At 47.6% G+C, this 288,358-nt stretch overlaps 8 protein-coding genes across 8 annotated transcripts; 2 read left to right on the plus strand and 6 right to left on the minus strand.

Moving 5' to 3' along the window:
- The first annotated feature begins 4,786 nt into the window (after positions 1–4,786).
- On the plus strand, positions 4,787–7,821 carry LOC115324525. The gene is made up of 2 exons (XM_040222114.1): positions 4,787–5,630; positions 7,555–7,821. The coding sequence occupies exons 1-2, from the start codon at positions 4,842–4,844 to the stop codon at positions 7,819–7,821; spliced, it is 1,056 nt and encodes a 351-aa protein (XP_040078048.1). The 5' UTR covers positions 4,787–4,841.
- Positions 7,822–54,389: 46,568 nt separating this feature from the next.
- LOC8040712 lies at positions 54,390–143,797 on the plus strand. Its single transcript, XM_029985171.3, has 6 exons — positions 54,390–54,669; positions 120,699–120,804; positions 121,756–121,841; positions 122,432–122,533; positions 137,981–138,037; positions 141,458–143,797. The coding sequence occupies exons 1-6, from the start codon at positions 54,592–54,594 to the stop codon at positions 141,641–141,643; spliced, it is 615 nt and encodes a 204-aa protein (XP_029841031.1). The 5' UTR covers positions 54,390–54,591; the 3' UTR covers positions 141,644–143,797.
- A 20,777-nt stretch (positions 143,798–164,574) lies between these two features.
- On the minus strand, positions 164,575–165,777 carry LOC115324529. The gene has a single exon (XM_029985178.4). It carries the CDS (start codon positions 165,775–165,777, stop codon positions 164,575–164,577), a length of 1,203 nt encoding a protein of 400 aa, XP_029841038.2.
- A 13,743-nt stretch (positions 165,778–179,520) lies between these two features.
- Positions 179,521–180,651, minus strand: LOC115324524 (intracellular coagulation inhibitor 3-like). The gene has a single exon (XM_029985175.2). It carries the CDS (start codon positions 180,649–180,651, stop codon positions 179,521–179,523), a length of 1,131 nt encoding a protein of 376 aa, XP_029841035.2.
- A 27,206-nt stretch (positions 180,652–207,857) lies between these two features.
- On the minus strand, positions 207,858–215,385 carry LOC121835420. Its single transcript, XM_042289604.1, has 3 exons — positions 214,223–215,385; positions 212,641–213,838; positions 207,858–208,103 (listed from the first exon to the last, which is right to left on the minus strand). The coding sequence occupies exons 1-3, from the start codon at positions 214,552–214,554 to the stop codon at positions 207,858–207,860; spliced, it is 1,776 nt and encodes a 591-aa protein (XP_042145538.1). The 5' UTR covers positions 214,555–215,385.
- Positions 215,386–215,560: 175 nt separating this feature from the next.
- LOC120849855 lies at positions 215,561–217,260 on the minus strand. Its single transcript, XM_040222110.3, has one exon. The coding sequence runs from the start codon at positions 217,238–217,240 to the stop codon at positions 215,561–215,563; it is 1,680 nt and encodes a 559-aa protein (XP_040078044.1). The 5' UTR covers positions 217,241–217,260.
- Positions 217,261–233,664: 16,404 nt separating this feature from the next.
- Positions 233,665–234,870, minus strand: LOC115317385 (intracellular coagulation inhibitor 3-like). Its single transcript, XM_029977002.2, has one exon. It carries the CDS (start codon positions 234,868–234,870, stop codon positions 233,665–233,667), a length of 1,206 nt encoding a protein of 401 aa, XP_029832862.2.
- A 51,762-nt stretch (positions 234,871–286,632) lies between these two features.
- On the minus strand, positions 286,633–288,149 carry LOC115311193 (intracellular coagulation inhibitor 3-like). Its single transcript, XM_040222109.1, has 2 exons — positions 286,943–288,149; positions 286,633–286,640 (listed from the first exon to the last, which is right to left on the minus strand). Exons 1-2 carry the CDS (start codon positions 288,147–288,149, stop codon positions 286,633–286,635), a joined length of 1,215 nt encoding a protein of 404 aa, XP_040078043.1.
- Between the last annotated feature and the right edge of the window lie 209 nt (positions 288,150–288,358).

Consider the following 288,358-nt stretch of genomic DNA (forward strand, 5'->3'; position numbering starts at 1 on the left):
ATTGTGTCGATTACAAGCGAAGTTTCTACACTAAACGGCGAAATACACCGGACGCAAGCACACCCGCTTAAAAGCCACAAGTGAGGACAGAAGTACCTCTGCCCAAGGCACGGGTGTTCCGACGCCCTAAACTGAAGCCCAATCCGTTTGTTAACGACCGGGGTCCGACTCGCCTCCACCGACTCCAAGCCCCACGGCTGCTCGAAGACCCCCCGGGCGTGGGGCGGAAGACGACTCCCCGTTCATGCTCTCCCGCGAGCGTACCCGCTGCCGCGGGTCTGCGAGCAAACGCCCCAAAATGCCGACACAGACATAGGCAGATAAAAGAAACAATGCCGACGCAACTATAGAAAGGTAAGTTTCTAAAAGAAATCTTACTTATTAAAACGAAATCCTTCGTTACTTAACAGCCGGGGTCATACATCACACATAGACAGTCAGCATACAGATTCGAACGCGAGTCAGCGCGAAATCCGTCCTACGAATGCCGCATCGCAATGCTTGGCGCGGGGCATTCAAACTACGAATATTGCGGTGACTCGTGTGTGCAGACTGTCTTTTAAAGCCTTTAGGTGCTCGTTTCGCGGAAAATCCGGCGACGGCGGGACCGAAAAATTTCATAATGCAACGCGCACAGCCACGTGTGACGTCACGCATGCGACGCCACACGTGGCAGTGACGGGATGACCCTATCGACCCGCTGAATTTGGCGGAAAAATTTTCCGCTAAATGTAGTGGAAAATATTCCCGCCAAATTTAGCGGGTCGATAGGGCTATGACGTCACGTGACATGACGCAACACGTGACGTCACGCAACGCAACCGACTAAACCACGTACACACGCTTGCACGGTGTCCCCCACTTATACCGGTTTCAGGGAAGACTTGGCGAAAAAAAAGGGATTCCTTTCGGGGGAACAAACTGCCAGCCACGGCGAACGTCAGGGACTGCAAACTATAATTAGCAAAGTATATGTCGATAAAACTTACGAATCAACTTTTAATGAACATGTACCAGCCAAACACCGGCGCAACACTTTTGCCCTCCGGTAGGCAACGTCAAAAATTATGCACTACGGCTTTTTTTTTTTAAATTATTGAAGGCCTTGAGCAGGGAAAGTGTGAACTGAAAAGGGGCTGAGAGAGTCGTCGCGCACAAAAGGATGAAACACGTGCAAAGTGTCTTCCCAGAGAAAACGCCGCCCTCAGCGCTTTATAGTAAAGGCAGCATTTTTTATTTCTATCTTTTCCACAAAGGGTGAAAGTAACTTTACGGTCACCTCTCAGTTAAACCCAAAATTAAATCAATTGAGTTATATCTGTGTAACCAAGTAACGAGTCAAACTACCGCGAGAGCTAGTGATGTGTGTAATGCGAAACTGCCCCCGAATACATAATATTGAAAGAATAAAACACAGAGCTATGACAAGCACGGGACAACCACTTTGCTTGTCCTATTTCATATTCTTTCAATTTTATGTATTCATGTTCAACCCGCTCGGCCTTCACCTGCCCCCGAAGTGTTCTCGGTCTTATTTCATATGTTTCATATGCACGGCGCCATTCTCCACGCCAGGTCGAGTCTGAATAGAGAGACTTCACTAGGTGTAATAATCTGTTATCTAACCCAAGTGTTGTTTATTGGTGGTTTTTCAGTTTTTAAACACTTGCGCGAATAGGAAGTCGTTGCTACGGTATATTCACGTCACGCGTGGTGCGGTGCCCAATAGCCTACGCCCCGTGACGTCAAAAGTGGACGTACAAGGGCCTCGTCTTGCGTTTTGTGGGAGCTCTTCCGCCGCACGTTCTATCACGTGACGCCATCTCCGTTCTCTTTTAAACTGACGGTGGTTTCTCACTTCGTTTCTTTTTACATTTACGTTTGACTGGTGGATTTCGGAAAGCATGTTCCATGACACACAATCTGGAGTGCGCCTTTTCAGGATTTTTAGGGGCGCTCGCCTACTGCTAGGCGGGCTAGGCGGAATCATAGCGGAATGGAGCGCTGGTGCCACCGTTACCATATCAACTCAGGTCAGTTGTGGAACTTTCCATGGACGCCGTGCATTGGAGGGAGTCTGAAACCGTGTCCGATTCTTTTGCGGCGAGGTGGCGCTGCCGGCGCCACCTTGCCGGCGCATTAATCCGCGCATTTTCGTCTGCTACTGCTCCGTGGCTGCCAACCGCTGCAACTGTTGGCGAGTCCCGACCCGATTCCTCGGCGACCAGCATGGTTTACGGTTGGTTTTCGCCCTTTCGCCAGTAAAAATACAACTTGAGCATGATAAGCGCTAGGACCATGATGACATACGCTTTGTGTTATTCCAAAACGCCGCCGCTTTAGCTGTGATGACAGCGCGAAGCGTTTCGAACAACTCAAATTTTGCGCCGACAGCAGACGACACTTGGAATGTGGTTCAGAGTCAACAGGAACACAGATTCAATGTTTTATTGGTTAAAACAAGTATCGGAATTTCTCATATGTGACTACCAATTGCAACAGAAACAATCTGAAAGGCGTCTGCTCATGGAGAATAGAAGGGTAGGAGAGGGCATGACGTCAGCCGCGTAGCCTCCACAAGCCATGCTCCCTTGACACCTCGCCTCTTTCGCATTTTCCTCCTTACTCTCACCACATCACGTGACCGTAGCTAGCCTTCGTCTAGCCTTCGATGCACCGTGCTTCGATGTGATAAAACCTACCGGACGGAGCGCGCGCAAGCCTGCAAGGAGTCCTTCTACAATCAACCATCCATCTCGCACGTGACATGTCACGCGCACCAATCGCACCCTGGCCACACCGACAACAGCTCGCAAGATAAGCTGGGATATGACGCAGGACGCTTGGGGCAGCGACCACTTTCCCATCATTATGGACGTCGCCATTGGAGGCAATAATCTTAAGCAAAAAAGGCCAACGAAAACAATAATCTGGGGCAAATATAGGCAAAACCTCAAAGAACAAGGAGATGTCTTGGAACCATGTCAAATCACCGCACTACTCGCAACAGCTACAAAGATTGCCACAGAAGTAAGGCAAGTCTATGAAGACACGCCAGAACCAGACTACCATCTACTCGCATTATGGGACAAAAGGACCAGAGCCTTAGAAAAGTACCGACAAGGGAAAGAGAAAAAACACCTGGACAAGGTCAACCGTTCGACGAAAAAACCAACGTTAGAGACGTGTGGAAGACATTCAACTCCATGTCAGAAAAAAAGAAAGGAGTCAGCCCTGTCCCGGTCATCGCACTCCTCTCCAATGAAAAAAACGGAAGAAATTCTCAACAAATTGGGAGACATCTTCCTTCCACAACCCCCAACGAAACCGGAGGAAATCATTTACCACCCAACCCATTCGCGACCTGCAGACAAGCCGGAAGACTTCCCCTTCACAGAGTGGGAACTCGGAGCGGCGATACAACAGTGCAGAAGCAAGAGTGCACCTGGAGAAGACGGAAATACAGTGCCCATGCTCAGAAACGCACCCCTGGCCACCCGTCTTGTTATCCTCAAATGGTTTAACGAAATCTGGGAAAGCGGGCAACTTCCCGAAGAATGGAAGGTGTCCCTGGTCACACCAATACCTAAACCAGGGAAGCCAGCAACTGACCCCAAAAACGTCCGACCTATTTCCTTGACCTCAATCAAGGGAAAACTTATGGAAAGAATGGTACTCGCACGGATTCAGCACAACGCTGAAACCCTCGGCATCTTTCATCCAACGCAAACCGGGTTTAGACCGAACTTGTGCATACAGGACAGTCTGCAGATGATATACACAGACGTCGTGGACATGCACCCAGGAAAAAAACAAATGCGAGTGATTGTATCTATCGATATAAAGAAGGCTTTCGATTCTGTCCCCCATCAATCAGTCATTGGCAAGATGGAGCAGCAAGACCTCACGGGTAAACAACTAGACTTCGTGAAATCATTTCTCTCGGGACGGGTCTACAAAATCCGAGCTGGATATGACAAAGAGTGTGGAGAAGGAACCCTTCAAGAAAATAACATTGGACTTCCTCAGGGCGCAGTGCTGTCACCTACACTATTCAACATCGTTATGGCACCACTCCTCTGGAAACTTTATAAAATACCCAACCTCAGGGCGACGATTTACGCAGATGATATCACGATCTGTACGTATCAAGGGCCTCCCAAAACCCAAGTTGTCGCCTTGCAGAAGAGACTCGACACCATTGAAGAATATCTTGCTGATGTGGGAATGTTCCCATCGCCAGAAAAAACTAACTATACCATCTACGGCCGCAATCAAGACAACAAAAACCTAGGTCTTACCTTTGCGGGAGACCCAGTCCAAAGAGCAGACTCTGTTAAAATCCTTGGAATTAACTTTGGGTACAAGCCAAGAATAAGCAAAGCTTGGCTGGCCGAGATCTCCAAGAAATGGAAACAAGGTATCAATCTCGTCCGAAGAATATCCACGAAAATGGGAGGAACTGGGGAAAAAACAGCCAAAAAACTCGTGACTGCGGTGCTAGTATCCAAAATAGCCTATGCGGCGAGATTCTACCGGCTCACGAAAACTCATCTTTCCAGATTTAAAAGCATGCTCAACGGAGCAAGAAAAACCATCCTTGGGCTCCCACGCCAAACTTCGGCAGAGGAAGTAAGCAAGTGCATCTTCCTCCCAGAACTCACAGACCTTATGAACCAACTGGAGGAGGCTCAACTATCCCGTCTACAACATACAACCGAGGGAAGAAAAGTTGCTAAGTACATGGGAATCGAGATACAAGAAGAGGCCCCATATCACCGAGCAAAGCACCGTGGGAACTCATTGACGTAACTCACGGGTGCAAACCTCTCCCAAGAAACATGGACGCTGCGCGGCACAAGAAAAGACGAGAACACTACGCTCGCATGCACAAGAAGGAGCTGGCTAAGCTTGTTGAGGACGAAAAAAACATGATCGCCTATGTTGACGCCAGCATCTCCTCTATGGGTTGGGCAACAGCAGCCACATACATCCAAGGGAATGCGACCTGGACAGAGACTCAAGGTAACCCTCGAGGCCACCACACACCGGGTTTCAACGAACGGGAGGCGGTGTTGCAAGCCATCCGAGGGGCAGTACCCCATCTACAAGACGGACAACAGCTAATCGTCTATACCGACTCGCAAGACACCATCAGAGAACTCAAGAAATACAGGTCCTCTTCTAGCCCCACCATTGACGCTATCTTCGCCTTCGCGATCTCACTATACAGATCCAAGAAAATTCAAATTAATGTCAAGTGGACTCCCGGGCACGAAGGCATTTCGGGCAACGAGCTAGCCCATGAGGCTGCACAGCAGGCGATGAGGAATCTCACACAACCGTCCCTGTTGTCTCAGTCCTCTACGGCAGGCTCAACACCACAGCAACAAGACACTGAGCTTCCCCCATACGATCCAAGGGAGGAACTCAGGTTAGCCCAGAAGACACAAGCACGAAAACATCTTCTGGCAAGATCATGGACCCCAAAACAACATCCTCTCCCTAGGGAAGAATTCAAGAGAAAAGAATCGGTGATCCTCCGCCGCATACGCACAAGAGGAGCTGTCACACCCAAATTCAGATACCAAATGGACCTGGCAAGACTTAAAGGGCAACTCCGGTCAAAAGTCAAAATGAAATAAATTACTGGTATCGCTGTAATGACACAAAATACCACCCCAGCCAAAATATTACGCCCGGGGGACGCCGCATTCTCAACTAATGCCGATAATAAAAATGCGACCCGCCGCGAGCCGCTGCTCCTTAGCGGGCGGCCAGCGAGTTGCCGATCGCTAAAGCAACATTAGGGAGTTTTCGTAGATCGTTTTCGCCGTCCCGCAAGGCCCTCCGCAACCCGCTACGATAGCGGTAACTCCACAGTCAAGGCTATCGGCGCGCAGGCGCAGTAGCAACTTCTTCGTTGCGGAACGCTTAGCGGAGGGGGCAACGCGGTCTACGAAAACTCCCTATTGGGCCGTGACTTCAGTATCGTTCTCCTTTTTTCCTCCGGTCCGGGCGTAGCGCGGAGTGCGCTTCTTTGAGGCGCTACCACCACTACTTCGGCTTGTGATTGGCGTGTTTAGCCGTTGCTTTTATCTGTAGCCCGTGTAGCTTCGGTATAGCCGTTTGTTTATTTGCCTTGTGAGGACTCCAAGACTCGTTTTAGCGAGCAACTCGGTACGCCAAAGACTGCCCAGCTGTTCCTCGAAGGATGCCGACTACAACTTGTAGCGCTGTGGGCTGCTCACAAAACCCGCTGCGCAACACGGAGGTGCTTTTTCACGAGTTTCCAACGGACCGGAAATTGGAGAAGCTGTGGGTGAACGCTGTTCGACGAGTGGACTTTGGACTTCGGCTTTTACGCGCCCGAGGAAAAAAGAACGAAAAAACAGACGTCCAGCACACGTGTGTTCGGTCGCCGCGGCCCACGCCGGAGAGCCTCAAAGCTTCGTGTCTGGGACTGACCCGCAGTGGGAAAGCGAGAGGACCCCGAGTACTGTGCGTCACTGGCAACGCGTCGTAGGGCAACGCCGCTCCATCCACGGAGCCCCGATGACAATTTAGGCCTAGCGACTATAGTACGGAAGACCGTACGCACGGCGACAGCCACCGAGTACGGCACCGAGCGAGTTCACTCGTTTTCCAGTCGCTAGCTTCTGGGTATACAAGCGACGAATACGGCATAGCGCACGCGCGGCGGCGGCCACCGAGTACGGCATCGAACGAGTTCACGGGTTTTCCGGTCGCTAGCTTTTGGGTATACGCACTAACTCTTGCTACATATGCTGGAGAACTACCACGTATACAGAATTAAAATAAAACCAGCTTACCTCCTATCTTTAGACGGCTAGCGCAACAGAGTTAAAGGGATGCTGAACCGAAATCTGAATTCCCCAAAACACGCGGCAAAAGTGAGCAACGGGATGCTACAAACACCAAAACATCACTCATACAGCGATATCTCGAACGGATGACCGTATTTTTCAAAAAAGGAGGCGCATTTAACAGGAATGTTGACGTCATGTTTCTCCGAGAAGGAGAGGGAACGGCCTCGCGTCTTCTCCGCCTCGCGGCCTTGAGGGAGCGAAGCGAAGAGAGGAGGAAACACGGTATCTTGACGTCACGCGCCTCGTCGGCCTGGTTCAATCTCGACCTCTTTTTCCGAAAATACGCCCGTCCATTCGAGATATCGCCTTGCGAGTAGTGTTGTAGCGATTGTAGCGTCCCGCCTACATCTCCTGCATTGTTTCTTTGAAATCCAAATTTCGGTTCACCATCCCTTTAAGCGCCGCTCGGCCTGCGTACTCGTTGAACGAGAACGATCATGACGTCACGTTCACATTGCGGCTGATTTCCAGTGTTGCCGGGGCCTCGAGCGGCCAGTTTCGGTTTTGTTGGCCGCGCCCCAAACAAAACTTTGAGGCGTCATATCTTTAAAACTACGCACATTAACGAGAAAAAAAATTACACCGTGCAATTCAGGGACGCTGACTGCACTAAAAACTGTCATAATCCCAAAATCGAAAGTATGGACCGGAGTTGCCCTTTAAGAAACAACAACCCTACGCTGTCCCTCCCGACCCCAGATGCCAGCGGTGTCAAGCCGAGGAATCCATTCCCAGACTTAAACACATACTCTGGGAATGTGTGGCCCTCTCCACTCTCAGAACACTCATCTTCAGTAAGATGGCGAATGACGAAAGACCTTCAAAACTGCAGGACTGGACGCACCCAGCGGGCGACACCTCACGCAAGACCAGGATCCTCAAATCTCTCATAGAGTATATTTCTGAAGGAGACCTGGGAAACTCCATCTAACACTTTTAACCGAGGAGACGATGCCAAGCCTTAAGGCCACCTTGTCATGACAACTTCGAGTCTCCGGAGATATATATTTTTTTCCTTAAATAAACGTATTCACCACCACCACCACCACCACCAGACAGATCTGAGGTCACGCTGTGCACAAAATCGTTTAAACTTTTTATGACTAGGCTTCACCAATATTGCTACGTACCCCCTCCTAGTACTTCTAACCTCCTTGCGTCTGCTACTGTCAGAAAAAGCGGCACGAACATCCGTAAGCTCAGTAGGCCAGACCACAGTGGGCCAGACGCAATGGCCTCAAGCGCGCCGTCAATGATGATGATAGCGAGTATTAACGCGGAGCGCGCGCCCTCTAACAGGCGCCACGCAAAGGGACCCCCCTCCGGAGCGGAGTTCCAGGACTCAGTTGGTTGTAATAACGTTGGCTGGTACTGCCTTAGACCTTTTCATTTTAGTAGTTGCCTCACCGGTGGACAGAGGGCGCTGACGCACTCGGCGCCATTAGGTTGCTTCAATTTTTTTGGTTTTGGTTTCAACGTGAACGCGGCTATGGTGCTGTTTTACGTTGCTTTTGCTTAATTTTGAGATACGATTATTTTCCTGGTACCACACAACCAATGGAACACTAGTATTGAGCCACTTTGATGACTATGAGGTATATTTTAGCTTAAATTGTGGGCGTTTTTTACCAACTTCTTTGATGTATATGATTAAGGTCGGTTGCGAAACGCCTGACTGATGTACAGGGAAGGATACCATCGTGTATCACCGTACCCGATGACACCGGTTTCCAGAAAAACAAACTAATGAAGAGAGTAACATGTAAATGTAAAGGAGAAAGCATACCGACGTCTTGATTAGCAATGTTCTGAACCGGCCAGAACAGATGAACTCGCGAGTTTACAACTCACTGTTTGATTTTCGTTGGCACCCAAACTTTAGTGAACTTCACAGAATAAACACGTATAGTGTAATGACGCAGGCAATTGATATAAACGTATAATATCGTATCGGCCTCTTTTTTTTTAAATTTAGTACTCGAGCATATTTTGACAGGCTGAGTAGGAAATTTATTAAATTATCAATCCTGCTAAAGTAGTCATAAGCAGCATTTCGCGAGATTTGCCCTAGGAAATAGATTTTTTTTTATATTAACATTTGCTTACTCAGAATATGATATGAGTGACAGGCCCTTCAAATTAAATCTGGCATTTGTCTTCCGTGAAATTGGCCAAATAAAATTAAAGGGCGCAGGAGGCGAAACGCCTCGGAAAGTTCGGCTGAATTCTAGCGCTAGGCACCACTTCAGGGACCTGTGTGAACAAATATTTATTTCTTAGAACAAATTCGCTTTATCAATTTCGGCGTAGCCAGCCACAAAAAGTAAACCTCTATTCGCCATCGACAATCCTTGACTCGAATAGCTGTTATGCGAACGGCTCTTCTTTTTTTTTTTTTGTGTGTGTGTGTGTGTGTGTGGGGGGGGGGGGGGGGGGGGGGGGCGTCAATTATTGCGGATTTTAGATACTGGCAAAAAATAAAACACCGTAAGCAAAAAGAAAAAAAAAAGCGTCGTCATCAATGCGCATGCGCCGAACCCAAATCGCGTTTTGTATTTGCAAATAGCAACGACGTTGTTTTCTTTGTACACGCTATTCTGAAACTCACTACTGTTAAGTGTATGTGGCAGTTTCTTACGCGGGAGGTCCCAACCTTTGTGTTAAGTAAATTAAGTGGATGACACTGGTTATCTAAATGTAATCAATAAATCATTTAAATGACTGTCGAAATGGGAGCGACCCATGGTATACACTTTCTTAAACTTCATAAGTAAATCGACCAACCGAATTTCTACGTCGCAAAAAAAAAAAAAAAAAAAGAGGTTGAGAATTTGATACATATGTAGGTAGGTGTGATATTATGAACAAACAAATCGCTTGATGTTGACGTACCATTACTTCAGATAAAATACAAGTTAAACTTTCGTTGTCTATCGCCTCCGCGAGTTTCCTCCCATAATCAAAAGAAACTGTTTTCGATGTATTATGAATACAAAGAACGATACTTTCAGGGAATACAGATAGTCTCCTTGTGCTGACTATTCTTGACGCCAATTGCGATCCTAAATGCGGGATATAAATATACGCGCTTATTGCTGAGAATGTTTTGCCATTATTAATAAACAAACCTCAGGAGTCGTCGAGTAGGCGTATCGGGCTACAGTGTCCGAAGTAAGGCAAGCAAGCGCGGTGAAACGCGACGAAAAACACGAATACAACGCATCCGCCAAGGCGCGGAGGGGAGAGCGTAGCAGCAAGTTGAAGCAACCTAATGGCTGCCGTGTCACGTGATTCCAAGATGGCAGCGCCCATGCTTGGGAGGATGAAATGGTCCTTCTAGATCTTAATCTAGAACGCCGTCTCTCGGCGACTAGCGTCGAATGCCCGGAGGTTCCAACTCCGGTCAGAAATGCACGGGGAACGTGAGAAAATCGTTGTTTCTTCAATGCTGTGGAGATGTGCGGAACGACAATAGTTTTTGACATAATAAAGGAACATTTTAGAATAATTTGCGCCGAGTTGTGTGCCAAGAGAGGACGTAATTTTTTTCTAAAAATTGCATGAGCGGCATCATGCAGCAGACGACGCGTTAACGTCACGGCGATGTCACAGCATTCACGTGACCCGCTCTGGCCAACCCAGAAAGTCCATTTCCGCTGCACACAAAAATCGTCTGCTTCAAACGCCATTGCCTTGGAAATTGTATTATCAAAATTTTCACACGCATCCAATAGTATTATAACTTTGAAAAAGTGTTTAGTGCTTTACCAACTTCACGACAGACTAGTTTCGAAAAGTGTCAACTCGGCGTTTATTTTTTAATCATCCGTGTTGAGTCGATCTCCATGTGTTCTCCCAAAGGGCGGGCCGCCTCCTGGAACCCTGACTCGCGCCGAGCTGCTCTGTCGGCCATGTTGACGGCGAAAAACACGCGGATCAAAGGATTGCGCTACTCTGCTCCGTAGGAGCTATATAGTGCTCTAGTGATGCCGATATCGATCGGCAGCACCAGCGGCTCCGTGCGGTCGCCGATGTCAAAAACCAATTACCAAAAGGCGAAAAAAAAAAAAAAAAAAAAAAAAAAGAAGTCTGAAATTGGGATTGTCGATGGAAAGCTTGTTTGTTTCTACGCTCTCGTCTTTTTCTCGTAGCCTTCAGCTCGCTTTGTATGAGTCCGCAAAAATCCCATTGGCTGTCCCTCCTTCGCTCCGCGCGTCGTGTTTATCGGTAGATGACCTTGAGAAGGGGTTGGTGGGATAGTTGGTGCGCGGCTTTGTTCCCGAATGAGGACTCCGCTGGCGGCGGTCGATATGCGTTGGTGTCCTGCCTCGAGCTGTTAGGTCAACGGCCCGAAACAACAAAACGAAATTCGCGAGTCCGTGTCGTCGTTGATCTTCGCCGAGAACGAGCGGGGCAGTGACAGTGTACGGTTCCGCTGTGCTGTTTTCGTGCCTAAGGCGCACTTAAGATTCGAGGGGAAAACATGGCCTACTTCACGTATTGCTGCTGCGGTTGCATGACCGTCCGGAAAGGGACCAAGGTTTTGTCCGTCATAAGCACAGTGAGTAAACGGACTTTGCTTTTTCGTGTTTTTTTCGCTGTTTCCTCGGAAACACATCATCGTGAGCGCCGTGTCGGCGTTTAGAACCCACCTAGCAGACAAGGCTTGCGCCTTTCCCCACTGTAGGGACGGTTAAAAAGGGGGGGTATTTCATAGCTCGGAAGAGGCTTCCGTTCCCAAGACGTGGGTGGGGCGCCCTTAGAAGTTAAGGTCATTGGGAAGATGGCATCGGTCAGGGCTTTGTTTTGCGGCTCCGAGGGTGAAGGGAGGTCCGGCCCACCTTGGAATGTCGGCGCGCAGTTTTGGGGAGGAAGTTTAAACGGATACGTGCGCGGTGCAAGACGTTTATTCCCGTGGTCCCGAGGCCCCGCGTATTTGTCGTGCGCGACAAAGAGTTCCTTTGCGCCGAGCCGCACTTGTTGACGTTTGGCTGCCGTGCTCGGCAGTAATAGAAGTGTGGCAGCCTTTTGTAAAGTCTTCTTTCATTGTCGTAGATATAGGTTTGCAGTATATTATTCGAAGCATCCATCTCGTCTCCGACCGTCCCTGACTGCCGAGAACAGAAACCCTCTAAGCACCGTACAAACGTTCTACGGTCATCCGGTCCAGGGTGTCGAACCGAAATTTTTATCGGTCCGATTCCGGTTCGGGTTCACGGCTTTCGGTTCGGTTCCGGTTCAGTTCCGGGGAGCAAAGAATAACGGTTCAAACCGGTTCGAACCGGTTTGAACCGCTAAATTCAGAATATATTTTCCGCGTTGTTCTGGCAATATACACTATTTACGCCGTGAAACGATTAACTATATAGTTTCTTCGATAGTCCGTGCAATTTACTTCTGTTTTAGGTGCCAAAAATATAAAATTCAGTTATTTAATTTTGACGCAAAAGTAGAAGAAAATCTACATTAACATACATAACGTCGTGTTCATACGACTTAACATCCCTTTGTTTACCAGTAACATATATTTTACCTGAATCAAAATGTTTAAGTACAAGAGTAAAGAGTTGAGCTTATTGGCACTTACCTGTAAATAGATCAGCGTCGAATTTAGAACTATACTGTATTTTCTTGTCCTTTCTTCGTGTTTAAGTAAAATTCTAAAGTTCAAGCTGATCTACCGGTGAAACAAGGAGACGGTAGGCTCTTTAAATCGACCGGAAAATTCGGTTTCTTAACCTATCGCGCTACGACTTTGTGCAGCGTTGCTTACAGATGGTGCATTTTTTTCGTAAAATTTGCAAAGAGCGAACTTACCTGAGGAAAAAGTAAAGAAAGAAAAAGGCTTAAGGGCCATACGCACATTCGCGTTTGAACGCGTTTGAGTGCGTTGCGGAGTCCTTGCGGCCAGGCGCGGTCGCTTGCAGAGCGACGCGCGCCTTCCCGCAACGCTCGGTAGCGCGACGCAAGCGAGTAGAGACTCGCTCAACTTTCCGAAGCGTTGCGGTGCGTTCGGGTGCGTTCGACCAATCAGAAGCCGAAAGAGGAGAGGGGATGACGTGTTCGCTCGCCCCACCCGGCCGACTCGGCGAGACGTATCCGGTTCGCCGGTCGCAGTGCTTGCTTTTTCGTTTTGGGGAGCGGTGGGGATTGTATTTTCCAAGGCTGCGATGGTTCAAGCTTGACAAAACGTCGGGGAAGCCGGCGAGATTGTCCCAAGATCGAACACCGACGCCGTCGCCGTGCGCCGCCATGTTGCCTTGGATTTCGCTTACTATTGGTGAGCCACTAGCGACGATAGCGCGTTCTTATTGGCTCTTGACTGCGGTTGACTGCGTGTGAACGCAACTGTGCGTACAAGCTTGGCGCAAGCGGTCTTCGCAACGCAACGCGTCCGCTTGCCGCTACGGAACGCACCGCGCTCAAACGCGAATGTGCGTATGGGCCTTTAGCTCCTATGGAAACGCAGCGACGCCACCGGTCTGCAATCAACACGGCGCCGTTTCGCACGGGAGACAAGAGATGGCGCAAGCGGTCGCGACGCCAACTGCCGCCAACGAACGAGCAGACGACACTGAAAGCCGGCGTCTTTAGCAGACAATCTTTCGACTCAAAAGCGGCGCGAGCTTTTCTGATATCAGTTGGCAATGCATTATTTTATCATTCTTTCTAATAAAACACATTGAATAGACACACAATCGATCAAAAAAATGGTTTGTCGGGTTATCTTGACTGTTTGTTTTTTTCGGGGTACTGATGTCGTCTGCTTTGCAGTTCGTCTTTACTACCACGTGTGTCTTTGGTTCTGCGACTGTTATTCGCGCTGTTTTCTTACATTTGACGTCGGATGGTGCGTTTGACTCCCAGCGAACGAGCTAAGGTCGTACTTTGGTACGGGGAGTGCCATAGGACGAAAGAAGTCCGCCGACGCTTCCGAACGGAGTTCAGGCGACGGCCTCCGAACTCGCCTGCCGTCCTGCGCTGGGTGAGGCGCTTCGAAGAGAACGGAGATGTCCGCGACAAGGAACGGACCAGTATGTCGCCCTCACGGCAGCAGGTGTTGTTAAAGAATGCGATCCTTGGTGCGTTTTCTGCGGATCCGCACCTGTCATCCCGGAGGGCGGCCAGGCTCTTCGACGTTTCTCAAATGTACGTTCTCCGGGTCTTGAAGAAGAACCGCTCGTTTGCGTACAAAATGCAGACCCTGCAAGAACTCTCGGATAATGACAAGCCGAAGCGCCTCGCATTTTGTCAAGATGAGCTGGCCCGAATTGCAACTGACCCAAGCCATCTCCAATTTCTGATGTTCAGCGACGAGGCAATCTTCCACCTCGATGGCCATGTGAACAAGCAGAATTTCCGATATTGGAGTGAGGCAAACCCCCACTGGCACCAAGAGGAAGCTGCCCACTCGCCAAAAACTACAGTATGGTGCGGGATTTGGAGAGAAGGAATTGTCGGGCCATTTTTTTTTTTTGATAGCTCAGTGACTGGCGAGTCTTATCTTCAAATGCTGCAGGAAGAGTTCCTTCCCGAACTAGAACAGCTGCACATGCAGAAAGAAAACTGCATATTTCAACAGGATGGGGCGCCTCCGCACTACGCGTCCACGGTGCGCGCCTGGCTGGACAGCACATTTCCAGGCCGGTGGATGGGCAGGGCATCCTCCGCAATGCCGTGGCCACCACGCTCCCCGGATCTCACGATCTGTGACTTTTTCGTTTGGGGCTTTATTAAAGGGGCACTGACACCCCAAAGGTCGTATGTATTTTTATTGTCTAAAACGATGCAAGTTGTAGTCATAGACACGCAAAAAAAAACGCATCGCGAAAAAAAATTTTCCCGCGTGCGCGCGCGCCTTTTTATTTTTGGCGTTTGATTTTCCCGCCTCTCGCCTCCTCGCTTCTTTTGATCGGTGACGTCAAAAATCAGGAAATTTAGAAGCTTTGTAGGCGACATCTCTATAACATTTAATTACGGCAGTCTTAAAACATGTTTTTTAACGCAATTGCGAACGCACTACGGCCCTTCTTTTTGAAATACCAAAAATCGGGAGTTCGTTGTGGTGCCGTCTCCTGGATTTGTATCCTCCAACGGAAAACAGGCGACACCGCTCAAAACCGGTCCGCCGCAACGCCGGCGCTAGCCGGCGCTCGCTCCTATCCTCCTCGCTTTGGGTCGCCATGGCAACAGCAGGGAGTGGTGACAGGAAAGTGGACTCTCAGGTCTCCTCAATTTTTGACGTCAAGGCACCGGCGCCGATCGCGCGGGAACTTCGAATTCGGCATTTGGAAATTGTTTTTTTACTTCACGAATACTGAATTCCCAAATCTCAAATTTTGAGGGTAATGTCCCGGCATCGTTTTCAATCGTTTCGGATAATAAAAAAAAATATGATTTTGATGTGTCAGTGCCCCTTTAAGTCCAAGGTGTACGTCGGCCGCATCACCACCATGGCCGACCTGAAGGCTCGCATTGAGAGAGCCTTCCTCTTGATATCAGACGGGATGCGAGGCGCAGCCTTTGAGGAATACCTCCGCCGGCTGCGTCGTTGCGTCAACCTCCGTGGAGGGCATGTCGAGCTCCGTTAAACGTGCTGCCCAGTTTGTTTGTTTGTTTTTTGTGTGTGTGTGTGTGTGTGTGTGGGGGGGGGGGGGGGGGGGTTGGTTTGTTTTGAAGCCTCTGATCGTTTTTTTTTTGTTTGTTTGTTTGCTTTTACTGACAAGCATCTCGAAGACTGAGCTGTGCCAAACGGCCCTCATTAGGGCCAACCACATATGCATTTGGATGCATCACTTCCGTGAAGCCTCCTCCCGTGTCTCTATCTCCGCTCCACCTAAAAACAAACAGAAAAAATATGTTTTTGCCGCTCACACGAACGAAAAAAACGCATGAATACTCCACTGAACATATTTGTGTGTTCGTGACCACGGTAAGCAGCAACAAGATAAAACGTAGGCTGCGATTGCCTCTTCCCGAGTTCTCGCCGCCTGCGGAACGCACGCCGCTTTTGAGTCGAAAAATTCGTCTGCTAAAGAGCCTTTGAGGAATACCTCGGCCGGCTCTCGGCGCCCGTATGCTTGTTCGTTGGCGGCGTTCGTTGTGCCATCTCTTGTCTACCGTGCAAAACGGCGCCGTGTTGATTGCAGACCGGTGGCGTCGCTGCGTTTCCATAGGAGCTAAGCCTTTTTCTTTCTTTACTTTTTCCTCAGGTAAGTTCGCTCTTTGCAAATTTTACGAAAAAAATGCACCATCAGTGGGCAACGCTGCACAAAGTCGTAGCGCGATAGGTCAAGAAACCGAATTTTCCGGTCGATTTAAAGAGCCTACCGTCTCCTTGTTTCACCCGGTATTTACACGGTATAAAATGTCGCGAAGTGTGGTAGGTCGTCTAAAATACCCGTGATTGGTACAACTATGTGTCGCAGTATTAAAAGTGAAATCGTGTTCTTGAACTAAGGAATTAATTACATCACATAAAATTATGAAATGAGCTCCTCGTGGACATATATACCATGAAATAAGGTTCACGAAATACACTTCACAATATATATGTATATGATGACGACCCAACTCAGCTAAAACTTAAAAGCAATGAAATTTTCAAAATGTAACAAAAGTTTTAGGATAATTCCTGTCAGACTATTTTTATAGAAACACCAAGCGGCAATCCAAATGCCTGTTGTTCTAACCAAACATTGTTTACACTCAGCACCGCACGCATGCGACTAATCATGCAGCAAGAAGGAATCGCAATTATTCACTCTAATCTATACGCACCTTCGCACTCAGATCCAATCTGGCCCAAAATAGCGCTTGCCCAAGTGAACATTTACTTATACAGAATAAGCTGGAATAGTCTGGCTGTTGAGGTTTGTTCTGGACAAGATGCCGGGACAATTTAATTTGCAAAGGAGCATCACCATTGCTAATTGATGATTTTAACACGATAACGTTAAGGAGCTCATGTCGCAGAAAAGCCGATGTTGGTGGCGTGACTGGAAAATCCTGATTGGTCGATAAGTTCATGACGTCAGAGCTACGTACCCTCGCGCAAGAATTTCAAACAACCCAAAATGCTTATGTGAAACGTGACATCACGCGTGGAATGAGAGTGATTAAAACATGACATGTAATGCGAGTTAAAGCTTGCCGTGTGTCTCAAATGATTTCCCTTTTGAAAGTAATTACTTTGTCTTAAAGGAAAAAAAAAATAAGAATTTTAGACGAGAGTCAAACCCACGACCCTTTAGTTGCGAGTCAGACGCTTTTCACTAGGCCAGGCGAGGCACGCTTGCGCGGCAAAGGAGAATGCGATGCAAACGAGGCCCGTTGACGCTATCGCGTTCCACTTTTAAAGGCGGAGCTTAAGCGTCCTTCGAGTTTTTTTTTTTTTTTTTTGTTAAGTAAAACGAAGTAGTATTTAAGTTTTACTCGACATGGCAGCTACTTAGTTGGACACTTTCTGGCGGTTGGCGTACGTAATCATCATAGTTCCGCCGTGCGCCCCTGTTTACTTTGTATTTGTTCAGCCCACAGACACATAAAGGTAATGTTCACCACATAAAAGAGGCAATTACAAACTTCTATATGTTTGAGAAGTTATATGTGTGAGAAACAAAAAACACATAGTTATTTAAATTAGCTTCAAAATCAGAAATGTATGTAAGGCCGCCCCATGTCACTTACGACGTGCCTGCCGAGGATAAAAACGCCGGAAAATATTGGCAGAACACGTTTCAAATAATTTGGGGGGGCATTGCTTTAGGGTGATTTATGTTGTCAAATATTCAGTTATTTATTAGATATATATTTATATTTATCAATAAATTTTATTTTATAAAGTTCACATAACCGCTTGAGACCGACGCAGAAGGACGATACTCGAAACTACGCGAGCTGTGGAGTATGCGTAAAAGTGATTTTCTGTTTTCTGATTGGCATGGGTGAAACATCGGGTTGCAGGGCACGCTAAAAAGGACTCTGTGCTCACATGATGAATTGGAAGTCAAATACACGAAATGTTCAAAAAGAAATATATAATTAATAATATTTTTCCAAACAATCTCTTGAAGAACGCCTTACTGCAAAAAGAGATACGTAAAGATGCACGCAATGGAATTCATTATTTTACATAAAAAGCGAAGGACAGACAGAGATTCTTAAAATCTTAGTATAAATTACATTTCATCAGCTTGCATGAGCTCGAAACTTCGCGAAATACTGCCTCGGGAGGCTAATGTTATATTCGGTTTTACCTGCACTCGTTTTGGGCCCTCACTTTACAACACTATGCTAAAATAGTCATGAGCTCTAACATTTCTCTAGGCTGCCATATCTCATCGCGAGACTGCTATAAATACTGCACAACTTTACAATTAGGACATCTATTGCTAGCGCTGCGAATATCAGATTTCACCAGAAAGCTAAACTATTTCACATGGTAGGCACGCGATGTCATCACACTGTAGGCTGGTGGTCATTCTGATTTCTTGCTGAGAAAATCGAATTCGACGGTGCAAAAGGAACGCTGCAGGAGGTTCAAGCTCAGTGAAAGCCAAGTATTTGAAAGACACGTACTATTTATCTTAGTGCATCGTTGTGAGGAACGGCGCGAGCGTCTGGCACGACAAAAACGGGCTTTTTGGCAAGAGCGTTTTTGCAAACAAACTAGTTTCCGTGGTCACGCTTTTTGTTCTGCGCCAAAGATGCAGGGAAGAGGAACCTTTAGAACACAGTATCTTTTTAAAACTCCCCCTCTCTCTCCCCCCCCCCCCCCCCCCCCCCCAAACACGCAGACGCACTTCTTTATACAGCGTTGCTGTTAAGGGCTAGTTTCCCCAGTGTCGTGTCCGTCAGCAAACAAAGGATGACACTAAACTCTGGAGAGCTACCGCCATTTATAAATGACGACGGCGACCAGACAACCGGCGTGCCGGTTGTCTCGTTGCCGCCGTTGCGCATAGATGGCGGCAACCCCTCCAGCCTTTCCACTCTGGCTTGCCGACTTGCGGCCGGCCATAACTTCATTGCCACCAGAGTACAGCTTTTCTGGTCTTCCTTCACCAGAGTGGAAAGGCTGCAAGTATTCCTGAGGAATTGCCTTCTCCGTTTCTGTCTGTTAATTCGACAATTTTATTTGACCGCAACTCTCCATTGCTTTTATTTTGTAACCTGTGAAGTTTAAAGGGGTCATAAAACGATATGGGGTTGGAATGTTCATGACTTTTCCGAGGCGTACTGGTCCTCTGGCCCAAGTGTGCTCGCACAGGCCACCACTGATTCAGAAGCTTCTTCGTCCCGGTGAAATGGCGACGATTGTACGAAACTATTTCTTTTAGTCTTGCCTTCCCAAAGATTGGTGTCGCAATTGTGAAATCAAAACCATCCGCCTGTCGGCAGTCGAGCGCGGCTCATGGATTGGACAGGAGAACTGCGTGAGCACCGTACATCGGCTCGTAACAATCAATGCCTCGGCGGACACTAGGGTAGTGGCTCGTGTCCAACCACTGCGGTGATGAGAATAGCCGAACTCTAACAATGCCTGGAGTTCAGCACGGGTTTTCCTCCTTTAAAACCCCAGCGAGGGGATATGATTAATGTTGGCGGCGTTAGACAGGCACCAGGCCACGTGGCCGCTTCTGGCTCCGAGTTGAGGGGGCGAACGATGCTTATATTTCTCTCATTTTTGGGCGACTGCCATTGCCTAGAAAAAAGAGCAAAGCCAAGTTCAATCAGTTATTAACGTTTGGGAGTGATCCTGAGTAGTATTTAGTAGTGTATGGAAATATTTTTATAGCTCATTTAAGCAAAATACAGAGGGGGTCGAAACTTGGGCAATAACTTGTGGACGGCGCTCGTGTGAGATTTGGAGCGACTGCCAACGTTCGGCTGTTCCTCTGAGGTCACTAAAATATCGTATTTTTTTTAGGTATTCCTTCCGTACACACGTGTAGTTTTATGTAACGTCACATTAATAAGTCGCCATTTAGTCATTTCACAACTTCCATTCTCAGGGACATCTTTCGGATGCAGTTCAGCAACAACGACAAAATGTTTCGGTGCCTCAAAATGTAAAATTGGTCTTGCAACAGTTCTTTCTTTTTTGTATTTCAATAAATAGTGTTACAAAATAACCCCTGACGTTGATAGCTTGCGGAAACAGCCATTAGTTTTCCCCTAATAACAGATGCAGAAAAAATAAAGGGCAGAGACAGCTGTCGATATCTTCTCAACTCGCAATTTGAACAAGCGGCCGCGTGATCTGACGCTAATTATATACCGCCAGTGTTCACCGGTGTCGTCCCAATCCGGCTGACGCCTCAATTCGGCTATTGCCTCAATTCGGCTAGAAGTTTCAATTCGGCTGGACGTTCCAGTTCGGCTACATCCTCAATTCGGCTAGATGTTTCAATTCGGCTGGACGTTCCAGTTCGGCTACATCCTCAATTCGGTTAGATGTTTCAATTCGGCTGGACGCTCCAGTTTGGCTAAATCTTCAGTTCGGCTACAAGTTTCAATTCGGCTGCATGCTTCAGTTCGGCTAGATCCTTGTTTCAATTCGGCTGGACGTTCCAAGTTGATCAAGCTAGACATCCAAGCATAAGGTGCCCCCAATTGTTTTAGAGAGACGTTAACTATATCTGCATCTTGCCTTAACATTGCAACGTGCAAGCTCAGATCAATAAGTTCAAGCAGCTATGAAGGCTTTGGGCACAGAAACATTTGTGTTTGTGTTGTTTGTTCTGTGGAGCTGCTGTGCAAACACCAGGTCTCTGCTTCAAAGAAATTTATTCACTTGCCCAAAGAATGGATTACAGCAGTCCAAAGGTTGCTTCTTCCAGTGCTGGCCACTGCTCACGTGAAAGGGACAGGATGCCTTGGCAGCTCCTACGTCGAACTGAGTTGAAGAAAAAAGAAGATACCTGCATCAGACAAAACAATATGGTAGGGGCTCAATCTAGTGATTTACATCTTCAGGAGGCTAAGGAGAATGTAACAGTATACCTGTAATTTTTTTCAAGGTCACAAATTTGCCTCAAAATTGGCTAAACACACCAGTAGCTATGACTGACCTCGTAACCAAAACCTTACGTCCACAAAAACTTGTTTGGCGACATTGAATTTTCAAATTCGGTCCTCATCATATTTTCAAAGTGAAAGTTTCTACTGGCAGTATTAAAAATATGGAGGCTCGGGCAAGCTGGTGTTGCATACTCCTCCACAGCGCGAAAAATTCACAACCAAGCACAGGCACACACAAAAGGAAAAGACATTCATGAAGCTCTGACTTGCAACTCAGACTTGTATTATTTCTTCTCTGCCTGCGCCTGTCTTTTTAAACAATAAGATTTTTTTTGTTTTGTTATTTTTGGTTTCATCTGGATGCAAGGTAATTTAATTCTTTTTTGTAATAAATCTGGACAAGGTTTAGTGACACAGTTTTCTTCTAACCTCGAAATCTTTTCAGCTTCAATAACTTCCCTAATTAGTTGATTATTATTTTTACTTATTACGGGGCAATGTTTTTAGTTCTGCTTGACATCTGCAATCTTGGCAATGTATGCCTTAGTGTCCGGAAGTGATTCTGTTTATGTTGTAGTCGTGTTCCCCTTGTCTATGTGGCATCAGTATTTGTGACGTCGGGGTGGGGAGGGGTTGGGTTTTGGCAGTAGAACTTGTTTCCAACTGATTAGAAGAATTTCGATGGCAACAAATAAAGCCTGCGGAACCCCAACAATAGCTCAGCAGCACGAAAGAAATATGTTCCATTCTGTTCTCTGATGTGGTTGTGCTAGCCATGCTCCAAACAAACAAGAGTTTCGAACAAACCATTTGGGCTTCGTAACGTGAAGAGGGGTACAGTTTCTATCATGAAGGAAGCCATTAGCCGGCAGATTTTATGGGACGAGCGAAGGCGGCGGAACTTTCTAGATTTCACACTTCACCCCGCACAGCCATGCAGCGCGGCACGTTCCCGTGGCACCTACGGCTATGAGTAGCAAGTATGTCAGGGAGCCTTTAAAAAGGTGGGTAAAACAAAGTTTTTCAGTGACCGAATCGAGGAGACTGATAGCTTAATGTACTGACACCTGGATAAGTAACCCTGTTGTTGTTGTTGTTTACGGGTTTTATGGCGCAAGAGCTCCGACGGCCATACTGCGCCAAACTAGGTAGGATAAGTAACCCTGGTTTGCAAGTTTTGTCGTGGGAGAGTTGGTATTAACTGGGGTGCACTGCGAGTTGTAGAGGATCTAGAGTCACACTGCCATATTCAGCTCAAGAAACCTCGTCTAGGCACAGGCAACTCCTTCCCCAATCATTGAGACTATAAATTAATTAATACACTTGTGTCTGGTTATTTTTTCCGTTTCTTTCGACTTTCTGAGAATTGGGAAACTCAGCAAGCAAATTTAATATCTAAATTATTCTGAAAAACTGAGAATTTAATCAAAACAAGCTTTGAGAAACATCAAATTTTCCACAAAGGTAAACTCCAGAAAACACCCTCCAATGCCACAAAGGATTACATTCCTTTCCCCTGTCTTTCTTCTCCGACATTGTTTCCCTGCTTTTATCAGTCTCGGGTTTTCTACATTATGACCGACAAAGGATTAATTCTGGAAACACGGAATGCCGCTTATAGTGATGCTGCTATATGTCACGCTAGGGGTAGCCAGGCAGGCTCTGGTGCAGCTTGGTTATGACCTTCCTCGCAAAAGGAAGTTTTGGCATTGCATATGAGGCGATACTTGCCCAAGTCTAGAGGTTACCTTGGCAAGGTTATGGAAGCACCCATGCTCACAAGTACGGTAACTGCCCAGGTCACCTTGGAAGGTCTCAACACACGGCAGGCACCACCGTCTGTCGTAGGTATGATGCGCTGCAATGTCTGATGACACAAACTGCAGCAAAACAAAACATATTTTCCAGTGAAACAGTATCCATAGCTGCAATCTCCGTACCAGCACACTGCATGAGTAGCTAATCTCATTGTGCACGTCTTTCTACATTAGAAGCACAGTTTAGCCTGAAGGCGTCTGCATATTTCGGTTCCACGTATAAAGTCACTCATACAAATTTACGTCAAACAAACATATTTCGCCACGTCTGTGGCTTTGGCAGAAAATACTAAGAAAGGCGAGATAAATCTAGGATTGCATGCTTCAAATGGTCAGAAATGGGAGGAAAAAGCCCCGAGACACTTTCCTCCCATTTCTCCTCCTGTGAACAGCAAGGTCGAGGGAGCCCACCAGTGGTGCAATCGGTGGTTTGTACGCGGTGCTCGAACGTGATTAATTTACGATGTTTGGATACCATCATTTCAGCCATGTTGTGATTACATTGATACCTAAAGAACTGTCAAACGCTGATTGAAAAAAAATTGTACCGGCTCATTCACGGCTTTCTTAGCTTTGGTTGCTCTCATCACGGAATAAAGGGTTTGTTCACCAAATAAACAACGCACTCCCGAGCTTCATCCAGTTTGTCACTGAAGGCTTTGTTCGTGTTCGAAGCTAGATCTTTGCTCAAAAAGCACTTGGAAATTACAAACAAATCTACAACGACTCTAAGCAACCCTCGTCTCATTGAACCGCAGCGCAGTTTTCGCCCAAAGGAGCCACAAGTAACGACTCTTGAGAACAAAATAATTATCTATAAAAGCTAGACACAATGCATGGTTCCGGCATTTGAGCACAAGGTATTTGACGTCTTTCGGAGAACGGTACAAAAGCTTAGTATTCCAACAAGAGCTTAAACGTAAAAAAATTTGTTTTCCTCGTATCTGCCTGAACTGGGCGGAGCCACCCGAACGACCCGACGTATGCAAGATCCAAAGCATGTGTCGCAAGCTGCTGTGTGCAGCACGCCGGAGCGGCCATCTTTCCGACTGTTTGCACGCTGGCTCACATTGTTTCGATGCACATGTGTCTTGCGTTTAACGTTTCGATGGCAGCCTTTCATTTTTAAGAACAAAGAGTCAAGTGCTAGCCTGGCTGTCACTAACACTGTTCACACACAGAGTTGCTCAATGCGAAGTGTAAACAAGTACGCCCATGACATGCTGGAAAGGACAGCCTGGCGCCTAGACAGTACGGCCACGCAGGTCCAATCAAAGCTCGCAGGATGCTGTACATAGACTGCGCAACACTGTTAAGCACTAGACACAACAAAGAAATAAATGCACCTTGATCCTACGAGAAAACTCTGATGACACAGGGTATAGTAAGACTTGCGAAGCTTGTAACTGGGTTCATGAGCTTTTAATCACTCCCGCGACACACACCTGCACACAATGTGTCATCCGAATTTACCCATTGGATCAAGGTACATTAAATTTTTTTCCCCTGCCAAATCGAAGGGAAGGTGCGACCTGGGCATATATACTTGGGCAGGGTTGGCCACGCTGACGCGGCCTAAGAGCTGCAAACAAAATCACACAATTTTCAAGAGCCGCAGAGGAGGGAGGAGGGAGTGGGGGGGGGGGGGGGGGGCCACGGCAGGTTTTTTGTTTAGAGCAATAAACGAAACTCAAATTAATTTCGGTCTATCTTGTACGAGTCAAAAGCAGTCCAATTGTGCGTAAGGCAGCAGTAGCACATTTAAAACGTGTTTCATTTCTCTTTTTGGGGAAGTGCTCCGCGAGAGAGAGGGGGGGGGGGGGGGGGGAGAGAGAGAGAGGAGGGATAAGGGAGGGAGCGGCGAGCCGCACTTTAACACGCGGAGAGCCGCAGCTTGGCCACCCCTCTACTACGGCATCGCCATGCAGGTTCTCAAGGAGCTTGGGAACGGCCTTTCCCTCTAAATTAACTCCTGGCATTGTATACTAGGCGATACCTGCTGTAGTCTATGGGTTACCTTTGCAGGGATATGGAGGCATCGATGATCACACGTACGGCAATTGCCCATGTCGCACATCATCATGGAAGGTCTTCATGAAGCAGGCAACTTGTCCTGTCGATGGAGACCCAAACATATCCTGCATATGTGGGTAAATTGCCTAAAATTTCATTTAATTACAACTACAACTACTTCTCTCCAAAAGCATCATGGCATCAAAGCTTGCCGCTTTCCATAGATGGACTCACTAGCACAGCCTGGCCTTTTTCGGTCGGCCAGGGTGTCGAGAGTGTTTTGTAGCGACCCGCCACACGCCCTCAAAGTTGAACTTGTGTCTTATTCAAATTTCGGAAGAGAAGCCTACTACCAAGTATGATAGAATTGTTGCAGGGGGTCATGATGTTAGCTCCGTAGCCCCGCAACCCAACCTCCATTATCGCCAGCCCCTTTGCCGTCCACTTCCTCGCCCATCATGACTACCCGTCATCCCTTGTGGTTGACGCTTGTTCGTAGGGAAGGACTGGCTGGCACTGCTGGGCTCTGCGCCGCTACTCATCCCAATTCCCAAATGGAGATTGCGGCTGACCGGTGACATCCGTTGTCTGCTTCCTTTCTTCGGTACTTTGCTTCGGTTAAGGAACTGTTTTTTGCAGATAGTATAACGTGTTAAAATCGCTTACCTACTAACTTCAACGGCAATTCATCTTGGAAGTGCCCGCGCAAAGCTGGTGTCGCGATGTGTGCTGATATCAAACGCAGAGAGTGCCTGAAGAATTTTGAGGTTGCTCAAACGATTTGTGGATTTGTTTGGACGCACTTTATGACGAACAAATCAGCGGCAAGCGGCTCATAGTCATATCTTCTAAATTGCCGATTGCGACACTTCCCTGATGACTTGCTAAGTGCTTGGATATGGTCAAAAAACTTCGAGTGAACCTATTCCTTCAGACTACGGATACGGAAGGCTCCGCTTCTCGGGGCGCGATGACCCAGGTCCCCTCTACAGCCCATCGAGCCTTCAGACGGCGCTCGAATGCGTGCTCAGAGTGCAGACAAGTGTTACTTTACTGCCATCGGACGGCACTCAGATACAACCTGGATTAAAACAGTTCGCTTTTATTGTTATTGTGGTCACTGTGTAGGTCACTCACTGAGGTGAAGAGGAGGTGAGACGGGGTCCAGTCACCGCCGCGATCAACGACCGAAATCCAACGGTTCCGCAGCCCGCTGACCCTTGTAAAACCAGGAGAACTGCCCACAAATTCACTTTACTGCGAATTGTATTATGCTGTGGGACTTAACGGTGAAATGTAATGCCTGCGGAAGAATAACCTCAACGGTCCTTGTAGTCGCGCACACTGCAAAGCCCCATCCTGGCCCCTCCGACGCGCGATGCCACATACTTTCGATTCCTAGAGCTCACCTGTTCATCGCAGTTCGCCCAGTCTGCCGCTCACGGCTGCGCTCGCTATATCCCTTCCGTTCTGATAAAACCCACTAGACAGAACGAGTGAACTGGTGTGGTTTCGCAATACGTAGTATCTAGAAAACTGTCCGACGGCACTCTTGCAGAGCGTTCAAATGCCGTCCGACGGTACTCCACTCGCGCGTTCAAGTGCCGTCCGAAAGTCTCGTATAAAACGGGTTCTCAAAACGACTTTTACGAAGGGGAGTGTGGCGTATTGGTAAGATGTGTCACATAAGCACGAGATCCCGGGTTCGATCCCCAGTGCGGGCTTACTTTTTGTTTTTGTTTTCTCGAACATTTTATTTTGCCGACGCATTTGGCGATATGTACATTTATTTTTTTTACCATTAACACAGGAAAAAAACGAATGTTGTCGCCGAAATTTCGCTGAACGAAATAGTATGGTACTTCGTTTCCGGAGGTGCATCGGGTACAGCGGAGCTTGTTTGCCGGCTGGAAGCCGCGAAGCGGCGTGTACGACAGGGCCAAATGGGTCAATAGTTTTGTAATTAGCAGCCGCATACTGTCGCCGCGAAGCGGCGTGAACGCAGGCGGGGGTGTGTGTTAACGAGCTCCCCAGTGATACACGCGCCGTCCGACTCCCGGACGGCACTTGTAGGCGCGATTGGAGTGCCGTCGGGCGGCACTGTAGACACAGCCTTCGGAAAGTGCTTTGTTGCCCCTTCCCGAACTTGTGCTACCATGCTTTCGTGGATACTCACCCTTGATGAACGAACTGTGAAGTGGGACCGGTCAGTGATTCGGTAATACTTTCGCTGCAATCGGAGGCGTTGATTTGAACCGCTCGTTCTCGAAATAGGAGCCTTGTCTTGAACAACCACGTCGCACACAACGCTCCACCTGCCCCACATGCGTTGCGCCATCTTGGGTCCCAGTGTTGCCAGGCGAGGAAAACAAAAATCAGTGGATACTGGATAGAACTCAATCGAACTCCCTAAAATCAGTTAATAAAATTATGCACTTTTTTTACTCGCAGACTAATCTTTTAGCAAATATCATAAACTATAAAACTGTATTCCCAAATTGAGCTATAATTAAGAAAAAAAAAACTTTGCTATACTAAAATTACTGTCATTTTTATTGCGTCACTCTGCTGCAATGTCCGGCAGAAATGTTTTAACGTCCAAAAGTCGGTTTGATTGTATCAACTATTCCGATGACTTGACTCAACGCTGCAATACAAAAACCCAAACTCTTCTGCGTGAAAACGGAACTACGTGGATGCGAGTTGCAAAACCTCTTCGTGGTCTGGAAACACTGTACGGGCGGCCGTCTTGAGTTTCGGTTTCTCCGCATTTCCTTCCAGGGCATGGACGCTCCGCGACTGAGTGCGATTCGGAAATTTTATTGTTTTCTGACTTCCGACCGATCACCCAACCTGGCCGAAGAGCTAGGCCGTCATGCGCTTCGTCTCCGAGGACACTCTTTTTTCGATGCGAACACCGATGAAATCATACTGTTTAGCGGTAGACTGCCTACAAAGTTACATGCGACTCAATTTTTTTTTTTTTTTTTTTTTGTTATTGGCAAAAGTGTTTTATTATTTTTTTTTTTATGAAGCTTTGTGTTTCAATGGAAACTGTGCCCTGGGAAATATTTTTCAGACGTTGCAAGAGCTGAATTGGTTTCAGATAGGAAAAATTGGGTTGTGTGTGTGTTTATACAGCCTAGAACTTGGTCTGCCTCACAGGGGCGACTAGTCTCCCAGCTGTAGATGAGCAATTTAGCCAGTGCAGTACAATCGCTAGTCTGGGGTCTTTAACGTGCACCACGCAGTAGTGATACACGACCGCACGCCGGTACGATGCTCATCCAAAAGATAGCACTTACCTCAAGCACAGTTGACGGATGTTTCGCTATTATTGAAGATTTGTTCAACCCTGGCAGGATAACTGCATTGACTTTCTCAAGACTAAACAACTTTTTTTTCACCTCAGCTGCGACAAAAAAAAAATGAGTGTGAAATGAGGTTGGCACCACCCGTGTTGCTCCACTCGACGTCCGCCACGTAAGTTTTCGCCGCCGCGGCCGTCGAATTTTTAGCCACTTCGATAGCAAAATCCCTTCTCCATGAATGGTGAGCAAACAGACACGTAGTCTGTGTCTGTTATGTTTTCTATTCAAGAATATTTCAACAACAAACTTCTGCTTTGTTTTAGATGTGTTTTACAAACCTCGTTTACCGACGCCAGACAAAGTGTATGGAAATCGCTGCAAAGCAACGAGGTTGTTTTTTGGCTTTCCAAAACATTAAAGCAAGGCCTCTGTGGCGTAGAATATTTAAACTCTCGGTATTTTCTGCACACATTGAGCTACTTGCGCATCAAGAAAAACGACTCTACAACGCGCATAAAAAAAAAAAAAAAAATTCATAAAGAGGTTCGGTACAACTTCTTGAAAAGATTAGAGCCCAGTTCAACAGTTGTAAATGACTTCACGCCGCGCGATAACGTGCGCATGTTTCTTCGCGTTGTCATTGATTGTTTTCCTAAAATTTTTCTCAAGATTTGTGAAACAAAATATCAATAATAAAAAAAGCTGGGAAAAACGCCCGTTCCTGCTTACATAAAATTGAAAGAATAAAACACAAAGGGCAAGCACAGGACAACCACTTTCTTTCGTGAAAGAAAGTGGTTGTCCTGTGCTTGTCCTGTGTGTATCATTCTTTCAATTTGATGTATTCATGTTAAACCCGCTCGCCTTCACCAGTCCTGCTTACGTCGAGAAGTTTGGGTTGGGAGTCGCTATCAGGTGGATCCTTTTCGCATCCCAAAAAGAGATTGAATCGATGTTCTTTTTTTCCCCCTTTTTAAATGTATTTTTTCACAGATAACGCAGGGCTATCTGGCTACGTTAGCACTGAATCAACATTACAATCAGGGACATAGGTACTTCGCATGAAGCGCAGCAACAGGAGCAACCTAAATGCGGTATACGAGACACGGCCGGACATGCCGGGGGGACTCGCGGTTCTAACATGAAAGATAGATCGGTGCTGTATGTGGGAACAAAATATCAGCGCTTGATTAGCGCGTGTAGCCGCCGCAGTGAGGTAAAGCCCCTCATCTTGGGAAAAGTGGCGTCATTAATTGTTTTGGAAATGCTCAAGACTCGTGCCGCGCGTTACTTCTGGGAAGAGCATAACGTCTGAAATATTGATCAGTGCTGCGCTGTGCAGCCATGATCTTCCCAAGTGCGGCACGTGCCTCGTGGATCCACGCACCTCGCGCTACAACGTGAAGGGGCTTTAGAGTGAGGATCGCTGAAGCGCCCCTTACGTGCTTCTCGCCGGGGATACATTCGTGTTATCTTAGTGCGGACAAAGCCCCAAGGCTACGAGCGCGAGCTCCTAGTGTTACAGCGGCACGGCTAAACGAGCGCTCTAGCTGCAGGACCAACTGTAAAAATTAGGGTGCCTCAATGTCCTTCTGTTTAGGGTGATGCCACCCTTTGTAGTACCAGATGCCGACAGCACGCGCTCACGGGAAAAATACAAAGAAATCGACGAAAACAAAATGTCGCCCTAGTACAGTCAACGCCACAAGCGCGTGCAGGGACACGTTCTTTCACGCGCTTCTGAACAAAAAATTAAAATAAACGTGTGTGACAAAATGGCGAGATGCCACCACCCTAAGCAAAGCGCACATGAAGGCACCCTAGTAAAAATTATTGACCCTTTGCAGAAACAGCTCGCTGGCCGCCGCCATTTTGCGACTCGAGCGACCCCTATCAGCCAGAAGTTTCTGCCACCCGCCTGAGCTGTGGAAACCCGGTCAGCGCGACTCCCCACCTGCATTGTGTGTTCGGAGTTCGCCGGCTTTCCTTGAAAGTGTTTACTCTATTTGCCTGTTCAGAATGCTTGCGTGTTTTTGTAATCTTCCACTGTGAGAATCAGGGAATACCAGGGCTTGTAGCCTGCTGGACCTTCGCAGGAAACGAACGAAGAGAGCGAGCGAAGAAAGCGAACGTCAAGCAGCCCGCGACGCGGGCCGTTCAAAGTTCTTCGAGGATTATTTCCGTTGAGATAATCTCCGAAAAGCCTTTCCGGATATGTTCCCGGTCTTGGCGAGAAGTAGCCGATAGGGTCCGAGGTATGGGAACTGAATCGAAGCGTTCGTTCATTTGCTTTAGTGCTGGGTAAAAAAAACATCACTCTTCAAAATGTACCCCAAGACAAGTAGGATTCCGTCCGACCGTCGTGAAGTGACTATCGTCGACACTGCATATTGGATATGCTACATGTGTTATTTGAGACCTTTCTCAAATCCTGTTCGGACAACGCGGCACCGTGGGGTACGTACAATACATGTTGTTCGATTTATGAGACTCGTTGAATTTCACATAGTGAGGCGGCAATACCCATGCAGTTCGGCTATCCCCTAGTGTGGTCAAATATGTTAGGCAGTTAAAGGACACATGCAAAGGAAAAAAACATTTCTTTTAAACGGCTTAGATGGAAAAAGGACGCCATAAAACGATTTTACAACGAAGAAAAAAAATTTTTAGAGCTATATTTACGGCGCAAAACGATTTTGTAGTTGGCGCCCGCGGGCACCGCGGAAAAGTGGTCTGTATTTATCACGTGACTGGTCTTTATTTATCACGTGGTGCTTGCGCTCTTTCGGAAGCTTCCTATGGCCTCTAAAAGTAACTTATTCATCTTTGTTTGAAGTATAACAAAAAACCAAGACGAATAAGTAACTTTTAGAGCCCAAAGGAAACTCCTGAAAAAGCGCAAGCAGACGTGATAGACCTGTGCGCCGGTCAGACGACGGCGGCGGCGCCCCGAAGCAGACGAACTTGTGCGGCGGCGGCGACGGCGGCTTGGAGAAACGCGTTGAAGCGGCGTTCGCACAACGCTCAGCGTGCGGCGGCGACGCAGCGCGGCGGCGCGCGGGCCTACCACGTGACCAGCAGCGGCTCCCGCGAGCGCCAACTACAAATTCGTATAGCGCCGTAAATATAGCTCTAAAAATTTTGTTTCTTCGTTGTAAAATCGTTTTATGACATCCTTTTTCCATCTAAGCTGTCTAAAAAAAATGTTTTTTTCCTTTGCATGTGTCCTTTAAGATCTTTGTAGGTTGACACGGCTGAGTGTATGATGCCGTTAAAAAGATCAGCATAAAATGAAAGAAACATCCCAGTTGCATTTGTTCTGTCGCGCACGGACTCGCCGAAAATAGCTTTCATTTGTTTGTTTGTTTTTTATCAAAAATAGTTCAACGCTTTCCTAATAATTTTGAGAAATTCTCTTCGCCATAGAACACAAAAGAAAAAATAAAGTGAGGCGATTTTCCCGCCACCAGCGTTCGAAATCGCCCCTACGCAGGCTGCCACAGCCTACTCGACGAGAAAACCCACAGCTCAGCGCAGTCGGGCAACACTGACGTACACTCTCAAAACCAGGGATGCGCGCTGGAAATCGCTTCGTTCGAGACTGCCGCTGGAAAGGTCTATAGGATTTCGAACGGAGGCTGATGGCGCGTGCTCCATTTTTGTTTTCTTGGTTTAAATATTTTTATTCATTAGCGCGCGTGGATAGACGCTGTAGTGCCGCTAGGAGTTCGGTCAATGGGAGGCGCGGGCAGAGTCAGGGCGTGCGACAGAGTCGGAAAGAGGGCTTGGCATCCTCTCTTGACCAACCAGAAACCGAAAAGAATCCCCTAGCGGTGGTAGCGGCAAACAGTTCTGATCAAATGTCTATAGTCGTATATGGTTTTAATAAACGCGTAAGAGTGAAGTGTAGTAACTCTTCGTGGTTGAAAATAGGGTGCACGTGTTGTTTTGATTATGATCATGCAGAAAGATGTAAGAAACGAATGCACCACGCAACTCTGTTTTGCACGGACGTTCGGACGGCAGATTCCCCGTCCTGGGCGCTTGGCGTACGGATTATGTCGATCGTTCCGCTAGTCGCACTCTTTCACCATCATTTTGGATTAACGTGATTGAAACATCACGTGTACCATATTTTCAGCCATTGAGAGTTACTCCAATGCAGTTATCAGGTTTGTTTCTCGCGACCACCGCCAGGGTATTATTTCCGGCTTATGGTTGGTCACATTCGAATTTCGGAAGACGCCCTGGAACACGCCCAGCCCGCTTTCGGCCAATGGCGCCTCCTCATTTGTCTCCTATACTTCCCAACGAATGGCCAAACTCTCTACATTTACGGCTCTGGTGCCGCTTTATATTGGCACGCTCACTCCCTCGCCAGACAACACGGCCGCCGCTCCGCCATCACTCCCTCTGACCAGACAAAGGAGCCCCGCAAAAGATGGGACGTTTGCAGTATTGATCTCTATGAAAATATACCTAATACTAAATTACCCAAGCATCAAGAAGAATGCAGGGATTGGTGTTCCAGGCGCCGCACGCCTATGCCTTCCCCGTGTAAAAGATTCGAAGTAAATAACCAAAATAAAGCTTTGACGAACGCGCGTGTAGGATGCAATTTGTAATTTAGACATCTGCTTTGGAAAGTTACTAATGTGAGACCAGCACGTGCGGCGCGTGGAACACCAATCCCTGCATTCTCCTTGATGCTTGGGTAATTTGGCGATAGGTCTATTGCTGATCGCGCATACCCGCTTGGTCGCTGAAGTGCTAGTGAAGTCACCGGGCGGCCATCTTGCAAATAAACAAATTGCGGTTTTGCTAGCGTTACAGAGGCAGCCGTCAGCGTGCTGGAGAAACGTTTTCTACTCGTTCGTCGTCATTCGCAAAAAGAGGTTTTCCAAGACCCTGTGTAAGCGTTGAGACTTACTGTTGAGAACACGTGGAAAATTTTACGAAAGTGCAGGGCCGCACGAAAACGGCACAATCCGTCGAGAGCAAGTTTCACTGGTCTCGCGACGTAATATAAATTTCCTTGTCACGCCGAAGTGCTACGTCTCTGTGCCTTCGTACGCTTGGATACCGATCAAGATTCGACGTCATGTGGATGTGTTTTACTAGTACAATGTGCATGAAGGTGTGTGTGCCTCTACAGCAGCGTTTTACTTGACTCTGCCGACTGTATTTGTAACTTGTGGCACTCGCAGTCCAGAAACGAGAGTGGCGACGGAAGAAGGGGGGGGGGGGGGGGGGAGTACGTTTTTTTTACGGGTTACAGAATACCAAGGAACAGCAGCTCATCACTGATCAGTGGTCTGACCCGTGGGTCTGACTCATGATCAACAACAGCACGTGACATCAAATTTGAGCGCGGCTCGATTAATTATGATTGGTGAACGGATTGCACTCCGCTTCAAAGATTTTCAATCTCGCCGTCTTGTACTTTTGCCTTCTAAAACCATCCTTGCTCCGCAGCGTTGCTCTATTAGTTCTGCTATGTCATCGATTAGAGATCAGTGCTGCAATATTTTGCGGGGCGCCTTTGTCTGGCTAGAGGGAGCGCGAACCACACCTCTATTAGGGTGCCTCAATGTGCGTTTGTCATAGGGCGAAGACACCCATTGTTGTATTGAAAACTGCCTGCGCATGCCGAATGACCTTAAAATGGCGCCAAAGCGCCGGGCGGGGCTAAGCGCTCGCTCCGAACGAGATCGAAGCGCACGCATTCTGGGCATAGAAATGGCCGAGATGCCGCCGTTTCTATATACACTTTTCTTCATACACTTTCGCCACAGACGTGGCGAAAGTGTATGAAGGCACCCTAGCCTCTATCCTGGGAAAAGTGGTGCCATTCAATGTTGTGGAAATGCTCGAGACACGTGCCACGCGCCCCGTCTGTGAAGAACATGTCGTCTAAAATCTAGCTCAGTGCTGCGCTGTGCCACCATGATCTTCCCAAGGGCTGCACGTTGCACGTGCCGCGTGTATCGACGCATCTTGCGCTTTTTTTTTTTTAACATGAAGGGTCTTTAGTAAGGATAGAAGCCCCTTCATATTTTAGAAGTAGCGCATAGCGCGTCGATGAACGAGGCAAGTGCAACGTGCAGGTCTTGGGAAGATCATGGCGGCACAGCGCAGCACTGAGCGAGATTTCAGACGCCATGTTTTTCCCAGAAGGGGCGCGTGTCACGTGTCTCCAGCATTTCAACAGCAATGAATGCCACCACTTTTCCCAGGATAGAGGGACTTTAGTAATGATGGCGGAGCGGCGATGGAACTTAAAGCGGCGCCGTGTCGTCTGGCGAGGACGCGAGCGTGCATAAAGCGGCACAACAGCCTCTATATACGCGCGCTACTGAATAAAAATATTTCAACTAAGAAAACAAAAATAGAGCACGCGCCATCAGCCTCCGTCACCTTAGCCTGGACGAGTAAAACAACCTCGTTGCTTTGCAGCGATTTCCATACACTTTGTCTGGCGTCGGTAAACGAGGTTTGTAAAACACATCTAAAACAAAACAGAAGTTTGTTGTTGAAATATTCTTGAATAGAAAACATAACAGACACAGACTACGTGTCTGTTTGCTCACCATTCATGGAGAAGGGATTTTGCTATCGCAGTGGCTAAAAATTCGACGGCCCCGACGGCGAAAACTTACGTGGCGGACGTCGAGTGGAGCAACACGGGTGGTGCCAACCTCATTTCACACTCATTTTTTTTTGTCGCAGCTGAGGTGAAGAAAAAGTTGTTTAGTCTTGAGAAAGTCAATGCAGTTATCCTGCCAGGGTTGAACAAATCTTCAATAATAGCGAAACATCCGTCAACTGTGCTTGAGGTAAGTGCTATCTTTTGGATGAGCATCGTACCGGCGTGCGGTCGTGTATCACTACTGCGTGGTGCACGTTAAAGACCCCAGACTAGCGATTGTACTGCACTGGCTAAATTGCTCATCAACAGCTGGGAGACTAGTCGCCCCTGTGAGGCAGACCAAGTTCTAGGCTGTATAAACACACACACAACCCAATTTTTCCTATCTGAAACCAATTCAGCTCTTGCAACGTCTGAAAAATATTTCCCAGGGCACAGTTTCCATTGAAACACAAAGCTTCATAAAAAAAAATAATAAAACACTTTTGCCAATAACAAAAAAAAAAAAAAAAATTTGAGTCGCATGTAACTTTGTAGGCAGTCTACCGCTAAACAGTACGATTTCATCGGTGTTCGCATCGAAAAAAGAGTGTCCTCGGAGATGAAGCGCATGACGGCCTAGCTCTTCGGCCAGGTTGGGTGATCGGTCGGAAGTCAGAAAACAATAAAATTTCCGAATCGCACTCAGTCGCGGAGCGTCCATGCCCTGGAAGGAAATGCGGAGAAACCGAAACTCAAGACGGCCGCCCGTACAGTGTTTCCAGACCAAGAAGAGGTTTTGCAACTCGCATCCACGTAGTTCCGTTTTCACGCAGAAGAGTTTGGGTTTTTGTATTGCAGCGTTGAGTCAAATCATCGGAATAGTTGATACAATCAAACCGACTTTTGGACGTTAAAACATTTCTGCCGGACATTGCAGCAGAGTGACGCAATAAAAATTACAGTAATTTTAGTATAGCAAAGTTTTTTTTTCTTAATTATAGCTCAATTTGGGAATACAGTTTTATAGTTTATGATATTTGCTAAAAGATTAGTCTGCGAGTAAAAAAAGTGCATAATTTTATTAACTGATTTTAGGGAGTTCGATTGAGTTCTATCCAGTATCCACTGATTTTTGTTTTCCTCGCCTGGCAACACTGGGACCCAAGATGGCGCAACGCATGTGGGGCAGGTGGAGCGTTGTGTGCGACGTGGTTGTTCAAGACAAGGCTCCTATTTCGAGAACGAGCGGTTCAAATCAACGCCTCCGATTGCAGCGAAAGTAATACCGAATCACTGACCGGTCCCACTTCACAGTTCGTTCATCAAGGGTGAGTATCCACGAAAGCATGGTAGCACAAGTTCGGGAAGGGGCAACAAAGCACTTTCCGAAGGCTGTGTCTACAGTGCCGCCCGACGGCACTCCAATCGCGCCTACAAGTGCCGTCTGGGAGTCGGACGGCGCGTGTATCACTGGGGAGCTCGTTAACACACACCCCCGCCTGCGTTCACGCCGCTTCGCGGCGACAGTATGCGGCTGCTAATTACAAAACTATTGACCCATTTGGCCCTGTCGTACACGCCGCTTCGCGGCGTCCAGCCGGCAAACAAGCTCCGCTGTACCCGATGCACCTCCGGAAACGAAGTACCATACTATTTCGTTCAGCGAAATTTCGGCGACAACATTCGTTTTTTTCCTGTGTTAATGGTAAAAAAAATAAATGTACATATCGCCAAATGCGTCGGCAAAATAAAATGTTCGAGAAAACAAAAACAAAAAGTAAGCCCGCACTGGGGATCGAACCCGGGATCTCGTGCTTATGTGACACATCTTACCAATACGCCACACTCCCCTTCGTAAAAGTCGTTTTGAGAACCCGTTTTATACGAGACTTTCGGACGGCACTTGAACGCGCGAGTGGAGTACCGTCGGACGGCATTTGAACGCTCTGCAAGAGTGCCGTCGGACAGTTTTCTAGACACTACGTATTGCGAAACCACACCAGTTCACTCGTTCTGTCTAGTGGGTTTTATCAGAACGGAAGGGATATAGCGAGCGCAGCCGTGAGCGGCAGACTGGGCGAACTGCGATGAACAGGCGAGCTCTAGGAATCGAAAGTATGTGGCATCGCGCGTCGGAGGGGCCAGGATGGGGCTTTGCAGTGTGCGCGACTACAAGGACCGTTGAGGTTATTCTTCCGCAGGCATTACATTTCACCGTTAAGTCCCACAGCATAATACAATTCGCAGTAAAGTGAATTTGTGGGCAGTTCTCCTGGTTTTACAAGGGTCAGCGGGCTGCGGAACCGTTGGATTTCGGTCGTTGATCGCGGCGGTGACTGGACCCCGTCTCACCTCCTCTTCACCTCAGTGAGTGACCTACACAGTGACCACAATAACAATAAAAGCGAACTGTTTTAATCCAGGTTGTATCTGAGTGCCGTCCGATGGCAGTAAAGTAACACTTGTCTGCACTCTGAGCACGCATTCGAGCGCCGTCTGAAGGCTCGATGGGCTGTAGAGGGGACCTGGGTCATCGCGCCCCGAGAAGCGGAGCCTTCCGTATCCGTAGTCTGAAGGAATAGGTTCACTCGAAGTTTTTTGACCATATCCAAGCACTTAGCAAGTCATCAGGGAAGTGTCGCAATCGGCAATTTAGAAGATATGACTATGAGCCGCTTGCCGCTGATTTGTTCGTCATAAAGTGCGTCCAAACAAATCCACAAATCGTTTGAGCAACCTCAAAATTCTTCAGGCACTCTCTGCGTTTGATATCAGCACACATCGCGACACCAGCTTTGCACGGGCACTTCCAAGATGAATTGCCGTTGAAGTTTGTAGGTAAGCGATTTTAACACGTTATACTATCTGCAAAAAACAGTTCCTTAACCGAAGCAAAGTACCGAAGAAAGGAAGCAGACAACGGATGTCACCGGTCAGCCGCAATCTCCATTTGGGAATTGGGATGAGTAGCGGCGCAGAGCCCAGCAGTGCCAGCCAGTCCTTCCCTACGAACAAGCGTCAACCACAAGGGATGACGGGTAGTCATGATGGGCGAGGAAGTGGACGGCAAAGGGGCTGGCGATAATGGAGGTTGGGTTGCGGGGCTACGGAGCTAACATCATGACCCCCTGCAACAATTCTATCATACTTGGTAGTAGGCTTCTCTTCCGAAATTTGAATAAGACACAAGATCAACTTTGAGGGCGTGTGGCGGGTCGCTACAAAACACTCTCGACACCCTGGCCGACCGAAAAAGGCCAGGCTGTGCTAGTGAGTCCATCTATGGAAAGCGGCAAGCTTTGATGCCATGATGCTTTTGGAGAGAAGTAGTTGTAGTTGTAATTAAATGAAATTTTAGGCAATTTACCCACATATGCAGGATATGTTTGGGTCTCCATCGACAGGACAAGTTGCCTGCTTCATGAAGACCTTCCATGATGATGTGCGACATGGGCAATTGCCGTACGTGTGATCATCGATGCCTCCATATCCCTGCAAAGGTAACCCATAGACTACAGCAGGTATCGCCTAGTATACAATGCCAGGAGTTAATTTAGAGGGAAAGGCCGTTCCCAAGCTCCTTGAGAACCTGCATGGCGATGCCCTAGTAGAGGGGTGGCCAAGCTGCGGCTCTCCGCGTGTTAAAGTGCGGCTCGCCGCTCCCTCCCTTATCCCTCCTCTCTCTCTCTCCCCCCCCCCTCTCTCGCGGAGCACTTCCCCAAAAAGAGAAATGAAACACGTTTTAAATGTGCTACTGCTGCCTTACGCACAATTGGACTGCTTTTGACTCGTATAAGATAGACCGAAATTAATTTGAGTTTCGTTTATTGCTCTAAACAAAAAACCTGCCGTGGCCCCCCCCCCCCCCCCCCCCCCACTCCCTCCTCCCTCCTCTGCGGCTCTTGAAAATTTTGTGATTTTGTTTGCAGCTCTTAGGCCGCGTCAGCGTGGCCAACCCTGCCCAAGTATATATGCCCAGGTCGCACCTTCCCTTCGATTTGGCAGGGGAAAAAAATTTAATGTACCTTGATCCAATGGGTAAATTCGGATGACACATTGTGTGCAGGTGTGTGTCGCGGGAGTGATTAAAAGCTCATGAACCCAGTTACAAGCTTCGCAAGTCTTACTATACCCTGTGTCATCAGAGTTTTCTCGTAGGATCAAGGTGCATTTATTTCTTTGTTGTGTCTAGTGCTTAACAGTAGTGATGGGACGAATCTTTATCCGAATCGAGATTCGGAGCCGAATCTGAAGATTCGGAAAGATTCGGAAAAGTAGCCGAATCTCAAGCGAATCGGAAAAGTTCGGAAAGATTCGGAGCGTTGTCATGGTTGCCAAATTACGTCGATGTGTGTTTCAACTTTTCGTGACATTAAATTCACTAAATTGTACAAAGTGCACGAAATAATATTGTAATATAATATCAGAGTAATAAATAAAATGTTCCGCTTTGTTAATATTATTTTGGATGTTTATCGAGAACGGTAGCCTAGCCAGACATCGCGGAAAAATTGGTTTCGGTTCCGGATCACGACCCAAATAGGCATGTTGGTGCACGCACGTGGAAATACAAGCGCATGTTTTCATCGCCGCAAGAGATCGATGCCGTACATGCTGTTCGGTACAGACACATTTTTGCCCATAATTACTGTCGCAGTGGCACACACCACATAAGTGAGTATGTTCGATTCGATTATCTCTAACGAGTGCCCACTGAGGTATTTCTATTGGAACACGGGAAACAATCTGAAACTCCTTAATGCAGGCTTTCCGATTTAGTGTTTGTTTACGAACAATGAAGTTGCGTGTGACACACCCTTGTTGTGTTTCTTTTTCATCAAATGAAGTTCATGTATACAAAACTTGCTGCCGAGAACGGAGAAACGACAGTTCCCCCCCGGTGCCAGTACGCGGCCTAAGTTGTGACGAGCAACATTCATCCAATTCATCTCGCTCTCGCGCCTTACAGGTATAGACATACGCAGCTCTAGAGAAGGAGACGAATCATTTCCTTGCCTGAATATATATTTATTGTGCGTTGCGCCAGATTACATATAATACACAGCGTTGCGCTACATTTTACCGATCACCGCGAAATCGCACAGAAAGCGAGACCGTGCACTGGTTAGGCCTACGCCAACCACACCGATCAGCTCAGCTGGACCTGGGCGCGTGCCAGGGTTTACAATGACAGCACAGTACATACCATACGCTGACATAAACAACACGAAATCTGGTTATATGCAGGAACAGTACCTAAGAAGAGCACAACTGACCGCATTCGCGAGGTTTACGACAAAGCTTCATGCTGCCGCCTGCATCCAGCGACGAACCTGACGAATCTCCGAATCTGCCGAATATTCGTCGCGAAAAGTTCGGAAATTTCCGAATCTGTCCGAATCCGAATCTCCGGTGATTCGTCCCATCACTACTTAACAGTGTTGCGCAGTCTATGTACAGCATCCTGCGAGCTTTGATTGGACCTGCGTGGCCGTACTGTCTAGGCGCCAGGCTGTCCTTTCCAGCATGTCATGGGCGTACTTGTTTACACTTCGCATTGAGCAACTCTGTGTGTGAACAGTGTTAGTGACAGCCAGGCTAGCACTTGACTCTTTGTTCTTAAAAATGAAAGGCTGCCATCGAAACGTTAAACGCAAGACACATGTGCATCGAAACAATGTGAGCCAGCGTGCAAACAGTCGGAAAGATGGCCGCTCCGGCGTGCTGCACACAGCAGCTTGCGACACATGCTTTGGATCTTGCATACGTCGGGTCGTTCGGGTGGCTCCGCCCAGTTCAGGCAGATACGAGGAAAACAAATTTTTTTACGTTTAAGCTCTTGTTGGAATACTAAGCTTTTGTACCGTTCTGCGAAAGACGTCAAATACCTTGTGCTCAAATGCCGGAACCATGCATTGTGTCTAGCTTTTATAGATAATTATTTTGTTCTCAAGAGTCGTTACTTGTGGCTCCTTTGGGCGAAAACTGCGCTGCGGTTCAATGAGACGAGGGTTGCTTAGAGTCGTTGTAGATTTGTTTGTAATTTCCAAGTGCTTTTTGAGCAAAGATCTAGCTGCGAACACGAACAAAGCCTTCAGTGACAAACTGGATGAAGCTCGGGAGTGCGTTGTTTATTTGGTGAACAAACCCTTTATTCCGTGATGAGAGCAACCAAAGCTAAGAAAGCCGTGAATGAGCCGGTACAATTTTTTTTCAATCAGCGTTTGACAGTTCTTTAGGTATCAATGTAATCACAACATGGCTGAAATGATGGTATCCAAACATCGTAAATTAATCACGTTCGAGCACCGCGTACAAACCACCGATTGCACCACTGGTGGGCTCCCTCGACCTTGCTGTTCACAGGAGGAGAAATGGGAGGAAAGTGTCTCGGGGCTTTTTCCTCCCATTTCTGACCATTTGAAGCATACAATCCTAGATTTATCTCGCCTTTCTTAGTATTTTCTGCCAAAGCCACAGACGTGGCGAAATATGTTTGTTTGACGTAAATTTGTATGAGTGACTTTATACGTGGAACCGAAATATGCAGACGCCTTCAGGCTAAACTGTGCTTCTAATGTAGAAAGAAGTGCACAATGAGATTAGCTACTCATGCAGTGTGCTGGTACGGAGATTGCAGCTATGGATACTGTTTCACTGGAAAATATGTTTTGTTTTGCTGCAGTTTGTGTCATCAGACATTGCAGCGCATCATACCTACGACAGACGGTGGTGCCTGCCGTGTGTTGAGACCTTCCAAGGTGACCTGGGCAGTTACCGTACTTGTGAGCATGGGTGCTTCCATAACCTTGCCAAGGTAACCTCTAGACTTGGGCAAGTATCGCCTCATATGCAATGCCAAAACTTCCTTTTGCGAGGAAGGTCATAACCAAGCTGCACCAGAGCCTGCCTGGCTACCCCTAGCGTGACATATAGCAGCATCACTATAAGCGGCATTCCGTGTTTCCAGAATTAATCCTTTGTCGATCATAGTGTAGAAAACCCGAGACTGATAAAAGCAGGGAAGCAATGTCGGAGAAGAAAGACAGGGGAAAAGAATGTAATCCTTTGTGGCATTGGAGGGTGTTTTCTGGAGTTTACCTTTGTGGAAAATTTGATGTTTCTCAAAGCTTGTTTTGATTAAATTCTCAGTTTTTCAGAATAATTTAGATATTAAATTTGCTTGCTGAGTTTCCCAATTCTCAGAAAGTCGAAAGAAACGGAAAAAATAACCAGACACAAGTGTATTAATTAATTTATAGTCTCAATGATTGCGGAAGGAGTTGCCTGTGCCTAGACGAGGTTTCTTGAGCTGAATATGGCAGTGTGACTCTAGATCCTCTACAACTCGCAGTGCACCCCAGTTAATACCAACTCTCCCACGACAAAACTTGCAAACCAGGGTTACTTATCCTACCTAGTTTGGCGCAGTATGGCCGTCGGAGCTCTTGCGCCATAAAACCCGTAAACAACAACAACAACAGGGTTACTTATCCAGGTGTCGGTACATTAAGCTATCAGTCTCCTCGATTCGGTCACTGAAAAACTTTGTTTTACCCACCTTTTTAAAGGCTCCCTGACATACTTGCTACTCACAGCCGTAGGTGCCACGGGAACGTGCCGCGCTGCATGGCTGTGCGGGGTGAAGTGTGAAATCTAGAAAGTTCCGCCGCCTTCGCTCGTCCCATAAAATCTGCCGGCTAATGGCTTCCTTCATGATAGAAACTGTACCCCTCTTCACGTTACGAAGCCCAAATGGTTTGTTCGAAACTCTTGTTTGTTTGGAGCATGGCTAGCACAACCACATCAGAGAACAGAATGGAACATATTTCTTTCGTGCTGCTGAGCTATTGTTGGGGTTCCGCAGGCTTTATTTGTTGCCATCGAAATTCTTCTAATCAGTTGGAAACAAGTTCTACTGCCAAAACCCAACCCCTCCCCACCCCGACGTCACAAATACTGATGCCACATAGACAAGGGGAACACGACTACAACATAAACAGAATCACTTCCGGACACTAAGGCATACATTGCCAAGATTGCAGATGTCAAGCAGAACTAAAAACATTGCCCCGTAATAAGTAAAAATAATAATCAACTAATTAGGGAAGTTATTGAAGCTGAAAAGATTTCGAGGTTAGAAGAAAACTGTGTCACTAAACCTTGTCCAGATTTATTACAAAAAAGAATTAAATTACCTTGCATCCAGATGAAACCAAAAATAACAAAACAAAAAAAATCTTATTGTTTAAAAAGACAGGCGCAGGCAGAGAAGAAATAATACAAGTCTGAGTTGCAAGTCAGAGCTTCATGAATGTCTTTTCCTTTTGTGTGTGCCTGTGCTTGGTTGCAAATTTTTCGCGCTGTGGAGGAGTATGCAACACCAGCTTGCCCGAGCCTCTATATTTTTAATACTGCCAGTAGAAACTTTCACTTTGAAAATATGATGAGGACCGAATTTGAAAATTCAATGTCGCCAAACAAGTTTTTGCGGATGTAAGGTTTTGGTTACGAGGTCTGTCATAGCTACTGGTGTGTTTAGCCAATTTTGAGGCAAATTTGTGACCTTGAAAAAAATTACAGGTATACTGTTACATTCTCCTTAGCCTCCTGAAGATGTAAATCACTAGATTGAGCCCCTACCATATTGTTTTGTCTGATGCAGGTATCTTCTTTTTTCTTCAACTCAGTTCGACGTAGGAGCTGCCAAGGCATCCTGTCCCTTTCACGTGAGCAGTGGCCAGCACTGGAAGAAGCAATCTTTGGACTGCTGTAATCCATTCTTTGGGCAAGTGAATAAATTTCTTTGAAGCAGAGACCTGGTGTTTGCACAGCAGCTCCACAGAACAAACAACACAAACACAAATGTTTCTGTGCCCAAAGCCTTCGTAGCTGCTTGAACTTATTGATCTGAGCTTGCACTTTGCAATGTTAAGGCAAGATGCAGATATAGTTAACGTCTCTCTAAAAAAATTGGGGGCACCTTATGCTTGGATGTCTAGCTTGATCAACTTGGAACGTCCAGCCGAATTGAAACAAGGATCTAGCCGAACTGAAGCATGCAGCCGAATTGAAACTTGTAGCCGAACTGAAGATTTAGCCAAACTGAAGCGTCCAGCCGAATTGAAACTTCTAGCCGAATTGAGGATGTAGCCGAACTGGAACGTCCAGCCGAATTGAAACTTCTAGCCGAATTGAGGCAATAGCCGAATTGAGGCTTCAGCCGGATTGGGACGTAACCGTGTTCACCACAGTCATGCCTTAGGCGGCTAGGGTTTCGAAAGCAAAAGCTTGGGCTGAGCTTCAGATATTGTTAAAGTTGGGTTATTAATTCTCATATTTAATTGACATTAGCCATTACCCGAATATTTGGCGATGCTGATTGTCATGAACCACAGCACTCAACTAGGGGGTATGAAAATCTCTTACGTCACGGTGTGACGTGACTCTCGGAGCGAAATCGTAATGTCATGTTACGTCATGCTGTGAACAAGGTTAATACATCTACTGACTTCTTCAAATTTATCGAGTTGACGCAGTGAGTCACGTGACATCACGAGGCCACGTGACATTACTTGACAACATGTATTGACACCATAACGTCACGTGACAAAGTGACATATGGTTAAACCTAGTGCCAATACAAAGGTGTCACGAAAACCCAAATTTTATCATACATTGCAATTCTCTATGTGACTATTTGATCAATAGATAGAAATACAGCCACCAATTTTTTATTCTCATATGTTCATTTTGTGACACTAACAAAAAAGAAAAAGGAATATTACCTTGAACCGTTTTGAACCGGTTACCGTTATATTTCTTTTCGGTTCGGTTCCGGTTCAGTTCCAAGATGGCGGCCAAGATTTCGGTTCGGTTCAGTTCCGGTTCGGTTAAAAATAACGGTTCTGTTCCGGTTTTCGGTTCGGTTCGGCTCCGGTTCGACACCCTGATCCGGTCCCGATTGAGACTCGAGGAGGACTCCTGGAAAACAATCCACCCCTGCCCCGAGACCGGATTGAATCCGCGGTGTTCTGCCGCTCCCTTGCTTGGAATCTTCGACTGCATCACGTTCAACTGCAATAACAGCAACGACAAACTGGCCGCTCCGGCGCGTGTGTGTTTTAACTCTATATCTTGGGTGGCGGGCTGGTAGGCGCGTTTGCGTACGGGTTTTCACCTTTCTGCACAGCCTTGCACGCCACCGAGAATGAAATTATTTGCAAATAAATATCATTATTATTATCATCATCATCACTGTTATGTTGGGGCGTCTCGGCCCGTATATTGAGGGAGACCACTTCAGTCGCTGACTGAGTATGAACTGCTTTATTCCCACGATCTTCGTACGGCCCAGCCTGCTCGCGTTGCGGGCGGTAACCCGATCTCCGGATGCCGCGGCGGCGGGATGGCGGCACTACGTGATCGCCCGAGTGGCGCCGTAGAGAGTTCCACAAAGCGGCGGAATGTTGCTCGTATTATACATAACAATCACCATCATCCTCGAGGAGGAAGGAACATTACCCTACAGTGTACTAGAATACTTGGGTAGCGTTGGGACCGGAGCGGCTCGGCAACGGGAGCTCGTGAGGGCGCGTGTATTGACAGTTCGTGGCGGCGCTGTAGTCGAGCTATCCGGAAAAAATCGCGCAGCCCGCCTTTTTCTTTTCTTTTTTTTTTCAATTTGAGCGGTGCATGTGTCGGTACCACGATTTTATACACTCCGTTTCACCTTATGTTGTACCGCAGTGAAGGCTAGACGCGCGAGCTCATAGCGTTGGCAGCTGCCCTTGGTGCACGAGAGCATGTGCCGCCGAGATGTGCCCTAGAGCAAGGAGCTCGCGCTTGTAGCCTTTCCTGGGGTACATCATAAAGTGAAACAGAGTAAAGGGACATAAAAAAATCAGTACTTTCAAATATTTTTTTTTAATTTTTGCTGTAGGCAAAGGGTTAATGAACGGTTTAATGGGCCATGTTGCAATTGCAGTTTTAAAGGGAGCCATTATTAAAGACCAACCCAATTTAGAAAGTTCGCGAACAAGCAACGAGCTTTGAGCGAAAGCAACAAGGCGCTCGTTTTTGTTGTGTTTGTCCGTCCCTTCTCGTTTTCTTCCTCAAGCTTAATTATCTTTACCAACCCGCTCGTTTTGTACCGAGATATTCATCGCTAAAATTTTGCCTTTCTTCGCTTAATTAAAAAAACCGCGCCCTGAAAGCGCGAATGCGGTTGTGCTGATATTGATGGGCCTAAAAGAATGACACAGTTGTTTCTGTACCCTCGTCACTAAATCGACAGCGTGTCTTCGGTGGACTCGCCGGCATCACACATCAAGACGACTAAGTCACTATTCTACGTATTATTTTCATAACGCGGTTTCTGAATCAAACTTTTACGATACATTTTGCGAAGCTCGTTGTCTTTTCACGAATTGTCGAAACTGTGTTTGCCTTTAATAATGACTCCTTTTAAAACTGCAATCGCACCATGGCCAATTAAGCCGGTAATAAACAAGTTAACTAACAAATTTTGGTTAATTATTAAACATTGCAACGGTTATTCCCCCATTTATTGTCCACCGAGCCCTACGGATATAACGCAAGACGGCATCCACATAACTTCCATATCCTTTTTTTGTAAAATATGTAAAATATGTAAATTTCTGTAAAGAATAAAACAAAAAAACACCCTGTATGTCTGCGTGAACCAGATACGCCCCCTGTGGAATCATGGGTCTTTCCCTTCGAATACCCAGCTCAGGCGAGACTTACCTGATTGTCAGAAAGCAGCTGTTAATTAAATGTATTGTTATCAGCGTGTGGGTTTCAGATGATTTACCCTCAAGAGGATAATGCGCTGCATATTGTAACCATGTATGCGCTGCACATAGTAACCATTATTTCATTGCCGTGCTGTAAACTATTACAACTTTTTCCTTGCCTGATCTACGTGTGCTCATGTTTTCTGCTCAAAATGATGTGAAATAGTTGCTTGTTTTCTTTGAATCTTATAAAGCGTTACTTGTTCAGCCCACATTGTCTCAGTTTTTGGACTTAAGTTCAATGTTAAAACGCATGATAAAAATTGTCACGGCTTATAAGCCATTTCTTACAAGTGAACGTCGGGTGGCCCTCGGATGATCGTGGCGGCCATGAAGAAATAAAAGATTCTCACCCCTTTGCGACCGTTGCTTGGGTGGTTCGTCGCATAAATGAACACAAAAATGAGTGACAAGTGAAGCGAGCTGATTAAGGTCAAGAAAAGAAGACGGGCTTCTGCCCGTCTTCTTTTTCCTCATACGCTCAACGGCCGGTGAGCTTTTCTCCGCATCCGCCGGTTTTGCGGTGAGCTTTTCTCCGGTGAGCTTTTCTCCGGTGAGCCTTTCTCCGGTGAGCTTTTCTCCCGTGAGCTTTTCTCTGGTGAGCTTTTCTCCAGTGAGCTTTTCTCCGGGATTCATTACAAACATACTAAAACAGTCTCGGACTTTAGTATGTGCCCTTTCGTTCCATCATAAATTAACATAGGAAAAAAAAAAAAAAAAAAAAAACTGCTTCCGAGTTTTAGATATCCCCTCCAAATATCTAATGTTCCGCCTTTGCGACCACGGAAATGGGCCTTTCATTTAAGGTGCTCACCATCCGACAAACCGAAAGTCGCAGCTAATTCTACGCTGAAACAACTTGCAATCCGCTTCTTTAAAGTCGCAATTGTTTTTATGTAAAGGAAGGGTAATGTAGCTTTTACCGTCCAATACATTGAAGCATCATGCTGCTAACGATCGTTCCGCAACGCAATTGATGCCGCGGTACGACCGCTGGCAGGTCGTAGCTGTATCAGAAATCCTATGTGCACTCCACCAAAGCGGCAATATTTTCGCGCGTGCAGCCGCGCATGCGCACACCTTCTGGATAACGCACCGGTGTCGACACCTGTCGCGATCAATACCACGCGCTTCAGGCGAACCCCTCCGGTCCCAACACTACCCAAGTATTCTATAATACACTGTAATTACCCCCACCAAGCGTGATGCTGAGGATGCGGCTTTACTCTTCGTAACGGGTGGTCACGTATTAACGTTCCAAGCAGTGGCGTCACTAGCGTTAGCGGCACGCAGGGAAATTGCACACCGCACCCCCCCCCCCCCCCCCCCCCTTTTTTTTTCTCCCGTAGTGACGTCATTGGTTCCAAGCCTGTGGACTTAGTATCCACATTGGTCTTTTTTCCTCAAGCAACCTTGCAGTCGTCTTTTTGTAGCGTCGACTATCCACCTCTCTGTGCTGTTGTTTCCCGGCTTCTGGACTTATACAAGTACAGCGCCTGCTGCAGCGTAATGGACCTGTTCCACAATACGCGAACAACTTACATTAGGGGGAGATCCCACTTATACGCAGCCAGCGGGACCTTCGCAGCGACTTAGGCTTCGACGGCCCGCGGGTGAGCCCTGTTTCTTCCCGGTCGGCGGGCCCCCCCTTTGATGACTTGCAGCTGCGAGCCAGACGCTCTGGCGGCGGAGGGGGCCCGCTGAAGAGGAGCCGGGGGTAAGTGGGGAGACAGGTTTCGGGACGGGACGGCTTAGGCGAGTGTCTGTGTGTGTGGGGGATTTGAGTGCGTGCGTCAGTGGAACGAAGGAACTCGAAGGGACAAGATCGCGGCGACGCCAACCTGAACAATAACTGTGTATACCATATTTTTGTAATCGAGTTAATGTAATATAGTTGTTTTTGTTTATTTGTGAATTCCTTTTAATCAGACAGAACCGCGCGCAGCTTCTGTCACAGGACCTTTTTCCAGTAACGAACGCCGTCCGCGTAGTTGTCTTCGAACTACAAATGAAGGGCTAGACAACTTGCTTCCGCCCGTCACATTGGCATCTTGCTGCTGTATTGATCTTCGTGGCCTTTTACGACCGATACTAGCATATACTCAAACAAGAATCGCCAAAAAAGACGAAATACGCGCAAAGATAGGGGCTGAATGTGTTGGTCGACTGGAACTTTGCCCTGAAAAAATGGCGACAGCTGGAAGCAAGGCCAGGAATCGGGGTTTACGCATGCGCAGAAGCTTACTGGAAAAAGGTCCATTGGTGCCTGCAGGGCAGTCGGTGGTGCGCTCGGCTTCCGTTCTGGTTGATCGGTTGCTGTGTGCGCGGTGCGCCTCATAGTTGGCATCAAGGCCGGACAACGCAGGACTAAGTGGTCGATTCTGTCCTCTTCGCGGTCGTAGACGCTGCACTGGATTGTCGCTATCGAGGAGTCAAGCAGCTATGCATATATTCCTGTTCCCAGTGCTCCCGCTCGGGCCTCAAATACGAGACGGCTGCCCAAGCTGTTATCTAGAAGCTCTCCGACTCTATACTCGGTTTTTGGGCATTGAAGAGATGATTTCGTGCCTGCTTCATCGACCTGCAGTGTGCTGTTTCCGCTTCTTGTACTCGTCGTCTCACCTCACTGGCCCACTTGGTCGCGGATGCCTCCTAGATGGGGTCGGAGAAAAAACCGTACTTCTTGCGAAGATGGTAGACGCGCCTCTCCCAGCCTGTCTGGATGCAGTTAAGACTGATAAAATCAAACACCCGCCGGGCCCATCGGCCTTTATTCCTGTGGAGAAGCCGACCATGGTAGCTGAGCTTGCTGGAGGCCCCCCGTGCCTCAGACGTAGACTACCCGATGTCGTCTTGTATGGCCTCAATCGCCACATTGCCTGGCAACCGACATCCCTCTGTTTTCGTTTTAACCAGGCACCCGTGTCGGCCGAGACGCAGACGATCACGTTTGCAAACGTAAGGCCGGACACTTTCCACAGCTCCTGGATCATCGTGTACTTGTCGCAACTCCATAGAATGCGCCGGCGTAAGATGTTCTGCCCTCTCAGTGCCGCCTGTCGATGATGCTTTTGATGTTCGCAAGAGTGGTGCGTTGGCCAGCGTGACTCCCAGATATCTATTCGGAGAGCAAGTCGTCTGCTCCTTACGCTGGGGTTGCGGTGACGTCAGATGAGTTCTGATTGGCTTTGATCGGAAGCATAGTGGGGAGACTTCAATGCTTGATGCCTTCAGGTCTACCCACTATCCTTCCAACCAGAGCCAATCAGAGCTCGGCGTCCTGGCATACCCCTGTGCAAGAAGTAGGCGAACTTGCGCTCCACATACCTTTCTATCATCATGGCATCTTCCGTCTGCAGTTTCAGTACTTTTGCTGTCAGCACGGTGCCCGGATAATTGGACCATATGCTGACTTCTGGGCCCGTTTGCTCGAAGCGCTAACCGTGGCTAAAGTTAGCCGCAGTACCTAGGAGAGGGATTTTGAAATCACGTGACTGGCTCTGTAGGGATGCGGGAAAACATGGCGGTGCCCCAGTGAGTGAGCGCCGCTCGCTTTAAAACTAATATGTCGTTGTAGTTGCAATATCGCGCGCGTTGGTCAGCCCCTCACTTACCCTCATCCTCACAGTTACACTCACGTTCAGCCCTTCACTCACCCTCACTGAGCCTCACGCCCTTCACGCACTCACCGCCCTCATGCACTCATGGCCTTCACGCCCCTCACCGCCCTCACACACATACACCCCTCACGCCCCTCATGCACTCATGGCCCTCATGCCACTCAGGCCAGCTTCAGATGGGGCGATTTCGCCCAGAAACTTGACGTCGCAACACCAGCAACACGGGACGCCCGCGTTCACACGCAGCAACCAATTGCTGCAATTTGCCATCATCATCAAGAAATTTTGTTTTCTTGCACTATTTAGACACACAATTACGCGCTATAAACGTGTTACGCGCTATAAACGTGTTATTACGTGAATACATCGCGTCCCTGAATTGATGCAGCCGCTTCAAACGTCTTCGTATTGCTCCGAGTTGCTCGCTTGTTTCGAGCCGGACCCGATCTCAACAATTCGTGTCGATCTAGGGAAAGCTAGGGAACAACCCGCCAGCAACACCAAAATTGATGAGAAAGTTGCTCCGTCTGAAGGGGGCCTCGCACCCCCCACGCACTCATGCCACTCACACACTCACCGCCCTCACGCCCCTCACGCACTCATGGCCCTCACACCCCTCACGCACTCATGGCCCTCACGCCACTCACCGCCCTCACGCCCCTCACTCACACTTTCACATGAATTTTCCTGGTTCAGAAACTCACTCACCCTCACCTCACCTGTGAAAATGAGGGTGAGTGAGGGTGAGTGAGGACACTCATGAGTGAGTTTTGCCGAGGTATGCCTCGGGCTACTGGTTCTTTTCTCGTCGTCTTTGAAAACCATGTTTCGGGTCCTCGCCGCTGCAGAAGCTGTGCGCTGAATACAGGCTCCCCGAGAAGGCTCCGTGCTACCAGAGCCTCGCGCTCCAAATCTGCGACTGGGCACTCTATGGCTCCGTCGTCGAACTGCGAGGAGGCAATGGCCGTACTTTACGCATTGCTGCTGCACGACTGTCCGGAAAGAGACCCAGGTTTGGTCGCTTAATGTACACCGTGAGTAACCTTTGGGGCCTCCGTTCTATTCCCGGAGAAACGCAGCAGCGTGTGTGCTAGCGAACTCCTGTTGCAACCAAAGGTACTTGAGCGCCGATGAAAGCTAAGCACGCACCCTCCCTCGTCGAAAATGCCACAGAGAGTTGCCAGCTCGGGGCACCTGGAGTGAAAGCTCGAGCCCCAGGGATCCTGGGTTCAATCCCTCCCGTTTCTGTCTGAGTGGTGTTGAGACCGTGCGGTGTCCGCGGTGGTGGAGGGGCGACTCGAGCCAGGCACCAGGCTCAGCGGGAACGACGAGGAGCCGCGACTCTCTCTCGAAAAGTACACTGTTTATTTACATGATGTACTTAGTTGGTTCAAAATCGGAGATGTCTAGCAGCCGTCCACTGCCCCTTTTTCTAGGAGTTCCCTTTGCACACGCCCCTAGCTCGTTGACCAATGGCAGTGACTTCAGAGTCCCCACTCTTTCCTGCATCGGCACGCACAGCACACACAAACGGTTGGCGCCGAGGCACCGTTGCGCTGTCGCTCGTAAAGGCACGAGGGCGACGAGGGCGCGGGGAACCTCTAATCACCCCCGCGCCGAAAGCAATACCTTCGGCCTTCGGCATCGCAATGATCGCCGCCGCGCCAAAACGATACCGGCGATACCTTGGGCATCGCACTTTTTATTGTTCTTGGCTGGAGCCGATAAGCGTCGGTCGCGTCGCCGCCGGTTGTTCTCCGGATTTCGTCTCTCGGCGAACCTGCCTGGGATTAAAAGTCTGTCTGCCCTGCTTCCGGTGTCGTATTCTCGCCTTCGCCCCGGATCCTCGCTCGGAATCCGTCGACAATATTGGGCCGGCTGATTGATCTCATGCGGCGATTGCACCCCGCCACGGGCCGCCATACGCAACAATAGGGAGTTTTCGTAGACCGCGTTTCCCCCTCCGCTAAGCCCTCCGCAACGGAGAAGCCGCTACTGCGCCGGCGCGCCGATGGCCTTGACTGTAGAGTTCCGGCTAGCGTAGCTGGTTGCGGAGGGCGTTGCGGGACAGCGGAAACGATCTTCGAAAACTCCCTAATAGGGAGTTTCAGAACAGCGCACGCTAGAGCTTTGTGTGAGCAAAGAATAGCGTCGTCGCCACTGCGCATGCCCCGAACGCTAACCACGTTTTGCGCTTTGCGTGCGCTATTTTAGCGTACGCTACTTCTCGGAAATTGCGTGCGTACGCAAAGGGTCTTGCACTCCTCCGAGGTGGATTCGCAATGAGAAGTTGGCTAGAGCCGAGACGACGCGCGAACAATTGCGACGCGCGAACAATTATCGGCGAAGGTACGCCCGGTATGCGAAGGTCAGGACACGAGACCTCTCTTGCCGAGGCAACGCAAGCGGACACGACCGGTCGATCGCTCGCGTCGCCTTCTCACATTTAAACAGGTCTAAAATGTTACTCTAAACCCCCCCCCCCCAAAAAAAAAAAAAAAAAAAATATATATATATATTTTTTTTTATTTACAGCATTTTGTGCGTGAAATAAAAATTGTCACTATTTTGATGATGGCATTGCATGCGCGAGATGCTGGGGGTTTTGCGTCGCAGCGGAGAAACTCTGTTCTAAAACTGTCTTGCGTAGCGTACGCTAACGCAAAAGAGGTCTCGTGTCCTGACCTTCGCATTGAGCGCTTGCGTTAGCGTACGCTAACGCAAGCGCTAAATTTAGCGCTAGCTTGCGCTAAAATAGCGTAAGTTATTCTAAAACTCCCTAATGGTCATCGTACCGACGTCCATTGCTAGTGTTGTAGGCGTTACCGAAAATAAAGTAACGAAATACGTTACTCGTTACTTGCAAGATAAAAGACCGCGTTACCGACCTACCTAACCTCAAATGGTACCAATCAAACAGCGTCACAAATCTAAATCACTAGGTCTTTTTTTTTTTTGTTGTTTATGATTGGTTTGGCGATGATAGAACACGTACGGAAACACAACGAACAACCATGACGGGCCCTTTTGACTCTTTTCTGAATGTTCGCATCAGCTCGTAGCGTCGGCTGCATATGGACTTACTGTAAAACTAATTTTAAAAACACGAAAAAAAAATTGAAGTGTACTTTTTCTTGAGTCAAGTTATGAAAAGACGTAATTGTTGAACTCCGTTATTCGTTACATGAAATAAGTAACATAAGCATGGTACCCGTTCCTGTTTAAAAAAAAAAGTAACGAGAGCGTTACTACGTTACTAGACAAAGTAACGGGTTGCCGCTGACGACGTTACTTCTAATAATGCGTTACCGCCAACACCGATCACTACGTGCGATGCACGTTAAATATCCCAAGCAATACGGAACGGGCAAAATTTCTCACGTACAGCTGAGACAGCAGGACGCCCGTTGAAGCTCCCGCGGCACAGTTAAAATGTCTTATTTTTGAGCTAAACAATCTTTCTCACGAACTATGGTCTGGGACTCGGCGCTCCCATGAGGTTATCCTAATGCGTCGTAGCTTGTATGGGAGACAGGGTGCCCTTTGACAAAGTGCAAAAGGCAGAGAGGAGCTTTAGCTGTCCCGCCTCTTCGAGAACGTTTCGGCATCAGCCAAAGCACGGCGGAAGGCATGGCGCGCGCGTTTTGGACACTAGGCGTTCGAAAGACACGTCCTGACGTCCTCATCCTCTCAGTGCCTGTTGCGCTTAATATTCGTGCAGCGAACTAAAAGCCGCTCAGAGAATTTCGCAGCGGCCTTTATTTGAAAACGGTGACCGAGAGTGCTTCGAAGCAGCGGTTCTCGAAAGTCGAAAATTGGAACGCAGAGGCCAAATAAACGGGCCGCGCAGACCCGCGTCTTCTAAAAACAAACCTCCCCGACGCAGCCGACGCGGCCCGCGCGTTCTAAACAATCCGAAAACGAAACTACCAGCGGAGAGCAGACGGCCGCAACAGCCGCAAGCAAACGGCTTCGAGGGCGGGCGCCTCGCAATCGTGACGTACACTGCTCTGACGTCGTTGAAAAAAAGCACGGGGAGAAAAGGACGTTGGAGAGCCTAGAAGTAGAGAGAGTGCATCTCAGACCACGGGGCTCGTTTGCAATTTAATGGCGGACGCCTCCGTAGTGCGAACGCAGCTCATAAACCACGTGGCTCCGACCGATAGTTGGACATTCTCTGTAATACAGGCTCTCTGAAGAGTTATACCGGCCGCCACCAACGCGACTGGCGCCACAATCGTGCCTTCGCGTTTTTTTTTTTTTACTTTTAATTTTTTTTTCTTTTGTTTTGTACATATAGTCGACGTAGCGCCGCGCCGCGTTGCGCGCCAAGCATTTGTCTCGCGTGGCTGTTTTGGTGGGAAGCTGTTGGTTGTCCGTGCGTTTTGCGCCGTAAAAGCAGTGAAAGTTCGGAAGAACCCCGCATTGTTCGCGTACGACAACGAGCTTGGATTAAGAGAGAATCATGGTGTACTTCACGCATTGCTGCTGCGGCTGCATGACGGTCCGAACAGGCACCAAAGTGTTGGCCATCCTCAGCGTTGTGAGTACCCGCGTCTTGTTTCCCATATTTTTTGGGGGGCGGTGTCTGTTTTCGTGAGAGGATGCGTTTGGCCTTGGCGCGTTTCGTTGCGCTGTGGCAAAACGCTATTTCGCGGCTGAGTCGCAAGCTCGTATTTCACGCCGCCACTGCCGTGGCTTGCGAGGCAGTAGGAATAAACGCTGTTTTTCGACGTGAGCGCGTTGGTGAAGTTAAATAAAAGCTGAAAATAAACATAGGGACGGACAGAACAGCACCTCTTTCTGTTCTGCAGATAATTCTTACGCGAAGTATTGCCAGGGCCGGCCTATCAATAGGGGGGCGCCGCCGAGCCCCTCTTTTGAAATTACCTTAGCTTTTTTTATTTATTTGAACACAGCGCCCTTCGTCTTCAGAATGCGGTTATCGTCTGACGAAAAACGCTTGTGTTGGGCTCACTTGCTTACTAACAACGTGATGTCTTACCTAAGCCGCAAACTGCCACGGCCGGAGTTCGCCCAGGGCGCTTGATGATGTAAGGCCGGGCCTGCGTATCGCGACCGTGTTGCTTCTACCATTTGCAATGCAAGTTACGCACGAACTTGGAGTCGACTTCAGCGTGGTTAGCACGTGGGCTGGACGACTGGGTGGGGTTGCATCGCGAATGCCGTTTCTCATCGAACGACGTTTTAGCGAAGCGTCTACGAAAGCTTTTTTCTTTTTTGAAAGCTGTTTGAAATGTAGCGGGCGCATGAACCTTGTACCATTTTTGGTATCGGTAGAAAATGTAGATGCTCGCTTCACTCTCAGAATTATGCGCTCGGCCCGTTTGTTTTCGTAACGAATTTGTCCATAGTCTCTCAGGGTGCGAACGGCAGGAAGGAGTTTCAACTGTCCCGCCCCCAGCGCGAACTTTATGCCTCCGATAACGCTTCGGCGTGTCGTGGGTCTCGAGCGTGCTCGCTCAGCCAAAGCACAGTGGAAGGCAACGAACGCGTGCTAGAGGCCGAGCGTTCGAAAGAGCGGAAAACTCTTCGGGCAAAAAAGAAAATAATCTCGATGGTGTAAGTCACAAGAAAGTGGAAGAAATATCCCCGTGTGGTCATGCTACCAAAGAGAAAAGTGCATCGACGGCGAGCGCTTTTAGCGAGCGCGTCCCTGTCGCGCCACGGTTTGCAAAGTTTCGGAGTGCACGCAAGTAGGTAGCCCGTAATCTGCCCCTTTGTTTCTTTTCTGTACGCTCGTTGGGTGTAGTACAGGCAAAGGCAACGCCAGGCGTGGGGAGAAGGGTAAGCAGTAGAAAGGCTGTGGAGGAGGAGAGCAACCTTCTTTCCTTCCTCACGTTCCTAGCTCCTATATTCCATGTCACTAGTTCTGTGCAGTGCAGGCGAAGGCAACGGCCAGGCGAAGAGAGAAAGGGCGAGCACTAGGAAGGCGGCACGGGAGAGGAGGGCAATGGAGGGCGGGGGGAGAAAGGGAGAGCACTATACTTTGTTTCATCTTCGGCCCGAGCGTGGCTGATGTTATGAGCCGAAAGGCCAATCAAACAGCGAAAAAAAAGCGCAGCGTCACGGCGTTTTCTCAACGCTGTATTGTGTATATTCTGTACATATATATGTCTGTTATGTTTTTTTCACATGTGGTGGCGGGCTGGCAGGCGCTCTGCGTAAGGGTTTTTCACCTATCTGCCTAGCCCCGCACACCACCACATGTGCCCATTCCAGTATGTGCAAATAAAATTATTATTATTGATAGGACTAGCCGGCGGATGAGCGCGCACAGAGACGGCAAATACCGGCTGGTCCTATCAACTGCAGAGAGGACGCCATGACGTTGTGCCTTTTTCGCTGTTTGATTGGCCCCTCGGCTCATAACATCGGCCACGCTCGGACTAAAGCTGGAACGAAGTTGTTTTTTATTTTTTTTTATTTGTAGGAGCGGTGGAGAGCAGAGGGGCGTTTCTCTCCCCGTCCCCAGCCTTACTGGTGCTTGCCTTTTCTCCCCTTGTCTGCACTGCGCAAGAACAATAAAGCATCAAGAAAAGCCTTCTTATCATTTTGGTAAGACACTGAAAGCGCGATGTTGTCATTTTCTGTTTATTTAATTTTATTTGTTTTCCCGGGTAGGACAGATGCTGACACACTCCTGTAAACGACGGGTGTAGCACGATTGCCCCCCGTGCAGAATCCGTGTCGCAAAAACCCCGCGTCGTTAGCCCCACGTTTCGAAAACTCCGCTTTCAATTGCTCCGTCCCGTATTCTCCCCGTGCCGAGCCGCCGTCCCACCCTGAAGCGCAGACGTGAACGTGAATCGCGTAAGAACTTGGAAAAGCCTTGGTTCAAAAGCTTATTGATAAAAACTGCTTTGAAATGTTTTGCCAGTGACTGATTTTTTCTATTTGATCTCACTTATAAGTTATAACGTCACAAGACGTCAATATGTATAGCGTGTACGCCTGAAGAACGGGAAGCTTGATCCAGTTAACCCTTACATGAGTCCCGGTTACGGCATGATTACGTCACACAAGCTCGCGTGCATACCTACTGTTAGTGAAAAGCAGAATGCTCCGCCGTCAGATTGAGGACCCGGCCACCTGACACGGGGGATTCGTGCGATGGGCTTCTGAAACTGCGGCTTTTGAAGGCGAGTCAAAAAGGCCGGGCCGTTTGCCACGGGGCTTTTGACATCTGATGCTTTCGTGTGCCACTCGTAAAGGACCATGACTCGTGCAAAATCGAACATTGCAGTACCTCTTTTTGCTCAATGTGAGCATTACTTGATCGCGTCTTTCAGCCGGAAGCAACAGGCCTATTTATTGATTGTGCTCGCACAATGTTCACCCGACCACGTCGACGCTGCTCTTGTTCCTAAAATCACCTCAGTTACCGGAGGTAAACACCGTTCGCTAAAAATAAAAGGAACTCCGCCAATCGCTAGAACTTCGACCAAGAACCCTAAATAAAACTTGGGCGTTTTACATGCACATTTACAACCATGGTGTCTCGCGCAACAAAACATCGATTAGTGTTGTTGTGCTTGCATCGTGGTGTGAAAGTGGATAAGCGAGTAGATGGCACGAGAGAAAGTAGGCCACGGCTGCAACCGACGTCACTACCGGATTTTACGGGTCTTGTTGGGCGCCCTAATCGTTGGCGGGAGCGCTAATTAAAACTTGGGTCATTTGGACAGCCTTGACCTACTCTCGAAAACAACAAACGAAAGCAATGCGAGTTGGACAGACGCTTCAATTATTCCCGTCGGCTCGCGCGAGCAGACGACGCGCTTCCAAGGTCTTCAACAGACGACGCCATGGAGACGGATTCTCTGTTGGTTCGTTTCTCGTGCGCGTAGTGGAGGATGATGATCGATTGATCCGTCTCGCGCTCCAACAAGACATACAACCAACAACGCACAGCTCTGCCCCCTCCTGTTTTTCATTTCCATTGCAACGCTGTTTTCTTTTTTTTGATGGAAGAGTTTATGTAAGCTTGTGTCTCGTTCCTTTTAAAACATTTTGTGACACAAATTCTCACTGTTGCCATTTGCGGGGTAGGGGGTACTGCAGTGGTCATATTTTGTAGTGACGCTCTTTTCAATGGGTTTTTTTGCGGATCTGCTTTTGTTGAGGTATATGATGGAAAAAATAAGCGACTTACTCGGAAACCAGCGCGTCAGCGTCAAGCATTTCCGTCTACCCACGAGCCTTCCAATCAGAGCTCGGCACTCCGTCGTTCTCGTCGGAGTGTCTTGCCGTCTCTTGCCTCCCGAGGGACTTCGGGCGCTCCATCTCGGGCGGGCCCACCGAGCCTGTTGTGAATTCCTGTGACGATGGACTTCTACAGAAATCACGAAGTTGGGTATTTAGCGAAGTCCTTATGCTGTGCTATATGTAAAGAGGGGATTGGATGGCATTCCGAGGTAAGCATAAACAAGTAATGGCGGAACTTACTGTGGCCGAACTTCCGGTTGACCAGCCTATTGTGTAGGTTTCAATGAGCAAGAATAAACAATGCGCCTTTTAAGTTTTCCTTGGCGGAAAATCGGAATAGGTGTGTCGAAAACCGGACGCAAGACAAATCGATGTGTGTTTCTAAACCATATAGCGAAAAGGAGAGAGAAAAAAAAAAGATAAATTGTGATTGTGACGACGTTGACTTGCCACAGCGATCCAGTGTATGATATTCACGTGGATACATTTTGACACAGACATCCAAAGGCTACTTTAAATTCACGAACCCGGGCGATCATGGTAAGAAAACTAGTTTCGCGTCCGACCCTGGGGACATATTCGATTTGTTCGAATCGTTCTGTTCGCCCAGACACGACCAAGCGCTATTGTTTGACGGCGTGGGCGAGTAATAAAATCGAAAGGGTAGTACCAGTGGCTTCATGCTATGTGTCTTTAAATCCTGTCACGAACAGACGCTTTATCGCATGTTGAAAAAAAAAAAAAAAAAAATCTGGCTCTCTTACTTCGAAATTTACGTGTACCGAATCCCAATTTCAGTTTCATGGGAATGTTTTTCTTGTTTTCTTTAAGTTTGTGCGTTTTTTTTCTTTAAAGGGGCCCACCAACAGTTTTTTGACCGTGTTAAGTTTGTAAAAATCCTGCTTATTAGTTAAGGTGATTTTTGTTAGGAAAGTTTATCTTTCCAGAGTTGCGTCGGCATTTTTTTCTTTAGCTTTCTATGTTTGTGTCGGCGGGGCCAGAGCGGCCGCGTCGCGGGAGCGGTTCCCCCCGCGGTCGTTAAGAAGCGTCTCGGGTTTCGGAAGCCTGCTCGGACCGGGAGCGGGACAGCCCGCGCCTGGAGAAGCGTGTAGCTTTTAGCCGAATGTGCCTGTACATAGAGGGTTTTGCCGCTTAGTATCAAATTGTCGTTTTTTACCCGAGGTAATAATTTAGCTGTTGGCGCCAGTCAACTTTCCGAGGGAGGGCCTGGACCTGGTGGTATGGGGATGGGCGAGTCCTGGTCCGGATGGTGACGACCGATGACGTACGGTGCTCGCCCGATGACAGCCCCCGGGAAGTTGATAATAAAAAAAAATAATACTAAAAGTTGTTCGATCCCGCTGAACACATTGCGACGTTGGTTGACTTTACGGTGGCCAGTGTGGCCACGTTTATTATGAAACAAAACAACTCAACAGTGAGTTAAAAATCCCAAAATTAAACCCCGTACTTTTGTTCCCAGTCTCCCAAAATCGAATCGACGCCAATCCCCAGGATCCCCCTCGGGGATCCTTTTGTAGCCTCGTAGGGGCCTCCTTTCCCCTCAGGGTCCAACCAATCCCTTCAAATTTCACCACTCCCACGTGGTACACTGTTCTCCAATGGTCGACAAGCTGTCAGCCTAGCACTTCCAACGGCCAAATCCAAATTCTTTCTAGAATCAACTCCTGCATTTTAAGCAGACGGGCTGGCGCCAACAGCTAAATTATTACCTCGGGTAAAAAGCGACAATTTGATACTAAGCGGCAAAACCCTCTATGTACAGGCACATTCGGCTAAAAGCTACACGCTTCTCCAGGCGCGGGCTGTCCCGCTCCCGGTCCGAGCAGGCTTCCGAAACCCGAGACGCTTCTTAACGACCGCGGGGGGAACCGCTCCCGCGACGCGGCCGCTCTGGCCCCGCCGACACAAACATAGAAAGCTAAAGAAAAAAATGCCGACGCAACTCTGGAAAGATAAACTTTCCTAACAAAAATCACCTTAACTAATAAGCAGGATTTTTACAAACTTAACACCTCCCCACCAAGAATGTTGCAAGTACACTTGTTGTTCGCGCAACATCAGTCCCACTGTTCGTAACTTCGGAGACACACAGCACAGAGCAAGACCCAGAGCCGTACATTCCAGATTCCACAATGTCCGTGTATATATAGAAACCCGGAAATCGGAAAGCTCTACTGTACGGGTGCAAACACTACCAGACACTCCACTGCTAATAAAGTTCGCACTAGGAGAAACAAAAATTCAAAAATAAAACTAAAACTATGCGATTTGAAAACAAATGCAAAATGTTCCAAGAAAGGAAACTACAGACACCTCTCAGCGTCTCCCTCCGCCAGCGCTTCCTCTAATCTCTGTCGAGCCTCGACAGTGCATCTGCGCAGGAATTAAGTGCGCCCTTTATGTGCGATATCTCTATGTCATACTTTTGCAACGCCAACGACCACCTCGTTAAGCGAGCACTGGAGGACGTCGAGCGTGTCAGGTACGTAAGTGGATTATGGTCGGTTACGACCCTGATTTTTGTGCCATACAGCCAGGTGTCCAAGCGCCCCAAAGCCCAAACAACAGCGAACGCCTCCCTCTCAATCGCTGACCATTTGGTCTGAGCGCCCGTCAGTTTTTTGCTTAGAAACGCAATCGGCCTCTGCACACCCTCAAAGTCCTGGGATAGGCACGCCCCTATCGCCCGCTCCGATGCATCGGTGGTCAAGACAAACTCCCTATTGGGATCCGGGGCTGCCAGCGTCGGCACCTTAGCGAGTGTCGCCTTTACCGAGCAGAATGCCCGCTCCGCCTCCATGCTCCACGGAATGTTGTTCGGCACCCGACGATTCGTGAGATCCGTCAAAGGGCGCACTACGTCGGAATACCCCGGAACATAGTCTCGATAATAATTGAAGAGACCCAGGACGCTTCTGAGATCTTTTTTCGTCCTAGGGGCCTTCAGTTCCGATATTGCGCCCGTCCTCTCAGGGTCGGGGGAGTGGCCCAATGAACCCACTACATGCCCCAGGTACCTTACCTTTGGTTGGGCAAACTTGCACTTTTTAGGATTGACCGTCAATCCCACCTCTGCGATGGTGGCGAGTACCTTCTGAAGGTGTTCTAAATGTTGCTCCCACGTCTCTGAGTATATTGCTACATCATTAATGTATGCGGATGCATAGCTCCTGTGCTCTCTCAGTAGCTCATTCATCACCCGTTGAAAGGTGGCCGCAGAGTTCTTTAGACCATAAGGCATTACCTTCCACGCATAAAGGCCACTAGGTGTCGCAAAAGCAGTATAACGCTGCGACTCCTCCTCAACTGGGATCTGCCAATAACCCCTTGTCATATCTAGGAGCGAAATATAGCGAGCCTTGGCTACATCATACAACAACTCTGTCACATTTCCCATCGGGAAGCTGTCGGTTTCTGACATGGCGTTTAGCTGTCGGTAATCTATGCACATGCGCACCGTTCCATTCTTTTTTGCAACGCACACAATTGGGTGCACGAAGCTGCTCTCGATGGGGTAGATAAAATCCCAATCAAGCAGTTGAGCAATCTGTCGCTCGACCTCGGCTCTAAGAGCGAGCGGTACCTTGTACGGATACGACTTAGTCGCTTTCGCTCCAGGTACGAGAGTTACCCGATGGACCCCTACCTCACATCGTCCAGGTCGCTCAGAAAACGCCGACGGGAACCCCATCAACAGCTGTTTTAGGCCCATTGTCTGACTCTGGGTCAGGTTCTCAGAGCCCGCGAGGATTTCCTCGACACTAACGTCATGTGTATGTCCGCTTGGCACGCTTTCCACGGGTCCAAAGTCGTCATCCGACTCGAAGATCACGCCGACATTGTTCTCGTGCACTATGTATCTCCTCAACTTGTTCGCATGCACCCAGCGCTCGTTCCCCTCAGCAAAGCGGACAATGTAACTGTCCGAGCGTTTTTGCTCTGTGACCACGGCAGGTCCCAACCACTTAGGTTGCAACTTGTTCGCCATACCCGTCTCGAGCACAAGCACTTGTTCCCCTACTTCAAAGCTCTTCGGACGCGCTCTCAAGTTATACTTCTGCGCATAGGCACTTTGCAGAGCTTCGGAGTGCTCGCTCACCACTCGCGCCGCTTCTGCCATTCTGTCCCTTAAACTTCTGAGATACTCAGCTGTCGGTTTGTTTAAGCCCAATGGCGGCGTCCACTCTCCCGTCCATGTCTTTCTCAGTATCGTTAACGGGCCCTGTGGCTCCCTGCCATACATCAGTTCGAACGGGGAGCTCCCCGTGATTTCGTTAGGGACTTCCCGATACGCCCAGAGAAGGCAAGGCACATAAAGGTCCCACTGCCCTCCTTTCTCTCTCACCACGTGTCGAAGCATAGCTTTAAATGTGCCGTTCCAGCGTTCAACAATCCCGTTACTCTGGGGGTGGTCTGGTGCTGAGAACCTGATCTGCACACCGAGGCGGTCGAGGAGCTCTTTCGTGAGTTGGGAGGTGAAATTGGTTCCCTGATCGCAGCAAATCAGCTCAGGCACCCCATAACGCGAAAACACGTCCACCAGCGCCTGACACGTGGCTTTTGCCGTAAGTGAGCGCAGGGGTATGACCTCGGGCCATCGCGTACACAGATCCACTACAGTTAATGCATATTTGTGGCCACGGGCCGAGCTCGGCTCGAGCGGACCGATACAGTCCATGTAGACCGTCTCAAAGGGTCGCTCGGGCCTCGTCAACGGAGTTATCGGGACCCGGTCTGTAACTTTCCCTCGGGAGCATACCTGACACTCGTGACAAGCCTGGCAATGCCGTTTCACGTCAGCGGCCATCGTTGGCCAAAAGAAAGCACTTCTAATCCGCTGTTTAGTTTTCTTTTGCGAGAAATGCCCCCCACACGGGGTGTCGTGTGCCAGCCGTAATACCTCGGCATGACGAGACTTTGGCAGCACCAGTTGCATCTCTTTTTTCCCTTCAACCTCCTGTTCATGAAACAAAAGTCCATTCCGGATTACCATGCCATGCGTTCCGCAACGCGCCTGTTCCCACAAGGATTCCAGCGTACTATCCATCTTTTGCTCCCCAGCAAAAGTCGGATCAGCTGCTTCTGGGGTGACACTGCCGGTCACCAAATTTACGGCGCTGGCCTCAGTGGCGTCTTCCGCGTCTGCTTCACTTTCAAAATTTAGCGGAGTGATTTGCTTTCTCGACTGTTCTGATTTTGTCCGTGCTTCCTCGATCGAGATAATCTCTTTTACCTCCTCACTGAGCAGTTTCTGCGCCCGTTCTAGCTCCTCTAGCGCGTCCGGCGTGAGTAGCGCATCAACCCCTTCAGCTAGTTCATCAGTTACAGCACACAAGATTGTCACCTGCGGACTCATATCTTTACCAGCTAGTTCTAGGCCCAACGGCACGTACATTAGGTCGGCGGACACCTTGTGTCCGAACGCCCCCCTCAGACTGACCTTGCCTTTCCCCTGGCCGCGTACCTGATCAATCACAATACTTGACCTCAGTACCGTTATGTCCGCGCCCGAATCTAACAAAGCCTGGAACGTCTCGTTTCCGGTTTTAAGAGTAAACCACGTCAGCCCCGTTGTCTCCTCGTCAGCTTCAACTGCGACAGGTGCTTCTGTCGGTCGACCCACCGGCCCCACCGCCGCTCTCGCCGCAAGCTTCGGCGCGCCCGACCGCCCGGCCTCGGCATGCCCTTTATCTCCGACGGGCCTGCTCTGCGGGCACTCGTTGCGATAGTGTCCTTGCTTCCCACATGTAAGGCACCTGACAGCGCTCGATCGATCCCATGTTCCTCTTCCTGCAGCTGTCCCCTTATTTGACCTCTGGTCTTGTTTTGGAACAAATTGTTTCCCAGTGCTCTCACGTTTCTCGAGGCCTCCACGAGTCCCTCGTTTACTTTCCCCGAACCTTTCAGCCAGCTGCGCGAGCTCCTTTGGCCTTAGCCAGTCCTTAGTCTCATTTTGCAGGACATACATGCGCGCGTCCTCCGCCATGAGATGCTTCATTCGGTCTGAAATTATCAATTTCCGCAGTTCATCAACTGTCTCAACCTCCCTGCTTTCTAAGTAATAGCCGAACATAATGTCGAGCTGGGTTGCAAACTGAGACCACGACTCCGCGCTCTCCTTGCGTGTCTTGTAGAATATCCGCTTGTACTCTTCCGGAGTCATTTTTAGCTCCGAAAGGACCAGCTCACGCAGCTCCATGAAAGAGTGCACTCTACCGCCGGCTCGACTAGCGACCATTGCTCTGGTCTTTTCTCCGAGAAACGGCAAAATGATCGCTCCTCGCGCTTCCTCGGGTGTCTCACAGCTATTCATCATCGTCTCAGCGCTCTTAAACCATGCCGGAGCGAGGGCTCCAGACTCCGGCATCGGCGCGAGGACGGCGCGGAGTTCTTTCGCGAGCTCCCCCATTTTTGTCGAGTCCCTCGAACCCCTTTCACTCCTGCTCTGAACCTGCGCCAGCTTTACCCTTTCAATCTCCAGTTGGAGTTTCAGTATTTCGAGGGTCCTATCTGATGGGCCAATGCCCACTGCCTCGTCGGCTGTTCCCGAAGTTAACTCTTCGCCACTTTCGTCCTCATTACTGTCTGCACCCGAAGAGCCGCTCTTCGCTTTAGACCTAGTGACCACGGACATTGTGAGCCTCGGAGAAAACAACCCTGGGTCTTACCTGGCAACGAGGGTCTCGCCGTGGCGTCGCAGTTTCCCGGGGCGTCCCTGTGGCTCCGCCGCGATGTTTCCTTCCGTCTGTCTCGAGTCCTTGACTCCCGGAGCCTCTTGCTTGGATGTCGCTCCGTCCGCCGCACACAACGCAGCAGGCTATTGCCGCCGTCTTCTCACGCAGATATTGGCGGGGCTCACCTTCAGCTGACGTCGTGGTGTTCTTGAGTCCTTTGACTCCCGGAGCCTCTCACTTGGATGTCGCTCCGTCCGCCGCACACAACGCAGCAGGCTATTGCCGCCGTCTTCTCACGCAGATATTGGCGGGGCTCACCTTCAGCTGACGTCGTGGTGTTCTTGAGTCCTTTGACTCCCGGAGCCTCTCGCTTGGATGTCGCTCCGTCCGCCGCACACAACGCTGCAGGCTATTGCCGCCGTCTTCTCACGCAGATGTTGGCGGGGCTCACCCTCAGCTGACGTCGCGGTGTTCTTGAGTACTATGACTCCCGGAGCCTCTCGCTGGGATGCCGCTCCGTCCGCCGCACACGACGCAACAGGCTATTGCAGCCGCCTTCTCGCGCAGATATTGACGGGGCTCACCATCAGCTGACGTCGTGGCGTTCTTCTTGAGTCCCTTGACTCCCGGAGCCTCTCGCTGGGATGCCGCTCCGTCCGCCGCACACAACGCAACAGGCTATTGCCTCCGTCTTCTCACTCAGATGTTGGCGGGGCTCACCGTCAGCTGACGTTGTGGCGTTCTTCTCGCAACCCGTCGCAGGAAGTCAGCGGGATCCTGTCGACTGCGCCAGTCAACTTTCCGAGGGAGGGCCTGGACCTGGTGGTATGGGGATGGGCGAGTCCTGGTCCGGATGGTGACGACCGATGACGTACGGTGCTCGCCCGATGACAGCCCCCGGGAAGTTGATAATAAAAAAAAATAATACTAAAAGTTGTTCGATCCCGCTGAACACATTGCGACGTTGGTTGACTTTACGGTGGCCAGTGTGGCCACGTTTATTATGAAACAAAACAACTCAACAGTGAGTTAAAAATCCCAAAATTAAACCCCGTACTTTTGTTCCCAGTCTCCCAAAATCGAATCGACGCCAATCCCCAGGATCCCCCTCGGGGATCCTTTTGTAGCCTCGTAGGGGCCTCCTTTCCCCTCAGGGTCCAACCAATCCCTTCAAATTTCACCACTCCCACGTGGTACACTGTTCTCCAATGGTCGACAAGCTGTCAGCCTAGCACTTCCAACGGCCAAATCCAAATTCTTTCTAGAATCAACTCCTGCATTTTAAGCAGACGGGCTGGCGCCAACAGCTAAATTATTACCTCGGGTAAAAAGCGACAATTTGATACTAAGCGGCAAAACCCTCTATGTACAGGCACATTCGGCTAAAAGCTACACGCTTCTCCAGGCGCGGGCTGTCCCGCTCCCGGTCCGAGCAGGCTTCCGAAACCCGAGACGCTTCTTAACGACCGCGGGGGGAACCGCTCCCGCGACGCGGCCGCTCTGGCCCCGCCGACACAAACATAGAAAGCTAAAGAAAAAAATGCCGACGCAACTCTGGAAAGATAAACTTTCCTAACAAAAATCACCTTAACTAATAAGCAGGATTTTTACAAACTTAACACCTCCCCACCAAGAATGTTGCAAGTACACTTGTTGTTCGCGCAACATCAGTCCCACTGTTCGTAACTTCGGAGACACACAGCACAGAGCAAGACCCAGAGCCGTACATTCCAGATTCCACAATGTCCGTGTATATATAGAAACCCGGAAATCGGAAAGCTCTACTGTACGGGTGCAAACACTACCAGACACTCCACTGCTAATAAAGTTCGCACTAGGAGAAACAAAAATTCAAAAATAAAACTAAAACTATGCGATTTGAAAACAAATGCAAAATGTTCCAAGAAAGGAAACTACAGACACCTCTCAGCGTCTCCCTCCGCCAGCGCTTCCTCTAATCTCTGTCGAGCCTCGACAGTGCATCTGCGCAGGAATTAAGTGCGCCCTTTATGTGCGATATCTCTATGTCATACTTTTGCAACGCCAACGACCACCTCGTTAAGCGAGCACTGGAGGACGTCGAGCGTGTCAGGTACGTAAGTGGATTATGGTCGGTTACGACCCTGATTTTTGTGCCATACAGCCAGGTGTCCAAGCGCCCCAAAGCCCAAACAACAGCGAACGCCTCCCTCTCAATCGCTGACCATTTGGTCTGAGCGCCCGTCAGTTTTTTGCTTAGAAACGCAATCGGCCTCTGCACACCCTCAAAGTCCTGGGATAGGCACGCCCCTATCGCCCGCTCCGATGCATCGGTGGTCAAGACAAACTCCCTATTGGGATCCGGGGCTGCCAGCGTCGGCACCTTAGCGAGTGTCGCCTTTACCGAGCAGAATGCCCGCTCCGCCTCCATGCTCCACGGAATGTTGTTCGGCACCCGACGATTCGTGAGATCCGTCAAAGGGCGCACTACGTCGGAATACCCCGGAACATAGTCTCGATAATAATTGAAGAGACCCAGGACGCTTCTGAGATCTTTTTTCGTCCTAGGGGCCTTCAGTTCCGATATTGCGCCCGTCCTCTCAGGGTCGGGGGAGTGGCCCAATGAACCCACTACATGCCCCAGGTACCTTACCTTTGGTTGGGCAAACTTGCACTTTTTAGGATTGACCGTCAATCCCACCTCTGCGATGGTGGCGAGTACCTTCTGAAGGTGTTCTAAATGTTGCTCCCACGTCTCTGAGTATATTGCTACATCATTAATGTATGCGGATGCATAGCTCCTGTGCTCTCTCAGTAGCTCATTCATCACCCGTTGAAAGGTGGCCGCAGAGTTCTTTAGACCATAAGGCATTACCTTCCACGCATAAAGGCCACTAGGTGTCGCAAAAGCAGTATAACGCTGCGACTCCTCCTCAACTGGGATCTGCCAATAACCCCTTGTCATATCTAGGAGCGAAATATAGCGAGCCTTGGCTACATCATACAACAACTCTGTCACATTTCCCATCGGGAAGCTGTCGGTTTCTGACATGGCGTTTAGCTGTCGGTAATCTATGCACATGCGCACCGTTCCATTCTTTTTTGCAACGCACACAATTGGGTGCACGAAGCTGCTCTCGATGGGGTAGATAAAATCCCAATCAAGCAGTTGAGCAATCTGTCGCTCGACCTCGGCTCTAAGAGCGAGCGGTACCTTGTACGGATACGACTTAGTCGCTTTCGCTCCAGGTACGAGAGTTACCCGATGGACCCCTACCTCACATCGTCCAGGTCGCTCAGAAAACGCCGACGGGAACCCCATCAACAGCTGTTTTAGGCCCATTGTCTGACTCTGGGTCAGGTTCTCAGAGCCCGCGAGGATTTCCTCGACACTAACGTCATGTGTATGTCCGCTTGGCACGCTTTCCACGGGTCCAAAGTCGTCATCCGACTCGAAGATCACGCCGACATTGTTCTCGTGCACTATGTATCTCCTCAACTTGTTCGCATGCACCCAGCGCTCGTTCCCCTCAGCAAAGCGGACAATGTAACTGTCCGAGCGTTTTTGCTCTGTGACCACGGCAGGTCCCAACCACTTAGGTTGCAACTTGTTCGCCATACCCGTCTCGAGCACAAGCACTTGTTCCCCTACTTCAAAGCTCTTCGGACGCGCTCTCAAGTTATACTTCTGCGCATAGGCACTTTGCAGAGCTTCGGAGTGCTCGCTCACCACTCGCGCCGCTTCTGCCATTCTGTCCCTTAAACTTCTGAGATACTCAGCTGTCGGTTTGTTTAAGCCCAATGGCGGCGTCCACTCTCCCGTCCATGTCTTTCTCAGTATCGTTAACGGGCCCTGTGGCTCCCTGCCATACATCAGTTCGAACGGGGAGCTCCCCGTGATTTCGTTAGGGACTTCCCGATACGCCCAGAGAAGGCAAGGCACATAAAGGTCCCACTGCCCTCCTTTCTCTCTCACCACGTGTCGAAGCATAGCTTTAAATGTGCCGTTCCAGCGTTCAACAATCCCGTTACTCTGGGGGTGGTCTGGTGCTGAGAACCTGATCTGCACACCGAGGCGGTCGAGGAGCTCTTTCGTGAGTTGGGAGGTGAAATTGGTTCCCTGATCGCAGCAAATCAGCTCAGGCACCCCATAACGCGAAAACACGTCCACCAGCGCCTGACACGTGGCTTTTGCCGTAAGTGAGCGCAGGGGTATGACCTCGGGCCATCGCGTACACAGATCCACTACAGTTAATGCATATTTGTGGCCACGGGCCGAGCTCGGCTCGAGCGGACCGATACAGTCCATGTAGACCGTCTCAAAGGGTCGCTCGGGCCTCGTCAACGGAGTTATCGGGACCCGGTCTGTAACTTTCCCTCGGGAGCATACCTGACACTCGTGACAAGCCTGGCAATGCCGTTTCACGTCAGCGGCCATCGTTGGCCAAAAGAAAGCACTTCTAATCCGCTGTTTAGTTTTCTTTTGCGAGAAATGCCCCCCACACGGGGTGTCGTGTGCCAGCCGTAATACCTCGGCATGACGAGACTTTGGCAGCACCAGTTGCATCTCTTTTTTCCCTTCAACCTCCTGTTCATGAAACAAAAGTCCATTCCGGATTACCATGCCATGCGTTCCGCAACGCGCCTGTTCCCACAAGGATTCCAGCGTACTATCCATCTTTTGCTCCCCAGCAAAAGTCGGATCAGCTGCTTCTGGGGTGACACTGCCGGTCACCAAATTTACGGCGCTGGCCTCAGTGGCGTCTTCCGCGTCTGCTTCACTTTCAAAATTTAGCGGAGTGATTTGCTTTCTCGACTGTTCTGATTTTGTCCGTGCTTCCTCGATCGAGATAATCTCTTTTACCTCCTCACTGAGCAGTTTCTGCGCCCGTTCTAGCTCCTCTAGCGCGTCCGGCGTGAGTAGCGCATCAACCCCTTCAGCTAGTTCATCAGTTACAGCACACAAGATTGTCACCTGCGGACTCATATCTTTACCAGCTAGTTCTAGGCCCAACGGCACGTACATTAGGTCGGCGGACACCTTGTGTCCGAACGCCCCCCTCAGACTGACCTTGCCTTTCCCCTGGCCGCGTACCTGATCAATCACAATACTTGACCTCAGTACCGTTATGTCCGCGCCCGAATCTAACAAAGCCTGGAACGTCTCGTTTCCGGTTTTAAGAGTAAACCACGTCAGCCCCGTTGTCTCCTCGTCAGCTTCAACTGCGACAGGTGCTTCTGTCGGTCGACCCACCGGCCCCACCGCCGCTCTCGCCGCAAGCTTCGGCGCGCCCGACCGCCCGGCCTCGGCATGCCCTTTATCTCCGACGGGCCTGCTCTGCGGGCACTCGTTGCGATAGTGTCCTTGCTTCCCACATGTAAGGCACCTGACAGCGCTCGATCGATCCCATGTTCCTCTTCCTGCAGCTGTCCCCTTATTTGACCTCTGGTCTTGTTTTGGAACAAATTGTTTCCCAGTGCTCTCACGTTTCTCGAGGCCTCCACGAGTCCCTCGTTTACTTTCCCCGAACCTTTCAGCCAGCTGCGCGAGCTCCTTTGGCCTTAGCCAGTCCTTAGTCTCATTTTGCAGGACATACATGCGCGCGTCCTCCGCCATGAGATGCTTCATTCGGTCTGAAATTATCAATTTCCGCAGTTCATCAACTGTCTCAACCTCCCTGCTTTCTAAGTAATAGCCGAACATAATGTCGAGCTGGGTTGCAAACTGAGACCACGACTCCGCGCTCTCCTTGCGTGTCTTGTAGAATATCCGCTTGTACTCTTCCGGAGTCATTTTTAGCTCCGAAAGGACCAGCTCACGCAGCTCCATGAAAGAGTGCACTCTACCGCCGGCTCGACTAGCGACCATTGCTCTGGTCTTTTCTCCGAGAAACGGCAAAATGATCGCTCCTCGCGCTTCCTCGGGTGTCTCACAGCTATTCATCATCGTCTCAGCGCTCTTAAACCATGCCGGAGCGAGGGCTCCAGACTCCGGCATCGGCGCGAGGACGGCGCGGAGTTCTTTCGCGAGCTCCCCCATTTTTGTCGAGTCCCTCGAACCCCTTTCACTCCTGCTCTGAACCTGCGCCAGCTTTACCCTTTCAATCTCCAGTTGGAGTTTCAGTATTTCGAGGGTCCTATCTGATGGGCCAATGCCCACTGCCTCGTCGGCTGTTCCCGAAGTTAACTCTTCGCCACTTTCGTCCTCATTACTGTCTGCACCCGAAGAGCCGCTCTTCGCTTTAGACCTAGTGACCACGGACATTGTGAGCCTCGGAGAAAACAACCCTGGGTCTTACCTGGCAACGAGGGTCTCGCCGTGGCGTCGCAGTTTCCCGGGGCGTCCCTGTGGCTCCGCCGCGATGTTTCCTTCCGTCTGTCTCGAGTCCTTGACTCCCGGAGCCTCTTGCTTGGATGTCGCTCCGTCCGCCGCACACAACGCAGCAGGCTATTGCCGCCGTCTTCTCACGCAGATATTGGCGGGGCTCACCTTCAGCTGACGTCGTGGTGTTCTTGAGTCCTTTGACTCCCGGAGCCTCTCACTTGGATGTCGCTCCGTCCGCCGCACACAACGCAGCAGGCTATTGCCGCCGTCTTCTCACGCAGATATTGGCGGGGCTCACCTTCAGCTGACGTCGTGGTGTTCTTGAGTCCTTTGACTCCCGGAGCCTCTCGCTTGGATGTCGCTCCGTCCGCCGCACACAACGCTGCAGGCTATTGCCGCCGTCTTCTCACGCAGATGTTGGCGGGGCTCACCCTCAGCTGACGTCGCGGTGTTCTTGAGTACTATGACTCCCGGAGCCTCTCGCTGGGATGCCGCTCCGTCCGCCGCACACGACGCAACAGGCTATTGCAGCCGCCTTCTCGCGCAGATATTGACGGGGCTCACCATCAGCTGACGTCGTGGCGTTCTTCTTGAGTCCCTTGACTCCCGGAGCCTCTCGCTGGGATGCCGCTCCGTCCGCCGCACACAACGCAACAGGCTATTGCCTCCGTCTTCTCACTCAGATGTTGGCGGGGCTCACCGTCAGCTGACGTTGTGGCGTTCTTCTCGCAACCCGTCGCAGGAAGTCAGCGGGATCCTGTCGACTGCGCCAGTCAACTTTCCGAGGGAGGGCCTGGACCTGGTGGTATGGGGATGGGCGAGTCCTGGTCCGGATGGTGACGACCGATGACGTACGGTGCTCGCCCGATGACAGCCCCCGGGAAGTTGATAATAAAAAAAAATAATACTAAAAGTTGTTCGATCCCGCTGAACACATTGCGACGTTGGTTGACTTTACGGTGGCCAGTGTGGCCACGTTTATTATGAAACAAAACAACTCAACAGTGAGTTAAAAATCCCAAAATTAAACCCCGTACTTTTGTTCCCAGTCTCCCAAAATCGAATCGACGCCAATCCCCAGGATCCCCCTCGGGGATCCTTTTGTAGCCTCGTAGGGGCCTCCTTTCCCCTCAGGGTCCAACCAATCCCTTCAAATTTCACCACTCCCACGTGGTACACTGTTCTCCAATGGTCGACAAGCTGTCAGCCTAGCACTTCCAACGGCCAAATCCAAATTCTTTCTAGAATCAACTCCTGCATTTTAAGCAGACGGGCTGGCGCCAACAGCTAAATTATTACCTCGGGTAAAAAGCGACAATTTGATACTAAGCGGCAAAACCCTCTATGTACAGGCACATTCGGCTAAAAGCTACACGCTTCTCCAGGCGCGGGCTGTCCCGCTCCCGGTCCGAGCAGGCTTCCGAAACCCGAGACGCTTCTTAACGACCGCGGGGGGAACCGCTCCCGCGACGCGGCCGCTCTGGCCCCGCCGACACAAACATAGAAAGCTAAAGAAAAAAATGCCGACGCAACTCTGGAAAGATAAACTTTCCTAACAAAAATCACCTTAACTAATAAGCAGGATTTTTACAAACTTAACAGACCGGTTTGAAGTTCGCGCTTAAACGGAGCTCCATGAAACCAGGAACACCGAGGAAAAAAAATATTACAGAAATTCGCGATATTTTGTCAGTTATTAGCAAATTAAATATTGCAGAAAACAACTTTAAATAAGCAAAACATTGCGCTTCATGACGTAAAATGAAACAGTTTGGCGATTGGAGCAAAGCGGTTGGCCAATTGGACGCGAGTTTGGTTGATAGCCTGTCGGCCCGGTCGGCTCGTCGGCCATTAGGCCTAGCTGCAACCATCGTAGCTTTGGGATCGGGTTGACATCATCGATGAATTCAGCGGGCTTATCAGGTTTTGAGTGCGGACCCGGGCGTCGCGCCGTACGAGGACACTTCACGCAAGCGCCGCGTCTCTGCCTCAGTCCGCTTCGACAGCCGCGGAAGACTCGTCTCCCGCAACTCCGCCACCGGAGCCACCTCGGCGAGTAGGAGGTACAAACTGGTGAGCGGCACCGTTGGGTACCATATAAGCTGGGTCCCGTCGCCGCACTTCACTCGAACAGTGAAAAGTCTGTCACAGCACTAAAAGAAAATAAGGGTTCCCCTGGCTCCTCTTACTGCTTTTAGTTGACCGGTCCGGGGGCGCACAAGGAAAAATACGATGCGCGCTGTCTGCACGGATCACTTGTCGTGTGCTCGCGATGGTACGTCGCGGACGCCGCTGGGAGGCGCGCATGGCGCTCTGACGAGGCGTACGAGGCGTTGTTTTCGCCCTTTTTGAACTTTACTTTGCAACTTTATTAGCTCTATAAAAATAACTTGTTAGTGAAATAATGACGGTTAACGTGTGATATACTTTATTTCGCTTCAAAATTCCTGGGACGGCTCTCGCCAATCACGAAACCCAGAGAATGTGACGTATAGTGAAAGGGAGCGCCGTTATGCGCGCGCCTTCGGCACCTCACGGCGCCACCGTCGGAGGAGGTGTTTCCGAGTTGTCAAATTAAAATACGATGCGCTAATATTTTCAAACTCTTTCGTTGTCCACTGGGTTTCCGGGACCACTAGCGTGTAGAAACCGCAAAAAAAAGTCGACGCTCAAATACTGTTGGAGGGCCCCTTTAATGCTGGAGTTTGTCAGCTCTCGCATAGGCCGCCTGTTGACCACCCGAAAATTAACGCGAGTAAAGAGACTGCCAGGTCTCGACGGCCGCTCGTTGCATCTTTTATTTCGCGGAGATTAGCCACAGCAAAGTCACCCAGTCAATTGCAAAACATAGCAGCACTTCAAGAAGCCAGTGAAGGCGGGAAACGGTAACAAAACACCGATTTAATTGCGTAACACACGAAACGTAGCGGTGGTGTTGCCCTTTAAAAAGCTCGCCAACCATACCGAACCGGAAGTGACTCCGTCATGGCGGCCGAAAGTGGCCAGAATAAAACAAATCTCTCGCCCACCGGCCTTTAACTGACCACCCGTAGAATAGGTTAATTATGATTTTTTTTTTTTCTCGAGATAACGTCGAATTTAAATGGATTTTGCTGCATTTCGGGTATTCCCTCCGTCCGTTTGGCGGTTTGTTGTGCGACCATCTGGCAACACTGAGGAGCACTCGAACAACCTTTTTCGGCAAAACCAGTTTTCATTGTACTCGTGAAAACTATGGAGGCAGGGAGCAGCGAACTCCAAGCATCTCGGAAAAGAAAGCTAGAGTACACGAAGAAATACTCCGATGACTGGAGTTACACACTTACTATGTCCAAGATGCAGAGTTACCATGACTAATACTATTTGGTTAAAGGGAAGCTACGGAGCTTCTTGGAAAAAATGAGTTAGAAGTGAATTCTAGTGTATTTTTACCCCGTGAACCCGAATACCCAAACTATTTGCTGCGTAAGTATTGTTAAACGCGAGAAAAACGCGAAAGACAGTCGCTGTCCGTGACGTCATCGACGGCTCTTTTGGCTGCCCAAGGCTAGGGAGGCGGGGCTTCGGTCCTATTTTGAAATTGCTCGTATGGCTCTCCGGCGCGTCGCATTGAAATACAATTTTGATATTTGTTATTCTAAAGGCCAAATGAACGCTATTCAAGCGTTTTTTCTCAAATGTAGAAGTGCCCCATCTTCCCTTTAAGTGCCGTGCACGAAGTGGTGTCGTGTCCCGTGTGTTTGAGTATTCTAGCTTGTTACACCTTTTGTTTTGGACTGGCAATTATAAAAAAGCGCCGAAGAAATAATTAAAGCAGTACCATGTCCTGACGACGTGCATAACGTCTAGGGCGAAAATAGGGTCCCATTTGTCAGTTTGAATCCCCCGGTACCACTTCCCCTCGCAATATTTGGTTTGACCACTCTTTTGGGGCCCGATAAACTCATTTTTGCGAAACTTGGACTTCCTTTTTTTTTCCTGATGTCAGTCACTTGGGTTCCGTATCTGGTATGTGGGACGAAAAAAAAAATAAAACATCTAAAACTGGATTATGCGATAAAATATGTGAGGAAAAACAAGAATGTGACAATCGCGCGTTTCCGTGAACACCTTCCAGCGGCGTGGAGAGACCGAAACCATGTTTTACCGCATACCAGAAGTGACGACATTCAAGATGGCTACGACCTTTTCGAAAAAGATGCGTAGCGTGAGGTGTAAAGGCTGTATAATACATCTATTATGGTAAAAATGGAAGTGATGCAGAAAACAACGAATATTTAGTGCTAGGGAAGTTTACGCAAAAACGGGGAAATTTCGGGCGTCTGCTAGGGAAATTTTGACTTTCCGTGTTGGCAGCCTTGAGCTATAATGGCTACGTGAGCTGGCTGATATTTGTTCGGTGCAGCTGGCGGCGGCGGCCTTGGTGTGTTGAAGCGAAAGCGTGTGGCAGAGTCGCGCAATGTTTTTTTTTTTTTTTTTTTTTTTTTTTTTTTTTTCTCCTCCTTTTACGTTGCATGCCTCTTCCGGTCGTCACGCTCATCTCGCTTGGGCGTCGCTTTCGGTTTTTCTTCCTTTTTTTTTTTTTTTTCTTTTCTCGCTTCAGCACGTGTAGGTATGGGGAAGGACGGTGCGGTTGTGTTTACGGGATGCAACTTCGCTCGGTGTGTGTGTATGCGGCTTTGCGGTCACGTGATTGCAACTGGGAAATGAGTCATTACGCAATGCAAGCTCAACTCTTGACCGCAATCGATATATTTTCGCTACGTCTTTCACGCACGTTTAAAGAACTTCTAAAGCTTTATTTGTGTACATTTTTTTTTTTTTTTTTTTACAGTTATCACTTTTCAGCAATCAGTGCACTCTGGGCTCTGCCGGGTTAAGTAAAGAAATGAACCGTACGTAGCAGACTGGTGTCGCCATATCTCGAGGGCAGACCGAACCCCGCTGTCTAAACACCCGCGCTCAATTTGTTTTCTTCTCATCGGTGTTTGGGAACGAGAGAACCGCGTTTTTCTCTCCCCAAAAATAGATGGAGTTAAGCCTCCGTGTAAATGTAGCGGTTGCTACCTAGATGCCAAAATTTCACAACTTGCCGTTCTCCAGTATGGGAAGGGTGGTTGGAGGGTTGCTGCTGAACCCTTTTTGAATGGGTGGCGCCTTGCGCAACCGAGACCACAAGAAAAGACTGACAAAGAGAGACAGAAAAAAAAAAAAAAAAAGGATTTGTCGGTTAGATTGAGCAGCGGAAGCCATCTTGAAGGATGTTCCCGGTTTGTGTACGTCGCCCCAGATAAGAGTTTCGTTGTGTGGTGAGGAGGTCGGGTGGGTGAAATACAACTGCCGTTTTTTCATTACGCGCTGAGAAATTTGAGGCTTGCGCTTGCATCATCCTCTTTTCAAGGGTCTAGTTTGGATCAGTGGCGAGCTTGTGAAACACGCATGTGCGCAGACCGGCGATCCGTTGACTACGGGCTCACCGGACGTTGTGTTTGTCGTGTAACCGTCACTAATTAACTAAATTTCGTTAGTTATCTTTGTAATCAGTGAAAATAAACACGGTAAAATTGCAGAGAGACGGTGTGCAGCGTGGAAATTAAATTGGCGCGAAATTATACACCAGTTAAGGTTTTTCCCACCTAAATTGAGCGGGACAATTATATGTGTTGCACTTTTGCAAAACGAGTAAGGCAATTTTTTTTTTTTTTTTTTTTTTTTACGAAGTCGTAGCTCTCGGCACGTTCGGCGCGAAAGAAATATTGGCGGGAATATCTTTTAAAGGCATCCACGGGGCGCGGACAACCCTGGGTGTTATTTTTGTCGACCGACGAGTCTGGGAACAATACCTCGCGGTCGCCGCTACAACCGCACGACCGTTTCACCTTTGCGGATGGACCGCAGCTGATGCTACGAGCCATCTCGGTCAGTCCAGCGCTTTTAACTTGTATCACGTGATCGCTCACACGGTTTTGGTTTGGCTGTAGGAAAGCTCGTAGCGTTCTCTGCGGTCCATGTAAGGCGAGACGGAGTATAGGTACGCGGCGAGCTGCTGTTTATTGCCGTGGAGCATTCACGTGGTGGGGCGGGGCTTAAACTGGCCTCGCTCGATGCAGCTTCTTTCTTTTTTTTGTCTCTCTCTGCGATGTTTTGACACTGCAACAGATGCTACTCCCGCGCGTTCACACTTACACAGTCACGCAGCAGCTACACTCGTTGTCACGCAATTCTACGCAGCGTTGCGTGAAGTACAAGATTTGGTTGTCGAAGGCAGAAACGATGCTTTTGGCGTTTGAAAACGTGTACGTGTCGACAAAATGACAGAAATCTCACATGCACTTAAAAATATTTATCTTCTGTATAGACCATTTTCAAAAGTCCGCGGCAACGCCTCTCCGCCATTGCTTGCTCACATACCCTGTGTTGTTTAATGACAACCGCAAGGTTTAACCCAATACGAACTGTTTATTAGTTTAAATCAACGACTCAAGCTTCGTTCAACACAGAAGAGTCCTTTTGCGTGGCGTCTTTTGTGGCGTTCCTTTTCGATCTCCCTCTTGTTCCCACACCTGGCTGTGGCTGTTGCTCGCGTCTTCCTTCTCTCTCCTCTCACCGACGTTTCAGATTCCGCTTCTTTTCCCGTCCGCCTTTCGCACCCCCAGGTGGTTGATGGCGGCGGCAGGCATCTCGTCTTGCTCAGGTTCGCCCGAGCTGGTGTAAACATGACGCGAGGCCGCGGGCAAAGCTCAGTTCGTCAGGTGCCAGTCGAGGTTACCCGAGCATCCACGTGCTTTCCTCGTGATCGGTGTTTTCTCTTTGTGTGTGCTTATTTTTCGTCTTGTCTGTTTGCGTTCTTACGCTCCGCCGTACCACGTGAGATTTATCGCCATCTCGTTGTCGGTTCTCCTGTTTCTTGCCCTCCCGGGCTCCGAGTCAGAGTTCAAACTTACAACACCCTGAGCGTGGATTGGACACGAGGCCTGCGTCAGCGCTCGGCGTGAGCTCGGTTCAGCTCGTATTGGACACGAGTGTGACGTCAGCGTTCGGCGACGAGTCGGATCCAATCACGCGCTTCATGTCCAAGCAATGGCGACCGCCAATGTTGCTCGATGGACTTTTGAAAAAGGTATATTCAACGCACGAAGGGGGAAATTAATAACGTTCCGCAAAAAGCCAAACTTTTTTTTTTTTTTTTTTTTCGGTTTTAAGGCGGATGCGAGATAGAGCAGCAGCCGTTCAATCGGCGCTCCGCTATCTTTTGGATTTGTTTAAGTTCAATTATGCTGCGGCCTTTTTAGACAAACGTGCACAGTGATAACGTGTTTTCTTTTTGGAGCTTCCAACAGCCTCCTGAAACCATTTACTTTCAAAAGCGGTCAATAGTAAGTTAGAGCCGTGCTTATCCTCGCCATCAGTCATAGCATCGCGGGGGTTCACGTGCAAATATCGTGTTTCACCCTGATTGGCGGCAACCGAGTCTCGACGGTTTCGATCCGGATCGATCTTAGCAGTTCATGTTGCAGCGGACGACAGCCCATCGTCAGTCATGAACGTCATCGGCCTCTTCGTCTCTGTTTCCGCCTTCTCTCCACGCGGACATTTCGGTGGTCATGGAATTTCGAAGGTATCCGAAAGAATCGTTTTACTCGTCAAGTTTCCTTTTTTCTTAGTAATCAACACATGGCGAATTTATTACGCTACGATGGATCTTATTTAATTTTTGTTTTGTTTTGAAGGCTGAGAAATTTGGTCATTTTTTTAACCTGAATCGAAACTTAAAATATACAGGAAACACCTAGAGATAAGTCAAATGGAATCAGATAAACCTGGAATTGATAATCGCAGTCATATTTCAAGCGGATGGCTGTATTTTTCGTTCTAAATGCCTGGATTTTGGCGAGCGCTTCAAAATCGGCCGTCAAAGAGCGCGATGCACCTCGGGAGATCCGTCTTGACGTCATCATGCCTCGGAGGGCCAAGCGTACCGTAGTTATGAGGCGTGCCACTTGGTGGCGTCAGCGTGTCACAATCTCGCATAGTCCAAGTACCCGAGGGCTGTAGTAGCATATTGCGGAGCCGGCGGAGCGTCTTCGAGTGAATGGTCGCCGACCAACGCGACGAGAGCGGTGGGTAGATGACATTAATAAGGACGAAGATGCCGCCACGCCGCTACATCACCAGGCCATGATGGCCGAGAAGCGATTCTGCCTAGATTCGTATTTGTACGAGCCGTCTGTCATGTCTTCGTCGTCCGCAACAGGTAACAGAGCTTATTCACGAAACGGTGTTGCAGCAAGACCTAAGAAAAGGAAAAGTTCCGTATTCACAAAGCGAAATTATCGCAAGTTTTTCGTACGCTACGATCAGATCCTACGACCACGCCTACGACAGCTACAAAGCTTTACGCACTTTTTATGATCAAATTAACATCGCCGGCAACATCGCTTGCTTACGTCGTCGCCACGACCAACGTGCATTTCTATGTGCTCTCTGTGCGCGTCCCAACGAGAGAAAAGAAGAAAAAAAAATAGAAACTGAACGCTGCGGCGGAGACAAACGCTAGAACCACGGATATCTGAAAAAGCTACAACGACAAGGACCCACCGACCAAGTGACCACCGAAGACGCTAGGCTTTTCAAAACACTTCGACGACCCGGGGCAAGACTATCTGCACACGATCGGCTGGCTTGATGAATGAAATACACCCACGCGACCTCTGTGGACCCTCCTCGTATGAATAGTTTGAACCCTGACCTATAATTTGGGGTAAGAAGGCCAGTCTTTCACCTCGTCGTAACTAGCTTGTTTTCAGATGCAGCGGTGACGAACGATCTCACCGAGAAGGGGCACTCTCCTCGATTCAATCTCCTTTTTGTGTGTGTGTGTGTGTGTGTTATAGAGCTCAAATAAACGCCATATGGATTGCCTTCGCAACTAGGGTACGTACAGTTTTTTTAGATGTCCATTTTATTTCGACATGATACGCCAACACATGTCGAGTTAGAGCAGTTTTTGGGAGCGACTCAATGCCGGTCCAATCTTTCTCTGCCGAGCGTCTCGTCAGCATCGAGTTGCGGTTGTCTAGAGGCCCAGCGGCTCATAAAATCGGTTGTAAAAGACCGTTCCCGAAGCGGTTACCAAGAATGCAATGCCAGCGCGGTTCTGCTCCCAGTGCGAACAGGTATTTACGTGGATCTTGCTGACACTCTTTTACCTCAAACGTATCTTCCTAGACGTTGGCTCTCTCCCGCATCCCCGAAGAGCGCCGCAGGGATTTGTTTACATGCGCGCCGCTTTGCAGAGCCGTATGGGCCGTCTCCTTTTAGCAATGATGGTAGTTGTGTTGACTTCTTAGCGATCGAGTTCGTTATCAGTTGCTGTCGACGGAGGCGGCTATCTCGTGATCAGGAAAGGTGGGCATGCGGGCCCGTTTAAACAGACATTTCGTAGCGTGAATATTACATCGCACGTACACAATATCCAAACCACCCCAAAGAAGCGTTGCCGGAAAGACCACCCGACACTAAATCGAACGGTGGCCAACTCTCTTGTTGCTTTCTTCACACGCTCCGGTACTACGTTCAGGCCTAAGTAATGCGCATGAGTGACCGTACTTCCCGTTGTGGCGCTGCTCTTACGGGCATGTTGCCGTCACGACATTCCATCGAAGCTTCACAGACATCCACGAGGTGGTTTTTCGTTATTGTTTTATTCAGTTTAAAATTCGTTTTCTCGCTTTATCGTACGGAATATTGGTATTGGTGAAGTCCTATTTTAACCCTTTTTATGTTGAAGCAAAGAGATGGGCTCTAGAATTTGGTTTCCGTACCCCTTTGAAGGGGGATGGTGAACTGAAATTTGGATTTCAGAAAACTATGGAGGAGATGTAGGCGGGAAGCTACAACTCGTAAGGCGATATCTCGAATGGACGGCCGTATTTTTGGAAAAAGAGGTCGAGATTGAACCAGGCCGACGAGACGCGTGACGTCAAGATATCTCGTTCCCTCCTCTCTCCGCTTCGCCCCCTCAATGCGGCGAGGGGGAGAAGACGCGAGGCCGTTCCCTCTCCTTCTCGAAGAAACACGACGTAAACATATCTGTCAAATGTGCGCCTTTTTTTTTTTTTTTTTGAGAAACACGGTCGTCCGTTCGAGATATCGCTGTATGAGTGATGTTTTGGTGTTTGTAGCACCCCGTTGCACGCTTTTGCCGCCGTGTTTTATGGAATCCAGATTTCGCTTCAGCATCCCTTGAAAGCGACGTACACCCTCTATCTTCTGCAGGGAAGATAATCCTCTTGGCCCCCTCCTCTTCTAACATGCAAGGACAGCCGTGTTAAAGGATGTTGAAAGCTAGTGAGGATGAGGGAAGGGGGGAAGAAGAAAAGTCGAAAGCAGGAAGTGTACCTCAGACTTTAAAGGAACCTGACAGCCGCGAGTTTTGTTATTTTCTGTATTGTTAGGAACGACTGGAAATGATCCCCAGGCATCATCCTACGAATGTGGAGCTTGGGAACGGAGTATTTATAGAAATAATAAGAAAAATAACAATAAAAAAAAAGCTAAAAGCTTTCACTACTTGTTCACTCCTTGCCATTTTGGAAGAGTTCAAACCGCAAGTGTCGTTTAACCTTCACCGTTTTCCTCTCATCGAGCACGGCAGCCACGGGCGCTCGCAGCTGCCAACCGGCCAGTTTGGCGCCTCTCTCCCTCTGCGCTTGCCGTTAAATGACTTAAGAAAATTAAATAAATAAAGAAGTTGCAGGATTTGGTGAGCAATACGAGCGACCCGTCGTTTTCACGACGTGTTGCAGACTGTGGTGAGAAACGCGAATATTTGTCGGGCTTATTCCCACGCTAAATTTTTTTTTTGTCTATTTCACACGTTTCCAAGCTTTTAAGACACACAAAGACGGTAAATGTTAGTGATGTCGGAAGCGCTCTCCACACTACATGCGGACGGGGTCGTTCAAACAGAGCGAACAGCATACGTCACGGCCTCTGTCTTTTCATACTCTCCCCGTTTTTTCCTACACCGGACAAAATGTCCGGTGTAGGGAATGTCCGGTGTAGGGGACTTTTTTTTGCGTGCTCTCGTCCCCAGCCACCTAATAAACTTGTTCAATAAAAACAAGAAAAAAAAAAAAAGCTTTTACATGGAAAACAATAGAGAGGAGGCAAAACAAAAATGTGTGACGGTTACGCTGGTATCCTAAATGTCTTCTATTGTGGCTTCGGCAAAACGATGTTTTCGCCCTTACTGGAAGTGACCACCATTCAAGACGGCGGCGTCCTTGTGAAAAAAGTCTATAGACTTAAGAGCTTTTTTCTGGCTGCCGCCATTTTGCCACTCGAGCGACCCCTATCGGCCAGAAATTTCTTCCACCCGCCCGAGCTGTAGAAACCCGGTGAGTGCAACTCGCCACATCCATTTGTAATTCGGAGTTCGCCGGATTTCACGTTCGTTCATTTTCTTTGGTGCTGTGCACAAAAGCAGCTCTCTTCAAAACGGGCCCCGAAACAAGCCGGATTCCGACCGATTGTTGTGTAGTGTTTATCGGCGATAGGCATCGTATCTTGGATGTGCGGTGTTATTTGAAAGCTTTCTCATTAACTGCTTGGATAACGCGGCACCGTGGGATGCGTACAATATATGTTGTTCGACTGATAAGACTCGTTGAATTTCATGCTCTGAGGGGGGAATACCCATGCAGTTTGGCTATCCTGTGGTGTGTCCAAAATATTTTCGACAGCTACGACCTTTGTAGATTGACACGGTTGAGTGTACGATGCCGTGTTAGTTTTTTTATAGTTGGATTTGTTCTATCGCGGTCCGACTCACCAGAAAATGGCTTTCTTTTGTTTGGTTTTGTTCCCCCAAAACTACAGTGCTTTTTGAACACCCCGAGAAATTCTATTTCCTATAGAACACGCGCGCGCGCGCAAGAAAAAGAAAAAAAAATAAGAAAAAAAAAGAGGAAATTTATTTGTTACCAACCAGCTTTTGAAACAAGCTGCCACAGCCCACTGACTAGAAAACCCACAGCCCAGCGCGGGCAGGAGACACCGACGTACGTACTCTGAAAACCAGGGACGCGCGCTGTAAATCGCTTCGTTCGAGACTGCCGCTGGAAAGGAACAGCCTCCGTCGCATGGGCGCTGCCATCTTGGAATCACGTGACGTGGCCGCCAAAAGGGCTGTGTTCCAAATCTTACCCAAAGGGACCCGAGTTACTCCGGCGGGTCGTGTCACGTGACAACACAGATTCACAAACGCTGGGCGCGGCTAGGTTTTAAAACGCCAAGGTACAAAACCCTTACCCTCGAGTAAGATTGAGTAAAATTTGGAACACGGCCAAGGTGGCTTCAACTCTTTTCACCGCTCCGCGACTTGGTGAAGGCGATGCATTCGTGTTTTTCGTCGTGTTTCACCGCGTTTCTCGCCCAATTGTGTAAAGCGTCACCCGATGCTTACATTTACAACTTAATTGTACGCCATCATGACGTGCCCGACGAAATCTGCAGTTAATCTTGTAACACATTTTGACTATTTTCACCGTCGGCGTGGCGGATGCGTGCGAGAAGGGAGAAGACGCGGAAATCAGCGTCAGCCCTTGCGTACATTCAGCCCAATTATTTATGACGACTGTTTTGCGGCGTCTGACGTTGGGCGGAAGAGAGCTAGTGCGCGTGCTCAGAACGCTTCCTACAGCCCAGTAATAAAATGTGGCGGCGCGTTGAGGAACTGTCTAGAAGTTTTTTTGCGCGACACAAGGGACAATCACAAGCGAGTAGACACGGACAAGCGCTTGTCCGTGTCTACTCGCTTGTGATTGTCCCTTGTGTCGCGCAAAAAAAAAACTTCTAGACTGCATCATGAACCAACGAGGCCAACAACAAGTTTTAATTGCGTAAGGGGACGTTGCTAGAATAGCCTATAAAACCCCGAAGGAAAAAAAAAAAGTCTTACACAATTTGTTGTGTGTCTGCTGTTCGCAGCCCTAATTGCCACCGGCGTCCTCATGCGTCGGGGAGCTGTCATTTCGCGGACAGACAGGCGTTGGGTGTGGCTCGTGCCGGAAGCGGTGAAATATTGAGAAGGCGACGGGCGTCGTGTACCTTTCGTCGGGCGTTAGCACGCCGAACTTTGGTTACTGAGGTCGCGACTTCAACAGGTCCATGTTGCGGCCACCAGGTGGTGTGGAATTTCGTCGCGGTCGCCAACAAATGAACGGTAGTTCCACCTCTCGCGTCATACAACGATAGCTTTGTACCCCGCACGGACTTTGCTCGTGTCGGTGGCACCGGAGCACTGCATGCCATGGGGCAGTTGTAACACAAGGAGCTGCACTCCTTGTGTTACGTCATAGCGCGCGCTACCGTTGTGCCACGGGGGTGTGGGCAAGCGGTTCGTTAACAGTAGCCCCAAGCTGCGCAGGAACTGCGCATTGGTAAAACAATCTAGTAGGCGCGTAAACATTTTCAGTTGCTGCTCGTTAAAAAAAAAAAAAGAAAAAAAAAAGTCCGACGAGGACACCTTTGAGTTGCGAATGCGAAAGCATGAATGTCGTTCTTGCGCTCCCTTATGGCCAATTCGTCTGGGCCCGCATCGCACAGGTGCAGTGCGGTTCGTGGTACACGAAGGCTAGAGGGAAGCTTCCTCTCTCCCCGCCAGCCTTTCGTGTAGGAAAGTGGAAAGAGTTTACTGCACTAGACGGGTGCTGTGTGCCCCAGGCGAAGAGGCCCTTACCGCTCATTCACACTGGAAGCGGATCCGCGTTCGCAAAGCGGTTGCGAGCGCGGTCGTATAAAGATCCAGTACAATTGTACGCGCACTCGATGTAAAGTGGTTGCGAACGCCGTTGTAATAAGATCCAGTACAATTGCACGCGCACTTGATGTCATCGAGTGCGCGTGCAATTGTGCTGGATCTTTATACAACCGCGTTCGCAACCGCTTTGCGAACGCGGGATCTTTAGATCTAATTTTACATGACTATTTTGGGGCTCTGACCTGATGTGGTAAGAATTAAAATGACATCATCCCTCCAACCTGCTGGCATTTTTAATAGAACAAGAAAGCAAGTACACTGTCGTTCCCCTTCCTCAATTCACTCGGGAATGGACGAAGCTCAACGCGTATTCAAGCAGCAATCAGTTAATTTGACAGTTCTTGCTTTCCTGATGATTTTTATCACAACACTGAAAAATACTTTTCTTTTAATGATGATATTTTTCTTGGCGATACTTTTTTTTTTTGAAGGCGTGAATCCCGAGCTCCTATAGCTTTATCTATGGCAGTTGTTCCTGCTGAGCAAAATTCGCGCAGCCCGAGATGCATCCTTCAACAAAGAGTTCGCGCTTGCAGCCTAGTAGCGGAATGGTTGTACATTAGAAAAACCTGGGAAGCAAAAAATAAAGCAAAACAATGGGAAAATGGACACAGATAAGTTAAATCGATGTGAATACGTTAGAAGAGCAGAGCTACCTTTCGAGCGAAAACGAATCGGCGAGATTAGATTACTATGGCGCATTCAATTTCTAGCGCTCGAGGCATGGGAACCGGGACTCGTAGCCGGTTGCCTGCGGGCCGTATCCGAGCAAGTCGCGGGCCGCGTGTTTGAGGCCCCTCGCCGAACATTGCGATGGCGCAGCGCCATCGCAATGTTCGGCGATGGCGCTGTGCTCACTGTCGAACTTCCGCATGTCGTTCTTGTGTTGGCGGAGACGCTCAGGAAAGTTCTTCGTCTCGCCGATGTAGGTTGCGGGCACTCTGCGCAAGGAATGGTGTAAACCACTCCCTGGGATTTTTCGTTTTGTAGGTGATCTTTCGGTCTTGGCATAAATCTTCCCGTGTGGACGTGGGCTTGTGGGGCACCAGAATACTTTCCTTTCCCAGTACTTGTGCGAGCGCTTCGCTGGTTCCCTTTACGCAGGGAACGCTGATGCGCGCGACTCGATGGGGCTGTCTTTCTTCTACTGGAATCTGGTTTTGTCTGGCGAGACCTTGGCGTCGGGCGATGCGCTCAGTAAAGCTACCAGAGCAGCCATTTTTGTTTTGGTCTTCAATTATGGTCTTCTTCTCCTTCGTTTTATCGGTTCCCGACGAGCAGATAGTCGTTACCCTTCGCAGGAGGGTCGAAACCACTGAGGCCTTATGACTTGTTGGATGGTTGGAGTCAAATCGAGGTATAGCGTCCGGTGTGTGTTGGTTTTCGGTACACCATAAACGTCAGATGTTGTCTCGTAGGTTCACCAGCACATCAACGAACGGCAAGGTGCCATCCGTCTCACATTCCACAGTAAATTGAATGGCCGGCTCGGTAGAGTTGAGGTGTGCCAAAAAATTAGTCACGTCCAGTTTCTTGAATGCGCATGGCGCATGAATACTTTGGGGCTATTGGGGAAAGACATTAGCGCTGTTGGCTCGATTGTTTCCATCATGAGGTTCGCCGTTGTGACCGAGATGGCCGCACCCATTGCAGTGCCACTTACCTGTTTGAAAAGCTCCCCTTTGAAGGTGACGTATGTACTGCCGAGAGAAAACCGGAGCAGACGACACAGTTCTTCCACAGTGAGGTTGGTTCTTGTGGTCAAGGAGCTGTCTTTGTCGAGGGCTTCGCGGGCTGCAGCAACTGCAAGGGGAACTGGGACACTTGTGAAGAGGGACACCACGTCGAAAAACACCATGGTGTCACCGTCGCTGAGATGCATTGGCGAGGCGCGTTCCACGAAGTGGCCAGCATTTTCTACATGGGTCGACGGGTTTCCGACGAGGGGAGCCAAAGTCCGGTGAAGGTGATTGGATTGCGCCCGAAGCGGTGAGGTTGTAAAGTCCACAATAGGTCGTAGAGGCACGTTAGGTTTGTGGATCTTGGGAAGGCCATAAAACCCTGGAGCGGAGCCATTCCTGCAAATAAGTCGCAAGTAAAGGCTCTTTGACTCAGGGTATTTCTTGAAAATCTCTGTCAGGATTTTGTTCAAGTTCTTTGAACCTGTGGCGTAGGATCTTTCTTGAGTTTTTCATAAGCATGGCTGCCAAGAAGATCCCGTACCCGGTCCAAGACGACGGTCGACTTCCCTTTGTCGGCCGGCAGAATCACAATCTCCGTATCTTCGCGAAGTTTCCGAAGCGCTGTGACTTCTTCCGCCGGCAGGTTGTGTCGTTGCAGTGTTGGGAGCTTCGAAAGGATGCCCACCGCTTTAAGTCGCACTCCATCCCGGATGCTAGGGTCTAAGCGCATAAATCCGTCCTCCACGGCCGCGACCATTTTTGGAAGAGGCGGCCGTTGCGTTAAAATTTTTCATTTTCCTAATTTCTCCTTTTTTAATTTCTTTTCCTTTTCTCTTTTCTTTTTTGAAGACGAAGAGGTTAGGAGCTGCTGCTGTGTCCGCGTGCCTTCAGTCACCCCTGCAGAAGAAACAGAGTTGGTTTTGAAACGTCGGGTTACCTTTCAAATTTTGGTTGGAGATACATTTTCGGGCTTTAACTCTCACCCAACCACCCAGATTTCTGCAGAATATGTTTACTTTCAAGTTAATGCTTTCGCATTAGAACGTATATAAAACGTTTCCGCGTTACCTCGGCTACAGGGTATCGCACAGGCGGGAGTTCTGAGCATCGATAAGTCAGGACCGAACAAAAGATGCGTTAATTTTCTCCTTTTTTTATCAAGCAGCTGCTAATCTGGATCGCTGAAGATAGCCGGCTCGTTTGCTCGCTCCGGTTGCGCTGGTGCTGCGTTTCAAACCCAGACGCTAAGCCTAACACTCGACTTCGATGTGTTTCGAGGCGAGAGAGCGAGACGAGAAAGCGAGGTGCAAATGACACATCGCTCGGAACGAAGGAATAAACTAAACCGGCGTCGCTACAGGCCAGGAACGGGCATTGAAGAGCTCACCCGAGAAAGAACGCTACACTGTACGCGCTTCGCTTTGACCGTTTCGGGCAGCGCCCAGTGGCGTAGCCAGGATTTTATTTCGGGAGGGGTTCAAAAACACTATCCCCCCCCCCCCCCCCCTCTCCCAATGACAAAGCAGGGTGACCTCGGCGCTACAGACGCTCCCGCATAGATTATGGAGGCGCTGTTAAGATAAAACGGGTGAAGCTGCATTGTTTTTTTAAAACGTTGCAGACTTAATTTGGGCTCCCTGTTTTACTGTCGTTGTAGTTGAGGCCCCCAACTCTAAAAGCTTCCGCAGAGCACACAACTCCCTCCGCTTTTTGAGGTAGCCCTGTTGGAAAATATCGATGATGGAAAGATGATGGAAAAGGCTCATACAAGCGTAACCGTAATATGGGACATCCTATACAAGCGAAAAGGCAGCTCCAGTATAGTGGATTACGGCAGAAAGATACAGGTAGGTGGAACCATACAAGCGTGTCGTATTATGGGACATCCTATACCGGCGTAGTGGATTATGGCGGAACCATGTAGGCGGACAGAACCATACATGGATAACGTAATATGGGACATCCTATACCAGCGAAAAGGCGATACCGGCATGTTGGAGCCATATGGCTCCAACATGGTGGTTTCGCCTTTTCACTGTTGTACACGGCAATTTAGTTTTAAGCTTTACATATATGTTTAGAAAGGTCGTGAAAGCTAAATTAATGCGATTTGTGCAGGCGAGTTATATGGCCAGGCGTACGTAGTATAGGGACCTAGTCGTAACGATCAGTCAGATAATTAAATACAATTTGTTAATTAACTTTTTAATTAGTGAAAATGAAACTATGGTTTCTATTGGAAACTTGCTGAGTCACTGAAAACCACAAAATCAACTCTTTTTAGAAGGATATAATACAGGGGTAGCATTTTACGCGTTCTGTAAAAATGCTTTATTTGGACGAGTTTCTAGGTTTCAGTTTCTTATCAGAGCTCATCTTTGCGCCCACAGTCCTGTTCCCCAGGGGCTTAGACGCGCAACACACGTGCGCCTTGCTTCCCTCCATCCTACGAGGGAGGCGAGGGGGCGGCTTCGCAATGCGGCCACCGGGCAGCAGGACCGTAGGTGCAAAGATGCGCTCTGGTAAGAAACCGAAGTCTGGAAACGCGTCCAAATTGACCATTTTTTTAGAACACCATAAAATGCTGCTCTTGTCTTATATCTTCACAAAGAAAATTGATTTAGTGTGTTTTGATGATGCTTAGAAGTTTCTAATTGGAACCATGGGTCTATTTTCACTGATTAAAAATTTCAGGAACATACTTAAGAGAGAGGCTGAAGCAGTTTTGTATTTGAGAAAACACTTTTAAATCTTCTTCATTTGACCTCCAGAATCTCAAATATCAAAATTATTTGCTAATTTAATTAATCGAGGCTGCATAGAGTCATTTTTAAAGCGCTTTGAAAGGACTTCCCTAGAGAGCGACGTCACAAGAGCAGCTTTCAAAATCTTTGTTCACGCATCTTCAGCGCCTATGAAAGCTATGCACGCACATGCTATTTTTTAAAGGGGCAGAAAAATGTGTCACGACTGGTGCCAATGCGGGAGAATATACCTAGAAGACTTGCGACTGGACGCGCGACCCTTAAGCGAGACACACTTGGCGGCTGAAAGGTCTTCTTACGATGTCACTATTGGTAGGATGTTTTTTTTTTTTTTTGTGTTTTCTCACGTTTAGTTATATCTTTGTGGAAAACCAACGGGATATTCAGATTCGCGGGATAAAACCACGCGAGAATGAACCTCCATCTAGTTTTCTGAAAGAAGTCTGGCACATCTCTGTAATAAGCCGACTGATCATTACAAATTAGCCTTTTATACTATGCCGCCCTGGCCATATAACTCACGTGTACAGACTGCGTAAATGTAGCTTTTACGGCTTTTTTTAAAAAAAATCTGTAAAATATACAAAAAAACACTCTGTAGAATGTCCCCCAATACAATATGATTGTATGGTTCCTTTCCCGCTTGCATTGTTAAAGAAAGACTTGTGGATATCCAGCGTTTCATTGGAATGCTGGATGTCAATGAGTCTCTACATCAGTGAGTGGTTTCAAACAATTGATGTTTGCACACCAGTAAGCTCTTATCCGAGGCTCACCAGGAGCACTAAGAGCAGAGGCAAAATGTCGTGACCTGGTAAATTTGGTTGCAGGTATTTATTTTTAGAAGAACTGCATGCAGCAAAGCTTAACTTTGCTCAAAAGAAGATAATTAAAAATTCAATACTGAACAATGGTGTCCCTTGAGCTGTCAGACCAAACTCCCACTCTTGTCACTCAGGAGTTCCTAACTTGTGCGTAGAGGATCAGCACAACCCAGATTTGTGCTGCAAGCGCACCTGCAATATAAAAGTTGAAAAAACATGAGATGAAATAAGAGACGTTTACAATTCTCTGTAATGAGAAAATACAGTACAGCTCTCGAAGAGGAAGATGGGAGGGTATGCCCCTCCTTCCCCTCCCCTCCTCCTCTTCTGCTCCCTCCCATTTAGGGGGAAATTTCCTTGAATTTAGCGGGAAAATTTCCCCACTAAATTTAGCGGGTTAAGTTTCGCACTAAATTTAGCGCGGAAATTGATGTCACATGACCTCAACACAAATGCAGTTTTTCCGCTAAAAGTAGCGGGGAAAATGACGTCGCATGACCGTGTAACGTCATCCATAAAAAAATTAAGTTTCTCAGCTAGACTTAGCGGAAATATTAACGTCACATGACCACAACATTAATTCAATTTCCTGCCAAGTTTAGTTGGGCGGTTACGCCGACAGCGACGCCGCGAAACGCGGAAACGGGTGCTAACAGCTGCGCTAAAAACTAAATGCATCAGGTGAAATAAAGTGAACATTAGATATACTGTAAGAAAAAGAAGAGAATCTAAGATACCGTTCTCAGATCCTTCCTTTTGTCCGTTCTCAAATGTTTTGATATCAAGAAATGTTTATCTCTTTATTCATACCCAGAGAACCCCTCCCAGTTTCAGCATGAATGCAATAAATCAATGCAGACTAGATCTAGTAAACTATAATGCACATGAAAATGAATGTTTGTCACATAGTCAGGTATCAGTCAGTGGCTCAGATCTCAAAATACATTTGTATTGAGGAACATTCTTGAATAAAATTTCTGGGCTTCGAATTCAACAGTTTGTACTTCCATAAGGAACACTGTATGGCACTGATGACCCTCACAAATGTTTAAACAACCCGCGACAGAGCATTGCAATATTGCAGCAGCTTCCTAGCACAATAATGCTGAGGAAGTCGTACTTTTAGATCACGATGATCGGCAGTTGCGTTTGCTCTGAGCAAGACCCAAAATGGCGGCGCCCAAAACAATTTTGGGGAACGGAGTGCCGATACTTTAAAGCTCATTTAGTGACTCTAGGCATAAAGTGAACTCGGGTGTATTCTTTTCCTCTTCGTCTTCATTGTTTATTGATTTCAATCATATCGAATAATGAACACATTATATCACGCTACGCTTGTGTAAATATTGGTCTTAGATTTATTAGCCTGACCTAGTACTTAAACCATTCATTTATCGATAGTAAATCTTCCAATATATTTTTTAAATGTGAGGGTAAAAAGACACGGAGACTGATGATGATACAGACGCCAACGCCGCCCTCGGAAATTTTTTGAACATTAGAAATCAGCAGTTTGCCTGCCATCCGCCAGGTAGCGCAACAAAACACCCAAACAGCTTTTAATTGCTTTTAAAATTAGCTAAGCTCTACACCTATTAAGCAGTGATGTGATTGCTGCGCCAATTGCGCCAAACTGCGCCAAGGGGCGAACCCTGCTACATCCTGCTACATTTTGCCAAAATATGGGTAATCTGCGCCAAGCCTGCGCCAAAAGACCAATTTTGGTCGTCTTTCAAGACCGAAACTAAACTGAGTACCGTGATTGAGCATGCATGAGCTAGGTAGCACAAGCGGCCGCCCAACAAAAAGTACCCTGTATCAATTGTCCTTCCGGTCTTGCATAGTTTTTCCCGCCACCCCTCGTTTCACGCTCTCCTTGTTAATGTGTCGCATCTCGCGTCTTTTTAAAAACAGTTTCAAAGATAGACGCGGGCGTCTGTTGACGCTTTAGTGCTTCAGTCGTTGCGCAAAGCGCTCCAAGTACATATTTGACCCTGACTCGCGATGTCCTGTTTTGACCTGACTCGCTCAGGTTCTTTTTTTTTTGTGTGTTTAGCTTGTACCTCGCCTGCTGGCCTGGCAAGCACTTGCCGCTGGACTGTTTTTTTTCGTATGCTGGACAATGGACTGATCTCACTCGGCAGTTTGACTACGCCACCGCTGCCGCAATGCATCTAGGGAACTTTAGTCTTTCTGCACGTGCGATAGTCCTGTTGGAGCTCTGCCCGTGTTAAGCACGAGACGGCACGAGCCCTGGCATGCATGGCCTTCTGCCTCCTGTGAACTAAACTTATGGCGGCGTCACGCATGCGCCGACCGTTTAGTGAGATCGGTCTATTACATTTTGCATTTAATTTTGGGAACCAGTTGGCGACGGAGCGGAGTGGCATGGTGTCTGTTTCGATCGAACAGCCATCTCCGCTCCCGCGATGAAGCATGTGCAGATGCAAGCCTGCCGAAGTTGCCCTCATGTAACGGTGGCAAACGGTTTTTCTGAATTGCTCGGCAACGGCCACAGCACTGTTCACTTGTGGGATGTCTCAATGTCTCTTTGGAGACATTGAAAGTGGGAATTCATTACTAGCCAAAGGCAAAGCGAGGCCTGCAGCAGCCTTGTAGAAAGTTTCGAAAAGCAAAAAGAAAAGCACCCGCTAGTCTTAAAGGGGCCCTGCGATCATATTTAAGCGTCTACCTTTTTTTGCGGTTTCCACGTCTTTTGGGGTTCCGAGCAACCTAGCGGGCACGGAGGGAGTAACTAAATATCAGTGCGCCATATTTTAAATGGACGACGCGGAAATCTCCTCCACCTACGAGGGTGACCCACGTTGCCAAAAGCGCGCGATATGTGACGTCTTTGGTCCTGGGCTTACTACTAATCAGAACCGCTAAAATCTTTTTTTTTTTTAGTCGAGATAAAAAATATAAGTGTCGCGAACCGTTTCAATTATGTATGAAAATAGTTTTTGTTCAGTCTTTTAGATCATAAAAAAAAAACAAATGCAGTTTATAAAGTACAGAAACAAGAAATGACCCGTCGACATACCCGCCACCAAGCGGCGGAAAAAAAGCGCATACTAGAAAGGGCTAGTGGGATGAGGCGCCAACGAACGGCGAGCGTAGAAAGGTCCCGGATGTACGTGGCGGCGCTGCGGTTGCATACCGGTACGAGGATCCGACCGGTTCCGAGCGTTCCGAAGGCTTTCGGCGCGGGCTTGACTGGTGATTTTACCATTTGGCGTTATGGCAGCGTAAAGTGGCTCCCGTTCTGAACTGATATTAATCCCGTGTTTGCTGTCGTTGGTGGCCAATGAAATGTAATGCCGAATTAGTCTTTAATCGTGCAGCAAATGCAATGCGAGCCGCCCTGGCCGTCCGCTTCATACAGCCTATCCAACACGTGCTTTAGTGGCGCCCTCTCGAGCCGTCGGCACGGAGTGCGGCAGCCGTGACGCTCGATGAGCCCACTACCCCTCCTCTAGTTCATGGCCACTCAAGCCAGGACCTGCGACGTCATAAAGGCGGTTATTTTTTGCTTGTTTTTGTAATTCTAATTTGCATATAACTTCTAAAATAAAGCGAAATTTGAGAAAAGTTTTATTAAGTTACTACGTTCAGTGCGCTCAGGATTGGTGCAAATTAAAAACCAGTCAAAAAGTTGTTGCAGGGCCCCTTTAATGCACCTTTGTCTTGTGTAGAATTTCGCATTGCAGTGCAGTAGTTACGTGTTTCATCAGTCGGAGACAGCTTCCATTTGTTATATTATAAAACTACGGTAGTCAACCTAATGCTGTGATATTTACTAATAAGCTGGTCATTTTCAAATAAATTTTAATGTGTGCAATTTGGTTATTTATCTATAACGGTACATATATATTATTTAACTGAAGCATCGCAAAATGTGTCATCTCATTGGCATTTCAGTTACATGTTGAAAGACTCCCAGGTGGACTAACTTGACCATAACTTGCTTATTGCGGCGAGCGAAGTGTCCTTCGTTCGTCCAGCACTTAAAACAAATATTTTCATTTTTCTAAGAATATCTGCTCCAAAAGCCACTTTTGCTGCTCCGAAACACTGTTTTAACTGCTCCAAAAGCAACTTTTGTTGCTCCAAAACACTGTTTTACCTGCTCCAAAGGCCACTTTTGCTGCTCCAAAACACCGTTTTGGCTGCTCTAAAAGGTGCTCCAAAACGGCTTAGGCCAATCACATCACTGTATTAAGAAACCAAAGCAATATCATTGCGAAAATTTAATACATCACAATGTATATCTATTCCAAACTATAAATGTTATTAAGTGCCAATAAATCTGTTCGATGTCCAAAACAGATATGCGTCAAAAACAGGTAAGTTTGAAGGGCTCCTGGAGCGTTATGACTTTGAAAATGAAAAAACGCCATCGTCCACCTCTTGGGCAACCATTGTAGCTCTAAATGTTATAAAAGATTTTATCATAGTTTAATTATTTCTTCAGCGGCATTTGAACTACCATGACACGAAGCACAAAAAAGTGCTACGTTTGATATAAAATATCTAAACAAAAAAAATTTACACATTACATTTTTTTCTGCATATTACCAATTATAAGCACTACATCTGTAGCTAATTTCATTGCCCTAGCTCTTGTAATTAAAAACATATTTGTGCGGAAAAATGTCAATTTTAGGGCAATATTTGGAGGGATGAAAAAAACAAAGTAGTGCAAATATCAAAAAAGTGGATCGTTAGATTCTGCTCCGACATCATCTTAACAGAACTGCTATATTGGAACCGTGCTATCTTTAATGGATCGTTCATAAAACATGAACTAGCGGAGCAAGTGAGGGTCCGCGCCATCATATTCGCAACGCTACAAATGCGCATGAACAGTAAAAACCAACACATACATAATATCAAATGAAAGAGGATTGCATTGCCTTTCAAATGACATCAATTCCAAAAAACAGTATTTAAAAGGAGATGAGTAATGGCCTGCCGAAAAGTACCTAAACTGCCACATTCAGTGGGACCGTGGCCTTAAGTTCACATGTTAATCATGTCTGCAGACTCCTTTTTGTAATTGGAACTCCATCCAACCCAAGATTTGAATATGTTTTTTTGCATTTTAGGCTTAGTAGTGCTTTGCTGTTCTAGTAATAGGTAAGAAAAATGCTTATTTCAAGTGGCATACCTAACACCTGGTGGCACGAGGACTCCCCTGTCGTGACGCTGATCGAAAGTCATAGGCAGGGAGATACTGCGATGCTCTTGTTGCTGGGATTATCTCCCCCATGGTCCTGGCCAGACCACAGAAAAAGATTGAGTCCAAGCTTGTGGCCACTAGGATCTCCAGATCTTGAGGCACCCAAGTAGCTGAAAATAAAAACAAATCACAATCAAGTACTTGGCAGAGCTACATTAGAATGGCTAGCATATTCTTTCGTGATCAGCACATAGATCCTCTTATTTTAGTCATAGTCGCCCCCCAGGACAAGGCCACGTAGGCGTTAAAATGATGGGTACCGAATTAAGGCGAATGATCAAATGCATTCATTTAACCCTCTTTCGCCGCAACCTGCGAGATTTCTGTCAAATATTCACATTCAACTGCAAAGACTATAAAACAAAACTACTACTGCAATGCAGAGCCGTATAGTCTGTTCTCAAATGTTTTGATTTTAAGAAATGTTTATATCTTTATTCATACCCAGAGAACCCCTCCCAGTTTCAGCATGAATGCAATAAATCAATGCAGACTAGACCTTGTAAACTATAATGCACATGAAAATGAATGTTTGCCACATAGTCATGTATGAGTCAGTGGCTCAGATCTCTAAATACATTTGTATTGAGGAACATTCTTGAATAAAACTTCTGGGCTTTGAAATCGACAGTTTGTACTTCCATAAGGAACACTGTATGGCACTGATTTTTTTTGTGACACATCAGAAACAGCACAGCAGTGTCATCCTTGCATACCTAACAAGAATTTGTATTTTTTTTTAGCATGGCATGTGCTATTCTAATGCTTATACAGCCTCCTTTAACAAAATTTCCTTTGTAGAGCTTTCTATTGGTTCTTATTTAACTCGCACGACAGATTCGGTACCTTGAATTCTCACTCGGCATCAACAGTTTTATATATTAATGTAATAGGGAAAGACAAGATGTATGGTCTTGAGTACGGCTCAACAAGCACAGATGTTGAGAAAAGTACTGAAGAAAACTCAAACGTCAAAACAAAAATAAGCTGGAATGTGGATACATTTAAGGACACGGTCATAAATACAGTAGCAGATTCAATGTGAAGAATACGTGTTAGACGCACACTCAAAGAAACCTGTTGCATCTATATTCATTCAAATTACTTCGCAGAACCCAGCGCTGCAGTCTCGGGTGCGAGTTCGCTGAATGAGTCCACTGAAAATGAGTGCAGACGGAAAAAGCAGTTTGATCTGCGAAAATGAGCATTACATAGGCAAGTGACATGGCATTATTACTGTTACAGTGCCGAATGTTTCAAACTGCCAGTCGCATCATTCTGGAACTCCATCCGTATATTATAGGGTTTGGCTCTCTCGAATGCTTTGCGAGAAAAATTATCAACTGGAAATGTCTAGCGTAGTTCTAGAAAAACTACTTCCAGAATCCTAACTCAGCATCGTAAAGAATATAAAAAGTTTCTAGAGATAAGGTTAGTGCAGGAGTTGAATAAACTAAACACTTAGTTTTGCGAAACCATCTTGCCGTAGTAAACGTATAAAGTTCCCCTAGGTAGAGCTAGTCATTACGTATGATTGTGCCCATTGCATACCATAAAAATTTAATTTGCGACCTACAATATTTACAGACTCAACCAACTCTGAATAAGTGGAACACTTGGCACTAAAGATTGGTCTCACCATGACTGTCTGCAAACATCCACATAATAATTTCCATAAACCTATGCATTTCTAGAAAATATTTGGAGCGAGCTGTTTAAACTGCCATAACACTTTTTAACACTAATAGAAAGCCTGTAGTGGGCCACAACTTCAGCAGTTTTTACTTCATTATGAAGGGCAGTAACAAATATGTGAACCTTAAAACTAGGCCTGCACTGAATTGCTTTCTTAAGTTGAACGTGCTATGCTCGGTTCAATATATTATCTTTGCAGAGCTGACAATGTGCAAGTTCCCATTTTTTTATATTTCAAATCTCCCGACTGCTGGGTAGGGTAGGTACATAAGATTGATGACACCAACGTAACACAATGATTATTTTAAGAATTTGTTTGGGTATAGCACTAGCGAAGCCATCTGCGGGAAGTTATTTCTGTGACTCCGTCGAACCTACATCCGTGGGCTTTAAGTTCACATGTGAATCATGTCTGCAGACGCCTTTTTGTAATTGGAACTCCATCCAACCCGAGATTTGAATGTTTTTTGCATTTTAGGGTTAGCAGTGCTTTTGCTGTTTCACTTCAAGAATAGGTAAGAATGCTTATTTCGAGTAGCATACCTAACACTTGGTGGCATGAGCACGCCCTTGTCGTGATGCTAATCGAAAGTCACAGGCAGGGAGATACTGTGATGCTCTTGTTGCTGGGATTACCTCCCCCATGGTCCTGGCCGGACCACAGAAGAAGATTGAGTCCAAGCTTGTGGCCACTAGGATCCCCAGATCTTGAGGCAACCAAGTAGCTGGAAATAAAAACAAATCACAATCAAGTACTTGGCAGAGCTACATTAGAATGGCTAGCATATTCTTTCGTGATCAGCACATAGATCCTTTTGCTTTTATACTTTGTACTTGTACCTATTAAAAAACTGCTCCTTCACAGCCACAGTCATAGACACACCCCAGGACAAGGCCACACAGGCCTTGAAATGATGGGTACTGAATTAAGGCGAATGATCAAATGCATTCATTTAACCCTCTTTCACCCCAACCTGGGAGATTTCTGTCAAATATTCACATTTAACTCTAAAGACTATAAAAAAAAACTACTATTGCAATGCAGAGCCGTATAGTGGGAGAGTTTAGCCAGTGGGTGTGGTGACAAAGGTGGCAGAAAGGAGGAAAGGGAGGAGAGCGCCGAAGGAGGGAGAGAGAAGGCAGAAAAAAGGAGACGACCACTATTTTGACGCAACGCTGTTGGCGCGGAGCACTGTTGAGGCTATGTGTCGTCTGCTACTGGCTTAATTCATTTTTGCCTTTATAAAACTTTGCGTTTAAACATGGAGAAACTTCTTTCTTTAGGTTTTTAAGCCACCGAGGAATAACACTATATTATTTTATTGCCAGAGCCTGCCAAATAAAAGCAAAGGGCAGGTGTCTGCATAGAAAGAGTTTAGTTGGCGCACCAAGAGGCTAACCAATAAAAATGGGTACCACTCTGCGCAAAATGCCTAAAAAGCGTGCATCTCAACTTGACACTAACAGCGGCATACACTATCTATTTTACTGACTAAAGGGTACTAGATCATTATTTCCAGCTAACTATAGTCAAACTAGATATTCTTGCCGACTTGCTTTTTAGGAAAATTTTTAAATTTACAAGAACTATTAAGACAACAGCTAAAAAAAAGCAATGGCAAAACCAACAATCGAATTCGCCTGCTCTCCAGTAGCACGACATCTATAGAAGGCAGACCTGCAGAATGAGCAAGCAGTCTAAAAAAGAGTATGTCCCATGTATAATTTGTTTCCATGCTGCAAAGCAAGTGCTGGAAAGAGGTTTCACGACATTAACAAAATTTCTTGCAATCAGTTGAGAACAAGTTAGAGCAGCGAACTTGTCCTTGCCCTTGGCATAACGTCTTAGTGTTGCCCATGGAAACTCAAATAAATTTGTAAATAAAAACAAAAAAAACTAACCTTTATAAAAAAAATCTAGCTTTCGCAAAGAAAAGTTATCTTGAACAAAATATGCGGGATACGGTTGTACAGCATCCATTTCTGTGCTGAACCAATTTTGAGGCAAATCTGCGACAATGAAAAGAAAACGCCCGAGTACATTAGGGAAAGACAGAAAGGATGCATACCTACAAGAAAAAAATTTAGAACGACCACGGGCAGGAACCTCTGGTTCCTGCCCGTGGTGGGCCAAGTGAGTTCATATTTTTGTAATGAGTTGCCGCAGACTGTCGCCGCGAAGCGGCGTAAAGCGCAGCGCGACGGATGGGTTAACGCGCGCCCCCGTTATTCGCTCAAACGACCATTCGCTCAAATGTCGCCGTTCGCTAAAATGTCATTCGCTCTTGTGATATGGACCCCCGGTAGGGTCGCAAAATTTGGTCGCGAATACAGGTGTCGAAATTCTTTAGTCACAATTTCCGAAAAAAAAAAAAGAAAAAAAAAGGTCGACTTATATTCGAATAAACACAGCCGCGCGACGACACACACATTATGAAAGCGATTGGTGCGAGCGACCAAGGCGATGAGCGACGTTTTCTAGAAGCCCAAGAACCGAGCGGCGCAAGCAGCGGGAGTGAGAAATCTTCGTCGCTCGGCGCCGGCACTCGTAGCTTCTCGCCGTCGCTCGTCTCGTTGATCGCTATATTGCTTACATGCCGTTCAGAAAGGCGCTCTAAGTGCTTAACATTGCATTGGGACCAGCCTCGCATCCAACCGTAACCAGTCTTGACTTTCTTTAAAGCCGCACAGGTAGAAGTTAACATCGTACATACATCGTTTCCAAGCATGGCTCCTCGTTCATTGCTCGATTTACATTTGCGGTAAATGACAAACCGCAATGAAGCACAATTATTCTAGTTCAAAATTGTCACGAACACTTGGCACGCATGCTTACACAGTAGCGCACCAAACGTAATTTAAAAGTAGAACGAAAACGGGACGAGATTCGCTTACCGTTTCACGGAGACAGACGCCTTCGGATCCCAGGCCTAAAGAACTCGGAAGTCGCCGGCGGTCCGGAGATCGGACGAGGCGAGCCGACCGCGCTGACCCAGGCCGACCACACCTGGTTGAACTATGAGAGGCGCCGTCGAGTTTAGAGCCAGAGACGCAGTAGAAACGGACCGCAAAACATCTGTCCCGTAACCGTAAACGAGCCAACGAACCACATCGCGCTATCTTCGCCATTGTTCGCCATCTCCGCGACGACCGGAAGTGGAAGCCGCGAACTTAGAAAAGCCGCGGCAGCGGAAGCACCGAAGCCACTGGGCGGAAGCCTTAAGTTTCGGTTTCGATTTCGGTTTTCTCCAACGCCGGCTACGGTCGCTACGGTTGAGGGCTGGTGAGTTTGTGGCTGGTTGCGAGGACGCGAGGGGCCACGAAAAGACGCCGAGTTTGCCGAGTACGAGCAACGGGCCGTTTGCCGCTGTCGACCGGCGATGCGGTATCCGCGGCTTGGTGTTACGATCGGTTTCTTGCCGTGCACGTTAACTCAAAGCTCGAAGTTCCGCAGTTCCGTTCCGGCACCAGCCGCACCACGTTTTCCGGTGCATCGCACGTGGAGTCCTTTCGACGCATTCAGTGAAAGTAAAGATCGTGTCCGCTGTCTTCGGTGCTGTGGAAGAAGTTGCGAGACGGAAGAAGCATCAAAACCAAGGCGTTTAGGACTCCAGGCCGGGCCGCCGGTTCACTCTGAACGAGAGGCGACGTGTGTGCCCACGCTTTGAGGAAGCCTCCGCGTTTCGCCGCGCCAGACCTCGCCGATCGCGACAGGACCAACCGGACCCCGAGTCCGAGAGGCTCTTGCGCAGCCAGGAACGGCACCGAAGTAGGAGCTGCTCGTTCTGCGCTACCATGCAGTGCTCTACAGTGCTCGGAGCTCTCGGGTGTCATTCGTGCTTGCACTGAAGCCATTGTGACCCCTTCGGACGCGCAAGTCGTACTTCGCAAAGGTTTGGACGGGGCCGCCCTCACCGAGCAGCTCCGCTATATTCCGCTTACTTATGATCGCAACAAAAGCTTGCGTTTGTTCTCGGGAAAAAAAATTGCGGGACCGCTCTCCGCGCCGCTGACGAGGTTGGCCGCCGCCATGTTCTCAGCTGTTCACTCGCTCCTGCAGCGAGCGCCTTGCGATTATCCTTCCCGTTCCAAAATGCGATGCGCTTTGCGCATTATGCCGTTTACATGATCATATATTGAATGCGGCAACTGGATTCAATGCGACTAAGTCGCATTCATGTAAACGCGGCTTATGTTCTTTTTCGACATACATGGTGTATGTACGATACCGGTGGTGAACGATGGACGTTTTTTGTGGAAGATGGCGGTCGTCTTTCTGCATGTATGATTTAGTTATACCGGTGGTCCTGTGGTGTAAGCGTTTTGTTGGAAAGAAGGCGGTCGTCTACGTCATCGGACGCAAAATCATACCAGCCACACGGAATCATATCGGCAAGCAAACTGGCTGCCAGTATAGACAGACCCGGAGCCATAGCGGTGCCGGTATCTCCAGTTATGCAGAACGCCAAACCAAACTAGCTGCATACATAATACCAAGAAATTATGGTGGTGTCATACCAGAATTGTAAAAGCGGCAGGTTTGTTTCTTGTACGTTTTCCACTGCGTTACCAACGCGTGCCGGCAAAAAAAAAAAAAAAAAAAAAGTAATTTTTTAAATAAATAATTCCTCGAAGTTGCATTTCTTTTTTTTTTTTTTTTTATTAGGGAAACTCTAAATTGTTCAAAAACAGGCCTGAAGCATTACATTACAGCTTGCGCGGCGTGCGTCAGGGCTATTCAGAGCCTGACTTTTTTTTTTTTTTTTTTTCCGGACTTATGGAGGCCTTTCTAGAAAAGGGTTTTGCATTCACCAGAGTGTCTTCTTAGCTGTGCACGTGCGCACAGTTGCGTTGGAAAGCGCCGCACACTTGTTTTAGCTGCATTGAGCTTGCCTATAGGGAGTATTCACCGGCGGCCATAGCTGTGAGCGCGAATGCTGAGCGCGTGCTGACGGCGAGCTTCCACAGTTCTTTTGCAACGTGCATTCTGCACCATCAAGAGTCCCGGTCTTCGCAGCCTATTGATGTGAGCTTGTTCTGAGCATGCGCTCTAAACAGCACCCACAAATATGGCGTCCAGTGAATACTCCCTATACCGACGCTTCTATCCAGGTGTGACTCGACAGTTGCTGCCGAACGAATGCTCGTCAGCAACTGACGCTTAGCTCCTCCCGAATCGAAGACGCGGCAAAGAAGTTTGTCACATCGCGATTTCTGCTCGAAAGAAATTTTCATAAATTCTTAAATTGTCGGCCATGGCCTGGCAAATTCGGGCGATTGATTAATTTGTTCTATCCTATTTTTACCAAGAATTGTTTACAAATTTAAAATCGCATGGCTGTGGAGCGCATCACGAATTATGCGCATTTGAATTCGCGAAAACGAAACCTAGAAACGGTAGTAATTTATAGCAGGTATATTCCGGATTTTCTAAGTCGCTGAAGTGTCACCGACTTACTAGATTACTTCGATCGCGAGGGGGTCTCGCCCGTTTCGGGTCGGCCGGGTGAATAAGCAGGGATTTAGTGGAAACGACTCCGGAAGCCAGCCTCCACTTCTTTCTGCCAGTTATTTTGAGGAAATGTTCGTTTACTGGTTTACAATATTAACAGAAAAGGAATAAACTCCGAACTAATAAGAGGCCGACACTCACATGACGAATTGCAACCAAGAGGATACGCGGAGTTGCTTTCACTGAAGTGTTCACTGCACACTCGAGAGGTTGTCGCATTTCGCTTTCCTTTTTTTTTTTTTCAATTTGATGAGATCTTCCTTTCTTAGTCTTATTTTGTCCGAATAATATAATAAAAAAGAGAAACCCTATTCGCCGTGGTAGACGCTGTAGTACGACAAAGCGCTGGATATTCTATTTTCCTCGTTCAGCTTTTTGTACGGGCTATAGAGAGAACGGGGAGTCGAGTCCTCGACATAAGGTCAGTAGCGTAAGCAACCATTGCCGATATCTCTAAATCTGCACCAGTTCCCCTGAGTTCCCAAGACCAAGTTCGTGTTCACGAAAGTTCCAACTACATTGTGATCAGTACCCCCGACCATCTTCGAGCCCGCAAATTCGCAAGCATCAAATGCCTTATTCTCGACAAAAATAATATGAAATCTCCACGGATGTCTCGGTCGCCGCCAACCTGGTGATGGGAATTATTTTTGAAAATTCCCGAAGATACCACCGAAGCGGTAGCCCGGAGTGTGGTGGACTTCAACCCGGACCTGCCACTCGTCTGCACGGAGGCCGCTCAAATATTATTCGACGGATACAAGGTACCGTTCTGGATCCGATATGGCACACCTCGTACCGCTGCACGCCGTTCCGGCGCAAGACCGAAGCTTGATGCTGGCTGCGGGGTCACCGACAGGACGTGTGCCCGAACCCAACGATCACGTTGTCCCACATGCGGCATCGCCAACCCCAGTAATGAGAGGCACCCGGGCGAGCCAAAGTTCGCGTGTGCGGAGGAGCCCACCTCACAGGGTCTGCCGCCCGAACAAACGAACGACGAGAAAAAGAAACCGAACACCCCGCCAAAGTGGCCGGCCCTGCCGGTGCGCGGCCATTCCAGGACAAGACCCCATAAGAAAAAGTGCTCCAACGAAGTCTCATCGAGGCACAAGAGATGCCCATCGGCCAATCAACAACGAACCCCGTCCAAGCCCCCACACAAAGCCAACCTCAATGTTTCCGCTAGCAGCGCGCATGCGCAGTAGCGTCGGGGAGAGCCAAAACGATCTACTAAAACTCTCTAATACCTAGTTTCGACGTTTTCTCTTCGCCGACATGCAATAGCAATGCTAAGAATAAAAGACCAAAAACGCACGAATCTACACCTTCGAGTGGGCCGCGTCTCAACGAGAGTGAAGCGAAAGCTTCCGCTGCAGAACCTCCTGGGTTCGATCCCCACCCCGCGCCCGTTTCGATCTAGAAGAGTTTCGTATCGGCACGTGTTCGCGGCGTGATGCACGTTAAAAACCCCAGGTTAGCGGTTGTACTGCACTCGCTAAATTTCTCACCTACAGCTAAGCCACCGGTCACCCGTTGCAGCCCCACGAGCAGGCAAGCTGGCGAAAGGGGCGAAATGGCATTACCCAATGTTGCAGATATTGTGAGCTAGATGGCGCGACGTGTCACGACTCACACCAAACTTGATAGCCCTGAGGCTGTGGGTAACTTTTATCGTTTTCTGTGGAAGACGCGCAGACGTAAACGGACAACACAAAACAAAAAAAGTTTTTCCGGTTGCGCTCAAGGTCCCGTCCGCTACGGGCGTCGTCTGCTAATCGTGCCGTCTGCTCGCTTCGCCCGCCGTCTGCGTGACGTACGGTGTTTGTGTCTGCGACTGGACCGCTTGTGTTTTTCTGCTGATACGCGCGGTCTGGTCTTGCGCGTTAGCTTCGCGGGTCTGCCGGTTTGCCTGAACTGAGGCGCAAAACATAGTCCACTTAAACGCAAAAAAAAAAAAAAAAAAAAAAAAAAATTTTGTCAGAACTGACGTTTTTTGCGGTATTTCGTCGTTTATAATTTTGTTTTTCTTCTAGTGCGTGAGGTGCTGCAGAGTTCGCGCTTGTCCCTGCAAGGAGTGGATGTAGATTGGATAAACGGAGCTACTGCAGACTTCATAGTCGTCTGACCAGAAAGCAGAAGACAATTCCGTAGTGAACTTAGGCGCGAGTCAAATGTGCGTGTGTCTCGCGCCTAAAATAAAAAAGCTGCATTGGGCAGCTTTATTGGTCCTCAAGCCCCTTACACTGGTCAACAGCAAGCATGCGTAAAATATACAAAGGACAACTTGAACAGTGGAAACATCGCGCGGTTCATATGCATACAAGCCGAAATTCGCCTAAATAAAAAAAAGAAACGTGAAACTACAATCATACTTGCTTACAAAAATATAAGCTCATGTCCTCCAAAGTTAAACTGCCCAAATCAATATTACCGGTACAAACACTGTTGGCAAATAGGTGCCGACAATGTTGGTCGCGCTGGACGGAAGCAAGGCCAAGGGAGTACGCACGCGCAGATGCTTACTAGAAAGAGGTCCATCACTTGACTACGCGCCCCATGTTTCGCTGCGCCCGTCTCGAAGCTGAGGTGACACGTCATCGGAATAACTTTCGATGGCTCGCACATAGCCTTCTTTAAAGGAGGCCATAAGGGGGGGGGGGGGGGGGGGGTGCTCTAAAGGAACCCCCCCCCCCCCCCCTCCCCTCCCCTCCCCTCCTCTCCTCAACCCGGCACCCTCCCTGCGTTGACGCCGCTTCGTGGCGACAGTGTGCGGCGCCTTATTCCAAAAATGAAAATGTTAACCCACCTAGCCCACCCGTAAACGCCGCTTCGCGGCGTTTGACCATTCGCTAAAGTTTCTTTCGACGAAAAGTGGGCGTTCGCTAAGACGTCGTTCGACCAACTGAGTGCCACCCGAGACTGTGGTTCCTAGCATCCTCTACTGTCTATCGTGAGACGAAACGGAGCGCAGTGTCCTACGTCTACCTCGTACAGATTTGCGCTTCGGTTTTTGTTTGAAATAACGACTGTCCTCGCACCGACGGAAGCTAGTGAAGAGGCGGTGGCGATTCGCGAAGGAGATACGAATAGCAACGGAAAGCGTACTCCGGGGGAGCGGACCTCACGGCATCCTGCTGCTCACGCCGCTGGGCGTGTCGTTGGCAGACTGCCAAGTATGTGTCGCGAGGTCTGTGGGCCACGCAGGCGGCAGCGTGTGCCGTCGCAGCCGGCGCGAGTTTACTGACAAGAAGACCATGTGTGTAAACTGTAGCTTGCATATGTTCATCAAGTAAAACATGCAGCGAGTTTACTTTCTTTTTGGTGATTTTTACGGAATGTAACATTATGTGACTCTCATACGAGATGTGACATGGTGTGACAAAAAGGAACATGTATCTTGACACAAAATGTGCAGTATTTTTTTTTTTTAATTTAGAGCTGTGCCAAGTGTTTTTATAGGCTTTTTTTTTAGACTTTTGAAAGTCTCTTCAATAGTTTGGAGGATTTACCGTCAAATCTGAATGAAACTCTGAATTGTTCTATGATAGCTACGCAGCAGTTCAATCTTCGTGCTGATTTTATCGGGTGGACGCTTTCCGCTAAATTCAGCGTTTCACACCTCTGCGTTACACTGTTTTGGAGATTCTTGTTTTATGAAACCGTATCCCTGACTCTGCCCGACGCAGAGCGACCAGATACTCTTCTCACGAGCGCATGCGCGCGCCCACCAGCCCAAGGTGGACTGGCGTCGCTCACTGGCGTAACGACTCAGTTGTGAAAAAAACATAAATAAAACATTTCATGGCCATGACATCTCTTGTACAGCCGTCCCACATCCTTGAGCAAGGAGCTCATTCGTGCTCGTCAGTTGCCATCGTAACGAGCGTCGTTTCGCCAGCGAGCGGTGCTAGTTTGCCGCGCGCTGTTGGGCGCAGAGGAGTATCTCGTCGATCGCGTCTCATTGGCCTCCTGCATTACCCAGGGGACGCTGCTAAAAGCTAGGGACTCGTAGGGACTTGTTTTGGGTATAGTACAAACTTGAGCATCTCACGCTGTCACATATGTCGAAGCTTGCCTGGTCTGGTGCGGAACGCGAGATCACGAGGAAAATACAAACAACAAAAAATTAACTCAAAGCCAAGTCGAAGCACAGGACAAAGCTAAGATTCTAAGAGCGTGAACCAAGAGATGCGGTTTCACGCGTTAAAAACTAAAAAAAGAGGAAAAATAAAAAGTGCGTCTGGACGCCAGGTGTTCTAACGTTGTGCATGCAGAGATTCGCAATGCGTACCCTAGTGGTGTGGCATGAATATGGCACTTTCGATTGTCTTGCGGCGTTAAATCTAGCTGACCTCGGACGTCGAAACTTTTTTTTTTTTTTTTCACTACACAGAAAGATGAAAGCTCGGCAAAGGTGCCATAAGTAGTGCGAGGCACAGTCAGGTGAGCATGTGCTACTCAAGATGAGGGCGCCACAGCATGTTCAGAGCCTCAGCGCAGGAGGCCTCTTGTTCCTCGCGCCAGTGTCTTCATTTAAAGAGTGAACGAGTGATCTTGTACCGTGCCCTGAACACAGTAAAATAATACAGAAAAAATGAATGCCGTTTACAACTCCCTGTAGCGCCGAATTAGAGTGCAGCTCTTGAGGAGGAGGGAAGGGTACTGAAGGTCACCTGTTCTCGGGGGGGGGGGGGGGGAGGGGAAGGGTCACGTGTACCTGGGGGGCGGGGGTGGGGGGTGTCACGTGACCTCGGAGGGGGAGGGGGGTGTCACGTGAACCCCAGATCACGTGACCCCCCAGAAAAATTTTTCGCAAGATTTTGAGGGGGAAATTTTTTCGCTACATTTAGCGGGGAATTTTTCCGCTAATTCTAGCGGAGAAATTTTTCCGCTAGATTGAGCGGGGAAATTAGGAAGTTTTCGTAGACCGTGTTTCCCCTCCGCTAAGCCCTCCGCAATGAAGCAGCCGCTACTGCGCCGGCGCGGCGATGGCCTTGACTGTAGAGTTCCGGCTAGCGTAGCTGGTTGAGGAGAGCGTTGCGGGACAGCGGAAACGATCTACGAAAACTCCCTATTCTACCGCTAGATTGAGCGGGGAAATTCTTCCGCTAGATTTAGCGGGGAAAATTTTCCTCTATTTGTAGCGGGGAAATTTTTCCGCTATTTGTAGCGGGGAAATTTTTCCGCTATTTGTAGCGGGTCCGCTATTTGTAGCGGGGACATTAGGGAGTTTTCGTAGACCGCGTTGCCCCCTCCGCTAAGCCTTCCGCAACGAAGAAGTTGCTACTGCGCCGGCGCGCCCATAGCCTTGACTGTGGAGTTCCCGCTATCGTAGCGGTTGCGGAGGGCCTTGCGGGACGGCGAAAACGATCTACGAAAACTCCCTATTTTTCCGCTATTTGTAGCGGGGACATTTTCCCGCTATTTGTAGCGGGGACATTTTCCCGCTATTTGTAGCGGGGACATTTTTCCGCTATTTGTAGCGGGGACATTTTTCCGCTATTTGTAGCGGGGACATTTTTACGCTATTTGTAGCGGGGACATTTTTACGCTATTTGTAGCGGGGACATTTTTACGCTATTTTTAGCGGGGAAATTTTTACGCTATTTTTAGCGGGGAAATTTTTACGCTATTTTTAGCGGGGAAATTTTTACGCTATTTTTAGCGGGGAAATTTTTACGCTATTTTTAGCGGGGAAATTTTTACGCTATTTTTAGCGGGGAAATTTTTACGCTATTTTTAGCGGGGAAATTTTTACGCTATTTTTAGCGGGGAAATTTTTACGCTATTTTTTGCGGGGAAATTTTTTACGCTATTTTTAGTGGGGAAATTTTTCCGCTAGATTTAGCGGGGAAAATTTTTCCGCTAGATTTAGCGGGGAAATTTTTTCCGCTAGATTTAGCGGGGAAATTTTTTCCGCTAGATTTAGCGGGGAAATTTTTTCCGCTAGATTTAGCGGGGGAAATTTTTTCCGCTAGATTTAGCGGGGGAAATTTTTTCCGCTAGATTTAGCGGGGGAAATTTTTTCCGCTAGATTTAGCGGGGGAAATTTTTTCGCTAGATTTAGCGGGGGAAATTGTTCCGCTAGATTTAGCGGGGGAAATTGTTCCGCTAGATTTAGCGGGGGAATTGTTCCGCTAGATTGAGCGGGGGAATTGTTCCGCTAGATTGAGCGGGGGAATTGTTCCGCTAGATTGAGCGGGGGAATTGTTCCGCTAGATTGAGCGGGGGAATTGTTCCGCTAGATTGAGCGGGGGAATTGTTCCGCTAGATTGAGCGGGGGAATTGTTCCGCTAGATTGAGCGGGGGAATTGTTTCGCTAGATTTAGCGGGGGAATTGTTCCGCTAGATTGAGCGGGGGAATTGTTCCGCTAGATTGAGCGGGGGAATTGTTCCGCTAGATTTAGCGGGGGAAATCGTTCCGCTAGATTGAGCGGGGGAATTGTTCCGCTAGATTGAGCGGGGGAATTGTTCCGCTAGATTGAGCGGGGGAATTGTTCCGCTAGATTGAGCGGGGGAAATTGTTCCGCTAGATTGAGCGGGGGAAATTGTTCCGCTAGATTGAGCGGGGGAAATTGTTCCGCTAGATTGAGCGGGGGAAATTGTTCCGCTAGATTGAGCGGGGGAAATTGTTCCGCTAGATTGAGCGGGGGAATTGTTCCGCTAGATTGAGCGGGGGAATTGTTCCGCTAGATTGAGCGGGGGAATTTGTTCCGCTAGATTGAGCGGGGGAATTTGTTCCGCTAGATTGAGCGGGGGAATTTGTTCCGCTAGATTGAGCGGGGGAATTTGTTCCGCTAGAGTTAGCGGGGGAATTTGTTCCGCTAGAGTTAGCGGGGGAATTTGTTCCGCTAGAGTTAGCGGGGGAATTTTTTCCGCTAGGTATAGCGGGGGAATTTTTTCCGCTAGGTATAGCGGGGGAATTTTTTCCGCTAGGTATAGCGGGAAAGTTTACCCACAATGCACCGCGCGGTGTCGGCGACGTTGCTCAAGCCGCAAACGGGCGCCTAAGAGCTGCGCTCTAAAATGATCCTAGAGCGGCTTGTGGGCATCGTAACTTGAAAAGGACTAAGGGGTGGCAGGAGTGTTCTGAGGGGGATTGATTTATAGCTGTGTAGTATTTTTGGCCCGGGGGAGGCCCTAGCACAGATTCTTGCGCCACACTTTAGGTCAAGACTCGCCCAACGCGCCAGCTGCTGCAGCTTCCCCTGCCTTGCATTTCAGTCTGGGTTGTGACCTTATTGTGAAAATTAAAAACTTTGGAACGAGTGTGGTGCAAAAGGTTGGAGGCATTATTTTGCCAAAGCTCCTTTTAGCAAATGCCAATTAAGAGACTGCCTTTTTTATTTTGTTTTATAAGATTCCTTTATAAATAAAACTACTTAAAAAAAATAACTGGCGATGAGCTTACTTTTGGCGAATGCGGCCGCTGCAAAGTAGCGTGTACGCGAGAAGGCCAGTTGGGTTAACATTTTTGTAATGAGCTGCCTGAGTTTGTTACTGCGAATCTCGACCGAGGCGCCCGCAATCCGACTGAGGCTTATTGCGGAGAAGGCGCCGTGTAACCGAGCTTTCGGTTGCACGTCAAAATTTCCTCAGGTGGTCGAAATTAATCCTCAGTCCTCCGCTGGGGCGTGCCAGTTGCCCGTCGGTAGGTTTGGCACAAAAAAAACCCCAAATTTGACTGCGAAGATGGGTTAACACGCCCATTGTTGCCGTGAAGATGGGTTACATGTCCATCTTCGCGGCGATACACACGCGATACACGCGCAATGTAGAAAAACAATTTTTTTAAGCGTTTTTTTTTTTTTTTTGATGAACTGCCTTTTTTAAAATTGTGATTCGACTTTAAATTGAGCTTCGATAGAACGGGCCTGTTCTCTAATACTCGTCTCGAAGGAAATGGTGTGCACCCTTTACGCTTTGTTTCACCGTAACTTAGCAAACGCAAAAGGCTACAGTTCCAGTGAGCCAACGGGCACCTCGGAGGGAGACACATGCCTATGGTCCATCTCAATAGATGTGCTAAGTGCTGTCGAAGCCACGGGCGGGAGAGAGAGGGAAGTTGCTTTTGTACGAATTTTGAGTGACTACCTAATCTCCGAGGGGGACACAAGCGACCTCTGGGACACGAGGGCCTGGGTAGGAAAGGAGTTCCTCCTCACCCTCTATTTTTTTATTTATTTGAATACCTACATCGCCTAAAGAGACATTACAGAAAGGGGGGGAGCACAGACAGAAAGTTATACACTAAAACAAAGTAAAACAGAACAATACAGTAAGTAATATACAATGATAATTAGACATATATCCTTGAATCCTTCGACATATCCTTGAATCTTTAGACAAAACAGATCTGGCAGGTTATTCCAGCCGTCAATGGACCGCGGGAAAAAAGAATTTTGAAAGCATCAATTCTGCAATGAAACGAACAATTGTTTTTTTAATTCTTTCCTTTCCTGGCACACGGGCGGGCTCAAAAATATACTTGAACCTACGAACAGCTGCATCATTGTCAAACACTATGCAAAAGTTTGAGACGGAGAAATTTCCACCTTTGACTCGGAGGTATCTAATTTGGAGGTGATCTTAGTGTAGTTATGCTAGCTCTGAAATCATAATTACCCTTCACGCATCTTGCAGCACGATTCTGTATTTTTTCAACTCGATCTACCAAGTTCTGCCTGAACGGATGCCAAAATCTCACGGACGTGGTCAGACAGACCATACATGAGAAAAAATGGTGTCTTCTCCAGAGATGGGGGAGCCAACCTTAAATTGTTTATAAATCCCAGTGACCAGCTTGCCTTTACTGTAATCTATATTAACATGTTTACTGTATCTAAAAGGGACGAAAAAATGACTCCCAAATATTTAACCTCCGACGCCTGTTCAAGTGAGACACCACCATTACCATATTACAAATGAAAATGTTTGACGCACAACTTTGACGTTTCGACTTGCGAGATATGCCCATAGCATGGTGTTGCCTGGCAGTGGCGATCGAGTGTTTCTCAGCCAAAGGATTTAAAATACGCAAAATGAGAACATGGTCAACTTTATTCAAGAGAACACATCCCGAGCGAACAAAAGTGTAGCGAGCTAGACACTCGTGAACCTAGCTTTGTACGACCAGGCCTAGCCTAGGCCAAATCCTAAAGACGACGTGAATGTTGATGCGCAGGCAGAAAGAAGTACATAGACATACTTTGTTTTTCGGTACTTCTTAAAGATTGGCTAGGTACAGTCCTTCCTTTTACATGTAGCAACACTGCTTGACACTGCAGAAAAAACTGCTCAAATGGAAACTAAGAAAAACTCTAGGAAATATTCTGCAGTATGTGTATACCAGCCCACTTACTTTTCACTGTTACTGAACTGCTGTCTTGCCTATCCACATAGAGCCGCTTCGGGGAAACCATAACATTTCTTGCTTTTCGAGTCCATTAAAAAGTGGCAAAAGTGTGGTGACAGCAGTGCCTCCTGGAGGGGGCAACACCACCTATGGCTACATTGTTGAGGTGCTCTAAGCAACATTGTGCACGGCGCATAAAATAAAAAAAAATAAGCCGTCGCACCTTGAATTAAAAAAATAAAATGCATACGAGTCGCATTATTGTATAAGACACACCAAGAAATTGTTTGAAAAAGAAACCGTGACTTATACACCGGAAAATGCGGTAGTTAATTTCCGGGGTGAATCAGTTGGTAGGCTATTCCGTCAATTCAAAATGTTAAAGGCACTGTGGGCATGAGCTTCACAAGTGTACATTGTGCTCCCTGCCCCATTTACTTTGATGAGGGTGAAATTTTCGCCTTCAGGTCATAGTTAGAAGAACACCAGTTTATTCCAAGGCGACGCCTTGAAATGACTATGGAAAAAAGCGCCGAGATTGCGAGGGTGCTGACCCGTTGGCGTGACTTGATTAGAAATAATACAAAACATGTTCACGTGATCTTGCTTCAAAGGAGCGCATCATTTTTAAAGAGCTGCAGGTCCATTGTGGATGGAAAGTCCAACCTAGTTAGGATCTGCGTGATTCCCAAAGCTCTGTTAAAAAAAAAAAAACTGAAAAGAAAAAATTTTTTTTTTTAAACAGTAAGTCTGGTTGGGGACACGCGTGTCAAAAAATAAGTTTTATGCGAAAAAATTTTTTTACAGCAATATTAACGGCGGGAGATTTATTTGAAATTCTGCGCGCGAAGTCTATGACGTCATTGGTCATTCTGGAATGACCATCTCGGTCGTGAAGATGAAGCCGTTCCCCTCTTCTCCACGCTCTCGAAATGTCGAAAGAGAGAACAAGTAGAATGGAGGTGACTGCCGACTAAACCTTGTCTTGCGCCGTCAATATTGCTCTAAAAAAAACTTTTTTTTTTCGCTTAAAATTTATTTTTTGACACGCATGTCCCAACCAGACTCAATTTTTTTTTCTTTTCGGGCGTCTTTTAAGGGCATACTGACAAGTCTATGCTAAAAATTACTTCGGCGTCGTGCCGAGCCCGTCACCAGCAACGTTACTGGAGCAAGCTCAGTTTCGCAGCTCCCTATTCTTGCCTGCAGAGACGAGTGGCCCAGGTGACGGTCATGAGAACGAGCGGCGCTGCAGTCGGATCTTGCTTCCCTGTCTCGCGCGTTGTCTACCACCGTGTTGAGACCTTCCTTTTCTTTTTTTCCTTTTTTTTTACTTCCATCTGTATAATAGCAAAAAAAAAAAAAAAAAAGATGTTGAAGATGAAGTGTAAGACACCAGAGATCAAAGTCAACACATTGTGAATGTTCTTTCTTTGAGTGTTTGAAATTTACTTTTGTGTGCGTCTGTTTCCTTGCGCTGTGAAGTGTTACTTAGTATGAATCAACAACTCGCCCAAGCTAAAGTATTGCTATTGAAACTTGGCGGGCTAGACAATCCGGAAGCAAGGCTCGACTGCAGCGCTACTATGGTGCCTGGAACGCGTCTCCGACTGGTGTGTTTACCGCGGCCAAAAAAGTGGTCCCTCGATTTCCGCCTGATGACGTCATAGAAGTGTCATGCTGTCGCCGGTCCCTGGTGGTGTCTCAGCAGCTGTGGTGGATACGGCAGACGCCTGTTCTGCTGCAGGTCGCTCCCCATTGTGACAGTCCATGGAAGCTACAGCAGCTGAAAGTTTAGACGCCAGGGACGCCGTGACAACAGCGACACTCGCGTTCGCTCGCGCTTTTCGCCATCATTTCTACGGCCAACCGCCAGGATCGCGACAGTCAACAGCATGGCACTATGGCTCCTGTGACGTCATTTGTTGCCACTTGGGGACCACTTTTGATGTATGGGCAGCATAGGACGCTAAACACACCAGTCAGAGACGCGTTCCAGGCACCATAGCGATACTAGTTCTCGTGACCACCACTGAGCCCACGTCGCAGGCTGAGCTGTGAAACTGAGCTTGCTCCAGTAACGTTGGTCACCAGCTCTTCTGCGCCCCCTTACCTTCTGTTCATTACGATACATTGATTTTATTTGCTGCCATACAAAAAGCTAAAGTTAGTAGCAGAAGTGCTCTTCATTAGTGTTTTCTAAATATGTGTCGCTGTATTTATATATGAAAATACTTCTCTATTTCTAAATGTATTTCTGATATATATTGCGACACATTTTTATACATGTATTTCAGCATCAGCATTTTAGCTGTTCTCGCCATGTATCCTATTCATATTTTCAAATACACTGTAGAATATCTCTGCCCAACGCTGAACTTCAGCAATTGCGTGGTGCAAGAAAATCCCGTATGAAATTCGTGTTGAGACAGATGAAAGGAATTGCTGTTGAGCTACGCTTCTCCTCCAACTGCTTAGGTTACACTCTCGCCCCTGCATCTTTGGTAAAGGCTGTCATGTGCTTCGTCTCCGTCGATCTCATTGGCTCGAAAGAGGCCATAGTATTCACTCCTTCGGTTCCATTGGCTGGCGCGCGTCGAGGGGGTGCCACTGTCCGCTGTGCTTGTCAGTTTCCACGACCGCTCACCCCATGGCGCTGCGTGTCCATCAGCACGGGGCATCCAAGGTCACCAGGGGAGCACACGCTAGTGATGCAGAAGTATCGATAAATTGACTACCGATACTATAGATAGTTTTTCTAAAACTATCGATTGTGTCGCAAAACTATTGATAGTCGACTATCGATAGTACTATAGATAGTGCTATCGACAGTCGACTGTCGATAGCACTATCGATAGTTTTTAGACTGTCGTCGACAGCACTATCGATAGTTTTTCGACTGTCGTCGATAGCACTATCGATAGTTTTTTGACTGTCGACGATAGCACTATCGATAGTTTTTTGACTGTCGACGATAGCACTATCGATGGCTTTTGGATAGTCGACTGTTGACGATAGCACTATCGATAGGGTGACTACCTTCCTGCTAGCGAAATGCGGGACACGCTTACCTTGGGGAGGGGAGGGAGGGGGGGTTACAGAAGAACGGTATTACATTTCGGCTGCGGCAACTGCAAAAAAGAACATAGTGCGCAGTCGGGCTGGTGGAAATTTACCATGCTGCCTTTTAACCCGAGACTGGGGCAGGTGGAAGAAAATGTTTTTTCCGCCTTCTGCCCCGGTCTCAGGTTAAAAAACATAATGGAAAAAAAATAACTATACGAGGAAAGTTATCAACACACGTCACGAAATGCGGCTCTGCTAACTCGTTTGATATCCTCTCTTGTCTGAAAGCATGTCATACAGCTGCAAATTGTATTCCGGCAATTAAGCTGCAGTAATTTTCACCACATATGAAAAATTCACTGCAACAAAACTCGATGCATTAAAACGATAGAAGAAGCAGTAAATCTTTTACGGCTTCTGGTTTTCTGTCGATTCATATTTTTGTTAACATGCTCCTACACAAACTTTGAATATTACGTTGTTTTTGATCATTGTGAGTTGCAGTCTTCTTGCCTTGTGTGATCGTCTTTACTAAAATAAAATAAACTGTCCACTGCAACCTTTTCGCAATGGCGCAGCACGATTTGAAAATAACTAAATTAATTTATTCAACTTTTGGTGAGCAACTGTCCCTTGCAATATTTTGCTACCAAAGGAAGAGAGGCACAACGGCGCATGCGCGTCGGATCTCCTGCATGAACGACGGTCACTTCGCACAATTCTTGGATAGAAAATGGTGTACCATCGCGATGCACACGTTCACCAGCGATCTCCGCGCTTCCCTTTGCCCTGTTGCTCGGCAGCGCCATAAGCTGCGTAGTGAGTTTTACGGCAGTGTGAAATGCGGGACATTTTGAAGATTTTGATATTGCGGGACGCGGGACACGAGCCCTCGACGTGGGACAGTCCCGCAAGTCGCGGGACGGGTGCTCACTCTAACTATCGATAGCTGTTCGATAGTCGTCTGTCGTCTATAGCACTATCGATAGCTTTTCGATAGTCGGCTGTCGACGATAGCACTATCGATAGTTTTAGAATGCAGCTCTTAGGCGCCCGTTTCCGGCTGGAGCGGCGTCGCCGTCGGTGCACCCGCGCGGTGCATTATGGGACGCGTGACGTCACTGATGACGTCATCAGTGACGGCATTGGCATCGTCTCTGATGGCATCAGTGGCGTTACTAATGACCTCATCGGCATCCGGATAGTCGTTTCTGATGATGTCATCGGCATCCACATCGTCATCATCATCTTCCCTGAATACGTCATCAGTGACGTGACTGATGAAGTCATCCGCATCGTCATCGTCACTGGTGATGTCACTAGTGATGATGTCATCATCATCACGTGACCTCATGTGGGTCACGTGACCCCGGTGACGTCACGTGACCCCCGTGAGGTCATGTGACCCTCGTGAGGCGACAGCGACGCGGCTCGGAGGGAGGAGTAGCAGACAAGATGAGGAGGTGAGGAGGAGGGAAGAAGGATATACCTTCCCCTCAGTACCCTTCCCCTCCTCCTCAAGAGCTGCGCTCTAATTCGGCGTTACAGGGAGTTGTAAACGGCCTTCAATTTTTTTCGATAGTCGACTGTCGATAGTTTTTTTACTATTGATAGTCAGATTTCTGGCGACTATCGATAGCACTATCGATAGCTTTGCACCACTAGCACACGCGCCAACCGGCGACGAAAAGTAAGCAGCTAACGAAAAAGGGAGCGGACGAGCGGCTTGCATGCTTTCGCATTCACAACTCGTAAGGATGCTTAAGTGTATCTCAATCTTTTAAATTTTAGTTTGTTTTGACAGTGATGGTGAAACAAACTATACCACTCGCTGCTTAGATTATCCAAGGCACTCGCTGCATAGATTATCTATTGTTTGCATTCACTTCTGAGCATGCACTCGACACGTGTGCGGCGTCGGGGCTCGGCACATGCTCGGGTCCAAATGTATTCGGTACGAATACATTTGGAACTTGGCAACCCAAAATGTCTAAAACATGGCTGCCAGTGGTACTTGATGGACTTTTAAAAATGGTCTTTTCCTTCTCGATTATGTGGAATAGAACCCAGATAGGCCACGGTGCTTTTTCCTGTGTGCTGGCGCACCACAGCTCTGAACACGTGCATCGAAAGTTCGTGCTGCTGAACCCAGGGATTCTGGGTTCAATGCAAGCATCTGCCCGTTTCGATCTGGATGAGCATCATATTGACGTGTGGTCGTGTACCGCTACTGCCTAGTTCACGTTTAAGACTCCAGGCTAGTGGTTTTACAGTACTCGCTAAATTTCTCACCCTCAGCTGAGACTCCAGATGCCTGTTGCTGCTGACGATAGTCAGTGACAGGTTACGAAAAGTTTTCTGGCTGGGGAGGAGGAAGCAGATGGAATGCTGAAGAGAGGAGGTGGCTTCCTCCTCCTCTCCAGCGTTCCGTCTGCTTCCTCCTCCCCTGCCCTCCTTTCCCTCGAAAACTTTTCTTAACCTGTAACTGACTATAGCTTCCGGCTATCTCAACGTATAGTTTTTTTTAGATGCTTTACAGATTCGTGTATAAAAAGCCGTGACAGCTACACTTAAGCTGTTTGTGCAGAGAAGTTATGCGGGCAGAGGGATATAGGGCTACTCGTAACTATCAGTCAACCAATTATGTAAATAATTAGTGAGAATGGACAAATGGTTCCAATTAGAAATTTTCTGAGCATCATCGAACACCACTAAGTCAACTTTTTTCGAAATATATAAGGCAGGGGCAGCATCTTATGGCGTTCTGAAAGAACTCTCAGTTTGGACGCATTTTTAGGTTTCGGTTTCTTATCGGAGCGCATCTCTCTGCTTATAGTTCTGCTCCCCAGTGGCCGAGATGCGCAACATTTGTGCGCCTTACTTCCCTCCATCCTGCGAGGAAGGCGAGGCGGTGGCTTCGTGTTACTACCGGGGAGCAGGTCCGTGGGCACGAAGATGTGTTCCGATAATAGACCGAACCCTAGAAGCACGTCCAAACTGAGTTTTCTTTCAGAATGCCATAAAATGCTGCTGTTGCCTTGTTTCCCAGGCGAAAATCGGTCCACTTCCAGCTGGATTATGAAACTGGAACCGAGGCGGTCCAGTTGAATTCCAGCTGGGAGCTGGACCGCCTCATTTCCAGTTCCATAATCCAGCTGGAAGTGGACTGATTTTCGCCTGGGTTCTGTCTAAAAAGAGGTGGGCTAATGAATAGCTGAGCAGGTTTGTACTTGGAACCATGTCTATTTTCACTAATTAAAAAGTTGAACAAATTATATTGAATTGGCCGACTGATCGTTACGATTAGTCCCTATACACAAACTCAACTCTGTTAGGTCACGGAGTGGTGGTGGCGCATCGAGCGCACTTCCGGTCTGGGGCTGTGGGTGGAAGTTGCCATGTAAGACGTTGCTTTCCTGCATTGTTTTGAAAGGTACCAGACATAAACCTGCCTTCTCGTCAGAACGCTGCAACTTCAAAAGAGTCGAAAGGTTCGAAGGCCTGTTTTCATGTGCTAGGTTCGTCCGAGAATGGGATATGTGCCGTAAGAAGGGAAAACCAGACGCCGTCAGACCACGATTCCTTAAGCGGGATGCTCTTTGGGTTGAATTCACGGATACTTGCGGTCATCAGATTTATTTGTTTTGTTCCAACATGAATGCGGGTAAACCATGAAGTTGTACAGACCACGTGCAGACTACGTTCAGCGTGTCTTCAAGTTCAAACGGTCACCTGATTGTTTGAACTTTCTTCTGCTCTTTCAAACATTTCTGCTTGTCGTCTGCTCTTTCAGACGACATGACACGGGCCTATAGACCAAACATTAGCCTGGTAATTGCTATGAGAAGTAAGTGTAGGCCTCAAAAGACTCAAGTTTGAAGGTTGGTAAGCGTGCTCGATGTAAACAGTAGATACAAGGAGATATTCATCATTGTTACCAGTGGCCATCGTTCACTTATTATTCCCGATTCGCTTGGTCCGATTCTGCTTGAGATTTTCAGTGTCAATGTTGACCATCTCGGCTACAGTTCATGCTTTTGCAGCCCGAGCAATGTAGCGACTGAAAATCGTCATGCGAATCAGGCATTAGTGTACATTCTGTGGCATTAGCACGGAATGAATCACCAGATGTCACATTATCCACGCTAAGTTTTGCGGTGTAATAAGTCTTGGTAATTTCGCTGAAGCTGCTCAAGTAGTCGGGCGTTGCCAGGAAGACGTAGAATCAACAATTCGAACCGAAAATGAGCAGAGGACTTGCACCAAAGCCCACAACATTGCATTTCAATGGTTTATTTACGGGCGGCGGCGAGCTTCCTGCCCACATTTCATTGCGCATGCGCGGCGTTGGTGGCGTCTACTAGGGGTGCTCCAGTTTGTTTGTAAACATGAGTTAATCTATATTATGTCCCCCTGGCCATAAAACTCTCCTGCACAAACTGCAGAAGTGTAGCTTCTGCGGCTCTTTTTAGAGAAATTCGTAAACCATGAAAACAAAAAACTTATACACTGTGCAATTACTTTAGGGTGTGAGGTCTGGGGGATCGGTGGCCGAGTGGTCTAGCGCACACCAGCTCGGAGCACGTGGAGCGAAAGCTCGCGCTGCAGAACCCAGGGATCCTGGGTTCGAGCCCCACTCCTGCCCGTTTCGATCTGGATGAGCATCGTACCGGCGTGCGGTCGTGTATCACTACTGCGTGATGCACGTTAAAGACCCCAGGCTAGCGGCTGTACCGCACTGGCTAAATTTCTCATCTACAGCTGGGAGACTCGTCGCCCCTGTGAGGCAGACCAAGTTCTAGGCTGTATAAACACACACACAGCCCAATTATTGGTGTGAGGTCTCACGGTGTCCATATTCAATTTGCATTTTAATTTTTTTTAATATTTTTCGGGGTGCATATAAACGCGGCGATGAATCTGCCATTGTCTGTACATATGATGGAACCGAGCGCGAATATCAAATTATAAAATTGCAACAGCCTCAATCAGACTGTACGGTGAAACTGCATAAAATTTGATGGCACAATGCGATGTAGTTCTTCTTTAAAATTAATATCTTAATTTTGCTGGATTCAAATTATTCGATCCCTTGAAGTGCCCTGAAAAATTTACCCACGTGTGCCCTACCTCCATGGAAAAAGTGTCGTACTGTAGCCTCGAGGGCAAACAGACGCCTGTTCCGTGCCCTGTGAATGTGAAGTGTCCATTTTGAGCATATTTGAAGCAAATAGATGTATGCATGCGTGAGGAGTGTCTGCAGGTAATTCTGTCATTCGTTCTGCAGTAAACACCGTGCATGACCAGCGTCAACATGGCTTTAGGGATTTTCAGGATCTCTATTGTTGAACTTTCCCCTTCTTTTTTTCCAGATTGGCTCCCTGCTTGGCCTGATCACCTATGCCACGGTGGCGGTCAACTACAAGAAGGTCCTGGAGGTTTACGACGAGCTCCCCGAGATGAAGAGCTTGCTGGAATGTAAGCACTCTTGTTTCCACTTGTTTGACGAGTTAGCTCTATGGACCCTTTTATTAAATGCGCCGGAAGTAGGCGCTTCTGGCAAGTTACTTCCCCGCGAACTTCCGGTCAAATGAGGACGAAGAACCCCCACCATGGTGCCGCTTCTTGCGGCGCGTTCATGAAATATTTTATGACCAGTTCACCATGTGATTAGCTAATGGATTGGTTAGTGAGAGATTTGTAGGAAATTTTTTAATACTCCTTTAAGACGACTGATCTCCTCTTACCTGTTTCAAGCGCACCAGAAATCCCCAACTCGGAGATTTCTGTAGAACTTCATTGTCTTGGAAATATATCCATCAACAGGCTCGGAAGGCCTGCCGACATGAAGCTCCCGGAAGTCTCTTAGGGCAAGAGACAACTCGTGGTTGTAAACAGTAAAAGGATCTCTGTTTCGTTTTGCCGTAACTTGGCTAAGAGAGCGGTGCGGGCCCCTCGAGCTAATCTGGGCGACAGAGGCGAAACCTTGTGACAGCCCCTTGCCAAGGGCCTTAGGGAACAGCCCAAACACAGTATCTGTACGTCTTCTTGCAAGTCATGCTTCCATAATAATTTAGGCACGTGTAAATGCCTCAGCGGAGACCCGTCAGGACGGGTTGTGTCGGGTCGCCGCAGCTCGGGGCACGTGGAGCCAAAGTTTGTGCTGCACAACTTGGGGAATCCCGCATTCAATGCCCACCCTTGCCTGTTTTGATCTGGACGAGTATCGTTCTAGCGCGTCGTCACGTATCACTACTGCGGGATGCACGTTAAACGCCTGGCTAGCGGTTGTGCTGCACTGTCTAAATTTATCATCTCCAGGAAAGACACCAGGCACCCACTGGGGACGACTAACTCCTGTTTTCTAAACAAACTCGCGTCAGAATTGCCCTTTAGGTTGTGCTGACATGCTTGTTGCATTCTCTGCAGCCGCTTTTGGCATCATCGTCGCTTACATCGTCATCTGCGCCATTGGGCTCATCGTGTCCAGCCTCTGTGTCCGGGGCGCTTACACGGTAAGGCGCCACTTTCCTGCTCTTTGTCCTTCGAGCTCCAAGAAAGGCAGATTTCATAATAATAGTAATAATTATGCTAAGCCCCTTTATTTCCCCCTTTTTGGGTTTACAAAAAGGAAGAACGCCTGGAGTAAAAACTTTGCTGCTGATGCCCAACACACGTGAACAAAAAACATTTAAAAAAAGTTTGCCGCAGATTTTTTATTTTACACACAAAAAAAAAAGGCAAGTGCTTGGTATTTTACAGTAGTACTAAAAATTACACTCGGAGACCACAAAAAAAAAAAATTCTGGGATAACTACTTTGAACTTCATTACTGCAAATGCCTAAGAAAGGGAAACGAGAAAATGGGAAGCACAGTAGCGGCATCTCAAGCACAGCTACAAATTTATTTTCACTCTGTCTTTGGACTCTTTTTGGTCTAGTTAAAGCAGTTGCCGACCCTTAGGGGTCCCTAGGCAGAACAGAGGGTGACTAAAATAATTATCTACTGACACTCCCCCTATTGTTATTTGGTATCGTTACCATAGTGATAGGAATGAAAAAAACTTCAAAGTGCATTGTTTTATGCAGATTTTTATCTTTGTAGGACCAGCGACACTACATCCTGCCTTACCTAGTGTTTGATGCCATGATCCTCGTGGTCCAGGCGATCCTTTCCATCATCACGATCATCGTCATCGTCGTCAACGTGAGTTGCCTGTAGCCTTGGAGTGTGCCATTGTTGGAGTTTTCCTTGCCAGAAATGTTGCAGGTTTGAGAGTGTGGCTTCTTGACTTGAAAGTTATACCCCTGTCAGACTGGATAATTTAGTACTCAACTCACCCAAGCTGCCATCTTTGTAATTTAGTGTCGCTTGAAGCGTGTGCACTTTGCTCCTAGTGTCATGTGCGGTGTCACATGGTAACTTTCATTGTCACTCACCGAACTCGCTACACTCGATCCAGGAGACCGTGTATGTAGCGTCCATTGCAGTGTTTCAGGAGCAAAGAGAAAACGTAATAGAAAAAAAAAAAGAAAAAAGAAAAGGCATAGATAAAATGTATTTTTTTAGAGAACTACTATTGGATATTGCTGCGTGGTAACGTAGGAGAGTCTGCTGTGCATTTGGCTCACACGCAGGTGGCTCTGATTCGATTCACGCCACTGCGTGTCGTTTTCTTTGTGAAGGTAGAAGATTCGAGAAAGTTGGAGAAGAGTCTAGCCTATTCATGTTCAGAATGTACGGTACGAGAAGGATTGAGGCAGAATATTCCGGGCTCCCAGGGAAGGCTTAAAAGCTGTGCTGTGCCGTACAAGTCAGTGTCGCTCTTAAGCTTGATCATGCTATTCTACCAACCTTAAACACTTGCGAAACGACCTCTTTTGTATTTTTATTTTCGGCACAAGTTCGCCAAATAAACGTTTAGTTTCTGTTCATTCGTTACCTCATCAGCTGTCCTTCGTGACATTTTGGTGGAGGTGCAAGGTAAGGATTGCCGATGTTCAACACCCCTCTGAGGACTCGTCAGTTAAGTCCTTTCCCAAGTCCGGCCAGAAGACCTCTTTTTGAAGAACCCGAGAATCCAGGAAGCCGTCGCATCTAGGGACTGCCCCCGGAGTTTTTTGGGTGAACTGCTAGAAACATTGAAGAAAGCCCAGTCAACCATGAACATCCAGTCCTTGCAATCTCCGGTGACCCCATTTGTTGTTTTCCTGCCTGTTGCTCCACGTACACAGGCGCCCTTCAACGGCGACGTCCATGAAGACTTGGCAGATTGTCTTCAGCATTGCAAACGCGTGGCATGCCACAATGGACAGACAGCTGAACAGTGTCTGCAAAACTCCTGCCAGATGCCCGTCGTAGGTTTGGCACGTAAAACCCCCCTGTCTGCAAAACTCCTATCTTTCCTTAGAGGGAACTGCGAGGCACTCTTTTGAGAACCATGAGGCTTCTGAGAACCATAAGGCTTCCCTTCCGTCATGGGATACCTTCAAGACCGAACTTAAGAGGACTTTCACGAACCAGCAACGACGAGAGCGAGCGGAAGTCTTCCTGCAAATAAGGACTCCAGGCCCCAGAAACGGTCACCAGCTTTGTTGATGAGGATCTCGGCCTGAGCAGCCGTGCCGACTTTCAGGCCACCGAGGAGAAGCTGCATGTCCTGATAAGGCGTGAAGAGCGACATCCTCGGTGGCCTTGTTTGCAACCCAGCAACTACTGTTGACAAATTCGTTGCCGAAGCAACGAACATCGGGCGTGCACTGTTGGTCCGAGCCAGCCACTTCAACCGACTCACTGGCACGCATGTTGCTGCGATTTTGACTTCTCCCTGATTCGATCAGGGTGGCATCGGTGCTGACAACCTTCAAGAAATTGTCAGCGATGCCGTCGGGGAAGAGCTTTGGAAAATAGTACCCACTGCTGATCGCCCCGCCTCGATTTCTATTGCCGAGGTCATCCGAGAAGAGCTTTAGCGAGCCTTCCAGCTAGAAAATCCTGTCACCATGGCAGCACCGGAAGAGCCTACTCTCGGTTACACTGCCATAGCCAGATAACCGCCGTCAGCTGCCCACCGTTGCTGGGCGAGAACGGGCCCAGTACGTCTAACTGCAGAAACCTAGGCCGAGGAAGGGCAATGTGTGGCTCACAGGTGATGGACGCCCTGTTTGCTACCACTCTTGGGAAGCCGACCACACTTGTCGACAGTGCCCCTACTGCTAGATGGGTTTGCGGGAGTTTGCGCCTATTGACCCTCAACCACGGCTTGGAGAGCGGCCAAGTGACATCGAGGAATACCTGCGTCAATCGCTGCCTCCGCTGGCGGCTGGACCTTAAGGATCCCGTTCCCCGTCCCCACGGCGTCCTGAGTCAAATCGTCATCTGTCCCACCGATAGTTTTTCCCTGATGCCTTCCCGGGAAAGCTAAATGCGGCGACTCTGGGAGGTGGCCATTCGTCGATCCAGACCAGATCTTCCAAGAATGCCAGTTTTGTCACTACAGAGGGAAAGGTTCCCTCTGTAGCGGTGAAACGCCATGGAACAATGCTCCCGGGACAGTTCCCAACAACCTCAATGGAGTCATCGACGGCCTTGACGTGTCGACATTTGTGAATACCGGGGTGGACTACTCAGTCTTGAGTGAAAGGCTATCTCGACGCCTTCGGAAAGCGATGACTTTGTGGGATGGGCCATAATTCCGAACAGCCAAGGGGCCAACTCATAACACCTGTCGGGAGGTGCACTGCTCAAGCCAAAATTTACGGTAAAACCTGCCTGGCGAAGTTTGTTATTAGGGAGTTTTAAAATAACTAACACAATTTTAGTGCACGCTAGCGCTAAATTTAGCGCTTGCTTTAGCGCACGCGATGCAAGAGTTTTAGAATAGCGTTTCTCCGCCGCGACGCAAAAGCCTAAGCATATTGCGCTTGCAATGCCACGAAGATAGTCACAATTTTTATTTTACACATGAAATGCTGCAACTTGAGAAAAAACAAGATTTTTGGTCCGCAGTAACAATTTTACCTTTGTTTAAACGTGAGAGTGCGATGCGAGCGGTCGTCCGGTCGTGTCCGCCGCATGTGTCTCCTCGGCAAGAGTATACTGATTTTCGCCTATAGACCTTTTCATCCTCCTTCGCATGGGCGCTGCCATCTTGGAATCACCTGACGCGGCAGCCATTAGGTTGCTTCAACTTGCTGCTCCGCTCTCCCCTCCGCGCCTTGTCGGATGCATCGTACTCGTGCTTTTCGTCGCGTTTCAGCGCGCTTTCTTGTCTTACTTCGGAAACTGTTGTCCGATACGTCTACTCGGCGACTAAGACATCACGAAGTTTCAAAGGTCCTTATGACAACTCAGGTTTGTTTATTAATAGTGGCGGCACATTCTCAGTAAGAAGTGCGTATATTTATATCGCGCATTTAGGATCGGAAGGTGTCAACAATAGTCAGCGCAAGGAGACTATTTGTATTTCTTAAAATTATCGTTCTTTGTATTCATAATATGTTAAAAACTGTTTCTTTTGATTATGTGAGGAAACTCGCGGATGAGATAGACAACAAACGTTTAACTTGTACTTATCTGAGGTTAGAATTAACGGTACGTCAACATCAGGCAATTTGTTTGTTCCTATCATCACACTTACATGCGTATGAGGTTCTCAATATTTTTTTGCGACGTCAACGTTCGGTTGGTCGGTTTACTCATGAACTTTAAGGAATTGTAACCGCGCTCGCTCCCATTTCGACAGTCATTTAAGTGATTTATTAATTATATTTAGATAACCAGTGCCATCCACTTAATTTATTTTAACAGAAAGGTTGGGAATTCTCGCGTAAGAAAATGCCACAGACTGTTAACAGTCGCGAGCTTTAGAATAACAAGCACGAAGAAATAACGTCTTTTCTATGTAAATTCAAAACGCCGTCTAAATTCGGCGCATGAGCAATTTTTTTAAATTTTTTTTTATGCAAACGTTGTTTTAACTTTTGTTAGTATCTAAAATCTGCAATATGTGACGCCGAAAAGAAAAAAAAAAAAAAAGGAACCGTCTACATAGCTATCATTTGAGTCCAGGATTGTCGATGCCGAATAGCGGCTTACTTTTGGTGGCTGGCGACGCCGAAATTTACAAAGCGAATCTGTTCAAACAAATAAATATTTTTCACACAGGTCCGTGAAGTGGTGCCTAGCGTTAGAATTCGGCCAAACTTTCCGAGGTATTCCTCCTCCTGCGCGCTTTAATTTTATTAGGGCAATTTTACGGAAGACACATGTCAGATTTAATTTGACAGGATTGTCACTTACAACGAGTGACGATCTTGAGTAAGCAAATGTTGATATAAAAATAATCTATTTCCTAGGTCGAATATCGCAAAATTCTGCTTGGCAGAATTTTGCAATATTGGCAGGGTTGATAGTTTAAGAAATTTCCTACTCGGCCTGTCAAAACATGCTCGAGTACTGCTCAAGTAGTCTCTTCATGGATTAGAAAAAAAGAAAGAAAAAGAGGCTGAAACGATATTACTTCTTTGTATCAATTATCTATGTCATTACACGATACGTTTTTAGTTTGCGAAGTTCACTAAAGGTTGAGTGCCCACAAAAACCAAACAGGAGTAGTAAACTCGCAAGTTCATCTGTTCTGTCCGATTCAGCACATTGCTAAACAAGCTGTCGGTATGCTTCTTTACATTCATGTGTTAGTCTCTTCATTAGTTTGTTTTTCTGGAAACTGGCGTCATCGGGTACAGCCGTAAACGATGGTAATCTTCCCTGTACATCAGTCAGGCGTTTCGCAACCAACCATAGTCAGATATATCAAAGAAGTCAGTAAAAAAAGCACGCAATTTAGGCTTTAACACACCTCGTAGTCCTCAAAGTGGCTCAATACCACTGTTTCATTGGTTGCGTGCTACAAGGAACATAATTGTATCACAAAATTAAGCAAGAACAACGTAAAACAGCAACATAGCCGCGTTCACGTTAAAACCGAAAGCAACCAAATTGAAGCAACCTAATGGCGCCGAATGCGTCAGCGCCCTCTATCCGCCGGTGAAGCAACTACTGAAATGAAAAGGTCTATAAATGTTCGCTCGTTGCAAGCATCAAGTTGCCGGTGATGTTGTTCACCCTACTGGGTTTTCCAAATCGAGTGCAAGTTCATCCCGTATTGAAAATCGCAGTCGCGAGGATGTTGCCGACGTCACGCTCACGACGTCCCCAAAGCGACCGCAGCCGTGGTCCTGGGGGTCGCCATTTTTTTTTAACTGTGCTCGTCTTGGCTTTCGCCAACTTCTAATCACGAATCCTCCTTAGAGGAGTGCCAAGACCCTTTGCGTAAGCACACTATTTCCGAGAAATAGCGCATGCTAAAATTGCGCACGCAAAGTGCAGAACCTGGTTTGCGTTCGGAGCATGCGCAGTGGCGACGACGCTATTCTTTGTGTACGCAAAGCTTTAGCGTGCTCTATTCTAAAACTCTCTAGTTTTCAGGACTGTGCGAGGAATGTTATTCTCAGTATGGACTCTTTGTGCCAATACGGTGTTGTCATCGACCTGAGAGCAAACAGGTTGACTCTACAAAATCCTTCCCTACTCCCGGAGGAGCCCAGAGCGACTTCACCTGCGGTCAGTCCTCGCAGACCACGTAAACCTACCGCCTTGATCGTCCGTTTTTGTACCCATTGGGACCGATGAAGCCTCCTGCGTCGAAACTCTGCTTGAGGGCAGCATTCATATGGTTCTAGGAAGAGGAATCGGCGTCGCAAGAGGTGTAACGAAGCTTCAGGATGGGTGTACCAAGGTCCCTTATTACAAACATTCGGCAAGAGCCGGAACACCTTATGAAAGGTACCGCTGTGGGCCACATAGAGGAACTCCGGGACACAGCAGCGAGTGTAACAAGTTAGTGGCGCCCCCCTCCAGTCAGCCCGTCTGCGGCCGCCTGGCTCGGCGGGCAACATTGTTCACCTCACGAATAAACACCGTTGAGCGCACGCGCTCCGGTCAGACATCGTCCACCCTCACAACCAGGCTGCGTGTCGTCTCTTCTCGGCGGGTGCTTCGGCCCCCTTCGTCCACGTTCCAGAAAGATCGTGACACTGGCGACGAGGATGGGATCCTCCGCCTGGGCACTGGTGTCGACGGGCCAGGTGTGGCAACGCCGGGCGCTGCCTGACTTGGTTGCGCTCCACCCGGTGGAGCTGCAGTGACCGGATTTGGGAGTGGCACCGGTCCAACTGGTGCCACAGGAGTGTCGACGCTTGTCGCCTCCGGGGTGGATGGCGCTCCGCCGGCCGCTACCGGTGCTGTTGTTGGGCCCCCTGCAGGCTGGTTCTCTGAAGCGACGGCCGAGGGTGGAAGCCAGGTCCCGAGGCGAGGCCTGACATGGTCGGCGTGCCGGTGCCAGGTGGTCCCGTCGGGCATGCGGACGAGCAGCGATGAGGCGCTCGCTGGTGAAACCACACGCCCGGCAGACCAGGGTGGGCCAGGACGGAAGTTCCTGGCGTACACCGACGCTCCCTGCTCCGGCAAAGGCCCGGGACGGCACCCTCGGTCAGCAGCTAGCTTCTGCTTCAGCTGCTTCAGGAGCGCCGTGGACCGGAGGTCTGGATGCAAGACGTCCAGGGGGGTCTTGACCATCCGGCCCAGCAGAAGCTCGCAGGGGGCACGGCCAGTGACCTCATGCGGTGTGGTCCGGTACTGGAATAGTACCCGGGCCACCTGCGTTCGGAAATCCCCGGGCTGGCTCTTCTTGAGCTTGTCCTTGATGGTCTGGACCACTCGCTCGGCCGCACCATTGGAAGCGGGGTGGTACGGCGGAACCAGCATCCGGCGGATTCCATTCCTCTGCAGCCAGTCCAGGTACTCGGCGCTGGCGAAAGCGGGACCATTATCAGACACGATAATGTCCGGCAATCCCTGCGCCGCGAAGACCTGCCGCAGAGCCGCAATGGTCGCGCTTGCCGAGGGACTGGTGACTGGCAGTGCCTCCACCCACTTGGAGAAGGCGTCCACTACCACCAGGAAGTAGTGGCCCTTGAAGGGTCCCGCATAGTCGACGTGCAAGCGGGACCACGGCCTCTGTGGGAACGGCCAGGGGGTGATCTCCACGTGGCGCGAGGCTCGCTGGTTCTCCTGGCAGACCTGGCAGCCTTGCACCTGGTGCACGATGTCCTGGTCCAAGCCAGGCCACCAAACGTGCGACCGTGCCACCATCTTGGTCTTTTCGATGCCAGGGTGCGCCGCGTGCAGCAGCTGCAGCACCTTGGCCCGCAGACTTTGTGGAATCACCACCCTGGAACCCCACAGGAGGCAGCCTTGCTCCAAGCTCAGCTCGGTGGTCTTGTGGCTGAACGCCTGGTGACGCAGCTCCTCCCCTCGGGCAACCGCCTTGACCACCTGAGACAGGACCGGGTCCCGGCTGGTCGCCTGCGCCACCGCAGTCCTGGTGAGCACCCCCGGGTAGGCCCGCTCCAGCAGGAACACATCAGCTGGCTCCGGAACGGCAGCAGGCACCTCCGGCAGGGGCAGGCGGCTCAGGGCGTCGGCAGGTCCCAGGTCCTTCCCAGGGCGGTAGACCAGCTTGTACCTGTAGGCTGCCAGCGTCAAGGCCCAGCGTACCACTCGTGGCGAGGCTTGCACTGGAACTGCCCTGTCAGGTCCCAGCAGCCCCAGCAGCGGTTTGTGGTCCGTGACTGCCTCGAACTGCCGGCCCCACAGGTACTGATGGAAGCGCTGGACCCCGAAGAGGAGGGCCAAGCCTTCCTTGTCGAGCTGGCTGTAGCGTTGCTCTGCCGCATGGAGACGACGAGAAGCAAACGCCACAGGGCGTTCCTGACCATCCTGACCCCGGTGCGACAGGACGGCTCCTACCCCGTACGGCGACGCATCCACGGTGAGGACCACAGGCTTGGCCGGGTCGAAGTGCACCAGCACTGGAGCCTTAACGACCAGCTCCTTGCTGCGCTGGAAGGCCAAGTCCTGCTCCTTCTTCCAGGCCCACTGCTGACCGTCACGAAGCAGTCGATGCAGCGGCTCCAGATGCGTCGAAAGGTTGGGCAGGAACCTCCTGTAGAAGTTGATGAGGCCGAGGTAGCTCTGAAGCTCCTTCTTGCTCTTGGGCTTCGGCGCCTTGAGCACGGCCTCAATCTTGCGAGGTGCCGGGGCCAGGCCAGCCTGGGAGATGATGTGTCCCAGGTACTCCAGGCTGGGGGTCAGGAACACGCACTTGTCCAGCCTCAGCTTGAGACCGGCGTCCTGTAGTAGTGTCAGGACCTTGCGCAGGTTCTGCAGGTGGTCCCCGTCGTCGGTACCGGTAACCAGGATGTCGTCCAAGTACACCGCCACGTGCCTCATGCCCCTGAAGAGGTTGTCCATCTCCCTCTGGAAGATGGCTGGGGCTGAGGCCACGCCGAACGGTAGGCGCGTGTACTGGAAGAGTCCCATGGTAGTCGAAATGGTGACATACTTCCGGGCGGCATCCTGGAGCACCAGCTGCTGGTAGGCATCTCGAAGGTCGAGCTTGGAGAACTTCTGTCCCCCGGACAGACCTGACCAGAGATCTTCTACCCGAGGCAGCGGGTACTTCTCGACGGTAGCGACGGGGTTGATGGTGACCTTGAAGTCCCCGCAGATCCTGACGCGGCCGTCTCGCTTGAGGACTGGGACAATTGGTGCAGCCCATTCGGAAGTCTTGACGGGCACCAGGATACCCTCTCGCTGCAGCCGTTGCAGCTCCTGGGTGACCCCGTCCTTCAGGGCAAACGGCAGCGGACGGGGCTTGAAGAATCGAGGCCGGGTTCCCTCGGGTATGTGGATGCCGACCGGCGTGCCGGCGAAGGTGCCCACCCCTGGCTGGAACAGGGACTGGAAGTCGGTCAGGAGGCTCGGGACGTCCTTCACCACGTACAGTGCAGCTTCTTGGTACTCCGGCAGCCGAACACCCAGCGAGTGAATCCAGTTCCGGCCCAGCAGCGTCGGCGACGACCCCTTGGTTAAGTAAAGGGGAAGGATTGCCTCCCTGTCGCCAAGGCGAACGCTGACTTGGGCCCAACCCTGGACCTGGGATAGCTGCCCGGAGTAGCTGCGCAGCATGACGTCAGACGCCTCGATGGACACGCCAGGGAAGGTCCGCTTGAACAGCTTCCCGGGCATGACCGACACGCTGGCCCCCGTGTCCAGCTCCATGGTGATGGGGTGGCTGCAGATCTCAACAGACACCAAGTAAGGTGGCACAGACGAAAGTTTATTCAAATGCCACACGTCGAAGATCTGCGGCTCGTCGGCCACGACGTGGACCCTAGCTGACGACGAACCCGGGCCTGGTGCCGCTCGTCCCCGCCGCGTTTTCTTGCGACGACCACCCTGGCCGCGGGCTTGGCTGGAACCCGGGCTTGAACCAGGCTGCTGCTGCTGCTGCTGGCCGCCGCTCGTCCTCCCCCCTCGGCAGACACGTGCGAGGTGCCCAGTTCTCCCGCACGTGAAACATTGTGCGTGGACGAACTGGCACTGTGAGGGGGAGTGGGCAGCACCGCAGCGGCTGCAGGCACCGCTCCTTGCCGCCATCTTGTTCACCGCCGCTTCCGTCGACGGTGAGCCAGCCGCACGCGCTTTCCGCTGGCGTCCTTCGCTGCTACTTCCATCGCCAGCGCTGCCTTCACCGCGTCGTCCAGCGAGGGGTCGGGGAGCTCCAGGAGTCGCGTCTGCATGGCAGGGTTGTTGATGCCGCAGACGAACCGGTCCCGGAGTAGCGAGTCTAACTGGTCGCCGAAGGCGCAGGTGCTCGCTAACCCTCGTAGCGCAGCGACGAACTGCCCGAGGGTCTCCCCGTCCTGGCGGCTCCGGTTGTTGAAGCGGAACCGCTCCATAAGCGTGGACGGCGCCGGGCTGAAGTGCGAGCGCAGCGTGGCGAGCAGCTCACCCAGCGTTTTAACGTGCGGCGTGGCCGGCTTGAGGAGGTCGAGCAGGAGGCTGAAGACGCGGGTCCCGCAGCTGGCCAGGAAGATGTCCCGTTGTTTCGCCTCGGGCGTGTCGTTCGCCCGGAAGAACACGTGGACCTGTTCTTCGTAGACCGGCCAGGCGGACCCATCTCCGTCGAACGGCTCGAGCCTCCCGTACAGCGGCATGGCGACAGGAGCGGGCGGCGGTGTTGCGACTCTCTCGGCGGCGTGGGCCGAACCGTGCACGTTGGTGGCCTCCAGTGCCACGGTTCCTCGTCGCCAGTGTCACGATCTTTCTGGAACGTGGACGAAGGGGGCCGAAGCACCCGCCGAGAAGAGACGACACGCAGCCTGGTTGTGAGGGTGGACGATGTCTGACCGGAGCGCGTGCGCTCAACGGTGTTTATTCGTGAGGTGAACAATGTTGCCCGCCGAGCCAGGCGGCCGCAGACGGGCTGACTGGAGGGGGGCGCCACTAACTTGTTACAGCGATAACTGCACTCTCGGAAGACCCATCTTCATCTCGGCACCACGCCGCCTTTGCAACTTGACACTGGCCGGAAGCTTCCTGCTACTGAACAACGACAGCTGCTTGAGCTTCTCGGTGAATATAGCGAGTGCTTTGCCACGTCCTCGGGGGCTTGACAAATGATGGTAGCGAAGCACCGCATTGACTGATGATGCTCTCCCTGTTCACCAATCGCCATACCGAGTCTCTTCGAAAGAGACACGTTATTCAACAGCAAGTCCAGGAAATACTTGACGACGACATTATCCAAACCTCAAGCAGTCCTTGGGTCTCTCTAGTTGTGCTTGTAAAGGACTGAACTCGGGTGCCTCGGGTTCGGTTCTTGGCACAGCGTGTCATTCTATCTTTCTTTATGAAACTAAAATGTTTGAGAAGGTTGGAGAACCGTCTGTCCTATTCGTGTTCACAATGTATAGTTCGAAAAGGACGAAGCCAGAATATTCTAGGCTCCCAGAGAAGGCTTAAAAGAAGCTGCGCTGCGTCGTACAAGTCAGCGTTGCTTTTGTGCTTGATCGTGGAAATGTGTGCCAGCACGCACCTTGTACTACAGAGTGCGGCTGCAGCATTTCGTCATGGCACGACTTGACTTCACTGCACAAAGGTCATTTTGTTTTCTAGGGTTTCCGCATATCAATCGAAGGCGCGCATTGCACAGTGGCGTTATCTGGTTCTGACCTGCTCTCCTTGTGGGATCTCGTCAGTCGGTGACAGATTAGTCACTAGAGGCGCCGGGTGCCAGTGAAGTGGCTATTTATGGGTGATCCGAGAATGCGCCTTATTTCGACAATAAAACGAGCAGTCCAGGCTAAAAACGCCCTTGCACTTTTGCACCAAAGAATTGTGCTCTTTCAAGTTAAACAAACATGAGAGCGATGCCAGCGATGCATCCTGCTGTAGTGTGCTACTGCAGCCCGCTGGCCCCATGCTACTGCAGATGTTCTCGAACAACAGTATTACTAATATCACCAGCCGTGCAAACCGTGCACTAGAGAGGCACGCTGTGAACAGGATTTGTGCAGGTCAGGATTATAGTAGGTTGTGCTCATTGCACTTGATTGCACAACAAGGCTTGGTATTGCTTCAGTGTAAAACCGCAAGAGGTACCACTTGAGCGTAAAACCGCAAACTTTGAATTTTGATATGAAGTCATCCGCAGCACCATGAGCCCCAAGTTGCCCATGGTTTTGCAGGAGACCTTTGCTGTGATTATACTGTGGGAAGACCACCTGGAAATATCTGCTTTATACTTTTCTTGGCTTGTCATGGCTCAGAGTATTCATCAAATTGGCGTAAAGCTTTCCAATTAACGCAACTGTGTCTGGTAACATGTTTTTAATAGGGATATACAGAAAAGATTGAGAAATTGGCACGTTCGTTTGAGTAATTTGGGTGCTCTTTACATCACCTATCGTTTTTGCCATCCTTTCCGAGTGACACTAAATTTTGCCGCGTAGCACGAAAACATTTGAAGGTACATTAGATACTCTGAAGTGCACTCGCTTGAAGTGACTCTTAATGAGTTTGTCTGGCGCGGGTATTATACATACAACATGTTATGTCGCCCCACTGGAGGGTGCACAAAAATTTGAATGTTGGTTTTGGCATAACCTTGTATTGCCATTTTCTCAATAGGGATCTTTAATTCATAGAAATAGCATACCCGGAACAGTAAAGCTGGTATTCCGAAAATGTGTGTAGGATGGAGACAGAATATTCTAGGCTCCCAGAGAAGGCTTAAAAGAAGCTGCGCTGTGCCGTACAAGTCAGTGTTGCTCTTGTGCTTGATAGTGCAAACGTGTGCCAGCACGCACCTTGTACTACAGACTGTGGCTGCAGCATTTTGTCGCTGCATGACGTCGCGGCGCTGCACAAACGTCATTTTGTTTTCTAGCCCAGGTGAAAATTTTCAACTGGGACCAAGTGGTCCCAGTTGCAACTGGTTAATGGAACAATTCCCAGTGGCAACTGGTCCCAGTTGGAGTCGTCCAACTGGTCCCAGTTGGAGTTGGTCCCAGCTGGAATTGGTCCCAGTTACAACTGGTCCCAGTTAGAGTTGGTCCAAGTTACCGCTGGTACCAACTGCAGCAACAATGAAACACGGCACAAAATGGAAGGTTGACAAGACTTTATTGTCAAAAACTTGGAGAATGAAACTGAATAATAGGTTCGGTGACGTACACGCTCTGGGTTTAGCCACTTGCTTGCGACTGTTGAATTGCTTTTTCAGAGTAGTATTCATGAAATGAAGGAAGATCGGCCGCTGGCGTTTGTTAGTGAAGACGTCCTCAGCTTCTCTCCCCAGCGCGTGAAGAAAGGTGCTCACCCGTGATCCCGCGTTGCGCAGGTGAAGTCCCGATAGGATGCGGTAGCGCTCCCACCTTGCAATCTCTGTCACAACAGTCAAACATTTGCGAGGTTAACCTCCCGCCATTTTCGTCATTGTGCGCTCCGCGGCGTTTTCTCTTCCGTCCGGCCTATGTGCGTCCGGTCTTTCCTGGGTGCCCTCCGATCGCTGAACTGCATCTTTCCATCCTCGAAGTTCACCGCAGCCACCATGGTGCGTGTACAGTTAGGTCCAAAGAAGCGCAGCTGTAGTTTTGACATTTTCATAACGACGCCAACTTGGGCGATGGCCACGTCCGTCCGACTCCGGCGTCAGCATAGGCAGCGCCATCTGTCGACAGCGCGTACCACTAATCCGCACCCGCGTGCCATGGCGGCTGGCTAGCTCTGATTGGCCAAAAGATAAATAAATTTATTTATTAAAAGAAAAAAAAAAAACTAGGTATTTAAATAAATGTTTTAATATATTTTAATAATGCACTAAATGTTCATTTAGGTGAACAGTTTGTCACTAATTATATTTTGTAATTAAAAAAAATTCGTTAATTAAAATTTTTATATTTTTATAAATGTACCCAGTAATTAAAAATTTGCCTATTTGTATAAATCTAAAAAGGTAAGTGTTTTTAGTTTTCTTCATTAGCAAAGGTCAATAAACCCCCAACTTGTCAAAATTGTTGCCCCGTGTGAACTGGGAACGGGAAAGGCAATTGAAGTCCGACTGGGAATCACTCCAACCAGTTACTTCCCTAACTGGTCCCAGTTCACTCCATTCCCAGCTGGGAGTCATACCAGTTGACTCCCAACTGGGAATGGTTCAAACCAGTTGACTCCCAACCGGGAATGGTTCAAACCAGTTGACCCCTCAGCTGGTCCCAGTTGGACTCCTATTGGTCCCAGTTGATTCCCAGTTGGTACCAGTTAATCCCAGTTGAAGCGCCAACTGGTCCCAGTGAGAAATTTTCGCCTGGGAGGGTTTCCGAATATCAATCAAAGGTGCACATTGCTCAGTGAATTCTGTGAAATGAAAGTGTGGAGCAAATAAGGAAGAAGGCTGACATGTGCAGGTCTTCATTCCTATTTCCTCCCCTTTTTCACTTTTTACTAGGGGTGTGCGAATACCGAATAGTAGCTTTCGAATCGAATACCGAATCGAATCAAGAAAAAAAACCCGAATATCGAATCGAATATCGAATAGTGATTTTATTCGTAGGAATTTTTCAAAGTGTGCTGAGAATGCGATTATTATATGTGCAGAGTATGCGCCTGGTGCAGAATATACGTCCTGTACAAAACAAGCCAAAATGTAAAAAGTTCCGGTGAAAAAAAAAAAAAAAGCAGTGGCTGTTGAACGTTGGGCACTAAAGATCCAATTTTATGGTGCAAACATAATCTATCTACCCTAAACGTCACAAAAAAAAAAGTTTTAGCCATGCGTGCCTTTTTTTTTCTCTTTAAAAACACAACCTAACACCGCAACTTTTTTTTTTAAATATTTGTATATCTCAGAAAAGGGGCATTTTGCGATAGTTGGTCTCCATTTTAAGGAAAGAAAATGGCACCTGGGATTTGATTTCACATAAATAAATAAACAGGTGTTAAATCTGAGTAAACAGCAACGAGGTAAACTGGCTTAAACAATATAGTCTAAAGTAAGAAAAAAAAACGTGGTTAGGTGGCGCAAGTCACCGTCCAACTGCCGCTACGCATCCATTTTTCCGTTTATCTATCCTGTTTTAGAGAGCCTTGATTTAAAAGAGGGAGCAACCGAAACTGAAACCACAGAGACGGCTTCATCGCAGATTGATCGTGAATGCGCATGTGTTGTGTTGTCGCGTGGAAAGAAGGCGAACAAACAGAAGAGCGGCGACGCCTGCCCTGCCTGCCCGAACCTGACCGACGCTTTCGTCTTTTCGGCGCCTTCTCGCAGTTCGTAATTCAAACGCGGCTATCGAGCTGTTGGAAACCCTCTCAAATCTAGGCACATTATTTTTCCGTTCCGTTTCTTCCGCGCCAAGCCTAATTCTTTTCACGAGTAAAGCCCCTTGTTTCAAATTGAAGCGCCGATGTAAAACACTCTTGCCGCACTCGCAGAAATCGGCTACCGCACCACTGCACGACCACAGAAAGAAAACCAACGTTACCACGTCGGCGAAACCAACAGAGTTGTCGTTCTGATTCGGAATCCGAATCAGAATTCGCGGTTCCAAAAGAACGACGACGATAACTCGGTTGGTTTCGCCGGCATGGTAACGTTGGTTTTCTTTCTGTGATCGTGCAGTGGTGCAGTAGCCGATTTCTGCGAGTGCGGCAAGTGTGTTTTACATCGGCACTTCAATTTGAAACGAGGAGTTTTACTCGTGAAAAGAATTAGGCTTGGCGTGGAATTCCGGCTTCCTAACAATTCCTCTCTGGAAGCGGCGCAAGGGTAGATTGTGTCATGATCGTGAGTAAATCTTCGTGCTATAAAGTTTGTGGCATTCGTTACTTTTCTGTTTTCTAACCTGTGCGTTAGATTTTTGTGGAATGGTCGGACCAAGAGGTGTTTCTCGCATGGTCTGTCTAATATCACGGCGCTTACATTGGGAGAAAAAACTGCTTTTTTGTTTGCTCCGCGCCCACCGCGCGTCTTTGGCCGAATATATCGAATATTCGAGGAACCGAATACTAGGAATTCAATTCGCGAATCGAATTATTCGGGAACTTTCTATTCGATTTGAATTCGTATATTCGAGTATTCGCACACCCCTACTTTTTACAGATCAATGCCATCATGTTCATTGAAGTGTTTCTACCAACCCTGTTGCACTGCATTGATCTGCAACGTTTCTGTTTGGATTGCAGGGTGCCGTTCAGTTGCTTGGAATCGTCTGCTCTCTCATTCTCTCGTTGTGCCTTGGGGTAAGTGTTTCTCTGACTCGCTGAGACATCTGTGTTGGAAAGCTGTAGTACAGTGCCCGGAATATGTATCCAACTGGTGTTTAGAGTCCTATACTGCCATTTTATTCAAGCTGCAAAAGTGTTCCCAAATGGCAACATGCGGCATCAGAAGAGCCAAAGTGTCATGATGTCGGATGCTGTGATCCTGGCGTTTGGTCGTAGTTTTCCTATTGCTGCAGAAACCACTATTGTTGGTTGTCGATGAATTGCGATAGCATTCGTCAATGGCGTAAGAAAACATCAAGGACGACCTCTAGGACGACTAGTTTTTTGAAGAGGGTGCAGATGCGTAAGAGTGTGAGAATGTCAGCTGAAATGGTCTACCGCCCACATCAGCTGTGCATTAGGAGGCCCAGAGGTAGCTAAAGAATGGCATTGCATTAAAAGCACAGTGCAAGTGTCGCTGTTGTCGCGACATCCCAACTCCTGGCTGACAAACCTTCCGTGGCTTGTCAAGCAGCAGGAGGGTGAACTGCAGCAGAACAAGCATCTGTCTCATTCAGCATTGCTACAGTGATGCCGCCAGGATCGTGGCTAGCGACATGTCACTTGCATGATGTCATGGGGTGGAAATCGAGGGATTACTTTTTAGGGCGGAGTAAACACCAGTCTGACACTCGTTTATGCACTATAGCAGGGGTGGCCAGGCTGGCCTGGCCGAAGAGCCGCACACAAAACCACGGAACTTCTAAGAGCCGCGGGGGGGGGGGGGGGGGGAGAGTGGAGGGGGCAAACGTAACTTTTGTTCAGAGTCCGACTGTACGCATGGGAGTACAAGGCTGCCAAACTGGAAGCTGCAGTGTGTTTTATTCTGAAATCCTTTCTCTTATTTTTCCTGGGGAAACGCGGAAAGGGGCGAAAGGGGGGTGGGGGGGGGGGGGGGGGGGTCCCCTTGCTAGGGATCCGCGAGCCGCACTTCGACGAGCAAAGAGCCGCATGCGGCTCGCGAGCCGCGGTTTGGCCACCCTTGCACTATAGCATTAAGGAAGGGGGGCAAAGTGGGCCTGGTACCGATGCTGGCACCCAGTCATGGTGGCGTTGTGCAGCCATTCATATTGGGACAGTTTGGAATCTGCCCATAACAAAGGGAGAATTCGGTACGGGTTCGGGATGATAGAAGGCTCTTGAAGTACTGTATTTTCCGGTGTATAAACCAACACACTGTTTAGAAACAAGTGCACGTTTGCCCACACCACGTGTGGTCACTGCACGTGCGCAGAAACCGAATTCTCGTGAAGCGCATGCGCAGAGCTGTGTGACGTCAAGCCCGCGTGTCGGTCTATAAGATGCACCCCCCACTTTTCGCAAGTTTCTAAGTAAAAATTAGTATATCAGTGCACCTGCGTATAAAACACACTGCCCAAAAGGTGTAAAAAGAAAAGTGTGTCTTATCTATGTGTATAAAACGCACCCCCCCCCCCCCACTTTTCACAAGTTTCTAAGTAAAAACTAATATATGACACATCTCTGTATAACCCGCACCACCAAAAATTTTGGAAAAAAAGTGTCTTATACATAGGGAAATACGGTACGTGGAATTGTCCTAGCCGATGTTCTGGTTTCGAATTTAGACAGCATGTCAGTCTCTTATGTGACCTTAAGAGGGTTGTGGCATTTTGATAACAGTGGAATCCAGATACCACATGTTTTATGTTGCAAATGGCCCGAGACTGTGGTAAAAGAGGGGACACTTCGTAGAAGAAAAAGGAGACCGGAAAATGAGTCTCGTACTCGGCTATTCTGTTTTCTCGAGCAATTTTCAACGTGATCAAAATCCACCAGCTCGCCTGTGCACTTACTTGGTTTTTGATAACATAATTTATGTAAATATTGTTCGCAATAGCGATGACTTTTTGCATCTTTCGGTGCATTGTATGTTCGTATTATTTTTCCTAATTTGCAAGTTGGGAGAATTGTGGATACTACAGAACATAGCTCCGATAAATGCCAAGTTTTCAAAAGCTAAACCTGGAAAGATAGCCTCGCCTCTGCATTTCACTAAAGTTGACTTGAATAGGCCGGAACCCTACTTACCCTAAAATGCTGAGCAAGCATCTGCTCAAAATTGTAGATAATCTAGTATTGTCTTGAGGAAAGCAGGGTTAGGGAATTGCCATGGTGTCTGGAAAAACAAGGAAGCATCGAAGGTTTTTTAAGGAATTCAGATAGTAGGAGTTAAGACGTAGCCACATCTGTTTAGCTGATATAAAAAACTTGTGGCTCCAATCCATGCTGCGAAGGTGGTTGCCAAGCGAAGGTGTGGTATCACGTGCAACGATTGCCCACTGCACTATAGACCTTTTTTATGGCAAACGCCACCAGGCGGTGCTCCAGTCTTTGACGTCCCAGAGAACTTCCGGTTTATAAAAAGAATGAACAAAGGCCATTTTAACACTACTGCTTGAAATGTAGATGAAACGTTTAACCACCAATTCTCCAGGTGAACGCCAAAATAAGGGAGTGCGCGATCTGTTAAAATGTTTTAGAGTATTGTAAATCAACTTGCCTCCTCCAAGATGTACTGTTGTACAGCCGAAGGCCCTTGTCTCCAAATTTGTGTTCCATGTAGCATTTACGCTTTCTAGCACCGATTACATAAGCAAGCTCAACAGGTTTGCAAGGGCGGTGCTACCGGAAGTCACTTAGGACGCAAGCATCAGTGCACGTTTGTAAACAGCAAAAGGGTCTATAACAAACGATAGACGAAAAAAAAAAGTAGATGCACTGTACCAAAGCCTTTTTTTATATATGAATTAGACTTCGTACTCTGCCGCTGCCGTGACAGCTTATGCCACTGCAATCTTTACAGAGAAACGCATGGGGGAGTGCCATGTGCTTCGCATTTTTAGCCCATGCTTTATCATCTATCATGTGGTTTTGGCACTTAAACTTTCTCTGTGCTTACTATTGAAACAGGTGCCAAAACCACATGATAGATGATAAGGCACATACGATGATAAGGCACACACGGTGGCTTTCTGTGTACTAGTCATTCGACGGACACAAAAACACTCAACAGACTTTTATATAGCTTTGCCATAAAATGCCAGGATGCTCCATATAACCAGTTCAGGGAACCACCAACCTTTTATATTCATTCTTGAGTAAAAGAGGACGGCATTAACAATTATTTTGTGCCCAAAGGTAGAGTGCATTTTGCTACTTAAGCAAGCATCCTTACAGAACCACATTGGTCATTATATTTCTGGCTTGATGCCCTCTTTTTTCCTCTTTGAATTCACCAGGGATGACCTGGAAGAGTTTTGGAAATTTTGCAACATAAGTATGGTGGACGCCTTGTGTTCACATTGGCATAAACACGTGCCTGGTTCGTTGGAGGGGCCCGCTGATTGTTATAACAAAATATCTTTTCATTTTTAGATCTACTTCTTCATGGTGGTGCTGTCCTTCTACAAGCAGCTGGCAAATGCTGCTAACAACCCGGGCATTGGCATGGTGCCTGCGGCTCAGTCTGTCCCCCCTGGCACCTACGTGCCACCTCCGGGCTACAGCCCCGCTGCCCCAGCACCTCAGTACTACCCGGACTCCAAGATGGGCGTTGTGTGAGGGGTTGCACAAACCTCTCTGTTTACTTTTTGTTTTACTTTATTGAGTTATTGTAGCCGTCCCCCTCCCCTGCTCAGTCTTCTGGGACTTAATTTTGCACCTTTCCTCTACGATGAGCGATATTTTTGGGTTTTAGTTGTTGCAATATTGGTCTGAGATTGGCTTGACTTTTGAACTTGGTCCTTTGCACCAGGGTGTAAGGCTAGGCAGTTACTCAAAAGTGTTTCTTCTGGTTTGCTGTTTGTTCTGCTGCCTTGGGATCCACTGCCTGGTGTTATTAGGTAGGCTGGCATCTGGCCATAGATGTGGCGTCAGGTCTTAGGCCTGGCGTTGGGACTTAAGCCTGGCATTGGGACTTAGGCCTGGTGCCGGGACTTAGGCCTGCGCCGGGAGAATGAACAAACTATTGTATGTGAGATCTTGAATTGTTGAGTCAAGCTTGGTACAGGTGTTACCATCCTGGTGGGCTGTTCTGCTCCTCCAAGACTGAAAAGACTTGGTCAACATTATTTGCTAAATCGGGACTCATCTGGCTCATGTCATCATGGGCTACACATATAATGTAGAAGGCAACTTTACTTTTCTTAATGGAGCCTTAAAAAAAGTCTATAGAAAACTGGTCATGCAAAAGTGGTTCCCATAGAAGTAGCTTTAGATTGTATGTGCAAGTGATGCTAGCAAGCAAGCTGTATTCTAAATTGGCAGTGTACCTACAAACCTGGCTTGCTGTAATTAAAAAAAAAAATCAGTGCTTGTAGTGGCTACATGGCTACATGAACTGTCTTGTGAGAGCAAGGTTAAGAGGCCTTGATACATACGGCCAAACTCTTTGAAAGCAGCTTTTGTGGTTGCGCACAAAATACAGGCTTTCATAATATATGCCAAAGCCTTGTCTGTTGTCCACTATTATTTCTTGTTTTGACCAGGGATCTATTAATGTATTCCCAGGTTTCTTGTGAGCTATCATGTTAGCACCATTGCCTTTAAAGCTGCTGTGTGTACAAGGAATGCCTTTTATGCCAGTTCCAGTTTCTAGGCTACTGAATATTTTAGTTGCAAAGAGCTGTGGAGATGGAGGGCACTCTTGTTGAGTTGAGATAAAATTGGTTTTGCTTGCTGCTCTTTCTGGTCGCTGTAAATACTCACTTTTTCAGGGTTGCCACCTTTTCATGTGATTCATTTGCTCCAAGGTGTGTTATGAGGTGGAGGTTTGCCAACACAAAGATGGATATAGAGTATTTTTCTATAGTGATTCTGCATTCATTAGCTGTGTTCAATTTACTTATCCTCCTGCACCAGTGCAGGAAAGTGTAGGGCAGTCGACTTCCGGTATGTGTATTCAGATACGACCAGAAGTACAGTGCCCTACACTTTTCTGCACTGGTGCAGGAGGTGTAGGTAAATCGAACGCAGCTATTGTCTACATCTGAAGGCATTCTAGTCAAAATGGACCCGGTGATAGATTCGGCAGTTCTTCTGAACCTTGCTACTTAAGGGACGTAGGCCACTCGTCTGTATTTTACATAGTCGTGCTTGGTTTTAACAACATCTAGGTATGGCAATTTGATGCCGTCCTGCATTTTCGGGGAAAGTTGTGGTGTATTGCATAATTCATCGAAATGATTACAAGAGAGGTGGCCACCTGCAGTTGTGATAGAAAGTTAATCACAATGCAGATATGCCGTGTTATCGTTCCTTAGTGTGAGGGCCTCTCTGATTGGGCACATTGACGAAGACATTTTGCAGAAGGATTCTTTACAAGTGTCGTGTAGAAGCCAAGGGAAAAAAAAAAACAACTTGACGTTGAAGCCTCATGAACTATGATAACATGCCTTCCTCCACTCTGCAGTCTTTCAGTTGTCTGACTGCTTATTGCTCCGTACCTGCCAAATGAAATTTCTACCACAAGTGTGCTTCTTGAGCAATGTGTGCACATTGGTGTTTGCATTCACAATGTTTGTACGCAAGAACTGTTGCCGTTACGTTTTCTGGTACTCTTCACGACGCCCAGGTGCGCTGCAGTTATTGTTTGACTGTTTCATTATGTACCTCGTGCAGAGGTCATCGCAATTTCTCCTCATTTACACTAGGTGGGCTGTCACTTTCTGAAGTTTATATTTCTGCGTTTAAATAAAGCTGTTCCACGAAATCCAACATTTCTTGTTTGTTTGGCACTGAGAGGAGCAACATAGTTTGTGTGGCTGTCTCCATCCATTGGCAGTGAATTGGAAGACCCATGAAATACGTGCTGCTATACTTCGTGTCACTGTGACTTGGGAAGGAACGAACGGTACAACCCCCTTGAGCCTGTCGGAGTGATGGCGGCCAAACATGTGACATCCCTTTCCAAAGCTACAAGGGCGAAGGCATAACCCAAGCAGTTGGACAAGGGAAGGGTGAACCCAGGCCCAGACCCCCTCTTGCATGTCCCAGAGGTTGCTTCCCAATCCTATTGTGTCCAATTAGGATTCGGTTGGAGCCAACTGGAATCAATGGAATTCAATTTGTTCTAGTTCATCCATCTGGTCATTGTAATTGGGTTCATCCATCTGGTCATTGTAATTGGGTTCATTGTTTTCAATTGGTTACCCCAATTCGGAGGAATAAAATAAAATTGGCACTGAGCTACCTAATTGGTCACACTAATGAGGTTTAATGTTTCCAACTGGTTACCCCAATTGTGATCACAAAATTCGATTGGCACTGGGTCATCCTAATTGGGTTCAATGTTTCTAGTTGGGGTGGAGTTACTGAACTGGTCATTCTAATTGGGTTCAATGATTCCGAATGGCTGGTTTGATGGGATGTTTGCCACTTTACTTTAGAAGGGCAAGCCATTGATTGTCAATCCTGATTGGAATAGTTGGTGCACGTGAATTAAACAAATTGCTTCCTTTTGATGAATAATTTAGTTTTATTTTATCTTCGCATGGCAATATTTTTTTTTTTTTAAATCATGATTCTTTCTTTATTGTCGCAAATGTAAAAAAAAAAAAAAAAAAAAAAAGAAATAGTTTGTTTCTATTGGTGAAAAAGGAAGACCAGCGAAGCTGTACTGGGTGGTGGCTTCTGTTCTCGGCGACGTTCGAGGCGAGCGGTCTGCTCTTCCTTCGCAAGGGATTCGGAATCACTCGACGCAGTGGAACTCGAGGCGATGCGGCTTTGCGGCGTTTGCGCAGCCATTCGCGCTGCTGCGCACGTCGCCGCTCTTTCCGCTCCCGCTCTTCCTCCTAATGAGCGGCACGCGGCCGACCCATCGTGAGTTCAAAGGGCAACTGATACGCAGACGCCGGGGAAGAAGGGTTGGGGGAGAGACTGCACGTAACATAAGGGGCGACTCTCGTGTACGCGAGTGAGGGTGACGGTGAACTGGCTCGAGTGCTCGTAGATGGCGGTAGCTGTCTGGAGTTTTGTGTAGACACGCCGCTCGTCCGCAAACACGATAGTGGAGGCACTAGCCCTTAACAGTTTCGCTGTAAAAAGGTGACGCCATTAAATAAAAGAAGAGTGCAACGTGATAGCGTTATCGAATCCTCGGCCCGCTTGTGGCGCACCGCCTCTGCACGCCCAGCCATCGTCTCCGCCTTCTCGGCTTCAGTCTTACGTGACCGTCGCCGAGCAGGAGCAGACGGAATGCGGCATCCGCACTCGTAGAAGACCACTCGGAAGAGCGCCCGCACTTGCAGACGGCACTGCATCCGTCGCACACGTGTCCTATCCTAGCGGCGACCCCGCGGCACAGTGCGAGGCTCTCACTTGATCGAATGACGCTTTAGCGAACGCCCACATTTCACCGAATGACACTTTAGCGAATAGTCGGACGCCGCGAAGCGGCGTTCTCGGGGTAGGCCAAATGAGTTCACATTTTTGTAATGAGCCGCCGCAGACTGTCGCCGCGAAGCCGGCGTAAGCGCAGCGCGGGGAGACGCGGGTCTTAAAATGGTCAAAAAACGCGAAATTTCACGTTTTTCAAAATTCACATATTTGGATTAATTGTAGTCTAATGTACTTCCTGCAAAGTTTCAATGTCGAATTCAATGTCTAAACATGAAAAAAAAATGATATTTACGATGTCCCCGCAGAGCCCTAACAAAGCGAGTTCAATGAAAACAAGTGGAACTTCGCGCCCCGCGCGTTTCGCGATCGCTCGTCGGATCGCGGCCATCTTGGTCTTGTTGGAAAGCCGCTTATTTTCCCCACGTCCCCATGCCATTCGTTATCGCGACAACATCGGGGAACGTCCGCATTCCGCGGGTTTCGAAAGCCCCAATTGCGATCGCTCATTGGCCTGCTAGCAAGGTGCCCGTACGTCAGAGCACGCGCGGCGCCTAGCGCCCCTGCTATTGGCCTAAACGCGCCCCTCCGCTCTTTTTCTCCTTTCCTCCTTTCCCTTCCCGCGCTGGCGAGAGGTGCGTCGTCTGCTCCTGGGCTCGTCTCCGCCCGTCTCCTTAGGCCTGTCTGCTTTGTTTCCTCCGTGGTCGAGCGCACGTTTTAGTTCCCGTTTGCGCGCTTGCGTTGAATATTGTTGGTTCGTTTTCCTACGAAGTCGCGCGTGTTTTGTTTTGTTTCGCTTCGAGTTCTCGAGATGCCGGACGACGCTCGGTTGAAATCGAGCACGCGGCAAGCGTTCGGAAGGAAGAGGAAGCGACCGTGGAATAAGAAGCCGAAGCTGTCTGCTGCAAGTGCGCCACCGCGATCGGCACCGCCGGATGCCTTGGATCTTCCGGAAGCATCAGCCGGAGACATCGCAACTCCATGCAGCAGCGGCAGTTTGTCGAGCTTTGCGAGCGCGGTTCGTGTCGACACCGCATACTACTCCACGGCCGAGCAGGCGCAACGAGTCGCACGATCGGACGAATGCAAGCGTGCGCTATCGGAAAAGTCGGCGACCCAGCGCAAATTCGACCTTCTCGGCGTCACCACACGAGGCCAGACGCGCGACGCTGGGACACAGTTCATTGTAGTGGACATGAAAGCTCTCAAAGCATGGAGAAGGACAATCCGCGTAAGGCCAACACTGCCCACCAGAGCAGCAGCAATGCAAAGCAGAGGTTCTCCAGGCAACACCAAACTGGAACAGCTGGGGCTACAGTCCTGGACAGCTGTGAGGGGCTCCCCTTTCAAGTGCTACACGAACAAAGGCCCTTTTCAGGGCCAAACAAAATCTGCTTTCGGAACGTGCAACCTTTGGTGCTTCCTCCCGTTGTCCCTTATAGAGTCTACTCATTCTTTTATAACGTTATTTTACATTGCAGACATTATTTCTCAGTTTTATATTATTTCTAAAGGTTCTTGTGAACGGATTGCAGAATTTTTCATCTCAATTTGTTCAGATAGAACTATGCTTCACATTGCTGAACATTATTGCATGGGATATCTTACTCAATTTTATGCAATGAGTGTCAAAACTTCAACTGCATTTTTCTCAGCTTCGCATTTTTTGTCTACATGCCTAGCCTTACGGTTGTTTTCATGAGATTATTCTTCGAGGATTTCTATAAACTTTATACCGTTGAATTCAGAAAGAAGTGAACTGCAGGGTGATGCTATTTTTGTATGACAGTATGGGCCCGAAATTTTATTATTAGTGATAATGTGACCTCGTTAAGCTTCGTAAATAGTGTACTTGACCTAATTAGACTAGTTTTATACAATGATCTATCTTTACAAAAATATAAATAGCATCATCTTGCATGACAGGTGTTTAGCTACAAATCCATATCACTTATGCAAAAAAATTCGTATTAGAAAGTTCCTTAATGAGTCGTAAGAAATGACCTAATTAGGCTTCATTATTTTCTTCGTAACTCAAAAAGTAATTGAGATATTGCAGAACTAATTGTATATTTGAAAAGAGGAAGCCAAAACACACATACACACTAATTTTCATTATAATCCATTAATAAACAAAAAAGTCGATTTTAGAACCAGTGTCTTGCCTTAACATGCTCCCCCGTTATTCGCTAGAACGTCGATTTGCTCAAATGTCGCAGTTCGCTAAGACGTCATTTGCTCATGTGATATGGATCCGCACCAGAGCGAACAACCAGCTATATGCTGCTCCAAAGGCTGTATTTGTGCACAATTCTCGCCATGTCTACGCAAAAAAGGAAGCTGTTCTCGAAAAGGAACCTAAGTGTCTTGCACATGTCATTGTTGACGATGCCACTGAAAATGAATAAAGTACTTTTTTTTTCCCGGATGCCTAAGTATTACGTGCGAAGAGTACGGTTGCGCGAATATTCGAATTTTCATGTAGTTTCAAATAATACGCTATTTTATAATCTCTTAATGAACTGCGATATTCATACGCGGCGGGTTGGCCCCCTTGAGTGCGGTTCTCCTCAAGCACCGGTGTATGGCGCAGAAGCTCTACGCGCGGAGCTGACACCACAATCTCGCGACTCACTTCATCGCAGAAGAGCCGCGCGCTTAGGCGAAAAACAGACCTTCAAAGTGGTCCGGTGCACGCGCGCACCTAATGTATTAAAAAAACAAAAAAAAAACAGGAAATGCGATTGATGGTATTTACATTGCAGTAAAACCTTCAAAATATAACTGGGGTTATTATGCAAGCGTATATATATTAGGCAGCCGTATCCCAAATAAACGAAACGTGTTCAATATTTGTGCTCGTTTTCTTTTTCTTCCTAATTCAGAATCGAAGAAAATATTTGCATATAGCAAGAATGTCAAGGTTCCTCCTAGGGGACGAGGGCAGGTCGAAAGACGAAGCGACACATATGTAGACGAAAGCAAATTAACTAAAAAAAAACAACAAACAAACAAACAAAATATGAGCAGAAATGAAAAAAAAAAAAAAATAAGCAAGATTAAATAGCTACCGTCATTACAGTCAGTCTCTGTCGTCTTCAAATGGAAGCTGAGAACCCTCACAGCCTCGAGTGTCGATCTTGCTTGGGACGGAACAAGTCTTTGTTCTTCGATGTCACGGTGTGGGCCCGAGCTTGCTAGGAATCTCTGGGCCATCCAACACCGGTTTGATGGTGTAGCTTGACCAACCAGCTGCGCGGCCTGGGTCGACAGGAACGTTGCAAGGCCGCCCCTTCGTGTCCGTCTTCGAGCTCCGAATTCAAGAACCCCAAGCTTGTGGTGCGAGTAGCAGGCACCGACGTCGCTCCGGTTCGATGGCGCCGAAAAGACCTGGACCGAGGCCAAGGTTCACCAGGCGCAAAGCCTGGGGGGCTATATTGCACGTTTTGGACTCCCAGGGGGGCTATGTTGCGCTTTTTGCACTCCCAGGAGACTAGGGAGAGGGAAGTGACGTCAACGACACAGCAAACGCAGATTCGGTGTTGATTTCGTTTTCTTCTGTCAACATCCAGTCTGAATTAGCTGTGCCGTTGACGTCACTTCCCTCTTCCAAGTCTCCTGGGAGTGCAAAAAGCGCAACATAGCACCCCAGGAGACTAGGGAGAACGAAGTGACGTAGGTGTGATTGAACGTATCTTAGCAGCACCACGCAACGCGTCATCAGCGACTCCACCAATCAACATCCAAAGAGTGTTGTTGACGTCACTTCCTTCTCCCTAGTCTCTTGGGAGTCCAAAACGTGCTGCCGGGAGCGTTGACAGCGGGTCAACTGCCGCCCTTCAGGTTCAGTCGTCGAATCCAATCTCCCCCCGCGAGCTTATCCTTTTCGTTTTCCTCGAGCCTTTTTTCTCTTCTTTATATTCCACTTTAACCGTTGTAGGGATGCTGCAAATTGTTCCATCGTTAGACATGACAGCTCGTCAAGTCTACCCGACTTGAGCTATCCGTGGCTCATTCCTTCTTTTGGCAGCCCCGTCCAGGGGGATTTACGGGAACGGGCTGGACATGGGCTGCCAGAGTAGCGCCACGTTTTTCCCTGTGCCGCCTCTCACCGCGATTGGTCACACGCGGTATTATAGCAACGAGCCGAGCTGGCACCGTGCCCATAGCAACCTAGTGACTACTTGTCACGTGACCTCGCAAGAGCCGTGATGTCACCGGTAAGATGGCAGCCCCCAGAGCTGGTGGATACGAGTTTGTTCGGTGCGCTGTAGTCGTTGTGTGCCGCTGCTTGCCGACGATTTCGGACTTGTTCGTGCTTTCCGACACAGGTATAACGTGAAAATCTTGAAAGAATGAGACTTTATACCTTTTCTGTGCAAGATCAAAGAATAGAAGGCTAGGAAGGGGCATGACGTCAGCCGTGTAGCCTCCACAAGCCAAGCTTTCTTGACGCCTCGCCTCTTTCTCATTTTCCTCCTTACCCTCCTCACTTATCAGCCCAGCACGTGACCTACGGGACGGAGCTGCTTGCTTTACGTCTAACCTTCGATCTGATAATACCTACCGGACAGAGCGCGCGCAAGCTTGCAGGGAATCCTGCTACAATCAACCATCCATCTCGCACGTGACATGCCACGCGCAATTGCCAGAGAGATCTGGGGGTCAGGTTGGGCACAACATCGTTTAAACTTTTTATAACTAGGCTTCATACATATTGCAACGTGCCCCCTCCTAGTACTTATAGACGCTTTACACACGCACCAAATTACAGCCGCCATTGCTGACCTTCTCTTGTCTTACCGAGATGCCGAGCAACTAAAACGGTCGTTGACGATTCACTACAAAGGCCGATGCTTTAGAAAAGGACACAGTTGAATCTAATATGGCAATAACCTGGCCTGCTGTGGTAATGATGAAGTGAAATAAACGAAATACGAGGAAACAAAAACTGAAGGTCAGTTATGGCGTCGTCCATGCACAGCGGCTGCAAAGCGTCTATAACCTCCTTGGCATGATCGCTCTGGATATTAGCACCTGTGCGATACCATCAGTCATATCGCGGTAGCGGTGCTCGGACTCCCGGATGTGTTCGAGGATCCATAAGACTTTTTGCACGCAATTTTCGCAGCTTTGTTTGAACGTTTGTTGGGCCTTGGGGAAGTTGTTTTAGCCCCAGGTAACCGTAAAAGGGTTGATAACTGGGCTAGTTGGTAGTTAGACATATTAACGGCATTAGCGCACACGTATGAGGAAGAGAGAAGGGACAGAAAAGAGCGCTACTCACAACTGTATTTACAAAGATGAAGAAAAGAAAGAACATCGTCCAGCTCCCCATAAAGATGAAAAAGGAAGAAGAGGAAGCAGAAATATAAAACGGGAATATAAAACACAAAGTCGGGTGTTCCCTCGCGCGCACAGGCTTGATACACTGGTTCTTTGATTAAACCCTAAAACCTTTTTTGGCTGTGCCTTCGTTGTCGTGGTGCAGGGTGTGTTTGCATGTCTTCGCTCGCGCCTGGTCACCCGTGTCAGGGGGGAGACGAACACATCATCCATGGTCGGCTGCCGCTGGGTCGTCGTGCCTGATGTCTCGCGGCACCCGTGACTCATGCGAGTTCTGCATTGTCCGTCTTAAAAAGTCTGTTTCCTTGCTTGTCAAGGCTACCGATGCAACACTAATGCATTTAGTAGCTGCGGATATGATGTAGAAGGCTTCTACCACTTCGCGGGTCATTTTATCCTTGTGCCTCTCTAGGGTTATTGTTTCCCCGAACAGCGGATTACAATTGCACTCCTTGCAATGTGTTGCAAGATGGCCTCCCACTGTGGCTCTCAAAGAATAATCATGCTCGCGAAGTCGGTCGTTAAGACACCTGCCTGTTTGCCCTACGTAGACCTTGCCGCACGAGAGTGGAATCTTGTATACCACGCCTGAAGTGCACGGAACAAAAGGTTTAGCATGTTTTTTTGTGCACCTCTGTCTTGTGGCACCTTCGGCTTGCGAGTTGACTATGGAGCAAATTTTGCTCATTTTTTGCGGGGCTGAAAATACCACTCGGACCCCATACCGACCTGCCACGTTCTTTAAATTGTGTGACGTCTTGTGAAGGTACGGGATTACCACCGGTCTTGTCTTTTCTACATCTTGTTTGTTGGCTTGGAGGCCTTTTGCCTTTTTCAACGAGGTGTCCGCTACATTAGCCAGTAGTGGTAACGGATAGCTGGCTTTTCTGAGTCTTTCAACCTGCATCGAGAAGCTGGCTTCCATTGTGTGGCAACATGATTTCTTGAGCGCGGATCCCAAACATGTCAGAGCAATGCCCCTCTTGACGATCTTAGAGTGAGCCGAACTGAAATCCAAAATTCGTTTCTTGGAGCGTGGAGAGTACGTCCAGCACGCATGCGTATCACCTAAGTGAAGCGAAAGGTCTAAAAACTGGAGAACGTTTTCTTGAGGGACCTCATACGTGAACCTGAGGCCCCCTCCATACTCAGTGAAGGTCGCCAAAATATTGGTCACCTGTGTGTGCACATCGGTGTTATCTTGAAGAACAACCAGGAAGTCATCCACATAGCGGGCTACCTTGTTAACTCCTCGACTTCCAAGCTCCCTTTCAATGGCACAGTCTACTGCTCCCAGATAAATGTCACTGAGGACTGGGGCTACACAGGAGCCAATACAAACTCCTGACTGCTTTCTGCTTCCTCTTCTTCCTTTTTCATCTTTATGGGGAGCTGGACGATGTTCTTTCTTTTTTTCATCTTTGTAAATACAGTTGTGAGTAGCGCTCTTTTCTGTCCCTTCTCTCTTCCTCATACGTGTGCGCTAATGCCGTTAATATTGCCGCGCGCAGCTGGCCAAGTAGGCAGCGTGCGCGGGGCCTAACGGTTATCGCGCATGCTTTCCACGCTGAAAGCCAGGGTTCGATTCCTGGCCGCGGAGGCGCATTTTTGTTGACTCTGTAATGTTCTGGTAAATTCGAGAACCATGTTACTTGTTCGAGGTCAGAATGTTCTACGCGCCGAACCTTCTACGCCGAACGATCCAGAAACCCACGAGGGTACATAAGGGATTCCGCAAGGCGAACGGAGTCAGTCTCGCCCCAGCGTTCGACTCTGCTGCCACGCCGACTTCGACGCCCGCGACGCTCTATTATTATCTTTTGTACTCTTTTATTTTTGGCACAAGTTCGCCACATTAAACGTTTATTTCTTCTTGTTTATTTCCTGTTTTCTTTTGGTCACCACCCGTGACATTTTGGTGGAGGTGCGGGGTACCGCATGCCCGTGCAGCGTTCTCCTCCAAGGGACCGCAGTGCAAGTCCGATTCCCGGCTCGGTGAGAAGACCACTCACCGCAGAACCTGAAATTCGGACCAGCCGCCGCACCAAGGGAGAGGATCCTGAGTACGGTTTGCTCCTGGACAAGCCCAAGCCGCAGAAGACGACGATGGCCAACCAGTCGCAAGCCCCCGCCGCTTCTCCCGTCGTCTACATGCCCGTCGCACCGCGGACGGCTGCCCCCTTCCACGGTGAACTCTACGAAGACGTCGAAGACTGGATTGACCAGTATGAACGCGTTGCCCGCCACAATGGCTGGACCGACGAGCAACGCCTGCACAACGTTTACGTCTCGCTTGAGGGAACCGCCAAGCACTGGTACGAGAACCATGAGTCCTCTTTGAAGTCGTGGGACATCTTCAAGACCGACCTGAAGGCTACGTTCGTCAACCACCACCGCCGAGAGAGAGCCGAGGACCTACTGCGAACCAGGACCCAGGGCCCCAATGAAAGCGTCACGAGCTTTGTGGAAGACGTGCTCCGCCTGAGCTCCCGCGCCGATCCTCAGGCCACCGAGGGAAAGAAGCTGCGCATTTTGATGCGGGGCGTGAAGGACGACATCTTCGGAGGCCTCGTCCGCAACCCGCCGGCAACCGTTGACGCCTTCGTCAGCGAGGCGACAAACATCGAGCGCGCCCTCCAAGCGCGCGCTTCCCACTACCAGCGGCAGCCAAGCGTCACTGCAACCGCGCTGCTCAGCGGTGAAAACGTGCCTGGTACGGACATCCGCGAAATTATCCGGGAGGTTGTCCGGGAGGAACTGCGAAGGTTGCTGCCAACCACCAGCCGTCCGCCAACCATTTCCATCGCCGAGGCTGTCCGAGAAGAAGTGCATCGCGCGCTCCAACCAGAGGTTCCCGTCACCAGGGTGGCACCGGAGGAACCGACGTTGAGCTACGCCGCCATGGCCCGACGACCGCCGCAAGCTTCCCGCCAAGCCACGGCGCCACCCCGAAGAGACGCCCCAACGCCGCAGTACCCCCGACGGCCGGAAGATCAGGCGCACGTTCCCCCAGAGCGACCTGCGCCGAGGAAGACAGACGTCTGGAGGACGGCCGACCGACGCCCGCTGTGTTACCACTGCGGGGAAGCTGACCATGTGTACCGCCGATGCCCATACCGACGACTCGGGCTGCGCGGATTCCATCCAAGCGACCCGCGCCCCCGGTATGGTGAACGCCCTCGGGAGATCGACGAGTACCTGCGACGACCCCAGTCCCCCGAGCCTGCGTCACGCCGAGAGTTCCGGTCGCCGTCACCACGACGTCCAGCTTCGCCGATGCACCGACCCCGACGTGAAAGCCTGTCACCCCTCGCTCCACGCCGGGGAAACTAGGCGCGGCAACCCCTGGAGGTGGAGTTGCCGAAGACGACCGACGCCAAGATCCTCCACGAACGTCGGAGGGCCCCCACTCGAACGCTACCGGAGACCGAAACGACGCTCCTGAAACGGTGTCCAACAACCTAAACGTCATCATCGACGGCCACGACGCATCGGCACTCGTGGACACCGGAGCAGACTACTCAGTTTTGAGTGGGAGGCTCTCCCGCCGCCTTCGAAAAGTCACGACGCCGTAGGATGGACCTCAAATACGAACCGCCGGTGGGCACCTCATCACACCAGTCGGGCGATGCACCGCTCGCGTCGAGATCCACGGTGAGACGTGCCCTGTGAAGTTCGTCGTTCTGCAAGACTGTTCGAGGGACGTTATCCTCGGAATGGACTTCCTCTGCGAGTATGGCGCCGTCATCGACCTCGGAGCAAACCGGTTGACGCTGCGAAAGCCTGTTTCACCACCGGAGGAACCCAAAGCGACGTCATCTGCGGTCCGAGTCCTCGCCAGCCACGTGAACTTACCGCCGCGGTCGAGTGTTTTCGTACCCGTCGGGATCACCGAAGATTTCTGCGGCGAAGTTCTGCTCGAAGGAAGCCTCCAGTTGCTTCTGGGAAGAGGAATAGGCGTCGCAAGAGGAGTTGCTGAACTTCAGGATGGCCGCACTGTGGTCCTCGTCACGAACTTCCGAAATGAAGCGCAACACCTCACAAAAGGTGCAGCCGTGGGCCAGGTCGAGGAACTCCAAAGCTCCGCCGCTGTCGCCGCCATTACTGACGAATTCTCGCCACCTCAGCAAGACAGTGCGTCGCCAGCGCAGCTCGACATTGACCCTAAACTCCCGGGCCCGAAACGACGACAGTTGATTAACCTTCTCGCCGAATACCGCGACTGCTTTGCCACGTCGTCGAAGGTGCGCCAGACCACCGTTGCGAAGCACCGCATCGTTACCGAGGACGACGCGCGCCCGGTGCATCGATCGCCATACAGAGTCTCCGTTAAAGAAAGGCAGGCGATCCAGGAGCAAGTTCAAGAAATGCTGAACGACGACATAATTCAACCTTCAAGCAGTCCTTGGGCCTCTCCAGTCGTACTGGTTAAGAAGAAAGACGGGACGCTTAGGTTCTGTGTAGACTACCGGCAGCTGAACACGGTGACGAAGAAAGACGTCTACCCACTCCCCCGCATCGACGACACTCTAGACCGGCTGCGCCACTCTCGATATTTCTCATCGATGGACCTGAAGAGCGGCTACTGGCAGATCGAAGTCGACGAAAGGGACCGAGAAAAGACAGCCTTCGTCACGCCGGATGGACTGTACGAGTTCAAAGTGATGCCCTTCGGACTGTGCACGGCGCCAGCAACTTTCCAACGTGTCATGGACACCGTACTGGCAGGACTAAAGTGGCAGAGCTGTCTCGTCTACCTCGACGACGTCGTCGTGTTTTCCAGCGACTTCGACGAGCACTTGCGACGACTCCGAGCAGTTCTCCAAGCCATACGGACCGCCGGACTCACCCTGAAGCCGTCAAAGTGTCGGTTCGCTTATGACGAACTGAAGTTCCTCGGCCACGTGGTTAGTAACGAAGGTGTCCGCCCAGACCCCGAGAAGACTCGTGCCGTCGCAGCATTTCCAGCGCCAAGAGACAAGAAGGCCGTCCGAAGGTTCCTTGGGCTATGTGCCTACTATCGGCGCTTCGTTCGAGATTTCGCAAGAATTTCCGCACCGCTCACACACCTCACGGAGGACGCCGAGAAGTTCGAATGGGCCGATGAACAGCAGCAGGCATTTGACGAGCTGAAGCGACGACTACAGACTCCTCCTGTTCTTGGACATTTCGACCAGGATGCGGAAACCGAGATTCACACGGACGCAAGTAACGCAGGGCTTGGCGCGGTTTTGGTTCAAGTACAAGAAGGCACCGAGCGAGTCATCGCCTACGCAAGTCGGACATTGACCAAGGCGGAGAGAAATTACTCCACGACTGAGAAAGAATGCCTTGCGGTCGTCTGGGCAATCACGAAGTTTCGTCCGTACTTATACGGGAGCCCGTTCCGGGTAGTCACGGACCACCACTCGCTCTGCTGGCTTGCGAACCTCAAGGACCCGTCAGGACGCCTCGCGCGGTGGAGTCTCCGACTACAAGAGTTCAACATGACCGTCGTCTACAAGTCAGGCCGCAAGCACAGCGACGCCGACTGCCTGTCCAGAGCTCCCGTCGCAACACCTTCCGGCAGCAGCGACGACGATGACGACGAGTGTTTTCTGGGCGCAGTGAACATCGACGACATGGCCCGGCGTCAACGAGACGATCCTGAGCTGCGCGCACTAATAGAGCACCTGGAAGGGCGCGGGAGTGCGATGCCACGTGTTTTTTCACGAGCGCTGCCGACCTTCGCCATTAGACAAGGCGTACTCTACAAAGAGAACTTCGGGAACAACAACTCGCCATGGCTGCTGGTAATCCCGACCGACCTTCGGGAGGAGATCTTTCAAGCCTGCGACGACGACCCGACGTCCGGACACCTTGGTTACAGCCGGACCCTGGCACGTATTCGTGAAAAGTATTACTGGCCCAAGCTCCCCAAAACCGTCCACCTGTACACGCGATCATGTCATGAATGCCAGCGACGAAAGAAACCTCCGACGAGGCCGGCCGGACTCTTGCAGTCAATTCCTCCGCCAACAGCACCCTTCCAGCAGATCGGAATGGATCTACTTGGCCCTTTTCCGCCGTCGACGTCGGGAAATCGCTGGATCATCGTCGCCACAGATTATCTCACGCGGTATGCCGAAACGAAAGCCCTTCCTTCCGGAACTGCTGTGGAAGTTGCCAAGTTTTTCATTGAATCCATCGTCCTCGGGCACGGCGCTCCCGAAGTCCTGATCTCAGACCGTGGATCATCATTCATGGCCCAGCTGACGCAAGAAGTCCTTCGTCTCAGCCACACCAGCCATCGCCGCACCACAGCGTACCACCCGCAGACCAACGGGCTGACGGAGCGACTCAACAAGACAATCGCCGATATGATCTCTATGTACGTCGACAGAGCACAAGACGTGGGACGAGGTGCTGCCCTACGTCACGTTCGCCTACAATACGGCGGTTCAAGAGACCACTGGATTCACCCCTTTCCAGCTGGTACATGGTCGGAAGGTAACGACCATGCTGGACGCCATGCTGCCCCATGAGCCATCTGACAACGAGAGCGACGACGCCCAGGTGGTTGCTCAACGGGCCGAAGAAGTCCGCCAGCTCGCCCGACTCAGGATTCAAGACCAGCAACGCGCCGACGCGGGCCGCTACAACCTTCGTCGCAGGGACGTTCACTTCCAGCCCGGAGACAGGGTGTGGGTTTGGACGCCCATCCGTCGCCGCGGCCTCAGTGAGAAATTGCTGAAACGATACTTTGGACCCTACAAAGTGCTTCGTCGACTCGGGGGTCTGAACTACGAGGTGATGCCCGACGGAACAAGGACTTCGTCACGCCGCCCTCCACGACCGGAAGTCGTCCACGTCGTGCGACTGAAGCCGTACTACGCTCAATAGGACTGTGGACCTTACGTGACTCTTTAGTTTACCGTTCTGTTTTATTTGCTTCATTTTGTTTTTGGGTTGCATCGGGACGATGCACTTTTTTAAAGGGGGGAGTAATGCCGCGCGCAGCTGGCCAAGTAGGCAGCGTGCGCGGGGCCTAACGGTTATCGCGCATGCTTTCCACGCTGAAAGCCAGGGTTCGATTCCTGGCCGCGGAGGCGCATTTTTGTTGACTCTGTAATGTTCTGGTAAATTCGAGAACCATGTTGCTTGTTCGAGGTCAGAATGTTCTACGCGCCGAACCTTCTACGCCGAACGATCCAGAAAGCCACGAGGGTACATAAGGGATTCCGCAAGGCGAACGGAGTCAGTCTCGCCCCAGCGTTCGACTCTGCTGCCACGCCGACTTCGACGCCCGCGACGCTCTATTATTATCTTTTGTACTCTTTTATTTTTAACACAAGTTCGCCACATTAAACGTTTATTTCTTCTTGTTTATTTCCTGTTTTCTTTTGGTCACCACCCGTGACATTATGTCTAACTACCAACTAGCCCAGTTATCAACCCTTTTACAGTTTATTTCTTTTGCATCGGGCCCTTCTCCTTTGAGTTTTGACCTTCCTTTTTTGCCTCCGTGTGTCCTTGTGGACCTGATAGCCAAGAGTGTGTGCAGTGCTCGGGTGGCCTCTTGGCACATTCGAAGGGGTACATGTCCTGTGGAACTCAGGGGACTATGTGGCTTCTTTGTTCCTTCAATAGGACACACAAGAAGAATTTGCCGTATCCTACGATCCGAATACTGGCGTCAGGAGAGGTTCCTGAGGGACTGCCTGAGAGTTGCCTGCTTTTCGGGTAATGGCAACGAACGACAAAAAAGAAGGTTCTACCATGTAATGAACAACACAGCAAAAGACTCTACGGAGTTTCTCTGGGAAAGGATCAGGCCACATCTCCCGACCAAAAAAGCAAATGAACCGGTGCCCTCCACGGTGGGTCTCTACACAACACTGGGGGAGGTAAGGATGCCACCGGATATTGGCAAGCGTCTAGGGGTAGGCCCTAAGTACTGTTTCGAACCTGTGGTAAGCCCACCGGAGCTGATTACACTAGCAAAGCAAATCGCCCATAGGACAGTGGAAACGGACAGACCACGGTGCATCTCTGAGTGCGTTGACAGTCTTCACCCTCAGCAGAAGAAAAAACCTGTTGGGCATTTTAAGCCCCTGGTGGATTTTATGGGTGACAATGGACTGCGTGTCTTACTATCAGACAAAGAAGGACAGTTTGTGGTTCTACCAGAAAACATGTACAATGATCGAGCCTCAACAGCAATCACAAAAAATTTCAAACGGGTAGAAGTGGACACCAAGAAAACTCGGGATGCAGCAAAGCGTCTTTGTGAACGTCTGTCTCTAACTCAGTTAGCAGCGAGAATCGGGAAGGTTGACAAGTTTCATCTTGAAGTCTTCTTCTCAGTAAAGACGCATAAAGAAGGAAGCCCATTTAGAGCGATTGTCACCGAAAAGGGTTCCTGGCAAAGACAAGTCGCGTCCTATCTCCAAAAACATCTGTCATCTTTAAAAATACAGGACCCCTTCAAAGTAGTGAATTCTGAGGAAATCGTCGAATTTCTCCGGTTAAAGAGCAATGAGATCGGTACGGCCTTCAGTATAGATGTGGAGAACCTGTTTTACTCATTGCCACATGCACAATTATTGGAGTCTGTGAAGACATGTATTGAAGCCAATGGAGAGCTCTCCTTCAGGGGCTCATGTGGAATTTCAACAGAGAGCTTGTTAGAGCTTTTATATTTTTATCTAACGTCCATGATTGTTGGGCGGCGAGATGGGTGCTATGTACAAAAGTCAGGAGTTTGTATTGGCTCCTGTGTAGCCCCAGTCCTCAGTGACATTTATCTGGGAGCAGTAGACTGTGCCATTGAAAGGGAGCTTGGAAGTCGAGGAGTTAACAAGGTAGCCCGCTATGTGGATGACTTCCTGGTTGTTCTTCAAGATAACACCGATGTGCACACACAGGTGACCAATATTTTGGCGACCTTCACTGAGTATGGAGGGGGCCTCAGGTTCACGTATGAGGTCCCTCAAGAAAACGTTCTCCAGTTTTTAGACCTTTCGCTTCACTTAGGTGATACGCATGCGTGCTGGACGTACTCTCCACGCTCCAAGAAACGAATTTTGGATTTCAGTTCGGCTCACTCTAAGATCGTCAAGAGGGGCATTGCTCTGACATGTTTGGGATCCGCGCTCAAGAAATCATGTTGCCACACAATGGAAGCCAGCTTCTCGATGCAGGTTGAAAGACTCAGAAAAGCCAGCTATCCGTTACCACTACTGGCTAATGTAGCGGAAACCTTGTTGAAAAGGGCAAAAGGCCTCCAAGCCAACAAAAAAGATGTAGAAAAGACAAGACCGGTGGTAATCCCGTACCTTCACAAGACGTCACACAATTTAAAGAACGTGGCAGGTCGGTATGGGGTCCGAGTGGTATTTTCAGCCCCGCAAAAAATGAGCAAAATTTGCTCCATAGTCAACTCGCAAGCCGAAGGTGCCACAAGACAGAGGTGCACAAAAAAACATGCTAAACCTTTTGTTCCGTGCACTTCAGACGTGGTATACAAGATTCCACTCTCGTGCGGCAAGGTCTACGTAGGGCAAACAGGCAGGTGTCTTAACGACCGACTTCGCGAGCATGATTATTCTTTGAGAGCCACAGTGGGAGGCCATCTTGCAACACATTGCAAGGAGTGCAATTGTAATCCGCTGTTCGGGGAAACAATAACCCTAGAGAGGCACAAGGATAAAATGACCCGCGAAGTGGTAGAAGCCTTCTACATAATATCCGCAGCTACTAAATGCATTAGTGTTGCATCGGTAGCCTTGACAAGCAAGGAAACAGACTTTTTAAGACGGACAATGCAGAACTCGCATGAGTCACGGGTGCCGCGAGACATCAGGCACGACGACCCAGCGACAGCCGACCATGGATGATGTGTTCGTCTCCCCCCTGACACGGGTGACCAGGCGCGAGCGAAGACATGCAAACACACCCTGCACCACGACAACGAAGGCACAGCCACAAAAGGTTTTAGGGTTTAATCAAAGAACCAGTGTATCAAGCCTGTGCGCGCGAGGGAACACCCGACTTTGTGTTTTATATTCCCGTTTTATATTTCTGCTTCCTCTTCTTCCTTTTTCATCTTTATGGGGAGCTGGACGATGTTCTTTCTTTTCTTCATCTTTGTAAATACAGTTGTGAGTAGCGCTCTTTCCTGTCCCTTCTCTCTTCCTCATACGTGTGCGCTAATGCCGTTAATATGCCCAGGTAACCGCGTAATCACAGAAACTTTTACCGAGCAAGCTCCTGCGATCTTTAACCTTTTGTACTAATCGACGATTTTACGAATTGACAGTTCTGAAGACTTTGATATAACGTGCTAGCGTTGCAATAGCTCGCATTTGATCGCAGTGTTTTCTGGTTTGTTTTCGTCAAGTGACAAGCTGGCATTTGCTCAAGTGACGTATATGAAATATCCTGCTATATAACAATGCATCAACACATACTATTAAACTTAGATGCTCAGAGGTGTGTCCGTTTTTAGTAATTACCAAGTTACAGACAATTATTTTTTACGATTGTAATATTTATTTTCTGTAGCTGGGCCCATTTTGTGCTCGTTAATATCCGTGTTCTATGATGTTATCATCATGTGTGTATGGTTCTAAATATCCTCTTTGCAATGCTTGCAAAGGCCAAAATGACGTCAGCCGACCCCAACTCACGCATTTGACACAAAAACTGCGTCACTCGGACGTAGGCCACGATCTATAAATATAGCTAGACTAAATTTAACAAAGCTCATATAGTGGGCAATTAGAAGCTTGGGAACAACCTTCGCGAGTTCAGCTGAATTTTTGTTTGAGCGTGGTGTAACAGTAGTGAAAGGCGTAAAGAAAGGCGCAGCAACTATGGAAGATTTGATTAAAAAATAGCTGGCAAAAAGCACTATTTATTTTTTATTTACAGAATACCTACATCGCCTCGTGGGCATTATCGTAGGGGGGGGGGGGGATCACGAAATAACAAATAACAGTGATTTTCACAAACAAGAAAAAAATACATCATTGTCTGAGATACTGACCAGCTCCTGTTGCAGCAGGTTCCAGTCTTTGATTGTTTGAACAAAACAAGAACTACCGAAATTGTTTGTTTTCTAACATTATCAAAAACCTTTTCAGAGTTATCGAACCGCGCTGACATGTAACTTGGTTTATACAAATACTCATTTCTATCAATGCCAGTTTCATTATAATAAATCCGATGAAAAAACTTCAACCTTAACTTATACCTTCTAGTGTTTAATGATTCCCATCCCAGCATGGCTTTTATTTCAGAGATACTTGCATAAGGGTTATAGTTATTGCTGACAAATCGTGCCGCTTGATTCTGTACCTTTTCTAATTTTTCGATAAGATAATCTTGGTATGGGTCCCAAATGATGCATGCATAGTCGAGTATCGACCTAACATGCAAAATATAAAGAGTTTCTTTCACCTCTGTTGAAGCGCCCTTAAAATTCCTCCGGATAAAATATAACATTTTGCTTGCCTTTGCTATTGTATAGTCAGTATGATTGTGCCATTTAAGTGATTGGGTGAAATTAACTCCTAAGTATTTACAGTCGCTTACTCTGCGGATTATTGCATTTTTAATGGTATAGCTGGCGGGAGACCTTGATACATTTTTTGTGAAGCTGAGATAATTACATTTTCCAATATTTAAACTCATTTTCCACTTATCACAGCAGTGTTCTATTTTATCTAGGTCGCTTTGCAATATTTCTATGTCCATTGTTGAATATATTTGTCTATAAACAACGCAATCGTCCGCAAACAACTTAATCGGCGATTGAATGTCAGTTACAATATCATTAATATAAATTAAGAACAATAATGGTCCCTAGACACTGCCTTGGGGTACTCCTGAACTCAGAGTTATAGGTAATGACTTGCTACCATTTAAAACCACGCACTGCTCTCGGCCACTTAAGTAATTTTTTATCCACTTTTGAATATTGTTAGTTATATTTAAAGATGCTAATTTCTTCAGTAGTAGGTGGTGTGGTACAGTATCAAAGGCTTTACGAAAATCAAGGAAAATTGCATCTACATTAGTATTGCTGTCAAGTGATTTTGAAATGTAATGTTGAAATTCTGCCAGTTGTGTGTTACATGAACACCCTCTGCGAAAGCCATGCTGGGAAGGGGCAAGAAATTTACAGGATTCCAGGTAATCAAAAACTTCACTATATATAATATGTTCCAACAATTTGCAACTAATTGACGTCAAAGATATAGGCCTATAATTTTCTACAAGTTTTTTATCCCCTGACTTGAAAACAGGAATAACATTTGCTACCTTCCAATCGTGTGGAACTGCCCCAGTTTCAAGGGAAATTTTAAACATGAGACATAAATACTGAACTATAATATCTCGACACTTACAAAGAACAATCGATGGTAATCCATCAGGTCCGGTTGCCTTCGAGGTATTCATTTCACGCAAGAGGCAAGTAATACCGTTAACATCAATTTCAATATCTGCCATTGTGTTACCAGAAATAACAGATACTGGTGATTCATCGCTGGTTGTTTCTTGAGAAAATACTGATTTGAAGTAAGAATTAAAACATTCTGCCTTCTCAGCATCACTCTTGATTATTGTATTGTTAACATTTAAGTATGGGATAGAAATATCATATTTTCTACTTGTTTTAACGTAATTCCAGAACACTTTGGGATTTCGCTTAAGATCATCGTTTAGCCGGGAGAAAAATAACTTCTTTGCTTTTCTTATAGATAACTTTAATGTGTAATTAATTTCCTTTAGCCTTTGCAGGTTTATTGGACAGCCATCTCTGGAAACCCTTCTATATGCACACCGCGCTCTTCTTACGAGTTTACGAATTTCAATATTAAACCATGGTTTTTGTTTTCGTTTTTGTCGAATAATCCTCGATGGTACAAAAGTGTCGATTAAGTTTGTTATTTTATTACGAAAGATGCTCCACAGATCTTCTAGACAGTGCGATTCTGCTAAGCATAAAAGGTTGAAAAATAGCTGTCCAATTCAGTGCCGATGGCGTCAAAGTTTCCTCTCTCATACATGAATACCTTGCGTGGAAGTTGTGCCCTCTCGGGTGCTCCAGACACATTTAGCGTTGCAACAACCACACTATGGTCACTTATTCCAGGATACACCCCGACCTGAGCTACAATATTAGGGTCATTACATAAGACCAAGTCTAGAATGGCGTTCAACCTCGTCGGCTGCTGCACATATTGATTGAAGCCGAAAGTGCCCAATACCTCTGTAAACACAGTGTTAACGCGTGATTTAACAATACATTCTGTTGTTCCAGTAGACCAGTTAAAATCTGGCAGATTAAAATCACCACCTAGAAAAACACTGTCAGGAATCATTGATAATATGTCGCAGAGCAAACAAATTGAAGTTTCACTGTTATCAGGGGGGGGGGGGGGGGGGCGGTAGAAGGTCCCGAACACGAGAGCAGTTCCCCTTGGGAAAAAGACCCGACACCAGACAGACTTGGTAGCATTTTCGAAAACCAGTTCATGACTAGTCCATCTATTAGAAATTAGTAGAAAAACTCCCCCACCGTGCCGATGTCTGTCTTTGCGATAAACTGTAAAACCCGCCGGAAATACCTCAGCGTCACTAACAGTATCATCTAACCAAGACTCCGTCCCCATAACAACTTCAGGTTTAAGGGTCTCCAACAAAAGTGCAAACTCGTCTACTTTATTTTTGATGCTACGGCAATTTACCAATAGTACTGAAGGCGCCTGTTTTGTAGCTGTAGCCTCATGATTGCTTGGGCCATCTTTAGGCTTTCCGACCCGTCATTCGTGTTCTCTTGGTTGGCCAGGCGCCCGATATAAAACAGGTTGTCTCGTTTCGCTGTCCCAGATAAACGTCTGTCCATTGATAACCAGTTTATCGTGGTTTAAACGAACCTTGTTCTCTTTGTTCTGCCTTTTCTCCTTCGCATAATTCCAAAATTGACGCCTTTTTTCTTGGACTGCAAGACTAAAATCCTCGGAGACACTGAATGAAGTATTTTTGAATTTAAAAGCACTTCGCAACACAGACTCTTTGACCTTCCAACCCGGGAAGTTGACTGCAATGGGTCTGTTTTTCCCATCTTTGTGTTTCCCCAATCGGTGGGCTCTTTCAATTAAAACATCGAGCGATAACACGTCTTTGCAGATTTTTGTGATCAGCCTTTCCGATTCTTCCCACGTTTCACTGCGAGAGTTGTCGGGAACTCCGAAAAATACCAAATTTGTCCTCCTGCTTCTATTTTCAAGATCATCTAATTTTGCTTCTAATTTCCTGCCACTTCCTTCAATCTGCAAAACACGTTTTTTAATATCATTAGTTTTCAAGCTTATGGTATCAAACTTCCTCTCAAGATCAGCTTGTTTTGCCTCAATACCAGCTAACTTTCCCAAAACAGTCATTTGACCAGATTGCAATTCCAACAAAATGGTCTCAATTTTCCCAAGCTGTTCAATCTGTGCCTTAGTCATGGGACCGGGGTTTAGCTCCACGTCACCCGACAAAAGCAACAAGGTCTCAAAAAACGAAAACGATAGTTCACAGCACAAAGACATCAATGTAGCAATCACCCAAGAGCCAGCAAAATGCATGTATCTAGAAAGCACACGTTTGTCGATTGGGCACGACACTCTGAGAAGCATTACATTGCTCGTTCGGCAACATTTTGAATGATTTAAATAACTAACCTGGTACATGGAGCAGCGTGAGTATGGGCCGAAAAGAGTGTCGTGCCCCAGCGGCTGAAGGCGAAGTAGCTCCCTTTTATGGCAACGGTGCAGCGGATCCGGAAACGTCCCTCGATGCCTGGCCATCTGTCGGTCTTCAAGATGACACAGAAACTTTTCTGGAAAATCCGGTGGCTCGAGGGGACGATGAGTTGACGAAAAGAAGGTCGTCGCTGGCCATGACTCGTAGATTGGGGCCGCCGCCGTCCCGACGGAATTCGCCGTGACAGCGAGAATCCAAATCAGCACCTGGTACATGGAGCAGCGTGAGTATGGGCCGAAAAGAGTGTCGTGCTGTGAATTTCCTTCGAACCCAAAATTCATATTTTGCACATGATTTACGGAGGGTTATCGCTTTTTGTGCGAACGGTGCCCACATCGATCACAATGAATTGCTAGCGTTATTCGTTGTGATCGGCTAGAGTAGTTATGTGCTCCTCTTAGCTGCTCTATGAACAGCAGCGGGTGGAGTATGAGCGAGAGCAGCGCGATACGAACCCTACAAAGTAACCAAAAACATATTTTTACGTCAAACGCAGACCGAAGACGCCAGCGGTGCTCCTAAGAGGTTAACTAAGACATCTGCAAAATTATCGCCGTATGAGTGTTCAATCTATAAATAAATATCTAGAGGCCAGGTTCCCTGTAGGTATGACACTTGAAATAGCCTCCTAACACTCCAACAACTGCAATTATTTTGCACAGGCTAGCCTTCAGAGAGATAGTATAAAATGTTTTGACATAAAAGCAAAAAAAATGTTTGCTTCAAGAGTGGGAATCTGCTCCAAAACCCATTTTTCCCTGCTCCAAGAGCTGCTCCAAATCACTTGTCAGTTTCACCACTGCCAGGGGGGAAACTGCCGCGTCAGTTGCGCCAAACTGCGCCAACAACGAATAACCTGCTATATGCTGCTACACAGGCTGTACTTGAGCACAATTTGCGCCATGTCTGCGCCAGAAGGAAGCTGTACTTCAAAAGGAAACTGAAAGTGTCTGGCACGTAACACTGTTAACAATGCTACTAAAAAGAAAAAAAAGTTTTTGTTTTTTATGTTTAGGCACTATGTGCGAAGAATAGGGTGGCGTGAATACTCGAATTTTCGAATAGTAGTTTCAAATATTATACTATTTGATATTCGCTTCAAAATTAACTGCGATCTTCATACTTTTCCAAGTGTTGATAGCGGCGGGTTAGCCTGGTTAGCCGCCTTGAGTGCGCTTCTCCTCGAGCATCGGTGCACCGCAGAGAAGCAATACCCACGGAGCTAACACCGCGATCTCGTGACACGCTTAGCCGCAGCTCAGCCGCTGCTCAGCCGCAGCTCAGCCGCAGCTCTGCCGCGCGCTCAGGCGAAAAACACACCTTCAAAGCGGTATGGTGCACGCGCGCGTCTAATGTGTTAAAAAAGAAAAAAAAAAAAAAAAAGAAAGAAAACATTGTGATTGTTGATATTTACGTTGCAGTAAAATCTTGAAATTTTAACTCTGGCTATTATGCGAGGGTACATGTTAGGCAACGATGTTAGAACCAAAGAAAATATTTGCATATAGCAAGAATATCTACAAATCCCCTGAATTATGGCTTGGCTCCCCAATAGGTTTCATTTTATGTCATATCTGTCGTTTGCTTGCCATCTCAATCTAGGTATTGGACTTTCTGAAGCCACAGTCTATTAATATAGCTAGAATAAATTTAATAGAGCTCTTAAGTGGGAAATTAGAAGGTTGGAAATAACCCTTGCGAGTTCGGCTGAATTTTCGTTTACGCGTGGTGTAACAGTAGTGAATTGCGGGGAGACAGACGCCGCAACAATTTAATATTCCATTAAAAAATATTCAGCCAAAACCACTATACACTTTGAATTTGTTTCGAACCCAAAATTCATTATTTGCGCATGCATAACTACTATTAAGCAAAGAGCAGCAAGAGAAACATTGAACAAAAAAGTGTCCGTTTGATGTCGAACTCATGAAAATTGCGTCACCGTGACACAAACCCTACAAAGTTGCCAAACACATATTTTTACGTCAAACACGGACCGAAGAGGCCATCGGTATTCCTAATACCTTAATTGAGACATTACAAAATTACCCGCGTATGAATGTTCAATAAAGAAAAAAAATATCGGTAGTAGCCGGGCCCCCTCTAGGTATGACACTTTAAATAGTCTCTTAACACTCCAATGACTGCAGTTTATTTCCACAGGCTAACTTTGAAAGAGGTCGTATAAAAGTTTCTGACATGAAAGCCCAAAATTGTCTGCTTCAAAAGAGGGAATCTCGGCTCCAAAACCTGTTGTTCCCTGCTACAAGAGCTGCTTCAAATCGACATTTGTCAGTTCCACCACTGAGTACCTTGGTACTGCTACCAGTATTTTAAGGTGTTCCTACGGTAGACTATAGTCCTACTTGCAGTCCAAAATGAGAAACTGGCAAAAATAACGTAACATTGTCGGCATTGGCCATAACGTTAATTACGGTCGTGTCGGTCCTCGCCGAATTCCGACGGGAGGGATTGTACAAAACTTGTTTCTATATCTTGGTGCTATTGAGTTCTGCTTGCAGAGTGGCTCTGCCTGCTTTCCCAGTCTTTTCAGGCCCGATATCAATCAGGTCCACGAGTTTGAAAATATTTTTTTAATTCCGTCGTACCGTGCTTCAGTCAGCTTACACAGGTTTTCGGTAGGTAGCCAGTTCGCTCAGTTATCATTAGGAAAGTAATCAAACTTAAAAAAAAAGAAAAAAATTCTTATGAGGAAACAACTGATTCGTAATTCATTCTGATTGCGAGACCGTTAAATAAGGGGCCCCTCAGGGATCAGTATTATGAGCACAGCTTTTTATAATCTATTTAGACGACATTGTAAACATCGCAGTTTCTCCGAACCTAGTCATGTATGCTGATGATACTAGTCTCTTTTTTCCTGGTACCTCCGTAAATCAAATAGAACAAGAAGCAAATACCTACCTGCGATATTTAAACATGTGGCTCGACAGAAATAAAATGCAATTAAATTCTACAAAAACAGTATATGATATTTATCCCCCTCCCCCCCCCCCCCCACACACACAAACACACACAAAGACGAATCAATAAACTGCCATGTTTGACAATAAACAACTGCATTTATAGACCGTATAACCGATTTGAAATTCCAAGGGGTATGGTTTATTGACAAACTATCTTGGACAACACAAACTAGGCACATAAAAGTGATTTCTCTAGAACGATAGGAAAATATTTTAAAGACAAGTAAAAACCTCTTACCGACGTGGTTGAAGGTACAAATATGCTACACCCTCTTTTATCAAACACTTCACTACTGTTTACTAGTTTGGGGCACCACGGTTAAAACCAACTATAATAGACTTAGAAGTTTACAACAACGTATACTAAGAATAATGGCCAACTCGAATCACGGTAGTGACGCCAAAAGCCTATTTGAAACATTAAATATCCTTCCACATTTCTAAGCTTTACTAAGCTTCACCACTATAACCTTGGACAGCTTATTCATAGAAACGGAGTAAGCGGCTTTGACCTCACTGCTGCAAATCTGTCTGAATATAATTTAAGAGCAATGAGGACATACCGACTTCCATTTATTAGGACTATCTACGGCAAACAAATGGTCAATTTTCAGGTTCCCCAGCTCATAAATGCAGTCGGCAACCTCACAATTACTGGAAACCAAACTACATTTAACAAAGATTTTTGCTTCCTTTTAATTGCCAATGAGTTAATAATTCTATAGATATGTTGCAATACATGCTCAAGTATTTTAACCAGCATTTTTTGTGCGTCCGTTTTTATCACAAATCTTGTATACCTTATGATCACGTCTATTTTTAGTTTTTATTGCGTGGACAACGCCGAATTGCTATTTTTATATGGGTCTGGAATTTATGAATGTGCGGTCTAGCTTTTTCACTTCTGTGATTTTTACCGAGAGTGCAAATTTTTTTACTGCTTGATGTCTTACATTATTTTTTTTACAAATCTTTGTTTTTACGACACTGTTTACATAAAGAACATCAACGTGCGCTAGTAGTCCTTCTTTACAATTTCCTGATGTGTCTTTATCAATTATCACTTGTGTCTGTATGCGTGTGTATCCCTTATCCAGATGTTTGCAACTTTTTTTGCTGAACGAAGTTTACCATTAGTGCTGTTGCTGTTGGACTTTGCCTCCGCCCCCCCCCCCCCCCCCCCCCTTCCCCCAATTGGTTTAGCACGTAAACGGCCAAATTTACTTTTTGATTTGACACGGATGACGTGCACATAAGATATATTGGACAGATTTTGTTGGCATCGATTTATAGATATGTAGTTTGTGCAGTAAAGATAATGCAGTGGATATAATTAAATAGCAGATATCTTAATATACCTGTTGTTATCTGATTTCGTCCATAAGGAGGGCTGCATGTCGCTCTTCAGTGGGCATTGTCTCTGCCTTTTTTTTTTTGCCAATGATGGCAGGAGTTCTGTCAGGTTACCTAAGAACACATGAAAATGGATTTTTTTTGGTTACAGAAGTGACATGAATCTCAATCTACGAAACTTCCGTTAAAATTGTTTGTTTTTAAGTCTAATAATGTGAACTGACAAATAGGTAAACCAAATATGATTGCATGTGGAAGAAAACATTGATTGCTGTTGTGATTAATTTCCGCGTTTCGGGACAGGACGCACCGTTAGGCACGTCCGGTCTGAAGGATAGAAAACGAAAGAATCACGGGTGAGCTACGCGCTCACGAAATCAGAGGCCAGATTCACGAAGAGCTTCTTAGGTTACGAAACCTTAGCTAAGAAGTTCGTAAGTTAAGAACATCGTAAAGAGAAATCGGTATTGACAAACGCGTTCTTAAGTGAGAGGAGGAAAGCGACATTCTCTAACGGAAAACACTACAACTTCCGGCGTAACGCAAGCTCCCGATCCCCGCGAGGGCGAGCTGTTCTGGCGACGGCGTCTTCGGCAACACGAACAACCAATGAAAGAGCTCGGCATGGTTCAAAGCACGTGGATTTTGTAGCGTGAGCTGCACTGGCCGAGGTTGAGCAGTTTCGCGTGGCTCTCATAATGAGCCGTGCTCATTATGCGAGCCGTGCTTATGCGGAGCGCCCGGCGGCGGCGGCGGAGTTCCGCATAATGAGCACGGCTCGCATAATGAGTGCGGCTCATTATGAGAGCCACCGAAGCCGCCGCCGCTCGTTCCGCCGCCGCCGCGCCCGCCTCGCCCGCCTCGCCGGTCTGCGCATTCCAAAGGAGTGACGTCATAGCCGCGGCAGACGCACTGGCGCCGCCGCGTGTCCAGCTGTGCGCCTCCGTTGCGCAGTAGCCAAGTCTGCACTCTAAGAAAAAAAGGGTGTAGTCGGGTGCATCGGGCTCACATGCACCGTTTTCCTGAAAGATGTACCCTGCGTTGCCCAGCCAGTGTACTTGTACACTGACAATGAGCATCCTCCTCTCCCTTAAAAACCTCTAGGTGTATCAGTGCACCCCCACGCCCCACGCTAGCCGGGCGCCCCGATCAGCTTGTGCTTGGATTCCCCCTTGGCGGTCACTTGTTGGGTTTGGCACTTTCTTAGGAAGTATGGAGCTATCCTGCTCACTCGGTATGGACAATAGAGTGGACGCTATGCTTGTTTTAGGCCGATCGGGTCTCCGGGTAGGACCACGTGACTACAGTCTCCAAGCTAGAGATAAGGCAGAGCACGGCACCTACCTGAAAGCCAAGGCCACGGATAGCATCCACTGCACTATTAACTTTGGGTCGAACTTTCAAGAGGATATAAGTGACAAGTCCTCTCGTTGGGTTCATTGTTGGGTTGCCTCTGAAGATAAGCCTTTGCGAGGGCGCCCCTCTTTTGGCCTTGAAGGAGCTGCAATTTTCCTACTCCTTTATTTTCCTTTTCTTCTCCCTAAGCTGACAGCATGGAAGAAGGTAAAGGCTTCACGGATGTCTTAGTAGCTTTTTTCGATCTCGGTGCTTCCCGGCCTTGTCTCTTGTGTACTGCGTCACGACCAGCGTGGCTGCCGTAGATTTCGTCCGCGACGACGTATTCGAGTGTACCAAGATTTCCAGTGTTTGAAAAGTCCTACGCGTATATCGGCAACAAGCGAGTTCTTCAGAAAAGCCCAAGGAATTCATGTGATGAGTTTAGTGTTCGGTTCGGCAATTTACTGCTTCTGCTACATTGTGTTGAATCTCCACGGACCCCTTTCCTTTTGTTTTTGTGTTGTTCTGCAGTGCCCGTGTCGACATATATTTCGGATTACATATTTCGAGTCCGGCGTTTTAATTGTAAGTGCTCTGCAACTTGCTCTTCTGCAACAATTGACCGTTCCGTTCCGGATTACTTCTAGAATTAGGCAGTGTCCATTTTCTAGCAGCCGGGAAAATAATTTCCCCGAAATTCTATCAGCAGTCGCCTGCCATTAGCTGGCTACAAACGTGTGACAACCGCAGGTAGGATACTGACTTTCTTATTCTCCTGGCGTTTTGTGAAAACACGTTTTCGTTGATACAAGTTTTGAAGACACGTTTCATCGACACTAACGTTTCATCGTCACTCGTTACGCGAAATGCACGCTGTAGGGACATTTCGCCGCGCGTGTATCTCTGAGGGAGCGTGCTCACCGACCTAGCCCACACGATCACGCTAGAGTTCCCGTATAGGCTCCCTACGGGAGCCAAAGTTGCACATCTGTTTTCCACGTGCCGCCGCGCCGCTATTCGGCGATATCCGATCACGTGAGGAGCCGGATCAAGTGCCGTGCAGGAAAGTAGACGTTGCACGCGCCCCGACGTACGTTCCCCAGCTTTTGAGCGCGCCGCGCTCCTCGAACGCGCGGCGCCGCTATTCGCCGAATTCAGTCACGTGACGAGCGGGATCAATATGCCGTGCAGGAGAGACAGCGCTACGGGGTGAACGCGCAACTCTGGCTCCCGAACCGCTCGTTCACACTGGAAGCGGATCCGCGTTCGGTTACGAACGCGGTTGTATTAGCGGCGAGATGTTTTGGTGGCGCCTTCGCATGGTTTCCCCTTGTGACGTCATTACCTTGCGAACAACAAGTTCGATGGTGTTTGTAATGGGCATGGTGGAAGCCTGAAATCATTGCGCTCTCAAAGCAACACTGCCAACGCCGTCGAAATTAAAGTTCTTTCATTCCTCTTATTTCCGTCAATGGTATACACTTTCCGACGTCATAGTCAGCTTTTGGGCCAATCGTGGAAGGCCGCGACGACGCTTTCGGTCGCGCACGTCGTCAATAAAGATCCAGTACAATTGCGCGCGCACTCGATGACATCAAGTGCGGGTGGGATCGTACTGGATCTTTATACAACCGCGTTCGCAACCGCTTTGCGAACGCGGATCCGCTTCCAGTGTGAATGAGCGAGTAGGGAACCTTTTCTGTGTACTCTCGTCCCCAGCCACCTAATAGGCGTATCCGGTATGGGCGACGAAAAAATATTCCGTTTTAACCTGCAAATAACAAAAAAATAAATAAATAAAAAAAAATAAAGGGGAGGCAAAACGAGAAAGTGTGACGGTTACGCTTATATCCTCAATGCCCTCTATTGGCGTGGCAAAGTCTAAACAATGTTTTCGCCCATACTGGAAGTGACGTCAATTCAAGATGGCGGCGCACTTGCAGAAAAGGTCTATACAGGAACTGCAGTTCACGCCGCTTCGTGGCGACAGTTTGGGGCGGCTCATTACGAAAATGTTAACCCACCTGTCCCACCCGTGCCCGTCACTTCGCGGATACATTCTGGGGCGGCTCATTACAAGAAGAAAAAATCTCAGCTATCAATGAAACGTCGTTCGATGAATGATGGGCGACTGCCGGTGGAGTTTTGTGGAAATAATTGGTGCAGGCTGCTTGGAGAATAGACACTACCTAAGACTCACCCCCGCTTCTTGTTTGCTTAGTAATCTTCTCAGTTGCGTAACAGCTTCCAGTACCTCTTCACATATCACGGATTGCTTGCAAGTTTGTACTTGTTTACAAATAAGCTGTGTAATAAACTTCTATGAGATTTGAAAACAATCCCGTGTGTCCGTTTACCTGCCTTTTTGCAATCACCGGGGCGCATACATTTTTAAAGGTTTCCTTGATGTCTTAAATAGGTTTATGAAGTTAGTTATCAAGTGGGTGCATAGAGTGGTGTGGCCATGCACCTTTGAATCGGGTGAATCTGTGTTCTCTTCGAATCCAGTGGGTGTAGAAAGAGGTGTAACAGTACACTATTGAACAGGGTGCTCCTGTGTTCCCCTTGAGAGCAGTAGGTGTAGAAAGGGGAGTAATGGTACACTCTTGTGCGGGGTGCATCTGTGTTCCCTTTGAGTGAGGCGGGTTTATGAAGCGGTGCAATGGTACACCTTCGAACGGGGTGCATTTGTGTTCCCTTTTGTTTCATTGGGTGTAGAAAGAGGTGTAGCCGTACATCAATGAATGGGGTGGTGCACCTGTGCACCCCATTCTGTAGAAAAAGGTGTACATGTGCACCACACCACCGGGTGTACACATACTCCCATATTAGGGGTGTACAAGTGTTCCCCCAAAGGGTGTAGTATATGTGACAAGCACTTACACCCCCTATGGGTGTACCCCATGACACCCTTTTTTTTAGAGCGTGACGCTGCACCGGAGCCGCTTGATAGCGCCTCTCATTTTGTGCGCATAAGCTCACGCTCACGCCTGACATACCCGTGCTAAGCCACCACAATTTTTTTAATAACAAACACAGACGGCCTTCCCGCCACCGCTTGTCTGGGGTTCGTGTCCGTGGAATGATATGTCGAGGCAGTCTAGAAGGTTTTTGCGCTACACAAGGGACAATCACAAGCGAGTAGGCACACTTCAATCACAAGCGAGTATACACGGACAAGCATGTCTACTCGCTTGACACTTCTAGACTGCATCATGAACCAACTAGGCCAACAAGTTTTAATATGTTGAGGCTTACACGATTTAAACGCGCCCGAATGCCGAGGCCGAAATAACGGCCTTCTTTGACTGTCATCGTTGTTAAAAGAAGACAGCCCGTGCCAGTCGTTTACAAAGCGGCGTAGATGGAAACAAATCGTTGCGGCGTTTTTCGCGGCCTCGGAGATGCCGGAGCGAGATACGTTAGAACTACGAGAGTGTCAGCAACAGCCACGTAAACACGCGCGCCCGCGCGCCCAGGGAGCACACAATATTGGGGCGATATTCGCCTCGGGTCGGGAAAGTCGTGCGAGTATTGTCGATTTTCCGTTGTATCGGGAAAATTGTGCCTGTACCATTTTGATTCTGCCGATGTCGACGGAATATCTGTTATATTGCGGCGACGCAACCATGATATATATATGGTACACGAACCGTGTTTTTCCTGAATATCGTTTCTGAATCGGCACTAACTGCGTAGTATTAGGCATTTTTGGCCGATTCGAAAATGAGATTGAAAGAAAGCCGGTACCATTTTGACACGGCCTATGTCCACAGAATGTTATATGGCGCCGACGCAATCCTGATCTTTCTCCAAAAAAGCGACCTTGGAAAGGGAGAGGAGAGAGACAGTGTTGGGACGGGCTCCTCCTCTCCTGATCACGTGTTGTTTACGAGTTTCGCCCGCACGCTGACTAACCTGGACCAACGGTCTTTCTTTTGTCTTCGGTCACCGACGCGCCAGTATCGGCGCTTGGCGCTCTCTTGTTTGGTTGTTTCGAGACTGGTTTCGTTCCCGTAGTTTTTCCGTCGTCATCGGAGTCTCGGCTCTCGGGCAGTTTTTTTTTTCTTTGTTTGCCTGATGCTACGGCATTTACGTGCATTCGCGGAACAAGTCCTGCTACGGTTTGAGTGACATGTGTGGCAACTAGTCAACGATGGCACTGGCCATTATCGATAGAGCCCTCTCTCGACCAAGAGACGTCTTGGTGTTCGTGTTGAAATGTTTTCGTGGCGGATAAAGCGGGACGTATGGAGACGATCGACAGGTGAGAAACAACTTATTTATGAGTTTTCTTGGTCATGTAGGACGCGAGTAAAGTGCTGCAGTCGATTTTGTTTTTAAATCTCGTGATGGGGGGGGGGGGGGGGGGGGGGGAGGGGGGAATGGAGCGTTCTCCATCGATATCCGCGTGCTGTTGCGTCGACGTTTGTAAATATGCGTGGTAATATTCTAATTTTTACTGGAAGGTGAATAACAAGTTTTTGATTATAGAAAGTGCGTTGTTGGTGCTTATGTGTTTATTTATCCTAATGTTATTTTATTGTCTTTACCGCGTTTATACTAGGATCTTAACTATATTAAGGTAATAGTATTATTGTATACAAAAGTTATATTTTGTTTGAAGGCAGCTCGAGCCCATAGGTAAATTAGTTGACTAAATAGTAAGTTTAGTGCTCCTGCCACACAAAAAAAGTTAATATATTTTCGTTAAATGATATGATATATAATCAGTTCGCGGTCTTGAGTGAATATACGAGCGTCGCAAGCTGATTTGTCGACCCCATAATGCAATTCGATAGAAATTACATTAGTTTTGCCCTGTGGCCTGGGGTATAATACAAGAATTCAGTGACCGTACGCGATAACAGCCGCTTACATGATCGTAGGTGACACTTGAAAAGCCGTTTCCTCGTTGACTACGTCTGCCTGATTTTTAACTGTGGTCTGTTTTGTTCTGTCAAATCACTGCGTGTCTCGCCATTTCGCCGAAGTATTTCTGTATAAAACATGCATTCCTACAGTAATAATTGCGTGACTCAATGTTTTCGATTTAAAGCAATCTCATTTTTCTATAGACGTCTTATACGCATTCCTCTTACCATTTCGTACGATTATTTAGCGGTGTAATGTTTTGCCAGCGCTATAAAATGTTTTCTAGACCCGTTGCTATATGCAGCTTTCATTTTAGCTAATAAAACACGCGTATGTGTCTGAAAGCGCGTTATGACGGTCGATCCAGGCGCGTTGCATTCGCTTCGACGCGCGCCCCCGATGGCACTCCGTTGCGACGTCATGAGAAGGGCGCTACGGCTTTATTTCTAGGAGGCGTTAGTTAGTGTGCTATTGGGCTAATGTTTGTATGTGCTGTCTATATGTATGCGCTCGATGTATATGTTCAGTTGATGCTTGTGGTATGCGTAATGTATCTGCATGTGAGTATAATAAAGATGAAAAAAAAAAAAAAAAGCCCGAAGCGTAATGGTGGCGTGAGCAAATAATATTTTTGTAACATATAAATTGGGCGGTATCTATAGTCCGTTGCAAGTCAAGAAGGTAGGGCGATGGTAAGAAGGGCCGGGGAGGAGGAAGCAGACGGAACTCTAAAGAGAGAAAGAGGTGTCCCCCTCTCTTCTCCAGCGTTCCGTCTGCTTCCTCCTTTCCGGCCCGTCTTACCCTTGCCCTACCATCTTGTGTTGCAACGGATTATATCACCGACGCTCCAAGCACTCTGTAGATATACGTGCGATATCCTGCGGGTGTTCAGACGACACTGCCAGTACTCGATTGACATACGCGATACCCGGCGGTTACTCAGACGACTCTCTCAGTACTCTGTGGATGCACGGGTGATATCAGGCGGCTACCCGGACGACACTTGATTGACACGCGATGCCCGGCGGATGCTCAGCCGACGCTGGCAGTACTCCAGTGATATTGTGCTGGTACGGCCCCGCTTTCAAACGATATTGTCTGGACATCGCGTGTATGGGAAGAACCGTATATTCGGAGTATTCGCCAACAATATTGTGTAGATACTCGCCTAATATTCTTGTGCCGCTTGGCCTGTTCACACTCGGAGCGGACGCGCGCGTTTGATCGAAGTGCAGGATTCGCGCTGTTGGACTGCGAATTGGTAAGCGCTTCGGGACCGATCTTTTATAATTGCAACTCGATACTGACGTGCAGTGGCGTAACCAGGATTTTATTTCGGGTGGAGTTAACCCCCCCCCCCCCCTCAATGACGAAGTGGGGTGAGCTCGACAGAACGGACGCTCACGCAAAGATAAGAGAGGCGCTGGTAAGATAAAACGGGTAAAGCTGCATTGTCATTTTTGAAAACGGAGCAGGCTTCATTTACAGGAATACGGGCATGGTGGCTCACTGCTCTACTGTCGTCGTAGTTGCGGCCCACCAACTCAGTGATGTGATGCGCCAATTGCGCCAAACTGCGCCAAGGGTCTAACCCTGCTACATCCTACTACATTTTGACAAGATATGGGTAATCTGCGCCCGGCCTGTGCCAAAGGACCAATTTTGGTCGCCTTTCAAAATCGAAACTAAACTGAGTTCCAGAATGAGCACGCGTGAGTTAGGTGGCGCAAGCGGCCGCCGACACAAAGTACATCAATCGTTCATCCGTGGTTCATCCGGTGTGATACTAAGTTGGTCATTTTTAAATAAATTTTATAATGTGCAGTTTGGTTCTTATTTACCTGTAGCAAGTACATATATAACTATCATTTAACTGAAACATTGCAAAATGTGGCATGTCATTGGCATTTCAGATAAATGTTGAAAAACTGCCAGGTAGTCTAACTTGACTATAACTTGTTTACTGCGGCGAGCAAAGTGTCCTTCGTTTGTCCAGCCCTTGAAACGAATATTTTTATTTTTCTAAGAATATCGGCTCCAAAAGCCACTTTTGTTGCTCCGAAACACTGTTTTAGCTGCTCCGAAAGGTGCTCCAAAACGGCTTAGGCCAATCACATCACTGTAGTCGTTTCAGCATGTCTCTTCGCATAGCTGTCGGAATGGCTGCTTTCTTTCCTTTTAGCAGTACTCCGGTAACCCCCACCGAAAGTTTTGGTGTAAACTGCTTCAGCTCACCTTCCACAGGCTTCGATGATTGGAGGCTGGTGATGACTCGCTGGAGAGCGGGATCGCTGACTGTCGCCTTCTGTAGGCGGGCTAGTGTGCCTTGGCCCACTACCTCAGATAGGACGCCCACCGCATGCACTTCTGCATCAGTCGTGGCCTCTCCCTGTGATAGATCTGATGGAGTCCTCGATAAAGTGTCGGCAACAACCAACTTATTACCGGGGACAAACTGCAACTCGAAATCATACTTCAGTAGTCGTAAACATAGTAGTTGGAGACGAGGAGGCATGTCTCCTATTTCTTTTTTTTTTGTTGAAATGGTTAACAGCGAATGATGGTCTGTTTCGATGGCGATATTTTTTCCCAGTAGGTAGTCGTTGAACTTTTCGCAACCGAAGGCTATGCCCAAGGCCTCTTTTTCAATCTGAGTATACATACCGGTGTTCAGTATCAGTGAGCACCCAAGACGCGTAGCCTACCGTACGCCAGTCCATTACATGCTGTTGAAGCAACGCAGCCCCTAGAGCAAATGCGGACGCATCAGTTGACAACTTGCTGGGCCACTCGGGATCCTAGACTGCTAGAACTGAAATTTGCGTCAGCATTTTTTTTAGTTGCTCCCACTGGCGATCATGTACATTGGTCCATTCAAAAATGGTGTCGTTCCTAACTAGACTGCGTATATAGGGCCTCCGTTTGAGACGACAGGTGTGGTGAGCATTTCCCGAAGTAGTTCACCGCGCCAAGGAGGCGTTGAACTACTGACAGGTGTCAGCTGCCTGAATGCCCGCAGTGAGCGAGCCGGAGATGTGAAAACAACAAGCTCGAGACTGCAAATGAACCTCAGCTGCCTTTGCCCTGTGGTTTAATATACTAGAGGACTAGAATTAAAGGAGTTGCCATTAGATCAGGACGATTTTCACGTTTTGTTCGGACCACATATCGTGGAGATGCGAGCTCATAGCGTAGGCAGCTGCTTTTTTGCACGAGAACAGGTGCAGCGGGCCACACTCCCCAGACAGCTCGTGCATCGAGAAATAAGTGAACGGCCATAGATGTCAATTTCAGAAGAAAAAAAAAAATACCACACTGTATCAAAGTGCCACCACACACGATTTATTGCATTCGTGCAAGGGCCTGGAAGGCGACCCCATCGCCACCTGTTGGGTCAGAATCGCACTAACAAAGGGCAGGTATCACTTTAGCGGCTGGGAGTTCGTGCACTTCTCCTAAAAATAGCACACGGCCGGTTGCCTTCTCGCGGATGTAGAAGAGGAAAGGTCTATCCACGACGAAAGATGTTAGGGTTCTTCCTTCTTTCACTTCTGTTGCGGCGCCAGCAACCGTGCCTTCTTCGTTGACCTCGATGGCTGCCTTGTGCTGGACGTCGGTTACCCTTAGCCCTCCGTCGGCAGTGATTCCCGACAGATCGGCGTCAGAGAAGATTGAACGCACACCCAACTTCTCCAAGGCAGGGATGAGGCCGTACTCCGTTTTCAAGTCAAACTTAGGAAGCTGAATTCTGACAGACTCTTCTTTCAAACTTTCCTGAATTTTTTCTATGCTCTCGATAGTCATGGCGTCCCGGAGTTCGGAAAGTCCCTTGGGAGTAAGATTACGTGAAAGTATTATTACCATGCAGTGTCCGTCCCCTTCGTAAGAAAGTTCTATGGCTGCAAAGTCGGCTTCATAGGTGACCGGTACCTTACCGCGTCTCGTCATGGTTTCTACCTTAACCTCTTGAGATCCTTTGTTGAAAAAAGGAAGGAGGGATGTATATTCGGGTTTGAAAGAGGTCTTCCATAGCCCCTTGAAGTAAATGGCATTGAGCAGCGCCATTACGGTGTCTGCGGGAATTTCGAAGCCCGAGATCTTGCCTGCGGTCTTGTTCTTCACCCACTCGTTAACCTCGGATTCCATGTCAGACTTTTCTGCCCCAACGTCCACCGACCGGAACATTGCAGCAAAGGTGTCAACGAGCTCCTTCTGGTAACTTTCGAGGACTTTCAGAGATTTCTCCACAAAGACTGCATTGGCTATCATCAAACTTACATTGTCATCAGTCTGCTGTTTTGCCAGAATCTTTTTGTAAGACTCCAGTATAGATTCTCTGCTGGACAGTCCTGCCGCGGTGTGGCCGAGAGCAGAGGAGAGTTCCGCTTCGGACTTGCCCCTGGCGCCGGCGTAGACCATGGCGAGTGCGACCGAGATGCTAGTCGGTGAGAAGAAGATGTTCGTTTCCGGGTTTTCGCTGCACAGTTCCTTGAGAAGCTTCAGGGCAAATTGGTTCTGGGCTCGGGCGAGCTTCATGTCGCTATTTTCAGCATAGCATTCGCTATCCCCCGCTAGCAGAACGAACAAGCCGAGGAAAAGCTTTTCTGCAAGCATCATCGAAACTGGACTTTCGAGTGTTTTTCCACGTTTCTTATTATGGTGTATTTATTCATCCATGAACAATGGGCTTCTTAGATTGTGGAAACCTTCGGAATATTTAGCAAATGAAACCATAGATATCCACGTATATTTTATAGCTTCTCGTAAGTTGATCGTCAGTCAAGGATGTGCAGAATCCGTAATAATAGGTATGCGCAACATTCAAGCCCCAAGAATACTCATTTTATATTCATATGATTGTGATCCGTGTTCGCATGCTGTCATTTAGTTTCCCGGAGCGTTTGTTTGGTCGCCCACTTGCTTGCCTCGCTTGTTTTGTGGCGCCGTTAGAAGGGCTGGGACTAAACCGTTTTTAAGATGTACTTTGATGTTTATTACATTTACAAGCGGAGCGGTTACAATTTCTGCGATGCGTAATTGAACTCCAAGAACAATAGCCATGGCAAATGAATTGCTGTTTTAACCTTTTTATCCAAGGATACGGGGATCCGTAATAATAGGTATGCGCAACATTCAAGCCCAAAGAAGGAGCGTTTCATATTCATATGATGGTGATCCGTGTTCGAATGCTGTCATTTAGTTTTCCGGAGCTTTTGTTTGGTCCTCCACTTGCTTGCCTCGCTTGCTTTATGGCGTCGTTAAACGGACTAGAAGGAAACCTTTTTGAGATATACTCTGGTGTTTATTACATTTACAAGCTAAGCGGTCAGAATTTCTGCGACTTGAAATTGAACTAAAAGAACAATAACCACGACAAAATTGCTGTGTTTTTTTTAATTGTCTTATCTAAGTGTGTCTTACAGGCCTTTACAGCTAGCGCGACAGAAGCAAAACACATTACTCCTTATGCGGCATAGGGTTTAGAGTAGGTATGTACAAATGACTGAAAAAAGGTTGTTAAGTTACTGAGTATCGACGCCAAAAGTAATTGGAGTAGAGTAGAAACTAAGGATCTGTAATAGTAATTGAGTAAACTACTACCTACTGTAAAAAATAGCGAGTTACTTTGAAGTTACTTTTTATATTTTTGTGGTAGCAAGATGGAGTGCAGATTTGATCCGTAAAAAACCCTGCGAGCCTAAAATAAATTCAGTCATTTGATGACTTCCAAAATAGTTTATTCGCTCGCAGAAGTAATTTTCTTTCACAGTTCTTATCGGAGAGTTTTCCCCTTTTCCTTCTAATGACGTCCCCAGCCAAGCTAAACAGACGTTCCACCGTGGCGCTGGATGCAAAGGCCGCGTTCAATTTCAGAAACAAGCTGTACAGGGTCGGGTAAGCGAGTGTCGGCATCTTTGGTTCCATGAAGAAACATGTGAGGCTTGCCAGTGCTAGCGGGTCTTTTATAACTCGCCTCCTCTTTATTTTGTCTTTGGTAAGTTGAGTTTGTTATGACCACACATGTAAAAGTTACTAAAAAAAAATAATTAAGTTAAGTTACTGAGTATTGACGTCAAAAGTAATTTGAGTAGAGTAGAAATTACTCAAGCAGAAAGTAATTAAGAAAATTAGTAATTACCGTAAAAAGTAGCGAATGACTTTTGAAGTTACTTTTAAAGTTACTTTTATATGTTTTTTATGGTCACAAGAAAGTACAGAGGTTTTAATCGTTAGCGAAATTGTGCTAGCCAAATATGAATCGTTTTTTTTTTTTGTTTTTCACAAAAATACTTTAATAGCTGGTTCTGCTTCTGCGTGCCTAATTGTTTGGTACTTTCTTGTTTGTTTGGTGAATGATGTACTGCGCGCGAATGTGTCATTTCATCTGTGAGGTTTAGCGCTGTCTGAGCTTGATTTTTTAGACAGTGTTTGCTTGTTCACAGTGTTGCGTAAAGTACATCTGAAAAGTACTTGAAGTAAAGTACAAAGTAAATGAGAGAGAGCGGGGGGGGGGGGGGGGGGGGCTTCTGAAAAGTTTGGGGGGTTTCGGACTCTCCAAACCATTTTCTCCCCCCTCTTCCTACGGCACATGCTTCCCCCTCTTTGCAAATATCAGCTGGTCTTCCAACATCGTATCTCCTTTGTGCAGGAATGTTTGTTAATAGGAAAAACAACCACTAAAATTCGAAAGTAATTTGTAACTTGAGTAGAAGTTACTCGGAAAAAGTAATTGAAGTAAACTACTAATTACCGAAATAAAAATGTAATTGAAAGTTACTAAACTACTCAGAATTAAATAGTTAAACTACAGTAACTTAAGTAGAGTAGTTGAACTACGTACAAGTTTGGTTATGACTGACCCCTCCTTATTCTCACGACGTTCGGATAGTAGGCCGAGCGAGTGCACCTGACCGTCAAGAAGTCAAGACTCGCGCCACGACGATGAGATCATCCGGACGACTGCGCGTCTCGTTGCAATGTTAGTGCTGCGCAATTGAAAAAAAAAAAAAATGCGTGGGTTTAACAGAAGAGCGGGTCCAACAAAACGATCTCCCAATTGGGTGACTCGCAATCCTCGCCGGCTACTACGGTATCCTGACGCGCCTGACAAGCCTGACAAGTAAAACGTTTTCAATAAGGAGGTCTCCCTGGTGTGGAAAGTCGGAAGGACGCGAAGGATTACGTGAACAAGCATCGGCGCTCGTACAGTTGCAGCTAGAAGCGGGAACGTGCTCCCATAAACGGATTATCCGTGTCTGCGTTTGGGTGCGCGGGGGAGTCCGGCTTTGCAAGGGAGTATGCGCTGACGACGACGCGACCATGGGAACAGGCGCCCACCTGCGAGGTCATTCCAGTGGCGCCTGCCGTGGAACCTACCACTTGAGTCAGAACTCACTAAAGGCAGACGACATGAAAACAACGCCTGCGTGCATTGCCGGATTGCCCGACCGAGGCTTGTTAAGCATCTCTTCCTGCGTTCGTGCGCGCCGGAGTTATGTTTTGGCTGCTCATCACCACCTTGGCCAAGGACGCCTGTGATGCACTTTCTACGACGTGGGAACGGACTGTGAGAGGGTCCCTTGTTCGGGAATCCCACTTCATCTGCCGGGGTCTTACCTATTTCTGCGCTCAAACTTTTGTGATGAAAAAAATTAGCATTAGATTTCGAAAGTAGTTAGTAATTCGAGTAGAAGTTACCTGAAAAAACGTAGTTAAATGAAACTGCTAATTACCCAAATCAAGCTGTAATTGAAAGTTACCGAGTTACTCGGAAAAGTAGCTAAACTACAGTAGTTTGAGTAGAGTAGTTGAACCACGTCCAAGTCTGGTTTAGAGCAGTACAAGAGATGGTGGTCTAGGCGCGGAAATCAGCAACTAAACGGGGAAAAAAACTCGTCTAAAGCACGCAAAAAAGAAAAGAAAAAAAGATACATCTGAGTTACTAACAAAAAAAAAAAAATTCAACATATACTTGTGGTCTTCTACTGGTTTGTCATCACACGCGTAATGCAAAAAAAAAAAAAGGATATATATATATATATGGTCCTTCAATATCAAACTAAAAACAATCTAGGTTACTGCCGCTTCCGTGGCGATGTTGGGAACGCAAGCTGCTGCCACGCGGACCAAAAGAGTTAAAGCCCATTTGGACCAGATTTTTTTTCGGCTTAATCTTTGCTTTTCTAAAAACAAAATCAGCCCATTCGAGGCTGTCATCGCGTGTTCTAGTTCAGGGCGTTCTTGAATGTACCGCGTGCATAAAAAAATGCGACGCGCTGTTTTGGGGGCAGTCACCCTTCTTTCTCCGACGAAAGATGGTACCATGTAGACTCTATCGACGCTTTCTCTTGAAAGGGGGCGACGAAAGGATTTCTGTACTTTCAGTAAATGGTGCATAGAAGTATTCCGTGGCATTCATTACCATTGAGCCACAAGTTTGACCTGGGTGGCCAGCTCCAAGACTTATTTGTACTGCTACATAACTACTTTTGCGGCTTCTGAGTCGCTCCAAAGAGGAACTTTTACTGCTTCGAGGGGGCACGACTGCTGCTATTTCCACTCCTGGAAATAGCATCATCCATTTCCCATCGGGTTGGGATGCTCCGAGATTCGAGATTTTAATGCGCTTGTTAAAGATGCGCTAAAGACGTTTCCGAGATCGTCGGTTCTTGGTGATAACTTATCTTACGGGATTCAAGCATCCAAGAAATCCAAAAATTATGCTTGCGCGACGTCTCTTTCCCTACTAAAAATGTGATACAAGTTTGTGCCACGGCCCTTTCTGAGCACAGAATTCAGCGGAGGCGCTGGCGGCGTGACGCCGCTGGCTCCTCCGCTAGATTCTGCGCTCCAGAATTTTCCGCTCAGAAAGGGCGGTGGCACAAACTTGTATCACATTTTTAGTACGGAAAGAGACGTCGCGCAAGCATAATTTTTGAATTCCTAGGACGCTTGGAGCCTGTAAGATAAGTTATCACCAAGGGCAGACAATCTCAGAAACGTCTTCAGTGCACCTTTAAGGCCTCAATTCTGGAAAACGACAGCTAACCTTGCGCCCTCCCATTTCCAGGCCTACATTTACAGCAGCAGCGGAGGCCAGCTGATCGTCGAGACCATCGTGATTGCCCTCAGCATCCTTTTTCCTGCGCTGGCACCAGGGAGATTCACCCGTGATTGATTGGTAGCCTTTTCCTCATAGATGGCGCAAAATGTTTCCGGAACAAACGACTTGCTTGCGCGCTGCCGTGCATGCAGGTCGGGCGCCCGAGGTGGGCTCGGGTCACGCGGTCTGTTCGCCGCCGGTCTCGAGCTAGATCGTCTACGCTATAGTGTTCTAGAAGGACCGAGTGGGGCGACCGGAGTGCTATTTAGGTATCTCCGCATGTGAAAAAAAAAAAAAACGGCTAATCCAAGCCACTTCGCTCGTAGCGCCCTCTCGGGCACTACGAGCGAAGCGGTTCGGATTAGTCGGTTTTTATGAAGAGCGCGTTGCGTTCCAACGCGCCAAGATCGTTCCACAAGCCGCGGCGCCAAAAAAACGCTTCGGTCGTCTCATAGCGAGTTCGTTTCACACGCACTGGCACTGTTCGGGTTCTCTCCCAGAATGCATCGCACTCACAGAGTGTTGTACGGAAAACGGGACTCAAACGAACTCGCCAAATGCACCGAGTGCAGAAGACTGATGCTGCCGCCATCTATGTTGTAGAAAAGGTACCGACTTCAAACCGAAACTAGCGCCTTTCCGTTCGGAGTGATGCGTAGGACTGCGAGAATGCAGTCGCTACCAACGTTTATCTACAAACATTGGTCGCTGCAACCTGTAGTTTATAGTTGCGATGACTTCAAGCAGCTCGGCTGCCGTAGAGATAGTTACAGACGGCGTAAATTTCCGCAACCAGCTGCCTACAAAGCAGCTGGTTGCGATCTTTCAATTCTTATTACCGTTCACGCTGAAGATAACTGATGATGCTGTCCGAGCAGAAGCTTGATCCGTTTGGGCACGGTATTATGCGGGAACCACTGAAAGGGTGCGGCTCAAAACTAGACTGTTGGAATATCCAGCAAAACTGGGACTTTCGATTTGGATCGTCATTATAGATGGATTAGATATTAGCCTTGGTGAGGGCGTCGAGAACGAGAGCTTTCTCGAACAAAATACGACGGCGCAAGTTAGCTGACGTAGGTAAATGTTAAACATGATGATGTTGCCCAATCCTCGGGTAAAGTCACCATCTGTAGCTTTCTCTGATGCTTATTGGGCAGTCGGAGGTTTCTGCTGGGGGAGTTTTGTCGACAAATGTTAAATTTTTCACCCACACACGGATGGTGATAGACATCTCGGGGGCCGCTGTTGCGTTTGTTCTGAGCATTTCTTTAAACACTGGTACATTTCAGCGTTTGTACGGCAACAGAGCGGTTTAAAACCTGCAAATAAATCACGGGTTGTCAATCGCTTCCTTCTTGAAATAGCAGACGCTCACAATTCAAGCTCGCGTTTGATATTTTTTGCCCGCGGGACGCGATTTCTAGCAGAAAATCTACTTTTTTTTTGTTTGTTTTTCCTTTCGGTTCCGCGACACGTCGTAGCAGACGAACCCTCGTCGTCTGCTCCCGCTCCTCACCGGCCCCGCCGGAGAGAGGCATGACGGGATTGCATTTTGGTGCACTCCCGATTTTCTCGGTGCAGCGAGTGCATGCACGCGTGGGGTGTCAGCGCTGTAACGAACTCGGAGTGCGCAACCACTCGTGGAGTGCCGGCCGAAACGAACCCGTTCCACGCCGCGAGTGGGCACGCGTGGGCACGAGTGCCGTGAAACGAACTCGCTATCACTCAGTCCTTTCTAGTACACTCTACGAAGGTGGCGCTGCGATCGAGGTGGCTTGGGCCCACCTGGGGGGCTAAGCTCGCCTTCGGCGGCAATCTCTCCGATGCGACGTCACGAGGGAGGGGAGGAGCTTCTTTTGACTACGCCCCGGCGAGTTTCCCACTCCTCCTCTTACATTTATTTAAAGCTCTAATCAAAGCTGATGAAATAAAATAAGAATAAAACAAAAACGGCCGTTTGGCATTTCCTTTGTCCTTCATCGGCCTGCTCTTCGTCTGCATAATGGTTTGCAAACTCGCTCCATGGGGGCATGCAGAAACACCCAGAACGCCATAGGAGAGCTTGGCGACGAGCAGGATAACCACCAAAAATAATGGTTTTATTGGCCGTATAAACGATGATGTAGTTTTAGTTCACATTTAAAAACAAATTCTCTTTTCTGTATGATGCAGAAAAAACATAAAGCCGATGAATGTTCGTTTTATTTTGTCGTCTGCTATACGTTCGCGTATCACTGATTGCCGCGGAACACGCGTAGGGAGGACCTGAAAATGTTGTACGAGTAAAAATACCCCCCCCCCCCCCCCCACCAAAAAAAAGAAAAGGAAGAAAGAAGTTACTTGTTTTGTGTTTTGTTTTTTTCGCAAAAATAAGCCATGCATCGGCGAACGCTGTTCCTCCACTCAAATGTAGCTCTGGAGATCCTAACCAGATGCCAGCGTTCCATCACTAGCTCTTATCTTCTTAAAAAGGTTATAAGTGATTTTCCAAAATTTCTATTGGGAAAATGGCTGCAGACCGAACTCTCGAATACATGAAGCCCTGTGGCGCCAGTTACGGAAGAAAATGGGCTACATGTTCCAATTGAAAGTTTCAAATAATCAGTTCTACCTTTTCCATAAATTAATGGCTGGTGCTGAAACTTTGGCATCTGGTTAGGACCTCTAGCGATACATTTGGGAAAAAAAAAAGAGCGTATAACGACGCGAAAATGTTTTTCGCATCGTTATGCAACTATGCGATGGATATATGCATAGTTGTGGCGCCCTCTTATGGTTTGCATCTGTGACGTCACGACAAAGATTTGCCTCGCCGTGACGTTACCAGTTCTGACCCTGGCTACTTATTATCAGGTGCGACAAACAAGATGGTGTTTTCAACAGAAGCTGGGAGCCATCGCGTTTTCAAACCAGCACCGTCGAAGTTGACATTCTGACAATGATTGTCAACTTCGACGATTTAGCCAATCATGAAAAGCCGAAATGTACCGAAATATATTTTAGGCTGTATTTTTTGTATCGCTTAATTTCAATGGTCGGTGTCTCTTGCTGCAGTTTTGAAGAAATCATGACCCTCTACACAAAAAATTCGAGCTAAGGTTTCTCGCTTTTTTTATTGAGACGGATGGAGGTTGCTGTGAAGGAGATGCGAATGCTTTGTTATTGTGCATAATATCAATGTTCGTTTTGGACGTCTTGCCTTTGGTCATATGTGACAGCCCGCTCTGTTCTTCAAAGATAACAAATGTTTTTTTCAGAACTTCAAAGTCGACCACCCCCGTAGATTCCAAAAGTTGAAGGCGCTGCCGACAAGTGCAGACTTAAGTTCGTCGATAAAATTCACGCTTTCAAGTACCGCCAACCATTGTTGTGGAAACTCGCAAGACACGCCCCAGGAGCGGGTGTTCCGCTGCCATTTGCTTCCGAGGGCCACTAGAGGCACGGAACGCGTGCACCGGCACTTTTGACACTACCTACAAGACAAAAGTAAACACTTCAAAAAACTTGAATCCATAAAAAAAAAAAAAAAAATATTGGGTTGTGTGTATGTTTATACAGCCTAGAACTTCGTCTGCCTCACAGGGGCGACGAGTCTCCCAGCTGTAGACGAGCAATTTAGCCAGTGCAGTACAACCGCTAGCCTAGGGTTTTTAACGTGCATCACGCAGTAGTGATACACGACCGCACACCGGTACGATGCTCATCCAGACCGAAACGGGCAGGGGTGGGGTTGAATTAATCCAGACAGATAAGGTAGCACCGGTTCATTCCACCGTGATATAGTAAGATCACTGCTGAAAGAGGTGTTCACAACAGACAAGAGCATATAGTGGACTCTCGAGGTTATTTATAAGGACACTAGACTTATTTAGAGGTTCATGTGATTTTGCCTAAAAATTAGAAAAGTAAAAAAAAAACAAAAAAAAAAAACAAACAAACATAAGCTTCACCTTTGGCAGAAAGGGACTTTCCACCTATTTAAAACCGGCTTGATTTTCTTACCAATCCGCAAAACGGGAAGTATTAAATTTACGGAAAATTTGTTTCCGGCGCCAAAACGCAAACGTCAAAATTCAATTTGCATCTTAGAGTAAGCATTTCTTTGTTGGTTAATAAAATATCCTGTAATTGCTTAAAAAAATTATATCATGCTTTTCTTTTGTTTTTCCTATCCACGATCAACTCAGCCAGGTCTACACATGATGAAAACATATAGAATAATGTTTCATAGAATAAATACATTTGGGAATAAGTATCTTAGCCGTCATTGCCGTGTATTCAAGTATCTTTTTTTATTTCCAGATACACATTAGAGTATTCCTCTTCAGCCCTGCACGACCTTAGGGTGCTCACAAGCCACGCTTGTAGCGTATGCGAGCGTTTGTACACGCGCGCTCACATAGCATACAAAAAATAGAATGAGCGAAACTCGCTCCTTCAGAGTCTTATCAGGCTTTTCGCTAGGAGCCTGCTGAAGTCTAGTTACACGTGCAACACGTTCTTGCGTCTCCAGCCTTATAACTGTTTGAAAGCAAAATTCTATTTTGCTTTCAAACAGTGTATCTTATTTTGATAGTTTACTTGTAATTACTTATACAAAAGAGATCAGCGCGTGCTTTTCCTGCACCTAAATGTTTTTTAACAAAATCGTGTTTTTTGGCCTGTGTAAATAAAATACGCATCGCGGGAAACTGAAACTCCGTGAGAATGGGACTCCAGCAGTCGGAATAGAGCTCGAAAGATTTAGAGCGTGATGTCAACTGGATCCAGATATGTATATATCAAGACATTTCTCTATGAACGACGTCGACCTCAACCTAACATTGCAAAAAAAACAAAAAAAAAAAAACATTTATGTTGTGGGCACCCTTGGTATTTATTTCAGTTAAAAGTCTTGTGAGCAAGAACTAAAAGAATAGTCTTATTTTTGCTGGCAAGTGTATTTTACTTACATAAATGTCACATGCGTCCACAACGTTAGTTCTTGTTTCGACGATATTTGACTTAGGTGGACGTGGACTGACCCACTGCCCAATGGCTGAAGAACCGATATTACAAAACGTGGGAATCTGAAACTTTGGGTGAAAATAAAAAAAATGCTGCAAGCACAAGTTTGTGCCTTTGGCTTGCGCTCCCGCTGCACGAGTACTCTTGCAGCAGAAGTGGAATCGAGCACGAAGACCTCACGATTCTATCTGTACTTGTGCAGGAATTCCAGACCTTTTAGAAAGTGTCAAATTTTCGAAAGGGTTCATTCAGCTTGACATAATGACTGTTCGTAGCTTGAGCGTTACATGCGACTCCTGTTTTATATTTTGCACTCCCGTACCCCGAAGGAACATTTACCCCGGGCGTCCACTTCCGGTACCAAATAAGATGACATGACAAAGTAAGGAGAACCACAATGATTCCTCCCAGTGGAAGAGTGAAAAGGAACACGAATGGTTGTTGCTTTCTAAGCCCTAGTTCCTTAGAGCGACAAGAAGAAGCAATCGGCACCGATAAACCTAAGCAAATGATGCAAACAATCCCTTCCCCGTCCGTTTCGATCTGGATTATCATCGTATCGACGTGCGGTCGTGTATCGCCACTGCGTGGTGCACGTTAAAACCCCAGGCTAGCGGTTGTACTGCACTGGCTGAATGGCTAATTTACAGCTGAGAGACAAGTCACCATTATAAATACTGAAGCGCGAAGTGCGATGCATAGAACGAGAAGGACACATGACAAGTAACAACACAAGTCAGCAAAGGACAAGTCAAGCGCAAGTCCTCAAAACACTAGTCATAGCACAAGTCAGTGAAGGACAAGACACAAGGACGAGAAGGACACACCATAAGTCGCCAGTTCAGGCTAGGGTGCCTCAATGTCCTTCTGTTTAGGGTGATGCCACCCTTTGTAGTACCGCATACTGACAACACGCGCTCACAGGAAAAATACAAAGAAATCGACGAAAACAAAATATCGCCATAGCACAGTCAGCGCCACAATCGCGTGCAGGGACCATAGAGGTATTATAATGTACGCTAGAGGTTCAACTGGCGCTAGTGTCTATGCGACTTCCGGGAGGCAAATTGAAGCAGACAGCAACCAGTCTACTTTTGCGGTGCTCCTGTGCATTCCTATGGGAAAACGCACGTGAATTTTGTCTATTCGCCGTAAAATAACACGAATAACTTTTGTTATTTCGGTTGTACAGGATAGTATGTACCTTTATTGATATAGTGAAAGTGTAATTGATTGAGTTACAACATTTTTCTTTACCACTGAAGGACGTTAAACTTCGCTCTATTTCAGGCTCAAACCTCTGTTCAACAGCCGGTGTGTAAAAACAAGCGACGATTCTAAGCAAAATAACAACCGAAAGGAATGTAGAGTGCGTTTAAGGTTCAATAGCATTCCGGTGGCGCTTATATATTGCTAATATGTCCGTTCTGTCATTATATGAAGGCTCCGTCGTGCATCTTTACAGTCTGCTAAAGAAATAAAGTATGTGGGCTACGAGAGGTGTGTCTTTTTAGTATTTCCTATGTCGGGCAGTTTTAATCGGGCACCTGTTCTCTGGCTTCTCCCCATTCGCAAAGATCTGGAGCCCGCGGGTGATGATTTGAACCCAGAACATGCATCTTTGCACATATTCATGAGCAGAAAGAAGAAAGCAGTACTTATTTACTACAAATCTGACCATAGTACGTGACTTTCAATTTATTTGATCGTCTGCATGCACAAAGAGTTACTTATCCAGTGTTACTGTGTAGTTCTTGCCGTCTCTCTTGGTTTTCCACATGTCCTTCGTTCGTTTGGCACGTATGTCCCTCATGTTGAAAAGTGCCGACGCCGTGTTCGCGCTAACAGTGTCCGACAGTGCACATAAATACACGTACGAAGCGGTTTTAGCATCGTTTTTCGTGCCACGAATTTCAAATTAAAACGCTGTAACTGACCAATTATTTCGTCTGCGTGACTGAGAAAAGTTCCAAGCTACCTAGTACGTACGAATTATTCGTGATATTTGCTCTTATAATCGAGCGCAGAGAGAAAATGCACTCGCTTTTTCCCATAGCAATGCATTACCGGAAGTCAATTTCGGACTGGTTGCTGTCTGCTTCAATTTGCAGCAGCACACTAGCGCCAGTTGTACCTCTAGCGTACATTATAATAACTCTATGGCAGGGACACGCTCTTTCACGCGCTTCTGAACAAAAAATAAACATAAACGTGTGTGACAAAATGGCGAGATGCCACCACCCTAAGCAGAGCGCACATGAAGGCACCCAGTTCAGGCAGACTAACTTCAGGCTGTATAAACATACAGACAAACACGAATGAAGCATGCACGCAAAGGTATGTTTGACAGGCTTCTTGTCTCTCGGTGCTTTTGAAGTAAGCACGAGCAATAGACAGAAATCACCAGCCAGTTTGACTACGCCACCGCTGCCGCAATGCATCGAGGCAACTTCAGTCTTTCTGCACGTGCGACAACCCCGCTGAAGCTCTGCTCGTGTGAAGCACGAGACAGCACGAGCCGTTTCGAGCACTGCCACCTGCCTCCTTGAAACTAAAGTTATGGCGGCTTCACGCATGCTCTCAATGCTCGGTGAATCGATCTATTAGGGAGTTTTAGAATTACGTACGCAATTTTAGCGCACGCTAGCGCTAAATTTATCGCTTGTATTAGCGCACGCAACGCGAGAGAGTTTTAGAATAGCGTTTCTCCGTCGCGACGCAAGAGCCCAAGCATCTCGCGCTTGCGACGCCACCAAGATACAGTCACAATTTTTATTTCACACACGAAATGCTGTAACTTAAGAAAAAAAGAGTTTTTGGTCCAGAGTATTATTTTAGATTTGTTTAAACGTGAGAATGCGAAGCGAGCGGTTGACCGGTCGTGTCCGCTTGCGTCGCCTCGGCAAGAGAGCTCTCGTGTACTGACCTTCGCACATCGTACCTTCGCCGAGAAATGTTCGCGCGTCACAAGCATCAAGCTGTCGGTGATCGTTGGCAAACCGAGTACAATCGTCCTCTATTGAAAATCGCAGTAGCGAGGATGCCGCCGACGTCGCACTCACGACGTCGCCAAAGCAGCCGTTGACATAATCCTGGAAGCCGCCATTTTTTTTCAACTCTGCTCGTCTTGGCTTTAGCCAACTTCTCATCACGAATCCTCCTTGGAGAAGCGCAAAAGACTTTTTGCGTATGCACGCTATTTCTGAGAAATAGCGCACGCTAAAATTGCGCACGCAAAGCGCAAAATCTGGTTTGCGTTCGGAGCATGCGCAGTGGCGACGACGGTATTCTTTGCGCACGCAAAGCTTTAGCGTGCGCTATTCTAAAACTCCCTATTGTAAGCCTGCCAACGGTACATCCGCGCGAGTGCTTCATTTGCTTCAGGCTTGTCAATGTAGGTTGTTTCTATTGGTTGCTCTCGTGCAAAATTGAGGTGCGCGAATGTTTATGCAGTCGAGAACTTGGTCTGTCTCAATGGGCGACGAGTCTCCCAGCTGTAGATGAGCAACTTAGCCGGTGCAGTACAACCGCTAGCCTGGGATTCTTAGCGTGCATCACGAAGTAGTGATACAGGACCGCACGCTGGTACGACGCTCATCCAGATCGAAACGGGCAGGGGCGGGGATTGAACCCAGGATCCTGAATTCTGCTGCACAAGCTTTTGCTCCACGTGCTCTGACCTAGTTTGCGCTAGCCCACTTGGCCACCGATCCCGCTTTAAGGCCGGTTCAGACACTTGCGTTTGAGTGCGTTTGATTGCGTTGCGTCGAGTACGGAAAGCGAGTCACCGGCACATCTGTGCTTCGTATGAAGCGTGGAATACAATCCAAGGAATCATCTTGGCACGCGATATAAGCAGCAGAGATGTCCTGGTTTCTCGCTGCCGCAACGCAGTCAAACGCAGTCAAACGCAACTGTCTGAACCAGGCTTGACTTTCGTGACTTAAGGCCAATTCAGACACTTGCGTTTGAGTGCGTTTCAATGCGTTGCGTCGAGAACAGAAAGCGAGTCACCGGCACATCTGTGCTTCGTATGAAGCGTGGAATTCAATTCCAGGAATCATGTTGGCACGCGATATAAGCAGCAGGGATGTCCTAGTTTCTCGCAGCCGCAACGAAGTCAAACGCAGTCAAACGCATCTGTCTGAACCAGGCTTTAGGCATGAGTAGGGGCATGAGTGATCCTGCCACCAACCAGAGCGGCAGTGCCACCGGGAGCTCGCGCTGTTAGACATCGATGCATGCTCTGCAACGTGCACCAGTACACAGTGGCCGGTGTAGCCAGCGGTAACGCTCTTCTAAAGGTTCATAAACAGGCGTTTAACCGCTCATTCACACTGGAAGCGGATCCGCGTTCGCAAAGCGGTTGCGAACGCGGTTGTATAAAGATTCAGTACAATTGCGCGCGCACCTGATGTCATCGAGTGCGCGTGCAATTGCACTGGATCTTTATACAACCGCGTTCGCAACCGCTTTGCGAACGCGGATCCGCTTCCAGTGTGAATTAAAGTCACTAAATCCTGGGAAAGTAGCGCCATTGCCTTCCCCACCTGCTAGCCGGACACAAACGGATACTAACATACAGACGACCCAAACCTAGCAAGGCGATTGGCTAATCGGTCTATGTTGCCATGGAAATCGCCATCTTGGTCCATTTAAATCTTCGAAGCTTCCAGGGGGTCGAATTGTATTGTTCTTCTTGCGTATTTCAATACAGTAAACTTATTTTTCAGAGCCTCCAAGCCCTGACACAGCATCTGGTGGTGGTACGAAGGTGTACGCTTGTTTCGCCGGTGTGTGGTTAGCAATATTTCGGTATACAAAAAAACACTCCATAAAGCTACCCCGTCACCAGCGAATCTAGATCGGCTCACCAAGAACGGAGGGGTCAAGGAGAAATTGCTCATTTCACGGACCAAGATGGCGACCACACGGGGAGCTTGGCGTTACTTTCCCAGGATCCAGTGACTTTACTAAGAGCGTTTGGGTGTGTTTGACTGCGTTGCGGCTGCGCAAAACCAGGATATCCCTGCTTCGTATGTGGCATGCCAAGCTACTCCTTGAATTGAATTCCATGCCTCATACAAACCATAGATGTGCAGGTGACTCGCTTCCGTTTCTCGGCGCAGCGCAGTCAGACGCACTAAAACGCAACTGTGTGTATGGGTATTTAAACACCCTATTATGCACGGCATTTATTCTTACGGTTCGTCAAAAATTGTTTTCGGCAGCACTTGCAAACGTCGACCTCTTCTCCGTGTTATCAAGGAACACGACCGCGCTCACTGATATAACGGATAAAAGCAAAATATTCGTTTGCATGTAGGTATGTATTTATTTTTCATAATGATAATGCTTGGCGATATAATGTGCGGCAGTGATAATGTACATTGAGGCATCAGGAAGGATGGGTCTAAGTTGATCGCAGGTGTGTGCCATCTTCGCGACAATTGCAGAACCTCGGGTCAGTCACTAATAAGGACGTTTGCCTTTTTTTTTTTACGTTTTAGAAGTGCAGACCAATGGAGCAGTCAATTGTAATTCTGTTGTGTGTATGTTTAGACAGCGGGAAGTTAGTCTGCCCCGAGGGCGCCTGGTGTCTTCGTTGGAGATGAAAGCACCCAGGTAGCACCAAAACATTACAATAATGTTATTTTTTTGTTTGGCCGAAACGTTTGAAGAATGTCCTTAATGTCATTTAATTTAATGTTGCCACAGTGTTTATCTGTACGTTAGACTAATGTTTTTCCAAACGTTATTTGAACACACAGGAAACGTTCCTACAACATAAATTTAATGTTTGAAAAACATTAAACTAACATAGAAGGAACATTCGAGGAACACTTTTACAACCGGTGTGCAACGTTTGTAAAACATTGAATTCACATCAAAGAAAATGGTACTGCTACACTAGCAGAATATCCACAATATGTTAGAAAGATCTTTTCAGTTGACGAAGACAAAAATATTGTAAATCAGACGCAACCGCTACCCGCGCAGTTACGCCTCTGCTATGAACAAGGCGAACTCCGTGGGTAGCAAATGCGTTTGATTACAATACTTTTGTCTTCGTCAACTGAAAAGTTCTTTCTAACATTTTGTGGATATTCTGCTGGTGTAGCAGTACCATTTTCTTTAATGTGAATTTAATGTTTTATAGACTTCGTACCAACAAAACTGTAGGCAGTCAAAGCTGAAAGAAAGGTGTTGGAAAGGGACCTCCTTGAAACCCAACGACAGGCAGTGTTTCGGCACAAATATGGCTTTTCCAAGGACTGAAACAGCTAAGACTTGCAGCAAAATATTGCGTCCTGGGCCTTCGAGGAGGTCCTTTTTCCCATACATAGCAATGTTTTCCAGAAGATGAACCACCGGACTCCAGTGCACTACATAAAGAACTGCAGAGAATTGACTGTATGCACCTTTTGAAGCAGCTTGATTGTAGCATGTCCGTCAACCAAGGAAAAGAATGTTTGTGAGAGGCGCAATGCTGTACACTATTAACAACAACGCTAGAATGCACGACCATTACCAAGCTCTTTTCCATCAGAGCACATAATGAGACGAAATTAATTGCAATTTACTACCCTTGCAAAGATGAAATCAGTCAGGTACATGTACTAGAACAGATTTATTCTGGTTTCAAATTAAACCAAAAAAGCGTATACATACGAGCACGGGCGCTGCTAGACTCAGCTGTCAACATGACTCACCAATAATTTAAAACAAATCTGTATGTACTACAGCAACAAGCTTAAAACTGACTAGGAGTGGTCACTAGGGCAGGTGATTATAAATGAACAAACAAGAGTGTATATTGTGATGGCTTGAAGCTCAGCCATACCTACTTGCCACAATACCTTTATTGGAAGAATGCACGCCTTGCTTTAACTTTGGAGAAAATTTACATTATAGTTGCCCTTGCGTTGGCCATCTAGACGCCCCTCCGTGCTTGTGCTTATAGTTGTCTTTCAGTTGAAGACTTCTTCGGTACGTTCATGGTGCATGTAAGTGCAGCTTAAAATAAAGAGCAGAAGAAAATTTGAAATCAATACACAATAAAAAAAAAAATTGTATGTGACGTACATGGTTAAAGTGAGTGAACAACGTGCTTACCAACTAGCCCAGCTCCCCAGCTTTGTACTGTACATGACATATAAAACAAACTTTTCATAAATTGAACCGAAGTAAAAATTTGCATGGATTTGAATACCCGGTACAAGTGCTTGAGAAATAAAACTAGCCAATTAGAATCGCACAACTATTCAGTGATATTAAGCACATTAAACTGAGCCAGATCTCCCTTCGTGTATACAGTAGGCTGGCGATAATTCAAATTCAGATATTTAATACTTCTCGTCAAGTCAAACAATTTTCAAAACTTGGGTTGTCCCGCAACTTTTTCAATGTATTCATAAGCTGCTTCACTCGAACAGTGTTTTCGTGTAATTCATACTTTTTGTTCTCGCGGCACCGTTGAGTGTACTTTTGCCCGTGGAGCTTGCTCCTGCTGGTGTTGCTTTTCCGCAGTGCACCAGGGCTCGGTAAGAAGCGTGCTTAACAGGGTTAAAGCAGAGCAGAGTCATATATACACCTTTGCAAGTGGGATCCCGGCTTAACCTCGAACCGCGCGCCAAGGTGAGGCGGACCTACTGTCCAGCCAGGACGTTCGCTGGTGCTCGTACAATGTTGCCAAGCGTCTCTCACCGAAGTGCACACCACTGAGCGCAGAAATAAATTTAAAAAATAACTATAAAACGTACACGTGTCGTCTTCGACCGCGAAAGAGCACGGATAATTAAATAAAATGCCTAAACCGGTAACAAATCGAAAAATTTCAAAAAGATCTAAAGTCTTAAGGCGCTCTTCAGAATCCACCACAAGTCGCATTGCCTTTGCATCAACGATGGCTGCGCTCGAGGCAGCTCTGGCTTCCACAACATGCAGGAACAGAGGCTGCGATCGTTATAGAGTCAGCTCCAACCCTTAAAGATGCCCCGTCCTACAATATGTGATGCTACGATTCTGTGTGGATACCTCCTCCTGCGTTCCGAGACAGTAAGTGTGCCGCTAACGTTAGCCATCGGCGATGCAGCAAACGTCACCATCTTGTCATCGCGCACCCCACTGACGTGCCCCTGGCGCACCCCGGCATCGCGGAAACGGTACGGGGCGCCAGCATCGCTCAAAATTGCAGCGCACAGGAGCCTTTCTTGCAAACGTGTATTTACTCCCTTGCCCTCTTACTGAAAGAGGGCAAGGGAGAAAAGGGTAAAGGGCTTCCGGCGCTTCTCTTCTTGCTCGAGCATTAGAAGGAGGGAAAGTCCCGGATAAGAGGCTTTGCCGGTGTTGGGTGTAGGCATTGCCCGAACTTCGTTCGCGTTTTCTTCTCCCTTAAGCGCGAAACACATGTACGACGAAACCGTCCGATCCGACGTCCGACCGCGCAATACGACGGTCGGAGGCGAGGGTTTTCAACGCTCTCCGATGCTACGAAAACCCTCGCCTCCGACCGTCGTATTGCGCGGTCGGACGTCAGATCGGACAGTTTCGTCGTACATGTGTTTCGCGCTTTAAACTTAATTAGAAGCATGGGCTTCGATGGCGACAGTCCCCCGGTCATCGAGACACCGTTGCTCAGTTATAAGGTGCACGAATAACGACAGAAAGTGTAGAATACTGTTTGAGGACCCATATAGCTTGTACGGAATCCGGCAAGGTGAGTGCGGCTGCAATATCCTTAAGCTCGATCGCTTTCCACGTGACCCCAATTTTCGGCGGCAGTGGCTTGCATCCCTCAATCGAAAATACTTTTCCCTAGCGCCATCCTCTTGACTGTGCTCGGAACATTTTGTGAACGGAGCGCGCACCGCACTTAATGCTGTACCGTCGATGAACATGGGGTACGCTCGCAAGTTGCGTGCAAGTGTTCTCCTGATAATTGCTATATAAGCTTGTAACTTTTTGGAACTGAATTTATTTTAATATAAATTTTTTTAAGCGGTGACAATAACTCAATTTTATTATCTACAGCACTTGGTTGAAGGCTGATTTCCGCCGACGGGTATGGCTAGAAATTGTCGAAAAGGTAGTTTGATCGCTTTGCCTGAATCGCGACCTCCTGCGCGAAGCCAGAGAGCCGTGAACCTGTGCTGACCGTCACAACGCGACTACACTCTTCTTATTTTCAAAATTAGTACATAATGTAGCTGAAAAGAAACCTTCAATTACTGTTGCTGAAAGTTGAAACATGCTCATGCATCGATGTTTATTAACGTTGAAACATGGTCATGCATCGGTGTTAATAAACGTCTCATTTGAGGATTCCGTGCTGACGAGTGTGTCTTTTGTCAAGAACTGAAAAGAGCAAAGTAGAAATGGGCCGATTGCCGGAGCGAGACGATCAGTGATTCAACGATTCAAAATCGATGGACGAGCATGTTTTAACTTTCAGCAACAAAAATTTAAGGTTATTTTCCATCTACATTATATACTAATTTTGAAAATAAGAAGAATCTAGTCGCATTGTGACAATCAACAGAGGTTCACAGCTCTCTGGTATCGTGCAGGAAATTGCGATTCAGGAAAACCGATAGAACTAGCTTTTCGACAATTTCCAGCCACACCCGGCTTCAAAAATCAGCCTTCAACTAAGTGTTGTAGCTGATAAAATTGAGCCAATGTCAACACTTCAAAATACCAATATTAAGATAAATTCAGTTACAAAAATTTCCAAGCTGAAACAGCAATTATTACAAGAAAACTTGCACGGACCTTGCAAGCGTACCCAACGTTCATCGACAGTACAGTGTTAAGTTTGGTGCGCGCTCCATTCACAAAATGTTCCGAGCACAGTTGAGAGGATGGCGTTGGGCAAAAGTCTTTTGGGTTTACGGACGCAACCCATTGCCGCCGGAGATCGGGGTCATGTGGAAACAACTGCACTCACCTTGCCGGATTCCATGGAAGCTACATAGGTCCTCGGACAGTTTTCAACGCTTTTTGTGTTTCTTTTGTCACGACTTAATGCGCGTTTTTGTTTTTTCTTCCGACCTTCACAATGAAGTACTGCCTGTGGCGCAACATATACAAGATTTTGTATAAAAAGTCAGTGCCCTACTCGAAAAAGAACTCTGTGTACTCTTCGCAAGCAACATAATCAATACAGACTGTACCTCTAAAGGCGCGCGTCATGCAATGTTTCGAGTAGTTTCCGACGAAGAAATTCGAACTTGAATTCAAGCTCCCACAGTGGAAGCGAATGCGAGCGCCAGCACGCTAACGGGTACCTTTAGCGGTCATGGGTTCCGCAAAACACACCGCCTAGCTGGGTGGTACCAGAGCCTTTTATACTGGGAGAGTTCGGCGGGTGGGATGGGCTTACGGCCCGCTAGGTCTAGCGGACTCAGCGGGCGCCGCTTCCGCCATGATGTGCCTCCCGTCGAGTGGGTCCCCATTGACATGCGATGTATACGCGTGTAGGTTTTGCCGTTTGCGCCTTTGTTGGCGTAAGGAGAAAGTCGAAAAATGAAGCATTTTGTTAATCATACGTTAACCATAAACTTACCTCGCACAATCGAGAACTCGGCTTCCAGTCAGCCCTTCTTGGTTTGGTTTCCCAGATCTTGTGCCTTGCGCGGTTTTTTTTTCCTTGCGGGAACCGGTACATCCTGAACCCCTTTTTCGCGTTGTTCGAGCACCCAACGGCACTGCAGTCCCCCATTTCTTTTTCATCTAACGTCTGGCAGAGCGCAGCGCAGAACGATCATTTTCATCGTCGTCTCTCGCTCCATGGACTCTAGCGAGCCGACTGCCGGCTCGAGTCAGTAGGGCAAACGGGTTTTATCAGCCGCCACCAGCCTCACACCAAACAAGGGTGAAGCTTGCAATTTAAGGTTATAATTATAATGCAATTAAATGCAAAGGTGCAATCAAGCTAGACGGCAAGGCACATCATGGCGGATGCGCACAGTTGCCAGACTGTTTGATCAGTGCTGCCAGACTGGCGGCTGGATCAAAGAACCGCCGAACTCTCCCAGTATAAAAGGCTCTGGGTGGTACCAAGCCGCCACCCGATTTGCAGAAATCAAGCCTTGTCCACCGATCTGTGGGATAAAGCTCCCTAATACACTCACCAAGTGCCTCGCTTGCCCGCCCACCTGCCTACCTCCGGTGGGACCTTTGCCTCTGGGTGAGCTCCAGCAATCTGACTGCTCGCTCACTGCCGATTCACACGACGGACCGAATCGCGATTTTCGTCCGCGGACCGTGTACCACGTGACCGGCACGTCACCGATTCCTGCGATCCGCGCCTCGTTCGCGGACTGATAAAGTCGAGTGCCTTTTTCACTCGCGGACGTTTGGCGGGAGCTTGACTTGGAAAGCGTTTAGTCTGGCAACGGTACATGGTTTTCTTGGTTTTTTGCTTCTGGGCTTTCAAAACAAAAATGGCGCGTCGTTGTGTTTTGTGCGTTCGTTGGTTCATTTTGACGCGCGATTCTTGGTTCCACGAGTGAAAGAAACTTCAGAAACTTGTCTGGCTGACGCGACGCAGGTTTCGGTACTCCTGCGGGTCCGTGTCAAGAATCTCCCGTCAAAACTCGTCGAGCACGCCGCGGTAATTCTTGCACGTCTTATCAGGATTTCACCGAGCAAGACCTCTCTTGTGGATGTGGTGTGCTTGAGTGTTGTGCACGAGCTCGGAGTGCGTAAAGGCCTCTCCAAACGCCCCTCCGCGAGCCCAGAACTTCGTCGCGTCTACGCCGAAGCTTTCTCGAGCAGGACCATGCCTGTGTCACTGTCATGCTTTGGGTTAGTACAGTTAGTGGCGCTTGGTGCGAAGCCTGCCCCGGTGTTTTGTCTCGATCTGTGCGTAACAGCGGCGTACGATTCTTAATCGCGGTAGCAAACGTCGATTTTTCTCTTAGACAACGGTGCCACGGTGCGATGTTGGAGTTTCGCGGCACTGTGGGGTGGCGAGCAGGATCGGTCCGTTCTCGCTGGCGTCCGCTCGTCGTCTCCCTCGTGTGGATGCGCTTGGGCGACGGATGAACCGCGGACATGTCATCACGTGATCAATCCGTCCGCGGATCAGTCCGTCGTGTGAATCGGCTATCAGTGACAGGTCGGTTCCGGGACTTCCTTGGCAGAAGCTCGAAGGTCATCCAATGCGGAAAGCGCGTGTGCGAGAAGGAACCACACACGTTCGCTTTCACGCTGACTGCACACACAAGAACACGTCATAAACGCTCGGAACAGAAAGGACTGAAAGAGTAACACGAATGGGCGAGCACTCACCAATTAGACTCAAATCCACAGCTGGTTCCATGGGCACACCGGCACCTAGGACACTTCCTCTTTCTAGGAACGTTCTTCGATGTTTTTTCCGAAAGTCTGAAAGCGCCCGCTCGCTTTGTTTTTGAGTTTTGATACGATGGCCATGGAGATGCGGCTATAGTCGTTGCTCGTTGGTTCCGACTGTTCCGACATTTGACGCAACGTGAACGTACTTGTTTTAGTCGACTGAAATTAAAACTTTCAAATACAAAAATCTGTTTTAACATTTATTTAGTTAAATGAAAAATGAACTAAATAAATGGCAAATGACCCTTAATCCCAGCAAATGTAAACTTGTATCATTCCATCGTCGCCGTAACCCCCCTTTTTTACCTATATTTGCTAGTGTCACCGACGAATCTGTACAATCATTTAAATACCTAGGTGTAACACTGTCGAACGATTTATCTTGGAGCGCGCATACTAACGTCATATCAGCCGCAAACAGAGTCCTTGGATTTCTTAAACGTAATCTACGCCATGCCCCGAAGCACGTACGTTTACTTGCGTACAAATCACTTGTTAGATCAAAACTCGAATACGCATCTGCCATCTGGAACCCTCACCAAGCATATATTACTAATGAACTTGAATCTGTTCAAAATCGATCTACTAGGTTCATTCATTCTGCCTACTCATACGATATCAGCGTTTCATCCTTAAAAGCAGAATCCGGCCTGACACCTCTCTCTTCGTCGTCGCACTTCCAGCCTCTCCCTATTTTACAAGGTTTACTACAGCTCGCTCAACCATGCACCTTACATTGTGCCTCCATCACGCATACTGTATCTCCGCGCATTGGTCATCCACTTCAAGTAACACTCCCACGTGCCCGCACAACTCCTTTTTTTCTCAAGCAGCAGCAAACTGGAACGGCCTTCCCCACAACGTCGCCGCCATCACATGTCCGTCCGTATTCATGGAGACTGTCGTCAACCACCTCCCGACATGAATGTCCTTTAAAAATGCTTTTATATGTAACCCACCATTATGTGATACCTTTAACGGGGTCTTTAAGGTAATAAAATGAAATGAAATGAAATGAAAATTTGTAATAAACCAGGTTGTAGTGCACTGTGTACTAAACTGAAGCTTGGCCAACTTGAACTGGTTTTATTTTAACATGGCGGCGACCACAACTTTCTCGAGTGCCGGCCGTGCTCGACCTACTCGTGCGTTGGTTGTCCTGTTACCCACCTCCTGCGATCCGCATCAGCCACAAGCATGCTGTCTCGATATTATGGGCCCGCCGGAGGTCGACACACACGAACTGAGTCAGTAAGCCTCACGTCGTTTGCTTGGTTCCTTCACGTTTCCGGCGACGGATCCCCCAGCCCTGGCCTCAGCGTTACATGACCTAGCCGGTGAAAAACAATCTACGACAACGCGGCGTCTTTGTAGTGCGATTACTACGATCAGTGGCTCTTAAAACCTCAGTAGCCACCTTCAATCAGTGGCGTCACGAGGGTGAGCGGCACCCGGGGCGGTAACCTGCCGCGACCCCCCCCCCCCCCCCCCCACCACGGCTTTCGCGTAACCCACCGCGATCCCCCCCTCCCCCCCCCCCCCCCCCCTCTCATGGCCCGCCGCGACACCCCCCTAAGCGCTGCACCCGGGGCGGTCCGCCCCCCCGCCCCTCCCCCTCCCCCTTCCCCTCCCCCTTCTTGTGACGCCACTGCCTTCAATAATGAGCTCTTCGATGTGAACGCCCTTAACTTCACAGTGTGCATACTCTCCGAATGGTTCTTCTGCAAGCGACGCTGCGAGACGCGAGCCTTCTGCGTTGTGTCAACTCTCAATATAATTCTCAAAATGGGTACTTGGTCCCAAACGAGCTGCTGCTCCTTCAATCACTCCCCGAGACGCATCCCATGTCAGTTCTATCGGTATGTAAAACGAGGATGCATAATTCGGTTTATGGCGGTCACCCTGTCGATTGATACAGTGGAGCACGCTACTTACGGAAAGGATCGTGCTAAGAACTCTAGATTTGTGCTGGTCGTGATATTTTTCCGATTACCCTTTTGGCGATGCCGTAACCTGGAGCTGGAACCTCCCACAAGCTTGGCAAGGTGCTGCTATACTGTACGTGCTGCCCGGCTTCCCTGAAAGCTGAGTCCTACGACTTGCCCAGCGAGCCACTGGTGCTCATTAACACTAGAATTAATTAAATGTGTGCATACTAAAAGCCTTCAAGTTGAGTCGCTCGGAGTGCAGTGTATACCATGGAACTATTTCCAATGGACCAAGTGCTCGACAGTTTGACGAGACGGTGTGCTCAGTCCAGTTGTTTGCAGCATGCTCATTAATCGTGATTATGCCTCCCTCCAAACGGCTCCAGAAACCACGGAGATTTGCAGATCAACATCGACAAGGACTGCTATAAACAACCAGCTATGTTTCTTCACACAGCATGTCGTCAATTTTGTCCAAAATGTGCTGAACACTGGGTTTTGTACTTTGCGTGTCCAGTGAAACAGGACATAGCACACTCAGGTGCCTCTGATAGCCCTGGGCCTGCCACCCCTAGAGTATCGCAGCTCCATATGAGACTCCTATGAGGTTGACCTTATAAGATCAGTTGAAAGTGTTGAGCAAAAGGGGGAAGCTTACGCTATTCTTCGGCAGCCATGCTCGCTCCCGATCACTCACTGCTCTGACATTGGCTAGAATTCTGGCCCTTCACTGGCAGGCTAGAGGTGATCTCAAGTGTGGCACTTTAGAGGGTCGTCTTATCATGCCTCCTAGACAACGTTGTGGAACTGCAAGGTGTTACGACTATCCTCCTCAGCTCCGTCCTGGAGTTCGCCTTCACCTGTTACCAACGGCGCTGGACAGTTACGTTCAGATTCCTGAGATCGGCCCTTGAATCGTCGGGCCGGTGGTGGCCTTCGCTGGGGGCTTTAAACTCAAAAAGAACGTCTTCCAGAGGCCACGAAACCATCTGGAATCGCGGGCCCTTCGCTAGGAGAAACATCGGCGTACGTGTGCGCGCCTGTGTGTGTGGGGGTCTGTTGGTGTTGGGTTTCAGCAAGAACGTCGACTCCTTACATCAGCCACCGGAGCGCGGCAAGAACGTCGAGGGATTACATCATCTGCGTCTCGCTGAGAGAACGCCCTGAAATTGCCTCAGCCAACCCCGCACTTTGGACACCTCGTGAACATTCGAACACCGGGGAAGGCTCCTCTCTTCCAGAGGGCCTTCTCGCCCTCGGAGGGTTATATAGCATGGGCTCAGAGAGCCCGAAGCCGCCGACTGCAGACTGCCGATTGCCGATTAATTAGTCGACCATGCTCTTGTATATTCACTGTATATAAAAGTTCTCCTTCAGTACTCCCACTCCAGGCCTGTTTCCTTGGGGCCATGGTAGCAGCGAGCCGCAGCCCCAACTCTTGGTTCCGCGCCTGAGGTCGCCACCCTCCCGAACGCAACAAACTGGTTGGCAGCGACGGGATAGACTCCACGCAGACCATTGATCGCACGTGTGGGTGAGTGTCTGGCTTTTCCCTTTGAGTACACACCAGGCTTTATCTACTGGGTTAAGTAGTAAAAGCGGGTGTTGTTTTTCGTGTGATTATCGTTGACGTAGCATGTGTTGTGCGTCACGATAGCAGTGTTGGGACATAGCTAGAGCTCGAGACGATCATGGATCTCAATTCGCTTCGTAAGCCGGAATTGATATGTATCTGCGAAGAGTTAGGTGTGGATGTCGGGGGAGTGAAAAGAAAGCCGCACCTCATAGACCTAATTCGCGCCTCAGACGTTAGTGAGGCCGAGCTCCTAATGAGTTTGGAGCGCATTAGAGAGAGGGAGAAATGTGAGCGGGAGAAAAGAGAATCTGAGCGTTGCCAGAGGGAACGCAGAATGCAGCGTGCGCAGTGGGAGTGGGAATGTGAAATGGAACGAATGGACCACAAGATCAAGCAGATGAGGATAGAGCTAGCATCTGTCCGGCAGGCGCAGGCGGTAGGTAGCGTTGAGGCTGTGACCGAGGGTGCGTGTCGGAGAGAGAGGAAAGCAGAAGCTGGAAACATCGAATTGACCGAAGAACAGCAGCTTTCTTCCGACACGGCCGACAACGATCCAGGTAAATTCGACCCGAATCGCGAGCTGCTGGAAGTTGCAAGTGAGCAGGTTCACGAAAAAGGCGAAGAGGAAACCCCTCAGGCGCTCGACGGCTGCTTCTCGGAGCACGAAGGCGAGACCGTGATGGAGACGACGCCATGCAAGTCCAATCAGCCCAAGAGCGGCGCCAAGAAAGAGAAGTCAGCTGATCAGAAGTCCAGCCAGGATCCTAATGGCTCTGGTCGGCCCCCGTGTGGTTTTGAGGACAGGCCCAGGGGACCGGCGCAGGAGTCTGAACTGGCCACCAGGGACACGGCTGTGATTGATATCTCATTCAACAAGAGAGATCAGTCCTGTCTGGTGCGTTTGCGGCACCGCGACTTCTACCAGCTCTTGGAGTCCGGGTGCAAGAGGAAGCTCGACGAGTGCGCGTCGAGCGGGAAGCTGTTGTCCAGGTTTGAGGAGAGAGAACCCGAGGTGACCCAACAGGAGGAACCCTCAACCGACGGCGGCTGCGAGAGCAACCAGCAGGCATCCAGCGGACAGCTGTTGTCCAGGGTGGAGGAGAGAGAACCTGAGGGGACCCACCAGGAGGAACCCTCAACCGACGGCGGCTGCGAGAGCACGGCATCCGCCGAGGACACGGATGAGACCGGGCTGGACAAAAGTCAAGTTCCGTGCATGGGGCACTCGATGAAATTGTCCTGTTTGGGCCGAGCTTCAAAAGAAAAAGAATGCAAAAAAAAACCAGCGCAAGGGCAGCGTCCTCCGATCGGGCCCGAACATATCCGACAGAGAGCGTCATCGGAACTTTGGCGACTGCACATCGCGGAAGAAGCTTTCAACGAGGCGGCGAGGCAGAGGACCAGGAGTCGTCCAGCACGAGGAGCCTTCGACCGCCGGCGACAGCGATCAAGGGGGACCCAGTCAAAACACGAAGGAGCCCGAATGCTACAGAGCAGACTCGAAGCGTGTGCACCGAGAGACATCGGCGCGCTTGCGGCGCGGCGAATCGAAAATCAGGAACTCGGACGCTGGAATGGGCCCTTCTCGGCGGACGGAACCCAGGAGTAAGCGACTGCGCCGAATCAAAGTCCTGCGTTCTGACAACGACGCTTGCAGAAAAAGGCGTCATTTAAAGCTCGAAAAGTGCTCGCACAAGTATAAGCTATCGTCCAGGCGGGGAGATGGAGAACGCCAAGACATCCATCGCCAAGAATCATCAGCCTACATCATAAGTACGAGCAAGAGAGCGGCAGGAGATACCGATGAATCAAGACCGGACGAAGCAGGATCGAGAGAGAGGCAGCCTGACAGGAAGCGCAGGAGGTCGTCCAAGGTGAATAAGAGGTCACAGAGGCCATCAGACTTGACTCGAACATCTTCCACACCGAAGGAGGAAGATAATTGCTGGGACGCTAGAGCACTGCGAGGCCAGTCGTCGGTCTCGTCCAGGTCGGGCGACAGGGCTATCTATTCAACTTACCGCCCGTCATCACGTCAAATCTGAAAATCAAGTCAGGCCTCCTTGTCTGCAACTTCAAGTCGAGAATCAAGTCCAATGAGAAGGATTTGAAGAGTTTCAGTGTCATCAAGAAGAGACGGGGTGTCGGTTAGAGTAGACTTTCGAGGGATTAGAAGAGGATATGCCGTAGTAGTGGCCCTCGGGAAAAAGGAGAAGGTATAATTACAAATGTTCGATTTTCCTTTGGTTTAGTGAGCTGTTTGATCAGTTTTATTTTCACGGGAGTCGGAGTTTCTTTCCGCGTATTGTTCGACTTTGAGTCGTATTATTCGCGTTGAAGTTTATTAAGTGTTTCTCTCGCCATATTTCGGTTTTTTAGAACACGCGATAAAACATAAAAGGGATATTTGCTGAATTGATTTTAGTGCCTGGTGTGTATTCGATCGGGTTTACTGGACGCGCACTTGCGGTGCGGTCTTGGTTGTACACTGTCATCCTCCAAAGATTTTCGCAAGCTGCCCAGGCGCTTGGAAGAGAGCAGAGAGAAGGTGTGTCACTCAAGAAAAGCAGGTGACGGTGATCAACCTCCTCGTCGGCACTTCTGCGGTTCCTCAGAGGAGTGGCTGCGGACCTCTCCTTTTCCGAACCGACTTCCGGGCGGCGGAGGGACTGTTACGACTGGCTTCCTCAGCTCCGTCCTGGAGTTCGCCTTCACCTGTTACCAACGGCGCTGGACAGTCACGTTCAGATTCCTGAGATCGGCCCTTGAATCGTCGGGCCGGTGGTGGCCTTCGCTAGGGGCTTTAAACTCAAAAAGAACGTCTTCCAGAGGCCACGAGACCATCTGGAATCGCGGGCCCTTCGCTAGGAGAAACACCGGCGTACGTGTGCGTGCCTGTGTGTGTGGGTGTCTGTTGGTGTTGTGTTTCAGCAAGAACGTCGACTCCTTACATCAGCCACCGGAGCGCGGCAAGAACGTCGAGGGATTACATCATCTGCGTCTCGCTGAAAGAACGCCCGGAAATTGCCTCAGCCAATTCCGCACTCCGGACACCTCGTGAACATTCGAACACCGGGGAAGGCTCCTCTCTCTCTCAGAGGGCCTTCTTGCCCTCGGAGGGTTATATAGCATGGGCTCAGAGAGCCCGAAGCCGCCGACTGCAGACTGCCGATTGCCGATTAATTAGTCGACCATGCTCTTGTATATTCACTGTATATAAAAGTTCTCCTTCAGTACTCCCACCCCAGGCCTGTTTCCTCGGGGCCATGGTAGCAGCGAGCCGCAGCCCCAACTCTTGGTTCCGCGCCTGAGGTCGCCACCCTCCCGAACGCAACAAAGGTCACGAGACAGCACTGAAGGGAGTTGTTTGCAAGAATTGTGTCGGTGCCTTTCAACCGTTTCCTACCGTAGAGCAACAGCATTCCTTTATGGTGTGGTCTTCACCGTCCTGGCAATCTCCTTATGTGCACTCATGCAGAACCCCCCTAACTATCGTCACAAGCTTGAAAACATCTGTAGACAGGCAACTTGCCACCTTCACTCCCAGTGAGGTAGAGCAGTGCCTATGTGCGTTACTGTGAATTATGGACTTTTACTTAATTTCTATTCAGTGTTTCCCCCCACCCCTTTAATTTGTTCCTTTTGCAGGGTAGTGTTGGTTTCTTGGTACAGTCTTTTGGCCTCTTTACTATAAGGAATTGCTTTTAGCAGGATTAAACGATAAAAGAGCTTTTAATGCTTTTATCCTCTACTATGGTACTCTTAGGCACACAACTGTATACTATTTTATTCAACCTAACAAAGAATAGGTTTTATGCCCGTTAACTAAGAGACGAACACAGATTCCGTCAGAATTACAACGAAGTGTTTGCAAAATTACGGAATTTTTTTACAGTGCAAGGACTCGTCGAGAGGGGGCGGAGTTGCCCTGATTGTGCCGTTTCGGTTCACATGCCAAAAGAACCTCAGACACAGTTGCATGAATGCCAGCCTTCCCACTGCACTAGCACACCTATGCACATTCCCTACATACAAAGCGCAGTAAATATATCATACATATATCTAATTCAAATAAGGGAAAAGAAAAAAGAAACTTTGTTATTTTGGGTCACTGAATATTCGTTTCATTCTGACCGAATGAAACGAATATTATGTTTGCAAATTTAATTTTTTTTCCCATTCCACATATTTTTAGTCGTAATATACACTGGATATGCCCAGAATAAATTTCGATCATTTAAATAGAAAAGCAAAAAAAAAAAAAAAGCACAATGAAAATTTCTTTATAAGAATTTTTTTTTTTTTTTTTTATTTAAGGAGGCGCATGTTTCTATACTTTCAGATAATTAATCCACCACCTTCGGGCATCTCTGTAGTAAATCGTAGTATGATGCAGCTCACTTCAAGAGAGCCAAGGAAATATATGGTGAACACCTTAGAAGGTTCAAGCTGGCAAGCCGAGAGACTAACCGTTTATGAAGAAGGAACGAAAGGGCTGTCGTGATAAACATCATCGCTTTACTTATTCACAAGCTCCATAGTCGACATAATCACCACCTCTCCCCTCAGACCTTCCAGGTAAAGGGAAGTGAATATTCATGCGAAACAAAAAACATGTGAAACAAGTACATTCTATTTATGGTCGTCTTTTTATGGATCACATTTTACATTTAGGTTTCCAAGATTTTCCGTTTTTTTTGAGTTTGCAGCTGCTACAGAGATGGTTAATCGAAATGCTTCCTTCTTTATAGGGCAAAGACATGAAATGCAAAAAAGTAGCATAAGATATATTTTCGTTTTCCTTGCCATTTTTTGTATTTTCACGCTACATTTCAATAAAATCTGAGTCTGAAATAGTGTACTACATTTTCTGACAACATTTGCAAAAATGTTACTCTGTTCAAATGTTATATACCAATAAATTGTTACCGTACGTGGTGTTTCATTGTAAACTTCGAAATAATGTTAGCAGCATAATGTTACTAAGTGTTACTTTAATGTTAGTGCTCATAACATTGCTTTACAGTTATGTATTGAATGTTGTTATAACATTTTGTACACAACAATATTGTTGTATGTTTAATTTGAACGTTACACTAACATTATGAATATACCTAAAACGTTGCGTGTCCTATTTGAATGTTGCTGTAACATTTACACCTAACACAAAACGTTTTTTCAACTTATACAACAAAAAATTAATGTTATTATAATGTTTTGTGCTACCTGGGCAAGTGCAGTATATCACTGCTAGTCTGACGTCTTTAACGTGCATCACGCAATAGTAATACATGACCGCACGCCAGTCGGATGCTCATCGAGATTGAAACGGACAGAGGCGGGGATTAAATCCACGATCAGTGGACTTTGCAGTGCGAGGTTTTGCTACTTGTGTAACCACTAGCCATCGCGGTCGAATTGTAGTTCGAGAGAAAAAGAGGGAAATCTTCGGTTTTAGGCATTTAGTACGAGTTTTGCCATCTGGTTTAAGACGTTAAAAATAAAATTAACACGGCCAATTTATTAACACAATTACACAAATACAAAAAAATTAAGTTTTCCAGTCATAGTCTTAAAATTGAGATTAGAGGCACCCCTAGTACGTACGGCCAAGCGTTTTGTCACGGTTGTCTTCCATATAATGTAATTTTGAAGAAATGCTTCAAAACGCGCTCAAATCAGTCAAAACGGTCATATTTCTGGCTTTTATTAAAATTCCCCAGCGCACTCAAGGAAGAATCCAAGGGCCGTACGACCTTAATAACATCTACATAACAAACCCCCAAAAGAATGAATACTCTCGTGCATTCCTGAAGCTCAGGTTTGTGCAGCGACATTTGCCCATTGAGTGACTAGCGGGGGAATTTCCCTTAGAGGAGGAGGAAAAACTTTATTTGTCTTAGGGTGATTGTTGAGCGGGCAGGATAGGGAGCTTATCCCCGCCTGGTGGCTAGGAGTCCATGGACCCCAGCGACCCACTCAGCCCGTTGGGTGACCCTGTCCTGAAGGACCGGGTCCGAGCTGAGCAGCGTGGCCTCCCACTGCCCCAGGGTAGCAATGCCAGGCCCGTCGGGCCAAGGGTCCTTCGGGCAATTCCAAATGATATGGGTTAGGTCTGCCCTCCCATGGCATAGCGCACAAGAGGGGGTGAAGAGGCCTGGGTGTATATGGGAGTAGAGGACCGGATTGGGATATGAGTTGGTCTGGAGCTGTCGCCACGTAGTGGCTTGAGCTCGAGGCAGGGAAGGGTGTGGGGGAGGGTAGATGCGCCGCCTTAGTCGATAATGGTTTGTGATCTCGTGGAAGGTGACCAATCGGTCCCGGGCCGTGCGAAACTCCATCCCAGGAGGTGCGGGGTCCCCAGCCCGGTCGGTGAGTCCTCGGGCGGAAGTGTGGGCGGCCTCGTTGCCAGGAAGGGAGGAGTGCGCAGGGGTCCAGATTAGGTGGACAGAATGGTGAGGAGGGTGTGTGGTGAGAAGGCGTAGGGTGTAGGGGGAAACTCGCCCCTTCATGAAATTACGGATAGCTGTTTTGGAATCGCTAACGATTGTGGTGGCGGAGGTGTTGGTCATCGCCAGAGCAATGGCGAACTCTTCTGCCTCTTCTGAAAGTGTAGTGTAAAGAGTTGCGGAGGTCAGAAGGGAGCCTGCATCGTTAACCGCCGAGAGGGCAAACGCCTCTCGGCGGGTGTATTCAGCGGCGTCGACGTAGGCCACGTCCTCTCGGCCGCCGAGTCGCTTATGGAGGGCCTCGGCGCGCTTAAGGCGCCTCTGTTCGTGATATTGAGGGTGCATGTTTCGTGGGATGGGAGAAACCTGGAGTGATTGGCGGATATCGAGGGGTAGGGAGCATTTGTGAGATGGGTTGGATGGGAAGTTAATCTGCAGCGACGTGAGGATGTGTCGGCCTGCCTGAGTAGTGGATAGCCGTTCGTATTGTGCGGTGAGATGGGCCTCGGCTAATTCTTCGGCCGTGTTATGGACTCCTAATTTAAGGAGTCTATCGGTGGAGGTAGAGGGCGAGAGGCTGAGGGCCGCCTTGTAGGTTTTTCTAATAAGGGCGTTAACTTTGTCGAGCTCTGCTCGCTGTAGGGGAAGGTAGGGAGTGGAGAAGACAAGTCGGCTAATCACAAAGGCTTGGACCAGCCGAAGCATCTCCTGCTCCTTGAGGCCATGATGTCGTGAGGAAATTCGATGAATGAGTCGGAGCGTTTGATCTACGCTTATTTGTAGTTTTTGTAATGCTTGTGTATTCTTGCCGTTGTTTTGGATTAAGAGGCCCAGAACTCGTATGGTAGGAACTTCAGGGATGAGATGGTTGTTTACTTGCAACCTGATTTCGGGAGGGGTCGTGGCCACTCTGCTGGGGCGCAGTAGGAGGAGTTCGGACTTTTGTGGAGAGCAAGATAAGTTGGCCGCTCCCACGTGTACTGCTATGATGTCCACGGCGGATTGTAGCGTGGCCTCAATGTGTCCATCGCTGCCACCTCCCATCCACAGCGTAATGTCGTCTGCGTAGAGACTATAATGAAGTCCCGGAAGGGTGTTAAGTTTAGCCGGAAGGGGTAAAAGGGCTAAGTTGAAAAGGAAGGGGGAAAGTACGGAGCCTTGGGGGGTACCGTAGCTTCCCAGTTGTATGGGATCGGAGGTGAGGGACCCTAGTGTAATGGTTGCCTGCCTGTCAGTTAAGAAAGCCTTGATGTACCCGTACATGCGGGGGCCTGGGTTAATGGCGGCTAGGTTAGTAAGGATTGCCTCGTGCGAGACATTGTCAAAAGCCTTGGTGAGGTCGAGGCCTAGGATGGCTCGGGTGTCGCGAGAGCTAGTGGGTTGTAGGATTTGATGCTTAAGCTGTAGCATCACATCCTGGACTGAGAGGCCGGCTCGAAAGCCCACCATCTGCGGAGGGAGGAGATGCTTGTCCTCCACGAACGCCACGAGGCGATTCAGGGTGACGTGCTCCATCACCTTCCCGGCGCAAGACGTGAGCGAGATCGGCCGGAGGTTTTCTAAGGCGAGGGTCTTACCCGGCTTTGGGATAAAGATAATTTTTGCGGTTTTCCAGGCGGGGGGAAGATTGCCTGTTTTCCAGCATTCATTCATGTATCTTGTGAGGGCTTCTATGGATGGGTCATCCAGGTTGCGAAGGGCCTTGTTAGTGATTTGGTCGGGGCCGGGCGTCGAGTTGGTATGAAGCTGAAGCAGAGCCGCACGAACCTCGGGGACCGTAATGTCCGAATCCAGGAGGGGGTTACTGGACCCTGCATACGGGGGCAAGGAAGTAGTCCGGGGGACGCCTACGTATCGCGATTGGAGTTCCTGGAGGAGTTCGTCCTCAGTCCCCGGCCATTGGTGCAGGAAAGTATTAAGTCGATGTTGCTGCTCGTGCTTGCTTGAGGTTGGATCAAGGAGGTGACGAAGCAGAAGCCATGTGCGCTTAAGCCCCAATTGCCCTTGCATCTTGTCGCATATCTGGCCCCATTGTTGGGTTAGTAACTTCAGAGAATATTCTTCAATTTCTCTATCTAAGTAGGCTATTTTGCGGCGTAACTTGCGGTTGTGCCGCTGAGTTTTCCATCGCTTATGTAGGCTGGACCTCGCCTCCCAGAGACGAAGGAGGCGGGCGTCTATTGCCTCTAAGTGGGCTTCGTCTGGGATGTCCGTGGTGTTCAGTTGAATGTCTGTTAGGAGAGTGGAGGCCCACTCTTCTAGGTTGGTAATGGTTTCGGTTGCAGATGCCTCTCTACTGGCCCTAAAGTCGTCCCATTTAGTAATGCGGAGGCGGTTGCGACGGGATTTTCCAAGGCACCCCCCTACCGTGGTTTCAAGTATGTAGTGGTCACTACCTAGCGGTTCTCCGAGATTTCGCCAGTTTAAGAGGGCTGTGTTGTGTGTGAACGTTAGGTCCGGTGTCGTGTCAACCGTTACGCTGGTACCTATTCGTGTTTGCTGGAGGGGGTCCGTTACCAGGGTGATACGGTGTTGTTGCGCTTGGGTCCATATATCCCGACCCTTGGGAGTGCATGTCCTGTAACCCCATGCCGTGTGGGAGGCATTGAAGTCTCCCACTATGACCAGGCCGTGAGGACCCGCCTCCCTTAGGGCACGCGAAAAGAGAACGCCAAATCTGTGTTTGCGAGCCGACGGGGGGCTGTATACGTTTAGTATATAGAGACGGGGGTCGCCTTTCCGCTGCGGAAGGATCTCCAGGAAGTCGTGCTCGACGTCAACTCCGCCAAGGCTTTTGTATGAAGCGGTTAGGTGTCTACGTGTGAGGATGGCGGTATTGGGTTCCTTATTATCAGGATTTTTGAAAGTTCTATAGCCGGCAAGTTTGACCAGGCCGCGGGTTTCCTGAATCGCTATGATATCGGGGGGTGTTTCGAGGGATTGTATGTAATGTTGGAGATTGCCACGTTTCCGTCGGAAGCTGCGGCAGTTCCATTGCCAGATAGTGGTTTGGTGTCTACTGAGGCGTGGCGGGTGGGGGAGAGGTAAAGCCATACTCAGGGATGCACTGTTGGAGGTAGGGTGTGGATAGTGGGGGTGGTAGAGGATTGGAGGACCCTGCCTGGGATGAGAGGTTGGTGAGTTGGTCCATTTGACCGGTGAGTTGGGCCAATTCGGAGGAGCGCTTTGAAACAATGCCTTCGATTGCCGTAAAACGGCTGTGAACGTTTAGCTCTAAGGTTTGCAGTCTGGCACTGAAAGTGCGAGACATTTCGGTCATTGACTCTGAGAGTCGGCGTAATTCGTCTACGATTTGGACGTCATTAGTATCGATTGCTCTACGCTTGGTAGGCTGGGCGGCGCTATCAGGCGAGGGTATGGCGACTGCAACGGGTTGTGGGAGAGGGACAGGAGTGGGTGCTGGAGGGGTAACCTCTTTCTGTTTAATTAGGGTTCGTAATTCAGTATTTTCCTTCTGAACGGCAGTGATTAATTTCGTGAGGGTTTGGACCTCTCGCCGTAGAGCCGCGAGCTCGTTGTCTCTGGCATCACCACCCGTGGAACCGGAGGCCACATTAGCCCAGCTCACCTGTTTGGTGGCCGCTGGTTGTCGGGGCGGCTCGTCTTGCGGGACCTGGCGCGGTTTGGACCTGGATCTGGATCGTGGTCGGGGTCTGGAGTGAGTACGGGACCGGGATCGAAATCCGGGCTCGGAGGGTACTGATTTGCGTTCCCTGGACCTGCCACGGGGGGGCGGTGGGGTTGAACTTTTGCCGAAATCGCCGACCGGGCGTTGTGCCTGACGGCGGCGAATGGCAGGGTGTTCTTGAAAGCGTTTCTTGCACCTCGGGGAACCCGTGGGGTGGGGTCCTCGGCATACGGCGCATTTCACTTCACAGTCGTGGTCAGTGGGCGGATTGTCGATTCCGCAGCGTGGGCACTTATTGGCTCTCGGTGAGGGGCACACATCTGCCCTATGCCCGATCTTCCAGCAGATATTGCAGGCCTCCGTCTTGTGTTTGAATAGTACGCAGCGGTAGGGGGCCCCGTGGTAGCTGACCCAGTGGGGCACCTCCGGGCTGTCGAAGACTATTAGCACGGAGTTAGTTTTTCCCATCCGGCGGGCAAGGAGAATAGCCGGGTCGTGATTGTAGTCGATTAGGTATCGGCTGATGTTGTCCGGTGTATCGTATTCTGGAACATCAAAGATGATTCCGCGTGAGGTGTTGGCAGGATCTGCTACGTATGTGGCCGGGGGATAGTTCTCCTCTCCGATGCGTAAGGTGTGAAGGTTGAAGTACGTGCGCGCCCGCTCTTCGGAGGGGGTGCTGATTAGTATAGAGTTTTGAGTAGCGTTGATTCGGATTTGGTCGGCGCGTGCGGCGTCGTAGTTGGTCTGGGCAGTGTTGAAGATAAGGTCTTGCAGCTTGCCTGTGCTCATGGAGCTTAGGTTGAGGCCACCACGTGGACGAATGACGATCTTGTAGTCGTCGTCAGGTAGTCTTGGGAGCTGCGGCGGGCGCGGCTTGGAGCCAGGCCTTGGCGAGCTGCGGGAAGCCAGACGCTCGGCTGGGTTCGATGGCTTCGGTGAGGGTACTTTCGGCTGTCGAGCCTTCTTTCTGGCCGTATGGACTGGGATCCAGTCCGCATTGAGGTCCTCCGGGGCGATGACTTCTCCCTCGACGACGACCTCCATGTTGGGGCAAAGGGCTGGCAGATATTCGCCGCTCGTTGAACGAGACGCCGATCTCTCCCCTTAGAAGAAGCCAGAAGAACCGTCGCCTTCAGCTGTAGTCACTAACAGGAAAAGACGAGCTCCAGTTTTCCCTCCTCCGGTGCAAGGTTCCTGTCTTGGACAATGTTTCGACCTCTGGTGAGCCACAAGCTTGCATACTCGCTCAGGGTATGACGGAAGGCGACGCGCACAGGCTGGGCATCCGTGAAACATGCCCCGTCATTCTCATTTTGTTATTGGCTTTCGCTAAGCTCCGTTTCTCTTTGGGCGCGAGCGTAGCAGAGGCTACACTCTAAGAAAAAATGACTACCTTGGGTAGTCAAATGGCGCTTTGGGGGCTTTGACAATCCCAAAAGGTGAGTTACTAGCCTTTGGGCAAAGTGACGACCCCAAACCGCTGTGGAATGACCACCTTTCTCCAGGTGACGACGGGGTTGTGGTCACTTTCGAATCCGATATTCACGTGCAGGCAGTCGTAAAGGATATTAGTAACTTGGATAACTACTGGAAGACCATAAACTAAATGCTTCCTTAGCTTTCGTGATCTTTTAAGATCCGCCAAGATCACATATGATGTGCAATTCGCGTAAATTGGTGGAATAAACATTTTGTCAGCGCGAGCAGCAACACTGGTCTCGACAGCCTTGGACCGTGGTGGGGTGTAGCTGTGGCATCATAACAACAACAAACGACGTGGGTGTTTGCGGAACTGAGGTGAGGATTTTTTTTTTCCCTATTTTATTGCAAAGAATACTAGAAAAAAAAAAAGATTAGTTGTATATTTGATCGTGTTGAACCATTGAACACTGGGACCGAGGATCGGCAGGGTAAACATGCTCAGGGGTATGTGACTCTGTCGCCCGTACTGTTTTCATCAATATCGGACTGGTTGAATTTTTGAGCTGCACCCGTCGTGGTTGTGATCTCCTGGCTGTACGTACGTAGTGCACGAACTTTCCAATTCAGTAGCAGGTTGAAATTCAGTGGCAGCGTAGTAATTGGCTTTTACTAGATTGCTGTGTCGTCACGGGCGCTATTTGTGCTTTTACAAGCGCCAGCGCGAGCCCGAACTTGCGCCTCTTTCACCGTTTGCGTTCTTCTCGTTTGATGCTTTGCTCTATGATTTATTTAACCTAAACCTAAAGGTCAATCGCCTCTGCCTCGTCACCCATCAGGACACCCCATAGCGTTGCCGCTCTACCGGTCCTTCCTGGAGGTCTCCTGCTGCCAAATAGCTCCCGGATCGTCGAACCACCATCATCGTCGCCTCTCCACCAGAGGATCACTACATTTCGGCGCGTCAGCTACCGCTATATTTTGGTGCGTCGGCCGAGCCTGTCGGCCCATCCCGTTTTTTCGACTGTTTAACTCTTTTCTGGGCAGAAAAAGAGCCCCCGCGGTTTTTCACAACGTTCTTGCGCTCGTGCTCGTTCAGTTTTTTTTTTTTTTTTTAGGGCAGTATATAAGCTTCCGAGGTTCTTTGTAGTGTTCCAACACTTGTGTTCCTTCGATTCTTTTAGGACAGTAAATAAGCCCCTGATGTTCTTCACAGGGTTCCAACACTCGAGATTGTTCAGTTTACCAGTCTGCCTTGCAAGACGTGGCCTTTCAAACCTTCTGATTTTTTCCCCTTGGCCGGTCGCTCTGCTGTACCCGGTATTGAACCTAAGCTGAGACAGCCATATATGAAGAACGTTTGGCCATTCATTGGGAAGTATAGGAGGCAAATGAGGAGGCGCCATTGGCCGAAAACGGGCTGGGCGTGTTCTGGGGCGTCTTCACAAATTCGCATGTGGCCAATCAGAAGCCGGAAATAATACCCTGGCGGTGGTTGCTAGAAACAAACTTAATAAGTGCGTTGGAGTAACTGTCAGTGACTGAAAATGTGGTGCATGTGATGTTTCAATCACGGTCATCCGCAATTATGGTGAAAGAGTGCGACTGGCGGAACGATCGACATAATCCGTGCGCCGAAGGCCGGGAATCTACCATCTGAGCGGTCACACTCTCCCCGAGCAAAACAGAGTTGAGCGGCCCATTTGTTTCTTACATCTTTCTGCATGAACATGATTGTAACTTCCTGTGCGCCCTATTTTCAACCATGAAGGGTCACTACACTTCACACTTACGTACCTATTAAAACCATACACCAACATATACCTATGATTAAAACAGTTTCTCGCTACTACCGCTAGGGATTCTTTTAGACTTCTGGTTGGCCAAGAAAGAATGTCAAGCCCACTTTCTGCTTCTGGTGCGTGCCCAGGCTCTGCCTGCACTTACCATTGACCAAACACTCTCTAAACACGGCTCTGAGCTGAGACTGCAGTGGGAACTACTTGCCCGCCGAACTAATCAGCCGCCTCCCTTTCATCACATGACCCAGTCCTCGGTCTGTGGATATGAGCGGGAGCGTGATCACGTGGCTAAAGAGGGATGTATGACTGGTCCATTGAGGACGTAGCTTTCATCGCAGTTTCAGCTTAGGAATGAATGGAATATAGTCAACTTTTTTTACTCTCACCAACATGGTTTCCTGAAAAATCGCTCTTGCGAAACCCAGCTTGCCGAATTCACTCACGACCTACACATTAATATGAATAACAATTACCGAACAGACGCCATATTCCTAGACTTCTCCAAGGCTTTCGACCGAGTTCCGCATAATCGCCTCTTCTCTAAACTTTCGATGCTCGGTATTGACAAAACTATAATTTCTTGGATTTGGGATTTTCTTACATCGCGAGTTCAGTTTACCATTGCTAACAATCATCAATCACCCATTGCTAACGTAACATCAGGCGTTCCCCAGGGAGCAGGACTCTCCCCACTCCTATTTCTCATACATATAAATGATCTTCCGCATAACATCGACTCAAAAATTAGGCTGTTCGCAGACGATTGCGTTGTTTACCCACCAGTCGCAAACTGCTCTGATCATATAACCCTGCAGAGGGATCTAACAAGAATTAACACTTGGTGCGATCGTTGGCTTATGCCTCTTAACTACGAGAAGTGCAAACTTGTATTATTCACGCGGAAAAAATCTACTCTTTCATACTCATACTCACTTGATGGCGTTTCAATTGGCTCTACTCCCTCATACAAGTACCTCGGTATCCATGTGTCTTCCACACTTTCTTGGATTCATCATATCGACGTCATCACTGCTGATGCTTCGCGGAATCTCGGCTACGGAATCTAAAATCAGCACCTTCTCACCTAAAGCAACTAGCGTACACTACATTCGTCCGCCCCAAGCTCGAGTACGCCTCGTCCATCTGGCATCCATCACAAGCTTACCTCAGCGACAGTCTGGAAGGAATTTAAAATCGTGCAGCCCGATTCATTTCATCAGCATACTCCCGCGACACCAGCGTGACACAGCTTAAGGCCCATACGCACATTGGCGTTTGAGCGCGGTGCGTTCCGTAGCGGCAAGCGGACGCGTTGCGTTGCGAAGACCGCTTGCGCCAAGCTTGTACGCACAGTTGCGTTGACACGCAGTCAACCGCAGTCAAGAGCCAATAAGAACGCGCTATCATCATAGTGGCTCACCAATAGTAAGCGAAATCCAAGGCAACATGGCGGCGCACGGTGACGGCGTCGGTGTTCGATCTTGGCACAATCTCGCCGGCTTCCCCGACGTTTTGTCAGGCTTGAACCATCGCAGCCTTGGAAAATACAGTCCCCACCGCTCCCCAAAACGAAAAAGCAAGCACTGCGAACGGCGAACCGGATACGTCTCGCCGAGTCGGCCGGGTGGGGCGAGCGAACACGTCACCCCTCTCCTCTTTCGACTTCTGATTGGTAGAACGCGCCCGAACGCACCGCAACGCTTCGGAAAGTTGAGCGAGTCTCTACTCGCTTGCGTCGCGCTACCGAGCGTTGCGGGAAGGCGCGCGTCGCTCTGCAAGCGACCACGCCTGGCCGCAAGGACTCCGCAACGCACTCAAACGCGTTCAAACGCGAATGTGCGTATGGCCCTTTAAACTTACTCTCGAGCTTCCACTGCTCTCTGACCGCAGAATAATCTCGCGATTATGTCTCTTACATAAATTTTACCACACTAACACCAACTTATCTGACTCCCTGATATCACCTCCTGACAGAATTTCGTCATTCCTCAATCACAGCCGTTGCATCAAACGCACAACAGGCAAAACGTTAGCCTTTAATACGTCATTCTTTCCTCATGCCATAACTATCTGGAACTCTCTTCCTGAAAAAAATCATCCTTATTACTGACCAATCCGCTTTTCGCCAATCAGTGACTGCACATATCCAATAAATTTTAACCATTTTAACCTGTATTACTGTGACTATTGATTTTACATCACATTTTTGTTTTTTCTATTTTTGTGTTTATATGTTCTGTATTACCCCACAAGCTTCCCCCCCTTATGTAATGCCCCACAGGGCCCTTAAGGAGAAATAAATGAAATGAGACAAAAATCAATTTGGGATCTGATGTGTTAGCCAAATAACAATTAAGAAGAATACTCCCTTTCTTTTGCTGAGGTTCTGCAGCAGTGGAACTTCACCAACAGCGGGGAAGTGCTTGCAAGCCTGGTTCCAGGACTGTGAAGCTGAACCTCATAGATTCCCCCTTCTCTCCACATATCGCATACTCGGATAACCCGATGAACTGCGGGTGATACAAAGGGGTGGTGGGGTGATGTACATGACCGTTGTAAAAAGTGTTTGAAAACAGTACTATTAATCTGGGTTCGTTGTCGTCAAACACAAGTGTCCTTGGCTGTCCAAATCGATCTAAGAAGTCGCACTGCGCTTTCACTGTGGCCTCGGCCGATGCTTCTATCTGTTTTGTGTCGATCAGTATCACGTAACTCTCCAGCTGTACGGCATAATATAAGCCATGTTCAGCGTTGCTTGGTATCCAATCAGCTGACCCGAATCTGCACCAGGGGCATTTAACAGGACTGGGCACATGTTTCGCACCTTCTTACAAGGTCTTAAATGTCTCTGCCAACACCGGGGTACCAGAAAATGGTTTGTGCCAAGCTCTTCATGACTGACCTGCCTGGGGCCCTATGTTGCGCTTTGTGGACTCCCACGGCGACTAAAAACAAGGAAGTGACGTCAAGAACGCAGCAAGCGCAGATTAAGTGTTGATTGCTGTTTTTGTATAAAACCTTGTTGATCAAGACAATGGTCAGCACAAAAAACAGAAAGGATATTAGCAGTCCAATCCATACTTTCCATGAAACTGGCAAGAGGAGAACAGCTTCTTTCAAGTCTTGTTCCGTTCTTGGAAAAAAAAAAAAAAAAAAAAAAAAAACCAACCGGGGTGATGTACTGTACAACCTCGCTGTTCCCACGAAGTTTTGTGGGTAGCTTGGAAAGTGCTATCATCGAACCGGATATTCTCTCACGCCATGTAAAATCGAACTCGCTGAGTTGGAGATGAGATAAGCGATGTTTCAGTAGTTCAGTTGTAACTTCGATGGCTGGCTGCTCAACATTATCTTCTCTGTCACAAAATACAAATAGTTTACTTCCATTAAGGGGCAACTGTTTTGGGAGAGATGCTTGCTCATATTTGCCACATTTAGTAGAAGTCCTCTCAGAACGAGTACAACACAACTTTTTTCTGCTGCAAAAAGTTTGATATTTTAGATCGTTCAGCATTGTTTTCATGGGCTGAATACGAAATTCGTCTTGAATGTGTGCACTTCCATTAGACAGCGTTATTTTGAAAATTCCACTGGCTTTATAAAATTCTGACATACGCGGAACGTTCCGGTATGAACCGCGCAATCTGGGTTTCAACGTCGCTCCTTCAGCAAATATTAGCACTGTCATGAAATAATTGTTGATTATAGCTTGGGATAAATCTTTCGAAAGAAATTCATGGCATACAAAATATATTATCTTAAGGTAACTTTATCAAAAAACGCGGCAAAGTTTACCATCGCATGAGTGAATGTGAACTCTTCCGTCAGTCCAGAGTGTCACTGTAAATAACAAAGGTTTCAAAAACGTCGTGAAAATTGTCGTGTTTTGTACGAGGCATTGCGGCTGCAAAAATATGTCCAGGTTCCCGGTTTCTGGGTTGAATGACGACAAGAACTGGTCGAATAAGTCCGATGAAATGAAAGATTTCAAGGTCAAATCCTCATGCGGCTTGCCTCCGCTTTCTCCTCTTGGCTGTAAGGTTGCTGTGATGACGGTCAGCAGGAAAACTGCGGTTTAACATTCCCTGTGAATTGGATAAAACATTCCACAGCTGACATGACTCTCGGGGAAGAACTATTTCATCTTCCGACTGCCACCTAATTTTATAACGTGTGATGATATTCAAAATAAGACTTTAGTGCTCGTGTTTGAGAACACCTTTCTGACGGCGATGCGAGTCGGCACACAATGTCGCGTATGACACTTGGCATGAAGCATATTCGTTGGAATTAAATATTTCCCTTATGCGAAAGTGCGCTCCATGTACCCACGTACGATGAATGTGAATTGTTGAGGTGATTGAATCACGTTTCCTTACCGACAATAGACCCAGTAGGCTGCGTTCGCTGTTGAAGTTGGGAGTGTCTTTTTCGTTTTTCAGCACTATCCACTTAGGTACCAATTAGAAAATTAATGGTGCTTATAGAACTGCCCGAGCGTTGCCATGGTTATTCCTAGATGTCCCTTTTATTGAGAGTACGCCCAGGTACACAAACGTGATGGCATCGTTCCTGACGCCGTCATCTCGACCGGAAAAGCGGCGAGTGATTATAAGCCACAATTTGGAAGCTACATGACGCAGTTAAAAAAAAACAAAAAAAAAACATAATTTTGTTTTGGATTTTATGGCTATGCATTGCTCTTGTTTTGACAATATGCACCAGCTCACATGCTTGCCCTTTGAGCATATTTTTGTCTCGAGCATGGAATGATCGTTATGTATTCCTTTTTTTTTTCTTTTTGATTGGCGGCAGCGCCGTGTTGCTGCCATATTTAATGCCGTAGCGCCACATGGCGTGCTTGTGGGTCAACCCGTGCTGGGTTGGGAAGTTTTATGTTTAGGATCGCAGCTTGTGCGCCTTACGTCACTGTCTCCAAAGCACTGAGTCTCGGTTTAAAGGGACGTCGTGGTAGATTGAATGGGAAGATGCGAAGCGGTTCGGGGAACATGAAAACATTAGAGCATGGCTTCACTGTGGCAACGTCGATGAAAACAAAGAACAGGTCGAAGTCCAACATCGATCTGGATTCGGATCGGTGTTTGAGGAACTGCTGTAACAAAGCAAGCTCACTTTAATCATTAGGAACAGTCAATATGATGGTTTATAACCAACTTGCGTTATGGGAGACCATACGGTACAAGTTTCACGATACAAATTCATTGTAATGAACTATCTACTTACTTTGAATTAATTTTGTAATATTTTGAATAAATTAATTACTAAGTAATTGCTCGAGTGATCTTATTATTCTTGGAATTACTTTAATTACTTGTAACCGTTTTTTAGCTTCACACCCCTTCGCAAGAGCGCCCTCTGTCTGTACAAGTTTACAACCCAGGGATCTTCGAACCGAATCGCTGGCGGCACCATGGTTTAACAAAATTGGTTCATTAAGAAATACAGTAGATAAGAGTTCATTTTTTCCAATCCAATAATAGGGAGCACGAAATACCTTTTTTAAACCGGCACAAATATCTGTCGTTTTGAAAATCTTAATTAATCGGAAAAGTAAAGTTTACTTTTCAAGCAACGGCCAGTTACATCTGTTTCTCAAGTGATCAAGCGATCGTAGTGAAAATAACGTTGAGGCAATTAGCGAAAAAAGGGGACAACTATAACACCAACAGACAGCCCCTCGTAAAATTTCGGGCTGTCTGTTCGACTGTAGGGCGCTGTATGTCGAAATGAAGTTTTGGAATGTATTATATGAGACAAAGGCTGTAACGATACACCCTTTTACACACTTTTTTTTTTGAGAGCGTGAATGAATGACCGAATTCGAAACAGAAAAGGGCGGTGGCGTTAAAATCGCCCGCAATTAGACCCTTTTGCAAAATCCCAGAAGCCCGCGCACGCCACGCGAAGAATAATAGGAGTCCTCGGTACGCCCGACCCATCGTCTTTCTTCCGCCTACCACGTGGTATACGTGAAAAGGCGCAGGTTACCATGGCAACAACGTTCGAGCGGCCGAGAGCCGAGTCGGACGAGCGACGAGTGCACGGAAATGGGAGAGTGGGTATCGCTATGGCTATTTTGCAGGGCTGCCCCTATCTCATCCCTCTCCTTTGTACCGGCTCTGTCGTCTGCTGCACCAACGCTTTGTCGAACCTAGCCGAACCCTATCACGTTTGCGGTGAAAGGTAAGTGGATTGAATGACACTGCGAGACGTGAGGGTAAGTTACGACGAACGACGTTGTTAAAGAAGTTAATAGCTTCACCCGTCGCGATGCGTTTACGCTGCCACTGTGCCGCCAACAACGCACGGCGTTCGGGCGAAGGGCGAGATGGCGGATGGCTGCGACGGCTGCTGGAGTTTGCTGGCGCTACTCGCGCGCGGTCGCGGAGTCGCAACGAGAAAGCGCGTGATCTGAACCGAGGGTTCCAAAAACCCCCTGCCGTCGCGGCCGGCACCGTAAGTTTTGCAACATGTATATTGTCAAACACCTTGATGAGTGTATGCATTGTCTCCCGGACTGGACGAAGACCGAGGTTCTTGGCAAGGAAAGGGACCCGTTCAAAAGAGTGGTAAAATAGACGATTCGCATAACTGGTTTTGTTAATTGTATAAGTATGCCCTCGCCTGTGATGAACCCAGATGTACGGTCCTTCCTCCGTGTATGGCTTTCAAGGTCACTGTGTTCGCCGATGCATCGTTAGGCTGTATCTGAGCTTGGGCCTCGTTCACTTGACTTGACTATCGGGTTAACTGTTTTATGTGCGTGGGGTGCCCTATGCGAAAAGAATTGTGTGGAAGTTAATTTTGCACCTGTTTCAGGAACAGTGTTGTGGGTTTCCTCTTTTTTCGTTCCTTGTCTCGAGATTTTAGAGCGCAGTTCTTAGGCGTCCGATTCCAGCTTGAGCGGTGTCGGCGTACCCGCGCGTTACATCACTGGACGTTTCCCATTATGACGTCACACGTGACGTCACGAGGGTCACTATAGCCACCTGGAGGAATCCTTTTCCGCTATATTTCGTGGAAAAAAATTCCCCGCTATATTTATCAAAAACATTGCCCTATTGCAAAATATTTTTTACCGGAATGTCATTTCCAGTAAAAGTCTATTTTGCTGAATTACGGGACTGTTTTCACTTCCAGTAAAGCCGTAGTTTACCGGAATGTCACCGAATTTTTTAATGATATGTCACCGGTTGTTTTACACCAACGTCACCGGAGTTTTACCGGAATGTCAACAGATTGTTTGCCAGAATGTCAACAGATTGTTTGCCAGAATGTCACCTTATTTTTACCGGAAGTTTATTTTCAGTAAAAAGCTGTTTTACAGGATTATGGGACTCTTTTCAGTTCCAGTGAAGCCAGAATTTACTAAAAGATCACCATATTAGCCGGAATTTACCGTGTTTTCTTTTTTTTTTTTCGGACGTTAACGAAGGCACTTAGGAGGAAGCCTGTGAACCGTCGGTCACAGGCTTCCTCAGAGGGTGGCAGAAACAAGACGCTCCTTGATGGTAGTGAAAGCGTTGCCTGCAGCGTCGGACCAGCCAAGGGTGGCTGTTGTTACATTGGTAGTTTCAAGGAGAGCTTCCAGAGGAAGTAGGATTGCCACGGAGCCTGGAATGAACCTCCTGTAGTAATTCACCAGGCCTAGAAAACGATGGCGCCGGCGGAGGGATTCTGGACGTCTGAAGGTCGGCGATTGCTTTCACTTTGTCGAGAAAAGGTCGGATGCCACTGGAGTCGACCATGTGGCCCAGGAATTCCAAGGACGGGACGCCGAATGCACCTTTCTTTGCATTGATGATGAGGCCATGTTCAGTAAGACGCTCGAAAACCAGGCGCAGGTGGCGTGGATGCTCCTCCGACAATGAGCTGGCGACAAGACGTCATCAACGTAGGCGAATATGAAAGGTAGTCCGCGGAAAATGACGTCGATGAAGCATTGGAAAATTTGTGCGGCATTTCGCAAACCGAAAGGCATTTGGGTGAACTCGAAAGTCCAAACAGTGTGACGATTGCGGTTTTTACAGCAGAGCTGTTAAGGGCTAGTTTCCAAAGGATCATGTCCCCCGCAAAGAAATGTCGACACAAAACTCTGGACAGCTACCGCCATCTATGAGCGACGGCGGCGACCAGACAACCGGCTTGCCGGCCTCGCTCATAGATGGCGGCAATCTTTCCAGCCTTTCCACTCTGGTTTTCACCGGAGTGGAAAGGCTGAATCTCTCTAGGCGTCGTCCCAGATGTCGTCCTCGAGGTCGTCCTAGAAGTCGTGGTCTTCCTAGACGTCGTCCTTGAGGTTGTCCGAGAGGTTGTTTTTGAGGTCGTCCTAGAAATCATCCTAAAGGTTGTCCTCGAGGTCGTCCTTGAGATCGTCGTAGACGTTGTCCTCGAGGTCATCCTTAAGGTTGTCCTTGAGGTCATCCTAGACTTTGTCCCTGAGGTCGTCCTAGGCGTCGTCCTTGAGCTCGTCCTCGACGTCGTCCCCAAAGTCGTTCTCGAGGTCGTCTTGGAAGTCGTCCTTGAGGTCGTCCTTGAATTTTTCCTAGACGTCGTCCTCTAGGCGTTGTCCTTGAGGTCGTCCAAGGAGTCATGCTTAAGGTCGTCCCATCATAGTACAGCTTCGCTGGTCTTCCTTCTTCACCGGAGTGGAAAGGCTTAAAGTTTTTTTACGTCTTGGGGAGCGACGGGGATCTGATGGTACGCTCTCTGTAGGTCGAGTTTCGAAAATATGGTATATTCGTTCAGATTCGTAGTGAAATCCTGAATGTTTGGGATAGGGTAGGGGTCGGGGACTGTAGCCGCATTTAAGCTGCGATAGTCGCCGCATGGTGGCCCGTCGCCCGTTTCCTTTGCGACTAGGTGGAGGGCAGAGGATCAGCTACTCGAGGATGGGCGAGAAAAGCCGATCTTAACCATGTGTTGAAACTCTTGCTGAGCGACACAAAGCTTTTCGGGAGCTAGTCAGCGAGACCTCGCGCGTCTAGGTTGACCGCTGGTGATGATGCGGGGGATGACATCATGCCTGACCGGTTTGTTCCTGTCGAGAGCTGCCGATAGCGAGGGGAATTCGCTCAGCAAGCGCCCGTAAGGCGACTGTATCGGTCGGCGGAGTGTGAAAGCAAACGGATGGAGTGTGGAGGTTTGGCCGATGGCGAAAAGGCCTGTGGTGGAGTCATAAATTTTCTTTCGTTTCATGTCGACTAGGAGGACGAAGTGTGACAGGTGTGAGGCTTGTCAGGGAGACTTGCACTTTAGGGAAATAACTGTTTCAGAAAGGATAAAACGAATACACACGGATGGGCCGTGTTGGTCTTTGTGCACGACTTGGCTCGCCAGCGGTGAGAGATCAAATTGTTCCGCGTGCTTTGAGGTAGCTTGCTCAGACGGCAACGTGGCTCCTGAACGAGTGATGCACTCAGTGCACGACGTGACTTATTTGATGTGTTCGAGAAGGGAGCGCTCTCACATCCCACCCCTGCTTGGGAAGATCAAGTTTCTTTGTTGGCTCTATAAACTTTCGATGACACTGGCACATTGGAAAACACTACGTCCGAGATATCAATCTAAGATGTAATCTTGTAAATGGAGAGGGCGACGGGGCTCTCGTAGTGGGTGCTGGCCCTCCGGCAGTTGGAGTGCTGACGGGGAACTCTGCAGCTGTGGTGGACGGCACTGCTGTGTGGCTCGGCGTGTGGATAACCAATGGGGAGACAGGGGGACATACCTCTTTATCTGTGGTACGTGCACAGTTTGAGGTTGATTGGTGGCCCCGTGCCGGACACACGAAGGGCCCTAAATATGGTGGGCGTGGACTATTCAACAAGTCTGTACACTCCGTTGAAGAGTGGGGCCATTTTCTTTTAAGGCAGCGGAGTTTGTCGCTTTACCCAAACGAGGGGTCACCCACTGTGAAGCCATGGGGGTGGTCGGTGCTGTCATAACGCTCTCTCCGCAACCCTCGCGCAGTTTCTAAATTGGCTGCCGCCTCCTGTCGTTGGGTTGTTGCGTCTATGATTCGTTCAATGAGACTATACTGCTGGAGTTGGCGATGTTGCTGGTGTAGGATCTTCGGCACTTAGCCGAGCAGCAAAAAGCTTATGCTGGCGTTCTCTGACGTGTTCATGGTGAAGGCGGCCTCCGGAAGCTTGGCAGGCCAGGACAACGGTTCCAAGGCGCACATCTTAAGTAAGACCGTCAGCAGCGTCCCGTTGCTTTTTTCGATGAGGCCATTGCCTTCCGGCCCGTAAGCAGTCAGGTAGTGGAGCTCGACATTGTGCAAACGGATGAAACGCTTGTATTCTGCTTATTCGAAGGCCCATCCGTGATCAGAAACGCAATGGTCTGGGGTGCCATAATTGTAGAATGTTCGATGCAAATGATGTATAATGTCCCTTGGAGATATAGACGAATATGCACCATTGGCAATAAAGCGGGTTGCAAAGTCTATGATATTCATGATATAGCGGAAAGATTCACTGGGAGGCATGGTGACACAATCCATGGCGACGATGGAGGAAGGGATGTCCGACGTGGGCATCCTGCCGAGGAGAGCAACGTTGCGAGAAGTCGGGCGATTGTATTGTTGGCAGGTCTGACAAGATGAAACATAGCTTTGTACTATCTGTTTCATGTTGGGCTGCCAGTAGCGTTCTTGAACTTTGTGAAACATCTGTTCAGTGCCAAAACGGCCTGCTGAGTTCGTGCAGTGCTTGAAAAATAGCTAGGCGCGTCACCGATGGAGCCACAATGACAAATGCTCCTGACAATGACCGGAAGTACAGGATGTTCTCCACCACTATGAACTCCTGGGACTCTTCTTTGGGTAGAGTCTGGAGGATTTGACTGCACTCGGAGTCTTCCGACTGCATGGCAGATTGGGACTGAGGTGACTGTATACGATAAGCGCGACAAATGATCCGCAACCACGTTCTGACGTCCCGGGCGATGTTCCACTATAAATTCGAACTCTATCAAGTCCATCAGCATAGAAGTGACCCGGCGAGAGGGCTTTACACTTTTAGTCAAGCATACCACCGTCCAGTTGGCTGTGATCAGGGTGAATTCCTTGCCAACCAGGTACTGACGGAACTTTACTGTGATTGCCCACAGTGTGGGAATGCACGGCATTGCATTCCCACACATTGCTGTGGAGTTTGCGCTCGTCTGGCGTGAGGACACGGCTTGCGTAGGCAATGACAACTTCCCTGTTGCCTTGGATTTGTGATAGCACAGCTCCAATTGCCGATCCTGAAGCATCAGTGGTTACTGTTGTGGTGGCATCCGGGTCAAAGGAGGCGAGAAGAGGGGGCTGTGTGAGCGCCGTGCGGATGGCCTGGGACACCTGCTCGCACTTCGGTGTCCACGCAAAGGTGAAATTTAATCAGGGCTTGTAGTGGGGCTACAAACCTAGAAAACTCCTTAATAAAGAGGCGGTAGTAGCTGGCCGTCTCAACCCATGAGAGGACTTGTTTTTGGTTGTGAGGACGTAGAATGCGGCACGTGGAGGCGGCTTTGTCTGGGTTAGGCTGCTCACCTTTGCTTAAGATAACAAAGCCTAAGAACTTCATTGCCGAGAGGCGAAGACGACACTTGTCCAAGGAAACTTTGAGGCCACTATTTCGCAGCAGCTAGAGGGCTTCTTGGAGAAGGGCAAAACTGTCGGAGGACTGAGCGCAGAAAAGAACATCGTCAAGACCCACTCTCAGGCGCAACCAACAGTGCAGTCAAGGGTGTATTCAACATTGAGTTAAGCGTCATCACCTTTGCGCCCGTGTGTCAGTAGTGATGACCTTCTCCGGGAAAGCGTATTGGGTGACATCAGCAGCGTTCCCTTTAAGCGCTCAGCAGTGTCCATGTGATTGCCGGAACTCACCTGTGCAGCGCGCTTCTTTGGAGCCGTCCAGCCGTACTGCCGCCTCCCGCGTCACAACCGTTGTTATCATGCCATCGTTTGGGACTGTTGTCTCTCGTAGTTTCGTTCACATTATGTGCTCAGACTGATGTCGCACTTGCGCAGGCGTCGTCGAATGTCGTAGACGCCAAAACATTCTGATGAGTGCAGTGCAGACAACACTTGCGCCTGGCGCCCACCTGCCCTAATCCCACCCGTCGTTGCATAACGGTTCACGTGACGTCTTGTTCCACGTGATAGCCATGTTCTCGGTAGCTCGAGGCCAATGTCGCCAGACGGAGCCAAAGTTTCGGTTTAGCTTTCTGCTCATCTTTAATGTAAGATCGAACAATATATATCCCATTTTTTGCGAAGCCCAAAACATGGTGCCTTTTGTTAGTGCCATTTAATGTAAAATCAGTCATTATCCCGAAATTTTCTGATTTAAGCGGGGTTGCGCTTTAACGTAGGTAATTTCCTCTACCATTGCTGAACGACATGATGCGTTTATATCAAATATTTTCGTAAGCCCAAAAACAACAGAGTGCTTTTTATTTAAGGTGCAACCTCACCATGCATACCGTTTGGCTTCATTTTTGGCGGTTTATAACTTTCTTTTCATGTATTCTACATTCATGAAGTTAATTTTAAATTAAATAAATATTTCTTAACGATGTAATCATGTCTCCATACTACATTTATTTTTAGTTGTTAGTTCATTATTTAACTTCTAATAGACCACAATTTCTGATATTGAACTGTTGTTTTCTCGACTTATAAAGTCCTAATGTCCACGATAATTAACATGAGCGGTTTGCTGGATATTGTGAATTAAAATAGTAAGCAATGAGCTATAGAGAAAATGCAAGTTTTAAATAAAAAATACAATTTAAAATACTATTATTTTTCATGAAATGAAAATGGAATCACATAAACTAACGAAACTAACAAGACATTCAAGTATGAAGCATCTTTACGATTCATACTTTAGTGGATATGCAGTTTCTGCATTTCGATAGATATGCAGACACTGCATATCGATAGATTACAAGTGAAGTTCAGTTTCAATTCCAGACTTTTCCCATTAAGTTACGGTAGGGTGCAGTTTTCTAATATCAATCACAGATGGCGACACGTGTTCAAGAATAGCTTGATTTGCACTTCTATTCATGTGCCACGCTTGGAACTACACGAGAGAAACAGAAATGGCACCAGGCGTGTGGGTGTCAGATGCCCGAATGCCCGCAGTGAGCGAGCTGGAGATGTTAAAATAACAAGCGCGAGGCTGCAAGCATACCACAGCTGCCCAGAAAAGAGCCCAGAGAAGTCAACTTCTGTACCGCTTGCTTGGTTACAATCAAATTTGCAGTGGAAGTTCATAAGTGGCAAGGCCATCCTTGCCAAATTTCATTGTCCTATGTCAGTTCTGAAACTTGTTATGAATGTTACAATATTGAAATCAGTGTGTTCGCTTAGAAAGACTACCGTTATAAAATAAAATAAAAATTTGTGGTTTTATATCTAATATAATTATAGGAATACCTGTAGCACATACCCAGCTAGTTATTTTGCTATATTGCATTGCTTTTCATAATTATAACCTCATAAGAAGATTACAATGTTTTTTCATGTCTGCGCTTTTTTATAGATGTAGTTTTTTTTAGCATAAAAGAATGTTGAATTAGAAAAACAAACCAGTCAGGCATGTTCCTCGCAAAATTATATCCCAGAAAACCACCTAAGAATAATTCTCTATTGCGTAATAGAAAAACGATAGTTTTCCTAAAGTGAAATTTATGCCAAAAAATGGAACGGAGCAAAATGCGTTCAAAGCGCTCACACCCATACCTTTTCTTTAGCATCAGAGGACCGAAAATAATTTATAAAAAATTAACTATGTAATGTAGACTAGTGAAACTTCCTGTGAATACTCGCTAATGTTGGTGAATGTAAGTATGGCATTTTTTCTGTCATCTTTTTTTGCAGAAATTGTTTTTTCTGGGTCGTAGTCCCCCTCTTAAGGGACTAAAGGACTAGGATTAGAGTCGCCATTAGACCAGGACGATTTTCACATTTTGTTCAGACCACATATCCTGGAGACGCAAGCTCATAGCGTAGGCAGCTGCTCCTTTGCTCGAGAACAGATACAGCGGGGCCGCGTTCCCGAGAAACCTCGTGCACAGAGAAAGAAGTGAACGGCTAGGGATGTCAATTTCATGAGAAAAGTAAAGAAGCATACCAAACTGTATCAAAGTGCCACCGCACGCGATTTATTTCATTCGTGCATGGGTCTGGAAGGCGACCCCATCGCCACCTGTTGGGTCAGAATTGCACTAACGAAGGGCGGGTTTCACCTTAGCTACTGGGAGTTCGTGCACTGCTCCCAAAAATAGCACACGGCCGGTTGCCTTCTCGTGGATGTAGAAGAGGAAAGGGCTATTCACGGGGAAGGGTGTTGGAAAGCGTCCTTCATTTTCCAGTTTCATTGGGGCGCTAACACCCATGCCTTCTTCATTGACCTCGATGGCTGCCTTGTGCTGGACCTCAGTTACCCAAAGCCCTCTGTCGCCAGTGATTCCGGACAGATCGGCGTGGGAGAAGATCGAACGCACACCCAACTTTTTCAGGGCAGGGATGAGGCCGTACTCCGTTTTCAAGTCGAACTTAGGAAGGCGAACCCAGACAGCCTCGCTTTTCAAACTTCCCCGAATTCTTTCTATGGTCTCGAGAGTCATGGCGTCTTGTAGTTTGGGAAGTCCTATTATTTTATATGGAAACACGATTACCATGCCGTGTTTGTCTCCTTTGTAAGACAGTTCTATCGCTGCATAGTTGGGTCCAAAGCTGATTGGTACATTACCGCATCTCTGCATGAATTCTACCTTAATTTTTTTAGATCCTTTGTTGTAAAAGTTAAGGGGGACTGTATTGTTGAGATGGAAAGGGGTCTCCCATAGCCCCTTGAAGTAAATGGCATTGAGAAGCGCCATTATGGTGTTTGCGGGAATTTTGAAGCCCGAGATCTTGCCTCTGGTCTTGTTCTTAACCCACTGGTTAACCTCGGATTCCATGACAGACTTTTCTGTCCCAACGTCCACCGACCGGAACATTGCCGCAAAGGTGTCAACGAGCTCCTTCTGGTAGCTTTCAAGGACTTTCAGGTTCTTCTGCACAAAGACTGCATTGGCTATCATCACACTTACATTGTCATCAGTCTGCTGTTGTGCCAGAATCGTTTTGTAAGACGCCAGTATGGACTCTCTGCTGGACAGTCCCGCTGCGGTGTGGCCGAGAGCAGTGGAAAGTTCCGCTTCGGACTTGCCCCTGGCTCCGGCGTAGACCATGGCGAGTGCGACGGAGATGCTTGTCGGAGAGAAGAAGAGGTTCGATTCCGGCGCTTCGCTGGACAGTTCCTTGAGAAGCTTGAGGGCAAAATGGTTCTGGGCTCGGACGAGCTTCATGTCGCTATCTTCAGTACAGCATTCGCTATCCCCCGCTAGCAGAACGAACAAGATGAGGAAAACCTTTCCTGCAAGCATCATGGAAACTGTACTTTCGTCTGTGTTTACACGTTCCTTATTGTGTGTATTTATTCATTCATCAACAATTGGCTTCTTCGATCGTAGAAACCTTCGGAATATTCGGCCAATGAAACGAGGCATACCCACGTATATTTTGTAGGTGCTCGTAACTTGTTCATCAGTCAAGGATACACTGAATCCGTAAAACTAAATATCTGCGACCTGCAAGCCCCATGAATAGACATTTCATATTCACATGATTGTGATGCGTGTTCGAATGCTGTCATTTTGTTTTCCGGAGCTTTTGTTAAGTTCTCCACTGGCTTGCCTCACTTGTTTTGTTGCGTCATTAAACGGGCTAGAAGGAAACCTCACTTAAGATGTACTTTGACTTTTATTACATTTCCAAGCTGAGCGGTGAGAATTTTTGCGATTCGAAAGTGAACTCCAAGAACAATAACCACGACAAATGAATTTCTGTTTTTTCGAATTTTTTTATTTAAGGATACGTGGAGTTCGTAAAAATAAGTATGTGCAACTTTAAAGCCCTAAGAATACTCACTTCATATTCATATTATTGTGAACCGTGTTCGATTGCTGTCATTCAGTTTTACGGAGCATTTGTTAGGTTGCCTCGCTTGATTGTCTCGCTTGTTTGCGAGGCAAACAAGTTTGCCTCGCTTGTTTGCAAGGCGTGCATGCCTCGTTTGTTTTATGGCGTCCTTAAACGGGCTAGACGAAAACCTTTCTTAAAGGGGGACCTGCAGAAATATTCTACCGCCTCGCGGAAAGTCCTCCTCGCCCTCTTTTTTACCGTTTCCCTCTTGCCTAACTGCATGGTGAGGCGAGGGGGGGGGAGAGAGAGAAACGTCTTTATTGTGCAAATTCCGGTTTTAAAGTGTGAAGGGCTATGTAGGGGTGTCTGTGGCGAGGCGTGTCTGTGGTGAAGGGCTATGTAGGGGTGAGTGAGCCATTCCTTCCAGGTGGTGGGGGTGGGGAGAGTGTGGGGGGTGTAGGGAGAGGAAGGATTGGGAACGTGGACAGTTACAGAAGACGTGTTCATCGTTTGGGTAACCTCTGCAGGCAGAGCAGGAGGGGTGCTCTGGTAGGTTGAGTATACGGTGTATAATGCGTGGGGTTGGGAGAGAGTCGGTTTGGGCCTGTCGTAGCGTGGCAGACCGCGAACGAGAGAGGGAGCGGGATGGGGCAGGGAGGGGTGACTTAGAGAGGAGGAGGCGATGCATGTTTTGTTTTCAGGAGTGACGGAGGGCACATTTTTTGTCCTTAGGGAAATACTGGGTTGGTCAGGAGATCGCAGGCCTCGGAGTGAAATCAACTTGGGCGAGCGCGTTTGCTCGAACGTTACCTGCGATGGCTCCATGGACAGGTGCCCAGATAATGCGGAGGGACATTTGGGACATCAGGTCGAGGGCGGTAGTTATGGTGGATAGGGAAAATGGATGGATAGCTAATGTGTGTAGGTTTCGGATGCTTTGCTGCAAATCGGTTACGATGATGTGTTGAAGGGGAAGGGGGAAAGTGTGGAGAGGAGCTTGATGGCATCAGCAATTGCTTGGGTTTCAGCATGAGAGGCGGAGGGGATGTCAGTGTAGTTTTGTGTTTGGGAGACAGGTATTTGCAAGGAGTAGAGGGCGGTGCGTGCTTTGAGTTCGCGGGGGTTGAAGTGGGTGTCGGTGTAGATGACGACATGGCCGTCTTGTGAGAGGGCTTGACGCTGTTTGTTGAGGCACTGTGTTCTGTGCTCGCGTCGCTTAGTGTGAGATTTGGAGTCTATATGTTTGGGGAGGGGATCGAGCATGATCTGTGGGAGGTAGGACCAGGGTGGTGGGGGAGGGGGGAGGGGGGGGGGGGAGACCCGAAGTGTCGATGTGGAGCAATTGGAGGAGGGTTGGGTGGGGGGTTCCCTTTTGTTTTGGCTTTTTCTGAGAGGATAAGCCTAGGATAAGCAAGCTTTTTGGCCCCTCGCAGAGACTAACCCTCCGAGTGAATGTTTTACAAAGCTGGAAGGCTGCGCCATAGCAGACACCCATTTGAGCTGTCAAAATTGTTTGGCTGTAGCCTGGGGCAAAGTAAACGCTTACTGGAAAGCTGCGATGCATCCCCACAACCCCCCCCCCCCCCCCCCCCCCAATTTAACATACTTTTCATACTTATTGTCGGTTTTTCAAATAAGGAGTGCAGAACGCATGCGCGATGATGTGGCAGTTTGAGTATGTAAAGATTATTTGCATGTTCATAAAACATTCAGCACCCTCAAAACGCCAGCCTATCACGCTCAGACCTGCCTCAAATGGGGAACGATGGAAAAGATAAATGTGTACCAAGCCAGGGCATTTTAGCGGATCTCTATTTTCGTACAGTGTGCTCAAATTATTCTGTGCCTTACTCGCAGGATATGATAGCCAAGGAAATGTGGATGAAATTTATATTTACACATCCTAACAACCACATCAGTGGAAAGGGCAGCAAGGGGATGAAATATATATTTACACATCCTAACAACCACATGAGTTGAAAGAGCAGCAAGGGTGAGTGTCGATATTAGGGAAGTTTTAGAGGATGGTTTTTAGCTCTCCGATAATCCTACTTCACAGCGATATATTGCCACTTGCGTCTGCAAGCAAGCGCGCCCGTGGCTGAATGGTAATTGTCCTTGGCTCCTTCGCAAAAGGCTCGAGGTTCGATGCCCGGGAGCGGACGCCTCTTCTTGTTATTTCTGTAAGTTTCTGATTCTGGTGAATTCGAGAACATTGTTGTTTATTCTCGGTCCGAATGTTCTATGCGTCAAACCTTCTACGCCGATTATTCCAGAAGCCCACGCGTGTACATAAGGGGCTTCGCCGTGGCGAGCCAAAACCAGTTTCGCACCGGCGCTCGATCTTGCTGTGTCGTCGACATCGATGCCTGCGACGCTAACGTTCTTCTACTTTATTTTGGGCACAAGTTCGCCCCATTAAACGTTCGGTTTCTCCAGTTAACTCACCGCCTCATGCTTTGCCATTCGTGACACTATAAGCGCTTGCTGCGAGCATTCTTCATTGAGCACGGCTATCGGAGCGTAAAACGCAATATTGGCGAGCTTAGCGTGTTTTGTTATCGTTCAACGTTGCTTGTATCGGTGCTATAGCACGGGCTGCCACTCCAAATAATTCTTTGAAGCTCTTTTTTTTTAGCATGACACAGGAACGTAATTTGACATTTTAAAAACATGGGTACACTGCACCACAAAGTTTGCCCGAACAAAATATTGGCGATATTTCTCGTTAGTTTTTTGTGAGTTGTGAATGATGTTTGTAAAACTTTTAATGCGAGTATCCAACTTAAGTGGTAGACCTTAGAACTATAGTCATTACATAGCTGGAGAAAAAAAAAAAAGCAAAAAAGCGCCGCTGTCTTGTTCGCTCTAATAGTGCGGTGTAATGTGCGAATACCGTTACACTATCAGTGCAAGTAGAGTAAATGTATTAGCGAAAAAATTTGTTTCTTTTTATAGTTGGAATTTGTCATTTCTATACGAGCGATTCGGCAAAGAGTGCTGCTATTGGTCATGAGCTTACATTGCTACAATTTGTTCCTCTACACTAAAATCTTCTTGACCCTTGCATTACAATGTCGATTTTATGTTTGCGCTAGCTGTGTCATGCAGACTAAGAGACAAGTTTGTTCCTAGAACATTTGAACAAAACCTCCATTACGTCAGATATACATTTTGCATGTACGCTCTTACACTGCTTCTTTAGAGTTATTATCTACGTCAAGTGATTTGACACTCTTTGCAGAATCGCTTGTATAGAAATAACTTTCCAGCTATGGAAAAAACAATTTTCCTTGTCTAATAAGCTCATTTATTTACTTTGATCATGTACAGGTATGCATACATTACGCGACACTCTTAGCGCGAACACAACATCAGCACTTTTTGCTATTTTTCCCAGCAATGTAAGTACTGTCTAGCACCAAGATCTACTGCTTAGGTTGGGTACTCGCACGTAAGTTTTTTTAAACATTATTAACTTCTAAGAAGAAATCAAAAACGGGAAAAACCGGCGCTACTTTGTTGGTGCTAACTGCGTGGAGGAGTGTACCTATAATGCTTTTACAATGTCAAATTACAGTCCCGTGACATGTTAAAAAAGGGCTGCTTTTGCTTTAGTTTCTTGAAGACCCCGAAGAATACTTTGAAGTGGCAGCCCGTGCTATAAAAATTTTTGGCGTACTCTCGCTCCCAGGTGCGAACTAGGCATAGCCGGTATGGGCGGCTTAAAAATAATAAAACATTTGAATCTGCATATAGTAAAAAAATAGAAGGGAGACAAAACGAGAATGGGTTATGATTACTTTCGAAATGCATTCTATTGGCGTGGTGACGGTAAAGCAATGTTTTTGCCCATACTGGAAGTGACGATATTTCAAGATGGTGGCGCCCTTGTGAAAAAGGTTTATAGTACTGAAACAAGCAAGGTTGAACGATAACACGACAGGCTAAACTCCACAATAGAATAGGGAGTCTTCGTAGGCAGTTTTACTTTTTACACCTGCAATACGCTCTCTAGAACGAAGACGCCACTACTGCGCACGCGCGGCGCTAACCTTGCAGGCAATGCTAGCATGCCACTCCCTAATATTAGGGAGTGGCATGCAACTCCCTAATATTAGTGAGTGCCATAAACTCCCCAATAATAGGGCGTTTACGAAAAATCCCTAACATTAGGGAGTTTTCGTAAACCGCGTTGCCCCCTTTCCGCTAAGTCCTCCTCAACGAAGAAGCCGCTGCTGCGTCTGCGCGTTGGTAGCCTTGACTGTAGAGTTCCGGGTATCGTTGCGGAGAGCGTTGCGGGACGGCGAAACCGACGTACGAAAACTTCCTATTGTGTTTCGCACTTCGATATCCGTGCTCGACAATGATTGCTCACAACAAGGCTAGCATGTATATCGTTGTAGGGCACGGTTATAGCCGATTCACACGACGTTCCGAATCGCAATTTTCTTTTACGGACCGTGTTCAAAGTGACCGGCACGTTACCGATTCCTGCGACCCGCACCTCGTTTTCTGACGCGCGGACTGATAAAGTTGAGCGCCTTTTCACTCGCGGATTTTTGGCGGGAGATCAACTTGAATAGTGTCTAGTCTGGCAACGGTACAATGCTTTTTTTTTTCTTTTTTTTTGTTTTTGGACAATTAAAATAAAAATGGCCCATTGTTGTCTTTTGTGCGTTTGCTGGTTCACTTCGGTGCACGATTCTTGGTTCCATGCGTGAAAGAAACTGCAGAAACTTTGTCCGGCTCACGTGGCGCAGGTTCCAGTACTCCTCCGGGTCCGCGTCCAGATGTTCTCGTCAAAACTCGTCCAGCACGACGCGATAATTTTTTTCACGTCCAATCAGTCTTTCACCGAGCAGGATCTTTCTTGTGGCTGTGGTGTACTTAAAGTGTTGTGCACGAGCGCGGAGTGCGTGAAGGCATCTCCAAACACCTTTCCGTGAGCCCAGAACACCGTCGCTACTACGCCAAACCCTGCTCGAGCAGGACCATGCCTGTGTCACTATCATGCTTTGGGTTAGTAAAGCTAGTGGTGCTTCGCCCGAAGCCTATCACGGTGTTTTGTCTCGATCTGTATGTAACAGCGAAGTACGATTCTTTATCGCGGTAGCAAACGTCGATTTCTCCCTTGGATAACGGGGCCACCGTGCGATGTTGGAGCTTTCGCGGCACTCATGGGGTGGCGAACAGGTTCGGACCGTCCTCGCTGTCGTCTGCTCGTCATCTCCCTCGTGTGGATGCTCTTGGGAGACGGACGAACCGCGGACACGTCTTTACGTGATCAATCCGTCCGCGGATCAGCCCGTCGTGTGAATCGGCCATTATCGGAGAGCTAAAAACGATCCACTAAAACTTCCTAATATTGACACTCATCCTTGCTGCCCTTTCAACTCATGTGCTTGTTGGGATATGTAGATATAAATTTCATCCACATATCGTTGGCCATCATATCCTGCGACTTAGGCACACAGTAACTTCTGCGGGCTTTACGAAAAAAGAGATCCGCTAAGATGCCGGCGTCTCCTACACATTTATCTTTTTCATCGTTCACCATTTGAGGCAGTTTTGAGCGTGTCTGCCGGGGGTTCGGAGGATGCTGAATGTTTCAGAAACGTGTAAATCTGATTCCTACATATCGAAACCACCACATCATCGCGTATGCATTCTGCACTCCTTATTTGATAAACGGAGATTAAGTATGAAAAGTATGTTCAATTAGCGTGGGGATGCATCGCAGCTTTCCAGTAAGCGTTTACTTTTCAACAGGCTACAGGCGAACAAATTTGACAGCTCAAATGGTGAGTGCCAGGGCGCAGCCTTCCAGCTTTGTAAAACATCCACCCGCAGGGCTACGCTCTGCGAAGGGCCAAAAACCCTGCTTATCCTAGGCTTATCCTCTCAGAAGAAGCCGGTACGAAAGGGGACCTTTTCCCCTCCCTCGCCATGCAGTTAGACAAAGGAACAAGACAAAAAAGAGGGCGAGGAGGACTTTCCACCAGGCAGAAGGATATTTCTGCAGGTCCCCCTTTCAGATGCACTTTGATATTTATTACATTTACAAGCTGAGCGGTGAGAATTTTTGTGATTCAAAATTGAACTCCAACAACAATAACCACAACAAATGAATTGCTGTTTTTTTCTAACTTTCTTATTTAAGGATACGCGGGATCCGTAAAAATAAGTATCCCTATTGGAAAAACGTACAAGAAACAAACCTGCTGCTTGTACAGTTGTTGTTAGGTATGGAGGTAGTTTGGTTTGGCGTTCTGCATAACTGGAGATACCGGCACCGCTATGGCTCCGGGTCTGTCTATACTAGCAGCCAGTTTGCTTGCCGACATGATTCGATGTGGCTGGTATAATTTTTGCGTCCGTTGACGTAGGCGACCGCCATCTTTCCAACAAAAACGCTTATACCACAGAACCACCGGTATAACCAAGTGATACATGCAGAAAGACGACCGCCATCTTCCACCTAAACGTCCATCGTTTACCACCGGTATCGTTACATACACCGTACATGTCGAAAAAGAACATAAGCCGCCTCTACATGAATGCGACTTAGTCGCATTGAATCCAGTTGCCGCATTCAATATGCGTTCATGTAAACGGCGTAATGCGCAAAGAAAGCGCATCGCATTAAAGTCGCTAGACAGAGGTGGATCGAGATGGCAAGTGCGCATTCATTCAGCCCATGTAAACGGAGATCGCATCGCATTTTGGAACGGGGAGGATTATCGGAAGGCGCTAGCTGCGGGAGCGAGTGAACAGCTGAGAACATGGCGGCGGCCAACCTCGTCGGCGGCGCGGAGAGCGGTCCCGCAATTGTTTTCCCGAAAACAAACGCAAGCTTTTATTGCGATCATAAGTCGGTGAGGGCGGCCCCGTCCAAACCTTTGCGCAGTTCGACTTGTGCGTCCGATAAGGTCAGAAAGGCTTCGGTGCAAGCACGAACGACACCGAGAGCCCCGAGCACTGTAGAGCACTGCATGGTAGCGCAGAACGAGCAGCTCCTACCTCGGTGCCGTTCCTGGCTGCGCAAGAGCCTCTCGGACTCGGAGTCCGGTTGGTCCGGTCGCGATCGGCGTGGTCTGGCGCGGCGAAACGCGGAGGCTTCCTCAGAGCGTGCGCACACACGTCGCCTCTCGTTCAGAGTGAACCGGCCGCCCGGCCTGGAGTCCTAAACGCCTTGGTATTGATGCTTCTTCCGTCTCCCAACTTCTTTCACAGCACCGAAGACAGTGGGCACGATCTTTACGTTCACTGAATGCGTCGAAAAGCCCATAGAGTTATTATAATGTACGCTAGAGGTTCAGCTGGCGCTAGTGTCTATGCAACTTCCGTGACGCAAATTGAAGCAGAGAGCAACCAGTCTACTTTTGCGGTGCTCATGTGCATTCTTATGTGAAAACGCGCGTGCATTTTGTCTCTTCGCCGGAAAATAACACGGAACACTTTGGTTCTTTGGGTCGTACCGAATAGTATGTACCTTGATTAACACTGTAAAAGTGTAATTGATTTAGTTAGCGCATTTTTCTGCATAAGTGAACGAAGTTTAACTTCGCTACATTTCAGTCCCAAGACGTGTGTTCCGCAGCAGTTGTGTAAAAACAAGCGACGATTCGAAGCAAAATTACAATTGAAAGGAATATAGAGTGTGTTCAATGCTCGCCAGCATTCCGGTGACGCTTGTACATTGATAATATGCCAGTCCTGTCACTATATGAAAATGACCCCGTCGTGCATGAGCAGATAAAAACATTCAACAAACGTAGAAATAAAGTCCGTGGGCTATGAAAGGTGTCTCTTTGTATTGTTTTCTCTGCCGGGCAGCTTTTATCGGGCACTTGTTCTCAAAGATTTCGAGCGTGCGGGTGATATTCTGAACGTCGAACAAGCAGCTTCGCTCAGAGTAGAAGGAATAAAGCGTTATATTACTTATTTAAAATCGGAAGAAATCACGTGGCCGTCAATTTATTTTTATCGTACATGCACGGCTAGTTACTGATCCAGTGTTACTGTTCTCGCCGTCCCCCTTAATTTCCAAATGTCCTTCGTTCGTTTGGCACGTATATCCCCCATGCTGAAAAGCGCCGACGTCGTGTTCGCGCTAACAGTGTCCGACAGTGCACATAAATGCACGTACGGAGCCATTAAAGCACCGTTTTTAATGCGATGAATTTTTAAGAAAAACGCCGTAACTGACCAATTTTTTCGTCGGCCTGACTGAGAAATGTTCTAAGCTACCTAGTACGTACGAATTATTTGGGATATTTGCTCTTATCATTGAGCGCTGAGAGAAAATGCACTAACGTTTTCCTATAGAAATGGATTACCGGAAGTCAATTTCCGACTGGTTGCTGTCTCCTTCAATTTGCGTCAGCACACTAGCTCCACTTGAACCTTTAGCGTACATTGTAATAACTCTATGGAAAAGCCTCCACGTGCGATGCGCCGGAAAACGTGATGCGGCTGGTGCTGGAACGGGAATGCATAACTATGAGCTTTGAGTCAACGTGCACGGCTAGAAACCGATCGTGACACCAAGCCGCGGATACCGCATCGCCGGTCGACAGCGGCAAACGGCCCGTTGCTCGTATCGTGGGCCGTGACTCGTACTCTGCCAACTCGGTGTCTTTTCGTGGCCCCTCGCGTCGTCGCAACCTGCCGCAAACCCACCAGCCCGCAACCGTATACCCGGCGTCGGAGAAAAACAAAACCGAAACGTAAAGCTTCCCCCAGTGGCTTTCGCTGCCGCGGCTTTTCTAACTTCGCGGCTTCCACGCTACCGGTCGTCGGGGAGATGGCGACGTAGCGGTGTGCACGTCGCTGGCTCCTTTTACGTTTTACGGGACAGATGTTTTGCGGTCCGTTTCTACTCTCAACTCGACGGCGCCTCTCATAGTTCACCCAGGCGTGGTCAGCCTGGGTCAGCGCAGAGCCGGCTCGACTCGTCCGACCGCCGGACCGCATGCGACTTCCAAGTTCGGCCGTTAGGCCTAGGATCCGAAGGCCTCTGTCTCCGTGAAGCTGTAAGCGAATCTCGTCCCGTTTTCGTTCAACTCTTAAATTACGTTAGGTGCGCTACAGTGTAAGCATGCGTGCCAAGTGTTCGTGACAATTTTGAACTAGAATAATTGTGCTTCATTGCGGTTTGTCATTTACGAAAAAGTAAACCGAGCAATGAACGAGGAGCCATGCTTGAAAACGATGTATGTACGATGTTAACTTCTACCTGGGCGGCTTAAAAAAAAGTCAAGACTGGTTACTGTTGGATGCGAGGCTGGTCCCAATGCAATGGTAAGCACTTAGAGCGCCTTTCTGAACGGCATGTAAGCAATATAGCCATCAACGAGACGAGCGACGGCGAGAAGCTATACGAGTGCCGGCGCCGAGCGACGAAGATTTCTCACTCTCGCTGCTTGCGCCGCTCGGTTCTTGGGCTTCTAGAAAACGTCGCTCATCGCCTTGGTCGCTCGCACCAATCGCTTTCATAATGTGTGTCTCGTCGCGCGGCTGACTACCGTGTTTATTCAAATATAAGTCGGACCTTTTTTTATTTTTTTATCTTCTTTTTTTTTGGAAATCGTGACCAAAGAATTTCGACCTACATTCGCGACCAAATTTTGCGACTCTACCGGGGGCATAAAGCCATCGAGTCACCGAGCCGGCGTTGCCGTAGAGCCGCGCCGCTTCTTGTTTGAAAAAGCTTTTTGTGCACGAAAACAACCGAAATGGCCCGCCCGCGGTGGCCGGTGCCGCTATCGCACGCATCTCTCGGGTGCACGCACGGTGTACTCGGGCGTCGGGTTTCGCCATCGCGCCTCTAGCCACTAGCGTTCCCCTTGCTGGGCAACGGGGAAGGAGAGGAACGCGATGCGCCATGCACTTTGTCCTCCATCCTCTAAACGCGCACAAAAAAAAAAAAAAAAAAGAAAAAAAGCGGAGATTGTTTTTGTTTGTTGCTTGAGGCGGCTCGGCCCAACGCTCGGCTCGCGTGTTGCTCATGGCGACATGGCGGCTTTGCTTGCGTGTTTGTAGTTTGTCTTTCGTCGCTTCTCACCTTCTTTGGTTTTTGTTGTCATCATTTCACAACGGTGTCAGTGAAGCATTGCTGCGAATCTGCGAGGATTTCTACCAAGCTGACTAAGCTTCGGACGACGATGACCTGTCCAGACGTTCTGACGGTGATAGGTTTTTGGCATCGCCCCGTGATTTAGCTGAGAGTGATGTAAATAAAGGTTCGTTTCTTTCTTTTCCCCAAAATTTTCCTGTTCTTATAAATAAAAAAAAAAGTCGACATATATTTGAATTATTTTTTTTTTATTCTCGGTGGGTCCAATAAATAGGGTTCGACCTATTTTCGAGTTCATACGGTAACTTTAATTTTCATTTTGGGTTACGTCGGACGTAACTCGAATGCTTGACAGTTACGTTGGGCGTAACTTTAATTTTTATTTCGGGTTCCGTAGGACGTAACGTTAGACACTGCGTTACACTTAAGCAAAATAGGGGCTGCTGGTTCATCATATAAACGAACCATTTGTGTTTAATTAAAACGCACCACTGGCCTAAAAAAATACTGTCATCCTATAGGAATGTAGTGCTTCAGATAAATTTGTTAATTTTTACTTTTAGTCCCTGCCCCACCAGATACAACACCTGGCCTAAAGCAGTGTTCCGGATCTCCTTCCAAGACCTCAGGCGGGTCATCATTCAATCCAGGAGTCGGCGGCGTCTCATAGGCGTGTTGCTGGTGCTTCTTACTGGATGGTGCTACCGAGGGAAAAGTGGTCGTGCTTGGGAAAGGCAAGTTTGGCCGCCGTAAGTATACGTATTGTTTTTACCTTTGCTCGAATCCAATTTTAAGAAATGCACAGTTCGCATGTGTGCATCTCTCAATGTTTCTACAGTCGGCTGTTTTTTTTGGAGTGCTCCAACACTGTCAGCGCTAGTTTCTCTAGATCATGCAAAGGGGATGCAACACTAAACCACATATGCTCTCACAACAAACAGTGCTGTGCGGAAGCACTGTGGAATCTACTCTAGCTTTATAATGCTGCACAAAATAGTTGACGCCAAGTATAGCTACTTTTGTGACTCCGTTTTACCAAAAGCTCTGCCGAAACAAACTTGCCACGTTATATGTAGTGCAAAAGAACCTCGCGTGTCTAACCTGGAGAAGGGGATTTTTTTCATAGGTCAATTTTTTCTTAAACCAATACCTTCAGCCTCCTTGAAATGTTAACATCATGTGACACACGGAAGAACAGTAAACCCCTTAATGTTGGCGGACCTTTAATTTTCGCGGCCTTTAATTTTACGGAATTCAGTGGCTGCGATTTTGTCCTCTGTGACTGGTTCGAGGAGAAATAGGGGCCACGAAGATAAGGGTGTTTTACTGTACATCGGAGGAAAGAGGAAGTCACTTTTGTTTGTATGCAAGAGTAAAACCAACAACAACAATCATGGTGTCGACACTTTGTGAGCCTATCTGTGCCTATTGAATGATATCATTTTTGTTTTAGTTCGTTAAACATTGCTGCCTGTACATTGTGGGATGTCATCTTCAACTCGAGCAGTGGTTTTCCTCTGAAGCAGGCAGCATGAACGCGTGCCGCAGCACAACATAGTTCATTTGCAGGTGGTACCGCAGTTTGAAGGATGGTTCGCACAATATGGGGGAATCAGAATTCAATGTTCTACCTCGGGCGTAGACAAGATTTGCTCAGTCTAAATAATTTTTTTTCTAGAAATCGGGGATTTGCGACGAATGTACCCACATGGTTGGAAGGGCCAGACAAGCCTTGTGAGCGCTTCGTTTTCTAGCCTCTCAGTCCTGAACCCACTCACGCATCACATGTGTAGATGTTCCAATAGGTGGGAGCACTTATTTGGAAAATGGTGAATGGCAACTGTTGTTATCGTTATCAGAATTCTGTATTATGGTCAAAGGTGGACTGCATATTTGCAATACTTTTTCTCACTTAAAAATATGTCATACTAAAAATATGTAGTATAGCCGATGACAAAAAGAGAATGGCTGGGCGTTCTCCAGCACGCGCTTGTGCTTTTCACCCCGCTTTGGACAGATGTGCTATCTCCAGGCTCATGAGGCGCTGAAACGTCATCGAAGGTAGCAGACGGGCTGACACCATGAGGAAGTCTCCCTGCCTTCCTCATGGTGTCAGTGAGCGTGTACTTCTATACTCTAACTTAGCTTAACCTGGACAGAGATGAGTAGAATAGGCTTGGCGAGTGCCCTTACTGCATATGCATTTGTACAGCTGAGACACTTTCTGAATCAAGAACATTGTGTATCTTACCTTCAAAAACACATCAATTTGGGGGTGCAAAAGGAATTCTAAGGCATATTTTTGTTTGTATTGTCCTCTTACGCATCGACTTTTTCAACTTAATGCGGAGTCGACCCAGCCTCTTGAAAACTTTAATGCCTGCCAGGTAATTGTTTTGCATTTAGTTAATATATCAGTATTCAGTTAGGTATCCCAAGTCATTAGTCGTTGAGGTGCAGTCTCTTTGTAAGTCAGTCATGTTTAACATTCATAAAAATGCTTGTCAAATAACGGCACTGGCGAGGACATGTACTCAGCTCGAACAATCGCTGGGCACAAGCAGGTCGTGTGGTTACAGGCAGCAAACATCCCGGTCGGAACGTCCTATTTCGCAATGTAGCTGCAGACTAGGTGAGAGCCCCACTCACAAACGTCTATACTTTGCATCTCTTTAAGCTGGACCACTTTTGAAACTACAAGCCAATGCAGCAAAAACAGCACATGATTGTAAGCTCGACGTACCATGGCGTCCAACTTGAAGGTCACATGGCTTGCTTTGTGCACTGAATTCGCAAGGATGGCTTGAAGCTTCTGTCGTGGTTAACTTTAAGCTGAGATAGTTTGGAATAATGCTCTCGGTTTTAGTGTCGCCCGGCTTGGTTAACAATTTGGTGATATAGTGCTGCATTGAAAAGTCTGTGCATTCATGACTGTATCACCTTATGAATGCATACTAGCTATTAAACTTTTCGTTCTGCAGAGAAATGAAATTCACTTTGCTTCCCATTGCACCCGCTTTTGTAACTTCATGGTATGAAGCACCCTATGGCTGCAAGCTCTGACCGAACTTGTTCTGTGGTCTGCGCAGGCCCATTGCAGGGAGTCGCTTCGAGAGCCTCACCAGAGTTTGCTGCCCGTGGTCGTTCCAAAATTTTTTGTTGTAGGTATGCATCCTTTCTGTCTTTCCCTTAATTGTACTCAAACGTCTTCTTTTCATTGTCGCCGATTTGCCTCAAAATTGGTTAAGCACACAAATGGACGCTGTACGACTGTATCTCACATATTTTGTTCAAGGTAACTTTCTTTTGCCAAAGTTCCAGATTTTTTTAATGAAGCTTTTTTGTTTTTATTTACAAATTTATGTGAGTTTCCATGGGCAACACTAAAACGTTATGCCAGGGGCAAGGACAAGTTCACTGCTCTAACTTGTTCTCAACTGTATGCAAGAACTTTCGTTAATGTCGTGAAACCTCCTTCCAGCGCTTGCTTTGCAGCATGAAAACAAAATTATACATAGGACATACTCTGTTTTTTAGACTGCTTGCTCATTCTGCAGGTCTGCCTGCCATAGATGTCGTGCTACTGGAGAGCAGGCGAATTCGATTGTTGGTTTTGCCATTGCTTTTTTTTAGTCGTTGCCTTAATAGTCCTTGTAAATTTAAAGATTTTCCTAAAAAGCAAGCCGGGAAGAATATTTAGTTTGATTCGGTAGCTGAAAATAATGATTTAGTACCCCTTAGTCAGTAAAATAGGTACTGTGTGCCCAGGGGCAGATTTAGAGGGGGGGTCAGGATGTCCTGACCCCCTCTTGATTCTTGCATGTGTAAAATTTAAAGCGTGCAACTAGGGAGAGGGAGTTCCTAAACGTATGGTACGCTGACCAACATCTGACCCCCCCTCAGGAAATTCCTGCATCCGCCCCTGTGTGTGCCGCTGTTAGTGTCGAGCCGAGATCCACGCTTTTTTTGCATTTTGCTCAGAGTAGTACTCATTTCTATTCATTAGCCTCTTGGTGCGCCAACTAAGCTCTTTCTATCCAGACACCTGCCCTCTGCTGGTACACTCTACCCTCATGTTCAGCGAGGGTATGAACTGGAGTTGTATCCCCAGTCGACACTTGCTGAGCACGAGGGTAGGAAAATCTTTCCATTGCTGCAGAGCCATATATGGGAAGAGTCTGGCAGTCTGCGATTTCGCTGCCGTAACGTCTCCCTTCCGAGTGAGCTAATCAGCCCGCGGCACAGAGCGAGAGGCGTGAGCGCATGCGCGTGAACTCTAGGCTGCTCCTAGCTGGGCGGGGAGGGCCGCCATTTTCATTCATTCGCCCGGCATGGGATCGATATCCAAATTTCGGTTGTTTCCTTTTATTTGGCAGGCTCTGGCAATAAAATGATATAGTGCTATTCCTCGGTGGCTTAAAAACCTGAACAAAGCAGTTTATTCATGTTTGAACGCAAACTTTTATTCCGGCAAAAAAAGAAATACGCCCGTAGCAGACGACGCGTAGCTTCAACAGTGCTCCGTGCCGACAGCTTTGCGTCAAAATGGCCGTCGTCTCCTCTTTGCCTCTTTGCTGCCTTCTATCTCCCTCCTTTGGCGTTCTCCTCCCTTTCCGCCTTTCTGGCGCCTTCGTCGCCACACCCACTGGCCAAACTCTCCCACTATACGGCTCTGCACTGGAGTAGTAGTTTTTTTTTATAGTCTTTACAGTTGAATGTGAATATTTGACAGAAATCTCTCAGGTTGGGGCAAAAGAGTGTTAAATGAATGCATTTGATCATTCGCCTTAATTGGGTACCCATCATTTTAAGGCCTAAATGGCCTTGTCCTGGGGGGTGCATGGCTATGACCAAAATAAAAAGGATCTTTGTGCTGATCACGAAAGAATATGCTAGCCATTCTAATGTAGCTCTGCCAAGTACTTGAGTGTGATTTGTTTTTACTTTCAGCTACTTGGGTACCTCAAGATTTGGAGTTCCAAGTGGCCACAATCTTGGACTCAGTCTTTTTCTGTGGTCCGGCCAGGACCATGGGAGAGGTAATCCCAGCAACAAGAGCATCGCAGTATCTCCCTGCCTGTGACTTTCGATCACCCTCACGACAGGGGAGTCCTCGTGCCATCAGGTGTTAGGTATGCCACTTGAAATAAGCATTCTTCTTACCTATTAATAGTATGTTTTCGGATGTTCCGGTTTATGATTTTATTCCGACGGATCCAATAGTTATCGACTGGGCAGGCGTAATGAAATTAATTCAAAATATGAAGCTTTCCTCTTCTCCAGGTGATGATGGCATTAACCCCAAATTTTTGAAGAACACCGAAGTGTATTCATCTATAATATTGTCGAAGATTTTTGCACAATCATTAGAGTCCTGTTCGCTCCCGAACGACTGGAAGGTGGGAAAGGTGGTTCCTCTGCACAAATCAGGTAACACTCATTGTCCCAATAATTATAGACCCATTTCATTAAGCAGTATACCGTGCAAGCTCATGGAACATGTCATATACTGTCATATGGTATTTTTCCTCGAAACTAATTCTTTTTTTAGTATGCATCAACACAGCTTCAGAAAAAACTACTCATGTGAAACTCAACCACTCGCCTTTGCTAACGACTTATTCTCTGCTGCAGATCACTTAATCACTGTTGACTGCATTTTCATCGACTTTTCTAAAGCATTCGATAGTGTCTGTCATAGTCTGCTCCTCTATAAATTAAGTAAACTTAACATGGGCCCTAATATTTTAAATGGATAGAATGCTTCTTGTCTAATCTCACGCAATATGTAACCGCCAATGACCATAACTCCCCTCACTGTCCTGTAACGTCCGTTGTCCCGCAGGGGTCAGTGCTAGGGCCCTTGCTTTTTCTTATTTATATTAACGACTTACCTGGTTGCATTTCTTCATCTATAAACCTTTTTGCTGACGACTTTGTTGTTTATCGCAAAATTCTGGAACCTGCTGATCATCATGCTCTTCAGTCTGACCTTGATAACATTTCATTTTGGTGTGACACCTGGCTAATGAAACTTAACCCTGCCAAATGTAAGTCAATGAGAATTGCACGTCATTCAAATCACATCCTACCGTGTGACTACTTACTTAACGATGTTCGCCTAACGCAAGTTTCGTCCTACAAATATCTTGGCGTTAGCATTTCTGCTAATCTTTCATGGCAAGATCACGTCGACTACATCACTAGTAATGCTAATCACGCACTCGGTTATCTACAGAATAATTTTTCTTTAGCCCCAACTAACTTGAAACTCATACTTGATAAAACTTTAGTGAGGTCAAAGCTTGAATATGCATCATCAATCTGGAGCTCTCATATTAACTTTATTATTCTTCAAATAGAAGCCATTCAAAACCGTTCCGCGCGTTTTATCTTCTCAAATTGCTTTCGAGCTGCCAGTGTCACTTTTATGAAATCTAATCTTAACTTACCCGATCTTTCATTGCGTCGTAAACTATATCGTCTTTGTCTCTTTCATGGGGTTTATCATTTCAATTCTCTACTCAGTGACTCTCTCTTTCTGCCACCGTCGTACATTTCTTCCCGCAGCGACCATCAGTTCAAGGTTGGCGTCCCAAGTAGCCGCACCAATTTGCACTTCCACTCGTTCATTCCCAAAACCTGCACAGACTGGAACCACCTCCCCGCCTCCATCGCTTCAATCACTGACACCGACCGTTTCAAAAGTGCCGTTTGCAACCATTTTTTGTAATCCCCCGGCTGTGTTTATGTTCATGTTGTATTTTTTTTTGCTTCACCACTCCTCTCTGTAATGCTGCGGCCTTGAGAATAAATAAATGAAAGGAAATGAAATGAAACAGCAAAAGCACAACTAAGCCTAAAATGCAAAAAAACATTCAAATCTTGGGTTGAATGGAGTTCCAATTACAAAAAGGAGTCTGCAGATATGATTCACATGTGAACTTAAAGCCCGCGGATGTAGGTTCGACGGTGTCACAGAAGTAACTTCCCGCAGATCGCTTTGCTCGTGCTATACCCAAACAAATTCTTAAAATAATCATTGGGTTTCGTTGGTGTCATCAATCTTATGTACCTACCACACCCAGCAGTCGGGAGATGTGAAATATAAAAAAAACAGGAACTTGCATATTGTCAGCTCTGCAAAGATTTATATAGCCCTACTGAAAAAACCTGTACAAATGTATACCGGTCTATACCGGTTCACACCGGAGTCCTGTATTCTCATAACGGTAACCGGTAGCTCTGTCCGGTGACCTGTAACCACGTACTGGCGAAGCCGATACGCCGTACCGGCTGCCCATGCCATGTACAGGCGGCCGGTAAACACGTACGGGCACCGCCGGTAGGCCACACCGGTAGCCGGTAACCACGTATCGGCGAAGCCGATACGCCGTACCGGTTGCCCATATTATGTACAGGTGGCGAGTGAACACGTACAGGCGAAGCCGGTACGCCACACTGGTGGGCCGTAATAACGTACCGGTGGCCAGTAATCGATGTGCGGCTAACAGCAACCACGAATCGGAGCGACCGGTAACGCCTTACCGGCGCCGACAGTTAAACCGGCGGTCGGTAACCTTGTACAGGCTCTACCGGTATACACAATAGACCGATCTCACTAAGCGTTGGGCGCATGCGTAAAGCCGCCATAACTTTAGTTCACAGGAGGCAGACGGCCGTGCACGCGAGGGCTCGTGCCTTCTCGTGCTCTACACGCGAAAAGCTCCAGCGAGGTTGTTGCACGTGCCCAAAGACTAAAGTTCCCTCGCTGCATTGCGGCAGCGGTGGCGTAGTCAAACTGCCGGTGAGATCGGTCTATTTAACGCGACCAGAAATTATCAGACCTCGACGGGAACGCGCGCACCGCGAAACTAAACTGTGATATTTTTTTCAATAAAGAATTTTAATCAGAAAATCACATATTAGGTCTTTTCAATTTAACAGTTTCAACTATCACACTCAACCATTTTATGACATGCATATTTAAAGTCATAAAATACGAAAACCAAATCCATGGGAAGCGAGGCCGAGATAAACGAGAGTTTGCTTCATAGCTTTGAGCCCTGTACCGCGGTAGTTTCGGTTTCGGTTTATTGACATCGGATTGGATTGGATTTCGTAGCTGCAAGCCAGAGTGCAGAAACACCACCAACGACGGACAAACAATGTTTTTCTTAACAAGAAATAAACTTAACTTGGTAATTTATTATGCTTTTAAATGTTTTAAAACTATTTTGAGTAATAATAGTACCAACGTTACTAAAACACTCAGTTGGGAAACTCACCGTCGAAACTTGGGCCGCTGGCGTCCACCGAGACCGAGCTAAATGCGACAACAGCGCCACTCTTTATCATTTGTCTGTACTGTGGTCACCGTGAGCTTTTTGAAAGCCTGTTTTTGCGTCAAAACAAACGAAAAAGACTCTTTTTGTATGAAATTTATTGGAGTTTAGTACCAAATGAAGGGCGCGTGATGTTTTTATCATCTTTAGTTCGCAAGGTTTTGCGGAACAATTAATATTGTTTTCATACAACCATGCCTCAGCGGGCCTTTCAGGTAGCACGTCCTGACCTAGGTGCATTTTAACCTCGGTGGTTAAACGCGGCGCGTCCGCCGGGGAGACGGGGGTGGCAACCCTGTAACCTTTACCACTGTATCTGTTCTTAGAGCCAAAATAGAGAAGTCCCGCGCAGTTCTTCGAGAGGCCGCTGCGGGACAAATAGTGGCGTTATGTTCGTCATTAGCTCGGTGTTCGGAGACAGTTTGGGGCCATTTTTTTAAAGGTGTCTCTATGGGAGTTTCCCAACTGAGAGTTTTAGTAACGTTGAATAGTACTAATATAAACTAAGCCAGATTATTTTTTCAATCCAATCCTTATGTACCCGCGCCGCTGGCCAGCTGGCCAGTGCCAGCCAGTGCCAGCCAGTGCAGCGCTCTGAACCAAAGCCGCATTGACGTTAGGGCTATCTCGATCGGTGTGTATCGGTGTCGATATGTACTATACTCGGCGACAACTTTTCTTGGCAGTGCAGTGGAAGGTACGTCCCGCGTCCCCTCTCCCATTTTGAGTGTACGCAGGCTCTTCTCCTCTCCCCGGAAATGGGGAAGGTGGAGAGCCTGCGTACACTCAAAAGGGGAGAGGGGACGGGGGACGTACCTTCCACTGCATTGCCAAGAAAAGTTGTCGCCGTGTATAAGCGTACGTGTTTTATGTTGATGGCGCGAAGGCAATAGTCAGCGTGAACCGTATCAAAAAGTTCAAACCGGCGAGCGTTGCCGACTTCGACGCCGACGTGCCGAAAAGCGTCTACTGGGAGGCTGTTGGAGCGTGCGGCGGGGGATGGTAAGTTGTTTTCTACGTATCAGGGGGCTCGAAGCACAACGTTTACTGCAAACCGTTAATAGGGAGTTTTCGTAGATCGTTTTCGCCGTCCCGCAACGCCCTTCGCAACTCGCTATATACATGGAACTCTACAGTCAGGGCCATCGCTGTGCAGGCGCAGTAACTTCTTCGTTGCGGAAAGATTAGTGAAGGGGGAAACGCGGTCTTCGAAAACTCCCTAATGTTCGCGAGCCCCTAATTTTTGACAAATTCTACACGTCCAAAAATTGGCGAAATTTAAGGACACGTGGAATGCGGAAATTTGGTGGGCACCCGTTCCGGCGTCCCCCGTTCCGGCGTCAAGAATTCGCGAAATGTGGTGGGCACAAATATGTCCTTGCGCCGGATTCGTAAAGAACTGGGCGGAAAAAGCAAAGGGTTTTACATTGTTGAACTACAGCACGCTCCATATGGCAGCCACAACATTTAAAATAAATCGCAACAAATCGGCTCCGTAAGCTACGACAGCTTTACCACATAAGTTCGACTAGCTGGTGCATTTAATTTGTAAAAATATAGAAGAAAAGTCTTTTTGAAACTAGGGTTATTGCGCAGGCTAGCTGGTGAACGGTCATATTTATAAACTTCGATACAAGGGGGGGGGGGGGGGGGGGGGAAGGGGGACAAACACGACTTTGAGATGTAGCTCAATGTGCATGTTTTGTCTTACAGAGACACGAGTCGAAATAGGTATATTCTTCCGGAATCAGTTAAATTATTAATCTACAATACGCTATTTGTATCTCATATTAACTATTGCCATCTTGTATGGGGCACAACAACAGAATCTAACCTCCATAAATTACACTTAATGCAAAAGAGAATGATACGCGTTATTGCCAATGTCTCATACACCGAACATACTGACTACCTTTTCAAGAAATATAACATTCCAAAAGTTCATGACATATACCGAAGGAGGCTTATGCGAGATTTTTATTATAGCATTAGGAAAAATACCTCTACACTCTTAGAAATAGGAAACTTAGAAAAAAGGCAACCTTCGCATAAAACACGAACTCCAGAACCATGGATAGTTCCTCGTTCTCGGACAAATTATGGTGACCAAATGCTTAGGAATACTTTGCCTCGACTACTAAATTCATTTGAGGAGGCTGGCACCGATATATCCTCTATAACCCCTTCTGAACTGAGATATCTTTTATGTTCATTTTCTGATACCGGTGCCCTTAGAACTGCCTGAGATGAAAACGAGCTATTTCCTAGAATTGTTTTGTGTTCCTTACCCGACCTAATCATGTTAAATTGCAACTGTATACTAATGTGTGGAGCTGTATCGAATGAGTGAATCTGATTGACCAGGAAGTGTTTTGTTACTGTGTGTGAGTGTTTGGTGAGTCCAATGCTGCCATCATTTAAAGGGGGCCGAGGGCCCCACAAGCTGCGTTTGTAGCTTTTTTCCTCGGCCTCCTCCATTCTGTATGAAATGGAAAACCAATAAAGAAAGAAAGAAAGAAAGAGGTGAGCTGGTTGCTGCTTTGAAAAAGAAGCACGTGGCCATTCTATGATATGAGACTCAAGGTTCGAGGTGTATGCGCGCCTTTAAACTGTTTTTCTTACCTCATTCTTACACTCCGTTCAGAACCGGTGGCCTAAGTTCGTCTTGTGTGTCCCTTTTTCAAATCGGCACCATACTTCACTTGTTACCAGTGGGCAGTAATTGTGGGTAAAATTGCACGGTTAGGCTAAGGAATATCTTGCATTTTGCTCGCCTCATGAGTAATTGTGTCCATTCACCATGGCTGGTCAGGTCTATTTGTATAGACATTTTTTTTTAAATTGCTTGCTATTCTGTTACGCGGATCCGGTGGGTAGATACGCTCTATGAAAGTGGACCACAAGCCGCACTTTAACACACAAAGAGCCGCAGATTGGCCACTCCTGGTCTCGATTGTGCTGTAGCCGAAGTTGTCCCTCTTCAATTTCAAGAGACACTCTCCTGCTTCTTTCTCGACCGCATTAAATCTGAATTCGACACTCTTCAGTCTTACGAGATGTGCTCACCTGCTTGAAGTCAAGTCAAAATCTAGCTGTACACGAAGTTACATCTCTTCTCCACTATCGGAAGACGTCCTCGTTTGTTTGGCATCCTGCTTGCGTTGCAGCCAAAGTTTGCTCTTTTGAATCTTTTCATCCGCCTCGCTGGTCCTCTTGTTGCTACTTTCCTCTCTAGCTTTCAACAAACGTGTTTCATGTTGTTCCGAAGTGCCCTAGGCACTTTGCTGTCGCTGTGCCTCAGCACGCTTGCGTGTATGTTCCTCTGGTGAGACCTGCTTTCGCATAGCGACAACGGTAGATGATGCTCAAGTCTGGTTCGCAGAGCTCTCCTCAGATGTGGCTATGCGCCACTGCGACCAGATGTGACACTCATTGCTATGGCAACAACGACGTTGAGTCACTGGCACGTGCATCAACGCAGCTCTTGCCTGCGACCAGTAACTCTTTCGAAATGCTTGCCCATGTGTGCTCATAGTGAAGTGGATACGATGCCCGGCTTAGACCCCAACAGTTGTGGGTTTGAGGCACAGTGCCGGCGGCATGTTTTTCTTTTCTGAATTATAATGTGCCGGCGAATGCTGTTTTCAAAAGCAGTTACAAATCGTCGGACCAATAGAGGCCTAAAGTGCATGGGGTTTGCTTATAAATGCTATCGTATTTAAAAATACTGGATTGCAAGTACAAAGTAACTGAGAGTTTACGTACCTCATAGAAAGTACACTAGGTGCAAAGTAGTATAATCATAATTTACTTTCTAACTAGCTGAGAGGTACCTTTTAACACAATATTTTATCATACTATTTCGTTTACCTATACAGTGTTTTCCGCCAACAGGCACACGTAGCGCAAACAGATACACGTATCGTCCTTTACATACTAGAGTGTTTAAAGGACGATGTAGCAATTATTTCCTGAAGTGACAGTGAATACCGGATATATGGTCGTGGGCATCTGAAAGCATTCTTTCAGGGGGAGGGGGCAATCACAGGTATAGGGCTGAAACATACACCTAGAAAATAAAGGGGTTGGGGGGGGGGGGAATTTAATGTGAACTATGTGTGTCCAAATCCTGTGTTGGAAGTTTATATTAAATGAATATTGAAATGCGTGGAACGTTTTTCTTTTCCAGATTGAGATGTTGCCATCCCCTGGAGTGGATGGCAAGTACAAGAAAAAAGAAGACGGAGGACAAGACGTCCACTGTGTCGCTTGTGGAGCATGCCTGACTGGTTGAAGAGCTGCGGTCAGCAGAGCAGAGGGTGGTGAACCTAGAGCAGGAACTCCAGATAGAGAGGGTGCTATCAAGAAGACTGTAGTAGCAGCTGCTGGCACTACTAGGTAAGCGTGGACGCACTTTCAGTTGCCCACCTTACACACGACACATTATGTGCTCACACTTTATCCGAGGGATCAAAAGTAACTTTAATTTTTTTTGGTCGCAAACAGAAGTAACCATATACTACAGGGTCACCTCAATGTATCAATGAGTTCAACAGGTGTCTATAATTCTCTTTTCTTCTCTTAGGGTGCAAATGGAGCTTTGAGAGCTTGTTTCTTGTTGCTGATGGCGATGACCCCGTTTTGCTTGGCAGCATTGTTGTTTCGACCGAAGAAATATTTTTTTGCAGTTCGTCAAACAATCATGTCCATACCAAGACACCATGGTTTGTGCGCATAGACGAGGCTTGAAGTGAAAGTTTGTTCTGTCGTTCACAATATTGTAAATATGCACTTTCCGATGAGCCCGGCCAGCGCACATCCTTTCGTCATTGGGGAGAAAGGAGTTCTTTTTGTTCAGGAGGAGGGAGTGAGGAAGCTGGTCGTAGGCATGACCACAGCACCAACAAGGCTGAGCTTTAATCGGGCGGCAGATTGTGCCTAGCGACGCAACTGTGCAACTGGTTAAAAGGTGGACAGATGATCTGCTACAGCATTGGATTTCGTCAGAAAGATTGAGCTTATATCTCGCAAACCGTCGGAAGTGCTAGGTATGAATGTTCATTAGCTATTCACCGGTATTTTTTTGTAAACATGCTCTCTGCCGCCCACTGCCGGCGAATTTGAGCGCATTTCCTTTTTTCCTGTTTTTCCTTTTTGGTTTTGTGTCTCGTCCTTTTTTGTGTGTTCTGCTCGCACCACTTTTCCAGTCCCGGTGTGTTACGGAAAAACAAAGAGGCACACTGCCGATAGTCTTCTGTGGCATGAAGTACTATGAAGCCCTCATGCCATCAATGGACCAGAAAAGTGCTGAAGTCCGAATAACCAAGCATGTCTGAATTTTTAGCGTCCGAAAAATCTGTCGACTCCTGTACCGTGTCTTGTTTCTAAAGAGTGTTTTATTATGTTGCAGTGGACAATGCCCCGTCTGGCGGTGTTGGGTCAGCTCCTCCAGCTTGCCCAGCAGCAGTTCCTGCAGCTGGCGCTCCTGCTTCAGTTCACGTTCTACGAGCTGGTGTAGATCACGCTCGACCCGTACCGGCCGCTGATGCTGCTGTTCCAGCAGCGGTTCTTGTAGCAGGGTCACCGGAGGCACCTCCCGAGTGTGTGCCAGTGCTTGCAGAGGTCGATGATGAGGTAAGTTCAGAATTTCATTGAATATTCATTTCATATATTGGGCAAGTGACTACAATTTATGGTTTCCACAGCTCCTTGAATGAGGTTATTTTATGCTTCCTTAGATTGAACCATCGTCCTGCTTCAAAATGCTGATGAATGTAAAGAGTAAAACTGGGCATTGATAAGATATTTCTTCCCAATTAATTGGCGCTTTTCTGAAACGTTTTCTATCTAGTATCCTCATTTTATTTCGAGCTTTTTCATAAATTGTGTACCACGAGCCCAGATTAAAATTCTGTTATAATTGGTACCCTTTTTTCGCTCTTCCTTTTTACTCAGAACTCACTTAAACGGACACTTACACCCCCCCCCCAAAAAAAAAAAAGTTTAATTTTTTGCCATGCGATATATTATGGTGTCGAAAGACTACACAATTAATATTTTGCAACAGAGTCACATATATTTTTATTAAAGCCAGAAAACGCAACTGCTCAGAACCGAAACTGAAACCCGTGCACGGAGGCCGGAGAAGTAGAGAGGAGAGAGTGAGTGGGAGAGGTCACGTGGCTACACCCGACTGAGATTTTTGTTTTCCCTTCCGTGTCCTTTTTTTTGTGTGTGTATAGCAGACGACATGCATGGCTGGAACTGTTTGCTATGCGATTCCTTTGCAGTTATGTTTGTTCCGCTCTCTGTTCTGCACTTCAAGATGAGTTGTTCTGTACATTGAGAAGTTGGAGATGAGTAGTGAGTGGCCGTGGTGAATTTCCGTGATAAGCTCCGAAAAGAATACCACCAATGGTGCGTGAAGAGCTGCCTCGCATGTCCTGCGTCCGAAAAAAGTGTCATTGTGCGGCAGATGTCTGCACAAGTTTCCGAAAGATCGAGATTGGGACCAATGGCTGGCTGAATTTCCTGTAGAGCATTTCTATCTATTTCTAGTTTCACCTTGGCCACGGTGTCTTGGTGCAAAAGTACGAACTGTCCTACGTCAGGGGAGCCCGGGGAGACTCCATCTTCGTTAAGGAGGCCACAAAGCTTATATTCGGCAGGGAGGACCTGCATGGGCCGAGTGTGAGGGGTGCCATGACGACGCTTCAAGGGCGCGGTGGCCAAGGGGGCCCTGACTCCAGTCAAGTTGGCAGCAGTCAGCAGTAAGTGCCCACTTCTCACAGATGTCTCATACTTGGTGAGAAATTCAAACCTTATGGCTTCCGAATTTGCAATCTGCTACGGCAAAATAAATGGGATAAAATATTCCAAGGCTTTCAGAACTTTTAGTGTTATAGGCTGTTGAAGGGTCACAGTTCGACTAGCTTGAGCTTTAGGAACGTGAAGCTCCGAGCGGAAAACCGAAACGAAGAAGCCCTATCTCCTTCTTTGTTTTTAATATATAAAGAAAAATAAAGTGACCTCGTCACGGTCATCTAGATCGCTTGGCGCTTTCTGATGCATTCACACTATGGAGGTTTTACAGCAACATGCTCCGCGTCGCAAATATCTGCTAATCCCTGCAAGTTTTAGGGGAGGTCCATGATATCAGTGGCCTGCTCGCAGGACCTTCTGCTGGCTCCCCGGCGGAGCTGTGAGGCACTTATTTTTTCTTTTGAACGAAAAGCTGGCACTAGCAAAGTTATGAAACAAGTCTGTTTGTCCACTAGAGCTGTTGCAACCGAACTATGTTTGGCTCTGTCCTTTGAGTACTGCCCATTTTTTCTGAACTACCTTCTTATCACGGGTATTCCTCCTATCACGTATGAATGGACCATTGAAGTGTCGTGATACGAATGTTAAATTTGTTAAATGATTCTTGATGTCAAATCTGTGTTGTTAATTTGATATACATGCCCAGAACAACAATTGCGGCTCAAAATCTTTCTTTCGCACAAACACCGCCGGCCGAGAATTGTGTGTTCAGTGTTCCTTTCACTCGTTTCCATGGTGACATTGTTGGGCATGAAAAGTGTTCGAGGCTCTAGGCAATTGGAGGCCCATATTCATAATTGAAAATACATATTTGGATTCATAGAACATACTTTTATTTTAGTTAAGAGGCAGGCGAGCTGATTAAGGATAGACGTAGTAACCCGGGAGCGTGGGGACAAAACGGGACAGACAGACATAAAGCTCCGGAGCTTCGTGTCTCTCCGTTACTTTTTGTTCCCCTGCTCCAGGGACTATAATTTTTATAGACATTCAAATGCAAGGAAATGTTGTAAGCAAACTTTAAGTCCATAGTTGTGGGAAGTGACACTAGGTCTTTTCGATTTGCTTGAACCAGCCCATATAGTTCAAATAGTGTAAGAACTGATGCATTAGATTCAATCGGAAGTTGCTTGGACGCTCAACTGGCCTGTTCAATTTATCCCAGTGCTGCACGAGCTCAGCCCCAGTTCCACAGAATCTTGCGCTGGCTGAAGCCAGTTCAGCGCTCATGCAGTAACAGGTGGCAACTCCTCGGTCTTTCGGAAACCAATTACAGGGTCGTTTGTAACGCTGCAGCTTAACTTCACGCAGCCGCAGCCCGACTTGCGCACTGCTTCTGCACTCCTCCGAACTCGGTCTGAACTGGTTCAAAACTTTCTGGCCGAATCATGCATACCTGCTGTTTTCAGCAGACTGCGTAATCGTAAGAAGTTGCTCTTGGAGTCTACATGGTACCACAAGATATTAACAAAGCATAAATTGTAGCGGAAATTGCTTGCTTATAATTGCAGGAAGTAAAATATTAAATTTTTCGAGCAACTGTAGATATACATGTCTTATTGTTGTATTATTTTCCCCTGCAGATGCCTTCAACGAGCACATATGGAGGCATCCTCGAGAGGCCTCTCCAGGGAAGAGGACAGCTCGGGTCAACCTACTGCAGTATGCCAATTTGTTAATATTCTACTGCAGGATATTAACAAGAAGCTTGACTTCTAAGCTTGCTTAGAGGTTAAGCTTCTTGTTGATGTTCTGCAGTATGCCAATTTGCCTTCACTGCATACACATATAACCTGAAATGACCTGGCTCATTCTCATTCTTTGCATGACAAATGCGTGCGAATTGTTAAACCTGCAGAGATCTGTACGTCCGTATGCAAACGTTCAACACCATGTTGATTCCTATTACTGCATCAGAACGGGTAAACCTGTAAAGATGTAGGTTTCTCTATCTGAACAGGTGAATCTGTATAAATATTGGTTCTATATCTGAATGCATCAACCTGTAAGGTACGGGTTCCTATATCTAAACGGGTCAACCCGTACAGGCACGGTTTCCCTTACCTAAACGGATCAACCCATACAGGTGCTGGTCCCGTATCTGAACGGGTCAACCCATACAGGTACGAGTTCCTGTATCTGAATGGGTCAACCTGTACAGGTACGGGTTCCCAGTACCATACGGGAGACCCGTATCCCATAACACCGTATGAGATATACGGGTCAACCAGTATGAATTTTTATACGGGTTTTTTCAGTAGGGAGTAAACAGAGCATAGCACGTTCAACTTAAAAAAAAACAAATCAGTGCAGGCCTATATTCATGGTTCACATATGTGTAACTGCTCTTCATAATGAAGTGAAAACTGCTTAAGTTGTGGCCCACTACAGGCTTTCTATTAGTGTTAAAAGGTGCTATTGTGTTTTAAGCAGCTCGCACCAAATATTTTTTGAAATACATAGGTTCATGGAAAAGTATTATGTAGATGTTTGCAGACAGTCATGGTGAGACCAATCTTTAATACCAAGTGGTCCACTTATTCAGAGTTGGTTGAGTCTATAAATATTGTAGGTCGCAAATTAAATTTGTATGGTACGCAATGGGCACAATCATCCGTAATGACTAGCTCTACCTAGGGGAACTTTATACGTTTACTACGGCAAGATGGTTTCGCAGAACGAAGTGTTTAGTTTATTCAACTCCTGCACTAACCTTGTCTCTAGAAACTTTTTATATTCTTTACGATGCTGAGATAAGATTCTGGAAATAGTTTTTCTAGAACTACGCTAGATATTTCCAGTTCATAATTTTTCTCGCAAAACATTTGAGAGAGCCAAACCCTGTAATGTACGGAGGGAACTCACAGAATGACGCGACTGGCAGTTTGAAACATTCGGCACTGTAACAGTAATAATGACATATCACTTATGTATTGCTCATTGTTGCAGATCAAACTACTTTCTCCGTCAACACTCATTTTCGGTAGACTCATTCAGCGAACTCCCAGCTGAGACTGCAGCGCTGGGTTCTGCGAAGTAATTTGAATGAATATAGATGCAACAGGTTTCTTTGAGCGTGCGTCTAACACATATTCTTCATATTGAATCTGCTACCAGTATTCATGACCATATCCATAATTGTATCCACATTCTACCTAATCTTTATTTTGACATTTGAGTTTTCGACAGCACTTTTTTTAAAACATCTGTGCTTGTTCAGCCGTACTCAAGCTCATACATCTTGTCTTTCGCTATTACATCAATATATAAAACTGTTGATGCCGAGTGAGAATTCAAGGTACCGAATCTGTCGTGCGAGTTAAGTAAGGACCAATAAAAAGCTCTACAAAGGAATATTTTTTTGAAGGGGGCTGTATGGGCATTAGAACAGCACATGCCATGCTAAAAAAAAATGCAAATTCTTGTTAGGTATGCAAGGATGAGAGTGCTGTACCGTCTCTGATGTGTCACAAAAAAAAATCTGCCATACAGTGTTCCTTATGAAAGTTCAAACTGTTGAATTCGAAGGCTAGAAGTTTTATTCAAGAATGTTCCTCACTACAAATGTATTTAGAGATCTGAGCCACCGACTCATACATGACTATGTGGCAAACATTCATTTTTATGTGCATTATAGTTCACAAGGTCTAGTCTACATTGATTTATTGCATTCATGCTGAAACTGGGAGGGTTTCCCTGGGTATGAATAAAGAGATAAACATTTCTTGAAATGAAAACATTTGAGAACGGACAAAATTAAGGATCTGGTAACAGTATCTTAGATTCTCTTTTCTTTGTCTTATCTCTAATTTTCACTTTATTTCACTTGAGACATTTAGTTTTTTGAGCGCAGCTCTTAGGCACCTGTTTCCGCATTTCGAGGCGTCGCTGTCGGCGTAACCGCCCAACTAAACTTGGCAGGAAATTGAATTAATGTTGAGGTCATGTAACATTAATATTTCCGCTAAGTGTAGTTGAGAAACTGAATTTTTTTATGGATGACGTGACATGGTCATGCGACGTCATTTTCCCCGCTACTTTTAGCGGGAAAACTGCATTGGTGTTGAAATCACGTGACGTCAATTTCCGCGCTAAATTAAAGGGAAATTTTCCGCTATATGGGAGGGAGCAGAAGAGTAGGAGGGTTAGGGGGAGGAGGGGCATACCCTCCCATCCTCCTTTTTAAGATCTGTGCTCTAATTTCACATTGCAGAGAATGGTAAACGTCTCATTTTTCATCATGTTTATTCTACTTTTATATCGCAGGTGCGCTCGCAGCACAAATCTGGGTTGTGCTGATCCTCTACGCACAAGTTAGGAACTCCTGAGTGGCAAGAGTGGGAGTTCGGTCTGACAGCTCAAGGGACACCATTGTTCAGTATTGAATTTATAATTATCTTCTTTTGAGCAAAGTTAAACTTTGCTGCATGCGATTCTTCTAAAAATAAATACCTGCAACCAAATTTACCAGGTCACTAAATTTCGCGTCTGCTTTTAGTGCTCCTGGTGGGCCTCGGATAAGAGCTTACTGGTGTGCAAACATCATGCTTGTTTGAAACCACTCACTGGTGTAGAGACTCGCTGACATCCAGCATTCGAATGAAAGGCTGGATGTCCACAAGTCCTTCTTGAACGATACAAGCGGGGAAGGAACCATACCATCGTATCGTATTGGGGGACATTGTACCGGGTGTTTTTTGTATGTTTTACAAAATTTTAAAAATAAGCCGTAGAAGCCACATTTATGCAGTCTGTGCACGTGAGTTATATGGCCAGGGCGGCATAGTATAAAGGGCTAATTTGTAATTATAATTTGGCTTATTACAGAGAAGTGCCAGACTTCTTTCAGAAAACTAGATGGAGGTTCATTCTAGCGTAGTTTTATCCCGCGAATCTGAATATCCCGTTCGTTTTCCACAAAGATATAACTAAACGTGAGAAAACACAAAATACATCGTACCAATAGTGACATCGTAAGAAGACCTTTCGGCCACCATGCGTGTGTCGCTTAAGGGCCGCGCGTCCAATCGCAAGTTTTCTAGGTATATTTTCCCGCACTGGCACCAGTCGTGACATATTTTGCTGCCCTTTTAAAAAATAGCATGTGCGTGCATAGCTTTGATAGGCGCTGAAGATGCGTGAGCAAAGATTTCGAAAGCTGCTTTTGTGACGTCGCTCTCCAGGAAAGTGCCTCCAGCAGTACTTTACATATGATTCTATGCAACCTCGATTAAGCAAATTGAGAAATAATTCTGATATTTGATATCCTGGAAGTCAAAAGGAATATTTTAATGTGTTTCCTCAAATCCGAAACCGCTTCAGCTTCCCTTTAAGTATAATATGTTTCTTAAAATTTTAATTTGTGAAAATAGATCCATGACTCCAATTAGAAACTTGCTAAGTATCGTCAAAACACACAAAATCAACTTTATTTGTGAAGATATAAGACAAGAGCAGCATTTTACGGCGTTCTAAGAAAAAAAATAGTCAATTTGGACGCGTTTCCAGACTTCGGTTTCTTACCAAAGCGCATCTTTGCGCCTGCGATCCTGCTGCCCGGTGGTCGCAGTGCAAAGCCACCCCCTCGCCTCCCTCGTATACGATGGAGGGAAGCAAGGCGCACTTGTGTTGCGCGTCTAAGCCCCTGGGGAACAGGACCGTGGGCACAGAGATGAGCTCTGATAAGAAACTCATCCAAATCAAGCGTTTTTACAGAACAGGTAAAATGCTACCCCTGCATTATACCCTGCTAAAAATAGTTGACTTTCTGGTTTTCAATGACTCAGCAAGTTGCCAATTGAAACCATATGTTCGTTTTCACTAATTAAAAAGTTGATTAACAAATTATATTTAATTATCCGACTGATCGTTACGATTAGGTCCCTATACTACGTAGGCCTGGCTGTACAACTCGCCTGCACAAACCGCATTAATTTAGCTTTCACGACCTTTCTAAACATATATGTAAAGCTTAAAACTAGATCGCCTTGTGCAACAGTGAAAAGGCGATACCAGCTTGTTAAAGCCATATGGCTCCACCATGCTGGTATCGCCTTTTCGCTGGTATAATAGGATGTCCCATATTACGTTATGAATGTATTGTTCCGCCCACCTGTATCGTTCCGCCTTAATCCACTATACTGGAGCCGACTTTTCGCTTGTATAGGATGTCCCATATTAGGGTTACGCTTGTATGAGCCTTTTCCATCTTTCCATCATCGAAATTTTCCAACAGGGATGAGCAACCTTCAAGCCCCAAGAATACTCATTTCATATTCATATGACTGTGGTCCGTGTTCGAATGAAGTCATTTAGTTTTCCGGAGGTTTTGTTAGGTCCTCCACTTGCTTCCCTCGCTTGTTTTATGGCGGAAAACAAACAGCGCAAGGACAAGGACAGAGTAGAAGGCGGTAGACACACACAGCGCTGGCTTTTGGGCAGGGCAAATTGTGTATTTATACAGGTTGTCAGTGCCAATAAAGCTCAGTTGTAAGTCAGCGCTGTGTGTGTCTACCGCCTTCTACTCTGTCCTTGTCCTTGCGCTGTTTGTTTTCCGCTAATATGAATGACCAACTAGCCCAATCGTCAACACTATTGTTTTATGGCGTCGCTACACGGGCTAGAAGGAAACCTCTTTAAGATATACTCTGCTGTTTATTACATTTACAAGCTGAGCGGTCAGAATTTCTGCGGTTTAGAAATCGAACTACAAGAACAATAACCGTGGCAAACAAAATGCTGTGTGTTTCTTTTTAATTTTTTTTATTAAGTGTGTCTCACCGGCCTTTACAGCTAGGGTGACAGAAGCAAAACACATTGCTCCTATGTGGCATAGGGTTCAGAGCAGTACAAGAGGTGATGGTTTAGGCACGAATATCAGCAGCTAAACGGGAAACGAAACAACACAAAAAAGTTACTTACAAAAAAATGAAAGACGTTTACAGCTTCCTGTAACCCCGAATTAGACCGCAACTCTTGAGGAGGAGGAAGGGAGGGTATGCCTCTTCTCCTCATTGGAAAAGAGGCATACCCTCCCCTCAATACTCTCCCCTCATTGGACGCGGAATTGAGATCATAAGTTCATAACCGAGGGTAGGAATTTGCTTGATTATGATATTCTAAAAGTGTTTTAAGCACCTGCTCGCGTAGGTTTGGCTCCCTGTGGTGAGTGTTGAAATATTGGCTCACGTAAATTGTTTCTTTTTGATGCTATATGGGGATCCACAGTGTTGATATTCTTACTTACAGACACGGGAAAGGTATTGCCCTCTTGATAGTCCCCGCCTTCAGCTGCTCTTGGATTCACATTGACGACTCCGATACATTGCAGAGGTCTGGGATTTAGTGGGTTGGCACTCGCATATCCCCGTAGCTGAGCATAATACTGCACGCTTTTTCCGCTGATATCTGTGGACGCCCACTAACGGGCCTGGGAAAAACGCCGGGAATCGGCATTTTTTGCCGATTCTCGCTTCAACTTGAAACCAAAGTTACGGTCGATAACTGTCTTGGCTAAGACGCTATCGTCAGGCCTTCGTCTTCGAGATGACCGGTATACCGACCGCGCGCTCCCGCCAGTGACTCCCGACGCAAAATCATCCTGATGCCGCGAACCTATCGTCGAAATGCAAAGATTCCCTTTGAGGGGCATTTGCCGCTACCTTCCTTGACTTGTAACCGACTATAGTTCAGAACTTCCTGGCCTAATCGAACAGACCTTGATTATGCAGCGAAACCAAAACCAACAGCTTGGCCATCTCGAAATGATAGAAGTTGCATTTAGCACGCGTGCAGCCCAATATCTGTTTGACCCGCGTGTGAAAATGGAGCGTAGCCACGATTCACCACGCTCGTCCTAGTCAAGTGACGACATGCATTTGAACGTTTCGCCGTTTGCCTTCGACCCGCGGACGTCGCCTCTAGAGGGATTGACCCGCAGCCACATCACCGATCCAGTGGATCCGCCGAAATGTGTCCCCAGATGCCGCTTCGTGTACCTAAGTGCCGCTTCAGAAGCGAAATCTGCATCCTTTGCTTTGCAAGCACCCCTAGTTCGATTGGCGTCCGTCGCAGTTGTGTTTGCGCGGAACGGCATACGTTTGCTCGAAGCTTATGGCTGTCTGCAAATAATATCCTGCTAAAAGGCGTGACTTTTTTTGGACGTGCTTGCGAACTGCATTAAAAGAACCGTACTTCAGTAGGGTACAGCCTAGGAGACTATATAATTCGAAACGAAATACAAGGCATCCATCGACCAACGCTTGTTATCCCGACTATCCGACAAACCTTTGCGTTTTGTGACGTCACACAGCACCTACCGATGTCAGCCATTGACACTGGCGAAATTCGGGGTGCAGTTTCGTACGTAGGCTCATGAAAGGTTTAATTAATAACGGGAGATCATATATCAAAGTAAAAATGTCGTTTGTCTACATGAAGGCTCCCTCGACGAAACGAGCGCAAGAACTTCCGGTTTCGACCGGACAATCCCTTTAATAGAGTGCGTGGCACAGTATATTGTAAAATACCAACAATTAGTGAAGTGACGTAAAGGGCCGGATCTCTTCCGAAAGCAGTCGTCAGAGGACGCGAGCTTGACCCACTTCGGCTTTTGTGCTGAGATGGGCACCGTGCATGCTGCATTGTTCATGCAGGCTGGAGTGGAAACAAAAGAGCCCCCCCTCCCTCTCACCGGAGAACACGAACCCCAGCCGAACGCTGACGCCTCGTTCGGTTAAGTCAGCCGAGCGCTGAGTCATTGTATTTGTTGTCCCCAGTCATGTAGCTCTGAAGTTAACTGCTTGAGGCGCCACGGTCTGATCTCCTCCCCAATAGCTGAAGTGACCTTTCTTGTTGTCCCAGAAATGTTTTGTAACGTCTATCAGTGATATTGCCACGCGCGTTGCCCAGCGAGCGCGTGGCCGAATGCTTACCACGCTTGGCTGTCGCGCGGAGGCTCCGGCTTCGATACCAGGGAGCGAACTCCTCTTTTATTTATTCTTTCAACTTGACATTCTCGTAAGTTCGAGAAACTTGTCGTGTGATCGAGTTACGAATGTTCCACGCGCGGAACTTTGTACGCCTAATGTTCCAGAAACCCACGGGGGTACAAAAGGTGCTCCGAGTGGCGGTCCGCAGTTAGTCTCGTCGAGGCGCTCGATCCTACTGTGTCGCCGTCACCAACGCCTGCGACGCTACCCGTTTCTACTTTGTTTTGAGCACAAGTTCGCCTCATTAAACTTTGAGTTTCTTCAGTTATTCGCTACCTCATTATTTGTCATTTGTGACAATATCCTGCTCCTTATTGCTGTACTGCATAAAATAGCCCTACGATACCTTTTCTTGTTTTTTTTCCGTTTTGTGTTGTTGCGTGCTAATAAACCATACTGGTAACCAAGATTTGCGCAGCTGTATACTTGTTGTGACGATGACGATTATACAGCTGTAAGCAGACCTCGATACAAATTACGCAATGCGGAAGTATCTTCAAAAGTAACTGAATTACATTTCTTAGTATTCGTACTCTATTCAAGATACTTCACAGTGAAACTAACTTGAGTAGTATTTTAAATACTTTATGAAGCAGGTATTTAGTAACTTAACTTAAATACGTTTATCAAGTATTTTGTCCAACGCTGCATTACACACGCTCGCGTGCACACTTGCTGGTCCGCCGTCACGCTGAGGACCTGACCACATGATCTGGGGATTCGCGTCATTTGCTTTTGATACAACTAGCCTTTTAAAGGCGGGGCAAAAGGGCGGGGTTTTTGTCGTGGGGCATTTGACACGGGATTTCGACATTGGGTGCTTTCGTGCACCACCATATCGTACACAGGGCAGGAACTTTCTGTAAAGCGGACTCCCTTGGGGAACTTGGCCGTCTACTGTGACAAGCCTTCATATGATCCTTTGCTAGATAAAACACCGATGCCCTGCAACTAGGAACCGAAAACAGAGGGAAAATTTTCGAGGCGTTCAACATCTGTGTAAAGAAGGATGACGGTTGCATCAGTGCGTCGCCACTCGTTTCATCAAATAAGAAATTCAGATTCCTTTGGGGTGAGGTATAATAATGTGTGTATATATGTCCGTGTTTTCCAAATAAAATTCAGTTGCCAGTAGTGCTCCGAGTGTGCACTCCTACTTCTTTGTGCTCGACTTTTTTGTTTTTGTTTTTAACCATCGGCTTTTGCAGCTGATGTCACTTCCAGCTAAACTCTCAATCAAAACCAAGGTTATCGTCTGCTATCAGTGCCTTGTTGCCATGTTGGAAGCATTCGGCGTGTTATTGTGGCAGCATTAGTGCCGTAAAGTAACAGAGCGGTCCTTGTGTAACCACGTTTCAGAATATTTTCTTGTCCTGCCAATTGCAACGGGGTTCTTCACCGGACATGAAATGAAGTCCATAAACCCGTAGTTGGGGTAAGAAGTTTTTCTGTCGAGGTCTAAGAGTCAGCATAATAATCTGGAGCGAAAGGTCCCATGCATTTGGCCGCGAAGGAAAGGCGAGGCATTGACGCGGACATCGGCGGCCTTATTTGGCAGCCCCGATGAGTCCATATCGAGATATTTCTGATCGTAGTTTTTGGTCCCCAGAAACAAACATACGGTCCTCATATCAAGATCGTTAATGAAATAAAAGAAATTCTTCATGAACCCTTTGCTCATGTGTAGTAATAAAATTGTGTGCTTTTAGCCGGGTCTCTGGAAAAAGTGCTGAGGTTTTGTTCCGGTTCGTGAAAAGCGTTTGTCCTGTAGAGCTCTTGTTCGGGATTCATGAATTCATGAGTGACGATGTTTACATAGCACCCACAGATTATAGTCACGTCACCTTGTGTCTATTATATGGAGCGCTATTTCCACTGTGGTTATGTGGTGGCTCCAATCTGTTGTCTGGTTTCAGACCGACCGACCGGCGGACCGTTACGGACGCGTAAAGTGCGCAGGGCTGGCCCATAAATGCTATCGCAAAGCAAGCAATGTTGAGAAACGACAAAACGCTCGTTTTGGTGAAACCGTCAATGGGACAGTGCAGTGTCGACGAGACGATTTGTCGATGAAGCATCATCCAACCAACTGATTGCCATGGTGGATCAAACACGTCGATAAAACCCATTTTCCGGATTGTTAGTTGGAGGTGTTAATACTCATATGATTTGCGTAACACCGAGGCAAGAGAGAGCGGGTGCACTATTGAGGGAATGCCCCCAGTGAACAAGAGCTCACGCGTTGAAAGCATCTACCACAGTAAATATATTCAAACCAACATTTAAAAAAAAGTACATTGGAGAGTTTTTAACGATTTGCAGAGATAGCTCTTTGAATCTAAAACCGTGAACGGTTTCACTTGCCTTGACTAGAAAAACTGACCTCAGGTTAATATTTGAATGATTATTTGTCGTAAAGTGCCAACCTATGAAAGACTAATCGAAAATTATTCAGTCAGTTATTAGCACACCCTCCCAGCGGATATTTATTTGTTCTCTTTATTTATAAAATGCCTACAGTGTGCAGAGGGCATTATTTTAGGGATTAATTTTGTACATAAACTATCAAATTGTCACAGATAGAGAAACACAGCGTCCGACTACATAAAAATTCAGATGTCAAATTGCAACAAGAAAATACAGAAATAATAATAAAAAAAATGCACCAAGAGCACAGCACTCAAATATCACGCCAATATGGCATTATACAGCTATCAGTGGTGACGCGTATTCTCGGAGATCACTCAGATCACGAATCAAGTTTTGGGATAAAAAGAAAGAAGATCATTCAAACAATAACAATCTGTTTCTAAAAGTGGAAGCTCACGTTAAAGCACATACGCTACTTTCGCGAGCACGCTGTTCGTGAAATAGATGCGAGTGGCTTCCAGCTTTTCTCCTGCATGCACTTTACACTACTACAACAACCTTCAGCCTTCAGACGTGTTTTCGCGGAATGGCCGCTTGCGCTAGAAATTCCTGTTTCAAAGGGAGGATTACGCGCTAGCTCGCGCATGTCGCTGACTTCTCGGAGCTAGGAGCACGACGAGCGCAAGCTCATTCTGCAGAACGTGCTATAAACACCAGGAATACTTCGTCTCAGCTCAGCGTGGACCTTTGTTGTTCACACGTGCTGAGAGCGCGAGCTAATTGTTTTGGATGACGCCTCGGCGGGCACACGAACGCTCGCGGGTGCACAAGCACTGACACAGCATCTGCGGTTCATTCTGAGGTGAAACTAAGTATTGGCGACGTGAGCGATCAAAAGCGCCGCTGTGGTCGGCCAACCACAATTGGCCGAACGCTGACTCTGACGTCAGCAAAGGATGTCTCATCGACGGAAATAAGAGGAATGTAAGAACTTCAATTTTGACGGTGATGGCAGTGTTGCTTTGAGAGCGCTACGATTTCAGGCTTCCACCATGCCCATTACAAACACCATCGAACTTGTTGTTCGCGAGGTAATGACGTCACGAAAGGTAACCGAACGAGGGCGCCACCGAAACATCTCGCCGCTAATAGCCCGTGATGCACGTTAACGACCTCAGGTTAGCAGTCGTGCTGCACTAGCTACGCGTCTCATGTACAGCGTGAACCAGTGTCGCAAATTTTGAAAGGCAGACCGACCTCACGCTGAATAATCTCTCACGACCAATTTGACCTTTGAATGGAGTGTACACCAACTCATTGCGTGTAAGGGTGATTTCAGATAAGATCGACCAAAGGGTGGCTGGTCGCCATTTTTAAATCAGCTGATGTTTTTATATGACATTTTCTAGTGTCTGGTATAAACGAATCCACACTTAGTTTTGACCAGAAAAAAAATTTGGAGACAAGAAAAATCGTAAGGCAGGGAGAGGTGGACAGTTGCAATAACGCGCACTGATGGAGGGGGCAAGTTTGAAAGTGAATAATTAAAACAATAAAATTAGGAGAATTTTAAAACTTTTTACAAACAAACTATGGGTACAACTTGCTTGTAATATAAAGTAATAATATTTATTAAAAATTTATTTAGTTTTCTAAAAATTGCCAAACATGCCTGCTCGAACGACAAATGGCAAATTTTGGAAATCTATCTCATGAAATAATTTAATCATTATTACATAACTTGCAGACATTATTTTACTAATATATGGCTATTATTGAAAAAATAAATAAGGTATCTGAGTGACACAATAGTTACAATATATTTAGGCAAACATGGGAAAAAAATCAAACAAAGAAAAAATCCAATGCGAATAAAAAAAAAAACACCACGTTCGATTTTTCTTAAATTTGGGTACCCTGTTATACTCTATTTCGGCATTCATTTCTATTAAAAACATGTTGCATCATTGCACTGTGAAAGAAGAAACAACTCCCCAAAGTAGGGTCCTTTTTCAAAGCCTACACTTAGCAGTGTCCTATACAAGAAGTGACTGTGAGTTCCAGTTTCATGAAACTTGCACAAATCTTTTATATACATTTATTCAGATGAGGTCATTGATAAAAAGAGCGATCGGTCACACAGTAAAAGGGAGGAGAAACTATATACAGCATTTTACATAAGCGTACAAAGTGGTATCATATTAGAGACTAATGATTTGAGAAAAGATGATGCAGTGTGAAGTTGTACCTTCCGGTATATTTTACATCTAGAGTAAAACAAATAACTTTACTTCCACACACAAAAACAAAGATATAATAGTAAGATATTTAGGTTGGCTGTGTATTTACGATTACAAACAATTTCAGGTGACGGATGCCATAGTGCCTAACTGGAGCAGCTTCGATGCTCTCGGTGTATGAATGAATCGTGGCAAGCCGATATATTTTATCCTGCTCGAGGATAACATTTTGGGATTTTTTTTTATAGTGATCAGATAAAAATTATTAGTAACCACCAACAAAAACAGTAGGTTAAATACCCCGTGAAGAAAAATGTGATAAATAAGATGTCCCTGCATTCAAAATGAGCAGTCCTTGGGAAATCAAATTCGGCACTTTACGCTAAGGTTTTCCTCGCTGTGCCCATTTAATAAACTTGCTTCCAAGCAGATCCGACTGTCCGTGCTACATATACGTCACAGGTCCCTTCTGTTGATGACTTGCTGAGCCGCCACGCGTGCCAAGACTGAATGCCAGGGAAGGCGCGCACCGTCAGCCACTCTTCTTTTTTTTGTTCACGATACCGAACAATCTCATTTTCGTCCAGATATACAAGATGCACGCCTTTCAGTTTCTTTGATAGAACGCTCACCATTGTCCTGGCCGTCTGAATTGCGCTTACTGAACGTTCTCTCAGGTTGTTCAGCGTGGCCTGGTGCTTCACGAGTCCGCCAACTCCGTCACATGCATTTTTCCCATGTCCAGATGCAGAACATAACCACTGGGCTTGTGGGCAATCGTCCTTTGCAAATTGGTGAAGCTGGTAGCGATTCTTGAAATGACTGGCGGCGCCGTCACTTACCTACGTCACGTACGAGTATACCGCAACGTTGTCTTCAACCCACTCCTTCACTTTTTCTAGAGCCAAGCAAGCGTGAGCGGCGTCGTGACACAGGTCCTCACTGATGATGGCAAAGCTGTTTGTAGATTTTCTTGTCGTCACTACACATGTAAATATCGAAAGTTTTTTTTTTCCAGTGATATGCTTGCACTTCGTCAGGAAGCACGATGGTCCACTTTTCAGCAAAGTCAAAATGAAAGACAATGCTCCCGCGTTGCATGCACTGTTTTTCATCGTAGATCGCTTTACCTTTCGTTTGCCGGATATGGTTGTGAAGTACCCAACTTCCAACCGTCACTTGGATGACTTTTAGGAAAGTCTCAGGTTCCAGAGTTTTTTTCACAAGGTCGCCGGACTCCCATGTTGCAAGCACAATCTCTTCATCCTCCGGGATATCAAGTTCCTGGAGTGTAAGAAACTGACCTTTTGGGCAGTGATCACAGTCTCCTTGAAGGCACAGTTCTGTTGCTGGGTCGCACAGAAATGCCGAGTTCATTTCACCAGTGTTGAATGTTGAGCCTGTAACGTACAAACAATACAAAGATACAAAGATACAATACAAAGATAATAATTGGCGCAGCGCACACAAACGCACACTTCCTGGTGTGGAATACATTGGACCCATTTAGGGCGCAACGAATAAAATTTCGTTAGCCCAACGCCGGAATCGGGATGCTTGTCTTTGTATATACGGAAGGCCTCTCGTATTGAGCGTGTCATGAAGCGCTTTGGCACGAACGTTTTCTCTCCGTTGAGCATGACAAAGATGACGTCCTTCTGGTTGGGACTTTGGCGCGAACATTGTAGCTCGTCTTTCGTGAAGTACTCTAGGGCAGCAGACAGGTTCTCAGGGCTCACCTTGCACCTCGTGTAAGGATCCGGCTCATACCACACGCCATGCTTTTCCTTGAGTTTTCGGGATTTACTGATGAGGTACATTGAGGCCTGTGGAATCATCTTTTGAACCTCATTCTTCGTCAGTGTTGACGGCAGGAGTGTAAGCAGTTGACAACGTTCCCGGAGAGAGGTGGTGGTTTCAAAGGCCTGCCGAAAGTTGTCCACCCACTCAGTGCATGTGGAGCATGTTGGTTCTTACGACCCCGATGGTGCGTCCCTGTCGTACGCAATACGTAGCCTTGAGCGTATATTCTTGACAGCAACCTGCTCCAGTTCTGTCTGCTTTCTCTTGACATAGGCAGGCCTGTCCCGACTTCTTACGACGCTTGGTTGTCTCAGCGGCGACACATCTGTAGGTAGTATGCTGCGATTTAGATCTTCAATTGCTTCTTCAGCTGGCACAAATATGTCAGGGCACTGCTCTGAGCTTCGCATCGAGATCTCCTTAGTGATGTGCATGAAGCAATGGTAGCACAGGTAATCCGTCGCACTCACTTTGGTGGAACAGTCAGGCGGAAGAATTTGCTTCAACGAGTTTAGGTCCAACTCGCCAACACTTCGAAAATTCCGCTGCTTTGGTATAGTCTTTTTGTGTTTGCAAAAGTAATCTGCAGAAAACACTCGTTCGGAGCTCCAGGACGTCTTCATAATGTATACATAAATAATAGAAATTAAACCCCAACTGATGGCATATAATTGCCAAGTGAAAGAACTACTGGGTGCACAAGTGACAAGTCCGAGGCTGAGCTCACTCACTGCAAACGTACATTTGAAAAGAGAGGTCACAACTGAGGCTGTCGGCAAAGCTTGATCCACGTCAAAGGAAGAAAGAGGGAAAGTCTCCAGACAAAACATTGTGGTCAGCGGCCTTCGAAAAAGACTTTCCGGAATCGCACTGTCGTCCCTCCACGCGCTGATATGAAAGCACCCGAGCTTCTACCACGTGGTTCATGACACAACCTGAGCCATGTCGGCGACCGGTTCGCGAGGGGTTGGCGGTGGGGTTACGTTGATGGTCACTCGGATTAGCCCTTGCTGTACTGAGCTACCGCCTGCAGTGCCTTATCGCCGGGTAGTGTCAACAACGAGAACACACACACCCTGTCTACACCAAAACTACAAGCGTTCACCGCACACGCGTCGCCGCCGCTTTTAAGCTTTTGTGAAATTGCTTTCTTTTGCCGCGGAGAACCGCCTTATCTTAACTACGCACTTGAAATCCTTCCAGGCGGGCGTACACAATATCAAACGTTTCGAGAAATGCCCGTGGAGTAGAACTATGGGAAAATTCGGAGCCCGCGATGTCGATATCGTCGCCGTTGTGTTAGTACGCCGTCGCGTACTGCAGTCCCCCGTTGGGGGAGGGGGGGGGGGTGGTCTTACTACTATAACATGGCGACAGCGTTTACACTCTATGTATTTACGCGGGGCTCGAGTATTTGGGGATAATGCTGCCGGTTGGTGTGCCCCTTTATGCCTGATATTATCGCCCGTGACGCCAGCGAGTGAGATGGCGACAGGCATGACTGCTCAGTAAACAGGCGTCGGCGGCCAGGTTTTGCTGGTTGAAGCGAACCCCCTTGTCCTTGACAGCGAGCGGGGAAATGCGAAAAAAAGATTGTATCGGCCGTTTTGCCAGAACTGCGGTTTCCGGCAACTATTTTGCCATAATCGTGAGCTTAGCGAAGAAATGATTTTTGCTAGCCACAGAACACTACCACGCAGAAAGGGAATGCTTGAACATGTTTTTGTTCTGGATATACATCAGGGATATATATGAGAGACAGAGAGAGAGAGAGAGATGAAGGTAGAGCGGAAGAGGGAATAGCATATAGTGTCGCAGGAGAATAAAGTAAACAAAGTTCCTAGTGGCCGATGGCTGCATGATCTTTTCTCGGATCACTAGTCCGTAATATGATACCTCTTTGTACACAGTAGTTTCTCCTTAATTTAAGTGTGTGAACGATTTCTTTAGTTATCATTGGCCTCATCTGAATAAAAATATATAAAAGATGTGTGTTGGTTTCATGAAACTGGAACTCAGAGTCAGTTCTTGTATAAAACACTGCTAAGTGTAGGCTTTGAAAAAGGATCCTACTTTGGGGAGTTGTATCTTCTTTCTCAATAAAATGATGCAACATGTTTTTAATGGAAATGAATGCCGAAATAAAGTATAACAGGTTACCTAAATTTAAAAATAATCGAGGGTGGTGTTTTTTTTTTAATCGCATCGGAATTTTTCTTTGTTTGATTTTTTTTCCATGTTTGACTAAATATATCCTAACTATTGTATCACACAGATACCTTAGTTATTTTTTATATATTAGCTATATATTAGTAGAATAATATCTGCAAATTATATCATAATGATTAAATTATTTCATGAGATACAGACCTCCAAAGTTTGCCATTTGTCGCTCGAGCAGGCATGTTTGTCAATTTTTAGAAAAATAAATAAATTTTAAGTAAATACGATTACTTTATATTACAAGCAAGCTATACCCATAGTTTGCGCCTAAAACGTATTAGAGTTCTCCTAATGTTATCGCTTTAGTTATTCACTCTCAAACGGGCCCCCTCCATCAGTGCGCGTTAATGCAACTGTCCACCACCTCATGCGTTACGATATTTCCTGTCCCCAAGTATTTTTTCTAGTCAAAACTAAGTTTGGATTCGTTCGTACCAGACACTAGACAATAACATATAAAAACATCAGTTGATTTGAAAATGTCGACTAGCCATCCTTTGGTCGATCTTATCTGAAATCACCCGTAAACAAACACGCGTTTGCACACACGAGCTCTGCTCACGACGCGCGGCATGTACCCATTCCAGGAGTGTGAATGAAGCTTTCGGCCATGCTGCGTTCAACAGGCTGCGCCACCACCAAAGGGCGACGTCATAGATTTGGTGTAGGTGGGACTCTTGTTTAGTTAACCATTCACTATGGCACATCGACTGTAATTTCGCGCTCATTTGCTTTGAAATAATGTTTTCATCCGAAATATGATCTATAGATTACAGATGACGAGTCACTGATCATTTATACGCCAGGCGAGCACGGGATGGCGTCCACTCTCATTGGAAATGCACCGGTGATTTTGGTACGGGTGTTTATTTTAAATTTATAACATAAGCACTCCTGACCTGTCCTGTCAAATAGACGTTTGCTTTTTTTTTTTTGTACAGCAATGACTGCAAGGTTGCACACAAGCATATATGCATTTAAGCTCGTCTCTTAGTATCGGGAACATTCAATCGAAAAGCGTATTTAAGGTACGTTAACGTATGGTATTTTGATGTAAAAAAAAAAAAATAATACTTCTGTCAGATAAGTCCACACGTCAGTACTTAAATGATTGTGTTGTTACCCCTGAACCGCGAAATAAAGACAAACCTTATTCAGAATAAATGTGAAACAGATAATTTTATGAATATAATAATTAATTAATTTATGTATTTTTAGTGTTCACAAACATAATAAATAAATTATTGTTGTCCTATAGACCCTTTCAGGCAACATTTCATGGGCGCCGCCATCTTGACGTCACGTGACCCTGCCGCCATGGCCGCCCTTCAGTTTCTCGCCGTTCCTCTGGGTTGTGTGCTGCACCGGCCACTACCGGAGCTTTGTTTTCGCGTTCTCTTACGTTCCGCGTTGAAATCGTGTATTTTCTTTAGGTCTTTTCGATATTTCGGGATTTCATTTAATCATTTGATATCTATATTTCAACATAGCTCTTTTATTTTCTTATTTATAAAATGGAATTGGTCAGCGAATGGATCGACGGGCAGTCAACACCATTGCGACATATGCAAATTTCTACTGACGCAGTAAGGCTAGCCAGTAGTGCTTCTCGCTGCATGTGCGCGCTCGTTTCCGTAATGCCGGCCCGCATGTAAGCGATTTACCGTGCGACGAGACGAGTGACGGCTACGACGACGAGAGTCAGCGACGAAGATTTCTCACTCTCGCCTGTTGCATCGCTCGGTGTTTTGGGTTTCTAGAAAACGTCGCTCACCGTCTTGGTCGCTTGTTGCCGTCGCTTCCGTGCGGTTTGCCTCATCGCCCGACTGCCCGAGCGACAGCGAAGCGGGTCACCGTCGCTTGTCTCGTCGCTCGCCGAATCGCTTGCATGCGGTTTATACTTAATATCGAGGCGCCAACGGTTCAATGGTACGTGCATGGAAATTAATTGAGTATAAACCGCATGTAAGCTATTTGGCGAGCGACCATATAAGCGACGGTGACCCGCTTTGCTGTCGCTCAGTCAGTCGCGCGACGAGGCAAACCGCATGGAAGCGACGGAGCAAGCGACCAAGACGGTGAGCGACGTTTTCTAGAAATCCCAAAACCGAGCGATGCGACGGGCGACAGTGAGAAATCTCCGTCGCTCGTCTGTCGCACGCTAAATCGCTTACATGGCGGGTCGGCTTTACGGAAACGAGCGCGCTCATGCATCGAGAAGCACGACTGTGATAGCCTTACTGCGTCAGTTGCAATTTACATATGTCGCAATAGTGTTGACTGTCCTTTATTAGCGACAAAAACGCGAGAATGGGATGAACTTACATGGTCAATAAAGCCTCATAATCTTGTGTCGTCGACCCATTCGCTGTCCGATTCCATTCGATAAATAAGAAAATGCAAGAGCTATGTCGAAATATAAACATCAAATGGTTAAATGAAAGTCCTAAATATCGAAAAGGCCTAAAAACAATCCAAGATTTCATCGCGCAACGTAAAAGGCCACGAAAACGACGCTCCGGTAGTGGCCTGTGCAGCACACAACGCGGAGCAACGGCGAAAAACTGAAGGTCGGGGGGATCGGTGGCCGAGTGGGCTAGCGCACACCAGCTCGGAGCACGTGGAGCGAAAGCTCGCGCTGCAGAACCCAGAAATCCTGGGTTCGAGCCCCACCCCTGCCCGTTTCGATCTGGATGAGCATCGTACCGGCGTGCGGTCGTGTACCACTACTGCGTGGTGCACGTTCAAGACCCCAGGCTAGCGGTTGTACTGCACTGGCTAAATTGCTCTTCTACAGCTGGGAGACTCATTGCCCGTTGATTCAGACCAAGTTATAGACTGTATAAACATACACACAACCCAATTTTTTTAAACTGAAGGTCGGCTTTGGCGGCCCGGAAAGCGCGCGAAGGGCGCGCCGACTGGTGGCAGCTCGAGTAACTCACTCGCTGAAATCCATTGTGTCACTAAATCTGAGTTCTGTGGAGATGCCAAAACAGTATTCGGTCATATCCCGAAACCGTTCGTGAGACCAAGAACCAAATTTTAAAAGAAAAAAAGAAAAAATATATATATTTATGGCAGCCCTGTTTTGGCATCGTTCGCAAGGCATCCGTTCTAAAGTTCCGGGAAGCTTGCTCGTGGGCAAAACGATCTTGTTGCTTTCAAGGTTGGAGGTTTCGTGCAGAAAGTGATGTCAGGTGATAACAGACCGGAAATTGATTGTTGAGGTGAGCTCTTTTTTCGTTCATCTCTAAGTTTACAAGGCGGTAAAATCTACGCGTTAACCAACCATTCAGGGGCCTGACTCCTATCGCTTGACTTCGCTCTCCCCGGGTGTGTATGCGGAGAAGGGGTGATCACGTGGTGCGAGACTGACAGTCAAACGGTCTAACAAGCACGCAGTTTCCACCGCGATATCAGCTTACGGGGGATAAAGTCCCCGATCCATTAAACGGGGGACAGTGACTAAAGGCCCGGAATTATGAGGGGAGGGAGGGAGCATGGTGTGGCAACTGAGGACAGCGTGTGCAACCGAAGGCCGTAGTCCAAGGAAGTCCGGATTCAACGGGAGCCTCGCTTGTTCTTTGCGCATCTTGCACCCAGCCTGCACTCATGTTCCGTAAAAAAAAAAAGAAAAAAAAAAAAGATTGACGAACTTGAGTGTCCGCAGCATGCCCATTGACGCAATATCGTTTTTGTGTTTATTTATATCCCTGAAGGTTTTTCAAGAAAATATTTGCGTCGTAAGAAAGCTGGTTGGTCGGTGCTGGTTTGTTGACGATTTGGTAACTAAGAAACACACAGGATAACAAATTAACGTTCATAATATTTCCACATCACAACTTTCAGCTGGCTGGATTGGTACCAAGACCGAGCTTATAAGTAAATTTGGCTGTCTCGTACAGACAAATTTGTTTATCTTCCAAATTCGTCTAAATTTATTTACCCTCTAATTTCCTCTGAATCCTCAAAATTGCCGCCTGCGACACTTCCCCCACTTCCGAAGCACTTCGACGGTGAAAACATTTTTTTTTGTAAATCGGATTTCTTCCGCGCACGGATGCGGCGGGCTCTGCTTCTCGGGATGCGCTGACTCACGCCTTCTGTGCAGCCCATTTAGGGCCTTCGGACGGCACTCCAAAGCGTGCTTAGAGTGCCGTCGGACGTCGGCAATCGAACGCTCGGCAAGAGTACCACGGCACTCTAGACACAGGCTTTTTCAAATGCCAGGGATTGAGGAAGCTACCGCTAGTTACATAATATATAGACATTTCCGCTCATTCATCTTAACTGAGCTTCTGTCGTCAGTGCTTCGTACCTCGGAGACATCGAACATAAGAAGCTTAGCATACTTTTTAACATATCGTAAGACGACATAGAGCAGTCTACGTTCTTCCCAAAATAATTGAGGTATTGCTTACAGTGTAGAATCAAATGAACGTAAAGTGAACGCGTCAGTGGCAGTTTTAAATGTGGCTCTGTTGGACAAGACTTCTGTAATCCACACTAATGTATCTATATTTAAAGCCGGTCAGATCCGTACCACAAATATCGATATCCGGAATGCTACTTGGTGCTTCCGCTGTCCATTACGAACTCTTTGATGAGCAGCGGAAAAGAGCAGCGGTCTTGAATGTTCCCTTATATCGAAAACCTTCCTGCCAAGGGAGCTTCGGAGAGCGAGGTTAAAACAGTTAGGGGTGTAGCAAACTGTGCACAGTTAAAAGGTTTAACCCCCCAGAGCTTTTCTTGAACAGAGCAGAAGACTTCCGGGCTCTCGCGCTTCGGAAAGTAAAGTGTAAAGTTTGAAAAAAAACATAGTCGTCAAGCCAGGTTTATTTAATGACTCAAAACAAAGACCGCATCACAAGTTTCGAAATCATCGCCAACAACTTTTCCAAACGCTCTGCCTCCGTCATTTAGTTTCTCTACGGCGGGGAAGATAAGAAAGCTCCTAGTGTCGCGTACCGTGAACCTGGCTTGCCGCCATGTATAGGTTGTTTGAACCTATATGTGGCTTCGGAACAAACGCCATCTTTAGGGCGACGCTTTATGAAATGGTCGTCACGTGGCGTGTACGATAGGCCGCGCGAAGCCGCCCTCTTGCGTCACGGAGGGAGGTTTTCCTCTTTGCTTGCCTTTTGATGCGGATGTGTAAGAAATACTTCTTGTATATATATATATACCTGTTCTTGCGATCAGTGAGGTCGGGCTCAGCAGTAACTTGAAACGAGCCCCCAAAAATAGAGCAAGGCCCCAAAAAACATCTCTGGGCTACATAGCAACCCGGCACCTATGTGACGAAACATAATCGCACACTCGCGTCAGCATCCGCTCATACACCCGTTTACACACTGATCTATATGTTTATTGTTTGACACATCTGTGTAGCAAAAACCTTGAGTGCTTATTGCTTGGATAAAGTAGTGTCCCCGCTCCAATAATCTCCCTGCCGCAGGTAATAATTAAGTTAATAAATACTGAAATGTAGACCCGTCAAGGCAGGCTGTACCAACTCACTTATTAAAACATCCTTGTTCATCTCTTCACCCCCCCCCCCCCCAAAAAAAAAAAAGAAAGAAAGAAAGAAAGAAAGCGGATAGAAAAAAAAGGCCTCCCCGAGAAAAAGAAAAAAATATTTGCGCCGAGCAGCGTCGAACATGCGCCGGCTAGAGTTCCTGTATATACCTACGGTAGCAGAGTTGCGCATTCAGCCTCGGCGGGTGGCCGTGGCGCCGGCTTTCCTGCACGGCCTGGATGCTTTGCTCCTCACGTGACTAAATTTAGCGAATAGCGGCGCTGCGCGCGCCGCCGCGCATGGAAAACAGGACAGGAGGAGAAGGAGGCGAAAGAAGGGAAATATACGCCGGGGCAACGTCGGCGGAGCGACCGTAAAGGTGGCTTTCTTGCGCGGCGCCTTATGGTTTGCTCTTTACGTTATGAATCTCGGCGAATAGCGGCGTGGCGGCGAGGGGAAAACAGATGCGCAACTCTGCTCCCCCTTCGGGGAAGCATATCGAGGAACTCTAACGTCGACTAGAGTTCCTGTATAGGCTCCCTACGGGAGCCAGAGTTGCGCATTTGATTCCACGTGCCGCGTGCCGCCCTCGCCGCTATTCGCCGAGATCCGATCACGTGAGGAGCGGTATCGAGTGTCGTGCAGCAAAGTAAACGTTGCACGCGCCCCGGGGTACGTTCCCCGGCTTTTGAGCGCGCCTCGAACGCGCGGCGTTGCTATTCGCCGAATTCAGCCACGTGAGGAGCTGTATCCACATGCCATGCATGAACGCGCAACTCTGGCTCCCGTAGGGAGCCTATACAGGAACTATAGCGCCGACCCCATAGCGGCGCCATCTGTTGACAGCCCGTGATATCGCGAGGAGAAACTAACTTTCGTTACAGTTACTCTCGAGATCGAGGGAGGGTTAAGGGAGAGTATCATTGAAAGAAGCGGTCGCGAAAGAGTAACTTTGATGAAGAGAGAGAGAGTTAAAAAAGAGTAAGTTAAGGCGCTTACTCTCCTTTGAAACCTTTTTTTTAGTGTGTATACAAAACCAGCGTCGAGCCCAGTTGTTGTGCCGTATGTCCACACCCCGTACCACAATGTTAAGCGCGTTGCCAATAAGGTTCATGCGCCCGTTGTTTTCTCCGTGCCCCATAAGCTGTCCCGACTGTGCACCTCTGTGAATAGACGCGGTTTCCCTCGAGTGGCCCGTGACGTCAACCACCGCACCCCTCATGTCACGTGTGCACACAGGGGTTGTCTACCAGATCCCTCTCTCGTGCGGCAGAGCCTGAATAGGACATACGGGCAGGTGTATAAATGTAAGGCTGAGGGAACATTCCCTTTCCCTCCGTTTCTCCCCCTCTGGCCAATTTGCAGTTCATTGTAGCCGTTGTGGCTGTGAGCCAAGTTTCCATGACATAACAATTTTAGCCTGCCACAGAAATCAAAGCCTGAGGGAAATTGACGACGCATTTTTTTATATCTGCGAAAGGAGAGGAAGCTTGCGTCAGTGCGCCGTCCTTAGCTCTGAAGAATGAAGAGGTGAACTTTATCATGACTTGTGGCGAGTTCGTTAAATCACAGATGAGCATGTACGTGGAACCGTTGTGACGTTTTTTTTTATGTGTTTTTGTTGTTTATTTCGTGTTTTGTGCACCAATAAATTTTCAGCTGCCAGTCAGTGCCGTGCCTGTCGTTGCCTCTTCTACTCGTCCCTCGTTTATTTTCGCGCTGTTCCCCTTTCATAATAGCCATGTTTTTGGCGGCCCGAGGCCAACGTTGCCAGACGGAACCGAAGTTTCTGTTTAGATATCTGCTCAATTTTATTCTAAGATTTAAAAATATATATCCCATCTTTTGTAAAGCAAATACATAGTGCCTTTTGTAAGTGCATTTTAATGCAAAATCAGTTATTACACTAAAAGTTCTGATTTGAGCAGAGTTGCGCTTTAACATAGGTAATTTCTTGCACTATTGCTGAACAACATGATGCTGTTATATCAAATCTTTTCGTAAGCCCACAAAAAACAGAGTGATAGAGACCACTCACGACCCAGGAGCTTTTTATTTATAGTGCCACTCCACCATGCATTACCGTTCGGCTTCATTTTTGACGGATTATAACTTCCTTTTCATGTATTCTACAGTCATGAAGTTAGATTTAAATTAAATAAATATTTCTTGACGATGCTCAACTATGTCGATATTACATTTATTCTTACTTGTTAGTTCATTATTTAACTTTTAATAGACCACAGTTTCTGATATCGAAGCATTTTTTTTCTACTTATAATTTCTCAATGTCCACGATAATTTACATGAGCGATCTGCTGGATATTGTGAATTAAAATAGGTAGTAAGCAATGAGCTGCACAGACATGAGAATTTTTGAATAAAAAATAAAGTTTAAAATACTATTAATTTTTCGTGCAATGAAAACGGAATCATGTCAACTAACGAAAATAACAAGCCTTCGAAGTATGAAGCACTTTCATGCTTCATATTTTAATATATATGCAGTTTCTGCAAATTGATAGATATGCAGAAACTGAATATTGAAAGATTACAAGTGGGGTTCAGTATTCAAATCGCAAAATTTTCCCATTCAGTTACGGCAGGTCGCAGTTTCCTAATATTAAACACAAATGGCGACATGTGTTCAAGAATAGCCTGATTTGCACTGGTTGTCATGTGCCGCTTGGAATGAAACGCGAGCAACAAAAATGGCCCCAGACGTGTGGGTGAACGATGCCTGAATGCCCGCTGTGAGCGAGCCGGAGCTGTGAAAACAAGCGCAAGGCTGCAAGCATACCACAGCTGCATTTGCGCTTTAATTAAAGACTAGACGACTAGGATTAAAAGAGTCGCCATTAGATCAGGACGATTTCCACGTTTTGTTCGGACCACATACCCTGGAGACGCGAGCTCATAGCGCAGGCAGCTGCTCATTTGCGCGAGAACAGGTGCAGCGAGGCCGCGTTCCCCAGAAAGCACGTGCACCGAGAAAGAAGTGAACGGCCAGGGATGTCAATTTCAAGAGAAAGACAATTACCACACTGTATCACAGTGCCACCACTCACGATTTATTGCATTCGTGCCTAGATCTGGAAGACGATTTCATCGCCATATGTTGGGTCAGAATCGCACTGACGAAGGGCAGGTTTCACCTTAGCGGCTGGGAGTTCGTGCACTTCTCCCAAAAATAGCACACGGCCGGTTGCCTTCTCGCGGATGTAGAAAAGGAAAGGTCTATTCACGAAGAAGCGTGTTGGAAGAATTCTTCCAAGTACCACATCTGTTGCTGCGCCAGCAACCGTGCCTTCTTCGTTGACCTCGATAGCTGCCTTGTGCTGGACGTCGGTTACCCTCAGCCCTCCGTCGCCAGTGATTCCCGACAGATCGGCGTCAGAGAAGATTGAACGCACACCCAATTTCTTCAAGGCAGGGATGAGACCGTACTCCGTTTTCAAGTGGAACTTAGGAAGCTGAATTGTGACAGACTCTCTTTTCAAACTTTCCTTAATTTTTTCTATGCTCTCGAGAGTCATGGAGTCCCGGAGTTCGGCAAGTGCCTTGGAAGTATGATTACGTGGAAGTATTATTACCATGCAGTGTCCGTCCCCTTTGTAAGACAGTTCTATGGCTTCAAAGTCGGGTTCAAAGGTGATCGGTACCATACTGGTTCTCGTCATGGTTTCTACCTTAACCTCTTCAGATCCTTTGTTGTAAAAAGGAAGGGGGGATGTATATTTGGGTTCGAAAGGGGTCTTCCATATCCCCTTAAAGTAAATGGCATTGAGCAGCGCCACTACGGTGTCGGAGGGAATTTTGAAGCCCGAGATCTTGCCTCTGGTCTTGTTCTTTACCCACTCGTTAATCTCAGATTCCATGGCAAAGTTTTCCGCCCCAACGTCCACCGACCGGAACATTGCCGCAAAGGTGTCAGCGAGCTCCTTCTGGTAACTTTCGAGGACTTTCAGGTTCTTCTGCACAAAGACTGCATTGGCTATCATCAAGCTTACATTGTCATCAGTCTGCTGTTCTGTCAGAATCTTTTTGTAAGAATCCAGTATAGATTTTCTGGTGGACAGTCCCGCTGCGGTGTGGCCGAGAGCAGCGGAAAGTTCCATTTCGGACTTGCCCCTGGCGCCGGCGTAGACCATTGCGAGTGCGACGAAGATGCTGGTCGGAGAGAAGAAGATGTTCGATTCCTGGTGTTTGGTGCACAGTTCCTTGAGAAGCTTGAGGGCAAAATGGTTCTGGGCCTGGGCGAGCTTCATGTCGCTATCTTCAGAATTGCCTATGCTATTCCCCCCCAGCAGAACGAACACGACGAAGAAAACCTTTTCGGCAAGCATCATCGAAACTGGAATATCGTCTGTTTTGCCACGTTCCTTATTGTGTGTATTTATTCATTCATGAACAATGAGCTTCTTCGATCGTGGAAACCTTCGGAATATTTAGCAAATGGAACCATAGATATCCACGCATTTATTATAGCTTCTCGTAAGTTGTTCGTCAGTCAAAGATACGCAGAATCCTAATAATAAGTATGTACAACATTCAA

This window comes from Ixodes scapularis, unplaced genomic scaffold, assembly GCF_016920785.2.
Source record: "Ixodes scapularis isolate PalLabHiFi unplaced genomic scaffold, ASM1692078v2 PGA_scaffold13__105_contigs__length_92229423, whole genome shotgun sequence".
NCBI lineage: Eukaryota > Metazoa > Arthropoda > Arachnida > Ixodida > Ixodidae > Ixodes > Ixodes scapularis.

What these genes read in the sequence shown, in the direction of transcription:
- LOC115324525 (XM_040222114.1), top strand. Translation starts at nt 4,842, where the DNA reads ATGGACGCTGCGCGGCACAAGAAAAGACGAGAACACTACGCTCGCATG. An exon ending in AAGGGCAACTCCGGTCAAAA is followed by an intron (nt 5,631 to 7,554) that starts GTCAAAATGAAA and finishes TTGCCCTTTAAG; the next exon opens with AAACAACAACCCTACGCTGT.
- LOC8040712 (XM_029985171.3), top strand. Translation starts at nt 54,592, where the DNA reads ATGGTGTACTTCACGCATTGCTGCTGCGGCTGCATGACGGTCCGAACA. An exon ending in TGTTGGCCATCCTCAGCGTT is followed by an intron (nt 54,670 to 120,698) that starts GTGAGTACCCGC and finishes CTTTTTTTCCAG; the next exon opens with ATTGGCTCCCTGCTTGGCCT. An exon ending in GTGTCCGGGGCGCTTACACG is followed by an intron (nt 121,842 to 122,431) that starts GTAAGGCGCCAC and finishes TTATCTTTGTAG; the next exon opens with GACCAGCGACACTACATCCT.
- LOC115324529 (XM_029985178.4), bottom strand. Translation starts at nt 165,777, where the DNA reads ATGTACCAGGTGCTGATTTGGATTCTCGCTGTCACGGCGAATTCCGTC.
- LOC115324524 (XM_029985175.2), bottom strand. Translation starts at nt 180,651, where the DNA reads ATGAAGCTCGCCCGAGCCCAGAACCAATTTGCCCTGAAGCTTCTCAAG.
- LOC121835420 (XM_042289604.1), bottom strand. Translation starts at nt 214,554, where the DNA reads ATGCAAGGGCAATTGGGGCTTAAGCGCACATGGCTTCTGCTTCGTCAC. An exon ending in CTTCGCAACCTGGATGACCC is followed by an intron (nt 213,839 to 214,222) that starts ATCCATAGAAGC and finishes GGCAATCCTTAC; the next exon opens with TAACCTAGCCGCCATTAACC. An exon ending in ACACCTCCGCCACCACAATC is followed by an intron (nt 208,104 to 212,640) that starts GTTAGCGATTCC and finishes TAAGTTGAATAG; the next exon opens with ATAGCCCTGTCGCCCGACCT.
- LOC120849855 (XM_040222110.3), bottom strand. Translation starts at nt 217,240, where the DNA reads ATGGAGGTCGTCGTCGAGGGAGAAGTCATCGCCCCGGAGGACCTCAAT.
- LOC115317385 (XM_029977002.2), bottom strand. Translation starts at nt 234,870, where the DNA reads ATGCTTGCAGGAAAGGTTTTCCTCATCTTGTTCGTTCTGCTAGCGGGG.
- LOC115311193 (XM_040222109.1), bottom strand. Translation starts at nt 288,149, where the DNA reads ATGCTTGCCGAAAAGGTTTTCTTCGTCGTGTTCGTTCTGCTGGGGGGG.